Raw genomic sequence first — 240,765 nt, forward strand, 5'->3', positions numbered from 1 at the left:
TTTTCATGTTTACTTTTAGTCTTTGCTTCATAAAGCCACTGATAATTGAGGAAACTTTCAAGTATGGGATTTCTAATTTTTTTTAAGATTTTTTTTTTATTTGAAATAGAGAGTGAGCAGGGGGAGGGGCAGGGGGAGAGGGACAAGCAGGCTCTCCACTGAGCAGGGAGCCCCGTGCGGGGCTCTGTCCCTGGACCCGGAGATCATGATCTGAGCTGAAGGCAGAGGCTTAACAGACTGAGCCACCCAGCCGCCCTGGGATTTCTAAATATTTTACTAAAGAAGAAATGAAAAAGCCACAAGCTATTCTGTTTGCCACAAATTCCTACACCAAAAGAAGGCAGCCTTCGTTTTAAAATCACAAAAGTTTTACAAACTTTTAAAACTATACGAGTTTAAAACCTATCAAATCCTTGTACACCCACCATTCTAGAATAATAAATGTTAACATTCTGTTATCTTTACTTCAGATCATTTTCTGATCCCTAGTCCCATGTATCTTCCTAAAGGAAACCACTATTGGGAGTTTAGTGTGGATCCAATCCATTTTTTTTTAAGTTTTTTTTTTTTTTTAAATAATCTCTACACCCAACATGGGGCTAGGACTTACAACCCCAAGATCAAGAGTCGCGTGCTCTGCTGACTGAGCCAGCCGGGTGCCCACAAGTCCGTATTTGTATACTTACTACATGACTCCATAAGTAACAGAGTAGATGATACTGTCTTTTAGAATTTCATAAATGATATTTTAATGTGCCATTCTCTAAATGAAAGGTCAAGAAGACCAAACAAAACTTGAGATTTTATCTATGGCAACAATACTTTGTTTTGGGGAAAGTAAATGAACATCAAAGCATTGTACTTTATACTGACAACAATTAGGTATTTAATCACATCTGGAAAAAATGCTTCCTTCCCCATTTTTTTTAATTCCTGAAACATTCTGCAAATAACACTTAAAGTTTACAAAATAGTAAACAAAAATGGACTTAGACTTTCTAACAATTTCAAAAAGGAAAAAAGTCCACATTACTTCTTTGCCCACTACTCATTATCTTCATAAGTAATCAAATGCAATTTCTATGAATTAACTATGTACAAAACACTGGGCTTGGTGAAGATACCAAATAAACATGAAACATGGTCTTTCACAAGCTCAGACTACTTGGGGAAAAGAGAAAAGAGCCCTCTGTTGAGAAACTAGATCACTGGGGCACCTGGGTGGCTCAGTCGGTTAAGGATCTCCTTTGGCTCAGGTCATAATCCCAGGGTCCTGGGATCAAGCCCCGCATCGGGCTCCCTGCTCAGCAGGGAAACTGCTTTTCCCTCTCCCTCTGCCTGCTGCTCCCCCTGCTCCTGATCGCTTGCTCCCTCTCAAATAAATAAGAAATCTCTAAAAAGACTATACCATTGTACATAGTAAAACATTTAGAATTCTATACCTAATAAAAACATTCATCAGTCCAAAAGAAAACAGGAAAGGAGAGAAAAGAAACAGGACAAATTGCCCAAAGTAAAATGGTAGAAATCTGTACATATCGGTAATAATAAATGTAAATGTACTGGGCGTTATCAGTTAAATACCAAAAATTGTCATGTTGAATTAGAAAACAATATTCATCTATATGTTATTTACAAAAGGTATATCTAAAATACAAGGATACTGAGTTTGAAAGGGAAAACATGGAAAAAGTTGTACCAAATACTAGCCAAAGGAAAGCACTGGAATAGCTATATTTATATGGAACGAAATAGACTTTATTTTCTTTTTAAGATTTATTAGAGAGAGCACAAGTGGGAGAGGCCTGAGAGGGAGAGAGAATCTCAGACTCCACCCTGAGTGTGTGGAGCCTAACACGGGGCTCGATCTCACAACCCTGAGATCATGACCTGAGCCAAAACCAAGTCGGAAGCTTCACCAACTGCACCATCCAGGCGCCCCAACAGTAACAGACTTTAAAGAAAACATTACTTGGGGGGCGCCTGGGTGGCTCAGATGGTTAAGCGTCTGCCTTCGGCTCAGGTCATGATCCCAGGGTCCTGGGATCGAGTCCCGCATCGGGCTCCCTGCTCCTTGGGAGCCTGCTTCTCCCTCTGCCTCTCTCTCTCTCTCTCTCTCTCTCTCTGTCTCTCATGAATAAATAAATAAAAAGTTTTAAAAAAAAATTACTTGGGGACAAGAGAGTCACTATAAAATGAAAGATTCAATTCATCTAAAAGATAAAACATCTAAACTTGAATGCACATAATACAGGGTCAGGATGTGAAGCAAAATGCAGAAATAGGAGAAAGAAAAATATACAATCTTAGTAGGTTTTTAACATCTCTCTCTCATGATTGATGCAAAAACCAGGAAAACAACCAGTAAAGACATCAATTTGAACAACTAAAAACTTGACCTAATATACTGAATTTCACCAACTGTAAACCACCATTGATTGTAAGGCATGCTATGATCTTAAGTACAAGTAAGAAAGACCCTGAGATCAAGACCTGGGCTGAGATCAAGAGTCGGACGCTTAACCGACAGAGCCACCCAGGCGCCCTTTAAGTACCAGTAAGAAAGAAAAACTACCACCAGTAGATGACAGCCCATTGATGGCCAGATGCATACTGATTTCAGAGATGTCTGAACGTTAAAAATGTGCATCTTACAATCAGTGAGTTCGACATAGAATACAAAGCTAGAAGTCATTCTTTTCAAACACTTTATGAGTGTTTATAAAAAGAACCATATATTAGGCAGTAAGTCTCAACAAATTCTTCAAAGGACTGGTTTCATATGACTATGTTCCATTGATCTATATGTATTTATCCCCTCACCAAAACCACAGTCTTGATTACTGTAGCTTTATAGTAGGTCTTGAAATCAGGTGGTACGAGTTTTTTCAATTTTATTTTTTGTTTTGGGGTTTTTTTTTTCCCCCCATTAAAATTGTTTGGCCATTCTAGTTCCTTTGCCTTTCTATATAAATACTAGAATCAACTTGCCATATCTATTTTAAAAAAAAATCCTGCTGGATTTTGATTGGGGTGTATTAAACCTATATATAGATCAATTTGTGAAGAATTGACATCTTAACAATACTGAGGCTTCTAATCCATAAACACAATATATCTCCTTTATTTAGATCTTTTTAAATTGTCTTCCTCAGATTTTTTCTTTTCTTTTCATTCTGACATAGAGACCATGCATGTATTTTGTTAGATTTATGCCTAATTATTACGTTTTCTTTTCTTTTCTTTTCCTTACAGCTATTTATAGCCCTGAGGGAGCGCAGGGGAGTTCAATGTCAATAATGTCGTCTGTGAATAGACAGAATTTTATCTCTTTAAAACCTGTATGCTTTTAATTTATCCTGCTTTATTTTACTGCCTAAGATTTCTAGTACAATGTTGAATAGGATTGGTAAGAGTGGACTTATTCATTCTTAATTTCTCCCACTCTTAAGGGGAAACCCACTCAGTTTTAACATTAAGTATGATACTAGCTATAGGTTTTTGTTTTGTTTTGTTTATAGAAGACACTTCTCATGTTAGGGGAGTTCCCTTCTGTTCCAAGTTCATGAGATTTTTTTTTTTAAATCAAGGACAGTTGTTGAGTTTTATCAAATGCTTTTTCTATACCCATTGATATCATCATTTGGCTTTTATTAGTTTGTTTATATGACAGATTTTATTAATTGATTTCCTGATATTGAACCAGTCTGGCATCCTCAGGAGAACTACCACTTGGTCATGATGCATAATCTTTTTTATTCTGGACTTGATCTGCTAATGTTTATTGAAGATTTTTGTGTCTCTGTTCATGAGGGATAATTGGTCTGCAGTATTATGTTCTTGTAATGTCTTTGTCTGGTTTTGGGTATCAGGGTAATGCTGGATTTATTTAATGAGTTGCTATTAAAGAATTATAATTATTTTAAGTGTGATAATGGTGTTGAAATTATGTTTTAAAATACCTTATTTTTTGAAATAAAATGTTTATAGATAAAATTACATAATTTTTGGAAGTTACTTCAAAATAATTATGGTAGTGGGGGAAAGTAGATAGGGATATAAATATAGCAAGATTGGCCATGAAATGATCATTGTCACGGAGTTTATTATTCTATCTTTGTATATATGTGATTTTTCCATACCAAAAGTTTAAAAACTAAATAAATGGTGCTGGAAGTACTGGTTATTCACATAAGAAGAATGGAACTTGGATTCCTACCTCACACCATACACAAAAGTCAATTCTGGGTGAATGGAAGATTTATATATGAGAGACAAAAACTATAAAAACCTTTAGAAGATAATGTAAGGAATACCTTTAAGACCTCAACTTAGGGAAGGATTTCTTTTTTCTTTAAGATTTTATTTATTTATTTGAGAGAGAGAGAGAGAGCACAAGCCAAAGGGAAAGGCAGAGGGAGAAGCAGACTCCCTGCCGAGCAGTGACCCCGATGTGGGACTCATCCCAGGACCCTGGGATCGTGACCTGAGCCTAAGGCAGACGCTTAACCGACTGAACCACCCACGTGCCCTGGGAAGTATTTCTTAAATGGGCCACAAAAAGTACATCCTAAACAAGTCCCAAAAATGTACAAAACACAGGGAAACATTGTTAGATTCAGTTATGTTATAAGCAGAAGAGAAAAATAATAAAAATTAGAACAGAAACCTATGAAATTGAAAACAGGAAATCAATGGGAAAAAAATCAATGAAACCAAAAGCTGGTTCCCTGAAAAGATCAATAAAATTGATAAGCCTCTTGCATCCTCAGGAGAACTACCACTTGGTCATGATGCATAATCTTTTTTATTCTGGACTTGATCTGCTAATGTCTATTGAAGATTTTTGTGTCTCTGTTCATGAGGGTTAGGTTTAGGCCTCTAAACAGGTTAAGAAAAAAAGAAAGAAGACACAAATTAATAGTAAAATGGAAAGAGGGAACATCATTACTGATCCTACAGACATACAAAGAATAAAGGAATAGTCTGCACAATTCTTTGCCAACAAATTTGATGACCTAGATGAAAGAGTCCAGTTCCTTAAAAGACACAATCTGACAAAACTTACATGTGAAGAAAACATAGAAGAATATTAAAAAAATTGAAATCAATAATGAATAACCTTCCAAAATAAAAAGCACTAGATCCAAACGGGTTCACTGGTGAATTCTACCAAACACTTAAGGAATTATATTTATACCAATTAAATTATACCAATTCTCCACAATCTATTTCAGAAGGTATAAACAGAAGAAATATTTCCTAACTCATTTTAAGAGGTTAGCATTACCCTAAAACCAAAACCAGACAAAGATATAAGAAAACTATAGACCAATGTTTCATGAACAAATGCAAAAATTCTCAATATATTAGCAAATCAAATCCAACAATGTATAAAAAGAATTGTACACCACAACCAAGTGGCATTTATCCCAGGTATGCAAGGCTGGTTTAATATTTTATTTTATTTTACTTTATTTATTTATTTATTTTTGAGAGGGAGGGAGGCAGGGGGGAGGGGCAGAGGGAGAAGGAGAGACAGACTCTTAATCAGGCTCCAAGCCTGGTGTGGAGCCTGATGTGGGGCTCAATCTCACAACCCTGAGATCATGACCTGAGCTGAAATCAAGAGTCAGATGCTTAACTGACTGAGCCACCCAGGTGCCCCTGGTTCAACATTTTAAAATCAATCCATCACAACAGGCTAAAGAAGAAAAATCACATGACAATAGATGCAGAAAAATCATATGAAAAAAATTCAACACCCATTCATATTAAAAAAAACAACTCTCAGTAAACAAGGACTAGAAGGGAACTTCCTCAACTTGATAAATATCTACCAAAAAACCTACAACTATCCTCATACTTACCAGGGAGAAACCCAAAGCTTTCCCACTAAAGTCAGGAACAAGGCGAGTTCTCACCACTGCTTTTCAACGTCGTACTGTTAAGTCCTAACTAATGAAGTAAGACAAGGAAACAAAGGGTATACAGGTAGGAAGGAAGAAATAAAATTGTCTTTATTCGCAGATGACATGATCATCTCTGCAGAAAATCCTGAAGATTCGATAAAGAAACTCCTAGAATTAATAGGTGATTACAGCAGGACTACAAGATACAAGGTTAATAGACAAAAGTCAATTGCTTTCATATATACTAGCAATGAACAACTGGAATTTGAAATTTAAAATACAATAACATTGGGCGCCTGGGTGGCTCAGTTGGTTAGGCTACTGCCTTCGGCTCAGGTCATGATCCTGGAGTCCCGAGATCGAGTCCCACATCGGGCTCCCTGCTCGGCAGGGAGTCTGCTTCTCCCTCTGACCCTCTACCCTCTCGTGCTCTCTATCTCTCATTCTCTCTCTCAAATAAATAAATAAAATCTTTAAAAATAAATAAATAAAATAAAATACAATAACATTTACATTAGGTATAAATACTTAGGTATAAATCTAACAAAAATATGTACAAGAGCTATATGAGGAAAACTACAAAACTCTGATAAAAGAAATCAAAGAAGAACTAAATAAATGGAGGAGTATGCCATGTTAATGGACAGAAAGATAATATTGTCAAGATGGTAGTTCTTTTCAACTTGGCCTACAGATTTGGTGCAAGTTCCATCAAAATTCCTGCAAGTTATTTTATGGGTATCAACAAACTGATTCTAAAGGTTATACAGAAAGGAAAAAGACCCGGAACAGGGGGGTTCAGTCAGGTAGGCGTCTGCCTTCCGCTCAGATCATGGTCCTGAGTTTCTGGGATCAAGCCCTGCGTCGGGCTCCCTGCTCTGCTTCTCCCTCTGCCCCTCCTCCTTGGCTTGCTTGTTCTCTCCTCTCTCTCACTCAAATAAATAAATTAAATCTTTAAAAAAAAAAAAGAAGACCCAGAACAGACTATACAATATTGAAGGAGAAGAATAATGGAGGACTAACAGTACCTGACTTCAAGACACTATAAAGCCTTAGTAATCAAGACAGGATGATATTGGCAAAAGAATAGACCAGTGGAAAAGAACAGAGAGCCCAGAAATAAACCCACATAAATATAGGTAACTGATCTTCAAGAAGGAGTAAAGGCAATGCAATGGAGCAAAGACAGTCTTTTCAACCAACGGTGCTGGAACACTTGGACATCCACGTGAAAAAAAGCATCTAGACACAGACTTTACATCCTTCACAAGAATTAACTCAAAATGGATCACACACACGAATTAAAACACGAAAGTATAATAGTCTTAGGACACAGGAGAATAACGTACATGACCTTGGATTTGGCAGACTTTGGATGAACACCAAAGGTATGAGCCATGAAAGAAAGAATTGATAAACTGGACTTCATTAAAATTAAAAACTTCTGCTCTGTGAAAGACAACTTAAAGACAATGAAGAGACAAACCACGGACCCAGAGAAAATACAGTTGACCCTTGAACAACATGGGTTTGAACTGAGCGGATGCACTTACACATTGATTTCCTTTAATAAATATATTGGAATATTTGTTGGAGTTTTTTTAGAGGGAGGATGCAAGTCGGAGGGGAGGGCAGAGGGAGAGAGAGAATCTTAAGCAGGCTCTGTGCCCAGCACTGAGCCCCAGATGGGACTCGATCTCACAACCTTGAGATCATGACCTGAGCCAAAACCAAGAGCTGGACGCTTAACTGACTGAGCCACCTGGGCGCCCCTTTTTGAAAATTTTTGACAACTTGAAAAAAGGTGCAGATGAACCACTTAGCCTAGAAATATCAAAAAAAATTAAGAAAAAGGTATGTCATAAACGCATAAAATGTATGTAGACACTATTCTATCATTTATTACCATAAAATGTACATGACTCTATTATAAAAAGTCAAAATTTATCAAAGCTGACGCACACACAGGCTGTACTTGTGCCATTCAGTCAAGAAACGTAAACATAAAGCTGCAGTATTAATCATAACTGCAGAAAGTCAACTGCGGTCTTACTGTAAAGTTCATAGCCACCTCCTGTTGCTACTGCAGTGAGCTCAAGGGTTGCAAGGATCCACTTAAAAACCCACATGTGATGCTAATCATACCACCGCCCCCACCCCACGAGCAGCTCATCTCTTCAGTAAACTGCGTATCACAGTAAAAAGTGATCTCTCCTGGTTCTCGGTATTTTTCACCATGTTTAGTGCAATACTCTAAGCCATTTGCATAACACCATGGGATCCGTACGAATTCCACTAGTGATGCTGGAAGTGCTCCCAAGAAGCAGAGATAAGTCACGACGTTACAAGGAAATGTTTAGTTGCTTGATAGGCACCAGAGATTGAGGTCTGTGGCTGTGATTGCCCATTTCAAGATAAATGAATCCAGAGTACGGAGCACTGTGGAAAAAAAAATTTCATGAAGCCATCACTGTGCACAAAAACCCTTGCGCTTTTTGTGAAATACTTTTATCGTGTATCAAAAATGCAGCTTTTATGTGGGTGCAGGATTGCTATAAGAAAGGCATACCCACAGGGGCGCCTGGGTGGCTCAGACAGTTAAGCGTCTGCTTTCGGCTCAGGTCATGATCCCAGGGTCCTGGGATCGAGCCCCATTTCCGGCTCCCTGCTCCGCGGGAAGCCTGCTTCTCCCTCTCCCACTCCCCCTGCTTGTGTTCCCTCTCTCGTTGTGTCTGTCAAATACATAAATAAAATCTTTAAAAAAAAATTTAAAGAAAGGCATACCCACAGACTCCAGTAGGATGTGAGAAAAATAAAAATCATTATATGACAACTTAAAGCAAAAAGGAGATGAAGGATCTAAAGCTGGAGAATTTAATGCCAGCAAAAGATGGTATAATTATTTTAAAGAGGTTTGGCTTAAAAAAAGTCAAGGTAACAGGAAGAAGCAGCAGAGAGGCTACAAGATGAGTCCCCAGATGCCATTAAAGAAAAAAAAAATCATTGAGGCAAAAGGGTATCTGCCTGAACAGGTTTTTTTATGCAGCTAAAAGTGTCCTATTCTGGGGAAAAAACACAAAAATGCCACAAAAGACATTTATTTGTAAGGAAGAGAAGGGAGCACCAGGATTCAAGGCAGGAAGAACAGGCCAGCTGTACACGCTGATGCAAATGCAGATTTATGATCAGGCCTGCCCTTATCTATAAAGCTATTAACCCCCAGGCTGAAGGGGAAAAGACAAACACCAGCTGCCATCTTGGTTGTACGACAAGAAGACCTGGACCACAAGAACACTTTTCTGGATTGATTGTGTCCCTAAAGTCAGGAAGTACCTTGCCAGTGAGAGACTGCCTTTTAAAGCTCCTTTGAGGGGCACCTGGGTGGCTCGGAGGCTTAAGCGTCTGCCTTCGGCTCAGGTCATGATCCCAGGGTCCTGGGATTGAGCCCCACATCAGGCTCCTGGCTCAGCGGGGAGCCTGCTTCTCCCTCTGCCTCTGCCTCTCTCCCTGCTCATGCTCTCTCGCTCTCTCTGTATCCCTGTGTCTCAAAAGAATAGATAAAATCTTTTAAAAATAAAGCTCTTTTGATAGTGGACAATGCTCCTGGCCACCCAGAACCCCATGAGTTCAACACCCAAGGCATCGAAGTGGTCTCCTTGCCCCCAAACACAACGTGTCTGCTTCTGCCTCTAGATCAGGGGAGAAGAACCTTTAAGGATCATTACACATAGTACTCCATGGGAAGGATGGTCAACACTATGGAAGAGAACCCTGATAGAGAGAACATCATGAAGGTCTAGAAGGATTACACCTTGAAAGATGCCATCATTGTTACAGAAAAAGCCATGAAAGCCATGAAGCCTGAAACAATTGATGCCCGCTGGAGAAAGTGGCGTCCAGATGTTGGACACGGGCTTTACAATGGAGCCAATCAGAGCATGAAAGAGATTATGGATCTGGCAAGAAAGTTAAGGGGGGAAGGGTATCAAGAGATGAATTTTGGAGAAATTCGAGGGCTAACAGACATCACACCAGATGATGTGATGGAGGTTGAGGGCTTCTGAACCCGGGCCCGACATTGAGAGGATATAGAAGAAGCCGTGCCAGGAAACAAACGGACACGAGAGAGACTGATAGAAGGGTCCCAGTTTGCCAAGACTGCTTTCAATATCTTTTACGCCAGCGACCCTTCTAGGATATGGGCCCGGAAACTAAAGCAAATGGCGGAAGAAGGATTGGTATCACATGGAAACATTCTCAGAGAAATGAAAAAGCAAACCAGACAGAAATTACAATGTATTTCTGCCAAGTTGCACCCAGCGCGCCCGCCTCTCCCACCTCGTGCACCTGTCAGCTTCGGCCACCCCGGAGGCCACCGCCTCCTCCTCAGCCCACGCCACAGGAAGACATGAGGATGAAGACCATTAGGATGATCCACTTGCACTTAATGAACAGTAAATAATCACCCACCATGCTGTACAGTTAATACACTCCTCTATTGTGTACATGTCTTTATGTGAAAACCTGGTAACTGTAGGGCAAGAACTCTGAGGCATTTCTGTGTCCCTCATCATCGCCTAAGCATCCATCCTGTAGATCATCATGTGCAAGCCTTGGATGGAGGTAGAGAGCCTATCCTTACACAGGCATATTTAAAATTAATAATATGTTACTATTTTATAACTTTGCTTTTTTTTTAAAGGTGTATTGCTTTCTCTTCACAGTTTTGTTTTTTTTATGAGAGAAAGAGAGCACTCAAGTGGGGTGGAGAGGCAGGGGCAGAGGGAGAGGCAGGCTCCCTGCTCAGCCCGATGTGGGGCTCGACCCCAGGACCCTGGGATCATGACCTGAGCCGAAGGCAGATGCTTAACGACTGAGCCACCCAGGCGCCCCGATAACTGCTTTCAAAGAATGACATTATTGTACAGCACACCTCTCTCTTGTGATTGAAAAAACTTCACATCGGCCTATCATCACAGGTAAGTGGTTTTTAAAAATGTGACAATGTTTCCAATCCTGTATTATGAATATTACTGAGATACTGTATGTCATAAAATTTTTATAATGATTAACTCATTGGTGTATACACAAGGCTACCATAAAGCAATCACACTGCTGCTTCTTTGTTATTAATGTGTGAATCATTATACCTATAAATAAGTATGAATTTTTCACATTATATTTTCACTTTTGATGTCTAGTGTTAGCTATATGTGTAATATCTATAGTGTTTTGTATCATATACAAAGACAATATTGGTGTAGGTAGTGACAGACGATTCATCCTGTGAACAGATGTTGTAAACTTACAGTATCCGTGAATACAGCACAGCACTATAAATGCGTTCTCTCTTCCTTATGATTTTCTTAATAAGATTTTCTTTTCTCTCCTTTACTTTATTTTAAGAATATAGTATATGAAACTTATATAAAATATGTATTAATCAACTGTTTATGTTATCAGTAAGGCTTCTGGTCAACAGCAGTTTATTAGTAAATTTTGAGGGAGTCAAAAGTTATATGCAGACTTTTGACTGTGTAGGGGATCAGCACTCTTAACCCCTGCAAAGTTCTAGGGTCAGCTGTATTTGCAAGAGTCATATCTGAGAAAAGGCTGTTATCCAAATACAGAGAAATCTTAAAACTCGATCAAAATAAATAAATAAATAAATAGGTTGAAGACCTTAATAGACCTTAATGTGATCAAAGCAGATATATAGATGGCAGATGAACATATGAAAAGATGTTTCACATACTATGTCATCAGGGAAATGCAAATTAAAACAAGATACCATTAGACACCTATTAGAATGGCCCAAATTGGGGCTCCTGGGTGGCTCCGTTGGTTAAGCGTCTGCCTTCGGCTCGGGTCATGAGCCCAGGGTCCTGGGATCGAGCCCCGCATCGGGCTCCCTGCTCAGCGGGAGGCCTGCTTCTCCCTCTCCCACTCCCCCTGCTTGTGTTCCCTCTCTCGCTGTGTCTCCCTCTGTCAAATAAATAAATAAAATCTTAAAAAAAAAAAAAAAAAGAATGGCCCAAATCCAGGGGTGCCTGGGTAGCTCAGTTGGTTAAGCATCTGACTCTTGATTTCAGCTTGGGTCATGACCTCAGGGTCGTGAGATCAAGCCCCGCATTGGGCTCCCTGCTGAGCATGGAGCCTGCTTAAGATTTTCTCTCTCCCTCTGCCCCTCCTTCCCCTGCCCCCACTCCCTCTCTTTTAAAAAAAAAGAAAAGAATGGTCCAAATCCAGAACACTGATAACACCAAATGCTAATAGGGATGGGGAGCAACTCCATTCATTGTGGGTGGGGATACAAATCAGGACAGCCACTTTGGAAGACAGTTTGGCAGCTTTTTACAAAATTAACCAAACTCTTATCATATGATCAAGCAATTGCACTCCTTAGTATTTACGCAAAGGAGTTGAAAACTTATGTTCACAAAAAACCTGCATATGGATGTTTAGAGCAGCTTTATTCATAATTGCCAAATTATGTGCATGCCTGGATGGCTCAGTGGGTTAAGCATCTGACTCTTGATCTCAGCTCAGGTCATGATCTCAGCTCAGGTCATGATTTCAGGGTCGTGAGACTGAGCCCTGCATTGGGCTCCGCGCTGGGTGTGGAACCTATTAAAAAAAAAAAAAAAGAGTGTATAATCACCAAATCATGAATTGCTAAATTGCATGGAAGCAACCAAGATGTCCTTTAGTAGGTGAATGGATAAACTGTGGTGCATCCAGACAATGGAATATTATTCAGCACTGAAAAAGAATGAGCTATCAAGCCATGAAAAGACATGAAGGAATGTTAAATGCATATTTCTAAGTGAGAGAAGCCCATCTGAAAAGGCTACCTACTGTATGAGTCCAATCATATCACATTCTGGAAAAGGCAAACGATGGAGATGGTAAAAAGATCAAAGGCTGCTAGTTAATGAAATCAGTAAGACAAAGATAAAGAAATAAAAGACCTAAATAGGCACTTAATGTGCAATAATCAATGAATGTCCCCTAAGTATCTGAAAAAATATTCCAATACTCAAACTCATTCAAAATCAGGAAAAATGCAGATTGAAACCATGAGTTCCTAATTCATATCCACAAGATTTGTAAAAAAATTAGAGTTGGTGATAATCTGAACAATGGGAACATTTATACATTACTAGTTGGAGAGTATATTGTTACAACATTTTGGAAAACAGTTTGATGTTATTTAGAGAAGGTGATGGTGTGTATTCTCTATGACTCAGCAATCTCAACCTAGTATACCTTCCAGAGAAACTCATGCTCATATGCACAACAGTATTAGCTGTAATAGCAAAAATCTGGAAACAATTCAAATGTCCATCAATAATAGATTCCAAAGTAGATAAATACATTGTGTCATATTCACAGTATGTATATGGTAAAATAAATGAATTACAGCCACAGATAACCACATGAATGAAAGTCAAGAACTTAATACTGAATGAAACAGAGCTAGCTACAAAAGAAAACTCACTGTATGATTCAACTTATATAAAGTTAAAAAAACATGCAAAATTAAACAACATATTGTATAGAACAGAGCTATCCAATGGAACTCTCTGCAATGATGCAAATATTCTATAACTGTGCTGTCCAGTATGGTAACCACTAGACATATGTGGCTATGAAGCGCTTAAGATATGGCTAACATGGGCCTGGGTGGCTCAGTCATTGAGCGTCTGCCTTCGCGGCTCAGGTCATGATCCTGGGGTCCTGAGATTGAGCCCCGCATCAGGCTCCCGGCTCCGCGGGAAGCCTGCTTCTCCCTCTCCCACTCCCCCTGCTTGTGTTCCCTCTCCCACTGTGTCTCTCTCTGTCAAATAAATAAATAAAATCTTTAAAAAAAAAAGATATGGCTAACATGCCTGAGGAACTGAATATTTATTTTAATTTAAATTTAAACTTAAATTGTCAGGGTGCCTGGGTGGCTCAGTCATTTAAGTGTCTGCCTTTGGGATTGGGCCCCGTGTCGAGCTCCCTGCTTCTCCCTCTCCCTCTGCCACTCCTCCTGCTTGTGCTCTCTCTCTCAAATAAATTTAAACAAACAAACCAACAAACTTAAATTGTCACCTGTGGGGGCACCTGGGTGGCTCAGTCGTTAGGCGTCTGCCTTCGGCTCAGGTCATGATCCCAGGGTCCTGGGATCGAGCCCCGCATGGGGTTCCCTGCTCCGCGGGAAGCCTGCTTCAACCCCTCCAACTCCCCCTGCTTGTGTTCCCTGTCTCGCTGTCTCTTTCTCTGTCAAATAAATAAATAAAATCTTTAAAAAAAAATTGTCACCTGTGGCTAGTGGCCACCATACTGTACACCCAGGTTTATAGAGAAAATCAATGGAATATAAATACAAAATTTAGAATATCGGTTACTTCTAAAGGAAAGAGAAAGGGAGAATCAGGGAGGGGTACACAGGGGATTTCAAAAGTAACAATAATGTTCTTTTTCTTAAGTGGGTATCCTTGTATTGTGATTTTTTAAACTGTACATACACTGGGGCAACCCCCTCGGGTCCCCTCCCTCCTTGGGAGCTTTATGCTATCACTCAATAAATCTTGCTTTGCTTAAATATTCAATAAAACAAAAACAGTGAATGAGGTGGTAGATACGTGGATATTTACATTGTTGTTATTAAATTCTTCATAATAAAATATTTTTATTAAAAAGATTTCTAGGACGGGCGCCTGGGTGGCTCAGTCGTTAAGCGTCTGCCTTCGGCTCAGGTCATTATCCCAGGGTCCTGGGATCGAGTCCCACATCGGGCTCCCTGCTCAGCGGGAAGCCTGCTTCTCCCCCTCCCACTCCCCCTGTGTTCCTGCTCTCACTGTCTCTCTCTGTCAAATAAATAAAATCTTTAAAAAAAAAAAAGATTTCTAGGACTAGGGGCACCTGGGTGGCTTAGTTGGTTAAGCATCTGCCTTTGGCTCAGGTCATGATCCTGGAGTCCTGGGATCGAGTCCCGCATCAGGCTCCCTGCTCAGCAGGGAGTCTGCTTCTCCCTCTGACCTGCCCCCCTCTCATGTGCTCTATCTCTCTCTCTCATTCTCTTTCAAATAAATAAATAATCTTAAAAAAAAAAAAGATTTCTAGGACTAACTCAGATGTGCCCCAAGTGGAGCACAACTCCAGACCTAGTCAATGCTGTCACCCATCCCCCCACACACAGAGCCAACCCCAGGCCCCAGACCCCAGCATGGAGTCTGCTTAAGATTCTTTCCTTCTCCCTCTGCCCCTCCCTCTCTCTCTCTCTCAAAAATAAAGATAAAATAAAATAAAAAAATATATTGAACCAGTCTTGCATACTTGGGATAAATGCCACTTGGTCATGGTGTACAATTCTTTTTATACACTGTTGGATTTGATTTACTAATATATTGAGAATCTTTGCATGTGTTCATGAGAAACACTGGTCTGTAGTTTTCTTATGATATCTTTGTATGGTTTTGGTTTTAGGGTAATGCTAGCCTCATAAAATGAGTTAGGAAATTAGCTCACAGTTTCTGTGGGAGTGAGAAACTTGAGTGTCGCTTAGTGGGGTGCCTCTGGCTTATAGTCTCTCATGAGGTCGAAATTATGGTGTTAGCCAGAACTGTGGTCTCATCTGAAGGTTTGACCAGGGTGAGATCTGCTTTCCATCCCACTCATGTGGTGTGCTATGATTGGGTTCTTCTTGGGCAGGAAGATAGAGGACTCAGTCCCTCACTGGCTACTGCTGAAGGCAACTCACAACAAGGCAGCCAGCTTCCTTCTGAGCAAGAGAGGTAGAGAGAAACATCAAAAACAAGGCACAGTCTTTTTATAACCTAATCTTGGAAGGGATAGCCCATCACCTCTGCAACTTTCTATTTGCTAGAAACATGTCACTAAATCCAGCTAACATTAATGGCAGTGGGGAGTGGGGGTTTAATGAGGGTGTGAATACCAGGAGAGGGCTAATTGGAGGTAATCTGGGAGGCTGCCTACGCCCCCCACCGAGGATATTCTTCCGCTGATGGGAGTCATCCCACAAAGAAAGGAAGTGACAATACAGGAGAGAAGAGTGAAGATCTAGAAAATGCAGAGGAAATCCAGGCACAGGACCTCTGCAGTTACTGGTCCACTGCATTTTTCAGTGCCCTTTCATGACTTGGCTACATGCACCTGTCTTTGATCAGAATATGTCAAAGAAATTTGTTAAATCTCTGTTATCTGTCCCAGTAAGACCTGTCATTTGACCTGCTTTCACATCTATTCCCAGTCTGATCATGTGATCATCACCCCTGCAGAGAAACACACCCCAACTGTATTTCTCCCCTTTCAAGTATCACCTTCCACTAAAATATCTGGGGAACAGAAATCTGTTATCTGCCCATGGGTCAGTCCAAGCTGCAAATTGTTCCCTCCACTACCGCCTACTTCTCACCCACTGATTTCTGCACAGACCTGCCCTGATCTGCTCGGCTCCCTTTACCACGTGTTACCACCTGTAAGCCCCAACTAATAGCCTCCTTTGATTTAATGCTGCCAACCATGATGACCTCTGAGAGATGATATGAGCATGGCAGCTGTCCTGTTGCCAACCCCTGCTTTAATTCCCCATCATGTGACCAACTGCCTAGACTACCACAGCTCACACTGTTCCCTTGTCCCCGAGGGTGTGGGGTTAACAGAAGCAACCTTCAGCACAGCTCAGGATAGCAACGATAAAACAATTTAAAACCAAACATTAGACATCACTGTTCTTAAAAAGCCTGCGTCAACCTAACCCTGTGAAACTCTCATAGATCTCTTTCTGGCTCAGGCCTGGCCTTCTGCCATGTTGTTGGGCTGCCTGCTTCTCTCCTCCCTCTTCCCCAGCTTCCTTTGCACACTGAAAAATTTCTCTTTACACTGAGCAATAAATGCCCTTACCCCTAAGTAGGAAGCAGGTTCAAGGCTTACTCCTGCATATCTAAAAGCCGTATTAAATGACTCTGCTAAAGGGAAGAAGGGCACACATGTTGATTCTGGACTCAAAACAGAATCAAATCAAATACAAAACCAGGAAGAAGCCTTTAACTTAATTTTTTCTCTTACATATCCTGATGGAAATTTTTAAGGCATGGCTTCTCTCTTTTGTCTCTATAGTAGAAAACAGTAAAAACAATAGTAAGATCATACACATACACTACATTACTATTACTGTGAGGGTTAATTTTATGTATCAACTTGACTAAAGTATGCCCAGATAGCTGGTAAAATATTATTTCTGGGTGTGTCTCTAAGAGTGTTTCTGTTCAGAGATTAGCATTAAATCCAAAGACGGAGGGAAAGAAGATCTGCCCTCACCAGTGTATACACATGTCATTCAATACAGTCCACTGAGGGCCCGGATAGAACAATAAGACAGAGGACAGGTAAATTCTCCCTTTCACCTTGACGTGGGACGTCCATCTCTCCTGTCTTCCCACATCAGAGCTCCTGGTCCTCAGCCCTTCGGATTGGGACTGATTGAAACTACTGGTTTTCCTAGTTCTTTGGGTTTCAGATGGCATATCGTGGGACTTCTCAGCCTCAAATGCATGAGCCAGTTTCCATAATAAATATATTTTTTTAAGATTTTATTTATTTGACAGAGAGAGACACAGCGAGAGAGGAAACACAAGCAGGGGGAGTGGGAGAGGGAGAAGCAGACTTCCCGCTGAGCAGGGAGCCCGATGTGGGGCTCGATCCCAGGACTCTGGGATCATGACCTGAGCCAAAGGCAGATGCGTAACGACTGAGCCACCCAGGTGCCCCTCCATAATAAATATCTTATATATCTCTATGTAGCCTATTGGTTCTGTTTCTCTGGAGAAACATGGATACATATCCATGCCTTTGTTTATGCTGCACCTTTAGCCTGGCTGGTCTTCACTACATCTCCTTCCTCTTCTTGATCCTCCCCCTCAGTCTAGGCCCAGCTCACAACCCCCTCCTTGGGGGAAACTTCCCAGACTGCCACAGCCCACACCAATCCCTTGTGTCTGAATTTGTATTAGGTTTAGGTGTCGTGGTTTATTACTTTGTCCCCTAAGTAATTTTCTCTGCTAGCCAAGTTATAATGTTCCCTGGGTTAGAGGGCCAGGTCTCTCTCTCTCCCTTTTTTCTTTAAGATTTTATTTATTTATTTGAGAGAGAGAGAATGAGAGATAGAGAGCACGAGAGGGAAGAGGGTCAGAGGGAGAAGCAGACTCCCTGCTGAGCAGGGAGCCCGATGTGGGACTCGATCCCGGGACTCCAGGATCATGACCTGAGCTGAAGGCAGTCGCTTAACCAACTGAGCTACCCAGGCGCCCTCTCTCTCTTTTTTTTTTTTAAGAGGAGAGGTTGGGGCAGAGGATGAAGGAGAGAATCTTTTTTTTTTTTTTTGAAGATTTTATTTATTTGACAGAGAGAGACACAGCGAGAGAGGGAACACAAGCAGGGGGAGTGGGAGAGGGAGAAGCAGGCTTCCCACGGAGCAGGGAGCCCGATGCAAGACTCGATCCCAGGATTCTGGGATCATGACCTGAGCCCAGGGCAGACGCTCAAGGACTGGGCCACCCAGGCATCCCTGAGGGAGAGAATCTTAAGCAGGCTCTACTCCCTGCCCAGAGCCCAAAGCAGGGCTCCATCTCACGACCCTGAGATCATGACCTGGGCAGAAAATGAGTTGGATGCTTAACCCATTGAACCACTCGGGAGCCTCAAGAGGGCCAGGTCTTAGCACCCCTCCTGTGATATGATATTTATTTCAGCGTGGGTGCAGAGTGTGAGGTTAATACCCACTTGTTCAATGGATCAATTAACTGGAGCCACTAATCCTTGTCCTCTCCCCACAGTGTTTGGAATGTCAAAGGGCATCTCAGGGGTTCTGACAAGGGCCAGGAATAATTCATCTCTCAGGCTAGGGACTGAAGGGGGAGAAACAGAGAGAGCAAAAGAGCTAGAGCACATGCAGTTACCATCAGTCAGCTTTTGTCCTTAACTTTGCAGGTCCTTCAGTTTGATTTTATCAGCTCACCCTGACGTGACGGGCTGAAGACAAACTACTACAAAACAATAACGAGATGGATCTCTATCACAGAATCTGGGTTCCTGGGTGCCTATCTCATCTCAGATCCCAACCTCTGCCCTTGCTTTTTCTTCTGCTTTCTGTCTCCCCTCCCCAGCTTACGTGCCTCGGTTTAGATGCCCTTACTTCTGGAAGCCTTCCAGGCCCTACAAGTCTGAACTAGCAGGGCCCAGTGGCTCTGCATCCCCCTCCCAGCACAAAAGCCCAACTGTACCGTACGGGCCTGTGGATCTGGCCCATTAACTAGCACTCTGACGCTGGCCGGGCGCAGGACTCCTCACGCGCATCGGTCCAACGAGTGGCCGCCAACGAGAACACCACCCACAGGCCACACGCATCCGGGCAACTGGGCCAGCCTCCCAGGCCTCCCGCCCCCACGCCCCTGGCTTCCTCCGCGTGCTTGGCCCTCCCGCGCCGCACGGCCACCCGCACACCTCATCTCCTAGGCCGTGCTCCACGGCCCCGGCCGGCGGCCACTGGCTGCCGCCATCTTGCCCAGCAGGAGTTCCCAGATGGGGCTGGGGCTCCTGAGCGCCGCGCTGCTGTTCGTGGGGAGCGTTCTCCCGGACTCCGGACTCGACTCACTTTCCGAAAGGACTGGGCACAGCTCCTGGCGGGAGCGGGCCGGTGCACCGGGGTGGCGGGAGGCCGGGCAAGGGAGGCGGAAGGCGCTCCAGGCCCTGGAGGAGGGAGCGGAGGCCGCAGAGGGCAGTATCCATTCATTCCTCTCTTTCAACAGCCTCCCTCCCGTGCGTGCTCCCCACTTCTGTAGTGTTTGAATTTGGCTCCCTCCTTTTCTGCTGTCCCAGCTGCCTTTAAAATGTACAGACCTAGGCAGTCCGATTAATTATGACGGTGTAGTAGTCATTGTAGCAAAAATGCCATACGCTTGTGGAGCGCAGCTCTATATGCTCAAAACATTGAGGTGTGTCATTCCCATTTTAAAGATTAATAATTCAGTGGAATTCAGAGTTGAAAAGGCTGGTAGGTGATCTTGTCCTACTACACTTGAGAAAAATTCACCCGGCAAGTCAAATGGCGAATATTAGAACTTGTAGCTCTTGATTCACCAGTCCCAGGCTCTTTAATTGCCATTTTGCATGGGCAACAACGTGATACCTGGTCAGAGAAACTTACCTCATTTTTATTTTGGGGGGAAATAGAGTTTTAAAATTAACGAACTGTGTTGATTTAATGCCTTTCTATTTGTAGTGATCATTTAAGGCATGTTTGTCTTAACTCTCCTTTAAGATTTTTTTTTTCCAAAATATGGGCATGCCTTAGGTATACAGATTGCTCTATCTGTTTTTTAAATAGGAATCTAAAAGATTATATTAGTATGTTAAGATTATGAATACATATCATTAGATGTTCAGTACAAATAATATGATTTTTATTTTTAGATTGTGGGACAGCACCACTTGCAGATGTATTGGAAGGGTCTCGGATAATAGGGGGCACAACAGCTCAAACTGGCGCGTGGCCATGGGTAGTTAGCCTGCAGATTCAATCAGGCAAAATTCTGGCTCATATATGTGGGGGAAGCTTAGTGAAAAATAAGTGGGTCCTCACAGCTGCCCACTGCACTAAGGACACTAGGTATGTATTCAGAACACAACTCCTATTTTATTCTCTTCGGGGATATTTTGAAGTAGTAGAGGACCATTTGATTTCAGCCATGTTCAGTTAAGCTGTGTGTTTACAAGTAGCCATAATGCTTTACACTAGCACGCTGTTTGTTGAAATGAATCCTGTAAATCAGAGGTCAACATACTCTCTGTAAAGATAGTAAAAATGTTAAGGACTTTGTCACAACAACTCAACCCTGCCACTATAGAACCAAAGTGGCCATAGACAATACAATTGAATAAGTGTGCTGTGATCCAATAAAATTTTATGAACACAGAAATTTGAACAAAATACTTTTTTTTTCCAGCCATCTAAGAGTATAAAAAACTTTTTTTTTTTTTTTTTTTTTTGCTCATGGGCTATACAAAAATAGGGGACAGGTCAGATTTGGCCTTTGGGTTGGAATTTGTCAGACTGCTTTAAATAATAATGATTTCTTTAACTTTTAAAATTATTATATTGTAACCATGTGTTTTTCTTTCTCACCATTGGATCATGAGTGTTTTTTTTTTTAAGAATTTATTTATTTGAGGGGCACCTGGGTGGCTCAGTCGTTAAGCGTCTGCCTTCAGCTCAGGTCATGGTCCCAGAGTCCTGGGATCGAGCCCAGCATCGGGCTCTCTGATCGGTGGAGAGCCTGCTTCTCCCTCTCCCACTCCCCCTGCCTGTGTTCCCTCCCTCGCTGTGTCTCTCTGTCAAGTAAATAAAAATAAAATCTTAAAAAAAAAAAAGAATTTATTTATTTGAGAGAGAGAGAGAGAGAGAAAGAGCATGAGTGGGGGGAGGGGCAGAGGGAGAGGTGGGCAGACTCCCTGCTGAGCAGGGAGCTGGATGCAGGGCTTGATCCCAGGACCCCAAGATCCCAAGATCATGACCTGAGCTAAAGGCAGACGCTTAACTGACTGAGCCACCCAGGCACCCCTGGATCATTAGTTTTTAAAAACAAGGGCTACATGTTTTATTTTGTATTCCTTGGACTAATATAGGACTTGGCCTACTTAATAGAAGACATAATAAATGTTTACAGATTCTGTGGATGATGTCAGTCTTAGAGAAATAGGATTTACCACAGTTAGAATAGAACTTTATGACCCTCCTAACCATTTAATATGAAGCTCTAAGAAAAATCCTTTGGGAAACCATGGTACCTGTCTTTAATTTTTAAGAGAACAAGCTCTCTTGGAAAAGAATGAAAAGTCTTTAAGGGGAACTAACAACTTCAGTATTCAACTGAGGGTGGGTGCCTGGGTGGCTCAGTCGTTAAGTGTCTGCCTTCCGCTCACGTCATGATCTCAGGGTCCTGGGATCGAGTCCCACATTGGGCTTCCTGCTCAGCGGGAAGCCTGCTTCTCCCTCTCCCACTCCCCCTGCTTGTGTTCCCTCTCTTGTTGTCTCTCTGTCAAATAAATAAATAAAATCTTTAAAAAAAAAATTCAATCGGCAACTGGCCTGATGGAGTACATAAGGTTTTAGTCTGTATACTACATTTTTTAAAGTAAGCTCTTCACCCAACATGGGGCTTGAACTCATGACCCTGAGACCAAGAGCCTCATGCTCTACCAACTGTGCAAGCCAAGTGCCCCTGTATACATTTTTCAAACATGCATTTCAGTTCCATAAACTGACATTCTGAGGAATAGAGGTAGAAAAATAGTAAGATACTAAGGTATAAACCAAGGGTATAGAAAGAGATCTAGGAGACAAGTTTCAGAGTTAGGAATCAATTCTGTTCTTTCAGGGTGTTTTACAATGCTTGTATAGCATGCTGTTTTTTATTTTATTATTTTATTTTTTTTGGTAGAATCCATACCAACCTGGGACTTGAACTCATGACCCCAGGATCAAGAGTCCCACGCTCCACTGACTGAGCTAGCCAGGCACCCTTAACATGCTATCTTTATTTTATTTTTTTTTTATTTATTTTTTTTAAGATTTATTTATTTGAGAGAGTGAGAATGAGAGAGAGAGAGTACATGAGAGGGGGGAGGGTGACGGGGAGAAGCAGGCTCCCCGCCGAGCGGGGAGCCCGATGCGGGACTCGATCCCCGGGATCATGACCTGAGCCGAAGGCAGTCGCTTAACCAACTGAGCCACCCAGGCGCCCTATCTTTATTTTATTTTAAGATTTTATTTATTTATTTGAGAGAGAGCACAGAGGTATAAATAGACTGCCCGCTGAGCAAGGAGCCTGGTGCGGGACTCAATCCCAGGACCCTGGGATCATGACCTCAGCCGAAGGCGGACGCTTAACCGACTGAGCCGCTCAGGTGTCCCAGACTTAAGCATTCTTATGGACCTTGCTCATGGCTGGAGAGCAACAAAGTCAGGGATCAAATCCAGGTTTGCCAGAATGAAAACCCACACATATAACTACAACTATACCATAGGGCTCTCCACTGGAAACATCTCTTGTGATGATGGACTGCTACCTTGGGAAGAATATCATTTCATTTTCGGACAGCTTTAATGCTTAGGAAGCTTTTCTTATGTTGAAATAAGTGTCTTGGTTTTTTTTTGTCTGCTCTCAAGCCAGATATATATATGTAACCCAATTCCTCTTCCAAGCATTTGAAGATCATGTCATATTCCACTTAACATTTCTCAAGACTGAATCTTATTAATGTTTTACTCCCTTACTCAGCATTTACTGAACGTATGTTATATGCTAGGGACTGGTCTAGGTGCTGAAGCAGTAGACAGTACGGAGGCGTATTCTCTACTTTTCAGAAGCATCCTGTCAGAGGACTAACTTTGCCATATTCTGTTCCAGTCCCCCTCATTTCTTAAACCTTGCACTATCAACTATCCCTTTTTCCTTCTTAGAACAACCATTTATCAAAGACTTGCTCTGAGATTAGGTACTAAGGACATTACATATAATTCTGTGTAAAAAAAAAAAAAAAAAAGCCCTGCGGTGCTGGGTGGCTCAGTCGGTTAAGCGTCTGCCTTCAGCTCTGGTCATGATTCCCAGGGTCCTGGGATCGAGCCCCGCTTTGGGCTCACTACTCAGCAGTGCATCTATTTCTCCTTCTCCTTCCACCCCTCCACCTCACTCTCTCTCAAATAAATAAAATCCCTAAAAACAAAAAAAAAACCCTCCCAGTAACTCTCTGAGTAACTATTATCTGAGATATCTCTCTGAGATAGCTATTATCATCTCTGTTTTACACTTGAGGAATCCAGAGATGAGGGAGATTTGGTAACTTGCCCAAGATCACACTGCTGTTCAATAGCAGCCCCCTGATCTAAACCTGGTGCTTCAACCTACGCTGTTGTATTGTACCTCACTGTCTCTACTATTTTTCAGTCTTCTCTCTGGTTTCTGCCCTACCACCTATCCTCTTGCCTCATCATCTGTGCTCTCCTAGAGATGTCTCACCTACTTCTGTTTCAGTGAGCACCGTGTGCTGGAAACTCCCAAGTCTCTCCAGCTGAGTCATATTTCTAGCTCCCTACTATACATTTTTTTTTAAAGATTTTATTTATTTATTTGACAGAGAGAGACACAGCGAGCGAGGGAACACAAGCAGGGGGAGTGGGAGAGGGAGAAGCAGGCTTCCCGCCGAGCAGGGAGCCCGATGTGGGGCTCGATCCCAGGACACTGGGATCATGACCTGAGCCGAAGGCAGATGCTTAGTGACTGAGCCACCCAGGCACCCCCCTACTATACATTTATACTAGAGTCACAGTCTCAACAAGTTGGAAAATGTATTCAAAAATCTTTCCTCTAATCCTGTTCATTCTCTATTCTTTCAGATAACGGCATCACCAACAGCTCCGTTACCCAGGGAATTAGCTCTCTCTGTGCAGTATCTCTTAAATTTTTTCTTCTCCCAATGCTCCACACTGATTGGAAAAACTTACACTTACACTATTACACTTACACTATCATAACTATTCTAATGAGTATGAAGTGGTATCTCACTGTGGTTTTGATTTGCAATTCTCTAATGACTAGTGATGTTAAGCATTTTCCATGGCCTTATTGGCCATCTGTGTATCTTCTCTGAAGAAATATCTATTTAAATCCTTTGCCCATTTTTAACTGGGATTTTTGTTGAGATATAGGAATGCTTTTAATATTCTTGATACCAATCCCTTATCAAATATGTAATCTGAAAATATTTTCTCTCATTCTGTGGGTTGTCTTTTCACTCTCTTTGATAATGTCATTTGATGCACAAAAGTTTTTAATTTTGAAGAAGTCCAATTTATTTATTTATTTATTTAATTTTTGGTTACCTGTGTTTTTGGTGTCATATCCAAGAAATCATTGCCAAATCCAATATCATGAAGGTTTTCTCCTGTGTTTTCCTCTAAGAGTTTTTTGTTTACTTTTTTAAAAAAAGATTTTATTTATTTATTTGTCAGAGAGAGAGAGAGAGAGAACGCAAGCAGGGGGAGTGACAGCAGAGGGAGAAGCAGACTCCCTGCCTAGCAAGGAGCATGATGTGGGAATTGATCCCAGGACCCTGGGATCATGACCTGAGCCAAAGGCAGATGTTTAACTTCCTGAGCCACCCAGCTTCCCTTGTTTTACTTTTATATTTAGACCTTTACCTATTTTAATTTTTGCATATGGTGTAAAGTAAATGTTCAACTTCATTCTTTTGCATGTACATATACAATTTTGCCAGCACAATTTGTTGAAATAGGCTGTCCTTTCCCCACTGAATTGTCTTGACACTTCTGTTGAAAATCACTTGAGCCCATATGCAAGGGTGTATTTCTGAGCTCTCTATCCTGTTCCATTGGGAGGGGGTGTATCTGCCAGTACTATACTGTTTTGATTACTATAACTTTGCTGTAGTTTGTCTGGAAATGTAAGTCCCCCAACTATATTCTTCTTTTTCAAGATTATTTTGGCTATTTGGAGTCCCTTGACATTCTGTATGAATTTAGGATGGGTTTTTCTATTTCTTCAGAAAATATCATTGAGATTTTTATAGGGATTGCATTGAATCTGTAGATCGCCTTGGGTAGTATTGTCATCTTAACAATATTAAGCTTTCCAATCCATGAACTTGGGATATCTTTCCATTTATTCATGTCCTCTTTAATTTCAGCAATGTTTTGCAGTGTTCAGTGTGTATAGCCTGTTTTTTAATCTTATGGTCTGATATAAATTAAAGTAAATAAGGAATATAAGTTGAATAAGTTTGGAAAAGAAAAGAAAGATCATTATTTCAAAGTAGCTTAAAGCAGTGATTTCTTTGTATACAAAATAGAACTAGGGCTTTAAAATTTTTTTGTAAACTTTCTAGAGGTCACCTAATCTACTTTTAAGATAGCTAAATGTCTTGTATTTCCTTAGGAGAAATTCTAGGAAGTAGAATTGCAGAGTAAAATACAGTGCAACTTGGGGTGCCTTGGTGGCTCAGTCGGTTGAGTGTCCAACTCTTGGTTTTGGCTTGGGTCATGATCTCAGGGTCCTGGGATTGAGCCCCCAGTTGGGCTCTGAGCTCAGCAGAGAGTTTGCTAGCAATTCTCTCACTCCCTCTCTCCCTGCCCCTCCCCCCATGCTCACTCTCTCTCAGATAAATAAATCTTTAAAAAAAAAATACAATGCAACTTTTATAGACTATTGATACACGCTGCCAAGGTACCCAAAGTTTACACTTCCCACATGAATAAGAGTTCCTTTGTTTTTGTGACTGTTGTTTGTCCTGAGCATTATCATCAAACACACACACACACACACACACACACACACACACACACTCATAAACTTTGCCAATTTGAAGAATGAAAAGGAATTTCAGCATTTGTAAACAATGTAAAAAGTAAAAGGTCCTCCTTCCCAATCCAATTCTAAATGTAACAACTATTAAATGCTTAAGGTTTTAATTGTTGATTTTGACCCACAAAGGATTTTTTAGTTTGGTTTTTTACTTGTTCTTTTTTTTTTTTTTAAGATTGTCAAGACCCATTAGTTGCTTCCTGTTTTATATCAATGCTATCATTGCTATGTATTCATCTCCATTTTCTTTCTGGTTTAATTTTTATAATTCTCATGCTAATTTAATATCCAAATGCTTCATTCTAAAACCTCAAAATTTACAAAAGTAAAGGGAATAGTTTAGTGAACGCCCATATGCCTATTACCCAGCTTCAAATTATCAGCTCATGCCTGATCTTATTTCATCGTTATCCTCACCAACTCCTTCCTTCAATTATTTTGAAGCAAATCTCAGACATACCACTTTATGTATCTTTAAAAGTAAAGACTTTAAAGATTTTGTACTAAAATTTTTTTTACATTTAACATTTAATCAATTTCAATTTTATTTTACTGTTTAGTGCTTTTCAGAGATTTAATTTTATTTCACTTTTCAAACTAGTTAGTTAGCTAGGTGTCCCAATACCATTTATCAAATCATTCATTCTTTTGTCCACTGGCAAGAAGTGCTACCTTAATCATATATTAGAATCTCATGTACTTGAACCTGGTCTTGGACCCTCTGTCCCACTGATCTTTTTCTCCATCATGATATTTTGGTTTTTATTTGATGTGACTTCATGTACATGAAAGTAGGATTAAATTTTTGTTATTAATCTAACATGAGAAAAACAAAAACTAGATTAAGAATATTTACTTAGTTAAATAACATGTTTATAATAACATTTATTCTCTTTCAGAGATCCTTTAATGTGGAGAGTTGTGATTGGAACTAATAGCATAAAAGGGCATCATCCACACTCCAAGAAGATGAAAGTTAAAGCAATCATTATCCATCCAGACTTCAATTTGGAAACTTATGTAAATGATATTGCACTATTTCATTTAAAAAAAGCAGTGAGGTATACTGACTATATTCAGCCTATTTGTCTGCCTTTTGATGTTTTCCAAAAACTGGACCAAAACACAAAGTGTTTTATAAGTGGCTGGGGAAGAACAGAAGAAGGAGGTAATTATAGTTTGAATTTTATTTATACATTTTTCCTGATTATTGGAGAGGGTGAACCCTTTTATATATTCATCTCTTTATATCATGAATTTGAGCAATAGGTCTTTATAAACCATTAAAAAAGAAATGGTTTTTCTTGTATTTTTTTCTTCCTTGTAGGAAGGAGAAAATTATAAAAAAAAAAAAGAAAGAAAGAAAGAAAGAGAAAATTATCTTCCAAAGCAGAAATAGAAACTTTCCTCTGGTTATGCAGGCTAAAACACTTGAACCTCTAAACATTCTCAGAGAGAATGATGATTCTAAGTGTTTTTGTAGTTTCTGAGATTCATAGGTGATAGAGCCAGCTCTGTAAGAGGATTGCTTATCATAAATAATAAGCTTCTGGCTGTAAGGAATCAAATTTAGTGTCCTTTCAATTTAATACCCTGTTTAATATCAAATAGGTTGAGTGCCATGTATTTTCTTTAGTTGTACAAATGAGCACTAATTATTGATTGGTTGAACTATTATGAACTATCAACAAATAAATGTAGAAAATAGTCTCTGCCTTTGGTTCTAAAAATAGTTACCATTTGGGAGCATTTACCATGTTTTAGGTCCTTTTCTAAATATACTCTTTTATCTTATCTTCAAAACATTCCTACTAGGAAGTTTATGTCATTATTCCTATTTAACAGACCAGGAATTGTGGATCTTAGAGGTTGAGAAGCTAGAACACACAAATCTAGGTCTTTATTTCTACAGCCTGAATGTCGAAGTACTGCATTAAGTACAAACTGTTCTTGATGGAATCAAAATCTAGTGAGATCAAGTGCTGAGACTCTTTTTTCTATTCCCTACAGAAATTAGCCATTTAAATATGTGTAGAGGGGTGCCTGCGTGGCTCAGTTGATTGGGCATCCAACTCTTTTGGTTCAGGTCATGATCTCAGGGTCCTGGGATGGAGCCCCGCATCCGTCTCCCCTCTGGGATTCTCTCTCTCTCTCTCTCTCTCTCTCTTCCCCCCTCTGACCCTCCCTCTCCTCTCTCTAGGATGGATGAACAAATCTTTGGAAAAAAAAATATGTTTAGATTAGGGGCACCTGGCTGGCTCAGTCCGAAGAGCACGCAACTCTTGATCTTGGGGTTGTGAAATTCGAGACCCACGTTGGGTGTAGAGATTACATACATATATACATACACTTTTAAAAAACCAACTTTTAAAATAATTAAATAAGTGTAGATTATTTAGATATGATACAGATAAATGTGTGAAAGATCTGTGAATTATTACTTTTCTTTTTTTCCTCTGTGCATACCATTTAAACAAGTTAAGAAAGCAACATGTGTAGGGAAAAGAGTATGGACTTTAGAATCACAGACCTAAGTCTGAATCTCAGCCCTGCAACATACTTAACTGCACTTAACGACTGAGCCACCCAGGCACCCCAAGTTATTGACCCTTTAACAACAATTAGGACAACAATGATCAGAGTAGCTTCCATTTATTCAGGGCTAGGTACTTAATAAAATGCTAAGCACCTTAATGAATTTCTCATTTAATGCCCCCAGTAACACTATGAGAAGTACTATGACATGGATAAATAAACACATTTAAAGAGGTTAAGTGAGGGACGCCTGGGTGGCTCAGTTGGTTAAGCGTCTGCCTTTAGCTCAGGTCATGATCCCAGGGTCCTGGAATTAAGTCCCGCATCGGGCTCCCTGCTCAGCTAGTAAATAAAATCTCCTTGCTCTGACAAGTAAATAAAATCTTTAAAAATAAATAAATAAATAAAATAAAGAGGTTAAGTAAGCTGCCCTAAATTACACAGCTAAGTGAAGAGTAAAAATTCAATCCCAGGTTGGCCTGCCTCAAACTCACGTTTCCACTATATTATATCATCTTTCACACTGTCATACATTCATGATCTGTAAGATGAGAGCAGTAATACTCGTCAGAGAGCTGTTCATTTTTTTTTAAAGATTTTATTTATTTGACTGAGAGAGGGAACACAAGCAGGGGGAGTGGGAGTGGGAGAGGGAGAAGCAGGCTTCCTGCGGGGCAGGGAGCCCGATGCGGGGCTCGATCCCGATACCCTGGGATCATGACCTGAGCCTAAGGCAGACGCTTACCAGCTGAGCCACCCAGGCGCCCCTGTCAGAGCTCTAAGGATTAAGGTGGCTCTCCAGCAACATGCACACACCAACCTTCCCAGTGAAAACTAACTTTTTTTAAAGATTTTTTTTTTTATCTGTCAGAGAGAGCACCCGAGCAGGGGGAGCGGCAGGCAGAGGGAGAAGCAAGCTCCCCAATAAGCAGAGAGCCCGACGCAGGGCTCCATCCCAGGACTCTGGGATCATGACCTGAGTCGAAGACAGACGCTTAACTGACTGAGCCACCCAGGCGCCCCCCCCGTGAAAACTATTAAGTGAGAAAATACATAGGTCAAGGACTGAGTGTGAAGATGGGAACTTAGGTAACTGAAGCACTGAAGTTGGCTTTTATCTTGAGGGTATTTGCCAGTGTTAACATTGCATATGAATTTCTGCGGTCTCATGGGCCTTGAGAGGGTTGAAGAACAAAGCCTGCTCAAGTGTGTGGGTGGAGATTCTCATAAAGCTGGAGCCAGAGAGCTATACTCCCAGCCTATAGTTCATCTATACATAGTTCACTTTATGATATAGGCAGTTTGAAAATAAAAAGATGGGAAAAGATGTATCATGTGTAACATTCATCAAAAGAGAACTGGAATAGAAAAAAGAAAAGAAAGCAGGAATGGCTACATTAATATCAGATAAAGTAGATTTAAGAGCAAATAAAACTATTAGGGAACATAACAATGATATAAAGGTAAATCCAGGGCGCCTGGGTGGCTCAGTTGGTTAAGCGACTGCCTTCGGCTCAGGTCATGATCCTGGCGTCCCGGGATCGGGTCCCATATCGGGCTCCCTGCTCAGCTGGGAGTCTGCTTCTCCCTCTGACCCTTCCCCTCTCTCGTGCTCTCTCTCTCAAATAAATCTTTTTTTAAAAAAAGATTTTATTTATTTATTTGAGAGGGAGAGAGTGAGAGAGAGCATGAGAGGGGAGAGGGTCAGAGGGAGAAGCAGACCCCCCACCGAGTGGGGAGCCGGATACGGGACTCGATCCTAAGACTCCAGGATCATGACCTGAGCCGAAGGCAGTCGCTTAACCAACTGAGCCACCAGGCGCCCCTCAAATAAATAAAAATCTTAAAAAAAAAGGTAAATCCACAAAAGAGACATAGCAATCCTAAATGTGTATGCACCAAACACCAGAGATAGTTTTTTTCTTTTTTCTTTTTCCTTTTTCCTTTTCTTTCCTTTTCTTTCTTTCTTTCTCTTTCTTTCCTTTTCTTTTCTTTCTTTCTTTCTTTCTTTCTTTCTTTCTTTCTTTCTTTCTTTCTTTCTTTCTCTTTCTTTCTTTCTTCCTTTCTTTCTCTTTCTTTCCTTTTCTTTTCTTTCTTTCTTTCTTTCGATCTATTTTAGAGAGAGATTGCGCACACGTGAGTGGGGGTGGGGCAAAGAGGGAGAGAGAGAGAATCCCAAGCAGACTTTGCACTGAGCTCTGAGCCTGACACAGGGCTCAGTCCCAGGACCCTGAGATCATGACCTGAGCTGAAACCAAGAGTTGGACGCTTAACCAACTGTGACACCCAGGCACCCCCAGAGATATAGTTTCTTAAAAACACACACGTGTACATACATTTATGATATTACCCAGCAATCGCACTCCTGGGCATTTATCCTAGAGAAATGAAAACATATTTCCACACAAAAACCTCAGCTCACAACCCTGAGATCAAGCCCTATGTCAGGGTGGGTAGAAGCCAGGAATACTGTTCATCTTCCTTCAATACACAGGGTAGTGCTCTCACCCTCCACAACAAAGAATTATCTGGCCTACAATGTCAATATTTCTGAGATTGGGAAACCTGGGAATACAACAAAATAGTATATAATTCATGGAATTAAAAAAAGATACTTAAATATTGGGGGAAAAGCTGTATTTCAGAATGGGTGATTAGAGTTAAAGTGATCTCAGATCTGTGTATTATTCAGAAGTGTTAAGATACTGATTAACATTAGATTTAAGCATGAATGGTCAAATTTGAATAATAGAAATAGGGGATATAACTTGGAATGGAATAAGAAACATATGGAATAAGAAAATAAAGACAAAATCTTAATAAAAAATCAAGAAAGGAGAAATAAGCTTAGGAAAAGTTAGAAAAATAGAAAGTATAAAATAAGACTGTAGAAACAAGCCCAAATATATCCATAATCACAATAAAGGTTAATGAACCAAACCACTAATTAACAGACAGAAAATCACATTAGGGAGTAGGAAATCCAGCTTACCTAGAGGGATACCTAGAATGTAAGGAAATGGAAGGACTGAAGTAAAACAATAGTAAAGAAATATATCAAGTAAGTTAAAATTAAAAGAAAGCTAGTATCACTATGCAAATTGCAGACAAAATAGACTTTAAGACAAAAGGATAAAAAAAGATCATTTTTATTTAGAAAAGTTTCAACTCACCAAGAAGATAGAACAATTCTAGACTTCTGAGCCTGATAAAAAGGACCCAGATAATATTAAGGAAAAATAGAATTATACAGCAAATGTTATAACTCCTCTATGATTGTAGAGAATTTAATGCAACTCTCTTTTTATTGTTAGCATATCAAACGGATAAAAACTTAGTAAAGATTTGGAATATTTGAACAACGTAATTAGCCAGCTTGATTTAATAGCCAAATCAGTACACTCAAAAATTCAGAGGCTTTTATTTTTTCAAGTGCAGGTGGAATCTTTATAAAAATTGATCACTTGGGGCACCTGGGTGGCTCAGTTGGTTAAGCATCCAACTCCTGGTTTTCGGCTCAGGTCATAATCCCACGGGTTATGAGATCAAGGCCTGAGTTAAGCTCCGCACTCAGCAGGGAGTCCGCTGGAGACTCTCTCCCTCTGCCCCCCCACCAACTTGCATGGCACACACTCTCTCTCAAATAAATAAATCTTAAAAAAAAAAAAAACTGACCACTTATTAGAGGCCATAAAGCAAAACTCCCAAGTTCAAAGATAGGTCATGTACAAACTGTGAACTCTGATGATGCTTGATTTACAGAAGGGATGGGCATTTTGGCTGTGACGGCCTATGGGGAGGCTGGCCAATCCTCTCCCCCAATAAATATAAACTGACCAAGTCGTCAAAAGCGATCATTTCAGGGTCCTGGGAATCAGCCAAAGTACACAACAAATTGAGGAATATTTATCATAAACAGCTAGAAATTTGGGTAAAATGAGGAATCTGCAGCTTCCTTGCCTGTGGGGGCTCCCAACTCCTCTCTCAGATCAGTCAGTACGGTACTTTTAGCAAGGCCGTGAAGAACAGAACCTCGTTGCCAGAGGAGGTGAACTCTGTTTGGAAGAGCAGCTGAAAATCCAGGCTAGCAGTTGTCAATAAAAGTATTGGACTCAGCAGCAAGAGACAAATGGGGAAAATCCACAGCTCTACTGGCCTGGGATTATAGTCCTAGATAAGACAGTCAGAAACTTGACAGAAAAATCCCCAAAATGAGAGAGCTATAGAATGGCTGAATACGCTCTCCAAACATTCTTGGCACTAGATTTTAGTGCAGTAACGCTAGAAAAAGATGCAAAAACACATATGACTTAGGTAATAACAAAACACTCATCATTCACAGGTGATGTGACTATTTACAATAAAGAATCTATAATACATTGGAATTAAGAGAGTCTAGTAAAATGCCCAGATATAAAACCAAAATACGAAAATCTATTTCATTTTTATACACTATCAATAGTTAGGAAATGTAACTTTCAAAGTTAACAGATGTCACACCCACAAGGATGTCTATAATCAAAAGTTAGGAACAAGTGTTGACAAGGATGTGGAGAAATTGGAACCCTTATGCATTGCTGGTGGGAATATAAAATGGCACGGGTGTTTTGGAATACAGTTTGGTAGTTCCTCAAAAATTAAATCTGTAGTCACCATATGACTCAGAAATTCCACTCCTAGGTATATGCCCAAGAGAAATGAAAATAAACGTCCACACAAAAACCTGTACTCAAATGCTCATAGCAATGTTATTCAAAATAGAAAAAAAAAATCTAAAGATCCATCAACTGATAAATGGATAAACAAAATGTGGTATATTCATACAATGGAATTTTATCTAGCCGTTAAAAGGAATGAAGCACTAATACATGCTACAACATTATGCTAAGGGAAATAAGCTCTACCTAACAGCCCACATTATTGCATGATCCCATTTATATGATGAAATGTCCAGAATGGGCAAATCTTAGAGACAGAAAGTAATTTAAAGGAATTAAACTATAAACAATGAAATTAAACTATAAGCCAATAACAGAAACCAATAAACTATAAACTAATAACCAATAACTGGAAAATTCAATAATACTTGGAGATTAAACATGAACTGGTTAATAGTATTGTACCAGTGTTAAATTTTCTGATCTTGATAAATGTACTATGAAGAAAATGTCCCTGTTCTTAAGAAATATACACTACGGGGTGCCTGGGTGGCTCAGTCGTTAGGCGTCTGCCTTCGGCTCGGGTCATGATCCCAGGGTCCTGGAATCGAGCCCCGCATCGGGCTCCCTACTCTGCGGGGAGCCTGCTTCTCCCTCTCCCACTCCCCCTGCTCGTGTTCCCTCTCTCGCTGTCTCTCTGTCAATAAATAGATAAAATCTTTAAAAAAAAAAAGAAATATAAAGTATTTAAGGATATAGGAGTACAGTGTCTGCCATTCACTCTCAGATGATTCAGAAAAATTTATATACACACACAGAGTACAAATGATAATGCAAGTGTGACAAAAAGTCAGCAACTGCTGAATTTGAGTAAGAGGTATTTTACAGTTCCTTGTACTATTCCTGCTACTTCTCTATAATTTTGAAATTTTATCTAAATAAAAAGTTGCCAAAATAATTACAGAATTAAAAAAAAAATAAAGTGAGGGGCGCCTGGGTGGCTCAGTCGTTAAGCGTCTGCCTTCGGCTCAGGTCATGTTCCCAGGGTCCTGGGATCGAGCCCCGCATCGGGCTCCCTGCTGCGCAGGAAGCCTGCTTCTCCCTCTCCCACTCCCCCTGCTTGTGTTCCCTCTCTCTCTGTGTCTCTCTCTGTCAAAAAATAAATAAAATCTTTAAAAAAAATTTTTTTTAAATAAAAAAAATAAAATGAACAGGGGCACCTGAATGGCTCAGTCAGTTAAGCATCTGACTCTTGATTTTGGTTCAGGTTATGATCTCAGGGTCGTGAGACTGAGCCCAGATCAGGCTCCATGCTCAGCAGGGAGTCTGCTTGAGGTTCTCTCTCTCCCTCTCCCTCTGTCTCTCCCCCTGCCCCCTCTAAAATAAATAAATAAATAAATAAATCTTTTTAAAAAACAGTAAACAGATGAAACAAAAATACAAAAGAATCTATAGGAGGTGGGCACATAGTTGTTTACTGAGAAATTCTTTCATCTTTGCCTTATGTTTGAAATTTTTCATAACAAAATGTTGGAGAAGAAAGTTAACAGAAATTAACATTTACAATAATACCAAACTGATTAGGTAGCAAAAAACACATCTAACAAAAGGTTGCAGGCCTTTTATGGAAGAGATCCTAAAACATTTTTAAGACGTTAGAATACCTAAGTAAATGGAATGGTATACTTTATGCTTGAATAGGACAACTCAGTGTCATAAAGATGTCAATTCTATCTGAAAAAACTGAAAACAAAACAGAACAAAAACAAAAACAGGGAATGATAAGCCCTAACATGAGTTTTGAGATAGTTAAAAAGCTCATTCTAAAAGACCCAAGAATAGCCAAGACACTCCTCCAGAAGAAAAATATGTTAGAGGAGTTGCCATCCAGAAATTAAAGTTTATTTTAAATCTATAGTAATTAGTCTCTGTTATATTTGTGCAAGGATATTCTAAGTGACCAGGCGAACAGAATAGAAAACCAGACATCTATTTCTCAGCTCTCTGTCTTATTCACTTTGAAAATCTCTAGTTATTTTTAATAGTCTTGCACTAATACCATACTGGTATTAGTATTGTTTAGACTCATAAATTGGGTGGTAGGTTCACAGGTGTTCATTTCATTATTATATTCTATAACTTATATGTTACAAATATTCTTTTATATGCTGCCAGTATTACTTTAATTATTTTTAAATAAAGCGCAGAAATGTGGCTGGCCTCTAAGAAGGCTCTATCTAGGAATCTGAACATCATTAGGGCATATTTCATTTCTATTTCCTGTGCCTATTCTTTCTGCATTTGGACTATTTTCTCAGGCTGCTGTTGTCATAAAGTTCAAATTTGGCTGCAGCTGCTTTGAACTTACAACTAAGCAGTCATGTGACTACAGTGAACAAGGTTTTCCTCTGGCAGTTCCAGTTAAAATGGTGCTAGAGAAGCATTCCAATTGGCTAGACTTACACTTAATACAATACAATACAATACGATACAATACGATACGATACGATACAATACAATACGATACGATACGATACGATACATACTCCCAGACCAATCAGTGTTCTAGGAGAATGGAATTCTAGGAATGGAACAGTTAAGTCATCCACCCACCTACAGCCAAGGGGACAATGGGGAAGGATGCAGGGCACACAAAATTCTCAGCTACCACATGTGGCAACTGCAACTCTGAGGCTGCTAAGATCAGATGCTGCTGTTACAGAAGCTTTTCTACGGATAAATCTTAGAACAATCTGTCCTTCAGTAGTTCCTGAAGTGTTGCCCTGTATTTTCCTCTCTTCAGTAGCAAAGAACCACTTATGTTCAGGAATTAGCAGAGAAGTGAAAGGAGTATATGAATTAAAAATCTGTTTTATTTTCATGTAGACCATCCTTCAAAACTTAGCGTTCTCAGAAAATTTAATAAAAAATTATTCACAACTTAGAACCTAAGATTGATCTCAGCATTTACCTCCTTGGCCCTTGACAATTTTTATATAGCTTTATTTTGTAAGAAGTGTAGATGCTTGGGGCGCCTGGGGGGTACAGTTGGCTGGGCGCCCTACTCTTGGTTTCCACTGGGGTTGTGATCACAGGGCTGTGAGAATGCGCCCCACAGGGGCTCTGAGCTCAGCGGAGCGTGTGCTTGAGACTCTCTCTCCTTCTCCCTCTGCCCCTCCCCGCTCCAAGTAAGTAAGTGAACCTTAAAAAAAAAGTGTAGATCCTTTTGAGAGACCTTCAAGAAACAGAGGAAAGCAAAGATAACAAAAATAACCTGAAATTCCAACTATCTAGAGATAGTGGTCATTAATATTTGGCGACCATTCTTCCACAGTCTTTCTAGGCATATACATGTGTATATGGATACAGTTTTATGTAATTGTTGAGCCACTTGGGAAAGAAAACCTATTCAACACGAACATTTTATATTACTGTCAAAATGCCTGCTCTTCGAAATCATTTACTGGTATTTTTGTTGTTGTTAACAGGTAACGTGACAGATGTGTTACAGGAAGCAGAAGTGCATTATATCTCTCGAAAGATTTGCGACTCTGAGCAAAGTTATGGGAAAATTATTCCTAACACTTCATTTTGTGCAGGTGATGAAGATGGGATTTTTGATACTTGCAGGGTAAGACCAAATAATTTTCCTTTGAAATATTTTCTAAAGCTAGATGGAAACTTCAACAAGGTCTTTGATCACTTTCTGGTGAAGTCTTAATTATTAAGTTTATAAGTATTGCACTCTTTTTTCTCCTTTTTAACCACAGTCCGACAATCCAAATCCTCTTGCTTTCCTGATTCCTTGCTTTCATGGTCAAATTTAGACAAAATTTGCCTTGGATTTTTCTTTTTTTATTACTGCCTTTATTGAGGTATAATTTACATATATGCAATTCACTCTTATTTAGGGTGTACAACTCAATGGGTTTTTAGTATATTTACAGAGCAGTGCAACCATTATCATAATCTAATTTTGGAATACTTTTGTCAACCCAAAAAGAAGCCTCGACCCATTACAAATCACTCCCCATTCTCCTGCCACCTGCCCCTAGACCTAAGCAACCACTAATCCCTGTATATTTGACTATTCTGGAAATTTCATATGAATAGAATCATTCAATATGTAGTCTTTTGTGACTGGCTCCTTTCACTTAACATAACGTTTCCAAGGTTCATCCATATTGTAGCATGTATTAATGCTTTATTCACTTTATTGCGGAATAATATTCCATTGTATGGATGTGCCTCATTTTATCCATTCATTATTTGATGGATATTTGAGCTATTTCCACTTTTTGACTATTATGAATAATGTTGCTATACACATTTGAGTATACATTTTTATGTGTAGGTAGGTTTTTGTTTCTCTTGGAAATTCCACCTAGGACTGGAATTGCTGGGTCAATGTTTAACGTTTTCAAGAATTGCCAAACTCTATTCCAGAGTGGCTGCACTATTTTACATTCCCACCAGCAATATGAAGGCTCCAGTTTCTCCACATCCTTGCCTGCACTTGTTGTCTTTTTGATCACAGCCATCCTTGTGGGTATGAAGTGGTATTTTATTGTGGTTTTAATTTGTGTTTCCCTGGTGACTAATGATGTGGAGCATTTTTTCATGTAATTATTGGCCAGCCATTTGTAGATCTTCTTTGGATAAATGTCTATTCAGATCCTTTGCCCATTTTTAAATTGAGTTATTTATCTTATTATTGAGTCATAAGCCTTTTTTATATATTCTAGATACCAGTCCTTTACCAGATATATGGTTAGCAAATATTTTCTCCCATTCTGTGGTCTCTCTTTTCATTTCCCTAATGTCACCATTTGTAGCATAGAAGTTTTTTTTTTTTAATTTTTATGAGGTCGATTTATCTATTTTTTTTGGTTTTGTCTCTTGTGCTGTTTGAATCTTTTTTCCCTTTTCTTCTCTACTTCTAAATATATCAGCACTTCACTCCCGAGCAGTACCCCATACTCTAACCTTGTTCTACTCATTCTGGTTTCTGTAATCCAGGGTTTATCTTTCCAGTGTCCTTTTCCTTAAAAATTTTGCTGACTAAAACAGTAGAGAATCTAATCTAACTGAATTGCACTCATAAGCAAAACATCCTCATTATCAAAAAATAACTATTCAATGCATACCTTACATAGAGAAACTCAAAACAACTTGGAAATACAGTCCTTAATCTTTAGGTTCTGAAAGCGTTATCTCAATGTCCTTGTTGTTTTCAGTGATTCCTTTAGTAATAGTGTTTTGGTGCATTGACAGTCTTGCAGAAACCAGGACAGACATCTGTGATTTGTAATAGAACTGAGAGCCTTAGCTCTTATTTAGGGTGTACAACTCAATGGGTTTTTAGTATATTTACAGAGCAGTGCAACCATTATCATAATCTAATTTTGGAATACTTTTGTCAACCCAAAAAGAAGCCTCGACCCATTACAAATCACTCCCCATTCTCCTGCCACCTGCCCCTAGACCTAAGCAACCACTAATCCCTGTATATTTGACTATTCTGGAAATTTCATATGAATAGAATCATTCAATATGTAATCTTTTGTGACTGGCTGTTTATATTTACTGGCTGTAAATATTCCTGTTACCCTGCGCCAGCCAAGGTTAACACTTAGAAAGATGCCACCTCTTTCGAGATGCCAGTTTACTCCTCTCCTCTAGTTAGCAAACCACACACACACACACCTTAAAGAATCCTTTATCCATCTTAAAGTTACACTTTTCACATACAGCATTAAGCGATAGAAGTATTCTATTGGTATTTACAGTATTTTGCATACTATTTCTTAAATTACATGTCTCCTGAGTAATTGTACTAAAAAATCGAAACAGGGCGCCTGGGTGGCTCAGTTGGTTAAGCGACTGCCTTCGGCTCAGGTCATGATCCTGGAGTCCCGGGATCAAGTCCCACATCGGGCTCCCTGCTCAGCAGGGAGTCTGCTTCTCCCTCTGACCCTCTTCCCTCTCGTGCTCTCTATCTCTCATTCTCTCTCTCTCAAATAAATAAATAAAATCTTTAAAAAAATAAATAAAAAATCCAAACAATGTGACTTATACAATTCTGGTTCAAAACAATGCAGATAGGAAGTTTATTCACCAGCTTTACGGCTCCTCTAAATATCGGGCCAGATGGAATGCCTCCTGTCTGAGTTGGAATATAAAACTGAAAATCTATGGATCTTTATAACTTGAAGGTATATTAAAAATGTGTATTTATATAAATATATGATCAATGTGATTTATTTATTCCAGCTTTACTGTTGTTTAAAGACTACTAGAAGCAACTAACAGTATTTTGGGACTTTTTTAATAGGGTGATAGTGGTGGACCATTAATGTGCTACTTACCAGAACATAAACGATTTTTTGTAATGGGAATTACCAGTTATGGATATGGCTGTGGTCGAAAAAATTTTCCTGGTGTCTATTGTGGGCCATCCTTCTACCAAAAGTGGCTGACAGATCATCTCTACCAGGCAAGCAATAAAGGCATATTTAACATAAATATTCTACTTGGACAGGTCCTTCTAGCCTCAGGTTCTGTTGTCTTACTAGCAATTCCATAATGAAATTCTGAAGAATCTTTATTTTGCATTGTGTCCCTCTCCATGTTCTACATAATGAATATCATTTATTCTTCTGGCAAGTAATTGCCCACTTTACAGTTCTCATGTGAATATTTTTTGGAACAAAAGGATTGTGACATATTAAATATGTGATTATAAATTTGGCACCAAATCACATGCTTCTTTAATGTATTTTGATTATTTTTTATGTTGTAATCATAATTTCACCTTTGGAATACTTTCCTAGAGTTTGTATAGAATTTTTAGTTATTAAATATATACCTTATGTATATAAATGCCAAATAATAAAGAGTTTATGATTAAAATGAAAGCCGTTCTTTTGTTAAATTAATCAAAACAATTTCCTTTTAAGTTAGATTTTATTTAAAGCCATTTACTTGATATATATTTTTTAATTATCATCTTGTTTCTGGTTCCAAAGTATACTCGGAGAAAGAGTATTTGCCTATTTTTAAAATTCTAATTGAAACCATTTTTAAAATATTAATACTTCCCTCCTTAGGCCAAAAAAGAATGATGGTTCAGACACCACCAAATAATTTACTTCTTATTTAAAAATTTATAATGTGGGCGCCTGGGTGGCTCAGATGGTTAAGCGTCTGCCTTCGGCTCAGGTCATGATCCCAGGGTCCTGGGATCGAGTCCTGCATCGGGCTCCCTGCTCCTTGGGAGCCTGCTTCTCCCTCTGCCTCTCTCTCTCTCTCTCTCTTTCTCTCTCTGTCTCTCATGAATAAATAAATAAAATCTTAAAAAAAAATAAAATAAAAAAATAAAAATTTATAATGTGACTTTCTTACAGCTTTTACCTACTTTCTAAACCTATTTTCTTGAAGCTCATGCTCGAATTTTGTATTCCTTGGGCTCTCTGAACTAACTGTGAGGAGAGGTGGCTAAAATGCTCGCTAGGTGAGAGACGGAATCCAACCTGGGATAAACTTTATGACGACTAATCTATAAATTAAATTATTAAAACAAAAGAACAAGTTGATTGAATTAGTATCTACTATTAATAAATTCACATCTCCTTTGAATTTTGGGAACCCATGTAGTAAAGGAGAAATAATTTTCTCATCCTTGTTTTTATATTCAACTAGCTAAAACCAAGCATTTTGTTTTTGTTGTTGTTATTTTGTTTTGCTTTAACCTAATTTCAGGGTTTAACTGAAAGTAAACATGAGTTTTCCATCTATTAATTCTCTTGGTGAGGGGGATGCCTGGGGGGTTCAGTTGGTTAAGTATCCAACTCTTGATTTCGGCTCAGGTCATAATTCAGGGTGATGAGATTGAGCCCCGCATTGGGCTCCTTGCTGAATGTGGAGCTTGCTTGAGAGTCTCTCTCTCCCTCTGCCCCTCCCCTCTCTATTCGTGCTTTCGGGCATGCCTCCACACACACAAATATATGTTCGTGCATTCTCTCTTCCTCTCTCTCTCAAACAGAAAAAAATTCTCTTAGGGATCATTACTGGTTTAATGCTCAAGAGGTACAAGACTGTGATTTTTATAGGGTTATAAGCAACACTGCTGGGATATTGACTGTTCTTTCTTAAAAGAGACCCTAGGTTATCCATTAACAAGGTCTTATAAGGAATTAGTTGGTAATGCTTGCAAAGCAATCAGCATAATGTATTAGTCTTTTCCTATTTATACTACTTGAGTACCATTCAGGTTCACTTGACAGCCCTGAATGTTAATATTAAGGAACTCTTCTAAAATATATTGACAGCAAGCTCTTGCTTTTCACTTCAAAAGAAATGACTAAAAGAGTCTTAATTACTCTTTAGGTATGTATTTGTAATCAGGCAGGAGCTACTACCAGCAACTTATCTTTTTCCCAGCTTAGATCACTTTTCAGTTATGTAACACTTCCTTCCACCAAAAGAGACTTAGAATACAGACTGCACTTTATTTTTAATTTTTTTATTTGAGTATAGTTGACACACAGTAACAAAATGCCAATAAATACATACCTATCAATAATTACTTTAAATGTAAATGGACTTAATTCTCCAATAAAAAGACATAGGGTGACTGACTGGATTAAAAAAGAAAAGACCCACCTCTATAGTACCCACAAGAGACTCATTTCAGACCCACAAAAGACAAATACAGACTGAAAATGAAAAGCTGGGAAAACGTATACCATGCAAATGGAAGAAAAAAAAAAAAAGGCCAGGGTAGCAATACTTACAACAGACAAAACAGACTTTAAAACAAAGACTGTGGATGCAAAAACCCTCAACAAAATATCAGCAAGCTGAATTCAACAATACATTAAACAGGATCATTTACCACAATCAAGTAGGATTTATTCCAGGGATGCAAGGATGTTCCATGTTTGCAAATCAATCAGCATGATACATCACATTAGCAAGAGAAAGGGTAAGAGCCATATTATCATCTCAACAAATGCCAGAGTATTTGACAAAATACAATATCCATTCATGCTAAAAAACTCTCAACAAAGTGGATTTAGAGGGAACATACCTCAACATAATAAAGGCCATATATGACAAACCTAGAGCTAACATCATACTCAATACTGAAAAACTGAGCTTTTTCTCTTAGATTGGGAACAAGACAAAGATGTCTACTCTTGCCACTTTTATTCAATATAGTACTGGAAGTCCCAGGTGGATGCTTGTCTCAGACAAGAAAAGGGAATAACAGGCATTCAAATTGGTAAGGAGGAAGTAAAACTGTCACTATTTGCAGATGACATGACATCATATAAAGAAAAACCTAAAGTCTCCACCAAAAAACTACTAGAACTAATAACTGAACTCAATAAATTTGCAAAATATAAAATTAATATATAGAAATTTGTTGCATGGCTATATACTTATAATGAAGTAGTGGAAACAGAAAGTGAGAAAACCATCACAGTTACAACTGTACCAAAAACAATAAAAATAAAAACAATATAATACCTGGGAATAAATTTCACCAAGGAGGTGAAAGACCTGTGCTCTGAAAATTATAAAACACTGATGAAAGAAATGGAAGACAATACAAATAAATGGAAAGACATACCATGCTATGGATTAGCATGCACTAATTAATTTTGTTAAAATGCCCTTAGTGCCCAAAGCAATTAGATCCAATGTAATCCCTGTCAAAATACCAATAGCATTTTTCACAGAACTAGAACAAATAGTCCTAAAATTTGTATGGACCCAAAAAAACACCCTGAATAGCCAAATCAATCTTGAGAAAGAAGAACAAAGATGAAGGTATCACACTCCCAGACTTCAAACTGTACTACAAAGCTACAGTAGTCAAAACAGTATGGTAATGGAACAAAAATAGACACATAAATCAATAGAACAGAATAGAAAGCCCAGAAATAAACCCATGTTTATATGGTCACTTAAAAAGAGGCAAGAACATACTATGGGGGAAAAGGCAGTCTCTTCAGGGCGCGTGGGTGGCTCAGTTGGTTAAGCCACTGCCTTCAGCTCAGGTCATGATCCTGGAGTTCCGGGATCGAGTCCCACATCGGGCTCCCTGCTCAGCAGGGAGTCTGCTTCTCCCTCTGACCCTCCCCCCTCTCATGTGCTCTCTCTCTCTCTCTCTCTCTCTCTCAAATAAATAAATAAAATCTTTAAATAAAAAAGACAGTCTCTTCAGTAAATGGTGTTAGGAAAACATATGCAAAAGAAAGTATACATGCAAAAAAAAATGCAAAAGAATGATACTGGACCACTTTCTTACACCATATAGAAAAACAAACTCAAAAGTTAATTAAAGACCTAAAGATAAGACCTGAAACCATAACAATCCTAAAAGAAAACATAGTCAGTAATTTCCTGGACATTGGTTTTATTTTTTTTTAAAAGATTTTATTTGTTTATTTGTCAGAGAGAAAGAGAGAGAGAGAGAGAGAGAGAGAACACAAGCAGGGGGAGCGGTAGGCAGAGGGAAAAGGAGGCTCCCCGCTGAGCAGGGAGCCCGATGCAGGACTCCAATCCCAGGACCCTGGATCATGACCTGAGCCGAAGGCAGATGCTTAACCAACTGAGCCACCCAGGCGCCCCTGGACGTTGGTTTCAGCAATATTTTTTTTGGATCTGCCTCCTCAAGCTAGCGTAACAAAACCAAAAATAAACAATTGGGACTACATCAAATTAAAAAGATTCTGCAAAGTAAAGGAAACCTTCAACAAAATGAAAAAGCAACCTACTGAATGGGAGAAGATATTTGTAAAGTATATTTTAAATAAGGGGTAAATATCCAAAATATATAAAGAACTCACGCAATGCAACCCCAAAAAACCATAGTGTGATTAGAAAATGGGCAGAAGACAGGGGTGCCTGGGTAGCTCAATCGGTTAAGCATCCAACTCTTGGTTTTGGCTCAAGTCATGATCTCACGGTCTCACGGTTGTGGGATCAAGCCCCACGTCAGGCTCAGCACAGAGTCTGCTTCAGATTCTCTCTCCCTCTCTCTGCCCCTCCCCCCACTCACTCTTTCTCTCAAATAAATAAAATCTTTTAAAAGAATTTTTTAAAAAAGATTTTATTATTTATCTGTCAGAGAGAGAGAGAGCACAAGCAGGGGGAGCGGCAGGAAGACAGAGAAGCAGGCTCCCTGCTGAGCAAGGAGCCTGATGCAGGACTCGATCCCAGGACCCTGAGATCATGACCTGAGCAGAAGGCAGACGCTTAACCAACTGAACCACCCAGGTGTCCCAAATAAAATCTTTTTAAAAAAAACGAGCAGAGGACCTGAATAGACATTTTCCCAAGGAAGACAGACAGATGGCCAACATGGAAAGATGCTCAATATCACTAATCATTAGGGAAATGCAAATCAAAACCACAATGAGATATCACCTCACACCTGTCAGAATGCCTAGTATCAAACCCTCATGCACTAACGGTGGGTATGTATATTGGTGTAATCACTATGGAAAACACTGGAGATTCCTCAAAAAATTAAAAAAAGAAACACCATACAATCCAGCAATTCCACTACTGGGTATTTACCCAAAGAAAATGAAAACACTAATTTGAAAAGATATCTACACCCCTATGTTCCTTGCAGCACTATATGCAATAGCCAAGAAATGGAATCAACCTAAGTGTCCATCAACAGATGAATGGATAATGAAGTTGTAGTATGGACTATCACTCAGCCATAAGAAGAGTGAAATCTTGCCATTTGCAACAACAAGGATGGACCCAGAGGGTATTTTGCTAAGTGAAATAAGTCAGACAGAAAAAGACAAATACTGTATGATTTCACTTATATGTCGAATCTTAAAAACAAAACAAATGAACAAACAAAACAAAACAGAGACTCATAAATACAGAGAACAAACCGGTGGTTGCCAGAGGGGAGGGGCGTGAAGGAATGGGCAAAATAGGTGAAGGTGATTAAGAGGTACAAACTTAACGGCAATAAAATAAATAAGGATATAAAGTATACAGTGATACAAAGTATAGCATAGGGAATATAGTAAATAATATTGTAATAACTTCGTGCCTTTGATGTGACATTTCTCATTTTCACAGTCAGAAAGTCAAATAGCAAATATCAGCACTTTTATAACAGCAAAGACCTTTCCACTTCTCCATTCACACAAGCTTGTACCTTGCTTCTTTTGCTCATTACTTAGTGAGGAACCAGTCTGAACTGCTAGGCTCTGAGAGGGCAGGGGACTTGGTTTTATTTTTTTTTTCTTTTCTTTTTTTTTCTAGTAACATTTGTATCCCCTCTTTTATTTATTATTCAGAATTTAGGCCCTCATCTACAAACATAAAGGGAAGCTAGCCATTTGTGAAATATTTATAAATGAGTTAAGCAGTACAAAGACAAATTCTTAAGTTAGTCCAAGTTTTACATTACTTTTTCTTTAAAATAATCTCTACACCCAACGTGGGGTTTGAACTCACGACTTTGAGATCAAGAATCACATGCTCTACCAACTGAGCCAGCCAGGCATCTCCATTATTGTAATAACTTTGAATGGTGACAGAAGGTAACAACTTTTAACGGTGGTGAGCATTTTGTAATGCCTATAAATATTGAATGACTACACTGTACACCTGAAAGTAATATAATATTGTATTATGTTTGTCAACTGTCCTTAAATTAAAAACAAACAAACGAACAAACAAACCAGGGCACCTGGGTGGCTCACTGGGTTAAGTGTCTGACTATGGATTTCGGTTCAGGTCATGATCTCAGGGTCATGAGACTGAGCCCCACACCAGGCTTGGAACCTGCTTAAGATTCGCTCTCCCTCTCCCTCTCCGCACCACCGCCCCCCTCCCCACTCTCTCCTTCCCGTTCAAAAAGCAAAACAAAACAAAGCAAAAAGCTCTTCTGCAAAGCAGGAAAGAATATCCAATGGAAATAAGATAGTCTCTTCAACAAATGGTGTTGGGAAAATTGGACAGCAATACGGGGAAGAATGAAACTGGACCACTTGCTTACACCACACACACAAATAAATTCCAAATGGATGAAAGACCTCAATGTGAGACTGGAAACCATCAAAATCCTAGAGGAGAATGCAGGCAGCAACCTCTTGGACCTCGGCTATAACAACTTCTTACTAGGTTAAGTCTCCAGGGGCAAGGGAAACTAAAGCAAACATGAACTACTGGGACTTCATCAAGATAAAAATCTTCTGCACAGCAAAGAAAACAGTCAACAAAACTAAAAGGCATCCTATGGAATGGGAGAAGATATTTGCTAATGACGTATCTGATAAAGGGCTAGTATTCAAAATCTGTAAAGAACTTACCATACTCAACACCCCAAAAAACACAATCCAGTTAAGAAATAGAAGATATGAATAGACATTTTTCCAAAGAAGACATCCAGATGGCCAACAGACACACGAAAAGATCTCAACATCACTCAACATCAGGGAAATACAAATCAAAACCACAAGGAGATACCACCTCACACCCGCCAGAATGACTAAAATTAACAACACAGGAAACAACAGATGTTGGTGAGGATGTGGAGAAAGGGGAACCCTCTCCAATGTTGGTGGGAATGCAAACTGGTGCAGTCACTCTGGAAAATAGTATGGAGGTTCCTCAAAAAGTTAAAATAGAACTACCCTACAACCCAGCAATTACACTACTAGGTATTTACCCAAAGGATACAAACATAGTGATTCGAAGGGGCACATGAACCATTATGTTTATAGAAGCCCCATCAATAATAGCCAAATTATAGGAAGAGCCCAAATGTCCACCGACTGACGAATGGATAAAGATGGGTCTATATATACAATGGAATATTCACCAGTTAAAAAGAATGAAATCTTTCCATTTGCTACAACGTGGTTGGAGCTAGAGTGTATTATACTAAACAAAATAAGTCAGTCAGAGAAAGACAAATACCATATGATTTCACTCATATGTGGAATTTAGGAAACAAAACAGATGAATATAGGGGAAGGGAAAAAAAAGACCGAGGCAAACCATAAGAGACTCTTAACTATAGGGAACAAACCAAGGGTTGCTGGAGGGGAGGTGTGCGGGGGATGTGCTAAATGGGTGATGGGGATTAAGGAGGGCACTTGTTATGATGAGCACCAGGTGTCATGTGTAAGTGATGAATCACTAAATTCGACTCCTGAAACCAATATTACACTGTATGTTAACTAACTAGAATTTAAATGAAAATTTGAAAAAACAAAAACCTCTAGCTAAATTGACAAAAAAAGACAAGACACAAAATATCGGTATCAATATGGAAAAGAAAGCATTTCCATAGATCCTACAGATATTAAAAGGGTTAGAAGAGAATACTGTGAACAACTCTATACCAATATATTCAACAACTTAGACTTGTTAGGTGGCAAACTTCTGAAAGACAGATTACCAAAACAGACACAAGAAGAACTAGAAAATCTTAATATTCCCATATTTACTAAAGAAATTAAATTTGCAATTAAAAATATAAAATACGTATACTTATATAATTTTTAAATTTCTAAATTTTATTTTAAAATGCAAACTACCTAGAATAGTCAAAGCAATTTTGAGAAAGAAAAACAAAGTCAGAGAACTTAAACTACCTGATTTCAAGATTTTCAATAAAGCCACAGTAATCAAAACAGTATGGTCCTGGCATATGGATGGATATACAGGAAATAAAGCAGAATAGAATTCCCAGAAATAGACCCACACGTATATGAGCAATTGATTTTCAACAAAGTTGCCAAGATAATTTAATTGAGGAAAGGGTAGTCCTTTTGACAAATTATGCTGTGGTAACTACATATTCATATGGAAAAAATATTAACATTTATGCTATATACCTTACGCTTAGAAAGCACTTTCTGTCAATTATATCTCAATAAAACTAGAAAAGAATTAACTTTGTCCTTTACCTCATATACCATATTTAAAAAAGAAAAAAATCTTTAATTGAATCATAGACCTAACCTAAATATAAAATCTAAAACTATAAAACATGTAGAGAGAAAATATAAGAGAAACTCTTCACAACCATAGAATAGGCAAGGGTTTTTAGGGGAAAAAAATCATGGGCCATAAGAAGAAAATGTACAAATTGGACTTTATCAAAATAAAAGACACAGCTAAGAAAATGACAACATGGATGGACCTTGATGGCATTATTCATTTTTTTTTAGATTGATTGGTTGATTTTTAAAGACATATTTATTTATTTTACAGAGAGAGTGGGAGAGGGGCAGATGGAGATGAGAGAGAGAATCCCAGCAGACTCCCCGCTGAGAGCAGAGCCCGACTCGGGGGTTGATCCCATGACCCCAACGTCATGACCTGAGCTGAAACCAAGAGTCAGACAGATGCTCAACTGACCGAGCCACCCAGGCACCTCTTAGTGGCATTATTCTAGGTGAAATAAGTCAGAGAAAGACAAATACCATATGCTTTTACTTACATGTGTAACCAAAAAAAGAGAGAGAGAGAGAGAGAAAGGAAGAAAAAAGAAAAAGAAAAAACCAACCCACAAAAAAGAAAAAAACAACAAATTCATAGATGAACGGATTGGTGGTTGCCAGAGGCAGGGAGAGCAGAGGAGAGGGGACAAGAGGGGGTCACTGCTAAGAGAATAAAAAGACAAGCCACAGACTAGGAAAAAAAATCAAACATTTGATAAATGACTTATACCAAGAATATACAAAGAATCTTCAATAAGAAAACAAACAACCCAATTTAAAAATGGGCAAAATATTTGAACAGACACCTTACCAAATAATAGACACAAATGGCAAATAAGCCCATTAAAAGATGCTCAACATCATTAATCATCAGGGAAATGCAAATTAAAAGTACAATGAGAGACCACTTCATACCTTTTAAAATGGCTAAAATTTACAAAGACAACCATACCAAGTATTGGTGAGGATGTGAAGCAGCTAAATCTCTCCTACGCTTACAGTGGGAATATAAAATAGTATATCTGCTTTGGAAAACAGTTTGGCAGTTTCTTAAAAAGTTAAATATTTGCCGGGGCGCCTGGGTGGCTCAGTCGTTGGGCGTCTGCCTTCGGCTCAGGTCACGTTCCCAGGCTCCTGGGATCGAGCCCCGCATCGGGCTCCCTGCTCCGCGGGAAGCCTGCTTCTCCCTCTCCCACTCCCCCTGCTTGTGTTCCCTCTCTCACTGTGCCTCTCTCTGTCAAATAAATTAATAAAATCTTTTAAAAAAAAGTTAAATATTTGCCTACCATGTAACCCATACATTCTATTCGTAAGAATTTATCCAAGAGAAACGAAAGCCCATGTCCACACAAAGACCTGTACACTGATGTTCACATTAGCTCAATCTGTAACAGCCAAAAACAAACAACCCAAATGTCCATCAACAGGTGAATGGATAAACTGTTATCCCTCCAGAAAAAGTGTGTGTTTGTGGGTGAGATGGCTGCGCAGGTCGCAGCGGTGCGCGTAGTACGGGCGGTGGCGGCGCAGGAGGAGCGGGACAAAGAAGGGAAGGAGAAACCCCCTGCTGGGGTCTCGCCGCGGGGGGTGAAGCGGCAGCGCCGAGCGAGCAGTGGGGGGGGGGGTCTCAGGAGAAGCGGGGGCGGCCGAGCCGGGACCCCCCTCTCGCTCCCCCTCACCGGCGGCGTCGCAGCCGCCAACATCCCGGGCCGCTGCCGCCAACGAATGCGGCCCCAACCGTCCCAGGCCCTGTCGAGCCTCTGCTCCTGCCGCCTCCGCCGCCACCTTCGCTGGCACCGGCCGGGCCCGCTGTCGCTGCCCCGCTCCCGGCCCCAGGCACCTCGGCCCTCTTCACCTTCTCTCCCCTGACGGCGAGCGCGGCCGGGCCCAAGCATAAGGGCCACAAGGAGCGGCACAAACACCATCACCACCGCGGCTCCGATGGTGACCCCATTTCCTGCGTTCCGCGCGATTTCAAGCACAAGGACAAGCAGGAAAACGGCGAGAGGACTGGAGGGGTGCCTCTGATCAAGGCCCCCAAGAGAGAAACACCAGATGAAAATGGTAAAACCCAGAGAGCTGATGATTTTGTCTTGAAGAAAACAAAGAAGAAAAAGAAAAAGAAACACCGAGAAGATATGCGAGGAAGACGCCTTAAAATGTACAGTAAGGAAGTACAAACCGTCTGTGCTGGCCTGACCCGCATCAGTAAGGAAATCCTCACCCAAGGACAAATAAATAGCACTTCAGGAGTTAATAAGGAGTCCTTCAGGTATCGGAAAGATGAACAGCTGTGCCGATTAAATTTGGGCATGCAAGCATATTGGGTACCCCAGGGAGTACAAACACCTTTTATGACTCACCAGAACATTCTATTTGTAGAAATTTCTTAAAAACAGGTACTAAATTTAGCAACTTTATTCACGAGGAACACCAGTCCAATGGTGGTGCCCTTGTCCTTCATGCTTACATGGATGAACTCTCATTTTTGTCTCCAATGGAGATGGAGAGATTTTCTGAGGAGTTTCTTGCTTTGACATTCAGTGAAAATGAGAAAAATGCTGCTTACTATGCTTTAGCAATAGTGCATGGAGCGGCTGCTTATCTCCCAGACTTCTTGGACTACTTTGCTTTTAATTTCCCCAACACCCTGTGAAAATGGAGATTCTGGGCAAGAAAGATATCAAAACAATCACCATTTCAAATTTTCACACTCAGGTCAACAGGACATACTGCTGTAGCACCTACCGAGCAGGTCCCATGTGGCAGATAAGTCTTGTTGGAGCAGTAGATGAAGAAGTTGGTGATTATTTCCCAGAGTTCCTTGATATGTTAGAAGAATCACCATTTCTGAAAATGACTTTGCCCTGGGGTACGCTTTCCAGCCTATGCTTTCCAGCCTCCAACTCCAGTGTAGGTCCCAGAGTGATGATGGGCCGATCATGTGGGTAAGGCCAGGAGAGCAGATGATCCCTACAGCAGATATGCCAAAGTCACCCTTCAAAAGACAACAATCAATGAATGAAATTAAAAATCTCCAGTACCTACCTGGGACCAGTGAACCCCGTGAAGTCCTCTTTGAAGATAGGACAAGAGCTCATGCCTACCATGTAGGTCAGGGGTTTGACTGGCAGAGTACAGCTGCTGTTGGGGTTTTGAAAGCTGTGCAGTTTGGTGAATGGAGTGACCAACCTCGCATAACCAAAGATGTGATTTGTTTTCATGCTGAGGATTTTACGGATGTTGTACAGAGACTTCAGTTAGACCTTCGTGAACCTCCGGTTTCCCAGTGTGTACAGTGGGTGGATGAAGCTAAACTAAAACAAATGAGGCGGGAAGGCATTCGTTACGCTAGAATTCATCTGTGTGACAATGATATTTACTTCATCCCTAGAAATGTCATTCATCAGTTCAAAACAGCGTCAGCAGTGTGCAGCTTAGCTTGGCATATAAGGCTTAAACAGTACCACCCTGTTGTGGAAGCCACTCAAAACACAGAAAGCAGTTCTACCATGGACTGTGATTTAACTGGAAAGCAAGAATTAGAAGTTGACTCCCAGTGTGTGAGGGTAAAAACTGAATCTGAGGAAACATGCAGAGAGATGCAGCTTTTGACAACTGCTTCATCGTCCTTCCCTTCATCCGAACTTAAACTACAGCAAGATCAGATGACTCAGCCTGTTCCAGTTTTAAAGGTGGAAAGTAGACTGGACTCTGACCAGCAACACAATCTACAGGAACATTCGAGCACTCCTGTATGATATGTACATATTCAAACACATTTTTTAACTTTTTTAAATTTTGATGTGAAGTTATAGTTTTATAACTGGCTTAAGTTAAGTTTTATTGGAGAAATCTTGCCTATAATTCTATAAAGAGAAATGACATTCCACAAATGTCAAGCATATCTTTTTTACACAGATTATGCAAAGTTAAGAGTTGTATCTTATCCCGTTAGTACAGTATGTAATAGTGGGTCTGCTGCTACTTTCTGTTTTAAGGTGTGAGGTAATAATTCAATCTCTTCTTCAAATCAAACAGAATTCTCTGGAATAACAGATTCTTATTTGGTAAATTATTCACTTCCCTTAATTTTATCTTGCCTGTCTCTTGCCATATTTGCTGTTTTATGATAGAAGATCAGATTTATGCTTTGGTACTTGTGTCTTTATGGCACGGATTCAGTTTCTACAGTAAGAATGGCAAAAGTTGCAGGAAGGAGTTCTTGCATCTTGTTCATGGGCAAGTAAGTTCCAACCCAAAGAACAGGTAGTTTCTAAGGAAAATTCAGTGGCTCTCTGGTTTCTTAAAAAAAGAGAAAGCACAGCACTTTCTGATCCAAACTGTCTTTTTTGTATCTGTTATTTAAAGCCCAGTGGATATTCCAATTAAAAATATCTAAAGATGGAAAAAAAAACTGTTATTCATCCATACAATGGAATGCTACTTAACAATAAAATCAATGGATTCATGCAACAATGTTGCTGACCTTCAAAATAATTATGCTGAGTGAAAGAAGTCAGACAAAAATAGCACATAATGCCTGATTCCATTTACTTAAAATTCTAGGAAATGCGTATCAATCTCTAGTGACAGAAAACAGATCAGTGCTTGCCTTGGGCTGGGGCGGGCAGGAGGAAAGGATTACAAAGGGGCAAGGGGAAACTTTTGGGAGTGATGGATATGTTCATTACCTTGATTGAAATGATGGCGTCACAGGTATGTACATATGTCAAAATTTATCAGACTGTACACTTTATTTTTTTTAAGATTTTATTTATTTATTTGACAGAGACAGCAAGAGAGCACAAGCAGGGGGAACAATAGAGGGAGAGGGAGAAGCAGGGCTCGATCCCAAGACCCTGGGATCAGGACCCCCGCCGAAGACAGACACCCCACCGTCTGAGCCACCCAGGCACCCTCAGATTGTACACTTTAAATATGTAGTTTATTGTAGGTCAATTCCCCCTCAAAAAAGCTGTTAAAAACAGAAGAGATAAAATATTTATAACATATGTATAGGATATAACAATAATGAAACAACAGAACACTCCCGTATCCATCACCCAGTTTGAAAAAGTAAATGTTACCAGGGCCACCTGGGGGGCTTAGTGGCTAAGGGTCTGATTTGATTTCAGCTCAGGTCATGATCTCAGGGTTGTGGGATCCAGCCCAGCCCAGGACTCCCCACTCCAGGGAGTCCAATTGAGATTTTCTCTCCCTCTGCCCCTCCCCCTGCTCGTGCTCTCTAAATAAATAAAATCCCTTAAAAAGAAAAAGAAAAAAGTCAATGTTACTATTATTTTTTAAAATTTCTGTGTTCCCTGACCAACGCTAAAGCCAAGGCTTTTTTGTTAAAAACAGATGAATGCTTGAAACTATTTTCTGTATACTTCAGGTTTTTATGTTCCCAAAGATGAATATTCTGTGGACGATTTTTATCTGAATTAGATGACTAACGTAGCAGTCCCGCACAGTTTGAAGTTGAAACTTGCCCTTTAAAAAACAGGCGGGCCAAAACGGTGGCTCAAAAATAACCCTGTTGAGTTAGGAACTCTCCGGAGAGCCTCAGCCAAGAATGTAAAAAGGGTAAATTCTTACTGTGGCCAGGCAATCGTGTCTATTCACTTCCTCTTTTAAAAAACGGCGACGAGTAAGGAGAGGGACCAACGGGTAAGCAGGAGGGGGACACTTGGCAGCAGGCTTGTGGTACGGTTTTAGCAGGCTCCGACCACAGTCTGGTTTCTTTGCAGATATCTATGGAAGACCTGGAGAGGGCGGATGTGCGCCGTGCATATAAAACTGCAGCCGGGGCTCGACGGGAAGCCTGCTTCTCTTTCTCCCACTCCCTCTGCTTGTGTTCGCGCTCTCGCTGTGTCTCTCTGTCAAATAAAATCTTTAAAAAAAAAAAAAAACAAAAAACTGCAGCTGGAAACTCACAGTATTTCCCAAACAAACCCAGAGAGGGAGAAGCTAGAACTGCCAGGGAATAAGGGACTGTAATCAACTTTCCTTCTAAGGGAAGCTGGGAACCTTCTCCCTTTGCTTCGTGAAAACTAAGCCGAATCTTTTGCCAAACGCCTATAAATTAGGCAAGATGGCCCCTGATTTGACTTCAGCTGCGTCTCTCTCCCAGCCAGTTCTCTCCTCTGCAGCTGATTGGCTCTGGAGTGTGGCTCGAACTCTACCTTCTGTAACAAAAGAGGCCAGGGCTAACGGGTCGATGTTTCGCCTGAATGATGGCGCTTACCATTTTTATCCTCAGGCTATTCGTCTGCATCCTGGCATTTCCCCTGTTCCTGCTTAACACTCTAGGCTTGTGGAACCAGATATGCAAAAAATGGTTCCCCTACTTCATGCTGAGGTTCACCGAGAGGTACAACGAGCAGATGGCAAGCAAGAAGCGGGAGCTCTTCAGCAACCTGCAGGACTTCGTGGGCCCCTCCGGGAAACTCTCCCTGCTGGAGCTAGGCTGCGGCACCGGGGCCAACTTCAAGTTCTACCCGCCCGGATGCAGCGTGACTTGTAGTGACCCCAACCCCAACTTTGAGAAGTTCTTGATCAAGAGCATGGCGGAAAACCGACACCTGCAGTTCGAGCGCTTCTTGCTGGCTTCGGGGGAGAACATGCCGCAGGTGGCCGATGGCTCCATGGACGTGGTGGTCTGCACGCTGGTGCTGTGCTCCGTGGAGAGCCAGGAGCGGATCCTCCAGGAGGTGCGCAGAGTGCTGAGGCCGGTGAGTGAGGGGCTGTGAGGAGGGCGAGTTGGTAGTAACCACTGTCACCAAGGGCAGTTCTGTCAATTTCAGGTGTCTCAGACATTCAAACATAAAAAGTAAAACTACTAGAGAAGGCACTGTTGAATTTTTAAAAATCTTAGAGTCAGAAAGAAGCTATAATGGGGCGCCTGGGTGGCTCAGTTGTTACGCGTCTGCCTTCGGCTCAGGTCATGATCCCAAGGTCCTGAGATCAAGCCCCACATCAGGCTCCCTGTTGGGTGGGAAGCCTGCTTCTCCCTCTCCCATCCCCCCTGCTTGTGTTCCCTCTCTCGCTGGGTCTCTGCCAAATAAATAAAATTTAAAAAAAAAGAAGCTATAAAGGGAAAGACTGATTCTGAATACATAAAATTTAAAAACTTATACAGAGAATAAAAAAAATACTATAAACAAAGTACCAAAACATAGAAGTAGTATTTGCCAGGGATGATAGACAAAAAGCTTAATTTCCTTCATTTTAAAAGACATTACAAATAAAGAAATCAATAGGATTTTTTAAAATGTGTTTTATTTTTTATTTTATTTTATTATTATTATTTTTTTATATTTTATTTATCTATTTGACACAGAGAGAGAGACATCAAGAGAGGGAACACAAGCAGGGGCAGAGAGAAAGGGAGAAGCAGGCTTCCCGCTGAGCAGGGAGCCCCATGCGGGGCCCGATCCCAGGACCCTGGGATCACGACCCGAGCCGAAGGCAGACGCTCAATGACTAAGCCACCCAGGTGCCCCTAGGATTTTTTTAAAAATAAGAAAAACACAAAAGAAAAATAGGCAAAGAGCAAGAACAGAAATATAAATAAAGATAACCAATTACGGGGGCTCCTGGGTGACTCAGTGGGTTAAGGGTGGGACTCTTGATTTCTGTTGGGGTCCTAGTCTCAGGGTAGTGGGATTGAGCCCTGCCTTGGGCTCGAGCTGGGTGTGGAGCCTGCTTGGGATTCCCTCCCTCTCTCTCTGCCCCTCCCCCACTTTCTCCCTCCCCCTCTTAAAAAAAAAGGCAATTACATGATGAAAATGCTCAACCTTACGCACAAAGAAACTAAAGCAAGATACCATTTTTACCTATGATACTGTCAGAGGCTTTTAAGGTCAATATGGTATTGGGATTTGTTTGGGAGGCAAGATACCTCCATAACATTGGAGGAAGTGCCCTCTTTGGAGGGTAATTTTGATAATATTCAAAACTTAAAGTGCACATAGTCTTTTATCCAGTAGTAATTTATCCTATAGCTATACTGCACAAATATGCAAAAACTTGTCTATATGCAAAGACATTCATTGGAGTATTTGTAATAGCACAGATTGGAATTATCCTAAATGTCCATCAATAGGAGGCTGTTCAGGATGGCTTGGTGGCTCAGTCGGTTAAACCTCTGCCTTCGACTCAGGTCATGATCCCAGGGTGCTGGGATCGAGTCCTACATCGGGCTCCTTGCTCAGCAAGGAGCCTACTTCTCCCTCTGCCTGCAGCTCCCCCTGCTTGTGCTTGCGCTCTCTCTGACAAATAAATAAAATCTTAAAAAAAAGCCTGTTCAAGTAAATTGTCTGTCACATAGTATAAAAGAATTCTGTGCATCTGTTAAAAAGAACAAGAGTTATCTATGTTAATATGAAAAAATACCCAAGAGATAACGTTAAATGAAAAAAAGGAATCAAAGCATAGACTATTATGTAGAGTATGAGCCCATTGTGCAAGGGCTTATACACACACACACGTATGTACATACACATATGTGTATATGTTAATGGGAATGATAGACAAGAAACTTTTTTAAACATTTTTATTTATTTGTCAGAGAGACAGAGAGCACAAGCAGAGGGAACAGCAGAGGGAGAGGGAGAAGCAGGCTCCTCACTGAGCAAGGAGCCTGATTCGGGGCTCAATCCTAGGACCCTGGGATTCATGACCTGAGCTGAAGGCAGACGCTCAATGACTGAGCCACCCAGACATTCCAAGAAACTTTTTTTTTTTTTTTTTAAGATTTATCCACCTACTTTTGGGAGCGAGCACACAGGGGAGGGGCAGAGGGAGAGAGAGAATCTCAAGCGGACTCCATGCTGAGCATGGAGCTGGACATGGGGCTGGATCCCACGAACCTGAGATCATGACCTGAGCCGAAATCAAGAGTCAGATGCTTAACCAACTGAGCCACCCAGCTGTCCTGAAATGTTCTGATTCTTATATCCAAATGCTGAGTTCTTGTGTCCTAAGACTGGGCAGTAAATGGGCAAGGCTAGTAAGTGTTTTGCTTACAGCATTACCCCTACAAAGCAAGTAATGATTACCTCCATTTTCTAGCACGCTTAATGAGATCGCATTCTTGGTAGTCTTCCTTAGCTCCTGTGAAGCACCCACTCTCTGCTAAATATAACCAGGAGCTTTATTACAGTGTCATTTAACCCTCACAATAGTCCTTTATAGCAGATATTGTCTTCATGGTGTGTTGAGGAAACAGAGGTTAAGAAACTTACCCAGGGTGCCTGGGTGGCTCAGTTGGTTAAGCGACTGCCTTCGGCTCAGGTCATGATCCTGGAGTCCCGGGATCGAGTCCCGCATCGGGCTCCCTGCTCGGCAGGGAGTCTGCTTCTCCCTCGGACCCTCCTTCCTCTCGTGCTCTCTCTCTCTCACTCTCTCTCGAATAAATAAAAAAATCTTAAAAAAAAAAAAAAGAAACTTACCCAAAGTTACATAGATAGTAGGTCTGACTTTCTTTAATGCAAATATTCTTTTTTTTTTTTTTTTTTTAAGATTTTATTTATTTAGGAGCACCTGGGTGGCTCAGTCGTTAAGCGTCTGCCTTCGGCTCAGGTCATGGTCCCAGAGTCCTGGCTGGGATCGAGCCCCACATCGGTCTCCCTGCTCCGTGGGAAGCCTGCTTCTCCCTCTCCCACTCCCCCTGCTTGTGTTCCCTCTCTCATTGTGTCTCTCTGTCAAATAAATAAATAAAGTCTTAAAAAAAAAAAGATTTTATTTATTTATTCATTAGAGACAGAGAGAGAGAGAGAGAGGCAGAGGCAGAGGGAGAAGCAGGCTCCCTGCTCAGCGGGGACTCGATCCCAGGACCCTGGGATCATGACCTGAGCTGAAGGCAGACGCTTAACCATCTGAGCCACCCAGGCATCCCTAATGCAAATATTCTTACTGCTGGATCACAGAGCTTGTCATTAGGGCCTTTTTATCTCTCCGACTTCAACATTTCTACCACTTTTGCTGGCTGTTCTTCCTCTGCCCATCTCTAAATACTGGAGTTTCTTTTTTGGTTCTCATTTCACTTAAATACAGCCCCAAGACAATCTCATGGACCGCACCCCCCCCCCACACCAAAGTTTTCAACTACCATGCATACAGGGATATTTTCCAAATCTAAATATCTAGCCCAGATCTTTCTCTAACCCTAAACCTACATCTCCATCTCTGTATTCAACAGTCACCTAAGTGGGTGACAGGCTTCTCTAGCTTAACCTGTGTTACCCCAAGGGCGACATCGGCCTCCCCAGACCTGGGCCTCCTCTTGTTCTCATCTATGGAAAAAAAAAATTTTTTTAACCCACTCAGGAAATTCCCGATTTTCCATTCCCAAACACAGGTCTCATACCTAACCATAGAACTGGGGAAACTGCCACCCCTCAGCTCTCTGGAATAGGCAAGACTAGAGTAGCCAGAGGAGGCTAGGAAGAGTGTGACCATCACCCCAGGCTTTGGAGGGGACTGGGAGGTCCCTTTCCTCTACTCCTCACAGAGGTAGAAGGGGAGAAGACTTCCAAAGTCCTTCTGATAATATATGACCTCTACTGTGTCTACACTTCACCCACATTTATAGGACTGCCCTAGATGAAAGCAGCTGTTGCTAATTCCTACAGGACAGTGATTAACACATCACATCCACTGGATAAAATCCCTAACGACCCAGTGGTACCATGACTTCTTCAGTAATGCTTTTAGATGCTTCAGTATTTTAATTCATCATAGCATTTACATCCTTGTGACAATGGTACAAAAGTGTAAGACATGATTGTTTAGTCTCAGGCAGTGCTGGGTGTGGATTCAGACTCTCCCACAGGTTTGCAAAGCAGAGCCTAAGAACAATGTTCAGATGAAGTAAAAAAACAAAAACAAAAAAAAAGTATTTAAAAAGAAGTTAAAAAAATTGTAATTAAAAGGCAAACAAACAACGGGGCACGTGGGTGGTTCAGTCGTTAAGCGTCTGCCTTCAGCTCAGGTCATGATCCCAGGGTCCTGGGATCGAGCCCCGCATCAGGCTCTCCCTGCTCCGCAGGAAGCCTGCTTCTCCCTCTCCCGACTCCCCCTGCGCTTGTATTCCCTCTCTCTGTCAAATAAACAAATAAAATCTTTAAAAAAAAAAAAAGGCAAACAACTTGGGTGCCTGCCTGGCTCAGTCAGTAGAGCGACTGTTTTGTTTTTTTTTTTAAGATTTTATTTACTTATTTGAGAGAGAGACAGCAAGCACTAGCAGAGGAGGGGCAGAGGGAGAAGCAGACTCCCCGATGAGCAGGGAGCCCAACATGGGGCTCAATCCCAGAACCCCGGGATCATGACCTGAGCCGAAGGCAGACACTTAACAGACTGAGCCACCCAGGCATCCTGAGCGTGTGACCTTTGATCTTGAGGTTGTGAGTTCAAGCCCCATGTTGGGTGTAGAGATTCCTTAAAAATAAAATCTTAAAAAAAAAAAAAGGCAAACAACAAACTGGGGGGAAACATTTGTAGTATACTAAATGCTCTCACTAAGCAGTAAGAAAAACCCACCACCTGATTAGAAAACTGATAAAGGATATCAACAGACAAAGCAGAAGAGAAGTCCAAATCACTAATAAGGCTTAGCAAAAAAAGTTGTATATATTAAGAAATTAAAGATATGCATATTATTGAAAATGAAATACCATTTCACCCATCAAATTGGCAGGATACACAGGAAAAAGGATTGATGAGAGTCTGTTGGAAATGGGCACTCACACCATTGCTGGTATGAGTGTAAACTTGCAGTGACTCTTCCAAAGGACAATTTGACAACCTGCACCAACAGCTTTAAGAAGGCACAGACTTGGGCGCCTGGGTGCTCAGTCGGGTAAGCATCTGCCTTTGGCTCAGGTCATGATCCCAGGGTCCTGGGATCCAGGCCTGCCGGTCTTGCTGGGCTCCCTGCTCAGCGGGGAGTCCGCTTCTCCCTCTAACCCTCCCCCCTCTCGTGCTCTCTCTCTCAAATAAAAATCTTTTAAAAATAAATAAGAAATAAAATCTTTAAGAAGGCACAGACTTGACTCAGCAGTTCCACTTTTTTTTTTTTTTAGATTTTATTTATTTGACAGAGAGAGACACAGCGAGAGAGGGAACACAAGCAGGGGGAGTGGGAGAGGGAGAAGCAGGCTTCCCGCCGAGCAGGGAGCCCGATGTGGGGCTCGATCCCAGGACCCTGGGATCATGACCTGAGCCGAAGGCAGACGCTTAACGACTGAGCCACCCAGGCGCCCCTCAGCAGTTCCACCTTTTAGCAAGTTATTTATTTGGAAATAATTAGAGATGGGCACAAAGATGTATGGATAAGGAAATTCACTGTAATAGTATTTATAATAATGAAAAATTGGAAATAACTTCAATGAGAATGATTAAGAGATGACACCTTCAGTGGTGTGAAATATTATGTAAAGAGCTTTTAAATCATGTTTTAGAATAATATTCAAGTACATAAATAAAATAAAGCAGATTATAAAACAGAAGGTACATTCTAGTCCTAGTTTTAGGGAAAAGATACATATTCATGTGATGTACACACAAAAAACAGTAGTTATCTTGAGATGATAGAATAGTGCTTGTTTTTCTGTTTAAACTTTTCTACATTTCCTAAGATCAACATATGGGCGAGGCAGTATTACCAGTCTCTGGAGCTAGACTGTCCAGGGTCAAACCAAACCCAATCTGACATTTAATAGGCTGTGTGACCTTGGGCAAGTTGCTCATTTTCTGTGTGACTCATTCTCCTCATCTGTAAAAATAGGAATAATACTTACCAAATAAGTTTATCATAAGGATTAAGCAAGTTGATACATGATAGGCATTAAAGATAGTACCTTGCATTCCGGAACTGCTGCAAGTTTTAACTATCATGACATATTACTTTTATGATCAGAAAATATGTGCTAAGTGCATTAGATTGGCAGCTGTGGATAAAATTTGACAGAAGGTGAGACTATTGGCCAAAACGGCGTCTTAGTAAGTGCTGATTTATCCATGCCTTCTCATGAAGTTAGCCTTTAGGGCCACTGAAATCGAAGCTTCAATCATCTTCTAAACTTGTTCTTCCAAAACTAAACTCCTGGTATTTTTTTTTTTCTTTTTTTTTCTTTCTCAGGGAGGGGCTTTCTTCTTCCTGGAGCATGTAGCAGCGGAGAGCTCAACTTGGACTTACTTCTGGCAACAAATCCTGCATCCTTTCTGGTACCTGCTGTTTGACAGGTGCCACCTGACCAGAGAGAGCTGGAAGGCACTGGAGGGGGCATCCTTCTCCAAGGTCAAGCTGCAGCATTTCCAGGCGCCGCTGTCCTGGAAGGTGGTGTGCCCCCACATCTGTGGTTACACTGTGAAGTGACCCCTCTTTGGGAGCTTGGTGCTAAGAGGCAGTGAAATCACTCAAAAGAGGACTTGGGAAGGGAAAAGTGATAAGATCTTAATACTTCACAAACTAAGCCAAGAAATACTAACTAGTTGAAAATCCAAATCTAAAAGATCTTAATACTTCACAAACTAAGCCAAGAAATACTAACTAGTTGAAAATCCAAATCTAAATAGCCCAGGTCTTTTTGAAAGAGAAATCTGAATCTATCTGTTGTTCCTAGTAACGGGGCTGGTTTTCAAAATTAATGGACCAGGAAGCCACACCTAGCTCTGCCCAGCGTTGTTGTTTTTACTCCCATATTCCACTGACGTTTGCGTTCCTGCATTCCTGTCTTCAATTCTTTTTTTTTCTTTAATTTTTTATTGTTATGCTAATCACCATACATTACATCATTAGTTTCCTGTCTTCAATTCTTAAGATGAAGATTGTACTTGACACATTAGTACAGCCAGAAAAATAGCTGAGGCACTTAAGTTTCTTGAGTACATTTTCCTTATTACGTAGCAGATAGTTTGCTGCATGTGTTGAACTGTAGGTAAGGAAAAGGCCCACTGTAATTAGGAAAACCTTGGATAAAATTAGGTACGCTTTCTAAAAGCCCCTGAAACCGGGTGCCTGGGTAGCTCAGTTGGTTAAGCGACTGCCTTCGGCTCAGGTCATGATCCTGGAGTCCCGGGATCGGGTCCCACATCGGGCTCCCTGCTCAGCGGGGAGTCTGCTTCTCCCTCTGACCCTCTTCCCTCTTGTGCTTTCTATCTCTCATTCTCTCTCTCAAATAAATAAGTAAAATCTTTAAAAAAAAAAAAAAAAAGCCCTTGAAACCTAGGCAGTCTGGGAGTCTGTAAAGAAGTAGACACATATTTGGGTGATTATTCTGACCAAATTTCCACTCCTGTTCCAAGATGATTTCTTTGTTCCTTGCCACCATGGAAACCTCTGAAAATCATAAGTGCTTTGAAAACAAGTGTTAGGTTGGTCAGTCAGAGGGATTAAGAATAGCATTTTCAGGGGCACCTGGATGGCTCAGCTGGTTAAGCGTCTGCTTTCAGCTCAGGTGGTGATCCCTGGGTCCTGGGATCGAGCCCTGTTTGGGTTCCCTGCTCAGTGGGGAGCCTGCTTCTCCATCTCCCTCTGTCCTTCCACCCCGCTCATTCTCTCTCTGTCTCTCTCTCTCAAATAAATAAAATCTTAAAAAAAAAAGAATAGCATTTTTGGCAATAGTTCGTGTGTATGTTAATAAATTTAGTATATTCTCTGTAAAGTATAATGACTTTACAAAGGGACTATTTTAAATATGAAATCAATCAATAAATTCACATAGATTTTAGGAATGGAAATAAAGGGTTTATATCTTTGCTGGCTTGGCTTCATTTTTTTAATGTCTCTGGGAACGGAAAATTAAGCTATTGGAATATACAGATTTTTCCTTCTACTTCCAGGTAACTATAAACACATCTAATGGATTTTAGAGAAAGCAATTTTGGAAGGATCAGAATGAGTTTTGAAAAGTTCAAGTCCAGGGATGCCTGGGTGGCTCAATCTGTTAAGCGTCTGCCTTAGGCTCAGGTCATGATCCCAGGGTCCTGGGCTTGAGTCCCGCATCAGGCTTCTTGCTCAGTGGGGAGCCTGCTTCTCCCCCTGCCTGCCACACCCTCTGCTTGTGCTTGCTCTCTCGTGCGCGTACTCTCTCTCTCTCTCTGACAAATAAAAAAAAAAGTTCAAGTCCAAAGACCCCACTTTGTAAAATCCACTGAGTAGAAAGAAAGGACGCTTCTATTCTAACTCTCTTGAACATGAAGATAGTTATTGTTATGGTGAGGTTGGAATGCTGGGCTAAGGCCTCCTGAGCTCTATAATAGGAATCTCCTCCCTCTACAGTCTCCCCAAAGTAGGATCCTCCTTCACCACCCACCTCACTATTGGTTAGGTTAGTCTAGTGACTGAGAAATACGAAAAAACACGGGTTGACATGCTGAAATGTTACCAGCACGCTGGAAGATAAATAATGCCAAAGTACTAAACACAGTCTTATCAATTCCTTCTTGTCTAAGTGGCGTGGCAAATGTTATCCTCACATTCTGCACAAAACTAAGACATGGAGAAATAATAAATGGAGTTTCTTACATTCCACAAGTTACTGAGCAGGTCTTAGGAGCCCTGATTCCCAAAACTACAAAGCCCGTTTCGACAGCATCGCTGCCGTGTTACCTCCTCACTGCTTTCCTCCACAGGCCAGAAGACACACAGTTACAGTCATTCCAACAGCCCGTGGACGTGACCTAAGCCCTGGCAAAATGGAAACACAAAAAGGCAAAACATGTCCAGCGTGCTGGTTAGGATTTCTTTGATTCCAAGTGGCACAACTCTCAACCAAAAAAAAGGCTTCAGTAGAAAAAGGACTTTAATGACTCAAATTAGTGGAAAGACAGGGACGGAATGCCTCAGGCACAGCGTGAGCAGGGCTCAGCTGATATTCTTAGAAGTCACATCTGCCCTTCTGTCTGCCCTAGCAGGTAGGGAGTCTGTGGAAGTAGTGCCAATCTTCATGCTTTCAGACCAGTTGGAGAGATCAAGTCTATTTTTGCAAAAACTCCAAAGTTTTGGATTGAGTCTCAGTTGGCTCATATTGGCAATACTGAGTCACAAGCCCATGCCTGAACCAATTATCATGTGTGGATCAGATGGATTATGCTGCCTGGCTCAAGCACAGGTCACAATGCCTTATTCCTGGGGCTGAGCACACCCAGAGCACAAGAACTGAGTCAAGGGGAGTTGTATATCCTCCAAATGAAAGCAGGGCCTGTGGACGCCTGGGTGGCTCAGTTGGTTAAGCGCCTGCCTTCGGCTCAGGTCATGATCCTGGAGTCCCGGGATCGAGTCCCGCATGGGGCTCCCTGCTCAGCAGGGAGTCTGCTTCTCCCGCTCCCCACCTCTTGTGCTCTCTCTCTCTCTCTCTCTCATTCTCTCTCTTAAATAAATCTTAAAATAAAAAAAAGAAAAGAAAACGGGGCCTGTGACTGGGGAAAGCAGGAATGGATGCTGAGAAGGCACACCACAAATGCTCCTTAGAAACACACCGCTGCATTTTGATCAGACACACCCTCAGCTTGCTTTCCTGTGGTAGCTCACATAGTACCACGCAGGCTTCTCAGTAGGATAATTGTATAATAAAAGACAAAATGACATTGGCTTTGGCATCAAAGTGACCTAAGTCAAGTCCTGGCTGTGTCTTTTGTGTACTATGTGACTTTGGGCAAGTTATTTCTCTAGTGTCACCTTCCTCATCTGTCAATGAGGATAATATCCACCTAAAGGGTTATGGTGAGGAATTAATGAAGTGAAGTGCTTGGTCCTTAATAAAAGTTGAACTTCATTCAAGAAATAGTTACTGAGTACTCTGCTCTGTGCTCGGCTTAGAGCCCTGAATCAGCTAGACTTGTTCCTTGCCCTCACGGCGCCCACAGCTAGGATCTGAGCCAGCCGGGGAGGGGGACCACCGGCTTCCTTGAGGAAGTGACATCTGACCTGAATTCCAGAGGATGGCAGTGTTTGGGCATAAGAAAACAGCTCGTGCCATAGACAAAGAAAAGGAGGAAACACAATCTGTTCGAGGAACTGAAGGTGGGGGGAGGGGGAGGTGGACAGGCCCCAGAGCCCGAGGGGAGGACTGGGGATGACTACCGTTTACAGTAGCTTCTTCCTTATCTTGTTAAGCCCCTGGATCCATGGGCGAGATACTTAATTTTAATGGCTAACAAAACAAAACACCATTGAAATGGCTTCAACTGAAACATTCTGTTCCTAAGTTTTCTAATATTGTACTACACTTGATCTTAGGCAAAAGGCCGAGAAGTGATATTGTAATTGTTTCTTGTGAATTCCTACGTACTTCAGACTTGAATAGCAAGTGAAGCAAACATTGTGTTAGTTCTTTTTTACTCTTGACCCTTAACAGAAGACTTTCCCTTTGGTGTTGCTTTAGAAAACCCAGAATTTAACACAACTGAAATTCAATTCTTGTTAATCTATTAAGGCAGTTGAGAGTGGAATGAATCGCAGCCACCTAATGTCAACAAAAGCAAAAAAGAAATCTGAAAAAAAAAAAAAGAAATCTGTTCAGTAAGCACCACGTTAATGATTTCCACACCTAAAACCAAAAGTATTTGGGCTACGTTAAAGAATAACCAGAATTCCCTGACCCTTGGAACCACCAGATTCAAGAACAGAGGTCATGTTAATTGAGGGCACAGGAAATGAACATAGAGTGGCCAGTGTTCCCAGTTAACAAACATAAAACAAAAAAAACATAGTAATTTACCGACCAAGAAAGGTATTATTTTATTCCTAAAGGAAAGTATTTGGGAACCTGTAAAGAATTACATAGAAACAAGGAAAATTGCCATTCAGAATTTACCATTCTAAAAGTAAAAATCTCTCATGTCCAAAAGCATTAATTCAGGCTGTGTCCTTCTCAATCTTTTTTTTTTTTTTAAGATTTTATTTATTTATTTGACAGAGAGAGACACAGCGAGAGAGGGAATGCAAGCAGGGGGAGTGGGAGAGGGAGAAGCAGGCCTCCCACTGAGCAGGGAGCCTGATGCGGGGCTCAATCCCAGGACCCTGGGATCACTACCTGAGCCGAAGGCAGATGCTTTAACAACTGAGCGACCCAGGCGCCCCTCCTTCTCAATCTTTAAAATGTGTCTGACACTGATGTCAACCTTTTCCTTGGAATAATCTTTTTATTCCATGACTCTAATAGCTAACAATATAAATGTCCATTTATTATGTGCCTTCTCTATGCCAGGCACCAACTTTTTACACAATTATTATTTTTTAAAGATTCTATTTATTTGAGGGAGAGCAGAGCAAGAGAGAGTGTAAGTGAAAGAGAGAGCACAAGCAGGGGGGCGGAGGCAGAGGGAGAGGGAGAAGGAGACTCCCAGTTGAGCAGGGAACCTGATGTGGGGCTTGATTCCAGGACCCTGAGATCATGACCCGAGCCAAAGGCAGATGCTTAACTGACTGAGCCACCCAGCACACCTACACAATTATTTCATATAGTACTCATAACTATACAAGGCAGGTAAATTACCTACAACTGACAAAGGAGAAAGCAGACCAGTGATGTTCTATCACTTGCCCAAAGCCGTATGTTGAGAGGTCACACCAGTATGCCTACATAGCTTACCTGATTCCAAAGCCCAGGCCTCCCCCACAATGTTACAGTGCTTTTGAGGTCTTCTCAAACCCAGGTCCCTGTGGTGAATGGTCCCCCAAGACTCGTTCAGTCTGTGTTCAATCCCTTGAGACTTGCTTATACTCCTAGGTTGTGAGCCATCACCTATTTGAAAAAGATTCTTAAACCTCACACTTTTGCCACTCCTCTGATATTGAGAATTGAACATGTCAAAAACAAAATTCACTGGGTCCTTCCCTAAATAAGCAACACTTTCCAATTTCTTCAACACCTATAATTATTTCCCAAGGACCAGATAAAGAGATGCCCTTCTAGAAAGCATTTGCTGGCTGTTTCAAGGAGCTTCCTCCTAGAGAAATCTCTTCACATTCACTAATACCCGCAGGTGTGATTTCACACCACCAATCTCTTCTTCCTTTCTTCTACATGCCAGACACAGTGCTTACTAGATAGCGGGTCTCCAGAAGTATTTACCGATTAATTCCTCATCAAGTCCTGCCTCTTCTACACACCTCTCAGATGGTCCCTTCTACTGCATTTCCACAGCTGCCATCTTAGTCTGAGAACTAAGCCCTGGATGACCACATATATAGACTGAGTGTGGACAGCTGGAATGACAAACCATTTACCTCTGAACTTGCTAGGAATTGCATGATTCAGGGATATGGCAGAAAAGTAGCTCTAAGGTGAGGGGAAGATACTACATCTGGATACAGTAGTCAAAAAAACACGCCCGTTGCAATGGACTCAACCTTCTTTCCCTTCCTTCACCCAATTCGCCCCACTAACCTATGATGGAAAAACAGAAGCTCAGCAAATAACTTTCCTGGGGCACAAAGAAGTGGTTTCCTTGGAAGGCACGAATGTCTGATCTAAGTCACGATCTCTCATGCTAGAAAATGCTTCAAATGGGTCTCCATGCCTTTACCATCCATCTTCATGCCCATAATTTCCAGAACGCTTTTGCCATTCCTGGAACTCAAAATTATAAAGGAAGCTCCTCAGCAAGAAGTTGAATTGAGGTTTCTCAGCTCTGCATTTGGGAGTGTCTGTCCATAAACATCTCAAAACTTCTCCTAGCTTTGTAGGCCAATAGGAAAAGCATGGGGTTTGGGGTCAGAACATTTGGATCCAAATCTCATCACTGCATCTTACTAATATTTTGTCCACTTAGTATAAGAAGATACCACCACCTACATCTCCTGGGATTCTTGTGAAGATGAAGGACATAAATGCAAAAGGTGCTTTGTAAACTATCAAATTGCTGGTCATGTGTGCTGGAGTTTCTTCACATGGAGCATTTGTGAGAAGAACAGAATGGACTTTATCTTTCTATACAGGAAAAGATATTTTACTTCTATAAATGTGGTCCTGGAATTCCAATCAACTGGATTATTAGATACCATAATGGTTTCTGGAGACTCAGTACACTTTTTAAGATTTTATTTATTTATTTGAGAGAGAGCGCGAGCACATTTGCGAGTACAAGCAGGGGGGAGGGGCAGAGGGAGAGAAAAACTCTTAAGCAAACTTCCTGCTAAGTGCAGGGCCCGACTCAGGGCTCACTCAGGGCTTGATCCCATGACCCTGAGGTCATGCCCTGAGCCAAAACCAAGAGTTGGACACCTAACCAACTGTGCCACCCAGAAGCCCCTCTGGAGACTTGGTACACTTTTAAAGAAATCTCCCATTTAAAAAAACTTGGCATGGGGGCGCCTGGGTGGCTCAGTCAGTTGGGTGTCTGCCTTCAGCTCAGGGTCCTGGGATTGAGCCCCGCATCGGGCTCTCTGCTCAGCAGAGAACCTGCTTCTCCCTCTCCCTCTCCCTCTGCCTGCTTGCACACGTGCGTCTGTCAAATAAAATCTTTAAAATTTTTTTCAAAAAATAACTTGGCAAAGCTCTAATTTTTGCATCTGACAATAAAAAGTTTGGCACCTACATGAGATGCTGCAAAGAACTTCTATACAGAGTGCTAAAGATACAGACATCATTACTCAAATCCCTTTAATCTTGGCTCACACTTTATCCGTCAGGCTAAGCCGGCAGTATTAGGACCATGAAAGTGGCAGCGCTCAGTTCAAGTTCTATCTCATCTCTCAAGTTATGGGAACAGATCATTTACTCTGATCCCAGAGGAAGAGTTTCTTTTCAATTTTATTGTCCACCAAAGCTTAGGAACAAAGAAATCTAAAAACCTTTTTTTTTTTAAAGCAAAAGCTTCAATATTAAAATATGTAATATTTATTTATAAATATAAATGTTGCCATATATCAAATTGCTTATCAATCCATGCAACCTCGTCTGCCCAAATGTTGAAAGTGGGAGAAAACATTGGAGAAAGTGGACACAACTAATAAATCATTAACCTGTCAGCCTGCATTTTTGCTCTTGCTCTGCTTTTATTTTCTTCCCTTCATATTCTGGGAAGGAGGCCTTCCGGGACCCTGAGTAAAATTTTATAAAGAAACATTTGCCTTTTGCTCACACAGCCACTGCACATCCATACCTGGATGACAGATATGTCTGAAAGTGTGAGGATTAGGTAAAAATGGTGCCACCTGGTATCAATTCTTGATTTTTATAGGGTCCTAAGAAACTTCTTGAGAATCTGATGAGAGGTCTAGATCCTCTCCCTGGAAAAAAGCTCCTACAAATAAACCTACCATTTCTAGAGGAAAACAGACATCCCAAGTGCCTGAGTATACGGTCATCATTTCCAAATTGCCACATATGAAAATTCAAACTCTGAAATCCTGCTCTTGAAATAGCCTTTAGTCTTTTACCTCCCCCACTAAACCTATTCTTCAGCTTAGAGACCTCTAACGCAGCCACCCTGCCTTGGGCTGTCTCTGGCTGCCAGCCAGCATGGCATCCCTGTTCTAACCACGCTGGACAAAAACCAGCAGACAAAAATCAGTCCACCCTCACACTCCTACTCACGCCTCCTTCTCCTATTGCCATATAAACCTGCCAATTTCTGACTGCGGGGTCTCCTTTACCCCTAATCTGCTTCTTCTTCTTCTTCTTCTTCTTCTTCTTCTTCTTCTTCTTCTTCTTCTTCTTCTTCTTCTTTTTATCTTAGTAAATGGCAAAACTATTTTTGTCCCTCTCACCCAAGCTGGAAACCAGGACGTCATCCTGGCTTTCTCTCTTCCTCACCTCCCACAGCAGGTCAGACACTGTCCCTTCCTTTCTTCCCCCATCATGGCTGCTCACATCCCTTCTTACTTGGATTAACTGGCCTCAGCCTGACCCCTCTGATCTGTCCTCTGGGCTGCGCCCTGGAACCGAAATTTAAAAATCACTTCCTGCCTCAAATCCTTTGATGGCTTCTCACAGTTTTCAGATGAAACCTCAACATCCTTAGCCTAAAATGCAAGGCTCTTGTGATCTGGCCGCACTGGCCGTGTAGCTCTGTCCTCCTCAAGCCCCTCCTATCCCCGGCTCTCCACACCGCGCTGTCTGGGCTGTCTGCTCGGTGTCTTTCCATAAGCTGTGCCCGCTGCCTTGAATACCCCTACCGTCTCCTCTCTTCATCTCAAATGTACTAGGTTCTCTAAAATATCCCATAGGTCACTTTCTCCAAAAAGAACTTCCTTTTTTCTCCAGTTTGATCTTCAGGCCCTTCAGCCAAGCCCAGGCCTCCTCCTCAAACCTCCACAATGTGCTGCCATGTGGCGCTACTCATCTGTCTCCCCAGCCTGACTCGAAGCTTCTTGGGGACAGGGCACTGGTCTTAACACAGCTTTGTATCCGCAGCACTCAATCTCTGGGAAACGCACAAACGATCCCAGCCATTTGCCGCCTCTGTGGCTGTTGTCAGGAGACAGTATGAAGCCTGAGTTAGACTTTTTAGGGCTGCTCAGAAATCTCGTCATTTACCTTCAGCTGCCACAGAGGTCAAACCTCAACTACCCTCATTTCCACACTTCTCCTCTCAGCAGATGACTTCACTACTCACTTCACAGAAGGAAAAACAAAAAGAGAGCCATTGAGTGGGTCTGGAAATTTAAGAACCTCACAGATGCCCTCTCCTGACCAGAGCTGCAAGGCCAGCCCTAGCCTTTTGATTCATCTCTTTCAGGTCTTTTTTCTAACAAGTCATACTCCTTTTGCATCTTCACTCTTCCCTTGTGTTCAAATATCCTAAAATCCACACACCTTCCTCCAGTAAAAACAAAACGCCGAAAGGCAAAAACAAAAACAACAAAACAAAACCCAAAACACTTAGCTTTGCTTTCCCCTGAAATTGCTATGCTCTTTTCCTCCCCTCACTGTCAAATCTTAAAAATACCAAATCCAGTTTTTTTTTCCCCTACTTCCCACTCACTCCTCAATCCATTATCATTGGGTTTCCAGCCCTACCTGAAACTGTTCTCCACAAAGTCATTACTGCTTTCCAAATATAAAGCCTTCGTCCTCTGGATGAGCTCTGTAGTATCTGATTCTGGCTTCCCTTCTTGAGATCTTCCTCCTTTCTCTTGTGAGTCTTCTTGACCCTCCGGCTGCTCCGTCTCAAGCTCCTTTGCTACCCTCTACTTCACCGGGATTCCATCTTCAGTCCTCTCCATTCCTACAGATTTCCCTTTGTGGAGTTCAACAGAGCTGTCATGTCCAACTCCCCATCACCACCCTCTCCTGGCCTTCGGGGCAGACTGGCTGAATAGAACGCCAGGTACATGTCAGCCATAATCGTTTTCTATTGCTGCCATAACGAATTACCACAAACTTAGTGGCTTAAAACAATACAAATGTATTTCTTACAGCTCTGGGGGACAAAAGTCCAAAATGGGTCTCACTGGGCTAAAATCAAGGTGTTGGCCAGGTTGCTTTTTCTGGAGGCCCTAGGGACAATCTGTTCTCTTGCCTTCTCCAGCTTCTAGAGGCCACACTGGTTCCTTGGCACATGGTCCCTTCCTCCATCTTCAAATCTCTCTCTGGAACTGACTTCCCAGTTTCACTTATAAGGGCCCTTGTGATTACACTGGCTCCACCCAGATAATCCAGAATAACCTCCCATCCCCAGGTCAGCTGGATAGCAACCTTCATTCCATCTGCAACCTTAATTTCCCTTTGCCATGTAACATAACACATCCAACAGGTTGTGGGGATTGGGATGTGGGGACATATCTGCGAGTAGGGAAGAGGAGGCATTATTCTGCCTACCATCTCAGCTAGACTGGACAAGAAAGAAAAGTATGTAAATGATAGCAGGAACCTGAATGAGGCGCCAGATTGGACTCACATAGAGCCAAGGTGAGAACAGCGTGGAATGGCAAAATAGTTGTGGGAAGAACTGAATGAGGGATACAAAGGGACAAACTGCTGTACCCCCTAGGTTTCAAGAAGAAAATTAGGCTGCATTTTATAGGACAATGCATGTTTGTCCCTCACAAATCTCCCCATGCTAAAATGATCATTTCTATTTCTGGAGCCTTCCCATATTAATCCCTTAACTTGGAATCCTTTGATGAGTCTGAGGATATCTTCCAACCTTCCCCAAAATTCTTCAGGAACTTTAAAATTATGAAACCTAACAAATAATTTTTAATATGCCAAAATGGCCCTAAACATTTGAAAATATGTTTGCGCTCACTCACAATACATGAAATGCTAATTAAAACTACTGTTAGATACCATTTCTCACATATCGGCTCTGCAAAGACTTCAAAAAGTCTGACAACACATTCAGCTGAGCAGGCCAGGGAGAGACAGACATTTCCATATATTGCTGATGGGAAGGTAAACTTGTACAACTCTTGTGGAATTTGGCAATATCTAACAAAAGTATACCTGCATTTACCTTTTGGCTCAGCAATCCTAACTCTAGAAATTCATCCTGAAGATACATTTCCAACAACACGAAAATATAGATGCACAAGATAATTCATTACAGCATTGCCCGTACATATGAGTGCTTGAATAAACTATGGCTTCTGCACAGAGGAGTACTACATACCTGCAAAGCAGGATGACAGAGCTCTATGAAGTGATAAGGTGTGATTTCAAGGATATTGTTAAGTAAACAAGAGCTATGTTAGGTAAAACTATCTATAGTGTGGTACCTTCTCCATAAAAAAAGAAAGGTAAATAAGAAAATACATATGTACATGTTTATTTTTGCAAAAAGAAACTTCAGAAGAATAAACCAGACACTAGGGAGATTGGTTATCTATAGTGGGTGGGTAGGAAGAGAGTAGAAATAAAGGGGTTGAGAGAAGTGATACATTTTTTAATGTATCCTTTTAGTTTTGATTTTTGGAACCATGTTAATGTCTTACATAAAATACACAAAAGAATGTCCTACGTAAAATAAAATGAAAAAGGAGGGGAACCCTAAGATGGAAAAATAAAAAACATCTAATTGTATTCCAAATGAAGACTAACCACATTGATGCAGGAGAGAAAAAAAATCAACCCAAATAGGCTTTTTTCCAAGTAACTTTTTTAAAAAATAACAACTTTATTAAGATATAATTCACATATCATACAATTTAAAGTATACAATTAAGTAGGGTTTTAAAAGATTTTTAAATTTATTTGAGAGAGAGAGAGCAAGAGCAGTGGGAGGGCAGAGGGAGAGAATCCTCAAGCAGACCCCCCGCTGAGTGCAGGGTCCAATGCGGGGCTCAATCCCAGGACTCTGAGATCATGACCTGAGCTGAAGGCAGATGCTTAACCAACTGAGCCACCCAGGCACCCCTAGTGGTTTTTATTATATTCAGAGTTGTGCAACCATCATCACAATCTATTTATTTACTTATTTTTAAAGCTTCTATTTATTTATTTGACAGAGAGAGAGAAAGAGAAAGAGAGCACAAGCAGGGGGGAGCGGCAGGCAGAGGCAGAGGGAGAAGCAGGCTCCCTGCCAAGCAGGGAGCCCAACGTAGGGCTCGATCCCAGGACCCCAGGCTCATGACCTGAGCCAGAGGCAGACACTTAGCTGACTGAGCCACCCAGGTGCCTCCATCACAATCTATTTAAAATTTTTTTCATTAACCCCTGCAAAGACTCTGTAACCATGATCAGTCACTCCCTATCCCCTCCCCCAAGCCCCCCCCCGCCCGGTGTCTCAGAGCCGTAGGCAACCACTAATCTATTTTCTTTCTCTATAGATTTGCCTATTCTGGACATTTCATATAAATGGTTTCACACATTATATGGTCTTCTGTGACAGGCTTCTTTCACTTAGCATGTTTTCAAGATTCATCTATCATTTAGCACCTATCAGTACTTCATTTCTTTTTATGCCCAAATAATATTCCATTGTATGGCTATATCACATTTTATTTCTCCATCAAATGATGGATGTTTGGGTTGTTTCCATTTATTGGCTATTGAGAATAATGATGCTATGGATATCTGCACGCAAGTTTTTGTATAGAAATATGTTTTCATTCCAAGTGATTTTTGAAGATAGTATTTTGACTATTTTCCCTCTGACAAAAAAGAACTATAAAAAATATTTAATGGGCTTGTTTTTCACAGAAGTATGGGTCAGAAATTCTGAAATGAACTTTTGTGTACTCTAGAATTAAGCAAATAAGTAAATATCCTGAAGATAGTGGGAGCCAGGTCTCTCAGAGAGAAAGGAATCACAAATATGAAAAGGGGAAGACTAGAATGAACCTTGTGGAATTGGGTTGAACTTGGAGATGTTACTACACACTCATGATTTTAATATAGATACATAGGAATACAAATAGACATAGATATAAATCCTAATTCTGTCTGCTGAGAGGGCCTAGAAATAATGACACTCCAGTAACAATGAACACCTCTAATGCTCAGAACTTGGTTTCTAAATACCATTCTCCACTAAAATGAATCAGGGCTCCATAAAAAAATGGCTGATTTCAGGGCTGGGGCAGAAAAAGTACAAGTTTAGCCTGGAACATCTTGTTATGCCAGAATATAAAGAAGAATGTTTGAAGAAAGATGGGGTCATGTCAATAGGACATAGAAGCCAGCTTAAAGGGGCTACCACTAGCCAAATCTGGGACAATTTGACTATCAAAATAAATAATGATAGCAATGGATTATAAGCCACTGAATGAAATAGAAATTCATGAGTCCAAAATGATATAAATGAATAATTACATAGGAAAGATGAAAAAAAAATGTGGGGGAGGGAGGAGCCCCTGGGTGCTCGATCAGTTAAGCATCTGACTTTTTTTTTTTTAAGATTTTATTTATTTATTTGACAGAGAGAGACACAGCAAGAGAGGGAACACAAGCAGGGGGAGTGGGAGAGGGAGAAGCAGGCTTCCCCAGGAGCAGGGAGCCCGATGCGGGGCTCGATCCCAGGACCCCGGGATCATGACCCGAGCCGAAGGCAGACGCTTAACGACTGAGCCACCCAGGCACCCCAAAGATTTTATTTATTTGACAGAGACACAGAGAGAGAGGGAACAGAAGCAGGGGGAGTGGGAGAGGGGGAAGCAGGCTTCCCGCCGAGCAGGGAGCCCGATGTGGGGCTGGATCCCAGGACCCTGGGATCATGACGTAAGCCAAAGGCAGATGCCTAACGACTGAGCCACCCAGGCACCCCAGCATCCGACTCTTGATTTCAGCTCAGATCATGGTTTCAGGGTTGTGGGATTGATCTCAGTGGGGAGTCTGCTTGGGATTGCTCTCTCTCCTTCTGCTCCCCACCCCCTCACATGTGCACACATGCATGTGCTCTCTCTAATAAATAAATCTTTTTTAAAAATTTTAAAAAATAAAATAGGAAAGAAGGGGAAGCAATTTGTTATATTAGAATGCCAACTGAAAATTATAAAAAGAATGATAGATTTAGAAAATGATCACCTGGCAAACAACATTAATTGATTCAGGCAAGGATCATCAATGGGTAAAAGTCTGATAAATAACAGTATATTTATATAATACTAAAGTGTCTCCTCACAAAATATTTCGTATAAAGGGGAAAAATGGTAATTTTACAGCAGAGAAATTGGCAGATACCACCTTAATCCAAGTGATAAAATTGTGGTGTGCCAGAGTCAACTCACACCAACTCAGGAGTGGCCCATATCTTCCCAATTTTGTGTTTAGTGATGACATAACAGTAGCCTGAAATTGGCCATTGTGGGAGTATTTACACCATGTAAATTAGTAAATTTGTAAATTAAAATTAGTAGATTTGTAAATCAGGACTTTTTTTCCCCTCTGGATAACCAGTTGTTAGACACTTATCGGAAATATAGTGGATCAAAGTTACTACCACCAAACAAACTAACTTATGTGCCTCTGATATTGCACACCAAGAAGGACACGGGATCACTTTTGTGGTATTCTGCCAAAAATCTATAACTTCAACCTAATGATGAGAAAGTATCCGAAAAAACTAAATTGAGAAACATCCTACAATATAACTGGCCTGCATTAGCAAAATATCAGGGTCATGAGACAAAAGAAGATTGTGAGGATGAGCTTTGTATGTCAACTTGACTGGGCTAAGGGATGCTCAGATAGCTGGTAAAAGTTATTTCTGGGTGTGTCTGTGAGGGTGTCTCCAGCAGAGATTAGCACTTGAGTTGGCCGACTGAATAAAGATCACCCTCACCAATGCAGCTGAGCATCATCAAATCAACTGAGGGCCTAAACAGAACAAAAAGGCAGAGGAAGGGTGAATTTGCTCCCTGCCTAAGCTGGGACATCTTCTGACCTCAGACGTCAATGCTCCTGGTTCTCAGGCCTTCAGACTTGGACAGGGACTTACACTATTGCCAGCTTGCAGATGGCAGATCATGAGACTTCTCAGTCCCCACAATCATGAGCCAATTCCTACAATAAATCTCATCTATATGTATATATACATGAATATAGGCATATGGAGATATATGCAAGCTCATACATATATACTTGTGTGTATATATATGTGTGTGTTTATATGTATGCATATATATCTCCTATTGGTTCTGTTTCTCTAGAGAATCTTGACTAATACGACTAAGGAAATGTTCCAAGTTAGAGGAGAATAGAGAGACTTGACAACCAAATGCAGTATGCATTCCTGATTGAATCTTAGATTAGGAAAAAAATTGTCATTAAGGTCATCATTGGGAACTTATTTGGTGAAATACAAATAAAACCTTTCGATTGTAGGGGCGCCTGGGTGGCTCAGTCATTAAGCGTCTGCCTTCGGCTCGGGTCATGGTCCCAGGGTCCTGGGATCGAGCCCCGCATCGGGCTCCCTGCTCAGCAGGAAGGCCTCGGGGACGTCCCTTCTCCCTCTCCCACTCCCCCTGCTTGCGTTCCCTCTCTCGCTGTGTCTCTCTCTGTCAAATAAATAAAATCTTAAAAAAAAAACCTTTCAATTATAGTATTATAGCATAGTAATATTCCGATTCTGACCATGGTACTATGGCTACAGAAAAGAATGCCCCAAATGCCTACAGAAGTTTTTAGGGGTTAGGGCGCCTCAGTATGCAACTTGCTCTCAGATGGTTCTCAGGAAGAAACAGAAATTTTTCTTGAGAAAAATGATAAAGCAAATGTGGCTAAATGTTAACAAAAGGGAATGTGGGTGTCGGACATGCAATTCTGTGCAGTATTCTGGGAATTTCTCTGCAAATTTGAAATTATTTAAAATATTAGCGTTATAAGGAAAAAACCGTGAACGCTACGTGGTCTTCTGCGCTCATCTTTGTGGCTGCGGTCAGAAAGAGGCGGTGAGCCAGGACGTCCCCGAGGCCTCAAGCGCCGGAAGGCTGCGGGGTACAACAGAAGCGAAAGCAGTGTCCACCACCAACCCGCCCCGGGAGCCACAAGACTTCCCACATGCTCCCCGCACAGGCGCAGGGCAGCGGCTCACTCAGCACCTTCCCGCACCCGTCCACCCGCCCGGCCCTCTGATTGGCCGCGGGCCTAGTGACATCACGTCCTTTGCAGCTGGGCGCTCGTGCAGCTCGAGGCTATGCAATGGTCGCAGGTGTGAAGGCCTTGCCTCCAGGTGACCCCGGACAGGCTCGTGGCACCTGAGCCCAGGATCCGGGCCCCAGTGGGTGCCCCTCTAGCAAGTGCATATTCTTTAAAGACAACAATCTTGGCCTCAGAGGGCTAAAACAGCCCGCTGCCACCAAAGCCCAGTGTTGTACATGGGCCCACTTTCCTCTTGATTTGGGGCCCTGGAATCAGGTAGTGGGACTCCCAGCCACAGAAGGAAGTTGGGAGCTCCCTGTGAAGGCAGAGTAAAAGTAAAAGCATCTTCTTCAAAGCCTTAATGTTTCCTTAATATCCTTGAAAACCTAGTGTTTGTGGTCCAGGTGCTGTTACTTGTGAGTTTCCAAGCAGGGGATGTGGAAACCTTGGCCAATACCAGATGGCCACGCCCCCACGGGGGTTTGGGGAGGGTTGTTTCTGGGCTTTCCCATTGTCAATTAGTAGGAAATTGCACATAAATGTGTCCTGGCCTTACAAAGCCTCTTCTGATCTACAGCTTCCTGCTGAAGGAACACCAGGAGACAGACAGCAGGGGTACGCCACAGGTATGGTGCTTTTGCCACTTACCAGGTTACATTTTCTGATGAAAGCTGATTCATAGGATGAAGCCACAGTATTAGGTGAAAATGGTGGGTTGCATGGATAACGGACTGAGGTGCTTGCTAAACTGTGGTGATTGTGATTATAGTTGCTCTTGTGAGTTTCCTCATTCCTGTGTAGACAAGGAAGATTATTTCCATTGTCTAGCATAGCACCTGTCACGTGGTGGGTGCTCGGTAAATATCTCAATGACTTTATAACGCCCTACACATTCTGAAGAATTGCAGTGGTCATTCTCCCATCACCTGTAAATTTGGAGGTAATTTTGCCTATGTTGGCACTGCCATCATTCTTTAAAATGATATTTTGTAAAAGTATTCTCTGTTTGTGGAAGAAGTTCTGAGATTCCCAATGACCTCAAATGCTGAGCAGTGAAAGGAGACTGAATAACCCAATTATGATGTCTTTACTCTGTATTCACGGAATCTGATTATCATCACCTCTCTTTACTTTTACCCTTTACCCCAAACAAAATGAAAGGATTCCATAATGAAAACGGTGAAGGAAACATGACTGTTTATTTCAATTGGGCAGACAGGCAGATCAAGCAAATTGAAGACAGACGAACACATGATCAACAATATACTGGGAGAGGATAAATGGATTTTTAATGATTTGCAGCAACCACAGAGAAAAATGTCTTCAGATAACCAGTGGTCAGCAGATGAGGAAGAAGGCCAACTCTCCCGGCTGATCAGGAAATCTAGGGACTCCCCATTTGTCCCCGTAGGTAAGTATGAGCCTTGACTGGACACTGGAGAACTATCTGCAATCACAATGCTTTACCCAGTATCTTTGAGGAATGAAATGTTTTATATCATTGAATTTTTTCAGGTAATTGAAGCTAACCCCCTCTAAGGTGAGTTAAACTTTCAGAACAGTTTCCAGTATATGGCAAATCCCCAATAAATGTTAGCTATTATTATTATTAGGAAGCTTCCACTCTTACATATTTAACTCCCCTTCATTAGAGGTCTGTCTCAAATTACTAATTCCTACCCACTCTAACTGGACTAGATTGAATGCATTTTAACACTTCTGTGATGATGCAAGATCATCAGCAGCATCAGCTTATTATATTGAAAGTCTGTTAGTGACGGAGATGTCGGCGTCTCTTTGTCCCCTAACTCCAACCTTTAAGGCCTTGTGTCTGATGTTTACAGATTTTTCTGTCTCTTCCAATTAATGTTGAGTACAATCAAAAACTTCTGCCTCTAGTATTCTGTGGCACCAGAAGCTAGATACATAAGTTCAAAGGAATTGTGAGTCAATTCAGAGTCAAGAAGCTCTGAGTGAAAGCCTAGGCTACCTACCTGTCCGGACACTTGAGGGCATGAACTTTGTGATGTGCATGTTCAGTGGCCCTTTTTGCTGGTTTCCTGATGTGTTCCAGATGTTGAGCTTGATGGTTAAGTAACCTCTAGATTAAAGAAGTGTTATTATAATTAGACCTGGAGTCTTAGCCTCTTTTTCCTTTCCCAACACAGATTTAATATGTTTACATTTAGAACAAATACTATATGTATCTGGACTTTTAAAAAAATCCACAAAATCTAAGCACCAATATTATGTTTTAAAAACCTAAGCTTTCTCTTTCTTCTTTTGGATGCTTAAGCTAATCTAAGCATATTATATACTGTAGCCTTGATTGATTCTTTCCTGGTACTCGTTTGGCCTGGAAACTATTAAGATAACTTATTTAAAGGAGACATTATGTAAGTTACACTTACATAAGTGATTAATTCCTTAAAACCTTCCGAATAGGTATGTCGTTAGTTTTCATTGTCACTGCAAATCTAGCAACTTTGTGTCATGATTCCCATATCAAAAAGAATAAAAATTTTACTTTATACTAATATGCTGTTTAGAAGTTTAATTTAATTTGATTAAAACTGATAATAGCACCCATAAAAAATGGAAGCAAATAATGTTATAGTGATTAATTCATCCTCCTTAGCATTTTTAACTAGAAAAACAATTCAAGAACTTGATGCCACTTGAACAGATCACTATCATGAACAGAGATTAATCACTGTACCTATCATAAATTGAATTATTTTTCCAGAGACATTTAGGGTGATTAAAGTAGAAAGATAAAAGTGTTTCCAGCTAAATTCAATTATATACAAACTGCAGAGACACTATATGGAAAACAGTAAAGGTTCTGACTTTAATCTCCAAAGGAAACAAAATCAATTTGACTAAGAAGAGAGCCTTAATTTGATAAGGGAAGAGAATCAAGATTTTGCTAGAAAAATAAATGATAAAATTTGAATATATACTGTTGAATAGTTTGGCTATTGTTATTTTAATAATATCTACTATGTATTTCCTACTGCAGGATAGTGTCCTGTGCAGAGAATTTACAAAACATTTTTATTTATTAAACAACTTCCATCATTATAATCTATTTATATTGTTTAAATTTGTCTTATGATCACTGTCAAGGTCTGTACCTACATTATATATATATATATAGAAACTCTGTTGATAATTTGTTTTTACTCCTTTCACTTAACATTTTCATATGTACATTTCTGTATATTAGTATTTCCTATACTTACAATTTTTTTCATAGCTATGGTAGTTCCTCCGTTTGGGCCATTTCAGTTTGTTGTTCAGTTTTTGTTGTTGTTGTTTAGTTTTTCCTCATATGTAGTGTAGCCATAAACATCTTTGTGTCAACTTCCTGATGTTTCTTTTGCTTATTTCCTTGGAATATGAATTTCCAGGGCAGGAAGCATGTTCAGTTTAATACCACTTATATATTTCCAGAGTTCTTAAGATTTGGCTAAACTTACAGAGCTTTCAGCATTGTGCCTGTTTGTCAACGTGCCTACCACTCTTTTATTAGTATTGGTTTTTTGCTGTTTTTGTCATTTTAATTTTTATTTCACTTGCTAGTCAGCCTATAAAATATACATGTAAATGCAATTACTCTCTTACTTCCATCTATTAAATGGATTCTGAAAGAATATACCCTCACCCACCCATAGAGACACACATGTGCCAACATAACTAATCAAAACTTGCTATCCTACATAAATATAATTGCATGTCTATATATTAACATATGGAAACTGAAATTAAAAACATAACACCATTCACAAGCACTCCAAAGAAAATGAAATGCTTAGATATATGCTTAACAAAACATGTATACAATCTGTATGCTGAAAATTACAAAATGTTAATGAAAAATCAGAAAGGACCTAGATAATGTAAAGACTACATGTAGTATTGTGTCTATGGATTGCAAGACTAAATATATAGTAAAGAAGAATGTAAATATAAAGAATATATGTCAGTTCTCTCCAAATTGATCTATAGGTTTCATGTAATTCCTATCAAAATCCCAGTAAGGTTTTTTGTAGATAAGACACACTTATTCTAAAACTTATATGTGAAGGCAGAAGTCCTAGAATGGCTAAAACAATCTTTAAAAAAAAAAAAGGATAAAGTGGGAGAAATCACTGTACCTGATAGAGGCATACTATATGGCTACAGTAATCAAGACAGTGTAGTGTTGCTAGAGGGATAAATACATACATCAACAAGATATAAGAGATATTATGCAAAGTTTTCTCTATTCTTACATCAAAATATGGCATTTTGTCCTCATCTTCTCTAAAGTCTACTTTACCTTCTTTTAGATGTTATAAATATGCTACTCTGTTTTCTTCTAGTTTTTGTTGATTTTTTTTTGTTTTTACATTTAATTCTAACCCATGCAGAATTTTTTTTGTAGGTCTGCTGTGAGATACAAATCCAAATTAGTTCACCCTACCAAAAGATTGTACTGATGGTATTTATTAAGTAACTATTCCTTGATCTGTTACTTGGTTATTTTGATTTGTCATGAATTAAGTTCTCACAGTGTTTTAAAATCTCTTTCTAGAATCTTTCCTATTCAGTTGATCAGTTTTCTGTATTAGAGCCAATTACACAGGATCTTGGTTGTCACAGCAGTATATTCACCCCTTGACATTTGTAGGGAATACAGAAATATTTGTGTGTACTTCTGGAGTTTTCTAGAGTCACAGATCTTTCTGGAGTCACATACTTCTTAGGCAAATAGTCATACCTTTTCATCTCATTAAAATTTAAATATCTCATTTTTATAGAAGATCAAAATATTTACTCCATATTTGATAGCAAGTAGAGAGGAGTAAAGCCAAACATTTAAAAGCTATGGATGCTGGAATGTTTGGTTGGTTTGCTCACTGGATTAGTGACTTGCCCCTAAATAAAAGCCTTTCACCATGCACAATATGAAATCATGCCTCAGGAACATTAGAAATTACTACACTACATGATTCAGGTTTTTTGGGGAAGAGTCAAAACTGCAAATATTGAATCCATGAGTCTGTTTTAAAATCTGGTGGATCAAATCCAGCATAGTTCTTCTTAAAGTATTCTTTGGTATCTGGCCTGCTTATCTTCCAAGTACTGATCCTTTTGGACAGTTTTCTATTCAGCCCTCTAAATCTTGGGGATTCTAGCCTACTATTTATATAACCTCTACTTTTTTAATTCACAGGAATAGCAGGCTTTATGACTGTGGTGTCCTATGGTCTTTACAAGTTAAAGTACAGAAAAGATCAGAAAATGTCCATTCATCTTATTCACATGAGAGTTGCTGCCCAAGGATTTGTTGTAGGAGCTGTGACTCTAGGTAACCTGCTTAATTTCTGTCTTGTGTTCAGCTGTCTTTGAGAATATTTTAACTTATTTTAGAAAATGAATATTGGGTCAAGGTGATATAATGGAGGCAGAATGGTAAGAAAGACAGCAAACTTCACTTGGCTGAAGTTGCTTCCCCATAAGAGGCTTTAATTTCTTGGTATTTTAAGCACTGAAAGAAAAAAACAGTAGACAAAAGGTACAAACTTCCAGTTATAAAATAAGTAAGTCCTGGGGAATCTGGGGGTTTAATCCGTTCAGCGTCCAACTCTTGATTTCAGCTCAGGTCATGATCTCAGGGTCATGGGATCAAACCCCACATTGGGCTCTGCACTCAGTGGGGAGTCTGCTTGTCCCTCACCCTTCCCCCCTGCCCCCCGCTCTCGCACACACTCTGTCTCTCAAATAAATAAATAAAATCTTAAATAATAGAAATAAAATAAAATAAGTAAGTCCTGGGGATGTAATGCACAGCATTCTGACTGTAGTTAATAATACTGTTTGGTATATCTGAAAGTTGCTAAGAGAGTAGATCTTAAAAGTTCTCAACACAAGAAAAAAATCCTTTAACTATGCAGGTTACAAATGTTAACGGACTTACTGTGGTGATCGCTACAGTACATGCAAGTAATGAATCCTTGTTGTACACCTGAAACTAATATAATGTTGTAGGTCAATTATACCTAAACAATTTTTTAAAAGGTAGAGAACTAGGGTGCCTGGGTGGCTCAGTTGGTTTAGCAACTGCCTTTGGCTCAGGTCATGATCCTGGAGTCCCAGGATCGAGTCCCACGTCGGGCTCCCTGCTCAGCAGGGAGTCTGCTTCTCCCTCTGACCTTCCTCCCTCTCATGCTCTCTCTCTCTCTCAATAAAAAAATAAAAATCTTAAAAAAAAAACTATAAAAGGTAGAGAACTAGGTTATGGGTTCTGTTATCTTGTATAGTGAAAGGAGTAGTGAATAGTTTGTACCCTCTGTAACCCAACTAAAGCAGTGGTTCTAGATTCCAGCCTTTAACACTCTCCTAAGTCAAGTTCCCAGCCTATGTGAATAGCAGATATAATTATTAATGTAGCTTAACTGGGAAGAATACAGTTTTAGAGCCCACAAGTCTCAACATCTGTTCTCCTTTTATTCCCAGTCTGAGCAATAGGCAAACCTTTTCTAATTAGTCTATAAATTAAGTAATACTTAACATAGTCAAATCCAAAGAACAGGTGTAAAATTATCTGGTTAAATCCAGGTATATCAACAGCTAAACCAGATAGTTCTAACAAGAAGTCCACTTCAGGACCTTAATTATCTAACTTTCTTTTTGTCTACATTAATGAGAACAAGTCACAATGTTCTTAAGTTCTCCTTCATGCTGTGCAGGGTAGAGTCAGCCTAAGAGGAGGTCTAGGATTATGGAATGATGGGTGTGGGGCTTGCGTATAGGGAGTTGTATGGTAATTATCTTATTACCATGACCTGTGATATGCAGGTGTTGAACAAAATACGAGAAACTTCACCACAGAATTATAGTGCCATTTTCATCATTTAGCAAACATCTGCTGTGCACTTGCTATGTCCAAGGCCCTGTGCCAGTCTAGAGGTAATGAGATAAGACTCAGTCCCTTCCCTCAAAGAGGCTGGTCTCCTTGGGGTGAATGACCAAGAACAGAAGAAGCCAGTATAAATCACAGATACTATGACAGAGATGGCACAGGTTGCTCTGGAAGCACAAACACAAAGGAGGGGCCTTTAACTAGTGCTGAGAGTCCAGGGGAGGCTTCGCTCAGGATGTAAATTATATGAGCCAAGCATGTGGAAGAATTAGCTAGTCAGAGAAGGAGATCAGGATTCTAGACCGAGCAAAAAACAAAGGCACAGAAGCATGGCACATTAGTGGAACTCAACGTAGCTTGGTGTGGTAAGTGAATCAGTCGGTGTTTGATGAGAGAAACAGAGCTACTAGTAGTAATATGTAATAAGAGATTTATTATAGGCATTTGGAATTACGTAATGGCGAGGCTCTTGCGTATTTATCAGCAGCTGGGGCCCCAAGCGGGCAGGGCAAGCACTTAGAATGAAAAAGGAGATATAAAGTGAGAGAAGCAAGAAAAATCTGGAGCCTGCAAGGATGAGCTGGGAACACACAGGATGAACTGTTTGGAACCCTTGTGGATTTCTCACCATCTTTAAGCCTCTAAATTCGATGACGGGAGTGACAGGGGAAAAAATGATGCCCTTCATCTTGGAGCCAAACATGGACCTGGCCAAGGAGTCAGAAAAGGTGAAGGAGGAAATTCAGCAGAAGCCACAGTAGCTGTACCCCTAGCTGCTGCCCCACACCAACAAACGGGGCCAGCAGGTAAGCAAAAATATGCTGCAACAGGGCCTTCCAAGCATAAAATGAATTTGGCTGCTGCTTCACCTCTGCTTTCTAAATCCTACACAAAATGTCCCTTCTGCAATAACTCAGGGAATAAAAGGAAATGAATTCTGGAAAATGTAGTTACAGTTTAGCTAAGTTGACACAATACAAATTCACCATTGTCTACCCCTTTAAAAAGGAGGGCTGTCATGTGCTTTACAGGATGTTCAGCAAAAATTTATATTTTTGGCTGTGTAACAGGGTCTTTTCTTAAGGAGGTCTGACCTCTCCTTTATTGGCATCCATACGACACCTCTTTTATTACACTTAACTCTGAAATTAAGACAATGGCAAAATCAACCATCCAATGTATAACCATAAACATGCTAATTCTCTCCCAAAAGGGGATACAAAATCCCTTTATCCATCTTTGAGTGGTGTTGATTTGTCTTTGAGCAGAGTCACATTCCCCTTTGATATCCTGTAAGCTAAATTCTGAAATACAAGGATAATTATTATTAACACTTCTTACATTCGATGGCAGATAAAGGGAAATGGCAAATAGGAAAAAAAATGGTTAATGTATACACAAATGTATTCAAATCAAAATAAAGAAGAAATATTCATAGCTATCAGACCTTGTTTCTACAACTGGTCAGACAGTCATGGCTGGTGTTCCAACCATGTTCTAGCCATTTCATACTCCCTTTGCTATTCAAGGTTATTTGACTGGTATGGTGACCCATACCTTATTCCTAAATGGTCTGGGTCATTAGCCATCCTGCTTGTACTGGGTACAGTTTTCCATTGTCTTTAATCACAGGATATGGGAGTACTATAAAATGCCCCAGAAGATATGCATTCCAGACACACACCTCCTTACCCTACCTTTGGATAGTATAGTAGTAACCTAATTTCCCCTTGATAGTCAGATCAGATCGATGCAATGGACTAACGCAATGTCCTGTGGAATGGAGAGATGATCAAGGTCCTTGCAGACTAGATTATGGCAAGTAGAACGGCTTACAGCGGGCTTTCCCAACCATAATAGCCCTCACACCACAGGGAACCAATGTGAGGATTCTGACAGTTGCTGGGTTTGTCCATTCCAATCACACATTCCAGAACTGGCAAAATAATTCAGGGACCCACCAGGCCACCCTGACCTCCATAAACTCCTAGCTTAACTGGTAGACCACCCTAATTCTCAAGGCATCAGTATCAATTCAGAACCAATATTTAATAATCTCCCACAAATGTGATTATTTGCCCTTCCTCGTGCACAGGCACCTTGCTGAACGGTCACAGATCCCTTTAGGAAAGGCTAGACGGAGGATTTACAGTATTTATATTTTTGGCTGTGTAACAGGGTCTTTTCTTAAGGAGGTCTGACCTCTCCTTTATTCAAGGGACTCTGGGTCTGTAAAGTGACTCAAATCTGGGACTTGGTCAGGGGGCCATGGCTGTCTACTGTGATGCTTCAAGTGAAACTTCTACTCACCAAACCTAGAGCTTTTCTGCTGGTATGCTGCCCACCACTTTCAACTCTAGGGACACCATAATCAATCAGCCAATGCCAAAGATCTTTGTGGCTTTGACTATGCGGATTACTGTTTAGTCTTTGCTGCGCATTACAGTAATCATGCTTTCCCTGTCTTTGTCAATTAAATGATGCCACTTGACCCCTGCCACTCAGGATCCCATCATCTCCACTGACTTCAGAAAGCCTAGCAATTCCCACTGTCATTTCTGGCTTACAGAAGACAGTTGCCACAGAACTCTCCAAGGATGCCAGGGACTCCTTTCACAAATATTAAGGATAATTCGCACAGCCTTGGTGAAGGAAACAGATTTAGGGGGTAAGGGAGCAGGAAAAATCCACTGTAACATTCCAATCTCCCTAAGCCCTTGGATACCCTCCTTAACAGCAGGGTTTCTCAATCTCAGCACTACTGACATTTTGGACTGAATATTCTTTGTTGTGGAGGGCTGTCATGTGCTTTACAGGATGTTCAGCAGCATCCCCAGCATCTACCATGCAAATAGCCTCCATCCACCTCCAGTGTGACAACCAAAATGCCTCCAGACATTGCCAGATTTCCCTGGGGAATGAAATTGCCCCCGTAAAGAAGAATGACTGCCGTACTGCTGTACCCTGGACATAAACCAAGAAAGCTCTGGCATTTCAACTTCATTTAGTGGAGATTACCTTTCAGGCCAAGTTTTAGTCATTCGCAGGAAGGAGTACAAAGGAGTCTCAGATACAGGGGTCCAAGGACCCCGTCTCACGGAAACCTGCCCATAGGTCCCCATCCTGATTTTCAGGATCCCACTCTTTCCAAAGAAATGCCCTAACTTGGACATAAGAGACTCTGTGAGGTTGGGAGTTTTACTGTTGTTGTAATTAGCCACCAACAGGATTAGTTCCTGTGTATGTTTTTCAAAAATATCAGCCTCATAACTATGGGAGCTGAGTTTTTTTTCTGGAAAGTCATACAGCTTTCAGGTCCCTCACAGAACCTGGATTAAGGAATTAAAAGCCCCGAGTCCATCATTTTGTGTTCCCAAGTTCTCCAGCACACTTAGAAGAAATCAGCCTAATTATACCCCTTATCTCCACTAAATGTCCTATGACAGTAAATATCTGATCACCCAAAGCCTGGTTTCTATAGGCATCTGATTAAGGTTATCTATAGGTGACAATCTAAAAAAACATTTTACTACTGCATGCCATGGACTGCTAGCATCCTCTTTACTACTGGAAAAAAATGGCCATTAATATCTTTAAATCTAATCAGATCAGAGAACCAATTCCAGATGACCCAGAACCTACCCTCATGGTTATGTTCCTCTGGAAGCTTGTGATACCATAATCTGTATCAGTCAGGGTTCAGTCAGAGAAGCAAAACTACCAGTAGTGATATACAAAAAGGGATTTATTATAGAAATATGACCCTAACCAATTTTGAGAGCTGGTTAAACAGTCCATGTTAGACTGTTGCTTACGTTTCTAAGGCTGGGGCCTAAAGTTAGCAAGGCAGCAGTTGGGAAGGCAAAATAAACTGGAATCTTCAAGGAAGAGCTGGAACTCACAAACAGAAACTTGGGTCAGTCTTTTACGGACTCCAACTTTGATCATGGTGTGACCTGTAGGAGAAGGTGGACCCCCTATCATGGAGCTCATCCCCTGGCCTAGGAGCTGAAGAAGCTAAAGGAGATCCAGAAGGAGCTGAAAGATCTGTGGGTCTGACTGCTGCCCAACAATGGCAAGGTGAGCCAGCAGGTAAACAACAACATGCACAAGCTGTAACAGCGCCTGGCACCCTGCACCAAGCCCTCCAAGTGTAAAAAGCATATAGCAGCTGCTGCATCAACTTTCACCTTCAAATCTCAAGCAAAATGTCTCATATGAGCCAAGCTAACCCAGAAATATGCAGGGACGGGAATTCCGCAAAAAACAGTTATGGCAGGGGCACCTGGGTGGCTCAGTCGTTAAGCGTCTGCCTTCGGCTCAGGTCATGGTCCCAGGGTCCTGGGATCGAGCCCCACATCCGGCTCCCTGCTCCACGGGAAGCCTGCTTCTCCCTCTCCCACTCCCCCTGCTTGTGTTCCCTCTCTCGCTGTGTTTCTCTCTGTCAAATAAATAAAATCTTTAAAAAATAAAAATAAAAACAAACAAACAAACAAACAAACAACCAGTTATGGCATAGTGAAACTGATGGAAAACAAATCCCCGATAGATGTATATGGTTGCAAGCTGAGGCGTTAACAAGATGACATGAGTCAGTGGAAGATTTAAACAGGGGAGTAAGGTAGTCATGATAGCAGCTGAGAAAGATGCCTGCTCAAACACAGGCAATATGAAACTGTTTAAACAGAGGGTCACACTAACAAAAGACAGAACAGTGGTTATCTGTGGAAAGGAGCGGGAGATATGGTCAGAGAGGGAAAGCTGCAGGGCTTCCAGGATGCTTCCTATATTCTATTTCTTGACCCACAATTCCAGGTAATTCACTCTACAACTATCTTTTAATCTGGTTGTTTAGATTGTGTCTACCATTTTCCATGCATATTATATTTCACTATGAGGGTTAGGAAAATGATTAGAGAGGATTTGTAAAGCAGGGGTGAGAACAAAGGCAGAGAAGTCAATTAGACGATGAACTAGGTCTGAATTAAAGCAGGAATAGTGAAAATGGGGAGGAGAGGGATTCTAGAAACATTCAGGACTCACCAACTAAGTGGGAAAGAGAAGGAAGGAAGGAGGAGTCAAGGCTGATTCCTAGGTTTCTGGCTCGGGCAACCAGATAAAAGGTGTGCTTTCACTAATATAAAGAACGAAGAACAGGTTTGGTGAGAGGATAAGTGCATATTGGACAAAACAGTAATAGCTAATAGTTAATGAGTGTTTATGATGTGCAACTTATATATTACTATCTCATTTAATTTTTTGTAGGTAAACTTTATTATTAAGTTTTTATTTTCATCCCAGTAGAGTTAACATATAGTGTTATGTTAGGTGTACACCACAGTGATTTAATCTTAATAACCTCCTTCACACCACGTACCGCAATACACTTCAGTGCCGATGCCAACCACCTGCAGCTCACCTTAGATGCCACAGGTTTATGGACATGGTTCCCAGAGACTGCCGTTACTGCAGACACCAGCCACCAGGGGGGTGCCCCGGCCACCTGCACTTCTGACCAACTGGCTGCAAATTCAGAGGTTCCCAAGACTCCCTCAGGTTTGATATTTCACTAGAACAACTTACGAACTCAGGAAAGCTCTATACTTACTACAGTTTTATTAAGAAGTATATAAATCAAGACCAGGCAAATTGAGACATGTAGGGTAAGGTATGGGAGGGTCCCAAACTCAAAGCTTTATACCCTTTCCCTATGGAATCAGGGCATGCCACCCTTCCAGCACATCAATGTGTCTACCAACCAAGAAACTGCACTGAGCTTCAGCATCCAGAGTTTTTATGGTGGCTTCATTATGTAGGCATGATTGACTGAATCACTGGCCTCATGACAGAACTTAATCTCCAGCCCTACTCCCCTTCCTGGAGGTCTAAGAACGCTCTAATCATATGGTTGGTCTTTCTGGCATGACTAGCCACATCCTGAAGTTATCTAGGGAGCCCACCATGGGTCACCCCATTAACATAAATTCAGGTATAATCCAAGGGGCTCATGAATAACAAGATACTCCTTCCTATCTGGGAAGTTTTTTTTAAGATTTTATTTATTTGACTGAGAGAGAGAAAGAGAGCGCAAATAAGCAGGGGGAGCGGCAGGCAGAGGGAGAAGTAGGCTCCCCATTGAGCAGAGAGCCCGATACAGGGCTCGATCCCAGGACCCTGGGATCATGACCTGAGCCGAAGGCAGATGTTCAACAACTGAGCCACCCAAGTGCCCCTCTCTATCTGGGAAATTCCAAGCATTTTAGAAGCTCTAACCCAAGAACTCCGGACAAAGACCAAAGTCTTTATTAACAATACCCTAAGAGGGAGGTGCTGTTATAATCCCATTTCCAGATAAGGAAACCAAGGCTTAGAGAGGAAAAAAACTTCTCGCTCACAATTGCATGGGCTATCTACTCCACAGCCTGAACTCGTAATTTTATATTATACGGACTGAGATGCCTATGGCAGACATCTCCAAATTAGAGTACTCATACCCTAGGAGATGTATAAGGAGATCCATGGGTATGCGGGAAGAAGATATTTTTATCTTTTTTTTTTTTTTTTTGGTGGGCAGCAATGCAAAGTTTATTAAGTGATAGTAAAGTTTACTGAGTGAGAGTACAAAAGCTTTCGAAGAGGGGGCAGACCCGAGAGGGCTGCCCGAAAATATTTTTATCTTGAAAACAAAAAAGTTCACACATATATAGATTGGCCAGAGTACATTTATACTGTTTATAAATAAACCAACACTTCGAGGGGCATTCTCAACTTATTTATTTATGCACAATTTAAAAGTTTGGCAGCCTATGTATGTGGAAATTTCACATATGGTATAATGAGTATATGGGTCTCACATTCAAAGAGATCTAACTTGCTTACCAGTGAAGCAACAGGTATGAATGAGGTGAGAAAAGCGCTGAGATCAGAACTCCAGAACACCAACATTTAAGAGACAGGCAAGAGGTAAGAATTACCTGTGTCTAATAAGCACTGGGAAAGGAGGTCTACAATTCTCTCTGCATCTGAGAATGTTTCCATAGATACCACAATGCATCAAGTAAACATGTTTTTGCCTTGGATTTTATACATCTGTCACAGTTATGCTACTATTGCGTTAGAAAATTGTGCCAACAGCTGCCTCGCTTGGCTACAGTGTGTAGATGAGAACAACTTTACCCACCCTTTATTCTCTGTGCACTCTTTGAAGATACCAACAAGCAGCATCAGAAAAAAAAGCAGAAGGAAAGGAAGTAAAGGATTTAGTTTAGACAATCTACTACTAGATAGCTGGCGTCTTGATAACTGATATGGTTGGGGGTGGGAGGTGAGCGGACTCCTTAACTTGCTTTGGGTATGAACATTTGGTGACGTTCCTGCACCGCAGTGAAACAACTATCCCTCAGGCTATTTCCCTTGACTACTAGCTAATTCACCCACTAGACTGTAAACCTCTAGAAGCAAGGATTCTATCCCTTTCACCTTTGTTTCCCTCGAGGCACTGAACACAAGTAGGCACTGAAGAGAGGTGTGCTAGGTTGAGATGTCTATTGTTTCTATCTTAGTATCTAGCCAAATCTCCCCACTCTCCTAACTTTTTCACCCATATTTTAAAATTCAAATTCTAGGGTGGCATAGTAACATTATAAATTTGGATTTTGATTTATATTCATCTTAAACGGCTCTAACTTTTTTGGGTTTGTTTGTTTGCCTGGAGCCGCTTATATGATCCAAGCCAAAAGTTAATAAGATGGAAGGCATCTGTTTTTTAAGTTGAGGGATAGTTTTGGGAAAACACAAGTGGAAGAAATTCAGCGTTTGTTTTCCACAGATACTGTATTTATATACATCTTTTTGTTTCTAGGTGTTCTCTATTCTATGTATAAGGATTACATCAGACCTCGATTCTTCAATGTGTCCAAAAAATGAAGCTACATCTAAGACAAGAAGGCTTCTGAAAACTATTTATTATGAAGAATAAATTCTCAATATGTAGCAAATTATACTGCCGAAGAATGAGACAGGATTCTCATAGCCTTGTATATATAGTAAGTCTCAATTGTTTACAAAGTTGATTTCCAAATCAGCAATCACAGTCAACTCAAAAATATCCTTATTGTCTTTCAGAACCTAGGATATGATTTTCTGACTTTTAGAATTTTTCCTTTCTAGTTAGTGGCAGACAATATATTATGCCAAACCAATCTGAAAATTAGGAGTTATAATAGTGGCTACAGAAAAATTATCTATATCCATATTAAATGTGATACTCTATTCATCACTTAATTCTTTCCATATAGGGCAAGGTAATTAGAGCTTTCATAAATTCCTTTTGAGAATGGGAAACAATTGTATCAGAGGAGAATGGTCATGTTGTTATTAAAATTTGGTTTACCACTGTGCACCTCACTCTAATCTAAAAACTTGACTATTTTGCCACAAACATCAATGTTTAACATTTAAATATATCTGTGTATTCATTTTTATACTTCTTGAAAGTATTTCTAGGATCACAAAGGTAAATTGCTAAAAAAAAAAATCCCTTTCCCCCAAAAGGCAATTGTGGGGGTGAAAGGAGTTCGTCTAATGCTATTGCTAATCTGGTATGACACTAGAAAACAAAGAAACCAAAGCAGACATTAAATGTTAACTATACCTGTGACCTCAAACTCCTCTATAACTGCCCTAAGGTTCTAAAAAATTAACTAGACTTTGTTGAAGTCCTAACTGCTGTGACCCCAATTTACTCCCCTAAGACTCCAAGCCTGGGGGAAAAAAAATGAAAAAATATTCACTGAAATAAAATCAAGAACGTACTATAAAATGATATGTGGTGGTTATTTCCTTTTTCTTTGAGGTCTCCTTTAGTGGTGGGTTAATCTGACAGGAAGGTGAAGTCTAGTATTCAGGAAAGGAAAAGATGTAAGAATATCTGAAAATATGTCTGCATTCCAGATATTAACCCACTATTTTGTGTATTATATACACTTCTCTCCATTGGCACAGGTAATAATTTTTGAAATTGTCATTTACCTATCAGGAGGCTCTTCTAGTGCCACCAACAAGTATACCTATTTTGGTCAACACTGTCCTCTTTGGAAAATAGGCAAAGAAAGAATCGTACCCAAAGAATCCAACTGCTTTATTCCACTAAATAGTCCAGCAGCTGGATCGAATATGCTCCATGGAGGTCAGTGAAACTGAGAACAGCTGGCATAGAAATGTCACCCTTCAAGTTGATTTCACAATGAAAAGGTATTTCTCATCAGGCTACTGGGAAGATTCTACTCTCTTAATATATACTCTGCACTAAAAACAGACTTAAGGGGGCACCTGGGTGGCTCAGTCGGTTAGGTGTCTGCCTTCAGCTCATGATCCCAGGGTCCTGGGATCGAGTCCCGCATCGGGCTCGCTGCTCAGCAGGGGGTCTGCTTCTCTCTCTCCCACTCCCCCTGCTTGTGCTCTCTCTCTCTGTCAAATAAATAAAACCAAAAAAAAAAAAAAGGAAAAGAAATCTAGATTTGTACATAAATTAGAGAATGATTAAATGTTCTTAACTTAGAAAAGAAGTGTACCCAAGACTCACTCTTTAGAAATCACTCTCCTCTCCTGGTTTTAGCATGACTCAGGTGATCAAATTTTTTGATTACAGGAGTTATATGACCTGACAGATATACTTATAAACTTTTGTAAACTCCAGTCTCTTCCTAGTAACATATAGCTAAAGGAGGGAGATGAGTTAAAGAATCCCCCAAGTACTTAGTCTCTGTTTAACCAAGCACCTCAACTTTTTAGGAGTGGCAAAACAGGATTTTTTAACCTTTTTTTTCTTTCTTTCTCCTAACACTCTCTAGTAATGAAACTGAGAAACTTAGTTGCCCAAGAAGGGAGGAAAATCCAAATTGGTCCATCTAGAGTTGCTAACTGTGTATAAAGAATCTAAAATACTGAAACTCATTTTAAAAATCTCTTTTTCAAGTGAAAGCTGTTAATTGATGCTAATTCAGTTTCATTTTTAAGATCAGAAGGACGCTAAACTACATTGTAAGGATGCTACTCTTACCAGACGTCTCAAGGGCCCCCGACGTAGAAATGAGAGAATTTTAAAGTATCATCTTAGAAAACTTGCCACTTAGAGGGCCAAGTCTTTATAAATGAAAATGTCTGGATTTAACAACAACAACAAACGTCTTACTGAAAAGCACTAAATTTTAAAATAAGACATATTTACCTTTTAAGCTGAGAGAGAAAAATGATGCTCAAAGTCATACGAAACCTTCAGTGTTTACAAACGCATGCCTCTGCGGCTAGAAGGAAATGGAGCGTGTGCCGCCCTGCAATATAGTCCATGAAGATGGATAGCTACCCCTCACTCCAGCCAACTGTAACTCCATGCAGGAATGTGAGCCCTGTGTTGAAAATCTCCTTTTCCATCAGATAATTATGCAAAATCTTTCCATTTTAAAGTATTAACATTTTTATTATAAAAATCTTAAGGAAAAAAGTCCCAGTTAAGAAAAGGGGTCAGAAAGCGTCTATAACCCACATGTAGGCAGGCAGTTTATGACATGAGAACTAGTCGTCTAAGTCCTAGTCTAGTTCTGATCTCATAGTACTTGGTATAAATATCTTAAAGTAAAATGCTTAGCATTCAGGGAAATTCAACATTAGAAATATTAGCCATTCCTGGAAATAGATTTTGGACCTAGAAATGGTGTTTGGAGTTTTCATGGGAAAAATGGGAAGAAAAGATTTGGTAGAACTCTACAAACATTAGAAAGAAAACAAATACCTCCATCATCTTCTATTGGGTCTTTACAAAATTAAATGTTAGAAGTTTCTTCTTTTATACCTAAAACCTGAATGCTAGAATGGGCTGAGTTACAATGTCACATGGAAGACTGATCATTGATTAAAGCATCGTTTCTGAATCTTATTACAAGTTATTAGGCTCTTTGGAAAATACCATCATACCTCTGACAAGATTTCAAGAAAAGCAACAGAGAGAACTGTAATTACAAAGCACACCAATGACCAGGACCAAGTATGACTGCTTGAAAAGAAGAAATGTTTTCCTTAGAAATGATGTGCTGATATGAAGTAGCTGATAAGCAGGTCTGGTCGATTAAAACCGACGTGGAATTTAACTGGCCATAGTCAAGTATCACTTTAAAAGGTAAGTTAATTTGACCAGATCATTCTGAAAAAGAGCATTACTCCCTCTCCTTTCTCACTTGTGACCCAGATAAAACAAATATCTGATTTATCTGAATACTATCTTTAAAAAAAATAAGACCTATCAATTTTATATAACTTAAAACTCTACCCAAACGGATATGTTCAGGTTTACATAAATATATACACACATATATTTTATAAATGCCAGAAGTCAAGACACAAGCCCATAGGGGTGTGTGGCCATGATAGGCCAATCATGTAACTCTGGCTATTGTAGGACTGTTGAGGTGGGTGGGTCTCTGTCCTACAATTACAGCTGTCAGCTTTTAACAGCCTTCCCACGAGGAAATCTTTGCCTTTTGTTCAAAATCTGAACAAAACTCACCTCTGAACTAACAGAGATATGTTAACAGGACACCTGGCACAAAGGGATTAAGACAAAGTGGTTCTTATACAGTCTCTCAGGCTGTCAGTCATCTAGACACAAGTGAGTCAGCATCCACGGTGTTCAGAAGGTAGAGTTCAGGCTGAGCTGTCAATCCCAGATGGTACTAAGGACAAAAAAAAATGGAAAAGGGTTAGACTGATTTGCAAGTATTTATTTATTAATGTATTTATTATTAAAAGATTTTATTTATTTGACAGAGAGAAAGAGCATAAGCAGGGAAAGTGGCAGGCAGAGGGAGAAGCAGGCTTCCCTCTGAGCAGGGAGCCCGATGTGGGACTTGATCCCAGGACCCTGGGATCACAAACCTAGCAGAAGGCAGACACTCAGCCGACTGAGCCACCCACGCGCCCCATGATTTGCAAGTATTTAAATATTGTAACTGGCATGTGAGGACCTATAATCAGCACTTCAATAGAGGCCTTTATTCAGTACAGCTATATTGATTTTTATTTCAGAAAAGAAATAGCTTACAGATACGTGAATGGTTTATGGCACATAAAATAACTGGGAGCTGAAATAGTTAAGAATTGCGATAGTGCCAAATGCCCTCAGCAAAATTTGCACTTGGCTATTCTTGGGATACACTTGGCTGCAATTTTTTTTTAAGATTTTATTTATTTGACAGAAAGAGAGAGCACAAGCAGGGGGAGGGGCAGAGGAAGAGGGAGAAGCAGGCTCCCCGCTGAGCAGGAAGCTGGGACTCCAACTCCGACTTGGGCTGGATTCCAGGACCCCAGGATCATGACCTGAGCCGCTTAACTGACTGAGCCAACCAGACACCCCAGGATAGCTACTTCTGATAAGGACATTGAGAGCCAACACAGAGTGCTTTTGTATTCTAGTACTGTTTTAGAAATCAAATAAATTCTAAATAATTAAATATTAGAATACTAATTCTAAATTATTAGAATTAAATGTTAATTCTAAATCCTGAGCTCAGTCTAAATCCTGAGCCATATTATCCAGGTCTCATGATCTTTTGGCACCTGAGCAGAGAAAAGTGCTGAGGGAGGGAAATGACCTATGGGTCTCAAATGTTTGTCAGGCTGAATTGGAATCGCTTGGACTACTTTTAAAACACTGCCAGATCACCTTCCTGGAAATCCGAACCCCTGTGGTTTAGTTTTGACCCACAACCCAGAACAGAGCCCAGCACCAGGCTTGCGCTCGTGACTCTGAGATCAACACCTGAGATGAGATCAAGAGTTGATTGCTTAACTCAGTCAGCCAGGTGCCCGCCCCTTGTTTTTCTGAATCCCTATGGTTTGTGTTGGGATCTGTGAAGTTGTAGTTTGTTTACCCCTTTTCTCTCCTCTGCATACACCGTGAGACAATCACTGAATCTCATTTTAGCCCTACTGTTATTACTTAGGGCTTTAGGAATGTCATCACCCCTTGGCATCAATAGCCTAAGAGTTAATGCAGAATGTAGACTATAAATCCATAGGAGAATATCCCTATTATAGTATAGTGGAAAAGGCACCAGAGTTGGTTTCAAGCTCTAACTCTGCCAATTCCTGTGACCTTGAGCAAGTTCATGTACCCTTTTGGAGCCTTATCCTACTTATTTGTAAAATGGGAATAAATGCTACATTTGAAAATGCCGAGTACATTAATGTGCTGTTATGTTAGTCTTCAACAAATGTAACTTTTTAACATATTACAAATTGCCCCGTATACCTCACAGGCTTGTGATGGCTATGTGAAGATGACCCCAGATGAAACCCAAGATAAAACTATTCTAAGTACAGTGACTAACACTAGCCTTGGGGCAAAGACAACTCTTCAGACAAGCCTCCTTATTCACTTCAGGTCTTATGTCTCAGGTTTTAGTAACCAAGAGCGATTGTCAGATACACTATAAATTCACTGCAGCCTTTTCACAAGCGCTGAGGTGGTGGGCTTCCTCATTATGTAGTAGGCAAGGGTTGCATTATTAGTCCTGTGATCCCCAGAGTAACTCAGATGACTTACTAGACAGAACCTCCTTGTTGAAGTTTGTCTGAGACACTGAGAAACGACAGAGGAATAGGCTAAATACTGTCAGGGGCAGAGAGGTAGTGCAAATGAGTAAGCTTAACAGTTCTTAGCTACCACTGGGGTGGGATCACAGAGGGCCCTGCCCTGTTCATCTGGCAGACAAATGCTTACCAAAAAGCATTCAAAGTTGTTTCAAATTTAGCACAGTCCAAACAAAATTAGTTTACCAGTTGGCAACTTGTGAGCTAAAACATACTCTATAATCAGAGTATCACCCAAATGCTTTGATGTGTTCCTGGTCCTGCCAAACACCCAGCTTGGTGTCTTAACCTTGCATGAAATGTGTACTATGTATTATATAGGATGGTTTGGTAATGACAATGTGGGCTCTGGAGTTAAGCTATTCAAGTTGAAATGCCAATTGCCTATTTACGAGCAATGTGATGTGGGGAAGTTACTTTCTGGCCTTTCAATCGCCTCATCTATAAAGAGGCTGATCCTCTTGTTATATAACAATTAAACGAGGTCAGAGGAGTGCTCAGACCAGGACTAGCACATAGTAGTCAGTGTTAGCCGTTTTTAACATTCATAAACTAAGGTGCCAAGAGAAGCTGATACGTTTAGATTCATTGGTCCTATCCGATAAAGGAGCAGAAAGCATCCCAGAGGGCGAAGCTAAAAGAAATGTCTCCAATCAGGATCTTCAAATTGTTACATCTTATTTTAGTTCTGAAATTAAACCCAGATTAAGAAGGGAGAGCTAAATGAGGGAGGATAACACTGAGAACAGAATTCCCAGATTACTTCTATCCTGTTACAGTATTTGGCTCCTGTAAGACACACAGGAAAATCTTACAACAGAGAAAGGGAAAATGAAGTTCTAGTGACAACCTTGGGATAAATGAAGTGCTGACTTTCCTGTCATTGGTATGGTGACAGGGCCTGTAGTTTACTATGCCTGAGCTTTGTTTTATTAAATGGTGACAATATTTCCATTTATATCAGTTCTGCCAAAATGCTTTCAATTTTTAAGCTAAGCAATTTTGGTTTTTCTTTTCAAATACTCATACTTTTTATTGGCAGCACATACGGAATATAAAAGCATACTTCAACGGTGAAACAAGACTACAGATAGAAAAATGTTCAGCTTAGAGCAAAAAAAGGCAGAATAACAATTTTTTTTTAGTTTAAATATGGCAATGATGTGACCTTTAGCAACAGCAAAACTATTTGACTAAGTGGGTAAACTGGTATTAGTGTTTGGGGTCTGCAGTTCACCAAGTCTTCCAGGGACTAAACCTATTTACACCTCCATCCCTTTAAAAGAATCACTAACAATATGGGCTTAAAATGTCATCTAGGTGGTGGCTGATGCTGCAGTATTTTGGAAATATTTTTTCTTTTTAAGATTTTATTTTTATTATTTATTTGTCAGAGCGCGCGCAAGTGCAAGTATGAGGAGCGGCGGGCTCCCTGCTGAGCAAGGAGCCTGATGCTGGGCTTGGTCTCAGGACCCTTGGATCATGACCTGAGCCGAAGGCAGACACTTAACTGACTGAGCCACCCAGGCATCCCCGGAAGTATTTTCAAGGTTAAAAAAAATACCCAGGAAACCAAACAGGGAAAGGAAAAATTTTTAATTACAAACCAGTTTACATACTGTTAAATGGGCACGAACAGCTCAGTTGTAACCACTTGTAATAACACTAGTAGGACCTCACAGGAGCCAAACTACAGCTCTTCCCCATCCATTAACTCCTGGTGTGCTGTAACAGCACAATTACTTCATGTCACATTTATGGAGAACAAGGACCACTTTACATAAAGTACAACTGTATACTTTTAACATTCGGCACAAACACCACATGCTGGCACTGGGAGACTTCACAGCAGTGTTTATTGCACCCAGAGTACTGGTTGAAGTATACTTTCATTCTGACAGGATCAAATGGAATACAGTATAGGAGTATTTTTAACACCGTCAAACACCACACATATAAAATGCCACTTAACTGGGAGGAAATTTTCCATCATATTAAGTCATAAGCAAAACTTTCAAAAGAAAACAAGCAGCTTTACCTGAACTTCTAAATACTGTGAATCTGAGACTGACTGGACCTACCCAGACTCAGGGCAAAGGTTGTAAGTATTATTGTACTGTCTTTACAAAAAATTTTTCTTGTCAATTTTGCCTTCACCTAGTCCAACCAGATGAGAGATTAAGATGTCAGTCCCTAGTATCTTCACAGAGTGCCCTTATGACCAGTTTGGGGAATAATGACATGGAGAGGGGCAGATGTGAGGACGAACAGTGAGGGAAATTTATCTTTCATGATCCTGTGCTATATTACTCAAGGGGCTAAGATAAGGTATGGTCAGTGATACACAGCAGTTTATCCTTAATGCCTTTTGAAAGACAATCCATCCAATCTGTACTCTTGACTGTGTGCAAAATATCAGCAATAATGCATTTAGGGGCTCAGATGAATAGAGAATATCAATCAACCCGGACTCTAGAAGGAAAGTCCCCAAAATGAGAAGTCCTTCAATGCCATTCCCATTACTATTCTCATCAAGTCCATGGCTGTAACAGACTTGATTATTTATCTCCACCAGACAAATGTGAATTGATTGGATATAATCACATAATCTCAGGCTCCACATGTAAAAATGTCAGCAGTGGCTGAAGAGCTGCAGCTTCATGCTGAAGGGACCCACGTCCTCTGACTCCAGAGCTCCACCATCTGGTCTCAAAGTTTTTCCCTCTGAGGGAATGGCTGAAGAGAGGTAGCCCAGTGCAACCTTGCTGAGAGAGAACTTTTCAATCACAGTGATTCCTACTGACTTGCTGAGAGAGAGAAAGAGCTTTGCAACAATTAGGTCCACAGCTCCTGAGACTGCCTTGCAATTTGTCTTGGGCATGCTTCGGAAAACCATGACAATTCTGGTAGGAGGTGTCTTTTAGGAATAAAATAGATGGCTCTTCTTTCCTTTAAAGTCTCTTCTCATTCCAAAATCTCATGTCAGTTCATAAAGGCTACCATCTTTTTCTATAACCAACCTCCTGAATGAGGAAGGTGAAGGTTTTACAACTCTATGTGCTCAAGAATAAATATCATCGGGAAAGCTCTGTACTAACATGAAAGTTAAGAAAATCAGGACTTAAAAGAAAATCCTGATAAGCTTTCGATCTCTGAGGAAAATCTGCTCAGTGATTTTCCAAGGTGATTAATAACCACCAGCTACATGTCAGCTTTGCTATTTGTGTGTTTAGCACCAGCTTTATCCTTTCTCATCCCTCTTAACTTCCACCAAGAAATTTAAAGCGGAAATAAGTTAAAACAATCCTGAACCTGAAAGAGGGAGATGCTTCATAATTTTATATTCAATATGGATGAAACCAGTTTCACTGAGATTTTATCTTTTTATAATCAAAATAACTGACAGGGTATGCATAAGAAAAAAAGTATTTCTCAGCCTTTTATCTTTTTATAAACAAAACCTGCATACCCATCCTGTAATTTATCTTATGAAAACTTTATTACATTTCTCAAATATGTTTTTTTTTTAACACATAGCCTGGTTAAGAAGCATGCACATAGGATTATCTCTCAAAAGGATAAAACAAGCTGGCCCCTGGGCAGCTACTTAAGAGTATGTGTTGGAATGATAGCAGCAAATGTCAGCTTTTCAAAGATCCTATCTAATCTATTTCCCAGGTTAGGAGGTCAGGAAGAAAAAAACAATTCCATCTTTCAAACATATATTGAAACAAAGTCTTTCCCAACAAAGAGTTGAGTCTTAAATGCAGTCTGTGCAACAGCACATACTTTTGGCTATGTTCACACAGTAAACCACAGAAACACACTGGCTCTGATGGCTATACTTGTGGAAGACAGACTGATCCAGTGTTTACTTAGTATAGCCACCAGTGGCTTCTCCGGTCAGCAGGACTTTAGAGATGCTTACCGTGTGCGCACAGTCCAGGAAGGACATGCCCAATGCAATCAAACATTGCCAACCCTGAAAGATAAAGTATGGTCATCATTCACCAACCTCTCTGCAGACCCCTCTTCCCATCATGACGGCTCACACTGTACTGCTCCGATGCAAACCTGCTCTCTTCCTTTTTTTTTTCTTAAGATTTATTTATTTCTTTGTCAGAGAGAGATAGAGGGAGGGAGAGAGAGAGAGAGCACGAACAGGGCGATAGGCAGGCAGAGGGAGAAGCAGGCTCCCTACTGAGCAAGGAGCCTGATGCAGGACTTGATCCCAGGACCCTGGGATCATGACCTGAACCGAAGGCAGACACTCAACTGACTGAGCCACCCAGGTGCCCCCCTGCTCTCTTCCTTGAATATGTATCTAGCTCTGCTCATCTCCTACCACCCAGGTTGCACAAGTCATTCTTCCAACCCCTTACCCCCTTCAAGACATCCTGGAATCTGCCTTCCTCAACAAAGTTTCTTCATACTATTTTCAATATCAAGTTGCCGGTTCCTACTGCTTTGTGCTTGTTGTTTGTTTCTTTTGCCAACTGGGAGTTCCCTGAAGACCCTTTTTCTTCAGTCCTACCCCATTCCTCATGACGCAGGCAGAGGTGGAGGTAATGACCGACAGACCAATACAACTGGGATAGTATCCCAAACTACTCTATGAAGTACGTGTTTTGGGGTTTAACAGCAGTAACCAACCCTGAATCAGTCCTCAGCCTAAAAATGAGGCTTCAACAACCTTGACGGTCTCAGGGTGACTGAGGACAACTCAGTCTCTTCATAGCTAATTTGTAGGAAGGAAGGATTCCCTTATCTTCTATAGTGAATTTTTAAAATAATTCCTGTCAAGGATATGTTCAGTTACTTGGGTTTCCTTGGGGTAAATCCTTAGAATATAGGTTCAGCATAATCCTAGTGTGCTCAAGGTATACTGGGGAAGAGAGAAGAAAAAATAAATAAATCCAGGACATAATTTTTCAATAGTCACTAAAGTGATTTTCTCAATCTAGTACTTAACCTGTGACAGATACTGGCATGGGGACTAGGTAAGAGCTAAAAAGATCAGCAGGTCTCCAGGCTCCATCCTTAACCATTCTCTGCAGCATGTATGGTATAAATTCTGCTGTCCCTAACACCACACATGCATTTTTCAGAGAAATCTGTACAGAACAGGGAGGAGCATTTGTTATTTTTGTTGCTAGAACTATTTTCCATTACTATAAGTAATGTTATAGAAGATCTGGAAAATAGAGAAAAGAATATATCCATCAAGGAAACATCCTAACACAGCTACTATCACCATTTTTTACATAATTTACCCAATTTTTGAAAAAAAATATTTATTATCTTGGAACACATTATTCTACATTTTCTGTGTAGCTATGATTTTATAACCATCATTTTTAAATAACTCAAGAGTAATTCAATGAGAGAATATCACTATTCTTTCTTTAGTAAACAGCTATTAAAATCTTATGCCACTCCCTTTCTATACTGTTCTTTTAATTCCTCAAACACACTACACTCTCTTATCAGGAATTTTTTTTTTTAAGTTATTTATTTATTTATTTGAGAGCGAGCGAGCACAAGCATGAGCGGGCAGAGGGAGAGGGAGAAACAGACTCCCCACTGAGCAGGGAGCCTGAAATGAGGCTTAATCCCAGAACCCTGAGATCTTGACCTGAGCCAAAGGCAGATGCCTAACTGACTGAGCCACCCAGGTGCCCCTCTTATCAGGAATTATTAAGAATGGAAACCAGACAGAAGTGACATGACAGCTCTTAAGAATCAAAATAAATCTTACAGTTAAAAATACCATTTAACCACAGTTGACTTAATTTCATGTAAACTGTCTCATTAACCTGGAGATAGGACTGCTATGTGCTTAAAAAAAAGACTGCTACGTGCTCTTTTGGGTCCTTTCATTTTGGTGTTAATAAGCCCCATCTCTACCATCTCTGACACCTACACCTCTGCCCCTCCTGAATGGACTTACCAGGTAAAACACAAAGCTCAGATAAGCCACACTGACCACAGCAGCTACCACATACAATGCCACATGCCCGAGTTCCTGGACATAAACCAGGACAAAGTACATGTTGATGGAACAGACGATAAGGACCAATATCCCGCCTGCAATCCTCCAGCCTCTGTAAAAGAAGCATCAGTCACTGGTGGAACAGTCCAACCCATTCATAAGCAGAAAAGGACACTGTCCGGTAGGGTAGACAGGACAGGAGTAAGAGGCATCTCAAAATGAACTGAAAATTGTTCTTACTATGTCCCAAGTAAGACCACCAATAGGGAGAAAGAGGGGGGAAAATACTCTCAAATAATCCTTAATATTTAAGTCCCTAGAAATGCAACAAGTCCTGAGTACCTAGAGATGCAACAATTTCAAAAACCCCATACCCTTTCAAGATGTATATAAAAGGTATTTGTTTATGGTTTTCTCATTAAGATCATTTAACATGGAATTAAGGTGCTTTACACTTCAGTGACTAAAGCTGAAGAATTAATAAAGCCCTAAGAGCGGAACTTTCTCCTGCTAGAAATGAAAAACGTGCTTGCCTTTTTTACCACATTCACAGTCTTTGTTCTCTGAGCCAAAGACTGAGGGGGGCAGCTCCAGCATTCACCTCTCAAAACATGTGGTTCCCCTCCATGACTCATTTTCTGACTGGCCTATTCAATGAAGACATGCTTCCCCCACGTATTTTTGGGGAACTGAGAGAAGTACACTCACATTCCATTGGCAAAGTCATTCATAACTGGCCGCAAGCTTGTAAACGTGAGGATGGGTATCAGAGCAAAGGGAAGCTGGAAAAGAGAAAGAAGATCAGATAGAGCTACTGGAGATCCTTGTATTACCCCCAAGAGCAGCACTGTTAGCACAAGGGAAACACACATCCCGCCTCATCTACCCCATGAGAAATTATTCCTATCATCCCAAGATGCTCATGCCTTATGTTGAAACCTGTAGAGCCGTCATTAATTTAGCATTGATTCTGATCCTGTATCTTTATAAACATTCGTATCTGCCTTGCCTTTTTAACCTCAATAGGACCTAGCAGTGTCCTGTGTTATTTAATGTTTGCTTGGATTAAAAACAGTAATTTTACACTCTATATGTAATTATAGCAGATAATTCCCATTCAACAGGCTTTTATTTTATTTTATTTTAAGATTTTATTTATCTGATAGAGAGAGAGGGAACACAAGCAGGGGGAGTGGGAGAGGGAGAAGCAGGCTTCCCACTGAACAGAGAGCCCGATGCGGGGCTCAATCCCAGGACCCTGCAATCATGACCTGAGCCAAAGGCAGATGCTTAACAACTGAGCCACCCAGGTGCCCTAGGCTTTTTTTTTTTTTTTTAAGATTTTTATTTATTTGAGAGAGAGAAAGAGCACAAGCAGGGGGAGCGGCAGGCAGAGGGAGGAGACTCCCCACTGAGCAAGGAGCCCGAAGTGGGGCTCAATCCCAGGACCCTGGGATCACGACCCGAGCTGAGCCAGATGCTTAACCAACTGAGCCACCCAGGCGCCCCTTTTTAAAAAGATGTCATTTATTTATTGGACAGAGAGAGAGAGAGAGAGCACAAGCAGGGGAGCTGCAGGCAGAGGCAGAGGGAGAAGCAGGCTCCCCACTAAGCAGGGAGCCTGATGCGGGGCTGAACACAGGGCTCCATCCCAGGACCCTGGGATCATGACCTGAGCTGGAGGCAGATGCTTAACCAACTGAGCCACCCAAGCGCCCCTCAACATGCTTTTATAAACCAAACCATTTCTAAAAGTTTTTTAGATACCAGGGATTCCATACATTTACTGCAGACTGAGACTGTGCCTCTTTCTTCCTCTGAATTTTCCCCAGCACCCAGCACTACAGGCTTGGTACCTACGGGCAATATATAATGCTGCCTAATTAAATGGGATGGGAGTTTCCCCAGCTCCCTCCTCACCTGTAAGCTCTGCAGAACATTCAGGAAGTCATTCATCCCCGTTAGATGCTCTACATCCTGGAAGATAGCAACAAGCAGAGTAGGGATGATGGCAATAGAGCGGGTGAGAACCACTCGGGCAAAGCGTGACCATTTTAGGTTCAGGAATCCCTGGAAGAAAACACAGAAGCAGGATGAATGCCTAGAACAGGAAACAGAGAAAGGTTTGGGGAGGTTCGGGAAGATCCTAGAAACATGGGATTAAGAAGTAACAAAAGGGCAATCAATATTTTCTTCCTCTAATCTATACCAGTCAAAACAGCACATACCTCCATGACAAACTGGCCAGAGTAAGTTCCTGTCATGGTGGAGCTCTGTCCTGCAGCCAGGATCCCCACTGCCCAGATATAGAGTGCAGCTGGCCCAAAGTAACATCCTAGTACAACACCCTGGGAGAGGCAGGGGAGAAAGATGTTTGTGTCAATGATCTGCTTAGACAATGACCAAAACAGAATTTCTCTGCAGCATTTCTCCCTCTTCTTTTGCTACGTACCAACCCTACACCACGTACTGTGCTGGGCGCTACTCCCCAGAAGCTAGACTCAGGACCTGACCTCATTTTAGAGGCCTTCAACATAAATTTTGCTGGATATTCCTTCATTCCTCTGCTCAGTCTTTTCTCCAAGTTCCTAAAGCCTTCATCCTCAACTTATATCTTAAATATGTTTAAAAAAAAAAAAAAGAAAAAAGTCTACACAACATTTCCCAAATTATATTACTTAACACACTATTCTGGAAGATAGTAACAAGAGTGAAGAGAAAGGTCAAATACATTTGGGAAATACTACATAAATTATGTATTCTACTCTTGGGAGATTCATAATGTAACCAGCATAAAAAGGACTAAGAGGTCCCAATAAAGAATAGTTTACTAGGAGTACTTTCTTTAGTCTCCCCCAATTCACATCCTATAAAACAATATAATATCAACATAACTCTGGGAATTGCTGATACAGTTCATTTTCAGCTGATCCTCTATTCCCTCCCATGTAATCCAGAAATGCTTGTGTGGCATCTAGACCTCTGAAATAAATGACACTCCAGAGAAGATAGGTTCAGCTCCAAAGTGAACCCACAGGAAAGATCAGACACTGTGCCAAGAATACTGATTCAGGAGCAGTGATCACAAATCTGAAAAGGCTTACCCCTTTGTAGATGTCCACAGTCAGTGTCGAGTTATCGTCAGGAAAAAGGTGAGTGTGGGGACTGCTGTTATTTCTACAGACTGCAATCTGGAACGCAAAGCAGTTTAGGGGCAACTTTTATTTTTGAGGCAAGGACCAGACCAGAGGAGTTCTCCTGCAGATCACAAACTATGGGTCACATTCAAGTTATCTAGGAGACACAGGCTGGAGGTAAGACACTGGATACAGGGTGTAACACGAGCAGGGACTGGCAGCAAAGGCAGTTGTGGTCTTCTTCCATAATCCTTCTATACCCTCATGCCATCAAAAACATTTACTGAGTTAAGAGTGTGCCTGGTAATACGTGAATGCTGGCTGGCTTTAAGTGATGGGAGGAGGAGAGGGCCCTTAAGAAATATGAGAGGACTCCTTAGTCAAAGCAGAGCCAGGTGTCAGAGGTCCTATAGATAGGCAATCAGGAATCAAGATGATAGTGAATTCAAAATGCAAAAGAGTGTATCTCAGCCAGTTTCTGCTTTCTGTTTGTTGACTTCTCCCTATCCGTCCTCACCTCCAAATGGCAGGACTGGCAAGCAGGCTGGCGGTTGATAAACAGGAAACAAAAAGGGATGACAAAGAGCCCAAGAGACATGAAGCCACAAACACAACAGCGTAAGGCAATCTTTGCTATTCTGAGGCAAACTCCCTTCTGAGCCAATAGCTGGGAAACATGGGTCTAGGCTTGGTGTGCCCGCAGACTCTAGACCCTGACTAGTGCAGTGATGAGGGGGCAGCCCTAAGGCTGGAGATCTGTTTTCCTTGAGCTCCAAGTCACTGTTATTTTGCCTACCCTATTCCAGCCTTCACTACCCTCACATTCACTACCACTCATGACCCTGGCTTACTCACCACCTGGTCGTTGGTTTTCTCAAAAAATGCTTCGGCAAAGACTGAGACGACAAAGACGTTGATGATGAAGGAAACAAAGAGTGCAATGCAGGATTCAATGAAAAAGTACTTATTAGCTTCTCGAACTTCCTGCTTATTGGCTCGGTTTACCTGTCTGGACTAGAGAGATAAACACCAGTAGTCATTTTTTGATTAGTTAGAACAAGATTCCTAGTAACATTTCGGCAAACAACTGACCATAAGAAATGTGAGAAAACTTACTTACATCCCAGTTCATTAAGTGAGTAAGGACTTCATGACCCTCTGACAACACTGCACGTTCCCCAAACAGGAAATGATGACTGTACTACTGAGCTCTCAGTTATTGTGGCTAGAAGAACCACGAACATACAAAAACAACCTGCTTTTCAGTCCTAACAACCTTAATTATAAAGGTCTCTGAAATCTTCCAGGAAACTACTGTATAAGACTGACTGATAAAACCTTGGTTGGGCTCTTTACTCCTTATCTCTTCAAGGTCACTCAGTCTTTTGGGATTTAAACACAAGAGATTTGGTGTACTTTTGGACCTATTATGAAGAGTTTTAGTCCCAGTTTCTCTGTGGGGTCACTTATTTCTGGCCACCTTTGTGACAAAAACAGAGTCTGAGTGTGTAAAATTTATAAACATCCAACCGTGGAAAAACCTTTCACTCCTTTAGGGCTCTAATGCTTTTAAACTAGTGTCCCCTGCAACTAAAGGAAACATGAACTATCTGGATGACACAGATATAAGGGCCATGCTCACCTTGACTAAGGCAGAATGCAAGTACATATTGTGTGGCATGATGACAGCTCCCACGATGCCCACAGCCTGCTCGACCTGTGGGGTGTGACAGCCTGAACAGGATGGCAGGAACATGCCCTTGAGTACCTGGCTCTGGCTGGGTTTCACTGTAATATACTACATACCAACATAACAACTATTAGAACGTGAGACCAGGGTTGTAACATAGTACTAGGAAACACTCAGCATCCACTGCTCCTTACAATACTCTTTTCAACAACCACCTAGAATAATGAGGAATATAGAACCATCAGAAAACCAAGAAGTATGAGGGACTTGCTTCCAGGTCTGAGAATTCAGGACTGTGATATCCAAATATTTCACATCATATTTTAGATATACAAAGTAGATGTGTGGAGAATGTCATTTACATTCTAAAGAATTAGACGGCTGCTAAGGGCCTCATTGACATTAGCTTCACAACAACTCCTATGAGACAGACCCAAGAATATAGTCAATTCTTGATTATCCATACTTATGCCTCTATTCACCTATGTTTATCTAAAAATCACTTACGTTTGCCACTAATGTATGCTGAGACTCATTCATAAATACTTCTCGCACATACTTTGTCCTGGTTCAGCATTTCTCTTGGACGCCTTAGACTAATCTATTGTATAATCTACTTACAGATTAGATGTGCTTTTTTTTTTTAAGATTTTATTTCTTTTATAAATGGAGAGACAGAGAGTGTGAGCAGGAGGAGGGGCAGAGGAAGAGAGAGAATCAGATACCTGAGATCATGACCTGAGCCGAAATCAAGAGTCAGACACTTAACCAACTGAGCCAGCCAGGCGCCCCAGATTACATGTACTTTTAAAAGGTTAGCCAGGCCAGAGCGCCTGGGTGGCTCAGTCGTTAAGTGTCTGCCTTTAGCTCAGGTCATGATCCCAGGGTCCTGGGATCAAGCCCCACATCAGGCTCCCTGCTCAGCGGGAAGCATGCTTCTCCCTCTCCCACTCCCCCTGCTTGTGTTCCTGCTCTCGCTATCTCTCTGTCAAATAAGTAAAATCTTAAAAAAAAAAGTTTAGCCAGGCCAATGAGCAAAAATGAGTTTATAACAACGGGACATAGAAAGCTACTATTACTGCATATAATGGTACTGATTCTTAGGAGTATCTGGGTTGGGGCACAAACCAGGAAACATCCACTATATCCTTTATAGTTCATTAACTGTCACAATACAGAGAAAATTCAAGCTGCAGTTGGTATAAGCCAGGATAAGCAAAACTAGAACCTCTCCAAGTTAACAGCCAGGAATAACCCTGCAGCTCCCTCCAGAGCCCTCTCCAAGGCTGCTCCTTGTGGGGCTAGCCAACTTGGAACAAAGGAGGCTAGTTTACAAAGTCCTAAAAAATCTGTTATTTTTGACCTAGGAGACCCAGCAGGCCTTCCCAGAGACTAGTCTCTATAGATCATATTTCTTCAAAATTGGCCTAGGCCAACTTGGCTTTTTGTTAACACGTGATACAATTAAACCATCTTAGCATTATACGGTCTTAAAAGAAAAGGCAAAAAAAAAATCTTTTTTTGGTTATAAAAAGCAATGAATAGCCTGCAACACTTGCCTCATATCCAAATGTGAGGGCCATAATGGTGATGAGAAAGCCAAAAAATGCTTCTAGCTTCCGTAAGCCTAAAGGGGAAAATGCAACAGTGAGCTCATAGAAGACAGACTTCTCCATCAGCCTCATGATGGAAAGTAGCTCCTTTGACTGACCCCTCCATTCCCGCTCTCCTTACCATATTTGTCCAAAAAGAGAAATACGAAGGTATCTGCAATGGTGATGAGAACTCCACCCCAGAGAGGAACCCTAGGTCAGAGATAAGAAATGGAGATTAACAGGAAGAAAGGAAACGTTGAAAAACACTTTCTTTCCAACAGCTCTCCAGACAGACAACACTTGGAAAAGCAAGGACTCACGGGGAGGGGACAGTGGCAGGAAGTCAGGCCTTGGGTAGTTTAGGATCACAGCACCAACTGAATGAATTACATTCATTCAAACACTGTCTACTAAGTCAAACATTTAGGATACAAAGCTGAAAAGTATGGGTCTTATCCCTCAAGGAGCTCACTGTCTAGTGGGAGAAACTGATATACAAATAAATAATTGTAACACACAATGTCACACACTGTATAATAGAGGGATGAATAACCCGACATGAGAACATAGAACATATAGAGCCTACAGCTGCTAGGAGAGAAGGTGGCTCCAGAAAGGTTCCACAGAAAAAATACTTAAATTGAATCTTGAAAACTGAAAATTAGTTTGGTTTTTGTTTTTACATTTGCTTTGAAATCTAGCAAAATATTACTTTCTGGAGGAAAACCCCCTCACCTTCCTACAGACAGGAGATTGATCGCAATGGCTGAGCCAATAACTTCTTGCATATCTGAGCCAATGATAGCCAACTCCACCATCAGCCATAGGATAATTCGTGGGACCTAAATACCAAACAGCAGAAAGACATGGTTCTAATTAATCATTTCTAAGAACTTTCCCTACAGTTTGGAATTCACATTTGGCACTGACCCATCAACAGTCCTCCATAAGGCTTTGGTCTAGAGATGAAGAACCAGAACTGGGCTCCACCTGGCCCACCATTGCACTGTGGCCCCCAGCTGGAGAAAGCAAGGGTGCTTCTGTGTGGTGGTGCCTATGAGCCAAGGTCAGGACAGCAGCTGATCCTAATTTTTTTCTCTTACTTTCCACTCAATAGAGGAACGGAATTTCCAAGCATTAATTTCCACTTAATTTCCTATCTAAAAACAATCCAAAAGTTTTAGGGGAAAATGAGGATGCTAATATGGTCAAAATATTGTTCAGGAGAGAACAGAAAATGACCACAGAAGAAAATATCCTGACCGTGGCTGAAGAGACAAAACAAAAATGAAGAGGCTGGAGTCAACTCTAATGTAACGACAATATATAAGCAAGTGAAAAATGACAAATACGTAAAGGGACTCAGGGCAAACTGGTTGAAATTGAGTGGCATATAACAAAGCAGGAACCTAATCTGGTCAAAGAATCCAGGTGAAAGACAAGTTTAGTTAATACTGGCTCACAGAGGCCAAGGGAAAAAAAAATACCTTCAGGTATCTACTACGCAAAAAAATTATTACAAAAAACAACTGTTAAGATACATGAAGAGAAACTACAAGAAATTATAAATTACTAAGGTTTTTTTTAAGAAGCATATAAGGGGGAAAAAAGCAGGTAAGCATAGTTTTTCACAGCCAGGAAAGGAGATTAAACATTTAGGACAAACCAGAGGCAGATCATTATCTTATCTAAAGGTGAACCTAGGTTAAAACTACTTTCCAGTCCATTCCTGCCTTAGATAGCAGGAAAGGCCCAAAATGTCCAGAAAAAAGTTGTGGAAGACAGTGTAACCTCCAGGGTCAGGGTAAATTGAAAAATAATTATTAACAAATCCAAAGATCCTGCCACAGAGAGTTTGTAGTAAAAGAGAAAACCTTATTTTTCAAATTGATGACAAAGTCAAACAAAAAAGAAAGTATGTATAATAGGAATATGGATGTATGAATGAAAGTGCTCAGAGCACTCCCACCCCTCCATGGGCTGGGCACTGCTAGATGTCAGAAGGCAGAATGAATGGTAAATATTTACTCAAACTGAATTTTTCTAAGGAAGCTTTCTGGCAAAAAGTGAATCTCAAGTTAAATTCTGAAGGAGTACAGAAATATGGGTTGGCAGCAAGAGGGGCTACAGCATTTCCCCTGGAACTCATCCGCAGGGCACTGACCACCAAGTCCTCCACTATTTCAGTATACCATGAGGCCAGCACGTTCCACTGAACACACAGGTTCTTCTGAGATGAGTGACAAACAGGACACTACCCGGCTCACCTTGGGATACTGACGGTGACACACTTCAGCAAGATGCAACCCCGTGACCACTCCCAGTCTGGCTGCAAGGCGCTGGAGCAGAAGCCCCACCACGGTGGCCAACAGAAGAACCCAGAGCAACTAGAGAAGAACAAAATCCCAACATAACACTTACTACACAACTGGAGTGTTTTCGTTTGGTTGTTTGGTAATGTGAATGAGAAATACTACATTCAGGAACGAGCCCAGGTCAGGAATCAAATAATCTGAGTTCTGTTTCAGTTTGTACATATAACCTATTAGGTCACCTCAGATCTTTCTGAGCCTTAGTTTCTCCCTTGTTCGGGGAAAACTATGTGGAGTGGATAAAATAAATGTTAAAGCGAACTATGTGTATAAAATAAATTTTAAAAACCAGATGGCAAAGTACTTTTCACCTAAGTGTCACTGCCAATGAAGTGTCTGCATATAACCTCCAACGCTGATGATATCCAACAGGCAGAGTAGGGGGAAAGGATGTGAGGGTGTACTGTGTGTTTTTAAAAGGGACAGGGGTAGGACTAGATGTTCACCTTAAATCCAGCCACTGCTCCAGACTGCAAATCAGATTCGATGTTTCCTGGATCCAAGTAGGCAATGCTCATAAGAAAACCGGGTCCCGTGAAAGCCCAGAGTTTACGAAAGCTAAAACAAGAATACTATAGAAGAGAGGAAGAGATCAAACTAATTATCACCTCCAAACTACTGATCTTATTAATCTGTTATTTTATCACATATAAAGCAACAATATCAGCTTCACAAGAACAAAGGATTTAGGATGTTGGATACTGGGTGTGTCCAAGTTCAATGTCCATCTTACCCACTTTTTTTTTTTAAAGATTTTATTTATTTATTTGTCAGAGAGAAAGCACAGCAGGGGATGCAGAGTGAGAGGGAGAAGCAGGCTCGCTGAGCAGGGAGCCCAACTCGGGGCTTGATCCCAGGACCCTGGGATCATGACCTGAGCCAAAGGCAGACGCTGAACGACTGAGCCACCCAGGCGCTCCCATCTTACCCACTTCTTATCAATAAACTGGCCACTTCTCTGTCCATATAAGAACCCTTCCCTTACCTGCTCTTTCCATCAATCAGCCTCTCATTCTAAAACCTAAGTAACAGTATCAGTACCCTTGTGCCCAATCACTACCCAAAAGGGACAAAAGCCATGGTAAAAAAAGAACATGAAATTCATACTTTCTAGATCAAAAAATAATCACTAGTGTAACGTGGCAGCTGTTTTCAAGGCCCTCATTTGCCTGAACAGTTACTGTAAACAGTTCTTCTGATTACAAAAGTTGTCTTCAGAGACTGCTTGCCAAAATTCGATCTGAGGCTGTTGATCTTGAGTTGTCCAGCAGACTTTTCACTCCTAAGTCTTCCCTAAATACTGTTTTCCTCCAAGGATTTGTCACTAACCTCCTCCTCAGGAATGGTGATCTTCTCATCAAAGTAGGTGGTAAAGGGCTCCTGTGAGTGCTCAGTGGACCGGGGGAGAGAGGAGGTACTATAGGCCGGGTTGAGGGTACCAAGACTGGGAGAGTCCCCATGGTCTCCAGAAACATCATCTAAATTAACAGGTTGGAGAAGAAAGAAAAATGAACAAAATATACCAACAACTTGTCCTTAGCAACTTTTAAATTAAATCTTTTTAATACCTAAATGCACAAGACCAACCTGGCTCTACTCGATTTATTTCTAATATTTTATTTTCATCTATACTTTCAATAAATTAATTCCTAACTAGGCAGTATATTCACGTGGATGGAAATTCAGGAAATAAAAAAAGCTTATGGTAAAAAAGCTCCCTCCCACCCCTCCTCCCCAGCCACTTTGCTCTAGATGAGTTTTAACGCTCATCTCACAATGGTTTTCCTACTTTCACACTTCTATATACTCAGTTGGCAATTTTTAAAATCATTTCATTTTCTTCTAAAAACACTGATGCCTAGGGCTCAAAATATAACATTCCCCGACTAGCCATACTGGTAACCTAAAATCCTAACTTTTCGAAGAACAGAACTAGGTCCGTCTAGTGGGTTACTACCCTCCTTGGCCCCCACCCCCATCCATTATTTGGTAGGACTTAGTGAAAGAATCATCCTTGGACATTATACCTCTGTCAGGCTTCTCAAAAAAATGTGGAAGTTGACAAATCCTGCCACGGTTAGGCTAAAATCTGAAGCTGCAGGGAAACCACCAAACAGGAACCCTTTGCCTCCTAAGGCCTGCAGTGAAGCGCTTCAGGTCACGGGGTGTGGGCACCCTTGTGACAGGAGGGCTCATCTTAGACTGCTTATTAGTGTTTCTGACTCCTGCATTTTGCAGGTAATCTTAAATGCTGGGAAGGGGAGGGTCTGACAGAAAAGGGCTAATCTGCCAGAAGGATACAAAGCCCAGTTTGGTAGCTATCAAATGGCAATTTCAAAACACAGAGCTCTAATGTCAGGGTTTCCAAGAAATCCTTGCAACATCCAGTTAGAAAAACAAAAGCTTTCCTTCTATAGGAAGTGTGAAATGGCCCTGAATTGATGAGGAAATTTAAAGAAAAGGAATGAAAAGGGGAAATTTAGAATTTCTAAAGGGGAAATTTAGAATTAGAAAGAATTAGTCAAAACACTCCAGAAGATCTATGGAATACAAAGTTTAATGAGCTTGCTCGGTATTTTACTGCTCCTTAATATAAGTATCTGCAGTGCTGTGAAGTGCCAAAGCATTCTAAAGGTTTTTATGCCAGGCCTGTGATTAATACTTGCCCTTGCAAGCATTACTGCTACAGAAACCAAACTTGAGGCTTATCTTGGCTCAGCTCAGAATTGGAAATAAGATATGAGACAGATATTTATGGTTATCATTTATAGCCTAAGTTACTAGATGGTGACTGGATTGGACCTGATTGAAGCAGGTCTCTATGATGATACTGTTAGCTAGGGAAGAGGATTTAAGGACAATTTCTGTTGTAATAGATGACAAGAAGGAAAATATGGTCAATTTCTATTACTGATTTAAACCTAATTCCTAGTAAAAATCAGACAATAACAAAGCTGTAAATTACCATCTGGCACCTTCTGTTCAGGACCCAACACCATGGTGGATGCCTGAGTGTCCAAGTACTTAGAATAGGATTCTGGAAAGGAGAAAAAGGAGACAGGAATCAGCAAGAATAAACTAACAAGTTCAGAACAAGCATTTTGTTACTCCATACAACTGACCCCATACTAGATGAAAAGAATAATTCTCCTACTAAATTAAAGAACCTTGAAAATATTACAGTTTTCAGGGTATGATTAAGAGATATTTAATAAAAATTAAAAAGTCTTAATCACTTTTTGCTAGCAAGACTTTAAAACCAAACTGAAGCAAAAGATATTTCAGGGAAGTAGGCAAATACTTTTTAATAAGCATCCACAAAGAGGCTGCTAAGCAATCCCCCAGTCTCTGCCTTTGCTTCCAGATTAACTCAAGTATTTATTTAAAACCAGATGGATTTCCCCCAACTTTTATAAGTTTTTAAGGACAAAGATCTATGACTCTTTTTGATCTAAGAAACAATTTAAGCTCACGATTCAATTTTCTGGAAAGGGGGGAAAATAGCACCTCACCACTGGAGGGCCATTATTTCCCAGCCTCCTATTTCCCTGAGGAGAGAGAGAGACTTCCCCTATAATGCTTCTCATTCCCCAACCCTTCAACAACCAAAAGAAGAAACTAATCACCATGGCTCTCCCTTCCTGGGCACTCAGGGAGAGATGAGGCACCAGAAGGACTAGGCATAGTCTGCAGGATGCCAGCACTTCTCTCCATCCCGCAAGGGAGTTAACGAGGGGTTGTCCCAGAGGTCTAGCGCCCTGACAGGTTAAGTTTAACTGGGGGGAGGAGGAGGATGGTCGTAAGCCCATTTGGCCAAAGATCTATGGAATATTCTCCAGTCAACCCCACCAATAAGGTTGGCTTTTTTTACATTTCAATCTACTGATTAAGGAATCTATTTCTCAGTGGATTTCAAATTTATTATTATTTTTTTTAAAGATTTTATTTATTCATGAGAGACACAGAGAGAGAGACAGAGAGAGAGAGGCAGAGGGAGAAGCAGGCTCCCAAGGAGCAGGGAGCCCAATGCGGGACCCGATCCCAGGACCCTGGGATCCTGACCTGAGCCGAAGGCAGACGCTTAACGACTGAGCCACCCAGGCGCCCTGGATTTCAAATTTAGAAGGAGAAAGATGAGGTAATATTTGTTAGCCCCAACCCCCACTTAAATCCCACTAAGAACGGTCCTACTGAAAAAGTTATAAAGCCTCTCCTTAGTTATCTTTTACTGAAAAGTCTTTCTCTCTTCTCCCTTGTTCCTATCTGAACATTCTTCTACTTTCTTTTCTTAGATAATCTACCAATATATTCTGTCCCTGGAGGGTGACTGGGTGGCTCAGTTGGTTAAGCGACTGCCTTCGGCTCAGGTCATGATCCTGGAGTCCCAGGATTGAGTCCTGCATCGGGCTCCCTGCTCAGCAGGGAGTCTGCCTCTCCCTCTGACCACCTTCCCTCTCATGCTCTCTCTCTACCATTCTCTCTCTCTCTCTCAATAAATAAATAAAAATCTTTAAAAAAATAAAATAAAAAAAATAAAGAATTTGGAATTCAGAGCTGAAGCGTTCTAGGTTTCATCCATCTTCCCAGATGTAAAACATACCACCACTTGCTAATTTGGAAAACATAATCTTTTGTCTCTATAATCACCAATATCAAGTATTTTGTTACAGTGGACAACTAGCCATGTCCCTCCTATCAGGTTTAAACCCACTAGATGGCTAACACCAGCCAGTAGATGCCAGTAACACTGACTACATTCAAACCCTCTTTAGCACCTTATCCGAATGGGATTTACATATCTGACCACTGAGACTAGCAGTAGACACTTGGATTCCAATCACAGCTCAGCCCCTTGGGCCCCACCCAGAGCTTTTATCCTTTTATTATACATATAATTCTAAGAAGTCAGGTTATAAGGTTATCCTAACCCATAATAAATTAGACACCACAAATCAGAGGTCTTGGACCACTTCATATGAGGCAAAGAGCCCTTCTTTATACTTTGATCAACTCTGAGAATGTTATTATTGTTGTGAAAAATAATGTTATTAATATTTTATTATTAATTATATTATTATTAATAACTCAAATTGGGGCGCCTGGGTGGCTCAGTCATTAAGCGTCTGCCTTCGGCTCAGGTCATGATCCTAGGGTCCTGGGATGGAGCCCCACATCGGGCTCCCTGCTCGGTGGGAAGCCTGCTTCTCCCTCTCCCACTGCCTCTGCTTGTGTTCCCTCTCTTGCTGTGTCTCTCTCTGCCAAATAAATAAATAAAATATTTTTAAAAAAATAACTCAAGTTTCTTTGAATGTGGCCCTACTCACCAAGAACTGACTAAATTAGATTACTTTTGCAGTGATGACTGATATCCTGTGTAAGTCACAGAAGTGTTTAATCCATCTGAGGAAATTTCCTACCCAAAATAAGCTTTTAACAATTGAGATAGGGCGCCTGGGTGGCTCAGATGGTTAAGCGTCTGCCTTTGGCTCACGTCATGATCCCAGGGTCCTGGGATCGAGCCCCACGTCGGGCTCCCTGCTCCCTGGGAGCCTGCTTCTCCCTCTGCCTCTCTCTCTCTGTCTCTCATGAATAAATAAATAAAATCTTAAAAAAAAAAAAAACAATTGAGATAGTAGTGTGTTTTACCCTGAGCCTGTAGTCTATAAAGGTGATAGTTAGGGGCGCCTGGGTGGCTCAGTCGGTTAAGCTTTGCCTTTGGCTCAGGTCATGATCTCCAGGTCCTGGGTTGGAGTCCCACATCGCATCAGGCTCCCTGCTCAGTCGGGAGTCTGCTTCTCCCTCTGCCTCCCCTCACTTGTGTTCATGCTCTTGCTCTCTCTCAAATAAATAAAATCTTTTTTTTAAAAAAAGGTTATAGTTAAATAATTTTAGGCAGAAATATTTCATGATAAAATTTTAAACAATTATTATTAGTATCCTAAGGGATTATTTCTATATTAGTTACATACAGAGCTAATAAATACAAGAAGTCTGGTCTTCTCTGAAATCTCAGGAATGTATTATTCCGAGAAAGAAAAAAACTATTCTAGATTCCAACTTTCAGTCAGCAAACTACAAGCTCTATTGCTTCCAGTGCCTACAGAACATAATGAGGGCAGGAAATAGAGTGGGTCAGTTATACCTGGTGAGCTGTACAGTATTTAATCTCCTTGAAAACTTAAGACCCATACAGAAGCAGTTAATATTAAAACAGTTTTGCTCTCTAGGACCATACCACCAGGTTGTTTCAGTCATTTAACTACATTAATGAAAAGATCAAGTTGAAATACAAGCAACTAGAATCAATCCAGCAATACTTTGCTAATTATAAGCAACATAGCTTTTATATTCTAGTTCACCCTCAACCATAAAGTGTCACCTTCTTCCAAATCCAGTAAGTTTCCTCCTGTCAAACAGCAGTCAACAACAGAAAAAATGGCACTCTTGGTTAAATGTAATATAACTATTTTATCCCATTCCTTATCAAAAGTTGTTAAGAATGGGGGTGCCTGGGTGGGTCAGCCGGTTAAGTGTCCGACTCAGGGTTGTAAGATCAAGCCCCACGTCGCCCAGTGTGGAGCCTCCTTAAGATTCTCTCTCTCCCTCCGCTCTTCCTCCCCCCCCACCCCCCACCCCCGCTCCAAAAAAGGTTGTAAGAATGTTTTACAAGTGGGGGTGCCTGGCTGGCTCAGTCAGCAGAGCCTGTGACTCTTGATTTCAGGGTCAGGAGTTCAAACCCCACACTGGGCGTAGAGATTACTTAAAAAAAAAAAAAAGTTTTACAAGATAAAAAGACTAATAAAATTACACTTTTTGTCTAAAATGCCAGAAGTGCACATACCCTTTGGCCCAGCAATTCTAAGAATGGATCTTAAAGAAATACTCACACAAGGAAGTATGTGCAAGGAAGTTTCCTGTAACATTCTTTGTAGTATCAAAAGACTAAAAACAATCTAGATATTAGTCAAGGACTAGTTAAACAAACTATGTACATTTACAGGATAGAATGCCATGCAGCTATTATAATAAAGCAAATCTAAATGTACTGATAGGAAACAATCTCCAAGACATGTTTTCAAGTAAAAAACCCACTGTATAGAATGGTGTGCAATCATTTATGTCAAGAAAAAAAAGAGAGATAATACACACTTGTACATGTATGGACTACCCCCTGGGGACATGCCAAAAACTGCTAATGCCGTCCCCAAGATGAAGGAGTGGGGGAGCACAAACGAGGTCAGATGAAGGGAAGACCTCTCACTGAATATACACTATATCCCATTTTGCACTTAAAAAATTTTTTTGTCATGTACTTGTATTATTTATTTTTTAAAAATATAAAGGTCATATGGATTCACTCAGCTTCTGAACAAACACTTTCAGGATGTATAGTTGAACTCTATCTGACAAAACTTCTGTCGTGGATAATCAGAGATCTATACCTATCCAACTGGCAGGCATACACTGTCATAAGCTTAACTTACTACTACTTTGTCTTAGTGCCCAAACAGCCATGCTCTGAAATTATGAATTGGGAGTTTCACTTGAATGCAAAAAGTTAGAGGCCACGTCGTCAGGAAAGAGTTTCCTGACTCCTTAATTTGGGTATCCCCCCAAACACATACTAGCTTTAATCGATTCTGAACATCTAATTAACATGAATTCGTGTATTCTGTTAACATTCACAAGAACTCAAGAAGAACAATTTTTTTAAGAACAATTTAGATAAGGGCACCTGGGTGACTCGGTCGGTTGGGCATCTGTCTTAGGCTCAGGTCATGACCCCAGAGTCCTGGGATGGAGCCCCATGTCGGGCTCCCTGCTCAGCGGGGAGTCTGTTTCTTCCCTCTCCCTCTGCCGCTCCCCCTGCTTGTACTCTTTCACTCTTGCTCTCTCTCTCTCTCAAAAAAAAAAAAAAAAACAACTTAGCCCAAATCGGTTTTATATTTTTTTAAAGATTTTTTTATTTATTCACAAGAGACAGACAGAGAGAGAGAGAGAGAGGCAGAGGCAGAGGAGAAGCAGGCCCCCCGCAGAGCAAGGAGCCGGATGTGGGACTCAATCCCAGAACCCTGGGATCATGACCTGAGCTGAAGGCAGATGCTTAACCGACTGAGCCACCCAGGCGTCCTCCAAATCTGTTTTAAAATTTGCCCTTAAGAAAGTCTGAAATACCGGGGCGACTGGGTGGCTCAGTCGTTAAGTGTCTGCCTTCGGCTCGGGTCATGATCCCAGGGTCTTGGGTTCGAGCCTCACATTGGGCTCCCTGCTCCGCGGGAAGCCTGCTTCTCCCTCTCCCACTACCCCTGCTTGTGTTCCCTCTCTCACTGTGTCTCTCTCTGTTAAATAAATAAAAATCTTTAAAAAAAAAAAACCCTTACCTTAAAAAGAAGGAAAAGAAAGAAAGAAAGAAAGAAGAAAGAAAGAAAGAGAGAGAGAGAGAGAGAGAGAGAGAGAGAGAGAAAGAAAGAAAGAAAGAAAGAAAGAAAGAAAGAAAGAAAGAAAGTCAGTCTGAAATACCGAATACTAAAAAACATATAACTTAACTGTTTTCCCCCTACGGTTAAAAAAAAAAAAGTTTGAATTTGAAATACTTCTTATAAAATTCCCCTATAGAGAACAAAGGTCCTCAAAATTATTTCACTGATTTCAGAGCTGTGTTCAACATTGCAAAGGTCTCCCTAAAATTAATTATAAGGCTTAAAGAGGAATGTTTTTGAACAGTCCTCTAATTCATCCCCTCTTTTTAACTCCCCTTCCCTATATAAATAAAATCAAAGGAAGAATTAAAGTAGAAAAAGAACTCTCATAGAGGGAACCAGAAGTGTTTGCATGGTAGCAACTGGTTAAATAAATGTGAACAGGAATGTTTAAGTTGACTGGCAAAATTCACAGCAAAGTAGTCAGGGGTCGCTCTTGCGAAACAGGGAAGAATCAAACACTTCCACCCCGATTTAGACCCGGCTGCCCCCAAACCTCCACCAAAGCCCATGTAAGGAGTTAAGTCCTTAAACACTGACCAAAAACTGTTCTCTGGGAAAAAAAATAAAATGGAGAAGAGGTGGCTTTGCCAGTCAACTTTATTTTATTTATTATAATCTCTCTCTTGGTGCTTCCCTCAGCCAATTTATCAGTGCCAGCAACATGCTTGTGACACAGTCAAAACTGCCAAATGCAGAGATGTAGGCTTTAGAAAGTTATATCCAAGTTGTTTATTTGAGAATAACAAGGAGCTGTGATAAAAATAAAAATTCCATTTGTCCTGAAGAAAATGTAAAAATTTCCGGATCCTTCTAAAATCCTTTTCCCTAAAAGTCTCCTTTATGGTTAAAGTACTTGATATTTCTATTAAACCATTATTATTAATCTAACACCTATGTTGTATAAGATGTTCTTCATGAAAGTAAGCTCCTATCCTGGATGACTGGGAGTCAACAAAACTCTGAATTATTCAAGTGGTTTGAACAGGGCTAATTGTTTTCTGAACCCTATATATTTTAATAAGGAAAATTACTAGCCACTATTTTTTTTTAAATAAGAGATTATTGCTTTCTTTGTTTTCCATTCCAGGTCAACAAAAAAGTACCATTTTCTGAGTCATTCCATTGAGGATGTCAATCTCATTAGTTCCAAAACTCAATTTGCCCCCACTGGAAATGAGGGGGGAAGAAACAGCTTAGAAAAGCCATGTGAACCAATTACTAGTAATGGAATTGAAATGGTAATCAAAACTCCCAAACAAAAGTCCAGGACCAGATGGCTTCACAAGTGAATTCTACCAAACATTTAAAGAACAGTTAATACCTAGTTTTCTCAAACTATTCCAAAATGTAGAAGAGAAAGGAAAACTTCTAATTTCATTCTACAAGGTGAGCATAACCCTACAATACCAAAACCAAAGATATTACAAAACAAAACACTTCAGGGGCACCTGGGCTCAGTCAGTTAAGCATCCAGCTCTTGATTTCGGCTCAGGTCAAGATCTCAGGATCACGAGATCAAGCCCCACATTGGGCTCTGTGCTCCGCGGAGAGTCTGCATGAGATTCGCAATGTCTCCCTCTCCCTCTGCCCCTACCCTGACTCACTCTCTCTCTCTCTCAAATAAATCTTAAACAAACAAACAAACAAACTACAGGCCAACATCCCTATGAATACAGATGCAAAAACCCTCAACAAAATATCAGCAAACCAAATTCAACAATACATTAATAGGATCATTCATCATGATCAAGTGGGGTTTATTTCAGGGATGCAAAGGTGGTTCAATATCTACGAATCAATGTGCTGTACCATATTAACAAGAGGAAGGATAAAAACTATACAATCATCTCAATAGATGCAGAAAAAGCATTTGACAAAATAGGGCATCTGTTCATCATAAAAACTCAACAAAGTGGGTATAGAATGAACATAATTCAACATAATAAAGGCCACAGCTAACATCATACTCAATAGTAAAAAGCTGAAAGCCTTTCCTCTAAGATCAGGAACAAGACAAGGACGTCCACTCTCACCACTTTTATTCAACATAGTACTGGAAGTCCTAGCTGCAACAATCAGATGAGAAATAAAGGCATTCAAATTGGTAAAGAAGTAAAACTGGCACTATTACCAGATGACAGGATATTATATACAGAATATCCTAAAGACCCCAGCAAAAAAACTATTACAACTAAGAAATGAATTCAGTAGGGGTGCCTGGGTGGCTCAGGTCATGAGATCGAGCCCTGCATCAGGCTCCCTGCTCCGCGGGAAGCCTGCTTCTCCCTCCCCGACTCCCCCTGCTTGTGTTCCCTCTCTCGCTGTGTCTCTCGCTGTCAAATAAATAAAATCTTTAAAAAAAAAATGAATTCAGTAAAGTCGCAGGATACAAAATTAATACACAGAAATAGGTTGTGTTTCTATACACTAAAATAAAGTAACAGAAAGGGAAATTAAGAAAACAATCCCACTTAAAATTCCACCAAAAAGAGTAAAATATCTAGGAATAAATTTAAGCAATGAGGTGAAAGACCTGTACTCTGAAAACTACAAGACATTGATAAAACAAATTGAAGATGACACAAATGGAAAGATTCACCAATGCTCATGGGTTGGAAGAATTAATATTGTTAAAATGTCCATACTATCCAAAGCAGTCTACAGATTCAATGAAATCCCTAACCTAACCCTTTGAATCTGTATTTCTGTATCCTTTAGGTAAGTAACTAGTAGTGCAACTGCTGGGTCTTAAGGGAGTTCTATTTTTAACTTTTTGAGGAACCCCCATACTGTTTTCCAGAGTGGCTACACCAGTTTGCATTCCCACCAACAGTGCAAGAGGGTTCCCCCTTCTCCACCTCCTTGCCAACACCTCTTATTTCCTGTGTTGTTAATTTTAGCCATTCTGACTGGTGTGAGGTGATTATCTCCTTGTAGTTTTGATTTGTATTTCCCTGATGATGGTATTGGCACAAACATAGACACATAGTTCAATGGAACAGAACAGAAGACCCAGAAATGAACCCAAACTATATGGTCAATTTATCTTCAACAAAGCAGGAAAGAATATCCAATGGAAAAAAGACCGTCTCTTCAACAAATGGTGTTGGGAAAACTGGAGAGCCAACATGCAAAAGAATGAAACTGGGCCACTTTCTTACACTATACACAAAAACAACTCAAAATGATTTAAAGACCTAAATGTGAGATCTGAAACCATAAAACTCCTAGAAGAAAATATAGGAAGCAATCTCTTGGACATCTGGCCTTAGTAACATAGTTATGGATATAACTCAGGCAAGGGAAGCAAAAGCAAAATAAACTACCCGGACTATACCAAAATAAAAAATGTTTCTTTTTTTTTTAAGATTTTATTTATTTATTCATGAAAGAGAGAGAGAGGCAGAGGGAGAAGCAGGTGTGGGACTCAATCCCAGGACCATGGGACCATGACCTGAGCCGAAGGCAGATGCCTAACCAACTGAGCCACCAGGTGCCCCCCCCACAAAATAAAAAGCTTTTGCACAGCAAAGGAAAACATCAACAAAACAAAAAGGCAACCTACAGAAAGGGATAAGATATTTATAAATGATATATCTGATAAGAGGTTAATATCCAAAATATATAAAGGACTTCTAAAACTGAAAACAAAAAAATTCTGATTAAAAATGACAGAGAACCTGAATAGACATTTTTCCAAATACGTACAGATGACCAACAGACACACGAAAAGATGCTCCATGTGAGTAATCATCAGTGAAATACAAATCAAAATCACAGTGAGCTATCACCTCATATCACTGAGAATGGCAAGTATCAAAGACAAGAAACAAGTGTTTATGACGATGTGGAGAAAAGAGAACCCTTGTGCTCTGTTTGTGGGAATATGGACTGGTGCAACCACTGTAGAAAACAGTATGGTGATTCCTCAAAAAACTAAAAATAGAAATGCCATATGATCTAGTATTTCCACTACTGGGCATTTACCCCAAGAAAATGAAAACACTAATTCAAAAAGATATATGCTCCCCTAGGTTTATTGCAGAATTATTTATAATAGACCAGATATGGAAGCAGCCCAAGTGTGTACAGATAGATGAAAGGATAATGAAAAAGTGATAAATACACACACACACATACACACACTATACTATTACTTAGCTGTAAAAAAAGAATGACATCTTGCCATTTGTGACAACCCAGATGAACCTAGAGGATATTATGCCAAGAGAAATAAGTCAGAGAAAGACAAATACCATATGATTTCACTTATATGTGGAATCTAAAAAGCAAAACAAACAAATGAACAGACTCTTAAATACAGACAACAAACTGATGGTTTCAGAGTGGAGGTGGGAGGGAAGATGGGCAAAATAGGTGAAAAGGGATTAAGAGGTGCAAACTTCCAGTTATCAAATAAACAGATCATGGAGATGCAAAGTACAGCATAGGGAATATAATCAACAATACTATAATAACATTCTATGGTGACAAATGGTAACTCCACTTACCAGTGGTAAGCATCCCATAATGTATAGAATTGTCAAATCACTGTTGTACACCTGACACTAAGGTAACACTGTATGTCAACTATAATAATTAGTTTCTTAAAAAGCCATATGAATTTCTAAATTATTCTTGAGGATGTGAAGTTTAGAATTTTTAAAATTTAGATATAAGTGTATCCTATTTTTCTCTTATGAAAATGAACTTGACATAAAATGAGGAAAAGATAGGTTTGAGGACTGATTACACCTACTTCTGCAAAGAAGCAAAGTGAGAAGTCCCTGTGGAGTCAGTTTAAGAAAGAAGTCTCGAAATTCTAATCTTCACTACCTAAGTAGAGAATGTCTTCAGCCAAAAGCCACACAAACACGCCCAGTTCATAAAGTACAAACAGTACTCCTATTGTATCATGCGCTTAATACACATCAGGGCTTGTGTATATGTGTCTCTCTTTCTCAGTCTGGCACAATGGCCATTAAGATACCAGCGTAGGCTGTTCTTCATTCTACTGACTTTATATACCATAGAACAATCTCAAAATTGGGAGAATCTTGCTTAATCTACCGGAGACCACAATTTCAACTCAACATCAAGTCTGTGGTTTCTCACCTGAGCTGGACTTCCGAGAATCTGTGTTCTAGAGTTGGAAGGAAGACCTGACACTGAGAACACCTAATGATAAAAAAAGAAGAAAGAGAAAATGTTAAGCCGCCAGGAGGGAGGGAGTCAGATACGGGGAGAGAGGACAGGCGATAACGAAACTGGCTGCCGGGGTGTCGAAGATGATAACCACCGGAGAAATGTGGCCAGGCTGTCAGGAAGTACTGATCTCTCAGACAAAAATATCACTCATCAACCAGACTTCAGAATTAGAAGGGCCTGATACCTACTAAACAGAACACGTTCTCGGCCCATTGCTGAGGCTTAACCAGCTTTCCCACCTCTTTGGCTGCTGACATGTCAGGGGCACTAAGTCCTACTTCTATACAGCTTGGTCTTTGCTCCTCTCAGTTCTCATACAGAGAACTTCCTCTGGTTTCCTCCTGATGAGAGGTATATAGGAGCGGGTTTCCCTTTGGGAGAACTGACCTGGCCTCCCGACCTGACACATGAACCCCAGAATACAACTACAAGCTCTGTGAACGATTTCAGAGACCCTTTATATTGAAATAAGACAGTCTATTAAACCACCTTATACCCACTGATGGCTCAGAAAAAATGTTTCGCCCTCGTACTTGCTTGAGTAATTAAATGTGAAGAATGATTATTATTAGACTACATTCAACTCATTTATTCCAATGACACATATTGGCCTCTTGGATGTAGCCTGGCCTTAACAATTTGAGTACATATTTTTCTCAACATGTCTTTTCTTAAAGCAAAGAAAAATTGTATGTACAGACAAACACTTACTACAAGATTCTCTGGCTGTATATATGCCTCCTTTTGCCCTTTGGAGCCTGTTAAAATCTTAATAATTAACTTGTAGTCTTCTCCTTTCATTACCTAGGAGTTTTAACAGACACTTGATCATTAGTGATAGATGGGACCAAAACAAAAATAACCCATCCCAGATGACCTACTAGCAATAAGCACAAAGAAAAGACCCTAAGTTCCCAAATTTAAGTTTTTACTGGAAATTGTAACCCTTACATTAAAAAAAAGTAAGTTATTCTAGACTTACATTAAAAGTGGAAGAGGAATTAGACAATAAATATATTTTTATTATTCTCAGCCAAATGTTTTAATATTCCATTCTGATATTATTATAGTTTATAATACAAACAATGTTGCATTTTACCCATGATATTCCTGATACCTGAAGGGCTGTTCTTTGTATCTCCATGGGCCAATAAATGTTAATTGTTCAATATATGTTTGTTAAATTATCAAAAGAATAAATGTCATCTGACGAGTGAGACAACAAGGGTCAATGTTTTCCAAATTCTTATATTCTGCACATCCACACGCTCCCTGCCTTCTTTTCCAAAATATTTTATTCAAACCAGAAACTCAGATGACAAAGATGACAACAATACTAGGGCAAAATGCTTCCCTTTTGCCTCAAACACTCAACTCTTGAAGATGTCACTCCCCTTCCTCTTTATTCGGGCACAAGTAAAGAGATTCCAAGAAGACACTGTACTCTCAACAAACCAACATCCAACTTTCAACCCTATAGAACTACTAAACTATCTCATTCCAAAGCTAAATAAGTGAACTTAAAGCATCCATACTTCACCCAAAGCGGGCCAGCATACTGCTGCAGTATGCGATGCTCTTTTTCATAAATTCAGAGTTTCTCATTTTGTGATTATGCTATGTGTATAAAAAGCAGCTTTCAGGGAAGGGAAGAATCAGAAGACAGAACAGTCTTCCAGTAGTGCCTTCCAGACAACAAGAAAACTTGAGACTTTTAAGCTCACAGAAAGGGTATATATCTGTCAGCAGACATTTGTATTTGTGTACATGGAGAGAAGGCAAGGAATAAAGAGGTCTCTGACTCCACAGCACCCACCCAAAAGATGCTACTTTATGGATACCATTCTCTAACCTCTCACCTTCACTTCCCTGAGTCAAAACTGAAATAAAGCTGCTTAGTAGTTTGCTCTACAGAGTAATCCAAGGAACCACTGCTGAGATCCTAACAGTAAAGACTGGATTCATACCAAGCTTCCCCATTCACTAACAAGAAGTGCTGCCAGGCTGCCCAGAAATTCCCCTCCCGAGTCCCACAGCCATCCCGGAAACATTAGACACCAAGTATGCTGCAATCGTGGCCTTTTTGGTATTGGATCCAAAATAAACTGTGCCTAGCCTAAGACTGTAAATAAAGTATTTTCCGATGAAAAACTAAACAGCCAAAGAAGTTCTGAGGTTTCATTTACCCAACACAGCTGCCACTAGACATACCTAGTACAGAGATAGGTGCCAACCTTATTTAATGGTAAAAATAAACACCCAGTAGAAAGCCTCTAATCATATGGAATTATACTATACCTTCAGGTCAACATTACTGCCATGGATGGAAAACAAGGCCCTAAGGGTTCTTCCACAATAGGCTCCAGATTCTGAGCAAAGACTAAATAAGTAGTAATGTCAGAATTCTTTAGTTTGGAATCTTTAGGGGAAGGAAGGCACAGGTAAGTAATACAAACTCCTACACGCCAAGAACTGTTCTAAGCACCTTATGTGTATCGTTACTTTGTACTCACCAACAACCCTGTAACACTGATATTATCAATCCCCATTTTAAGTACCCAGAAACAAAAGAACCAAGAGGCTAAGCACCTTGCTCGAAGGGTTAACACAGCCAAGAAGTGGTGCAAACTGGTAGGCCTTCGATTTCACAGGAGTCAAGGTAAACAGTGCCCCCGGTTTCACCAATATTCACTAAAATTAATGGCCAGCAAAAGTTTCTGGAAGCCTATCTGCCCTTGCCTCTCCTTCCACAGAATTTTCTTTTTGTTTTCCACCTTAAAGATATGCCACGTTCCTTTAACTTCACAGCACTCCTCTGAAGGCAATGCATAGGAAAACTTGAGCCCAGGTTTCTCAACTTCTCCCTTAAGGAAGCTCTCTGAAATCCTCGGATACATGAAGTGGGGTATTGGGGGGAATCAAAAGTGGAAACGAATCCAAAGACAGAATATCAAAATACAAGCGACATTTTTAAAAGTAGGGATACAGGGAAACCCAACAGTCGGAGAGCATCCATCCCACTTACACACCCTGTGCTACAGTGCCCCCTATAATAATAGTACCTGGAGCCTGGCAGGCGCACAAACAGCCCTAAAACCAATCTACACACGAGTACTCAGCGGCCTCCCCAGGCCCTGCACTGCAAAGCGCTCCACGGACGTCGGCTGCACTAAAGTGAACTTTATTGTTGGAGAGGGGCGGCGGGCGGCCCAGGGAGTGGGCGCGGGCCCAGGGCTCTGCAGATAAGGAGGAGGCTGCCGGGACCTTGCCCTGTGCCGGTCGCCTCCTCCGCGGCGTGAAGCCGGTTAGCGCACCCTCGGTCACGGGATCCGGCGCGGCGGCAGGTCCAGCCAGGGGTTCGGCCATTTCTCCTAGGCCTCGGCGGGGAAGGGACCAAGCCCCCACAACCTCAGGCGTCCGCTTCCCGCCCCCCCCCCCCACCCCCGGTCTCCGTCTTCCTTCGAAGAATGCGGCTCCGTCCGGCCCCCGCGCCTTAGGCCCTCCCGGCCCGCACCGCCCCTCGCTGTTCCGCACGACGCCCCGCGCGCCCCACGCTGTCCCCGGCGCCTGCTCCCTCGCCCACCCTCTAGCCGCCCTGCGCCCTCCCGGCCCGCCTAGGGAAGGCAGTGCGGTCGCGTGACCCCTGACCTCGCCTGCCCGTCGCCTTACCGGCTCCGCAACCACCTGACAAGATGCCCTCGCGCTGGCTGCTCCATATCCCGGGAGCTAGCGCCAAGCGGGCCAACCCCCACACGCCCCGCGATTGGCCAACAGGACGGCAGTTGCACATTCCCATTGGCTGGATTCCTCGTATTCCCCGTAGTAGCGGGCGCGCGTGGCCAGCTGACGGCGTCCCGAGGCTCCACCCGCCCCCGGGTCAGGCTGGAGGCGGGGCCACAGCGGCCTCGGCGGGAGGTGCCTCCACTGGAGCCTTTGGCTTGCGCAGGTCCTACTCGCTGAGTGCGGATTCGGAAATTGACACGGCGCGGGCGCTCCCGGGACACTCAAATTTCCTACTGTAGTTAGCCGCTGCCTCACATTAGATACTGGCAGTCGAGCCCCTTTTTTTCTGTAGACATTGCTCTACGAGGTACGGCTCCACTATATAAAGTTTAGCCAACCTGACAGGACCGTCTCCTCTCGTCTCCAGAGTCACATCATAGTATCTGCAGCCTCGCCAAAAGCAATACCACACCTGGGAGGTACGGCGGAACATCAGCTAGTGCGGCCAGTTCCACATCAGGTGCCCTACTCCCATCCTGTCTGTCTCGCTTCTTCCCCCAGGCTTTATCTCTATCTACCTAAAAGTAAACCCACTCCAGCCCCACCCTCAACCTCACGCTCCAGTCTTTCCCTGAAGATAATGGCCAGACTAGTAGCGCTTTAGAGGGAAGAAAAATGGTCTGACAAGCCACCCTCACTTTCTGCAATGTCCTTTAGAACATCCAGAAACATTCTTAGACACCCCCCCTACAGCTTACATTAAAGATAACCGAGCTTATTTGACCAAATTGTAGACCTAGAAAGGAAAAGCATCAACCCCTCCAACTTCTTTCTTCATGTAAAAACTGGTAGGAGAAAATTTTATTAGATAGTAAAAAGAGTCCAAGAGAGGATGATAGGAGAGTGAACTGCAAAAAGAAAAATCCAAATCAAGTACAAAGTAAAAAACTCAGGGACAAAAAAAGTGGGCCGAGCATCGTCAGTTATCTGATACAGGCTGGTTTCCATACAGAATTTCTCCTGGAGAGAAAAAAACACACACACACACACAATAATTAGTTCTGACAATCTCTCAACAAAACACCTGGGTAGTTTCAGCAAGACTTGATGAAGTCCCTCCAGACCAGAACCTTTCCTTTGGGATCCTCTGCTGCAACTAGAAAGTAAAATGGCTGGAGCCATTCTTGTCACCCTGCCAGGTCTGCTCAGCTGAGCAATCTCCTTGGGCTTTTGCTGGCTACTTACTGAGCTCACAGTGTGGAGCTTCCTCCATCTTACGTTGCTTCTTCATTGGGCCGACTGGATTTGACTTTTCCCAGTGTCGGCTCCTGCCTCTATATATGCAGACAAGTGCGCCTCCCTTGGTTAGATAAGGGCACTTTGGGCTGCCCTGAGCAACACCACATTGGTAAAGACACTGCGGGGAGTTTCAAGAGGCAAGCCACACCCTTCAAGGCCTGATCAAATTTCATCTTTGACCTGCCATGAAAAGGGAAGCCTGATATATCGGCCACTCCTGGATATTAAAGAACAGTTAATTGAGTCAGAAAACTTTTATTCTAAGATTTCATTTTTGATCTGTTTGGCAGGACCTGGAGGCCAGCCTGTGAGTGCCAGTGGATGAAAGGGATGGAGTAAAAGGAATTGCGTTCCTTCAGGATGCCACTCCCCTTAGTGTGAAACCAGTCAGGGCACTTGTACCAGGCCAGCATGTGTGCTAGGACTCTGCTCCCCTAAGGTGTGAGCTGAAACCGATTAACCCCAAGCCCGACAGTCTACTAGTATTTTCCATAGGTGCGTGCAGCACTGATGCAATTATGAGGAGTCTCAGCGTGCGGGTAAAAATACCGCCTAGTCCATTCCTTGGGATCTGAGGGACCTGCTGGCATCAGCCTGGTTAATCAGTGATCCATAGGCCGACCACAAAGCCGTGCAAACCCAGGACTGGGGTGCCTGATAGAAAAGAAAAAGAAAAAAAAAAAAAAAAACCTGAGACTGTAGAAAAACAAATCCAGAGCAAGTCCAGAATTTCTCAATCTGGGAGGAGGGGAACTGAAAGATTGCGGAAACGATGCCTCTGGCAAATAGTTTAGTAGGCCAGCTGGAGGCACAGGTGGAAAGGAGACGACAGAAGGGGGAGGTGAGGAGAATGAGGTGGGATACTGGGAGCAAGAAGTGGCTGCCTTCAGAGAGTTTCCTGATAGTTTCAAAGAAAATGTGCTTAATACCATAAGAAACATATGCAAATGTGTATGATAGAAATAATCTTCGAATGGAAAAGAAAGAAAAGACTAATAGATTTATATTAGTCAAAGTAGGCGTCTAGCAAGTGGCTCTGCTTCCTACTCAGAACAGTCATAGGGTCAGTGGAAGGATCTATGATCTCCTGCCCTGGACCCAGATGAAGATCTCTGCGCTAAAAGTCGTATCATTACAACTTGACCTGCTCCCTGTCCTTGTTCTACCTCAGACAACGTCCCTAACATAGAGCTGCCTTAGATGGTGTTGGCCACCAATTTGTCTGCTTCACAGGAAAATAGAAGTTCATATGAAATCATCCACGAACTAAAATGTTGGAGGAAAAAGCCCTGTTTGAGGAATTCCAAAAATAGGAATGGATTTTACAATGAGACTCTACATATCTCCTGTTTCCTTTACTCAGCAGTTTGTCCCAACATACACACTCCACTCATATACACTCCAGGTCTGCAATTCCTACTGAAAACATTAATGAAATTCTTATTATGTGTCTGTATCAAACACCATATTTAACGTCACAAACATGAATTATCCTCACAAGAGATTTGTAAGGCAGGAACTATATTTTGCAATTTAGGAACCTAAGTCTTAGGGAGGTTTCTTGCCTAAGTACATACATCTAGTTAGTGGCAGAGCCAGTCTTTGAACACAGATCTGCTCTTCAAGAACCAGCACTCAACTACCATACCGTACTGCCTCTATTGTGTACGTCTAAAACAATTCCCTTTCATTCAAATCTAGCTCAAAAATGATCTTTCGTAACATCCTATTGTAAGTTCCCTGAACATTCCATATTACCACCCTAGCCAACTCATTTCTGTGTAGATGTTAATATGTATTTGCATCATGTGTGCCCTTTATTGAAATAGAAGACTTTTCTTTCCATACTTACCTTCTACTCACTCTCCAAGCATTCTTTTTGGTGCTTTTGTTTTCCCTGAAACAGCTGCCTGGAATTTAACTCCTCCCACCCCTCCCCTTCCTTACCTGGAAAACATCATCATCATTATTATTATTATTTAAGCTTCCCTTGAAATATACCCCCCTGACTCCTCCAGGCAGTGTTAGCTCTACATTTTGTCTTCTACCCAAGGACCTCTTATTCTACTCTACCACTGGCTCATTCTGTGTATATTTGAGAGCCTACTATGTGCTGGGCATACACGGGGTGGTACAGATACAGCAACAAATAAGATAAGCATAGCCCCTTACCGGGTTATTGTTTTTGTACATTCTTCTTCTCCCACTAAATTGTAAGCTTCTCAATAGGGGTGATTATCTTATCTTTGTACATCTGCTGCTAACAAAGGCCAGATATATGGGAGGTGTTTCATAAATGTATTAGCCCACTTTTTAATATGTTGTGGCTGACATGTTGCCTGACAGGGCATTACAAAGTAATAATTAGGATATATCTGTTTCTATTTATGTATCTATTTCCAAAGTTGAGTCTTACCAATCCTAAAAATATTCCTCCCTTGACTTCTGCTAGCCTTGTAAGGCTATTCCTGTGATAAACGCTGGAATGCACAGGCAGGACCTCCTTTGAGAATGAAGGACTTAGGACCCCAGCTGTTTGAAGTGGGAATGCTGATGGCAGATGGCCCTCAGCTGTCCTGTCATGCGCCTTTCTCAGGCAGCCCACGATGAATGACTGATTTACGTGGGAGTATAAAGACTCAGCCTTCTCATCCCAACCAAGGACAGCTCTGAAGGTTGGCTGAGCCTTTGTCCTATGTCACAGCCCAACTTCTCCTTCTGTGCAGATTTGCTTCCTTCCCTTCCCTTACTGGTGATCTCAAGATCACTTCCTAATAAACCCGCTGCCTCCATCTGAGTGGGCTTCCCTTCTTAATTCTTCCTGTAACCCAAAATCAGTGTTTCTGAAAAAGTGATCTGCACTCACTCTACTTCCTGAACACTCTTTTTCCACTCTTTGTGATTCACCCTGGAAATTACTTTCTTGTTAGCTAAGTGATATCGTCATTGGCCATCTATGGTCAGAACCCACAAACTCTTCAGCTCTTGCCACATTCGAAATGTTGTACCACTCCTTTTCCAGCTCTTTCTTTCTTTGGATTCCATCATGCTCTGTTTGCTGGGTAGTTCTCTGTTTTGTTTTGTTTAAAGATTTATTTGAGAGAGAGAGAGAAGAAAAGAGCATGTGCAGGAGAGGCAGAGGGAGAAGGAGAGAGAACCTCAAGCAGGCTCTGCACAGAGCCTGACACAGGGCTGGATCTCACAACCCTGAGATCACGACCTGAGCCAAAACCAAGAGTCAAACGCTTAACTGACTGCGCCAGCCAGGCACCCCTAGTTCTCCTATTTGGACTGCTCTTCCTCGACTTTCTTCAATTGCTATTTTTCTTCTCCTTCCTCCTACTCCTTAAATGTAGGCATTCCTTATGTTCAGTCCTTAGTCCTCTAACTCTACCTAATCTCAGCAACTTCAATGTAATAGTACCAGGACCCACCCAGCATTAGAGACATTTGTGGGACAGGTTGGAATAATGGAAAGAACAACCTCTTAAGAGTAAAGTAGACCTGGGTTCCAGGTCTAACCAGCTGGGAAACCATGGGTATGTTATTAACTCTTTGTGTTTCATTTCTTTATCTGAACTGGGTATGATACCAACCTCATAAGGATGCTCCCTCCATGTTTTTGTTCCCCAAATGTACCAATGTTCTTTCTTGCCTCCCCATCTTTTCACATGCTGTGCTTCTGTTGGAACATTCTTGGTTTATGCATCCTTCACCTGGCTAACTCCTACTCACCACTGAGGTCTTACTTTAAATGCTTCTTCTTCCAAAATCCTTCCATGAGCCCAGTGTCTGAGTGAGGCCTGTCTTCTATGTAGTCCTATGATGCACTATGCTGTATTCTTCCCTTTTCCATAGCACTACCCCACTGCATTGTTTTCACTGTTTGTATTTCTCCTTGAGAGCCAGGACTTTGTCATGTTCACTGGTGTATCCTCAGGGAGGACTCCAAGACTATGGTCACATCACTTCATAGCCATGGCACCATTTCACCTTCTTGACAGTGATTCCCAAAGGCCGTTATTCCCTGCACCCTCCTTTCCCGAGCTACAACTGCTTCTTGGACTTTCTCCCTGGTTGTCCAGCTAGAAAGTCAACATTCCTAACTATCCTCCTTTCTATTCAAACCAGGTTGTTCTTACAATTTCCCTACATTCCCAGTATTTGAGACCTAAAAATTGAAAGTCATCATGGATTCCTCATCCTCCCTCACATCTAATAATGCCAGTTACTGTTGCCTACCTGCACAAGGTCAATTGTCCCCTTCTATTTCAACTGCTACCTTTTTGCTTGGGCCTCCACAGCGCTGACCTCAACAGCCTCAATTTCCCCCAATCAACCTGACCATTTCTCATTCCCGCGGTCGTGGGATGGAGCCCCGCATCGGGCTCCCTGCTCAGCGGGAAGCCTGCTTCTCCCCTCCCCCACTCCCCCAGCTCGTGTTCCCTCTCTCGCTGTCTCTCTCTCTCTCTCTCTCTCTGTCAAATAAATTAAAAAAAAATCTTTAAAAAAAAAAGAAACTTCCTATGGTCTGCAGAGTAAAGAAGGAAAGGGGAGGTCATATTAACTGAGTGCTACTTCAGGCCATGTGGAGGATGTTTTATACACATACCACATTTAAATACAGAATAGACTTCATCTGACAATCAAAGTTCCTCACACCATGGTTCCAGCCTTCTTTCCACCTCATCTTCCACTTCTCCACCATGCAAACCCTTCATTCCAATTGAATTTCATATTCTTTCTTTCCCAAACACTTTGCCTGACCCTACGCTCTGGCTCCTTCCGTTACCTCCACTCACAGTTCTAGTATATCCACTTTTCAAGTCCTAACTCAAGTGCTACCTGCTCCTTAAAGCCTTTCCTGATTCTCACAGGATGTGACTTCTACTGCTTCTGAATCTTTATGGGGTTTTTTTTTTTTTTTGGCTCATATTTTTCCTTCTTTAATTATTTGAGTTTATTCTCTAATTTCTGTCACTAGATTATGAGTGTCATATAGCTATACATACTTTATTTTATATCATTCACTGCACCTAGCGATATACTTAGTACATCCTTAGCACTCAATAAACATTTCTTATATTGAACTTTAGCTTGGATTTGACTTTACGTATATGTACCCTGTAACAGTGCTTTTCAAACTGGGTTTCAATCCATCTTATTGAATGATGAAATCAATTTAGTGGGTCACAATCAGAATTTTTAAAAAATGAAATAGGAAACATCAAAAACTGTCACAAGTACTAAGGTAAGGTATTGCTTCGTTAAACTTTAATAACGTGTGTGTAGTTTCTTACCATAGCAGTCAAAAAGGGTGGAAAAACACCACTGGTAATACATATGCATTATTTCAGTCAGCTGATTACAAGCTCCTTGATGGGAGGAAGCAGATCTGGCAAACCCTAATCTTACAATCAGTGAGAGCCAACCCCCTACTCTGAGTCCCATTTATACCAGGAAGCTGCCCTAGGAAGTAAAACAGGGACTCAAGGCAAACAGCAAGGTCCTGTCTTTAAGTGAGCTTCTCTTGTATTAGGAGAGACAAAAAAATAAATTTATGAAGAACCCTACAAATAAATTTATGAAGAACCCTACAAAAAAAATCTTTCTTAAAGATTTTATTTATTTATTTGAGAGAGAGAGAGCACATGAGAAGGGGGAGGGTCAGAGGGAGAAGCAGACTCCCTGCTGAGCAGGGAGCCCGATGCGGGACTCGATCCAGTGACTCTAGGATCATGACCTGAGTGGAAGGCAGTCGCTTAACCAACTGAGCCACCCAGGTGCCCAAACCCTACAGCTACTTAAGCAGATGAAGAGCTATAGAATAGGCCTGGGATTTAGAGCCAGAAGACCTACATTAGAGTTCTTGCTCCGCTGTTTATTAGCTGTGTGATGCTGAATGAACTGCTTGATTTCTCCAAGCTTCAGTTTGACCAACTAAAAGAATAACATATATCCCACCTCACATAATTGTGTTAAAATGAAGTTCTAGGGGCACCTGAGTGGTCAGTCGGTTAGGTGTCTGCCTTTGGCTCTGGTCACGATCTCCAGGTCATGGGATCAAGCTCTACGTTAGGCTCCCTGCTCAGCGGGGAGCCTCCTTCTCCCTCCGCCCTGCCCCTCCCCCGCATCGTGCATGTGGCACGCGCTCTCTCAAATAAATAAATAAGACCTTTTTTATTTTAATTTTTTAAAGATTTTATTTATCTACCCGATAGAGCGAGAGTACAAGCAGGGGGGGCAGGCAGCCGGAGAGGGAGAAGCAGACTCCCCGCCGAGCAGGGAGCCCGATGTGGGGCTCGATCCCAGGACCCTGAGATCATGACCTGAGCCGAAGGCAGACGCTTAACCGACTGAGCCACCCAGGCGCCCCAAATAAAATCTTTTTTAAAACTTAAGTTTTATATACACACACGAGATTATTTTGTGAGGTATAAAAATGTTCAAAAATTTTAGGTAAAAACCTGCTGCATGTGTTATTCAGTAAACAAGTGAAAATTGATGTGGTACAAATTACAGAGTTAAATGTGCACTAGGAAAAAAAAATAAATGTGCACTAGGCATGATTTTTGTCTTGTTTTTTGATTGTGAGTGACAGCCAGAAACCCATTCAGACCAGTTGTGCTCAAAGGGAACTGAATCACTCACATACGTGGGAAATCCAGTGGCACATCTAGCTTTGAGCAGGGCTGGATCTGAGGACTCAAATATTGCCAAGCAACTGTCCACCTGTCTCTTTCTAACTCTCTCCCACTCTGGGCTCCGAATCAGTCCTAGCATGATTGCATTCTCAAGCAGGTTCTCCTTGTACGGTGGAACAATAGTCACCATCTGCTCTGGACTGATGTCATCCTCACAGCTTGTAGGTTAGAGTATGTCTTTCCCTACTATTCCGGCAGAAGTGTCAGGGAGGGCTCTGTCTGATACCTAGCATGGGTAGGTATCATGAGCTGAAAACAGTGCCCAGGGGGGCCTGGGACACAAGCTGACCCTTAGAGCTAGGGGGTGTGGTCAGCTCTACCTGAGTCACCCAGACTGAAAAAGAGACTGATGGGGAGACTTCTGTAGCAGTGGGGTCAGAGATTCAGAATGACAGAGATTCAGAATGACCAAGTTTCTAAAGCTGAATAGAATTAGTTTCGAAAGACTTTATGGTTTCTTCTGTTTAACTTCACCATACAACAGAAATTGGACCTGGGGGAAGCTCAGTAAATGGTGCTAGTGGGGATAATGAGCCATGTACCACAGTGAATACCAAGACTGGTGGTAGAGGTCCTGGGTGACCCTACCAACGCTGGGTGGGGAGAACCTCCCTCTAGTTTTCTTACCTCTGTCCTTTTGCTCTAATTGCTGTGGACGTGCCAGGCAGCACAAAGTGGCTCCTGAGGGTGGTTCCTGCTGATGCTGGGTAAAGGTCCCTTATCCAAAGTCAAGGACTAACACAAAGGAAAAATTCCTCTGATCTCAGTCTTTAGCAAGGGTTATGGTTATGTCCCCTGGAAGAAGAAAAGCTTCGGGTGGGGTGTGTATGTGGAGGGTGGAAGGGAGTGGGAGAAGTCAGAAAGCAAAAGACCCGCCCTCCCTAATTGATTGGTGACAGTTTCCCTGAACTTGGAACCCCTATAGCTAATCCCTACTTGGCACTGCTCTTCATCCAGCCATGTCCTTATCCTTGAATTGACCTGAGTTCTGGCATGTTTGATGTTAATTCTTTACTGTCCCCAGTAGCTAGACTGGTCTACCTTTTTTTTTTTTTTTTTTTGTCAGATGGATATGTCCTTTGCTTATCTGTTTATATTAATTTTTATAGAGTATGAATTCTTAGACCATGTTCATGAATTCTAAATTTAGTTCAGCGTCTACCTTAATTGCCCATTACAAGCAGGCACTGATAAAGGCTTTTTGATTATGATTATGACTGTAAATTACACTAGAAATCAAAGGCTACCTGTTGTAATTTTGGACTGCTGCTTGTCTGGAAATGCTAACCTCCTCTCTTGTAAGTCTTTTCTTGCAAACTAGTTTCCACTGGACTCAGCTGAAACCTTTCAGTTTGACGGCCGGGAGCCCTGGGTTCTAATCTCAGATTCACCAACTTCCATGTGACTCTTAACATGCCTTAGTTTCACAGTCTTCTGGTGCAAGACAGAAGAAGCTCACAGGACTTGCAGGTAGGGACGAGAAATAAAATAAACTAGAGGGGGGACACCTGGATGGCTCAGTCGGTTAAGCATCTGCCTTCAGCTCAGATCATGATCCCAAGATCCTGGGATTGAGTCCCTGCTCAGTGGGGAGTCTGCTTATCCCTCTCCCCCTGCTTCTGTTCTCTTTCTCAAACAAACAAATAAAATAAAAAAGAAAGTAGAGAGCGCCTGGGTGGCTCAGATGGTTAAGCATCTGCCTTCGGCTCAGGTCATGATCCCAGGGTTCTGGGATCGAGTCCCGCATCGGGCTCCCTGCTCCTTGGGAGCCTGCTTCTCCCTCTGCCTCTCTCTCTCTCTCTCTGTCTCTCATGAATAAATAAATAAAATCTTAAAAAAAAAAAAAGAAAGTAGATGGGGTAGATGTGGAAGGGCTTCAAATGTAGGACACAAAGACGAACCATCCTTGTATATCATCTTCTGCAGAGATTCCTCTCGATGCCTCCCTTTACCTCATTTTTGCCACTTGCTTCTTCTTTACAGGCCTTCAAACAGCTATTTTTCTTAGCCTGGAGATAATTTATGTTCCCATTCTGTTATTTCTAAGAGAAAGACTTAGCGGGAGGAGGAGATAAGATGCCTAGGGTGAGAAGATAGCAGGAGAGGAAGAATGAAGGGGAGTAAGTCAGAGGGGGAGACGAACCAGGAGAGATGATGGACTCTGAAAAACAAACTGAGGGTTCTAGAGGGGAGGAGGGTAGGGGGATGGGTTAGCCTGGTGATGGGTATTGAGGAGGGCACATTCTGCATGGAGCACTGGGTGTTATGAACAAACAATGAATCATGGAACAGTACACCAAAACAAATTATGTAATATATGGTGATTAACATAACAATAAAAAAATTAAAAAAAAAAAGATGCCTAGGGTGCCAGAGACAATTACTGAAATGAGACGTGGTAGAGTCAGATGATGAGCCCCACATGTTTCAAAGACAGAAAAGGAACAGGCAAAAGTAAACTCCAGGTGAATTAAAGATGTAAAATTGTAAAACAAAACCTTCAAAATTTTCTGAAAAAATATAGAATATTTTTATGATCTTAAGATAGAATTTAAAAGATCAAATTATGGGGACCCCTGGGTGGCTCAGTCAGTTGAGTGTCTGCCTTCAGCTCAGGTCGTGATCCCAGGGTCCTGGGATCAAGTTCCGTATCGGGCTCCCTGCTCAGTGGGGAGCCTGCTTCTCCCTTGCCTGCTCTGCCTGCTGCTCCCCCTGCTTCTGCTCGTTCTCTCTGACAAATAAATAAATAAAAATCTTTCAAAAACAAAAGATCAAATTATGAAAAAGCAGAAGTTATGATAGCCAATTTTGATGAAACTGACTATAACAAATATTAAAAACTCATACACAAAAGACATCTTTTTTTTTAAAGATTTTATTTGAGAGAGAGAGAATGAGAGACAGAGAGCACAAGAGGGAAGAGGGTCAGAGGGAGAAGCAGACTCCCCACTGAGCAGGAAGCCCGATGTGGGACTCGATCCCGGGACTCCAGGATCATGACCTGAGTCAAAGGGAGTTGCTTAACCATCTGAGCCACCCAGACGCCCAGACATCTTTTTTTTTTTTTAAAGTAGGCTTCACACCCAACGTGGGGCTTGAACTCACCACCCTGAAATGAAGAGTCACGTGCTCCACCAACTGAGCCAACCAGGGGCCCCTCAAAAGGTATCTTACATAAGGTTAAAATACAAATGACAGATGGGGAGACAGGGAGAAGGTATCTGCAACACACATGCATATCAGAAAAGGATTGGTTATCTAGCATCTGGAAAGATTCCTATAAAGTAATAATAACAAAGGAAAGATAAACAACCCAGTGGAAAAATGGACAAAAGGTATAAATAGATAATTTTCAGAAGGCATTCAAATAACCAATAACCATCTAAAAATCTATTCCGCCTCTCCAGTACCCAGGAAAATGCAAAGTAAACTGACAATGAGATTCATTTCACATCTATTGGATTAGCAATAATTTAAAAGTCTGACCATTTAAGTGTTGGTGAGAAACTAGGACTTGCGTATTCTATAAAATTGACACAACCACTTTGGAGAGCAGCTTGGCAATATTTACTCAAGTCTAAAATGTACGTGTCCTTTGATGCAGAAAGTCTGTTGCCTGAGAGCAGTGTTTTCAATCCAAGGGTGGGTCATGAAATCAATTTAGTGAGTCATGTCCAGCAGTTTATAAAAATGGAATAGAATAGGAAATAGAGTGCATATAACCTAAGTAGATATTACTTCACTAAACTTTTATTTCATATATGAAATGAGCCTTGAAAAAAAATGTATTTTGTACTATGAGTTATGGTTTAAAAAAAAACACTCTGAAAACACTGCTTAAAAGAAACTTTCATACATAAGAACAAGGAAATTTGTTCAATGATGTTCCCTACAAGACAGTGTTTGTAATAATGAAACATTGAAAACAACATAAATGTTTTTAGTAACAAATAGAATAACAAACTGGAGTGTATTCATGTGATGGAATACCACACAGCAGCTAAAATTAATGAATTTGGTCTACATGGATGAATTTTGAAAACAAATTTGAGGGAAATAAAAATAAATGCCACAGGAAGGGGCGCCTGGGCGGCTCAGTCAGTTAAGCGTCTGCCTTTGGCTCAGGTCATGATGCCAGAGTCCTGGGATCGAGCCCCGGCATCGGGCCCCCTGCTCAGTGGGGAGTCTGCTTCTCCCTCTCCCACTCCCCCTGCTTGTGTTCCCTCTCTCGCTGTGTCTCTCTCTGTCAAATAAATAAATAAATAAAATGAAAAAAAATAAATGCCACATGAAACCAATTATAGTTGACCTCCGAATAACACAGGGGTTAGACCTACACAGACAAAAAGCCATGTATAACTTTTTTTTAAAGATTTATTTATCTTTAGAGAGAGAGTGCGTGCATGTGCATGAGGAGGGGAGGAGCAGAGGGACAGGGAGAGAAATCTCAAGCAGACTTCCCACTTTGTTTTTTATCTCTAAAAGAAAAATGGAAAAAATATATCTATCTTTTTTAAGTAGGCTCCATACCCAACATGGAACTTGAACTCATAACCCTGAAATCAAGAATCAGATGCTTCACCCACTGAGCCACCCCAGGAACCCCAAAAATCCATGTATAACTTTTGACTCCCCCCAAACTTAACTAATAGCCTACTAGTGATCAGAAGCCTTACCAAAAACATAATCAATGAATACATATTTTGTATGTTCTATGTGTTATAGTCTGTATTCTTACAATAAAGTAAGCTAGAGAAAAGAAAATGTTATTTAGAAAATCATAAAGAGGGCCCCTGGGTGGCTTAGCTGGTTAAGTGACTGCCTTCGGCTCAGGTCATGATCCTGGAGTCCTGGGATCGAGTCCCGCATCGGGCTCCCTGCTCAGCAGGGAGTCTGCTTCTTCCTCTGACCCTCCCCCCTCTCATGCTCTCTCTCTCTATCTCATTCTCTCTCTCAAATAAATAAATAAAATCTTAAAAAAAAGAAAATCATAAAGAAGAGAAAAATACATTTACAGTACTGTACTGCATTTATTGAAAAAAGTGGACCTGTGCAGTTCAAACCCATATTGTTCAAGGTCAACTGTGCATGAATTTTTAAAACATTAGGGGCACCTGGATGGCTCAGTTGGTTGAGCATCTGCCTTCGGCTCAGATCATGATCTCTGGGTCCTGGGAGTCTGCTTCTTTCTCTCTCTCTCTCCCCCTCTGCCCCTCCCCCCGCTCGTTCTCTCTCTCACATAAAATCTTTTTTTTTGTTAAGATTTTATTTATTTATTCATGAAAGACAGAGAGAGAGAGAGAGAGAGGCAGAGGGAGAAGCAGGCTCCCAAGGAGCAGGGAGCCCGATGCGGGACTCGATCCCAGGACCCTGGGATCATGACCTGAGCCGAAGGCAGACGCTTAACCATCTGAGCCACCCAGGCGCCCTCTCTCACATAAAATCTTAAAAAAAATTTTTTTTAAAGTCCATATACTATTTGTGCAGATATATATGTATGTTCAAAGATATATATACACATTACAATATATATTCAATATATAATTATATATTATAATATATTCATATGTTCATACATATGTTATATTCAATATGTAATTATATATTATAATATATCTATTCAAAGTATTAAAAGTGGACTGATATAAAGAGGATGCTCAGGAAGGGAATGAAATGGGACTTTAGGTGGTAGATACGTAAATGAATGTTACAGTATTCTGTGTTCTCTTCCTTTTAAAAGATTAAAAAAAAATTGTTTTCGTAATCTCCACCCAATGTGGGGCTTGAACTCATGACCCCAAAATCAAACGGTTCATGTTCTTTGAGCCAGCTAGGCGCCCCAACAACATTTTTATTTTATTTACTTTTATTTTGGGGGGATGCCTGCCTGGTTCAGTCAGTGGAGTGCACAATTCTTGATCTCAGGATCATGAGTTCAAGCCCCGTGTTGGGTGTGGAGCCTACTAAAATATATAGATATGTATATATTTTAAATTTTAATTTTTAAAGTAATCTCTACACCCTATGTGGGGCTAGAACTCACGAACCTGAGATCAAGGGTCACACGCTCTACCAACTGAGCCAGCCACATGGCCCCCAACAACATTTTTTTTAAGATTTGTTATTTATTTATTTGACAGAGAGAGAGTGAGAAAACACAAGCAAGGGAGCAGCAGAGGGAAGGGAGAAGTGGGCTTCCTGCAGGGCTGGATCCCAGGACCCTGGGATCCGACTGAGCCACCCAGGCCCACCCCCCCACACAACAACATTTTTAATACATAAGAAAAAAATGCAATTGAGTTTTTATCTCACTCAGAATTCTGAGAGGGTATCATAAAATTGTATTAAGCACTGGTTATTAAAACTCTTTCATCCTGGGATTTTTTTTTTTTTTTTAATTTTAGTGCCTTGGGAAGAATAACCTGCCAAAGGCAGCCTGTCAAACTCAATGAATTAGTATCTAAAGTTGGCAAATCACTGCGGTTAGTATTTCTCCTAGCAAAAGGGATTTCCTGGGCTCCATGGGTGGCTCAGTTGTTAAGCGTCTGCCTTCGGCTCAGGTCCTGATCTCAAGGTCCTGGGATCTAGCCCCACCACGGGCTCCCTGCTCAGCCCTGCGGGAAGCCAGCTTCTTCCTCTCCCGCTCGCTCCCCCTGCTTGTGTTCCCTTTCTTGCTGTGTTTCTCTCTCTGTCAAATAAATAAATAAAATCTTAAAAAAAAAGAGAGAGAGATTTCTTTCCCTGAAGTTTCAGTCTTTCTTATCTTTGGACATGCTGCTCCTTCTTACAAAGCCCTTACTTCCAGTACTTGACTGCCAGGCAATCTCCAATTTATATTCCATGATCTAGTTCAAACCTGATTTCTCTTCATCTGGATGCCCCCCCCCCACCAGAATTTATCAATTACTACTCCTTTTAACTCTCACTGTGCTTTGGACATTTTCTCTGTTACAGCACCTATCATGTTATAGCACAATAATTTTTTAATGGACTCTTCTCTACTAAACCTCTGAACTTTTTGCGGGAAAGGCCTGCCTCTTATTTGCCTTTATTTTCCTAGAATCTAGCAGATGGCTGTAGAGTAGACCCCCAAATGTTTGTAAAATGAACACCAAATTCTGATGACTAACTAAATGACATGGGTTTTCGGGGGGCACCTGGGTGGCTCAGTCGTTAAGTGTCTGCCTTCGGCTCAGGTCATGATCCCAGGGTCGTGGGATCGAGCCCCGCATCGAGCTCCCTGCTCAGCAGGAAGCCTGCTTCTCCCTCTCCCGCTCCCCCTGCTTGTGTTCCCTCTCTTGCTGTGTCTCTCTCTGTCAAATAAATAAATAAAATCTTTAAATGACATGGGTTTTGGGAGCTCAAATCTGATTCCCATTTTCACACTGCAAATCTGGAGTACGTAAATGTTGGTCACCATTTTGGGACATTCTCGTGGTTCCTCATATCTCTTGTCCAGATTCTTTTTTTTTTTTAAGATTTTATTTATTTATTTGACAGAGAGAGAGACAGCGAGAGAGGGAACACAAGCAGGGTGAGTGGGAGGAGAAGGAGGCTTCCCGCAGAGCAGGGAGCCCGATGTGGGGCTTGATCCCAGGACCCTGGGTTCCTGATCTGAGCAGAAGGCAGACGCCCAACAACTGAGCCACCCAGGCACCCCTCTTGTCCAGATTCTTATAATAACCTTTTTGGTATCCTTAACTTCCAGTATCTTCCTATTCTGATCCATCCTGGACACCACTCCAGACTAATTTTTATAAAATATCATCTTCATCTTGTCATTCCTTTGGGCAAAATATAGTAGGACTCTCTAATCCTTTCCAATCAAATCCAAATCTCTAGTCTTCACGCAGGAGGCCCCCAGAAATGCAGCCTCACTTTAGTATTCCAAACATATCTCTTGATCATTTTATAACGTGAACTATACTAGGGCTGGAATCTTTACTTGTCTGACCTCTGACTTATTCTGAGAAATAAGAACAATGGCTGGCCTGGGGGAGATGCTCAATAATTGTGAGGTTAATGAATAGATGAACTATTCCTAGTATATAATCATTTGTTTCAGCTAGTTTTCTTCTTGTTCTCTATATACACCAAGCTCCTATCAGCCCATCTCGTCTGCTAATACCTAATAAACAACATTTAATAGAATGTATTGCAAATTTTAACATATGTGCCCAAATACAAGGCAGTGCCTTGTTGGGCGCCTGGTGGCTTAGTCGGTTAAGTGTCTGCCTTAAGTGATCCCAGAGTCCTGGGATCGAGTCCTGCATCGGGCTTCCCGCTCAGCGGGGAGCCTGCTTCTCTCTCTGCCTCTGCCTCTCTCTCTCTCTGTCTCTCATGAATAAAAAAAAAAAAAAAAAAAAGCAGTGCCTTGTTCTCCCAAAGAGAACTAAAAAAATGGTTTTCAGTTGACTTCATATATATGAATATTAAAATGTCTACTTTAAGTAGTTACTAATTTAGTGAAAATATGTCTAATATTATTCAGCAACACATATTTAAAATCACATGTGAAATATTTATTTAGAGAGAATGCTTTTTCACTCAAACTTTCTAACAATTCAAATTACCAGTGCCTTCGTCATCATTCAAGCCACTTTTATCATCAACTAGCTCAATTTAGAGATCACACCATCTTCACATATATCCAAATTGTTTGAGGAGTTTTTTTTTAATTCATACCATGCACACATATTCCTGAAATACACAGTATAACCTCTTTCTGTTGCTTTTCTAAAAGGCTTACTCACAACAAGATCTAACACTTGAAACTGTAAAGTCCCAATCCAAGAATAATTCCTTAAATCTATGTTAAATTTTTTTTGCCTCCTCTTTGTTTTTAAATGATTCCATCCAGTGATCTCTATAAGCTTGTGGAACTAGCATGAACTGGGGCGCCTGGGTGGCTCTGTCGGTTGGGCATTTGCCTTCAGCTCAGGTCATGATCCCAGAGTCCTGGGATCGAGTTCCAAGTTCCGAGTCCCTGCTCAGCAAGGAGCCTGCTTCTCCCTCTGCCCCCCTCCCACTCATTCTCTCAATCACTCTCTCTCTCTCTCTCTCTCTCTCTCTCAAATAAATAAATAAATAAAATCTTAAAAGAAAAAAAAGAACTAGTATCAACTTAGGTTATTTCAGGATGCATCTTCCCCAAACCCTTTGACTCAAAACAAAATATATAAAACAGACATTATGGACTATAATGAGAGACTTTGTAAGAACACAAATTACAAGGCAACTTCTTTTCTGAAAAATTATTTGGAGAGGAAAAATAAACCTTATATTCAGGTATATAAGACATTTGTTCATTTCACAAATACTTAACGAGCACTTCTTGTGTGCCAGGCACTGTGCTAGGGACTAGAGATACAGTGACGTTAGAATCCCATGGGAAAGACCGTCATTAAATGTATAATGCCACAGCTAATTAATTATGATCATTTTAAGTACTATTAAAGATAAATATACCTAGCTACAAGACAGAGGAGTAATAAAGGAACCTAAGTCTGTGGGATTAAAAAATAGTTTCTCCAACAGTGCTATTTATATACAGTGCAGCAGCAATTCATGTACCCAGTCTATCTGGGTTCAAATACTGACTCAAATCTTGAGGTTACTTAACCTCACTTTCCTCATTTATAAAGTGGAGCTAACAATAGTACCTACCTCATGAAGTTACACTGAAGATTAAATGACTTAATACACATAAAGCATTAAGAACAATGCTGGCACATGGTACTTGCTTAATAAATGCCAGCTATTATTGCCATTTCAGCTGGAACCTGAAAGACAAGCTGGGAGGAAGGGAAGAAACTCCAAGCAGGGGTGCTCAGGTGGGTTGGTCAGTCAGTTAAGTGTCTGACTTCGGCTCAGCTCATGATCCCAGAGTCATAGGATTGAGCCCCACATGAAACTCCCTGCTCAGCATGGAGTCTGCTTGAGATTCTCTCCCTCTGTCCACCCCCCACTCGAGCTCACGTGCTCTCGCTCTCTCAAGTAAATAAATAAAATCTTCAAAGAAAGAAAGATAGAACTCTAAGCAAAGAGCTACATGTGCAAAAGCCCAGAGCATAAAGTTGCTTGGCCTACAGTAGAACTGAAAGGCCAGTGTTTCTTTTTTTTTTTTTTAAAGATTTTATTTATTTATCTGACAGACAGACAGACAGCGAGAGAGGGAACACAAGCAGGGGGAGTGGGAGAGGGAGAAGCAGGCTTCCTGCCAAGCAGGGAGCCCGATGCGGGGCTCCATCCCAGGACCCTGGGATCACGACCTGAGCCGAAGGCAGATGCTTAACGACTGAGCCATCCAGGTGCCCCTAAGGCCAGTGTCTCTAAGCACAGAAGGCTAAGGCGGAAAGGATACCATGAGATATGAGATGAGGCTGAGAAGATGGGCTGAGGTCAATAATGCAAAGCCTTGTAGGTCAGGTTAAGGAGTCTGAACTTTATCCTAAGAGTAAGGAAACCCGAAGGGTTTTATAAAGGGGAGTGACAAGCTTAGATTTGCAATTTTCAAAGCTTTCTCTGGCTATGGAATGGAAAACTGGTTGGAAAGAGGCCTTTGACCTCTATTTTATAGATGACAGGGAAACCAGTAAGGAATTGATTCAGTCCTCTAGATCAGAGGCGGGTGGTGGCACAGAAGAGGGAAGGAAACTAGATGACTACAGAAATAGAAGGCAGAACCAGCAAGACTTACTGGGTGTATGCTGCAGTGAGGGGGCATGGAGGGAGAGGCACTAAACAATAAACATGTATTTGAGGAAGGAAGGAGGGAAGGAAGGAATTCCTGTGTTCCTGCCATATTGTTTTACTGCATGAAATGCCTTCCCTCTATTTCATCTTTCCAGGCACAATACCTTCCCATTTCCTCCACAAAACTGTCTCTGATTGATCTTGTCCCCTTCTTTCCAGGAGTGTTCTAGAATTTTAGAGCTGAACATTCTTGAGATACATAATGATTGAGAGAACTTAGACACTGCCTGAAGACAGAGATCATGTTTTAGTCAACTTTATTTTTTCTTTTAAGATTTTATTTATTTGACAGAGAGAGACACAGTGGGAGAGGGAACACGAGCAGGGGCAGAGGCAGAGGGAGAAGCAGGCTTCCCGCTGAGCAGGGAGCCCGATGCGGGGCTTGATCCCAAGACCCTGGGATCATGACCTGAGCCGAAGGCAGATGCTTAACAACTGAGCCACCCAGGAGCCCCTTTAGTCAACTTTCTATCCCGCCCACCTCATCTCCCCAGCACTTGTAGAGATTCTCATTACAGAACACTTTCTCTGACTTCATGAGTGGTATAGTCATAAACAGCCTATGCTAATATAAAGCTCCTTGACCCATTAAGCATTATATGGAGGTTTCACAACCATTTTCTTCTCGGATCTTCACAGAATCCTTATAAAGTAAGTACTATTACAGAGAAAATAAACTCAGAGCTAAAGTGACATGTCCAAGGTCACACACACTAAAGGAAACAGCAGTGCTAAGATTTGAACCTAGATCCTGTTTCCAAATGGGATGCTTTTTACAACTCTCCATGGAGGGTAAATATTCATATGCACTTGAGACATTAAACTCTAAGAGGCAGCTAAGTGCCACTTCTAAGAATCCTTCCCAGTTTCAGTAATTAATTAATTTATTCAAGAATATTAATTGAGCACCTAGGGGTGCCTGGATGGCTCGGTTGGTTAAGACTCCCACTCTTGATCTCAGCTCAGGCCTTGAGCTCAGGGGTGGTTAAGTTCAAGCCCTGCGTTGGGCTCCACACTGGGGTGGAGCCTACTTTAAAAAAAAATAAAGAATATTTATTGAGCACCTACTACATTCTAGGAATGGCACCTAGTATTAGGGGTAAGGTACAGCAGTGAACAAGGCAAGAAGGTGCTTGCCCTGTCTAGTTCAGGGAGGGGGTCAAACAAGTAAACAAATATATAAACAGCGTTAAAGGCTAGGTACTATAAAGAAAATACACGAGGTGCTGGGGGAAAATGTGTATCCTTAAAATGGGCATTACTTTGAATAGGGTGGTCAGAGAAACTCTCAGAAAAGTGACATTTGAAACCGACCGTGGTCTTCAGGAGGCGCTTAACGAAAGGCATTTCCCCACAAACCTAGTTTGGAAGCCGGCGTCTAAAGCCAAAAGGTACTTAGTGTGCACAGTGGCCGCTCCCAGGCCTCCAACCCTGGCCACCTCACTGGCCTTGGGACAGTTCCCGGCCTACTCCGGCCGCCACCACTAGAGGGCGCCGCGGGTCTCCCCAGCGCCCAGGAGGGGGCCGCGGCCCTAGGCAGTGCCACACTGACACCTGGCACCCACCGCGTCAAGGCCCCGAAGCCCGGGGTACGGATGGAGGGCAAGGGCGGCGCTAGGAAGCCCTAGGGAATCGCGAGGGATCAGCAGGCCCTCAGTGAGAGGACATCCCCAAGATCACAAATCCAACCACTGCCATACGTCCTCACTGCTTCGGGGACAGCCAGCTTCCGGCGCCTTTAAATCAGGAAATACTGGCTGCGTCCAATCCTGGTCCTCCTTTCGCCACTTAGTCTTAGCGCCGGTTCTTCGCCAGGGGAGCGCCAGGCCGGCGGTCTATGGACACCAATCAGCACTCAGGAAAGGCGCATGCGCTCTGGAAAGAACGTGACGTACAGTAGACTTTGCCCTAAAGGCGACCTCCTCTTTTCTCCCCCTCCCTCGCTGTGAAGATGGCGCTCTCCAGGGTGTGCTGGGCTCGGGCTGCTTTGTGGGGTTCGGCGGTCACCCCTGGACCTCATGTCACCCGGAAGCTGCAACTTGTTCGCTGTGGCCTGGCCTGGGGGGCCCCTCGGTGAGGGACCTGGGAGAAAGGAAAGCGTTTCTGACGTACAGGCCTTTCCAGCGGCTCAACCTTGTTTGCATGCTGTCTCTTAATTCTCAGCGTCCCACGCCCTGGCCCCGGGGTCTTTATTCTTCTGCTCAGAACTCGCACCCCGATCGCCACTAGTGATATGGCTTCCTGACCCTCACAACTCTCAGTGCCCCATATTTTCCGTATTCCCCACGTGTCCTGAACTCATCTTTCAGCCTCCCTCTTTGGGCTTAGGTTTTACTGCTACTTATCTGTATCCCATCTCTTTGGCCTTAACATGCTGTTCAAAGGGTCCCTCAGGCTTTGCTCTCCCTGCAGACTCACACCACACCCGACATTCCTCCCTGCCTGATCTCTCATCTGCCCGATGTTTTTCTCGGTCTGATTGCTTATCTGTCCTTGAGCCCGAGATCTTCCTTGGATTTCAGAAGATTCAGGTCTTAGCATACATTCTCCGAGACTGGTGTTTTACATTAGTGTAAAAGGGGCTCGAGGACTGATTCCCAGACAGTCTCTTTGATCTTCCTTGTAGGTCTTCAAAGCTTCACCTTTCACCAAAGGCAGATGTGAAGAGCTTGATCTCTTACGTGGTGGCCAAGACAAAAGTGATTAATGGGAAATACCATCGTTTCTTGGGTCGTCATTTCCCCCGCTTCTATGTCCTGTACACAGTCTTCCTGAAAGGTAAAACCAAAACAGAAATCCCTTGAATCCTTTCGTGGGCAATGTCAAAGAGTTTAGAATAAGTAAGATTACTTGCATGTTCTGCTATGTGGTGTGAGCTGGGGTGTTTTCTGTTTCATAAATGCTTGAGGATTAAATTAGTTCTAAGTTAGCACTTCTGGAGAATGTGTCTAGAAAAGTATCATGACAATTTCTGACAACATCCAGGGGGAATATAGGTATTTTTGCATTTTTCTTAACCACATATAGCTGACTATTGTAGAAATTCTTTGACATGCACAAGGCCAGGCATCTATCTATATGGCTTCACAGACCTGTCCTGTGATTTATCAGTTGACTTGGCCCATAAGAAAATGTGGTCTAATGCTTGTCACAAATCTGTCCTAGATAGCATATCGTGGAAACAACACTACATATACTTATTTTCTGAATGTTTTCATTCAGACCAGAGCTGTGCTAGTTACTAGAAGATGATATAATGACAGGTGTCCACTCTGGTGCCAGACTGCCTGAGTTCGTATCCCAGCTTGTCACTGGCTGTGTGACTGGACTAATTACTTAACCTCTCTGTCCCTTGGTTTGTCTCATCTGTAAAATATGGAAAATAATAGGACCTACCGATTGATCACATGGTTGTGAAAATTAAATACATCAATACATGTAAAGTACTTACGGCCTGATCATAGTATGTGCTCGATAAACGTATCTATAATTATTATTGTACTCTATACTTTTGTTATAACAGCATTTACAATAAACTGCCATGTTAGCTGTGAATATTATCATGATTATTACTAGCTTCATGGACTTGCAAAATCTAAAGTAGAAATAGAATGGCTACTTTGTCTGCTACCACGTTTATAACTGGGATTAAATGAGAAAAGAGTCTGGAAAAGTATTTTGGTTGGTTTGTTTTTAAGCTTTTTTTTTAAGATTTTTATTTATTTATTTTTGAGAGAGAGAGAGAGCACAAGCAGGGGGAGGGGCAAGCAGAGGGAGAAGCAGGCTCCCCACTGAGCAGGGAGCTCGACGCTGGGCTGGATCCCAGCACCCTGGGATCATGATCTGAGCCAAAGGCAGAATGCTTAACCGACTGAGCCATCCCGGCGCCCTGTTTTTAAACTTTTAATTATGGAAAATTTTAAATATACACAAAAATAGAATAATATGATGAATTTTCATGTACTCAACCTTACTTTAGCAGTTATAAACTCCTGGCCACCAGTCTCCTTTCATTTATACACTTGCCTTGTTCTATATTATTTTGAAGCCTACCTAGATATTATATAATTTCATTCATAAATATGAAGGCATTTTTAAAAAAGTAAAGCCTTAGGTAAAATGTAAGAATTACCATCAGATGAACAACAACAAAAAATGCAATAATAGAAATATGTTGAATTACAGTGTTTCTGAAAGTGTTCTAGAAAGGAGATAAGTTAATATCTGGTTGGGGACTACATAAGGTTAATTGAGCAAGATTTCCTGAGGTTAGGGAGTTTTTGAATTTTTATTTTAAAAAGGGAGTGAGTAGTGAACCAGAAGAAGGAGAGCATCCCATAGTAGATCACAGAAGGCCAACTTGGCTGGAATAGAGGTGATGTGCTGGGGGGATAAAGAATGAGAAGAGAGATACAGGTTGGCCTCACAGGAGTTTCAAGGGTCCTAGTTTAGAGCTCTGATTTAGAGTAGTGTCGGGGAGGGACAAATATGTGCGTTGTGGGTAAACATGGAGTTGGAAGCTGTGGTAAGATTCAAACTGGGTTAACGTCACACTCTGTCCTCTACTTTAATGAGGCAGGATTGCAGATGATATGGGCTGATGCCAAAAAGGCTAGAAGAATAAAGACAAATATGTGGAAGCACAATATAAAGTTTCATCAACTTCCATACCGGGAGATGGAGCATTTGAGACAGGTATGGGCCAGGGGCAGAGATCAGAAGTCCATGGTGAGGTAACTCAAGTTAACCAAGATCTCAAGCTTTTTTCTTTCCTATCTTGTTCACCCGTGATCAACCTTTTCCCGTCCGCTGTGAGATCATTGAACTAAATGAGAGCATCAGGTTATTTGTCAGAATTGGGTTTATTCAGAGTTGTAGCCCTCTGTAACAGAGCTCTGTAGAGATTCTGGCTTTACTTTTTGAATAAAAGTTGTGTATACTGAAATCCAGTTCATTTCTGAATATATAAAAATCTGCAAGGATCCAAAAGGCAGCAGGAAAGTAGCATTTGGTGGTGACTTGATGGATAGTTTTGAAGCTGAGAGTGAGAACCTAGGACCCATTTGGCGTATCAAGAAGAATTTGTTGAGGGATTTGGTAGAGTGTCAGGTCCCTTACTAGACATTATTTGGGATACAAAAATGAACAAATCAGGGTTTCTGTCCTCAAGGAACTTACCAACTAGAAGTAGATAGAAATAACCTTGATCCTTCTCTGGGCTGCAATAGAAGTTTACTGCACAGTGTGGGGGAGGGATTGTTCATCGTATTAAGAACTTTGGGTTAAAACCGCGTCTGTCTTTATTTCTGCTTAGTTCCGTCGAGACGTCACCAAGTGTCTTTTCCTAGGTATTATTTCCATTCCACCCTTTGCCAACTACCTGGTCTTCCTGCTAATGTGAGTACAGATTTCTATCTTCCCAGCATATTGAAGAAACGTAGATTTTTTTTTTTTAAGATTTTTTATTTATTTATTTGACAGAGAGACAGCAAGAGAGGGAACACAAGCAGAAGGACTGGGAGAGGGAGAAGCAGGCTCTCCGCTGAGCAGGGAGCCCGATGTGGGGCTCGATCCCAGGACCCTGGGATCATGACCTGAGCCAAAGGCAGACACCTAACAACTGAGGCACCCAGGCGCCCCGAAATATAGATGTTTTTTAAATTAAAAATTATTTAAAGAACTTTCCATTTCAGAAGTAGGCAGAGATTATCACACTTCCTGTTCCAATCTTCTAATTAGCCACTCAGTAACACTTGGATTCCTGGGTCAGCTGTAGGTGTAGGTAGCTTAGACTTTTCATGTCTCTGAGCTGCCCCTGTGTGATGTGAAATAATATTATGACCTTTTCCATCATCCCTAGAGGCAGCAGCCCACTCCCTGAGAAGCATAGCAATTTGGGAGAATCTTGTTTCAGGAGAGAAATGCATTTCATATTCTGATAACATAAATTTTTATTATTTTATTTTGTATCCAAAGATGACAGTTATTTTATTTTATTTTATGTATGTATGTATTTTAAAGATTTTATTTACTTGAGAGAGAGAGCAAGAGAGTATGAGCTGGGGGAGAGGCAGATGGAGAGGGTGAGGCAGACTCCCTGCTGAGCAGGGAGCCTGACATGGAACTCCATCCCAGGACCCTGAGATCATGACCTGAACCAAAGGCAGACGCTTAACCAACTGAGCCACCCAGGCACCCCAATTTTATTTTATTTTTTTAATTAATTTATTTATTTTGAGAGACAGCAAGAATGGGTGAGCATGGCGTGGAGGGGTAGAGGGAGAGGATCTCAAGCAGACTCCCCGCTGAGCATGGAGCCCAGCAGGGGAATCGATCCCATGACTCTAGGATCATGACCTGAGCCGAAATCAAGAATCGGACCCTTAACTGACTGACCCACCCAGGTGCCCGCAAAGATGACACTTTTAAACTGTGATCTTGCTTGTTATTTTAGTTATCTGTTGCTGTATAACAAACAGTCTTGAAGCTTAGTAGCTTTTCACGGTTTTGTGGGTCAGGAAATCGGGCGGGGTTCAGGTGGGTGACTGATTTTTCTCTTCCATATGGTGTTGACAGAAGTCCCTCAGGCGTATTTAGCTGATGAAGAGACTAATCTGGTTGGTGTAAGGTCACTCTTAAGTCTGGTGCCTTAGTGGGGATGGCTGGAAGGCTGGAGCTCTGAGTTAGAGTACCTACAGGTGACCTCTTTAATAGGGTGGCCTCAGAGTAATGGGACTTCTTACATGGCAGCTCAGGGCTCCAGGGGTGAGTGTTTCAGCAAATAAGAATCTGCTTGGCCTTTTATAACCTAGCCTCAGAGGTCACAAAGACTCACTGTGCTCTCTTTTATTGGTTGAATCAGTCACCCAGATTTAAAAAGTAAGGGGACATAGACCTTACTTCTCAATAAGAGGAATGTCAGAGAGTTTGCGGCCATGCTTTTAAACCACCACACATGTAGAAAAATGAATTAAAAAACACATTTGCCCTGAACATTTTATATATACATACGGACTGTGCCACAGTGTGAGGTTGTCAGCATTACATACAATGAGCAGCTCTGTCTGCCACTCTCTCCAACTCTGTCCAAAATATGTTCTTCAAATGCTTTAATTCAAATGAAGTCATTTTATCTAATCACTACACGCAAGGCTGTCCCACTGCTGCTTCCTTTCACAGAACCTCAATAATGTTGCCTGAAATTGTGCCTCAGTGTATCTTTAAACCTTGGTCTGAGACTCATTTACAGAAAAGAACAGTGAGGTAGGGAAGTCATGTCTCCATCTCTTCTTCCTAGTGTTCATGTCCGCCAAATGCTTTCTTGGGTCACTTTGAAAGATGCCGGTTTCAGCAAATGACATTGTGATTCCTTTTCCTTTCAGGTACCTGTTTCCTAGGCAGCTACTGATCCAACATTTCTGGACCCCAAAGCAACAAATTGATTTCTTAGATATCTATCATGCTCTCCGGAAGCAGTCCCACCCAGAAATCCTTTGTTATTTAGAAAAGGTTATCCCTCTCGTTTCTGATGCAGGACTCCGGTGGCATATGACAGAGCTGTGCACCAAGGTATTCCTCCAGCTAACCCTTCCTGCAAACTCCGACTCTTGTGAGATCCTGTTTGCACTAAAACTGGGGAAAAGGGCCAGGCAGGACCTTCCTAACCTCTACCAATCTCTCACCTCTCCCAAGATACAGCGTGGTACCCACCCAGCAACACATGATATCCTGGCTCTGAGAGAGTGTTTCTCTAACCATCCTCTGGGCATGAAGCAACTCCATGCTTTGCAGATGGTGAGCACTTTGTGGCTTTCTGTGTCCCGCAGCCTCACCTTGCCTCAGGTCTTGCATGTTGTAATAACTATGTTGACTTTCTCCTCCTGTGTTGATGTGTTACAGAAAGCCTTGAGCCGAGCCATGCTTCTCACGCCTTACCTGCCTTCTTTCTTGTTGAGACACCGTTTAAGGACTCATACCACTGTAATTCACCAACTGGACAAAGCTTTGGCAAAGCTGGGGATTGGCCAGCTGTCTCCTCAGGAGGTGAAATCGGTAAGAACTTACTGCGATATCAACCCTCAGTCCTTGGTGGCTTTTGAGCTCACGGGGCTGGGAGCTTACAGAGAGCTCCCTGTTTTGCTTGTTAGAACAAAGCCCAAACTCTATTCTTTCACCTCGTTTCTGTGTCTTATTTCTCAGTGAACTTAACTCATGGAAAAGGAATTGCCCATAGTAATTTTGGTTTATGTTTCTTTTCTTTTGGCCCTTCAAAAACCGAGGACGCTATTCTTTAGACCTACTGTTTTTGATTATATAGGCCTCATGGCTTGTCTGTCGTAGTTCAGATTGCTATAGAGAAAGGTTTCTTGTGGGTATGGAGTTATAACTTACTTAAAGGAGATTTTGAATTATTTGTGGGCTTACAGTTCCTGGGGATATTTGCTATGTGATTATTGAGGACTGTTCCTCTTCTGAGGGATACAGGCTTGTTACCTTCGTGGCCTGAATTCTACCCATATTGCTGAAGAGAGGTGTCGAACTTGGCTAGGAGAGTGGCTACAGATTTCCTGCAGCCTGAAAGGTAAGACACATCCCTGTGGTTATGCCACTAAAATCCAAAGTATTTTTCTGTTTGATTCTAAGATTATTTTGGAGTTGATTATTGAGTACCATGAGACCCCTATTTAATATATATATCTAATTGAAAGGGCATAAACTCATTTGCCTACAGGGGCTAAGCAGGTAATGAAGTGGAACTCTGCAAGACAAGAGGGAGTAGTGAGGATTGTGGGAGGCCAAAACAGCATGCATGCCAGTCTGAAGCAGTTTCTCAGCCCCAGCACTATTGATGCTAATGTCCTGTGCATTTGAGAGGATCTCTAGCAGTATCCCTGGTCTCTACCCACTAGATGCCAGCAGCATCGTCCATGCCAGTTCTGACAACCAAAAATGTCTCCAAACATTGCCGGATGTCCAGTGGGGCAGAGGAGAACAGAATTATCCCAGTTGAGAAGCGCTAGGCTAAAGGCATTCAAATTCGGAACAAAAACACTCAATTGGCTAAATAAAAAGACCCGAGGGTGGGTATTAGGCCTGTGGGTCTCTTGTTGGAACCTTTGGCTAGGCCTTGATGTTTTCTAAGCCTGTGAATATCAGGGTAGGCCTACTAGTCTCCTTGGAGCCAAGAAATGTTTCCAGAGCACCAGCTTCTACCAGAAGAATCCCAGGGGTGATTAGTATTACCATCTCTGAATTTTCTACCGCCACCCCTTAAAAGTCAAGAAACGAGGATGAGTGGAAAGGAGTATCTGGTGGAAGGAAAGGAAAGCATCCATGCAGGGGCTGGAACGAAGCAGGGGCCTTTGAGAACAGTAACCTCTTGACGTCACACCTCTGCACTTGGCTTCCCGCCTCTAGTATCAAAGCCCCGTCGACCAAGGCAGTTAGCAGGCTAACTGTTGTTCCCTGGCCAGGCCATTAACGCTGCTGGTGTTTACAGAAGCTGAGCTGTCCCTCTTGCTACACAACGTGGTCCTGCTTTCCGTCAACTACACCGGGACAAGGCGCTGAGTGAACGCGGGGCGGATGGCATTGTCCTGCGGCCACAGAGTGCGGCAGCGTGGCACCTACCCGCACCGGTCGGCCGGGGCTCTGCGTGCGCTGGTAGGTGCGCCCGAGGCAGGGGACAGGTGCTACGGGCTTCCCAGCGCAGCCACCATGCTGCAGCTGGGACTGAAACAAGCCCTCTTAGCAGAGGTGGCCCGTGTGAGCCGGCGACCCGGCTTCCTCAGAACCAGCCGGGGCGGCCGGCGGCCTCTGTACTGGGCCTCCATTGTGATGGTTCCAGCTCAGAGCCTAGGAAGTGAGCTTGTGCCACAGGTGGAAAGCCTCATCTGGCCCAGGGCTCACCCGCTGCCGTAGTCTTTAGAGCTGCGTTTTTGTCACAGTGTCCGGCTGGTGAGGGCAACGGCACTGTTGAAATTGGAGCATTTACATCTATGCGCGTACGTCGATGCTGCCCTCGATCCTTTTTGTGATGACCAAAGACAGGTGTTTTTTGGGGTGTTTTTTTTTTTTTTTTTTTGGTCCCCTCACTGGGTTAACCACTCCCTTTCCTTTCCAAATCCTTGACCATCTTTTTTTTAAGCAAATAGTTATTCATATATGGGAACTTTCTAATGCAAAAGATAAAAGGAAACACAAGTGCTTCTTGCCCCTTCCCGTGTTTATGGCCTTCACCCCCCCATCTTAATTTCTGCGCTGTGGTGCAGCCCCTAAGGAGCCTCAACTCTGCTTACCTCCACTGTGCTGCAGCAGTCCAGCTGTAACAGGACAGTGGCCACCTTCTCTGGGCCATGGATTAAACTTCTAAGGTACTAATCCTTGCCCCGCCTGGGAGACCAGAGAGGCCTGCAGTGTGAGTAAGTCGGGTTTAGCTTTTGTCTGTGTACATCATTGACCTGTAGTAACTTACTGTAAATGCATGAAGCACTGTTTTAAAGCCAAGTAAAGACTGCCTGAAACCAGTTGCTGGAAATGACTTATGCATACTCTAATTATTTTGCTAAAGCTCCTTTGACAAGACTGACAAATCTAACTAACAGGGGAGGTAGGTGGTTGGAATAGAAGCTTCTGATGGGATGGAAGTTCTGAGGGATCTGATTTGACGATCCTCTTTGCTGGACTTTAAGATGGTAACAAGGAATAGAGAATTGGGAATTAACAAATGAGCCCCCAGAGTAGGGCCTAGAGAAAGGGAAAAGCTCCAACAGGGCAGGATCAAGGCCTGCTTCAGCTGAAGAGGTGCATAAGGGCATATGATGCAAGTCAAGCTCTTGATGCTCCAAAGAGAATGTTGTTTTTCCACCATAATGTTCTTAACATTAATCTCTAACTGGCCTAGTTTTATATATGATGCTAGAGAAACACCCTTTCTCTAACAAGTAACAAGCCTGCCAAGATAAAGAATAACACACCGTTCTTTTGAGTATTTCTTTAATATTACATTTAAATAGTCTCTTTAAATACAGCATTATCACAATGTAAAGGACCTAAAAGGCAAAAAAAAAAAAAAAAAAAAAATTCCTTTCAGAGAACCAGACAAGCTTTGGATTCACATTGAAAATACTACCTGTATACAGTATGTGAGAAAGGAAACTGGAAAATAATGAGTTGCAATAATAAGAGATTTCTTTTATCTAGGCCTAGACTGAGCGGGACCGAAGCCATCTGCTCCTGATCACAGGAGGCCTAGGCTTAGCTTTTCTAGCAACCATGAGCCAGAATTCTGTCCAGCTCAGGTAGCACCAGAAACGAGATGGACTAGGTTGTAGAAAAGGCTGTTTGCTTGACAAGACGATTAATGCTCAATGTTAATATTCAGCATTAAAAAACTTGGGATCAGCAGGAGTCAGAATTGTTGAGTTAGTGGAGGGATGGACTTGGATTAAGAAACTGGTTTTTTCAGATATCGCTTCTTGGCCTTTTGGCTAAGATCAAGTGAAGAAACTAGTTTTTCAGAAAAACCAAATTATCTTGGGGGTTGGCAGTCATTTTGACAATTAGATTCAGATTCTTGGTTTGATCCCAAAGGCTAAAGTGTCTCTTATTGAGCAGCTGGAATCCACCTCCTAGGTGAGGCTGGAGCCTTCCTAAGGAGGGAATGTGTAGAGCCCACCCTCCCCTTCCAACACAAACTTTCAGGAAGGTTCTTCTCCAGAGTCAACTTTGCAGTGAAGCTTCAGTCTCGTATTCAAGGGGCCGGCCGAAGGTGGGAGAGTGGTGTTCAGCTTGGGAGAGTGTCAAGATCTCAGGTACTTAAGACTGTCTGTTTTGTGAGGCCAGAGGATGGGGGGGGGGGGGACAAGGTCCCGTACTTAAGAACTCCCCTCCAAATGTAAAACCAAGCAAAACCGGAATGAACAGGAGAGGCAGACTGGGTTAAAAGATGTATCTGTTGAAGTACAAGGCCTCGCAGGCTCAGGTGAGAGATATGGTAGGTGAACTGCTGCCGGGACCTACATAAAGGGTGCTTTAACGACCCCCGAGAAAAGGCTTGGTGAGCAAGGTAAGTGGAAAGAGTTCTCTCCCCCACCAAAACCAAAGAGGGTTTTCCCTTGTTCTTTGCTGGTTAATAAACCATACCAGAAGTGAAGCATGATGTAAAGGGTGCTAGAGAAGAGTGTTTTGCTCCCTCCTGCCTCCAAAGGGAGGCAGAGAGAACCGTTAATAAAAAGAATTCCATGGTGTTCAGTGGAGCACATCCTGGAACGTAAGCTGGACATAAGAGCAGGAACCGTGTCCCCCCACAGAGGTAAGAGCTGAATTTGAGCCCCAATTTATAGATCTCAAAGGTTATATTCGGAACTTGAATTCTTTGGAACCTGGGAGCTGCATTTAAGAATTAGTTAGGCTTCCAATTTTTACATATCAAGATGGAGGGATGCAATTAACATTTGCAGTTCTTGGGGCCGGTGGGGGGGGGAGGGAGGGAAACCTGTGTGGACAGGAACAGTGTAAGAACTCTCCAACGCTGTATATCCAAGGACCACGAGGGTGGATACAGAAAAAAAGAACAAAAACTAGTCAGTGACTTTAGATTACCACATCCTATGTTCCTTTAAAGCTCAAACCTCCCAGAGTGGGAGAAAAACCTGGGTGAAAAAGCAAGCGTGGTGCAAATAAAGTCTTCTTTCCAGACAGCAGCCTGTCCCTGCTGCCTCTTTTGGACAGTTACTGCTCCATGTACGCCTCCCACAGCCTAAAGCCGCCCGACAGAGCCAGCGTTAGACACAGACAGAAGACCCTGGCTCTTTAGGCCACATCCCCAGCCAATCTAGCTTTTTCTTCAAGGGAAAAGGAAGGAGGGGGGAAAAAAGATAAATAGACAAGTCTAACCCTAGTACCTAAGAACACATGAAAGAAATAATTCAAGTTACAGACCAGGAATCCCCAGTGTGGGGAACAGGTCAGAGAACACTAAACATGTCAAATATTAACTTATTTACCAAATAGGGGGGCCAGGGAAGGCAGGTTAAATTTTGATAAATCCCGGAGGTTTCCTACAGAAGCAGAGACCCTTCTATCCACTCCCCTCTGGATGTGACCAGATGATATTCCAGCTGATGACGATACACCAAAGTGGGATATCAGGGTGACTGATGAGAAAATGAGCTCGTGCCCCACCTGGAGCTCAGGGAAGGAGAAGGGGCTTTGCCATGCTGTTCAAATTACTGTGTTCTGGTCCCTACATAAAGAATAGCTGCTTGAATTACCCAGCTTCTCCTGTGAGATCCGCATTCTTTGTTCCAGTGGCCCAGAAAGCTCAGTATTCAGCACTGTGCAGCCTCTGCCCCAAGACTCTTCCCAGATCAAGCTGGGACTGGTCTCCTTGGTTCCGTTTACCCTTAGAAAATACTTTTACAAACAATTCTTTCCCACCCATCCCCCCCAAGACCCCGATAAAATAACATGGGGGTAGCAGCTGCTTCTACAGTTTTGTTTTGAAATGGTGTTAGATAAAATAAGGGAATAAATAGAGAATGGGTAAGAGGCAGAATCTCCGTCCCCGCGTCACACTGCCAGAGGGAGTTCTAGGGAAGAATCTTCAGGGGGCCTGTCCTCACTCTGCTGTGAGCCTTTCTCCACCACACAGCCCTCTTCGTTGTCCGTGCGGAAGGGGAGGCTCGAGGGGGACCACGAGGGGCGGAAGTCTTCATTCTCAGGCTCCTCAGGGCTACAAGCTTCCGGCACTAGCGCTTCTAGAGTGGACGTTTTCCCCACTTCCGATTTACACAGGGCAGCTGGGTCTGTGGGGCTACAAGCCACCAGTGAGGTAACAGGGAGAGAGAAGACATTCAGATCCTTCTCCTTGGGGAAAGAGGGTGGGACTTCTTCGGTACTGGGCTCTCCTTTCACCCCCAGCACGGGCCTCTGCTCCACCTGATAATAGACCAGGGGCCCGCTGTTCAAGTAGGACGGGCTGTTCACTGCTGAGGCGCTGGGGTGGTCCGAGTTCTCGGCAAAACACAGGACCGAGGAGCCGGGGGGCAGCTGGGCCTGGATGAGAATGGGGGCGGTCAGGCCGGGGCACAGCTCTTCGGGAACAGCCAGGGGCTCCTCCAGGATGCACACGCCCAGGCTCTCTATGCTGGAGTCCAGGCTGGCGCTAGAGCCACTGGAATCTTCCTCTGCCTTGAGCCGCTCCAGTTCCTCCGCGCTCTGCAGGTGCATCACTGCCGTCTCGTTCTCAGCGAGGAACTCCTGAAAGTCCTGTGTCTCCGAGCCCTGGGCTCCCGTCAGGCTGCAGCTGGCCGTGGGGGAGGGCTCCTCGTCTGGGGCCGGTGGGCGGCTCACCTGCCGCTTGCTCTCCAGCTCCAGCTTCATGATGGTGTGGAGGTAATGAGTCCGGACCCGGATCGGATTAAACTCAATGCGCCCAGCCATGTTCCCACAGCCATCCCGTGAACAGCCGCATGGGAAGGACATGCGATCCACCTGAGGAGAGGACAAGAAGGTTGAGGGAAGATGAGAGCATCAGATTTCAGGACGGGGCTAGGAGACAGGAGCTGGCAAACACGGGCGGCGGGGATTTGAGGTCTTCTTCAAAGAGGAACCACCGGGAACAAATGGAACGAACAGCGCGACCTAACAGCGCCAGGTGGTAGTTATCAGACCGCCTGCATTTCGGTTCCAGCACAGCCGCTGAGTAGCAGTGTGCCCTCAGGAAGGGCCTCGATCTCAGGGGCCCCTGGGCAGGGCAGTCACTTAAGCATCCGACTCTTGGTTTAGGCTCAGGCCATGGTCTCAGGGTTGTGGGATCAAGCCCTGCAGCAGGCTCTGCACTCAGCGCAGAGTCTTCTTGTCCCTCTCCCTCCCCTGCTGCCCCTCCCCCTGCTTGTGTTCTCTTTCTCTCAAATAAAATCTTAAAATAAAAAAAAAGAAGGTCCTTTCTCTCTCCAGGGCTTTGTTTCCTCTTACAAATAAAATGCAGCCAAAAAATCATGTTAAAGGGCCTTTCCAGTTAAAAAGTCCAGAGATACCTCTCTGAATGCTGACAGTTCTCAGAGTAGAAGAAATTTTTGTGCCTCAGAGACTTTTCCAGAACTTACCTAGTTTATTGAGAAAACAAAGGCTGAGGCCCAAGCCTACTGCCTTCTGTAATGACAGGGAAAGGAAGTAGAAGATCTAGCTGGTCCAAAGCAATGTATCTTAGTTTCCTAGGGAAACTAAGTGACAGTGCCTTAGTTTTGCTAGGGTGCGATTAATCATGGCCAGCTTTTCACCACCTGCTTCATTTTCCCCTGACGGTTGACCAGTTTAGGTCTGGAGCAGTTACTATGATAAAACTAACTTACAGACCAGGAACATCTAGGAAGGAAATTCTGCCTCCGTATCTCCCTTTTGGACCCCAAAAAGGAAAGAAGCCCACATATGCCAAAAATAAAAAATATAAGCAAATATGTATATACAAATACACAATGTCTTCCTATGGTAACAACTTCTAGAACTCTCCATTCCAGTTCTTAGGAGCAGTCCAATTCCTAGGACTATTCTCAGGACTGTATAACAGACTGATTCATTATGGGACTTCAGTCTGAAAAGCAGTATTTGGCCAGATCTGCTACAGCTATTACCTACCTAAAAATAAGAAAGAAAAGGTTCATTAGGATACATTCAACCACAAAGACTCGGTATACAAGTTCCAAATAAATTTCATCCTTTGGCATGGTACTGCTGTTTTCAATGGAGATATGCCTGCTAAACTGTCCCTTGTAGGTTAGGGGATGATGTCTTCCATCTTTCAAGACAGTGGACTTAAAGCTCTGCCAGGCCAAGTCCGATCCTGAATTATAAGAAGCCGAGAATTATTTTGAGTTACAGAACTGCAGTAGAGGTCCTGTGAGTGCAAGGTAAAATCTAAAGGCCTCAGCTCATCTCTCTGCTTCCTTTGAGCTCATAAAATCAGTCAATAATCAAGGAACATTTACTAATGTTAAACTTATCAACCCATGTTCTCCCATTTGCTGATAGCTGCTTCTTATCACTTCTAAGGTGAGAAACACAGGAAAGGTAATTCCTACCTCCCCAGCCTAGGAATCCTGCCGTGCTTTGTGTTTTTCCTTGGTGGAGGAGGGCAGTGGAACCAGGGAGTGTTCCCAGTCATGGGGAATGCACCCACGGATGATGGGCAGTCTCCCGTGTTCCTTGGTACCCACATCACATCCCCCGGCCTCTAGAGTAGATCTACCATCTCAGGCCAACTTGGACTGACCTGGCATTTAATCCCAGCCTGACTACAGGCACATGCTTCTGGGTCACAATACAGGCGACAGTCACAACCACACTCTTCCCGTGACAGGCGGATGGCTCGAAGTTCTTGCTTCTCTTCAGCATCAATGCGGTGGACCCCCGAAGCCCTCAGCAAGGCTCGTCGCCGTTTGGTGGGCAGGGGCTGCAGGAAGAAGTAATCATCCACCTCCACGTTTTCCACATCAATATCTTCATCTGAAACATCATCCAGGGTCAGGCCATCGGCCTCCACCGACTCCACTGTCCCATTCTTGGTCAGCTGCCAGGAGACAGGAAGGAGAGGTTAGCCTCGAGTATTCTCAGCATGCACCTCCTGACACGGCACCTAGAGCAGCAGAGCCCAGCTGAACTCTGCGATGAGGGCAAGATCCAGGCTGCTTGTAGCACACGTAGCTGATGAGCACTGTACATGTGGCTAGTGCAGAGCAGAAGGGGACCTTTTTAATTTTATTTTGTTTTAATGAAGTATAAGTAGCCACATGTGGCTAGTCGCTCCCACACTGGATAGTTGAAGAGAATAAATCTAGAGCAGGAAGGCGGGAAGGCTTACGTAGCTCTAACACCTCCCTGTCAACACAGGGGCTATCACCTTCCAGATCAAAGTTTCTGAAAGCCCGTGTCTCATCTTCCCTCCTAGAAGACAGACATACCCTCCATCCCCAGACCTGTGTCCCGTAACTTCAGCTAACTTGCCTTCTAACACAGGGAGGAGGAGGTCTATCAATGGCTGCACGTTCCTTGGATGTACAGATAAACTTGCAAAACACCCTTCCTTCTGTACCCCAAAGGACCCCAAACCACATTCTGGGAAGAAGAGTACACTAAAGTGCAGTACAAGGCTACCAGGTCTTTGTCAATGAACCTGAATCCCCACAGTGTGAAGAATTATCTGCATACACAAGAAGAGCTTCATTTCACTGGGAGGAGAAGAAAATGACCAAATTTTTTAACGGCTATCAAAGAGAGCCCTCACTTCCAACCCATAGCCTAGAATATATTCGTTCTCCTTTCTAATTCTTTTTCTTTGATTTCAAAGAAAAGCTGTCTGTGAAGTTGGGTGGCATATATAATACTGAGGTACTATCTATGGGCAGAAATCTGGGTTCTCTGGGCTAAGAAGGACAGAGAACCAGGAAAAGGAGTCTTCGTGGAAGGACAGGCTGAAGACAATCTGGCTGAATGAGTTTTTGAAAACTCACTGGAGAATTCAAGGAAAGAAAATGAGACTTCGTGATTCCCAGAGCTCTGGAAGCTACTAGGAGGATGAAAGCTAAGCTCCTGGAGGCGCTGGTTTATTTCATCAGACCCAGCCACAGATTAGTGCTAGTAAAGGAACAACTCCTGGGAGAGAGATGATGCAACAGATTCAGGCTAATCAGCTCCACACCTGTTTTGTTTGTTTGTGGGAAGGTGGGAGAGAAGAGGCGACAAATACGGTGGTGCTTCTGGGCGTTTCCTGGTCTGTTGTTTATGTACCAGGCGGACTCATGATGAGGGGCCCTTCTGCCGACCTTGGGACTGCTCCTGCCTGTTTTGCCGGGGATGGCCCCCTCCTAAGCACCCTCCCTCCTGCTGTCCTCTCAAGGGAAAGAGATCAGAGATGCAATAGGAAGAAACCCACACAGATGTAAGAGTTTCGCATAACATGATAGAGGTGGCATTTCAAATCAAGTGAGAAAAAGAGTCCTCTGGTCATTAAATGATACTGGGATAACTGGATATTCTTCTGAAAAATAAATCAGTAAAGTTAGATTCCCAAGTCATACTACCCATAATAATGAATTCCGTGTGAATAAAAGGCCAAAATTAAAAAAAAAATAATGAAAGTATTAGAAAAAGTATAGGTCATTAAAGCTACAGAGCACCAGGAGCTTTCCTGGGGAGGGTTGGGGGGGGGCAGCCTAAAAAGGAAAATAAGTATTAGATGGCACATGGGAGATGGGAAAGATGTATTTCTTAGATCAACAGCCTCCCCTGTAGAGTACTAAAGATAGGAAACATTTCTAAGAAAAGAGAAAACTGGACCCGGGGAGGGCAAAGTAAGGGTTTTCTCTTGACACAGAAAGATGTATTAGTTGTTACTAATGCCGCTGTTCACTAAATCGGCTACTAAGTGGGAGTCCTATGTCAGCCTTGAGGCTGCCTAGCTGTCCCTAGACCTCTGACAAGGGAGGCCACAGAACAGGATGGAATGGTGCTTTGACAGGTTTATCCCTCTACCAGATCTAGGAAAGAGATTTCTTCTAGGCAAAGGAGGAGAAGCCTTCACTGTAAATGATGAGAACAGTGTTTATTTCCCCTGCTGTTGCTATAGCAGCAGGAAGGTGATAGGTCAGTGACGGAATTCCTCAGACACAAGAAAGGGACGCCTCAATGTCATTCCAGTTAGAAAAACAGGTGGAAGGCTCTGGGGCTAGGCTGCGGGAAGGAGACATAGCTGTCAGACGGAGAAAGGAGATGCCGTTAGTCCACATCCTCTGCCCTCAGTTCTCCAGCCACAGCACATTTTGGTGTGGCCCGTTAGGATTTCACCCACAACCCTGGAAATAATGCAGCTTTGGGCCCACAAGAAACTTGGCCAGGCCGAAAGCAGTGTTCTCCAAATCTGGAACTAGGAACTCAGGGAGGTTGCGGGGTGCGGGGGGGGGGGGGGGGGAGGGCGGATTTCTGTGGCCTGGTAGAAAGTATGGTTGTGGCATGCCAAGCAGTGCCGAGAGCAAATGGGTAGCCGTAAAGAGCCATCCTGGTAGAGATGGGTCGTCTCGCAGCCCCACTCTCCTCCTAAACTTGGAAGAGCTGGTGTGGCATCAGATGGCGGGCCCAGTACCACCCAAACCGAAAGAGCTATTTGGTAATGCTGCTGTTTACACCCAAAAGACCACCACCTAGAGGTGACGGGGGTTACGGAAACAGAGGGGTCTATCGGAGAAAACCTGTTCTGTGCACGGGGACAATAGACAGTCATGTGACAAGAAACTGAAACAGTGTGCCTCCTCAGGTTCCAAGGGTGGCGGACTTGAATGTCTTCAGGTATTCGCACCTTAAACTTTTAAAAAATTTGCTGAGGTGGCGAGGGTAGGGAATTCTAGGGAAGCCATTTTGCTCTCTTGTGTAGACTCCCCACCAGAGACAAAAAGAATGGTGTCTCAGACTGAGATGTGATTCCAAACCTGAGGCTTCTCACTTCTCGCCGGAATCTCTACATGCCAAGGACAGCAGTCAAAAAGAACAAATAAATCATCAGGAGCCCAGGACGGGTTCCCACTTTATCTTGGCACAGAGTTAAGTACCCAGACCCCAGACCCCTTAGGCACCTTCATCTTCTTGGCATGGAGTTTCTCCTCCTTCAGGTGCTCACGAAGAATCTCCCGATGGTTCACCTCCTGCTCTTGAGCAAACTCACAGAGCGTGTAGCTGCGTACGGAGTTATGGCGCTGGGCCATGCCCAGCGAGCTCCCACCCTGGCTGGGCACACTGGTAAAACCCTGGCGCCGGGCGAAGTAGTACACGGTCACCTGGTCAAAGCGTACATTCTTCCTCCGCAACTGCTTCTGCCGCTTGAGGATGGATGTGGCTGAGAAGGAGCACAGAGCGGTTTTACCAACCCCGAAACGGCCAGCCTGGGGCCCTCGTTCTTTCTCGACTCTTGTCCAACGCGCTCTCTGTACCTCGAGACCCTGCTATCTTCCCATCATCCACGCACAGCCGGGAGGGACCCTGAACATCGGCTGGTCCGTACCACTGCCTCCAGACCGACTCCACCCAGACGGATGACCACAAGAGCTAATTGGAGACATCAGCTGGGAAGAGGCTCTCTAGGTGATCTTGATAACAATCTATATGGCTTCACTGTCCAATACGACAACTACTAGCCACATGTGGCAATTTAAAATAATAATTCAAAATAAAATGTAAAATTCAGCTCCTCAGTTACACCAATCGCATTTCAAATGCTCATAGCTACATATGGCTAATGGCTACCATACCGGGCAGTGCAGATATAGAACATTTCTATCATAGCAGAAAATTCTACTGGACAGTGTTATCTATAGCCGGGGTGCTGTACTGCCTCTTTAAAGGGCCAGACAGTAAATACTTCAGGCCCTGCTGGCCATGAGGCCTCTGCTGCAACTACTCAACTCTGCCACCGAAGCCTGAAAGCAATTACAGTGTGTGTGGCGGTGTGCCGATAAAACTTTATTTACAAAAATGGGCAGTGGGCCAGATCTGGTCCCTAGGCAACTTCTGATCTACAGAATCAGAAGTTCTTTCCAAGAAATTAATGGAGCCATTAGAATTAAGAAATCCGGAGCTGCCCCAGTTGTCCAGGCTGCATGTACGTCCTTCCAGAGCTACACCTGTGTGGGACTCTGGTGGGTAAGGGGAGAATCCTGGACTTCTTCTTCAGTTTAATTCAGCCCATTCTGGGGACCTATAAACCACAGCATAGGAAAAATCAGCTAGAATAAGTCAGACCTAAGTCTATCGCTCTATTAGAGCAATAAAGTCCTCCAAAGAGCGAGGTTGGGCCAAGAGTGGAAAAGCCCCCAGGCGGAGAGAAGCTGTCTCAAGGACCGCAATGGGCTCTGCCACTCAGAGGACGTGGGCGGAGGCAGGGGGCGGAGGGGCTCACTCACGCGTGAAGCTGGCAGCTGTAGGAGGATTGAGGCTGTCACAGCTGTCAGCACTGTCACTGCTGGAGATCTCATCATCTGAGTTGGAAACTGAGGAGCCCACATCCACATCATCAAACTTCCTCTTGAGACTCGAGCCCGTGAATGCATCCATTGGTTTCAAAGGGGTTTCCTTGGGGAGCCCACCACGTTGGCCCCAAAGCCCCTGCTCACCACCAGTTAGCCAGGTACATTAGGATTCTGCCCAGAGGAAAAGGAGGAATCAGCATTCCTGTCCTGAGCCAGACCCCTCCCGAGTCTATACGCACAGCTCTCCAAATGAAGAAAGTCCCTGAGCTAGCGCTGATGTCTGGTCTCGCGAGACTCGGTCATTTCTCTACTTACTCTGGCCAACGTTCTCCCACTTTTACTTCCCTTCAGCCCCTCCAGTCTCAGTCGCTCGCAGAATAATGAGATGAGTAACAGTGGCACCTTTCGGAGCAGAGTGAAGGCCTCTGGCTCCGAGCCAGCTGGGCTCTGGGTTTCATTAGCCCGGGGATAACGGCAGCTCTCCTGTGCTCACGCAGGAGCGCTCTCCAAGGGGCCCGCAGGAGGGACTGGGGACCACAGGCAGAATTAGGCTGTGCCTAAACCTACACTAGATCCAATTATTTTTCCTAGTGAAAATTTAGCCTGGCTTTTCCCAAAGTGTATATACTAAATCAACTAGTTCCATGGATATTAATAGCTTTACATGGAAATAGGACCGCTGTGTCCAAATAGCTTAGAAAAGTGCTTATGAGAGGACAGCTTGGAGGCTTTAAACATGCTAATGAGCATGGCGAAGGGTGAGAGCAAGAGCAAACATAGCGCAGGGGTCCCCACACCCGATTATGAAGCCTTTGTTTCCAGAGTGTCTCAAGGGGGCAAGTGATTCTTGGAACGCACTTTGGGAAATACTGCTCTAGGATCTAAGGTTCAGAGTATATCAGAAGCCACGGAAACAATTTATCCAGATCTTCACAAGGGCGACCTTTCTCGCCAGGCTCCTAGAAAGATCAAATGTGGTTCTAAAGAATGGACTGAAGATTAGACTCTGTGCTGCCTTCAAAACCCAGAATCTTTTCCCATCTCAAAGAGCTCTGTAAAATAGGGCTCAGCTGACCTGTCATCAACCCGTGTGCGAGGAAAACCTAGATTCACCATCTTAGCCCTCCGTAAAGAAGCCGGCAAGGGGAAAACAAATAGCAAAAGAAGTGACAGTTGACTGGTGTCGTCAATATGGCAGGCAGTGCTTTCAACACGTCACGCACACACAAGAGTCTGGGAGAGTCCATTTCCCAGGGACAAATCTTTCTCCTTCTCCACCTTTGGACTTAAGTTCCCAAGAAGATGAAATCTGCTTGACAGAAATGCTGTCAGAGGCGGAGCCACATGTGATGATATGAAGCCTCCCTGCTTTGCCTCAGTAATGCCAGAATCTCCGCAGACTATGATCTCACTAGTTGCTAATTATGCAGCAGGAATAACAACACTGCCCAGAAAGACAGGGCTGCATTACTGCACAGCAGCTGCCCAGAATATACTGGGGTGTCAAGAGATGCCTGCTACAGAGCTGGTTTGCTGGACTGTGTCTCTCGGAAGCAATTTGCCTGCTCTTGGGTCAGCTCTACAGAGTCAACCAGACCTAGTAAGTATTTGAGGGAAGATATTTCCTGATCTATCCATCCAGATCTCATCAAGAGTCTACATTCGAGTCACAAGATGTACCTAAGAACCCTCAGCCATCGTGGGTCTCAGACAAGCATATTCCTGAAATAAATTTGGCCAGGGAGGGGGAAAAAAAAAATCAAGTACTTGAAAAGAATTGTAATTAAATTTAAAAAGGAACCCAAAGGGTCAATTCCGTTCTTCAGGTTACTGATCTTACCATTAGAGGTCACATTCCTAGGACGTATTAAGAATGGAGAGAGCCAAGGACCTTTTAATGGGGTAAGATTTCAGCTGGGTTTAAAGATACCTCTTCACTAACAAATTTCTCATTCCATTCGATGATGGGGGTCAGTAGTCTTTACAATTGAGAACTTACGTGGGTGGGATAAAAAAAGAGAGAGAATACTGCTGACCACCGCATTGAATTTTTCCTACCCGCTTAAAAAAGGCCTTAGAAACCACATGAAAACTCAAACTGAGCTGAAAATCTGCTTTCTCAGAAAGGGCCCAAGTCCAGCTTCAGTTTTAACTGAGATGTCCAGTGTTGCTACCGAGAAAGTGGCTTTTTCCTCGGGCTGGAAGCGCACAGCGCTTCATGACTGGAGGCAAATGTGCAGTCCTGCTCTTTCCTCCAGCGTCCCTTTGCTTCCAGTGGTGTGGCTTCCCTTTCAATATTTCTCTTTAAGCCCTGCATGAGGTTGGGTTTGGTCCAAAATCATCTTTATTATTAAAATTCTGTCTTAACCCAGCTGCCCTCAGGGGTATCACTTCTTCTGGTGCAGCAAGGATTGCTGGCTGCTCCATTCTCCTTCGCCCTTTTCTCTGTGTCTTCCCCACTTCCACTCCTGGAATAGTGGCTTCTGGGCAATGATAAGAGGGAGGTACGAAAGGGGGGGGGGGAAGAAAGAGGAAAAGAAAAGATGTGAAACCTAGGAGAAAGGTATTTTCCTTACAATGCCAGAAAATCATCTGAACCCATTGGCTATATAGGTAAGTAATGTGCATACTGACTGAGCTCTCCTCGCCCTACCCAGGATCTGTCTGCATCACTTTCTCTGACATTCATTCCTCTCTCTATATATAATCCATCGATTCTGTCCTCACAACCAGTATAAATTTAAATTTCAACCCAGCCTTCCTTGTCCAACTCTGGTGTGAACTAGACTTGTCAGAAAAAGATACTCATTGGGCACCAACAACAAACCTCCCATCCACTTCCACAGTGGCCTGAAGAGAACTTTCTTTGCAACAGAAACAACTAGAATAGGTCCCCCACTTTCCAGTTCACCCCATCAACCTCTCTTCAAACCACAATTCGAAATCAGTCATTCCCACCTCCCTCAACCATTCATTGGCAGAGGATCAATGCCTGTGTTCAAGAGAAACACTTGTGAGTTATACTCCAAGCACTTAAACCCATACAGAAATAATGAAGGTGAGACTGGAAATGCAGGCCGTAACTGACAGCTAACTGTCAAAATGACCAACTCAAACAGCAAATGCTTTTGGAGAAAATAATGCAAACCCCTATAAAAGCTTTTTAATGCCAGCGAAATGAAAGGTCAGCTGACACTTTCTGGCTACATGCCTTATGGTCTCTTCTCAAGTGTTTCTAGCGGAAGGTTTCCCAAAGGTGTATGAAATCAGGCGCACCCACAGTATACAGAAGACACGAGGCTAGCACCGAATACAGATCTATAGCGGATGTGCATCTTAGTGCTAGATCTAAGCCTTTTCGGGCCTGGAGGATTCCTATTACAACCTCCCAAAAAACAAAACAAAATAAAAAATACAGCTTATGTGGGACTAGCAAAAGAGGGACTGCCCAGAAAAAAAACCCTGTGGATTCAAAATGTATTTGCAAAGTTTGGGTAATGAAAGCCTCTCTCTTAATTGAGTATAAAATAATAAGACAAGGTATATCTCACAGGAGAAAGCCTCTTCACTCCACTGGAACCCAGCCTTCTGCTAAAGGTCAAGCGACCAAACTCTCTGGTAAGACTGTCGGGGTTACCTTCTGTAGCTGGGTTAGAGGAAGAAGGCAGCCTTCCTGCTCAGTGTCTGGATAAACCTGAGTGAGATGATCTGACCTGTTTCTCCTTTTACAAGATATTGCAGTTGATTCTCAAATACTACGAATTTCATGTATCCATGTGTCCTTGTGATTACCAGGATCATGAACTTAGAAAGTGCTTGAGTGCAAACATACTGTTTAAACTAGGTATTTTAAGGAAGCCCTCTAACCCTCACTCCGTTTTCTGTTTTTTTACGCATATTCGCTAACACACGGTTCGAATTTGGCTTTCCATGTCTGAGCTACCGTGGAAGGGAGGACACAAGATCTTTGTGGGAGACCGGGAACGTGATGCTGCAGGAACCATTAACTCTCAAGGATATCCAGTCATTTGTAACTCTGGCACACACCAACATCCTCCTGGCTTTGGAGATTAGCAAGATGTAAAGTCAGAAAAGAAAATGAAAATCTGAATCAACTATGGCTTTACCTTTAACTGAAAACTGCAGGCCAAGAGGACACTGTGTCTCTTGGGGAGAACTTCTAACATTTCATGTTGAAGAAAGGTTTGTGTGTCACACTGCCCCTCTAACCCCTTTCAAAGGCTAAATCAAGACCATGGCACTAAGAGGGATGGATGGCAGGCAGCTGCGTGTTTGGGCCTGTGAAAAATGATCAAGCTAGCAGCCAGGGCAAGTGATGCTTTCGTTTTCTCCCACAACGCCAGAAAAATAGGAGACATCAGGAACCTGAGCTGAAAGGACATGAAGGCATCAGTTCCCTTTAATGGACACCCCTGCTGAACCCTCCAGCTCCCGGCCCATGTCTCTGATTCCTGCTAACCTTCCCGCTCATTCCAGTCGTCTGCAGCCCCTGCCCAGCCTTCCTCATCCCTTCCTGCCTGCTACTCACAAATTCCCAACCACTCCTCCCACATTTTCCTCTATCCGCCCTCCCCTTCCCTCACTTCCCTCCATCCTACATCATCTCCACTCCATTCCGAACTCAACCCTCATCCGCAACCCTGCCAGCTTCCAAGCCGCCCATCGGTCTCCCCCAAGCTGCCCCCGCAGTCCGGGCCCGCGTCCTCCGTGCCCCTAGCTCCCACGCCTCTCCCGACTCTTTCCCTTCCCGGCGGCGCCCTGGCTCCCCGCCCCCCGACCGCTCCCGTCCGAGCCTCCCTCATTTCTGACCCCTCCATCCGCGCTGCTCTGGGTTGACCACTCCTCCACAGCCGCCCGAGGGCCGATCCCGAGAAAGGACGAGGCGGCACCCTCCGCCCCGCACCCCCAGGCCCATTACCGGCCCCGCCGCAGCTGCCTCCTCCCGTGATGATCTCTGCCGCCCCCGCTGCCGCCGCCGCCGCCGCCCTAGCCCGGGTGGGAAGGAGAGACGAGATAGCGAGTCCCGGGCCCGCGGCGACGGTCGGGGAGTTCCCAGGGCGGCAGGGCTGGGAAGGGAGGGCGGGTGGGCAGGTCGGCCGGCAGGCGGCGGAGGGCGGGCGGCTCCAGCAACTCGGGCGCCCCCGGTAGCAGACGCCCAGAACCGCCCCGGCTCCGGCTAACAATAGGCTCCGGCCGCAGCGCTCTGACTCTTATAGGCGCCGGCACGTCCTGACCGAGCCCCGGGGCAGGCTGGGAAATGGAGTCTACGAGCCAGCACCACGCCCGCGGCATGCCGGGAATTGGAGGCGGCGACCGGCGCAGAGCCGAAAGTCGTCTGCAGACGGGCTCTGGAGGCGGGGTCTCTGCTGCAGTGGAACCTGGGAAAGCGAGTTTGGCGCCGCTGCAGCCCTTTGAACAGGAAGGGGGACAGCCTCAGCCACAGATCTTCAATGACTAAAAGAATCAGCCTCTAAAACTCCCCTTTTCCTTGCTCTAGGACCACACTCCCATGCCTAAAGAACATAATCCCCCTTATGCTCGCCCACGGGAGCTTAGTCCTAAGCAGCATGACATGCTGCAGCCTGCCCAAGGTATAGAGAAGAAAATACAATGTATTGAGTTACCGTGATACGTATTGACTGGTTGATGTGTTTCCTATCAAAAATAGTCTTACATGATCTCTGATCTTCACAACTTTGCAACTCATTTTTAAGATGGGATAAACGAAGACTCAGAAGTCAGAAGTTATATGGCATTTGTCAAGGACACCCAGCCTCGGCTTCCGGTCTCACTCAGAATACGAGTATCTGTCTCTTCTTTGACCTATAAGACCCTACCACATATAGGTAGGTACATCCCCTCTCCGTACTACCCTCACCATCCCCCATCCTGTCATCCGTCTTGTTTCCTGCTACTTTTCACCTCCTGTACTCCGTTTTAACTACATTGGCCCATTGACCTCCTTGCAGTTCCTTCAACGATCGAGCTCTCACCTCAGGGCCTTTTCCCTAGCAGGCCACATACGTACTCCAACACTTAATTATTTGCTCAAATGTCCCCGTATCAGACTTTCCTTAACGATTTTTCTAAAATGATGCTTCCCCTTAGTCTCTATCCCTTTGGCTTATATTTCTTCTTAGCATTTACCACCTGATGTATATTTTCAGTCTTCTCTCACTTGACTAAATTCCATGACAACAAGGAATTGCTTTGTTTACTGTATCATGAGCATCCCGTACAAAGCCTGATATTTGACATTTAGGAACTCACGAGATATTTACTGGATATTGATTGGATGGATGGCAGGACTTAAACTCAGGTTAGGCTGGTTCCATAGCCTAGTGTACTTTTCACTGCAACCAAGAACTATGGAGCCAGATCTGCTGGCTACCAAGCCATCTCAGTTTATGAACTGAGAAGTTGGCTAACTTGGACAAAATGCCAAAGATTCCAGTCCTCTCACCTAGGTGACATCAGAGGCTCCACGAGGCCAGGAAACAACAGTGCGAGATGAAAAAGCAGATCACGAGAAAGCAGTCCTTAGCGTACCATGCACTGATCATCTCCCTATCTGCTGAAATTTAGGTATGATATAACATGTAATCCAGAGCCAGATTGCCTGAATACAAACCCGTCCCTCCACTCAGTTGTAGTATGACCCTTGGCAAGGTATGTGACTTCCCTGTGCCTTAGCTTCCTCATCTGCAAAATGGGGAGGACAGTATGTATCTCATAGGGTTTCATGAAGATTAAATAGTTAATATAGTATGTTTACAATATAGTCAGTGCTATGTAAATGTTCATGATTCTGTCTTTCCTGGACACACAGATAACAAAAAGAGAAAGCCCCAGACCACTCTATAGAATCAGTGAGCAGAATTATAAAATAATAGCCAAAAGGCCATGTTGGTTAGGCTAAAAAAGTGTCTCATACGCCTACGCATCCACAGTTTGAGTCATAGAAATTCATCAGGGTACCATCAGCCTCAATGCCCACGATTTGTAGGTTAATGACACCAAATTAGAAGATAGCCAAACCAAAGTTAGCACACCCTTTGAAAACACAGTAGAATCCAATTTGGCAATAAGCTCTGTTTCAGTCAGGAGATCACCTGGACCTGTAACAAACATCACAACTACATTTCACAGTCACTTATTCACCATATTTCATTGTCTTAGTAGAATCACTAGATAAGTAATGGTGCCAGTTTGCCCATAATTGCAATTCTGCCCCCTGCCTAAGCAGAGCCTATAGAGGGCAAATGACCAGGAAGCTCAATGCAGATTAGAAACTACAAAAACAAAGTGAAAAGAAATCCTAATAGCCTTTGATGTCTAAATCTCAATGTTATTGCTTTGTTCCAAACCACACTGTAACATATGTATGAACCAGCTCAGAATACACAAATCACGAATGGGTGGTTTGCTTTTGGGACAAAAATGTCAAAGCAGAACAGGAAGAAAAGACATGAAAACCAAAGGCCAGATTTCATGTCTTGGGCAGCCTACAAATCTGTCTTGCAGTTATGTCTCTACATATAGAGGTGATTTTGTAATCCTAAAAATTTTACTGAGCAATTGGATAAGGGTACTAAATACAAAATTGTGTTTTATACTCAATATCCTTTTTAATCTCCCAAACAATCGTATGAATTAAATATGATCTCCTTTTTAAGATGAGAAAGTTGAGGTTTAAGAGAATATTTTGTCCAAGGTCACATCCAGGAAGAGCAAGATTTGAACAGAGGCTTATCTGACACCAAAGTATATACTGTATCAACTATTCTTTACCACCAAAACAAGAATACACGGGGGGGGGGAGGGGTTGAAAATTAATAGGTCAGAGGATACTATGTGCTAAACTTCTGAGAGAAAAAGAGTTAACCTGTAGATTTAGCCCTGAGGTTGACGTTACTTTACTAACTTACATTTAATTATAATCCAAATCTAGAGAGGTAGGCACCTCTTTGTGACTGGTTGCACAACAAAAAGAGACTTTTTTTGTATGCACAAATCTGGGGAAAAGTGCCACAGCAATTTAAAGGCACAAACAATGAAGAAGCTGTATGCTTCAGGAAGATTTCAAAAAGGACACACACAAATTGATCTATATATGTGCACAATACACACCCTATTTAAAAAAGCGAAATAACAATCAGGTTTAAGGGGGTTGAGTGCAGGGGTGAGTTTAGCGAGGGCAAGCTTACTAAGCCTAAAGGAAGTGAATGGAAGTCTGAAGCAAAGTTTTAAAGATGTGTAGAGAAAGATAAATAAAAAATCAGTCATTAGAGTTCGGGAAAAAAACAGGAATCTGTAGCAATTAAAATGAGGACTATTGGAACACCTGGGTGGCTCAGTCGGTTGGGCATCTGCTTTCGGCTCAGGTCGTGGTCCCGGGGTCCTGGGATTGAGCCCCGCATCGGGCTCCCTGCTCAGTGGGAAGCCTGCTTCTCCCTCTCCCTCTGCTGCTCCCCCTGTTTCTGCTCTCTTTCTCTGTCAAATAAATAAATAAAATCTTAAAGAAAAAACAAACAAAAAAAACCTTTAAAAAAACTAAAAAAATAAAATGAGGAATGTTTACCTCATCTTACACAACTATATGAAAACACAGATTCCATAAGAGAGACTGGTTAGTACTCATGCCCCCAAAGAGCCCATACAGTACAAAATAGTACAATAATGTAAGTACAAGTGTTTTTTAAATAGCAAGTTTCCTTATAATTTACATTAATCCAGTTGAAAATTTAAATTCATATAGAACTTTTAAACCTCTGAATTTGAGAATGCAAATGCTAGACTTAGGTACAGTTTGTTAATTAGGCCTGTGTTCGTAAGAAATAACACAGAGGAGATCTAGAAGGGAAAAGGAAAGATGAAGAAAAAGAGGAAGTGGAAATAGAGAGATGTTTAAGATCAAAGGTAAAATACAAGGTCATTAAACGAAGCAAGAAGGAGAAATAAAATATTAACAAGTCAGAAAAAAAAAACAGATGCTGATGTCATATAGGGCATCTTTTTTCCATTCCATTTTGCAGTGGTAGTAAATGCTTCCTCATTTAAAACTTAGAGCTTGTATAATGAAGCAAAAATTTAACCACAAACGAAAAATAAATATTCTAGCTTTAGGGAAAGCTGTAGCCTACAACTGAGAACATAGATCATTTTTAGGAGAAGCAGAAGAATGATGCAGGATACTCTGTATGAATTTGTACATAAATGATGCAGCTAGGTGGGGCATTTGTGCCATTCCTGTTGAGATTGGAGTTCTCATAACAGACCAGTAGAGGCCACAAACAGATCAAATTCCTACAGAGGAATCACCCACAGCCAAAGAAGCAGAACAATTCAGTAAAATGATAAAACGGCTCAACTTCAGCTCTCCGATCAAGCTATCTGGAATTGTTAGGTATTGGCTAGAGAAAAAAACTACAGTGAAGAGGGATAAATTCAGTCTTGACTTCAAATATTTGTACCCCAAATCTGTGTTACTTTCAAAACCAAACGCTGAAACTTCCTTCAATCCTTCACAGTCGTTTAAAAGACAGTCCCAATCTCTGCAGCAACCCTGTCCAAAAGATTTGCTGAGGGGCGCCTGGGTGGCTCAGTCAGTTGGGTGTCTGCCTCCGCCTCAGGTCATGATCCCAGGGTCCTGGGATTGAACCTCGCATCAGGCTCCTTGCTCAGCGGGGAGCCTGCTTCTCCTTCTGCCTGCTGCTCCCCCTGCTTGTGCGCGCTCTGCCAAATAAAATCTTAAAAAAAAAAAAAAAAAGACTTGCTGAGAATACTTGGGGGCAAAGATTTTCAGAACACTCCTCCATTAGGCATAAATCAGAAAGGACCAGTTCCATTTTGCCAAGCCTTCTTCACTCACCAAGCTTCCCCATGCTCCTTCAGCCCAGTGATGAGATCACACTCTACCCCTCACAGCATACCTAGTGCCTGACTGTGCCTGACGTTCAGGAATCAGAGTATCTGCCCCCTCATGTGGACCTTTCTCCGGTCTCTCAGGTTCTGGTTGTCCTGTATTTGATGTACTGTACTCTCTTTCCAGGCACTATGACTATTTCCATTCCCCCTCCCTTTAAATAGCTTCCTGAATAAATCATTTATGTGTGTAAACATTCTTACTAGGCCATAATATTGGACAATCTTATTATTTAATAGCCGTATTTCTGTAATGACTACTACTTAATCTCTGGAGTCCTGCGATGACCTATGCCCCCCTTTTATTTCCCAATAACTCCCTTTTAACTATTAAGTCTTTATATAGCTGATTCTTCTAGATAGAACCTACCCCTTCAAGGGAACAGTACACACAATACTCAAATAGGAGCCTACTCCACTTCTCAGGAGGGTCTAAATCTAACCGTTCTCCCTCTCAAATACCCTCACTCTAATAAAACCATTTAACTATCTACTCAGTTTAAATATCAACTGGCAGGGCGCCTGGGTGGCTCAGTCGTTAAGCGTCTGCCTTCAGCTCAGGTCATGATCTCAGGGTCCTGGGATCGCGCCCCGTGTCGGGCGCCCTGCTCAGCGGGAGGCCTGCTTCTCCCTCTCCCACTCCCCCTGCTTGTGTTGCCTCTCTTGCTGTCTGTCAAAACATAAATAAAATCCTTAAAAATAAATAAAATAAAAAATAAATATCAACTGGCACATTGTTAAAAAGATAAAATCCAGTAAATCTTACTTCTAGGAATGTATCTTAGAGGCACATGCAAAAAACTTATGAAGATGCACTTTCAAATGCACTTAACCTAAACATCTATAGGGAATGGCCATCTTTAAAAAGTGATGTAGAACTATAAATTCTAATAACAGAAAGATGTTCAAGATGTTAAATACAAAAAGCAAATTGCAGACCATTAGTGTAACATGAGCCTGAGTATTTGTGTGTGAGAAAGGGAGGGAGGGAGAGGGATGGGGGGTACTCTGCAATGCTTCTCTCTTTAGAGTGGGACTAGGAGGTAAGAAGAAAAAGTTATACCCCTCTTTATTGTTTGAATTTATCATTTTGTATATTATTTTGATAATAAAAAAGCTAGTTTAAAATTTTCATTGAATTGAAAGGATCAATAATAGTAATAGATGTGATTCTTAAAAGCAAGTTGAATAATTGCCATGTTCTATCACTATACCAATTCTTACCAATTGTATAGCATTGGTACTATACTTTTTGGAGCTAAAGAAAGCCTCAACAATCTTTCTGGTTAATTTAGGATCTGTGATTGCGAACTTGTATAAATTCATTTCTTTTTGAAAAAGATTTATTTATTTGAGGGAGAGAGAGAGAGAGAGAATGTGCACAAGCGGGGGTGGGCAGGGGCAGGAGAGAGAGAGAATCTCAAGCAGACTCCCTGCCGAGCATGGAGCCCAATGCTGATGCTGGGCTCGATCTCACGACCCTGAGATCATGACCTGAGCCAAAATCAAGAGTTGGACGCCCAACTTCCTGAGCCATGCAGGTGCCCCTATAATTTCTAAATATTATATATATATTTTTTTCTATAATAAATTTGAAGACTACTCTGAAAAAACTCTAATCCTAAGCAAATTAGTAACTATAATTTGTGGTAAATATATTAAAAAGATTTCTATATATCATTTGCAGTAAAGAGTCACAGATTCAGAAGGGACCTTAAAGTCTATCTAGTCCAACCCTCCCAGCCTAATATTCAGACAGAATAATAAAAAAACAAAAACAACCAAAACCAAAAAACTAATAGCAGCCTGCTAAAGAGAGAATTAACTTCTCCGAAACTGAGAACAGTCCCAGGAACTTAATACAACCAGAAATGCCCCTCTTCTGAAACAGGGACATCTGGCAATCAATACTTTCATTTAAGAAGTATTTTGGCCTAATAATGTCACATTACCCAGGTCAGTTTTTAAAAGTCACTTGACTTCACTCTCCAGTTTCAAAGTCTTCAATTTGTTTCAAACCAAAAGAAATCAGACCATGTTGTGGGTTGATTTTAATGAACAAAATTCTCTGTATAAAAACATTTAAACTTTATCAAATGCTTTAAAAACACACACGCACAGCTCCAAATCCATTACAGAATCTTTGAACATTATCTTTTTTCACCTCAACATAATGTGTAAAGGGATTTCTGGATAAAACTCTACATGTGAAAAAAGACAACCCATAGTCTTACACGTTTGCACACGCACGCACACACACGCACAGACACACACACCCTTGAAGAACTAAAATAAATGGGAAGAGTGTGACTGGGCTAGGAATGAATTTCTCATGAAGCTTATATAAAAGAACACTACATGAGTAAAAGAACTTCCTCTACCAAGGAAAGACGCAGAGAGGGGAAAGAGAAAGCAGGGGCTAGCCAAACTCATGAATAAATAGTTTGAGAAGCTCATTCAAGAACAGTGAATTTGGGGAGTTCCAGATGACCCCTCATTTTCACCACTTCAGTCTGTGAATCTGATAACTGATGATGCTTCAAAAGCACGTATGTTCTCGGTTTCTGTAGCTCTTGATTCGTTCGTCATTATTTAGGTGTGGTTTGTTCCTGACAGTGGTTGCTTCCTCAGTTGTCACGTGGTGTTGCGTCCTATCCGCTGGCAGAGCCACGGTCAGAGACGGCAGCAAGCACAGGGTATTGCAAGGGCGGCATCGTGGCTGGCGGTTAAAATGAGCCAGATTGCCCAGGTTTGGATTTCAGCAACACTGCTTTCTAGCTGCCTGTCGCCCAGCAAGCTCCTTAGCCACTCTGTGTCTCCATGTCCTCACCTTCATTAGGGATCATTATTACCTACTTCATAGAGGATTATTAAAGAGGAGTTAAACAAGGTAATCCACTTAAAGAATTTATCACACTATGAGGCACAAGTAAATGCTCAGTAAATGTTAGCTAAAATTACGATTAGTCTTGGTATTACAGGGCGACCAAAAGAAAAATTCTATTCTACCTCTCTGTATTTCTCCTCTTTGGTGAGGTTTTCAGGGGCCGACTGTGGCAAAATCCAGTATGTATGATGCAAAAGAGACTGAGGATCTAGTCTTAGGAATACAGATGTTCATTTTTATATTAGAAAAAAATTACATGGCTCCATATCACAAACTTTAACATCTTTCCATGAAACATCACACAATTCTCATCATCATTATACCCTACAAACACCCTAAATGGTGTGGAGTTTCTAATGATACTCAACGACAACAGGGTCCATAAATTTTAACTAAGAAACCACAGCTGCAGAAATGCATGTTGGGCAATAATCTGTGTGTGCCACAAGAGCTTGGGCCAACAGATGGCTGGGATTCTGCCTCCATGGCCTGGACTCCCCCACACACAGTCAGATGGGTCAGGTTCCTGCAGACCTTCCAATCTCCATTAGTGAGCGACTCCCTTTGAGAGGGAAGCTTCCAAGGGGTGAAGGAGGCAGCGGCCACTGAAGATGGAATGCCCGGCACCTACTTCAGTATGATATGATAGCTGTCACTGGTTTCTGCTGTAAAAAAAAAAAGGAGAGAGAGAGAGAATAATCTTTAGTCACCTCTAAAATACAGTAGGAGAAAAAAAAGAACAAAAGATGGTAAGGATCTTTTGAGAAGGGAAAAAAAAACCCAGCAGGACAAAGCGCAACATATTTATTACCACAAAATACTTACAATAAATATGCATTATAAAAACAACATGCCTTCATTTCCTCATTTGTCCAGGGAAGGTGGGAGAGAATGGCAGAGTCATCAGTTACACTTTGTCTATTCTGATAATGGCAAGAAGCCAATTCATACAAAGAAACAATCTCCAAAGATATCACTTTCTCTGCCTCAAATATGGTGGTTGATATTTTCCCTCTCTCCTCAGAGAAGTAAATCATGAAAAAAAAAATCTCTTAAACTCCTTACAGAGAGGCATCTGTCCTACTATTTTATTACCTTTCATTGTGTCCAGAATAAAACAGGCTTCTTCTTGAAAGTTCTGTATCATCTGAGAAAAGCAAAAAAAGTTGCTAATTATTAAAGACTTGGGTTTGCTGCATTTATTTAGACTATATGGCTTTTTATTATATTGGACTTAAGGGAAAAATAATCCTTTGTTTTGTTTTCTCATGTTCAGTTTTTAAGTTTTAAAAGCTAAGCAGTCTAGGGGCGCCTGGCTGGCTCAGTTGCTAGAGCATGTGACTCAATCTCAGGGTTGTGAGTTTAAGCCCCATGTTGGGCATTGGAGCCTACTTAAAAAATAATAAATAAATAAATAAATAAATAAATAAATAAATAAATAAATAAATCATAAATAAAATAAAATAAAATAAAATAAAAGCTAAGCAATCTAAAACAACTGATCTTAAAATTATAGGATGCATTTTCCTGATTAACCCCAGGATGCTGCAAGGGTACATGAACACTGGTAGGCCCATTTGGGAGAACTGACTTCCAGGTCTTCATCTCCCAAAACTGCCTGAGCACCTCTTCGATTTTCCCTACCCACTTTCCCTTCTGAACTCCCTTCTCCCATTTTATAAAATAAAGGCATAAGTTTCACCCTCCTGGATTCCTACCAAGATGCCCCGCCCCAGGGTACAAAAACCTCCAGGATGCCAAAGTGTGACCGTTAATGTGAACTTTAATGACTGGGTAACAAAGTATTTTGTGAGCCACATGATTTCTAATTCTTTCCTTGCACCAGAACTGAAGACTGACCTAATCACAAACTGTCAAATGACAGGTGATTCAAAATAATTCTTTGTGACATCACTATATAACTCTTGGCACCTAACTCCAAAGTTAAAAAAAAAAAAAAAAATCCAGTGATGTTTTTATAAAAAACTCCATCCATTCCTGTCTGTCAATTAATCAGACTCCATAGCATTATTAATCTAGGGGGATAAAACAGAACGCAAGTGGTGCTGAACTCTGTTTCATTCTAAAAATCAGTAAAGAGTATTCATCTATACATGAATTAATGTGGGCAGGGCAGGTAGGGAATCAGACAATTCCATCCAGCCCATTAATAGACAGACTTCTAGGACGCCTGGGTGGCTCAGTTGGTGAGGCAACTGCCTTCGGCTCAGGTCATGATCCTGGAGTCCCGGGATCGAGTCCCGCATCGGGCTCCCTGCTCAGCGGGGAGTCTGCTTCTCCCTCTGGCCCTCCCCCCTCTCATGTGCTCCCTCTCTCTCTCTCTTTCAAATAAATAAATAAATAAATCTTTAAAAAAAATAATAGACTTCTAATACATTTTTCTTAATGTTTAAAAATTTATCAGAACATAGAATACATTTATGTTTATTGATTATATAATTATGGTGATCATTCTATTCAGAAGAAATAATTTTTAAATTGTTATTGAAACAAATTCTTAAGTTGAAGCAAATTTGTCTCAAAGAAATATGGTAAGATAATTAATAAAAGATGTTTGAGCATAAAAACAGGTTATGGTAAGATAAAATTCTATGGGAGAAGTGAATGGAAACAGGAGTTCAAGGAAACAAAGAAATGACATAAAAACTCTGTTAAAGAAAAGTATTTTCATGTATTTTTTAAGACAGTGATGGTGGTATTACATCGCTCTTCTATTTAGGTTACATGGAATATAGTTAGAATAGTGATGTAACCATTTCATTTTTAAAGGTTATATAATAATGCCCAGGAATGACATATTTTGCAACTATTTAAACTTAAAACAAAAAAAATTTTAAGTCAACCCAAAAATGTGCAAGGGGGATGCGTGGTTAGAAAGTCAGTAAGCAAAAGCATTTGAAAAGCCCTGGTCTCGTAAGCGGAGCCTGTACCCCAGGAGGACGGCCCTTGCTCCTGTCACACGCCCTGACAAACTGGCAATGTGGTGATTGAGCTGCGCTGAAAATCTACCTCATCGCTAATGAGCACATGGATTCCTGTTGGCCCCTGCTTGTAGATCTGGCTGATCTGGCGAGGGGAAATGCTGAAGAGCTGAGCAATTTTTTCTGTCAGTTCAACAGCTGTCAGTTCTTCTAGATAGATGGCGTGGTACACTGCAAGAGGGACAGAGCAAAGGGAGTCAATACAGGCTTCTCTGCTCTTAAAGGTAACCCGGTCACTAGGAATGCCCGCTCTTCTAAAGGACTCACAGACTGCCTGAGTTCAAATTCTGGCTCGGCCACCTGCTAGCTGTGTGACTGGGGTGAGTTACTTAACGTCCCTGAGCCTCATTTTCCTCACCTACATGTGGGCGAGAACAATAAAGGTACTGCAAAGAAGAAGCACCAGTTGTAAAAAGTAAAGCATGTAAACGTGCTGAGCGTAGTGCCCGGTCTATGGGAGGAACTCAATAAACGTGAGCAATTACCATTTATGCTGGCAAATGCGCACTCTGCTGTCTGAGGCATTCCCACTGCACAGGCTCCTACGTCATCTCCTCCCCTCGCCTCAGTGTGTGTCCTAGCCTGTCCAGAAGGACCTACCGAAGAAAGTACCATTTGAGTCTCCATCCTCACGCTTCTGCTGCTGCTGCTGCTGCTCCCTCAAGTGCAAGGACTCCTGACAAACATAAATGGTTAGCCTGGGCCGCACCATCCTGAGGAGGAAAGCGAGGCTGTTAGTCTCACGGTCTTCACGGGAAGCACATTTTAAGGGAGAGACCTGTGTGTCTGGGTTAGCACTAGAGGGCAGAGCTGCAAACTGGCAGCCCGCGGGCCAAGGAAGCTCATTTGCTGCCTCATTAGCTCTCCACTGGGGTGGATGCGTGCACGCATCTGCGCGCGTGCAGTTCGACTGAATCCGTTCCAACATCATACAGACCTCTGCAATTTTGGCTTTTCTCGAAAAATCAGATCTGGCAATCTGAGGCCCTCATTCTTACAAGAAAACAATCGGCTGTTCTCCTTGCATTGACCCATGCATTCTTCACTACACCCCAGATTTGACTGTCGCTCATTTACATGTGGCCTTTGAGTTTATCATTTAGGATCATTTGAGTTTATCATCTTTGATGTAAACGTTAGAAATATTCAAAACATGTGAGCCGCTGCTGCATGGGTCCGGCTGAACATATACCTTCTCCTTAGAAGCGCCACTATAAAACAGAGAATCTTAGTTCCCTCATTACCTTCTCCTACTAAGCAGCCTAAGCCTTCTGTCTCTTCTTACTTCTTAGACAATGGTACTCAATGACCTCTTGATCTGATCATCTCATTCCTATTTTTAAACGCTCTTTTACTTTTTAAGAGAGAGAGCACGTGTGTGAGTGCATGGGGGGGGAAGAGGAGAGCCCCCGCTGGGAGGTGTTTGGGGGGGGCTGGGGGAGGAGCAGAGGGAGAAAGAGAGAACCTTAGGCAGGCTCCACACCCAGTGCAGAGCCCAAGGAGGGGCTCAATCTCATGACCATGTGATCATGACCTGAGCTGAAATCAAGACTCAGACTCTTAACTGACTGTATCACCTAGGCGCCCCTTAAATGCTCTTTAAATAAATAATATGTTAAAAAAAAAAATGAAGATCCTCTAGGTGCCTGTGTGGCTCAGTTGTTAGGTGTCTGCTTCGGCTCAGGTCATGATCCCAGGGTTCTGGGACTGGGCCCCACAACGGGCTCCCTGCTCAGCGGGGAGCCTGCTTCTCCCTCTCCCACTCTCCCTGCTTGTGTTCCTGCTCTCACTGTCTCTCTCTCTCTCTCTCTCTGTCAGATAAATAAAATCTTTAAAAAAAAAAAAAGATCCATTCTTTTTTCTGCAAATCATCAACCTCTGAATTTTTCTTTTCTTTAAAAATTTCCCAGATTAGAGGCAACCTGACTCAACATTTCTTGTGATGTACCCAAACAAAATACTTCATGATCTGTTTCATTATTTAGTCACTCATTTGGTTCTGTGGCATTAACCTGTATGTTTTTTCCATTAATCCTATTACCTATTTGAAACTGCAAATCCCAAATAGGGACTACAAGTTACTCTGTTTTATCATTTGTAAGTGGATACTTAAGTAGTTCCTATCCAATTCAAGAATGACCTCTTCCCCAGTCAAAATGGACTCAGGGCCCTTGCACCTGCTGTTCCTCTTGCCTAGAGCGCTCTTCCCTCATATGACCCCATAGCTTCCATCCTTTTCATAATTCAGTTTGTTTGTTTGTTTGTTTATTTATTTATTTTTAAAGATTTTATTTATTTGGGGCGCCTGGGTGGCTCAGTCGTTAAGCATCTGCCTTCAGCTCCAGTCACGATCCCGGGGTCCTGGGATTGAGCCCCGCATCGGGCTCCTTGCTCTGCGGGAAGCCTGCTTCTCCCTCTCCCACTCCCCCTGCTTGTGTTCCCTCTCTCACTGTGTCTCTGTCAAATAAATAAATAAAATCTTAAAAAAAAAAGATTTTATTTATTTGACAGAGAGAGAGCTAGCTAGAGAGGGAACCCAATCAGGGACAGTGGGAGAGGGAGAAGCAGACTCCCCGCTGAGCAAGGAGCCCGACATGGGACTCAATCCCAGGACCCCGGGATCACGACCTGAGCCGAAGGCAGACACTCAATGACTTAGCCACCCAGGCGCCCCTCCTAATTCAGTTTAAACACCCCCGCCTCAGAGAGGTCTTTCCTGACCATATTCTGGGTACTCTACAGGTTATAACCTTGTTTTTGTTTGTTTGGTTTTCCTTCAAAGCACTTATCACTATCGACAATATTCACTGTTCATATTTTTATCTCTCCCCCCATTAGAAAGTAAACTCATAATAATGGGTCCCTTGTCTGTTTTCTCACCAATGTATCCCCAGAGCCTACAAGAGTACCTGGCTCATATTAGGGATACTGAGTATTTATCAAATGAAAAAACTACCTAGAAACGAAAAATGGGATATCATGAGGAATTCCTTAGATCTACTGTAGGAAAAGATATTTTTCATCTTCGTTTATTTGGTACATAGCTGGCATTCAAAAAGAACGTTTCGACAAGATGTAGTGAGCTGTGCAAAGAGTACTGTGAAGAGTCCCTGAATCCAAATCCACTTGAAATTCAACCTTGCTGATATTTTTACACTAATTACATACCGGCCTTTTAATGCATTAAAAAGTCGGATTCCATCGGCAGGGCCACAGATTTGGATCACATCATCTCTAGTTAGTTTCAATAAATCTGCCCCTGGAATAAATATAAGAAAATGGGTGATAAAGGCAAAGACTATCTTTGTTAATGACCACTGAAATGGCTCTGTCATGTTATAGGTCATCATCTTTTGCACGGTACATAATTCTCCATGACCTGGCCCCTGTTTCCTCTCTCACCTCAACTGCCACCCCATTCACTGATCCACTTAACCCCATGCTTTCATCATACTGATGAGGGCTAATGAGCACGCTGTCCCCCCTCCCTGAAATAGCCTTCTGCTTTCCAACCAACAGACTCCTCCTTATCCCCCAAGATTTACCTCATGCATTACACGTGTTCCCTAACCACAGACACTCCCCCAATACCCTGCTTCGTACCACTTATCTACTGCGTCACAACCATTTCCTTATTTTTTCAGGGTTTTATTTTGATTTGATTTGGGTTTTTGTTTTTATACTAGATGATGAATGATCAGAAAGTAGGCCTTACCCAATTGTGTATTCCTACCATACCTGGTACCCAGAAGGTGCTTAATAAAAGTGGAATGTGCAAATACAATACAGTGATTTCAAGGGGGAAATTTCAGACTACCTACAAATGCCCTTGATATGATATGGAATATACATTTTAAAAAGTATTGTATAGAATAAATATTTTTAAATTAAAGTGAGTTTAAACTAAGAAGTCTTTCTTTTTAAGTATTTCACAGCACAGATGCCGCTGGTGAGAAAGTCTGAAGGGTTCTATGAAATTCACTTAATCCTAAAAATGCATGAAGATCTCTCCTTCCCTTCCTCCCTTCCTCCCTCTCTCCCTCCCTCCCTCACACACACACACACACACACCCTCACACCCTCACATGGATACTAGGAGGCCCTAGAATGTAAAGGAATATCCTGTGTTGGGAAAAACAAAAGGACAAATAAATTTAACCTGAGAAGTTTGTAAAAAGCCTTGTGAACGTAGAAAAACGATTTCGATGCAACCACTGCTGAGCTTCCTGAGGTGTGGTTGTTGGCAAGAGGTTCTGAAAGAGAAAGCAAGCATTTTTTTTTCTTTTCTTGGTAACTGAAGAGATTTATCTCTTACATCCTCAGGTAACACAGAGCTAAACATACCCACCCTCAGGCCTAGTTCGCTTGATAGTTGTTTATACCTCATCAGTCTTCTTTCCCTGACTACGCAAGAAGCCCATGGAACTCCATCCTTATCTTCCTTACTAAACTGTAAGCTCTTTAAATTGCAGGGTCCTGCATTAACTTGTTTCACATCCCTGGTCCCTAGGTTAGTGTCTAGTTCATAGTCAAAATTCAATAAACGTCCGTTTAATGATTGAATAAGTATTATTCCTTAAAGGTTGGACATTTCTAATGAACTGCACAGTTATCAAAGTATTAGTAGACATTGCAAATAACTTACATTTAACTTTAGACTTACATCTGTGACTGGAGGGGGTGGCTCTGGCTGGTGGTTTGGTGAACCATTTCTAAGGAAATATTGAAAATGAAAAGGATGAGTCCATGACACATACTAGGGTTCATCATCTCATAGTAAGTCTCAAGCTAGAGATTTTTTTTCTTTTAAGATTTTATTTAAAAATAATCTCTACACCCAACGTGGGGCCCAAAACTACAATTCCAAGATCAAGAGTCGAGGGCTCCACCGACGGAGCCAGCCAGGCACCCCAAGCTAGAGATCTAAAGGAATCTGTGCTCTCTCCTAAAGCAGTCTTAGTCTGATAGTCAATTCTTCTATTATCTGTTAATTTAAGATTATGGGGAGAGGGGAAGAAACTGTCACTTTCAACCTTTTTTATTATTGGACAAATTGAAAAAATATCAAAATTCTAGTAAATTGCGTTTAATTGGATAAATTATGGCATGAAGAATATTTAACATAAGAAATTTATAATAGAAAAAAATATCAGAACATAAAAGTAATCAATATATTACTACTATATTAAATATATAAATATACACCAAACATATACAGGAAAAAATACCAGAAGAAACTTTATGCAATGCAATGTAATCACATACTTTTATAATGAAAACCAAATTATTTTTAAAGCGGCTTCGAAAATTAGTGCTGCCTAATTTGCGATCCACGGGCTATCTCTCCACCCTCTGTTTTTCCCTGTATTTCCTTTTGTTTTAAGGATTGTCCCTGGGGCGCCTGCGTGGCTCAGTTGGTTAAGCGACTGCCTTCGGCTCAATTCATGATCCCGGAGTCCCAGGATCGAGTCCCACATGGGGCTCCCTGCTCAGCAGGGAGTCTGCTTCTCCCTCTGACCCTCTTCCCTCTCATGCTCTCTCTCTCTCATTCTCTCTCTCTCAAACAAATAAATAAAATCTTTAAAAAAAAAAAAAAAAGGATTGTCCCTATTTCCTAATGCTTACTTCTTTTATGGGAGAAAAATTTGAGTCTAATAAAAAAGTAATGACAAAGAGAAGAGAAAAAACTTTAAAACACAACTCTTAAATTCTATATATTTATAATTGCCTAGGGGTGCCGGCTGGCTCAGTCAGAAGAGCATGTGACTCTTGATCTCAGGGTTGTGAGTTCAAGTCCCAAGTTGGATGTAGAGATTACTAAAAAAAAATAAACTTTAACAAACATAAAAAATAAAATTGCCTATAAGTAGACTGCATAATCCATATGGATGGTAAGAGATTTTTCTTTCAAAATAGATCTTCTTTTTCTTTTTTTGCCTCAGCTGCAAAATTCAAATTCAGTATTCATGTTTAGTAATTAACTTATCACCAGGCCCTTATTACCTATTCCCTCTATAACTTCTACCTATTTTCATTTTTTTTTTAAAGATTTTATTTATTGATTTGACAGAGGGAGACACAGCGAGAGAGGGAACACAAGCAGGGGGAGTGGGAGAGGGAGAAGCAGGCTTCCTGCTGAGCAGGGAGCCCAATGCAGGGCTCGACCCCAGGACCCTGGGATCATGACCCGAGCCGAAGGCAGACGCTTAACGACTGAGCCACCCAGCCACCCCTTACCTATTTTCATTCTTAACTGTTACATATTTTGAATAGTGAAGCTACCTTAATTACTTTTAGAAGCAGACTGAACACAGAGCCTACATAAATTCAAAAACAAACATTACAACCAAAACAAAACAAAAAAAATCACACATTCAGTAGCCTATTTTAAATTTCAATATGACCTACGTGGAATATGTGTTAAATGCTAAGACTAAAGACAACTTATTTTAACTGGAATACGCAACTGTACCAACTTTCAATTATCTTTGATGATAAAAGACAATAAAGAATAAATGTATCCCATAGATAATTCTAAAACTTCATTTTAGCTCTCATCTTCAACCTTCTTCCCCAATTATCAAAGATCCATAATTATTAGGTATTAGGATCATTCTTTTTTTTTTAAGATTTTATTTATTTATTTGAGAGAGAGAATGAGAGAGAGAGAGAGAGAGGACATGAGAGGGGGGAGGGCAGGAGGGAGAAGCAGACTGACCGCTGAGCAGGGAGCCCGATGCGGGACTCGATCCTAGGACTCCAGGATCATGACTTGAGCTGAAGGCAGTTGCTTAACCGACTGAGCCACCCAGGCGCCCTAGGATCATTCTTAAAAAGTAACAAAACAGGGGCGCCTGGGTGGCTCAGTCGGTTAAGCGTCTGCCTTCGACTCAGGTCATGATCCCAGGGTCCTGGGATGGAGCCCTGCGTCGGGCTCTCTGCTTATTGGGGAGCTTGCTTCTCCCTCTCCCTCTGCCTGCCTCTCTGCCTACCTGTGCTCTCTCTGTATCTGTCAAACAAATAAAACCTTTAAAAAAATAAAATTATTTTAAAAAAAGTAACAAAACAGATTTTCGTGTTTGTACAACTGTGTTTCAGTTCCTGAGGACCATTCTGGTGAAAGTATGCACGGGAAGTGAAATGACCACAAGATAAGCAGTGACAGGGAGAAGTGAAAAGCCCAGAAAATCAGCCTCTGAATCACTAAAAACTGACTATAAATGCTGTTTTTTTTTCCTTTAAATGCTGTTTTCGAATAGGAAGAAAAAGAGGAGGAGAAAGGACTATATAAAACTCTTTTCAGTCACTTTTGAAGATAATCCAAAGCTCAATTAATCCACAGATCCATCAATGGATTTATTGATTTAGAAAGAGCTTCTACATGGGAAGATAATGAAAGAAGACATATTTAGGACAAACACAACCTAATTTCATTTCCCACACTTACCCTTCCCCAAGAGAAAAACTGCTATGAGAACTGTTGAAGCCAGGTGATGGGGAATTATTGACATATGTGATCTCAGGCCATGGAGAACACTAAAAACAAAGAACAACTTAAATACTGAAAAAGTACATTTGACCCTAGTGTCCCACCAAAACATTGTTACTTGAATAGCACATCTTGATTAGTAAATCTTAACTGCACAGAGGTCCCTATAATTAAGAGAAAATATACCCAGGACAAGTAAATCTTGACCAGGCTAGAACTTATGGGTTTGTTTTTTTTAACTGAGATATAATTGACATACAACATTGTATTAGTTTCAGGTGTACAATATAACGATTTGATATATGTATATAGTACAAAATGATGGGATTTTCTTTTAAGAATAGGAAGTATTGATTGAAATCATCACCAAAAGAAATCCTTTCACCTCTGTGAGTATAGTTGTCTCATAGGAAGGCTGGTATTTCTCCTTTTCGTGAGGTGTTCGTTTCTCCATTTTCTCCCGATCTGTTTTTTGCTTTCTGTCTGCACCTTTGGGCTGGAAAGAGAAATGTTTTGTTTTGACTCATCAACTGACTTTTGATCCAGCAATATTACCTTAAACGGTCCCATGCGAAAGAAGGATTTATGTACAATGATATAAAGACAAGATGCATCCTTGCATTTAAGTCTGAAAATAGAAAATTTAACTGTGTGATGGAGTTGAAAAAGAATAAGAGATCTATAGCTACAGACATGGAAAGACCTCTAAAGCACATAGCTAACTGAAAAAAAGCAAGCCTCATAATAATTTATACATTACAATCCTACTGATGTTTCAAAGAAAAGAAAACGTGTATACTTATGTACATGTGTATATGAAAGCACAGAAGGAGACTAGAAGGATACATGCTAAATTATGACAGTGGCAACCTCTAGGAAAGGCTGGGAAGTCAGGGTAAAAGTGGTAAAGGGGGACTTCGGTCTGAATACTTCTGTATTAATGAATCTTTTGCAATGAGAATACATTTATATTCATATGATAAGAACAAATAAAGACCAAATTAACAAAAGAAAATCAAGTACCAATGTAACCAAAACTATCAACATTTCATAATTTTGTGAGCTTTTACAAGAGCTTGTAATTTCAACAGACATTAAGAGCTTTCAGTGAAAATCCATGTTTTAGCCTCTAGCTCCCTTTCCAAGTTCCTCTTCTCCCATGCCCATCCCCATACAAATTCATTACCAGGCATCTCAGGGATTATCTCAAGGACTCTAGCGCAGACTGAGTTTTCACAGTTGTTGAAAGAAGACAAATGTGACTTTCTGACTTGGTAGCTAATGTTGAAATTGAAAGATGAGGGAAAAGGAGACAAGGGACAACAGGAGGCCCCAGGAATACCTTGAAGACTTTGATCTGGCAGCTGGCTGAGTGTAAGTGCTCAGTATATTCCCCATTTTCATTTTCCTTGAAGGTATCAATTTGTACTCGGAACGGCACTCCCTTTTCTCCTCCATGCTTCCTCATAGTGAACTCTGTGCTAATGCAGTGTACCTACAAAGAATACAGCATCCAGGTTTCAGTACTGCTAACTAGCCACATCAGTCAACAATATTTTCTGAGCAACTACTAACAGCAAAACCTTTAAAAACACCTATAAAAAAAACTTTTATGCTAGGGGCACCTGGCTGGCTCAGTCGGTAGAGCATATGACTCTTGATCTCAGGGTCATAAACTCGAGCCCCACGTTGGGCATAGAGTTTACTTAAAAACATCTATGTAAATAAAATCTTAAAAAAAAAAAAGAAACTTTTAGGAGCTCCTGGGTGGCTCAGTCGGTTGAGCACCTGCCTTCGGCTTGGGTTGTGATCCTGGGGCCCTGGTATTGAGTCCTGCGTCAGGCTCCCTCTGCCTCTCTCTCATGAATAAATAAATGAAATCTTAAAAAAAAAAAAAAAAGACTTTTAGGGTTGCCTCGGTTAAGCATCTGACTCTTGATTTCGGCTCAGGTCATGATCTCAGGATAGTGAGACTGAGCCCTATGTCGTGCTCTGCGCTCGGTGCAGAGACTCCCTGAGATTCTCTCTCTCCCTCTCCCTCTGGCCCTCCCGGTGCTTATGTTCGAGTGCTCTCTTGCTGGTTCTAAATAAATAAAATCCTAAAAACAAAACAAAACAAAACAAAAAACTTTTACTCTCTTTTAGATCTTAAAGAATGGATATTCTAATAGAGGAAATAAGGAAGCTTAATTATTACAAATGAAACAAAGTGGGGCACCTGGGTGACTCAGTCAGTTAAGTGTCTGTCTTGGGCTCAGGTCATGAACCCATGGGTCTGGGACTGAGCCCCACGTAGGGCTCTCTGCTCGGCGGGGAGCCTGCTTCTCCCTCTCCCTCTGCCATTTCCCCCCTGGCTTGTGCTCTCTGGCTTGCTCTCTCTCTGTCAAATAAATAAATAAAATCTTAAAATGAAACAAAATAAATATACAGATCCAATGCTAACAAAAGCTACTAGGAGGAACTAAATTCACTAACTGTTTTAGAGAAGACAGAGTTAATATAAAAGAGAAATGATTTCAGGTTAGTAAAAGTTTCCTGGACTCTAAGGTAGAGTTTAGAAAGCAGCAAAACCAGCAAATATGAAGACTCACAGGCAATGGTGGGGAAAGAAAGGTTTGCGAAGGCTTGTACTGCATAAAATGAAGACCCTGGTGAGTCTTACAGTGAAACCTTGACAGATCAAATATTAGCTTAGGCACCTTGTTAATTTCTCTAAGCCTCAAAACTATTTCTACTCCATAGGATTATTGCTGAAAGTTTTAAATAAAATCATATAGGGCGCCTGGGTGGCTCAGTTGGTTGGGCGACTGCCTTCGGCTCAGGTCATGATCCTGGAGTCCCGGGATCGAGTCCTGCATCGGGCTCCCTGCTCAGCGGGGAGTCTGCTTCTCCCTCTGACCCTCCCCCCTCTCATGTGCTCTCTTTCAAATGAATAAATATATAAATCTTTAAAAAAAATAAAATCATATATATGAACTGTTTACTTAACATAGTGACTATCTAATGGGACATAATAAACCATAGCTTTCTTTATTACAAATAAGAATTTTAATATTACAAATAAGAATTTTAAAGGAATCTACCCAACAGACATAATTAGATATGTAAAACAAATTTTAAGCATAAAGATGTTCAAAATAACTTTACAGATAATAGGGAAAATTTAGAAGAATCTAAATGCTAAATAGGGAAGTTATAGTGCATCCAAAGAATGGAATATTATACAGCCATCAGCAAGCGTTTTTTGGTTTGTTTGTTCGCTTGTTTTTTATTTTGTTTTGTCATACAAATAAATAAATTGGGGAAATTAGAAGGGCAATTCAGACACTCCTCATTGCCCTCAGGCAAGTGTTGAGGAGTCTGGACTTGACAGTCAGGCTGGAACACTGTAAAAATTTCAAATTTAACATGTTTTATCCTTCAAGAAACAAACTGGTAGGGGATTCTGGGTGGCTCAGCAGGTTAAGCATCCAACTCTTGATTTTGGCTCCAGTCATGATCTCAGGGTCCTGGGATCAAGCCCTGCGTCAGGCTCTGTGCTCAGTGGGGAGTCAGCTTGGATTCCCTCTCTCCCTCTCCCTCTGCCCCTCCCTCTGCTCGTGCCCACACACACTCTCTCTCTCTCTCTCTCTCTCCCCCGCTAAATAAATAAATAAATCTTAAAAAAAAAAGAAAAAGAAACAAATTGGTAGTAAGAGATGCTCTTCATAACTGGAACCCCATCTGCAATGCTCTACCTGAATAAACACAGATGTCCTCTTTGCCGGGTCCCACAGGAACTCCACTGTATTCAGTTGGGTTGGATTAGCTCTAGGATCGATTATACCAACAGACATTGGGATATCTGAGAAACAAAATGGTAATCACTGAACAATTCTGAGGACTACTGGGTTTAAATAAGATAGCACCGACTGTTTTATTATTGGTTCCTAGTTACCAAGATTTTTATGTATCACACCCTAAACCTTTTTGTCAATGAAAAGGGTTTGATTAGACCTAATTTTGACCTAAGTACTTTCCTTCTATCTTTTTTTCCATTTTAAAAGGTTTTTTAAATAAGACAATTTAAACGTAGTTTCCTTTTAATCTGCCAAAATTCTACTTAAAGACAGATTTAGTTTACACACTAGCTCTAGTGTCATGAAAATTGTAACATAATCTGCTTCACTTACAGTTTTAGGATTAGTGATACTGATAGAAGTACACTAACAAGACTGCTATAGAAAGATAAAGCAGAGTGTCTGAATAAAGGCAGAAGCATTGTATTACAGATAGAAGTGGGAAAAATTTAGGGGCACCTGGGTGGCTCAGTCGTTAAGCATCTGTCTTCGGCTCAGGCCCTAATCCCAGGGTCCTGGGATGGAGCCCCACATCGGGCTCCCTGCTCAGCGGGAAGCCTGCTTCTCCCTCTCCCACTCCCCGTGCTTGTGTTCCCTCTCTCGCTGTGTCTTTCTTTGTCAAATAAATAAAATCTTAAAAAAAAAAAAAGAGATCAAAGACATAGATGCCAGGATTAAAAATACATTCATGAAGAGAGACTGCATGTATGTTTGTAAAGGAACTTTCCTTAAACCCTATGATTTAAGAAAAATAAATTCTACCCTACGTAGCAAAGCAGTAGGGGAAAAACCTAAATTGTAAATCAAGAGGCATAGATTCTAATCCCAGGTCTCTTACTTTAGGTAAAACAAACCACTAATCTGCCTCTCAGGTATTAGTAAAATAAAAGAACTTGCAGCAATTTGGGGAAAAACCTGGCCCCTTTTACATACACACAAAACAAAGTATCAGACCCTGAATAGCGAAAATAATCTTGAAAAGTAAAGTTGGAGGTGCCAAGTTTCACAATTTCAAAACTTACTACAAAGTTACAGTTATCAAAATAGTATGGTACTGGCATAAAGATGGAGACACAGACAAATAGAACGAACGTATTAGAGAGGCCAGAAATGAGTCCTCACATACACAGTCAAATGATGGTTGACAAAATAGCCAAGACCACTCAGTGGGGGAAAGAACAGTTGTTGCAACAAATGGTGCCAGGGAAACTGAATATCCACATACAAGGAATGAAGGCAAATTCTTACCTTATACCATATGCAAAAATTAAAAAATGGATCAAACACCTAAATGTAAGACCTAAAACTATAAAACTCTTGGCAGAAAACATACCAGGAAAAGCTTCACTGGGTTTTATAATATCCTTAGATATGACACCAAAAGCATAGGCAAGGCAATAAAATTATTAAATAAACTGGACTACATCAAAATGTAAAACTTTCATGCATCAAAAGACATTATCAACATGGTGAAAAGACAACCCACACAGAATGGAAGAAAATATTACAAATCTTGTATCTGATACGGGGTTAATATCTAGAATATATAAAGAATGCCTACAACTCACAACAACAACAAAACCAACAAACCAGATTAAAAAATGAGGAAAGGACCTGAATATACATTTCTCCAAAGAAGATACATATATGGCCAATAAGCACATGAAAAGATGCCCAACATCACTAATCATAAGAGAAGTATAAATCAAAACCACAATGAGATTAACCACTTTACATCCATTAAGAAGACAGCACGTGTTGGCAAGGACGTAGAGTATTTAGAACCCTTGTTCACTTCTGATGCGAATGTAAAATACACAGCTGCTATGGAAACAGTATGGCGGTTCCCCCAAAAATACAAAATGGAATTACCATACGTGATCTAGCAGTCCCATTTCTGGGTATATACCCAAAAGAACTGAAAGCAGAGACTGAACTAAGTATCTGTATATCCATGTCCATAAGCTGCATTATTCACAATAACCTAAAGGTAGAATCCACCCAAGTATCTACTAAAGGATGAATGGATAAACAAAATGTGGTATATATACACATACACAATGGAATATTATATAGTCTTTAAAAGGAGGAAAATTCTTATGCATACTACTATATGGATGAACCTTGAGGATTAGGTTAAGTGAAATAAGCCAATCACAAAAAGGCAAACACTGGATGACTTCACTTATATGAGGCACCTAGAGTAGTCAAATTCATATGGACAAAAAGTAGAGTGGTGGTGGCCAGGGGCTGGGGAGAAGGGGAATAGGGAGTTATTGTTTAATGGGTACAGAGTTTCAGTTTTGCAAGATGAAAAAAGTTCTGGAGATGAATGGTAGTGATGGCTACATAATGTGAATGTATTTAATGTCACTGAATTATTTACTTTAAAATGTTTTATAATGGTAACTTTTAGGTTATATATATTTTACCACAACTAAATTAAAACAAAACCAAAAATAAAATCACCCTAAAGTAATGGATGCAATTGTTATGGAACTGAAGTGTCTACACTTCCAACTTTAATTTTGGTATTATCATCCCAGTAATTTTTTTATGCTTAGTCAATAAACACTTCGGGGTTTATGCTAATTGAGCCCCTGAGGTACTTTGAATCAATGTAAACATCAAGTAAAGAAAACCAATTCTCAGACCATACTTACAGGCGTTTCCTGGGCAAAAGATTGCCTTAACTCACCAATGTCAAGAATTCTATCTCCAGGTCGGTTCCACCTCCAGCCCTCCAGCTGCTGATGTTCAGTATACTGTAGCCGTCGGTCATGGAACACTACACGGAATATACTCTAAATGGAAGCAAATGGAAGCAACAAAATCAAATGATAATAGGATCCTTTAAAAAATCAGTGCTGATAATGGAAAACTACCAGAAGTCACCTCTAGTTGTTTTCTAGACACAATCTAAAATTATTTTTCTTAAGATTTGTTTCAGGGCGCCTGGGTGGCTCAGTCGTTAAGCGTCTGCCTTCGGCTCAGGTCACGATCCCAGGGTCCTGGGATCGGCCCTGCATTGGGCTCCGTGCTCAGCGGGAAGCCTGCTTCTCCCTCTCCCACTCCCCCTGCTTGTGTTCCCTCTCTCGCTGTGTCTCTCTCTGTCAAATCAATAAATAAAATCTTAAAAAAAAAAAAAAAGATTTGTTTCACTCTAAAACCCATACCATACCAAACTCTATTTGCAGGTAAATTTTATAATTGCTCAGACATAATCTTTTTTTTTAAAGATTTTATTTATTTATTTGACAGAGATATAATCTTTTTTTTTTAAAGATTTTATTTATTTATTTGACAGAGACAGCAAGAGAGGGAACACAAGCAGGGGGAGTGGGAGAGGGAGAAGCAGGCTTCCCGCCGAGCGGGTAGCCCAATGCGGGGCTCGATCCCAGGACCCTGGGATCATGACCTGAGCCGAAGGCAGATGCTTAACAACTGAGCCACCCAGGCGCCCATCAGATATAATCTTTATAGTTAACTGGTACCATATTTAAAATGTGGCTTAAACATCAGTCCTCATAGACCGGGCATAAAGGACTCTTACTGGAAGCATTTCCACCTGTCTCTACTGTTACCATGTAATAATCAGCTCAGCTCTTCAGGTGCATATGAAAAGCTCACCAAGTTCCCTGCTTGCTAACCCACCATACAACACTGAGGGTAAGCAGGGGTTGTATCTATCAACTTTCCTTTTGTTATTCTTACTTTGAGGAGGTGTTTATTAACAACCCTCCCACCAACTTTTACAGCTGCTGACCAAATTCCTCTGTCCCAATTGTGCTGTGAATTCATTGCTACAAGTCTAGACTAAGAAAACTGCTATTCATCAACAGAAGTTTGTTCTTCTTGCTACTAGACCACGTATCCAAAGAGACACGAGTTTCTCTAAAAATCTCAAGGGGGTCACTCTATTCCACCCCAAACAACTTCACTGAACCAGGAGACTCCTTTGACATGAAGTAGTAAGCCTTCTGTTTTTGCAGCTCTGAAAAATCCATGTGAATGGGGGGGCTCACTCTCACTCCAAAGAAATAACAGTTTACCACTCTCCACTCTGCCAGCAAATTGTAGTAGCTAAGAGATAGCACCAAGCCCTTTATGGAAGCAAAAGAACAGTACCCAAAAAGGGTCAGTAAAAGGATATTGTGTAGAGGAATGATTTACTCATTTTCTTTTACCTTCACCAACTTGCCATTAATTTCTGGAAGTTCTCCAAGTTTCCTATTGTCTAGCATACGAATTTCATAAGACTGTCCTGGAAGAAAAAGTTACTATATATTATATTCATCATAAATTAAGTTTGTTAAGATTCAGAAAGAATAAAATTCAGCTGGCTGAATATACAAGAGTATAATATTATTAGTAACAACTATAATCCTTTACTATATGCCAGGCACAGTGCTAAGTGTTTTCATATATTATATCATTAGTTGATACAATTCTCAAAAGTATTATCAATCCCATTTTTACAGATAAAGGAATTGAAATGTAAAGAGTTTAAGTAACGTATCCAAGGTCACACAACTGGTAAATAGAGCTGGGTAAGGATTAGAAAGAGGGAGATAGGAACTAAAATCGGTAAACAAAAGAAGCCACTGATATACATCAAATATGACATAAAAGTGAAGATCTCTGACATAAGGCTTCAACTCTGACAGGTCACACTAGAAAGACGTACTTTTTACATAAAAGTACACCTAATGAAATGTTAGCAATCCACCAGATCTTCAATAATACTAACAAATAAGGAAGCATCTAACCTTGATTGAGATACGTCAGGGTTTCATCATGGAGTTTCACTGCTGGAGAGGTGGCGGCACAGAGCACATATTGAAAAGGCAGGATTTTATTCTCATTATCAGGGGGCAAACTTGACTCTTCTTGCTTAAAAATAGGCAATGCAAGGACATCACTGAAATAAAACGAACTTATGTTAACATCTGACAGAGGTGCAAAAGTGGATTTATGCTCAAACAATGTAACTGCAATTTGGTTTGGATAACTATAAACATTACTCACTTTGATGAAGTTTCTTCCCAATTCAGTTCAGATTACCTGCTGTGCTATCCCCCTCACCACAACAATGTGGGCAATGACAGATATTCACTGCTAAAACTGTTTAGATAGGGGTTCCTAAAAGGGCTCTGAGAATTGGACGCAGAGTTCCAAAATGTCAGTTTAGGACTCAGTAATGTATTTGTTCTTCGAAAGGCACCACTGCAGTTATCTCTATAACCGTATCAGCTGATCTACTCTAGGGACTAAAACAAGACTCAGAATTCCTAGAAGCCACTTGAAAAGGACAAATCAATGACCAGGATATATCTCAAGGTCAGCTTTCATTCTGTGGAATATAACTAAAAGTGATGTGTTTTAGTCCCTAAAAGCCTTAGGCAAATCTTAGACAAGCTCTCTAGTCTTCCTTCCTTCATCTATAAAATGGGAATCACATTTGCTGTCTAGAGTAAATATGTGAGAAAATATTTTGGAAACCGTAAGGGACTAAAATTGATGTATAGGATTAACAATAATTTTCCCTCATAAATTCCAGCTGTGGTTAGTAGGAAAGAATATCCTGGGCCCTATCCTGGAAACCTACTGTTGTGACCAACATTGGCCCCAGACCAAACTTTAAAAGAATCTTAAGAGATTTACCAAATTAGTGGCGCGTGGGTGGCTGTCGGTTGGGCGTCTGCCTTGGGCTCAGGTCATGATCCCGGAGTTCCAGGATCAAGCCCTGCATTGGGCAACCTGCTTGGCGGGCTCCCTCTCCCTCTGCTCCTCCCCCCTCCGCTCATGCTCTGTCTCTCTCTCTCAAATAAATAAATAAAATCTTAAAAAAAAAATAGATGTACCAAATTAAGCAGTATTTCCAATTACCTCAAGACATGCCACAAAATTCTCAAAATAAAATATATTTTAATTCACTTACAGAATTTGTACCTGTATTCACTAGAACAGCTAAAGTTAAAAAGAAAGACAACCCAAATGTTGGCAAGGATGCAGAGCAACCAGAACTCCTATTCTTTTCCAGCAGTAGTGTAAAATAACACAGCCAATCTAGAAAAAGGTTTGACTGTTTTTTTTTTTAAAGATTTTATTTATTTATCTGACAGAGGGAGCCACAGTGAGAGAGGGAACACAAGCAGGGGAGTGGGAGAGGGAGAAGCAGGCTTCCCACGAAGCAGAGAGCCCGACGTGGGGCTCGATCCCAGGACCCTGAGATCATGACCTGAGCCGAAGGCAGACGCTTCACGACTGAGCTACCCAGGCGCCCCCAGGTTTGACTGTTTCTTATAAAAGTATATATCTATCTGCCCTTTGGCCCAGCAATTCTACTCATAGGTATTTATCCAAGAGAAACGAAAATATAAGTCCACTCAAGGCTGTACATAAATGCTCATAGCATAAAAGCAAAAATTGGAAAGAATCCAAATGTTTGTAATTAAGAGAACTGGATGCACAAACTGTGGTATACTCATACGATCGAATACCAGTCAGCGAAACGAAGGAATGCAACAACATGGATGCATCTCACAGACATAATGAACAAAAGAAGCTAGATAAAAGGAATATATAATGTACAATTCCATTTATATGATGTTCTAAAACAGGCAAAGCTAAGGAGAACAGTGGTTTCCTGGCAGGGCAGAGATTGACTTGGAAGATACACACGGGAACTTTCTGGGGAGATAAAAATGTTCTACAGAACGCTAAGTGTGTGGGTTACATGGCAATTCTTTATATGCACCTCGGCAGTACACATTCTCCCCAAACAGTACAGAATCATTACATTCAGGCAAAAACAACCATTGATAGAAAAATGGCTGAACTCCTATGAATCTTAGAGACATTATCAATTCCTATTGGAAAACAAAATAAGCAGAAAATGTTCTGATTATTGTCCTAACGATCCACATAGGAGTAATAAAAATGTAATGGCATAAATGCTTTAAAAAAAAGAGAGGGGTGTGGCGGAGGGAAGAGAAAAGAGAGAAATTTTCTGCTGTTGTCTAAATAGCAAGGCTATATGTTATTAGTTGAATCCTGGCACCCGAAATGCAAACCAGTTTTTATGAAACACAAGTTTCTTAATGCTAAAAGGTATTTCAAAGGCTAGAAAAACAAAGGGTGCTTTCTTCTCCCTGAGGCCTTGAGGTACGTGTCCTTTGCTCAAAGGGTTGGGGTTGAGTGAAGGTGAGGAATCCTTCTTTCTGTCTATATTGTCATGTGAAACATACTACTGATCCCTTGAGGCTATATAAAACTGTAGAAGCACTGGGTTTTCTAGAAAAGTACTCCAACCCAGTTCTTCCACTTCTCAAAATCAGAAAGCTACCAATGCTCCCCCAACAAATAGTACAGAAAATAAAGCAAAACACTACAAAATTTCAGAAACATGATGCTAGTCTTTGGGAGACTTTGTTGCCTTATCATTCTCAACAAGTATCTCAATACATATCATTCTCAAATATACCACATCTGATGATTCCTTGAAAGATTAGTGAAGATTATCAGGAATCAAGGCGAATCAGATTTTGAAACATAGCAACAGCTCAACCTTTTAGAATGTAGGGTGGTTTTTTTTTTTTTTTTCTTCTCAAATATTACTGGCTAGCAAGGTTAACACATAGCAATAGTCCCTAGTCTTCCAATATAACGTGGCTTTACACCTAATCCCTCATGACTAAGCAATCTGATGCTGAAACTTCAAAACTAATTCTAAAAATTAGCCCTAAAATTAACTAACTCAAAACAGCCAAACCAAATACACAAAACTATATTTTCTCATCAGAGATTTTAAGATCCCAAAACGTCAAATATATTTGAATTACTCATGTTCTTGCTACAGTGCATTTCTTTTACTCTGCTGTTGGGAGCAAGAGTACCATTCAGTTCCACATTCCTAGAGATGGAGGCTAAAGGTCACTGGCGAGCACAGTTCTAGGACCCTGTCTATAGCAAAACAGTAACAGATTAAGTAAGCAACAATTTTGGAAATACAAAAGTCTGCTCCTTCTCAGAGGTAAACTGAGCATTGGTCAGGAAAACTGACTGAGTGGTGGAGCCTACGTAGTTGGTACCAATGTACAATTTAGCATTTTATAACATTCTCCAATTGCTTCATGTATTTTTTTTTTTAAGTAATCTCTACACCCAATGTGGGGCTTGAACTCATGACCCCAAGATCAAGAGTTGCATGCTCCACTGACTGAGCCAGCCAGGGGCCCCTACTTCATGTATTTAATTCATTCCAATGAAACATAAGCTATTTGAAGGAGTAACTTCTCTTTTATGTGCTTAGTAAATATTTGTTGATGTGATTTATATTTTTGTTTGCATTCTCCAGAATACTCAGCACTAGTACATTGTGATCATTTTGGAATGTGACATCTGATCAAATATAAGGATACGGGGGTGCCTGGGTGGCTCAGTTGGTTAAGCGACTGCCTTCGGCTCAGGCCATGATCCTGGAGTCCCGGGATCGAGTCCCACATCGGGCTCCCTGCTCAGCAGGGAGTCTGCTTCTCCCTCTGACCCTCTTCCCTCTCGTGTTCTCTATCTCTCATTCTCTCTCTCTCAAATAAATAAATAAAATCTTTAAAAAAAATGGAAGGATACAGAAATCCCACCTGATAAAAAGATAAGTTGAGTATGTGTTAAAAATGTTCATTGCTAAGTGGAAATTCACACCAAGAGTGGAAACAGCAGAAAGCATCTAAATGGAAATAACAGAGGAACAGAAGCATGATCAAGAATGTTCTTTCTTATATCTAACTGGTATTCCATGAAGAGCTGCTTCATGGTCTCCTGAGGCATAAACTACTCTTTTGAGATAAGGCAACCTCTGAATGGTCTGTAGGAATTAATGACTATGGTTTATTTAACCCTCTCCCTCAGGCCTACCATCTGTCTAGAGAGCCTAAGAAGGGAGAGGGAAAGGTTTGATGAGCTCTACCTTGAGTAAGAGAAGCAAGTAGACAGGTTGTCCATAGCACCAAAGAAAATTAGAAACTAACTTGGTTTATATGAGGTCCTAAGCTTCTAACTTCCCTACTTATGCCCTCATTTAGACTCCATCATGATGAAAACATCTGAAACAAAACATGGCAATACCTCTATGTCAGTCCCAGTGTGAAAGAGCAAGAACTAGAGAGGCTACATTCTACTCTGAGGTCAGCTTCAAAAGAAAAAAAAAATCCAGTAAATAACTAGTCAGAACACTTTAAAGAAGAGGGGAAAGCAGACTGATTTCCCGGATTTGTGTAAAGGCTGACAGGGCAGATCAGGGAGACCTGGTAAGAAGAGATGGTGCTGCAGGTTTTAACACAAAGCTAGTGAGATTCCTTACTACTGAGTAATGGTAAAATAAGGGTACTTTCTGGTAGGCACCCTCTGTCACAGAAAGTAATAAAAGACTTCTACTGTCTGAACATCTACTGAAAAATCACATTCAACTAAAAAGCAGCATATATTTTAAAAATTGCCTTGCTGGGGTGCCTGGGTGGCTCAGTCGGTTAAGTGTCCGACGCTTGGTTTCAGCTCTTGGTTTAGTGAGATTGAGCCCCACGATGGGCACCTGCTTGGGATTCTTTCTCTCTCTCTCCCTCTGCTGCTCCCTTCCCCCTAAAACAAAACTGCCTTGGGGTGCCTGGGTGGCTCAGTTAGTTAAGCGGCCGATTCTTAATTTTGGCTCAGGTCATGATCTCAGGGTTGTGAGATCAAGCCCCTCATCAGGCTCCATGCTCAGCAGGAATCTGCTTCTCTCCCTCTGCCCCTCTCACCGCTTGCACTCTCTCTCTCTTTCTAAAAGAAATAAATCTTTTTTTAAAATTGTTTGCTAATTATTCTATCACCCAGAAGGCAGAAGAAATGAGTAGAATTTTAATTCTGAACTGAATCTGACCAAGAAGAAACTGATCAGAAAAGAGGAAGTGGTGGGAGGCTGAAAAGGAAGCAGCCAAGCCAGATAAGTAAAAAGAACAAAGCCAGATGTGGTTCCTAGTCTCTAAGAGAACAGGCTTCAAAAAACAATGACAATAGGACCCAAGCCCATGGCCTGAGATAATAAAAGGGGAGACAACAGGATTGAGGATCTCCAAAATGACATTTTGCCAATCTCACATTATCTGAGATAGAGGGGGAAAAATGAGGGGAGGTACCTAAAGAGACTAAATGGAAAGCTCACTGTCAGCTCAGAATTAGGACATGCCCAAGAAAAATACATATAAAAGGGGGGCGCCTGGGTGGCTCAGTCGTTAAGAGTCTGCCTTTGGCTCCGGTCATGATCCCAGGGTCCTGGGATCGAGCCCCGCATCGGGCTCCCAGCTCCGCCGGAAGCCTGCTTCTCCCTCTGCCACTCCCCCTGCTTGTGTTCCCTCTCTCGCTGTCTCTCTCTCTGGCAAATAAATAAAATTAAAAAAAAAAACTATAAAAAAAAGAAAAATACATATAAAAGGAAAGAAACTAATTTAAAAAAAAAGTGGCACTGATATATATATAAGCAGCGTGAGGTGAAACCTAGAATGTGCTGAGACTTACAAAAAGTATAAGGAAGACACAGGTCCACTCTTTGATGTAAATAGCGTATTACTGATTAAAACACATATTAATTATGAGTATTTGGCAGGATACAGGGATCACTAGGAGCCATAACCAAACTAACCCATTTTCCTATTTGTAACATAGTATGACCAGGGAATGCTGTAAAGATAAATACTTCTGGATTTTCAAGGTGAAAAATATGAATTTTGTAACAGTTAAGTGGCTTCATAGATCACTATATAAACCATACCTGAAGAGTATACAGGTAAGTCTAGAAGGTTTAGTAGTATGTCACAAGGACCCCAGAGAAACTTGTCCTCTGCAACATTTTCTAAAGTGACGTGGGGGGAGCCTGGGTGGCTCAGTTGGTTAAGCGTCTGCCTTTAGCTCAGGTCATGATCCCAGGGTCCTGGGATCAAGCCCCACATCAGGCTCCCTGCTTAGTGGGGAGCCTGCTTCTCCCTCTCCCTCTGCAGCTCCCCCTGCTTGTACTTCTCTCTCAGTCTTTCTGTCAAATAAATAAATAAAATCTTTAAAAAACATTTTTTTAAATGACCTGGATGAGAACAATGAAGAGGATGATGATCAAATATATAAATGACAGGATGAGAAAGCAAATATCCTGTATGATAGAATCAACTTTTAAAGTAATTCTAATTGGCTGGAAGAGGAGGTTAAATCTAACAAGGTAAGATTTAATAAGGATAAATATAACATCACACACTTTGCTGTTTTTAGTTCAAAGACAGCAAAATGGGCCAATACATGTGAGATAGACTAGGGCTTTTAAAAAAAAATCTATTTCAACAAGACAAACAGTGTAACATGGATGCCAAAACTGCTGATAGCAGGTTTCATTAGAAACAAAGTCTGATAAGGGAAATGACATTCTTCTCTATGCAAATCAGACTACACTTGAGTACTGTGCTTAGTTCTGAGTGTGGAACCTTAAAAAAAAGAGGACTTTAAGGGGCACCTGGGTGGCTCAGTCAGTTAAGTGTCTGACTCTTGGTTTTGTCTCAGGTCATGATCTTAGGGTTGTGGGATCGAGCCCTGTGTTGAGCTCCACACTTAGCGCGGAACCTGCTTGTACCTCTTCCTCTGCTCTCTCTCATAAATAAAAATAAAATCTTAAAAAAGAGAGGGAGGGACTTTAAAAATCTAAGAAAAGAATAAGGGAGGGGACCTAGAGTCATGCCATTTGAAGAGTAAATGAAGGAAATGAGGGTGTCTGTCTGAAGCAAAGTCTTGTTAGGTCTGCTCCATAAAGAGATTTAATCATCGGTTCAGGGTTGGACAAGCTGACCTTTAAAAAAATGTCCTCCAAATCAATTCTATTATTTTATTATTCTAAAAAGAATAAATGTTTTGAGGCTGTTTGGGTTTTAGAAGCTGCATTTGGATAAGCTTAGGGATCCTATGGATTATTAGAAATACTAATTGGTATACAGTAGCCTCTAATAGACAGGAAATCTCACTATTTCCCTGTGATTATCGTCCAATGTATATTCTACAGCATCTGCTATAGAAGGTAGCAGCCAAACGATAACTATACAAGCCTATATACTGGCTAGACCAACTGGCTTATAAATCTGTCTATACAGTTTTTGTTTTTTTTTTTTAATGTTTTTGACCCTTGTGTATTTGCCATGACAAAACAAGGACTAAACCAATCATCATAAAGGCATGGACAACATCTAGGCATGCAAACTCTTCTGTATACCAAATCCAAAAGACTCATCACTGTAGTTTTCTCTAACACAGACAATTTCTAAAAATTGTATTCTTGGGACACCTGGGTGGCTCAGTTGGTTAAGCATGTCTTTGGCTCAGGTCATGATCCCAGGGTCCTGGGATCGAGCCCCACATCAGGCTCCTTGCTCAGCGGGGAGCCTGCTTCTCCCTCTCCCTCTGCCTGCTGCTGCCCCTGCTCTTGTTCTGTCAAATAAATAAATAAAATCTTAAAAAAAAAATCAAAATGGTATTCTCAGTTAAAGTCAAAACAAAGGTTTTGAATTCTTAGAAAAAGCCCACATCTTATTTAGCCAAAGATGATTCTAATGAACCATGCTCTCAGAATACATTCTTCTAAACTAAGTATTAACTAGCTGGTAAGTGGAATACAAGTTTCCTGAGGTACTGGTAACTACCTTTTTAAAAAGAAAACTTCAATTATTCATTCAAATATTTATTGAGTACCTACTAGTACCACACACTATTCTAAGTACTAAAAACTATGTATCAGGGGCGCCTGGGTGGCTCAGTTGGTTAAGCGACTGCCTTCAGCTCAGGTCATGATCCTGGAGTCCCGGGATCGAGTTCCACATCCGGGTCCTTGCTCAGTGGGGAGTCTGCTTCCCCCTCTGACCCTACCCCTTCTCATGCACTTTCTCTCTCTCTCATTCTCTCTCAAATAAATTATTTTTAAAAATAAATAAATAATAAAAATAAAAACTATGTATCAGTTTTTTTAAATGAAATTATTTTCCTTCTTTCTTCTTTTATTCCCCCTTCCTTTGGTCTTCCATGTTTCAGGAATAAGCAATGAATGGTACATCTTTTTAGTTCTCACAATTTTTTTTTAATGCAAAGTTTATGACATCATCTATTCCCCATCCTGTATTCACTTCTCCCTAACCAATTTACTAAGTTCTTTTTCATTTATGCTTAACTTACACCTAAACAGTTGCTAGACAGTTCCTATCTATAGCAGAGCAAATGCTGAACACAGAGCTTCGGGGACAAATGAAAATAAATGAAATCTAGATGATCCAAATGTAGCGTTGGTGGTTTTTGTTGTTGTTGTTGGGGTTTTTTTAGCGGGGAGGGGCAGAGGGCAAGCGAGAAAGAATCTTTTTTAAGATTTTATGTATTTATTTTGAAAGAGGGAGCACACGCACACACACGTGAGCAGAAGGGAAAAGGAGAGAAAGAATCTTGAGCAGACCCCACACTGAGCATGGAGCCAGACTTAGGGCTCAATCTTACGACTGTGAGATCACGACCCAAGCAGAAATCAAGAGTCGGACGCTTAACCGACTGAGCCACCCAGGCACCCCAAGGAGTAATAGCTTTCACTTTTGTGTTTTGGGGAACCTTCTTGAACTGCCATATGATGTCACTCACATCTGGGAATCTAAAAAAACAAATGCATAAACAAACAAAAGCAGAATCAGAGCTATAGAGAACAAACTGATGGTTGCCAGAGGGAAGAGGGGGAGGGAGGGGATGGGCAAAATGGGTGAAGGTGAATGGGAGATACAGGCTTCCAGTTATGGAAAGAATAAGTCACAGGAATAAAAGGCACAGCGTAAGGAATAGTCAGTTATAAGAGCATTGCATGGTGACAGACAGCAGCTACACTTGTGGGGAGCCCAGCATAACATGTAAAGAACTTGAACCATTGTGCTGTACACCTGAAACTAAAGTAATACTGTATGTCAATTATACTCTAATTTTAAAAATTTAAATAATAAATAAATAAAACAAGTTAATGCTATAAAAACTACACTGCCAGTGAAACACACTTATTTTCGCTCTTCTGGTAAAGAAACAGTAGTAAAGAATTTGAACAATATGGTCAGATCCAAAGAATAAGCAACTGGGTAAAAAAACAAAAGAAAGTGTGAGAGACGGTAAGAGAAAAAGAGAGAAAATAAATGTGGATAATAAGCAGTCTGGCCCCATTAAGAGAATGATAGGACAACTACCTCTTTTCCTCCATCTTTTTCATATGCTCTAGCCCTACGACTTTCAATTTTTTTTCCTTTTTTCTTTAAAAAAAGTATTTTATTTATTTATTTGTCAGAGAGAGAGTGAGAGAGCACAAAGCAGGGGGAGTGGCAGGCAGAGGGAGAAGCAGGTTCCCTGCCAAGCAAGAAGCCCAACGCGGGACTCGATCCCAGGACCCTGGGATCACAACTTGAGCTGAAGCCAGATGCCCAAGTGACTGAGCGACCCAGGCATTCCTCAAATTTTTCTGAATACCATCTACATTAAGTCATTTGGGGTGGGGGACAGAGGAAGAGGGAGAGAGAGAATCTTACGCAGGCCTGACATGGAGCTTGATCTCACAACCCTGAGATCATGAATTGACCTGAAATCAACAGTCGGAAACTTAACCAACTGAGCTACCCAGGCACCCCCCAAGTAAGTCATTTTTATATTAAGACCCAGTACATGTGTCTACAGAACTGAAACAAGTTTCACAAAACAATACTTATTAATGTTGGTATTTTCCATTTGACTTCATTTTTTTTTAAATGTTGATCACAACCAGCAGTTTGAAAAACAGTGCTGCTCATCTTTCCCTTACAACTTTGCACTTGGAGCGCCTGGGTGGCTCAGTCAGTTAAAGCGGCTGCCTTTGGCTCAGGTCATGATCTCAGGGTCCTCGGATCGAGCCCCGCATCGGGCTCTCTGCTCGGCGGGGAGTCTGCTTCTCCCTCTCCCTCTGCCTTCCACTCTCCTTGCTTGTGCTCGCTCGCTCTCTCTCTGTCGAGTGAATAAATAAAATCTTAAAAACAAAACAAAACAAAAATCCCACAACTTTGCCCTAAAGGGGCACCTGGGTGGCTCAGTCGGTTAAGTGTCTGCCTTCGACTCAGTTATGCTCCCAGGGTCCTTGGATTGAGCCCCACATCAGGCTCCCTGCTCAGCAGAGAGTCTGCTTCTCCTTCTCCCTCTGCTCCACTTCCCCGGCTTGTGCTCTCTTTCTGTCAAATAAGTAAATAAAATCTTTAAAAACAAAAAACAAAAAACTTTGCACTAAATTAAATTAATTTACAGTCCCGGGCGCCTGGGTGGCTTAGTTGGTTAAGCGACTGCCTTCGGCTCAGGTCATGATCCTGGAGTCCCGGGATCGAGTCCCACATCGGGCTCCCTGCTCAGCGGGGAGTCTGCTTCTCCCTCTGACCCTCCCCCATCTCATGCTCGCTCTCTCTCTCTCTCTTTCTCTCTCTCAAATAAATAAATAAAATCTTTAAAAAAAATAAAAAAATAAAAAATTAATTTACAGTCCCTTTACCGGTATTCAAAAAACTAATTTGGGACACCTGGGTGGCTCAGTTGGTTAAGTGTCTGCTCGGGTCATGATCCCGGGGTCCTGGGATTGAGCCCTGAGTTGGGCTACCTGCTCAGCTGGGAGTCTGCATCTCTCTCTCTCCCTCTGCCCACCCCCCCCCACTTGCGTGCTGTCTCTCAAATAAATAAAATCTTTTTTTTTTTTTTGGTGGGCAGCAAAGCAAGGTTTATTGAGCAATAGTAAAGTGATAGTACAAAGCTCCCAAGGAGAGAGGGGACCTGAGAGGGTTGTCCTAAATTAAACAATCTTAAAAAAAAACCCAAAAACTAACACAATAAAAGACAAGTCTTCCAGATCAGACAGACTGTCATTTGGCTACTTAAGAACAGGGATGCTGGGGCGCCTGGGTGGCTCAGTCGTTAAGCGTCTGCCTTTAGCTCAGGTCATGATCCCAGGGTCCTGGGATCAAGCCCTGCATTGGGCTCCCTGCTCCGCGGGAAGCCTGTTTCTCCCTCTCCCACTCCCCCTGCTTGTATTCCCTCTCTCGCTGTGTCTCTGTCAAATAAATAAATAAAATCTTAAAAAAAAAAAGAACAGGGATGTTATCTACTCTAATAGATAATTAAACAAATAGAGACTCACACGGAGAGTAAACACAGATGGTACTCAACAGAAAAGTGACTCTTCCTCAACTCATTCTTATTAGCTCCCTTTTGGCACTCTCATTTTTAATTCATAGAGCACATAACTCTCCACTGCAAAGCAACAGAAAGCACTGCGAAATCTAACGGCCAGCATGTTTGCTCTGAACACTGCAATCCCAATCCTGCTTTTTAAGTCAGGAAATATTTCGAAGTAAAATAGCTCTCAAGTCATTTTCTGCTGTAACTTGTAGACTGTATTACTAAATTAAAGGAGTCAGGTCTGCATGGAAGGTATATAAATATAAGTGGCTGTTAAGCTTGGGTGCATATTAACAATCAATGGCAGGGGTGGGGGGGTAGTTAAAACTCCTTTCCAGGCCATATCCTGCACCATTTAAATCAGAAGGGGGAGGGGAGATCGTGAGCTTAATTACTAAGGGCTATGCCTTAATAAGCCAATGTAATGGGTTTGATTTCTGTCGTCTAAGATGACCACCTCTCTACACCAAAATCTGATTTTACAGAGGTCCTCAGTGAGCCATCTTGAAACATTATCTCTAAGGGAAAGGGAGTTTGTTCAGGTCTATACATATGTATCACCAAATCCAACTACTAGGGGGAAAACACTCAGCTTGACATTCAATCACTAAATCTCTTCAATCTTTTTTTTTCCATTTATTCAGCAAATAATCTTTGAGCACGTACTATCTTCTGGGCCTATTTTAGGTGGCAGGAATAGAACAGTAATCAAGTTACAGACGACGTCCCCTTATAAAGTATTACATCATTGTCTAAATTTCTATCTTTGCACAGCAATAAATCATATGCATCATTCTATAAATATCTATTGTTTTCCTACATTCCGTTCATTGTCCTTACAGTATTACAAATACTCGAGTAAGCATAAACGAATTATTTTAAAATATAGAGGGGCGCCTGGGTGGCTCAGTCGTTAAGCATCTGCCTTCGGCTCAGGTCATGATCCCGGGGTCCTGGGATCGAGCCCCACATCAGGCTCCCTGCTCGACGGGAAGCCTGCTTCTCCGTCTCCCACTCCCCCTGCTTGTGCTCCCTCTCTCGCTGTGTCTCTCTCTGTCAAATAAATAAATAAAATCTTTAAAATCAAATAAAATATAGAGCAAAAATGATGTAACTCAAAAAGGCTTAGGATATCTCTAGCAGGTGTTTTATACACTCTGCCCTGAGTAGCTTAACTCTACTACTCCCTTCCAACTTCAAACCTGGAATGCAGACTGTCCAGTGAATAGGACATTAAAATGCCAAGTGAGCAGTAGATAAAAACACCACTTCTGGATTTTATGCTGATGCTGCCCCTGATAGAGATATTGGTCATCTGACAAGTCTTTCTTTAGAAATAGTATTTGTAGACCTTTTTTCTAGATCTCAATACTGGGCTTACCGTTCTTTAAGCACTTTAAGAAGTACTCCTAGATATGAACCATTCTATTTCTTCAGCACAGTTATGAGAGACCAGCAGTTTGAAAGTTGTCATTCATCGTGTATATCTCAAAGTTTACCCAAGAATGAAGCTAATTTCTCTCCCCCCACCCCAGTCTCTGAATCTTCCTCATTTCTACTCTGCTGAATTATTTGCCAATTACTACTTATTTACTTCTATAAGCAATGTGCATTTTATTTTCCTTTAGCTTAGAAAGTCACTAAAAACTTCTCACTTCAAACCTGTCTGCAAGCCTTACTTATTTTGGAAGCTGAAAAGTATCCGACCAATGTCAGATACAAATCTACTTCCAGAAAACTCGTAAGATATTACAGGTTTAATCAAAGAAATCTGAATCCAGCAAAGCCCTACCTCAGGAGATTTGCCAGATATAGGCCTGCTTTCTCAGTTTTTTTCCTACATTACAGGATTAGCTCTTACCAGCCTATAAATCTCATTAAGACACTGCTAATTGAAAACATCACCTGTGGCATCATTAGTACCAGGCTCTTTTATTAAATTTGAAATTACCGACTCTTCCCATTAGGTGATGAATGGCAACCTGCAACAGTATTCATGGTTTATATATTCTAAGAATCTGACAATTTTGATACAGAAAGTGGAACTCCCATTTCAGTATTCAAAATCTGGTATCTACCATCATAGTATGTCCTACATGGGAAAACAACAAGGGAAATCACACTTAGACCCTTATGGTACTGAGCCTCAAAGCTTCTTTTCAGGTCCAAATGTCTACCAGTTCTTCCCCCCCCCTTCAGTTTAGCTTCCCTCCCTCTTCATGGGCAAGCATCACTCACCACCTATCCTTTGGGGTTCTTCTGCCTTGCTCATTCCATCCCCACTACCAAGTCTAGCTTCAAAGCCCCCAAATCTCCCTAGTCTCCCATTCCTCCCAAGCACGGATTTTTTTGTTTTTTAACGCTTTTAACTGCTAATGACTTTTGGGAAAATCCTAAAACTACCAGAGCATTAGTCCTATGAAATGGTAAAAAGGCTTTAGCTATCTCTCTCCCCTTATGCTCACAGTGGTTAAGTTGTAGGAAAATTGCTCTTCCTCAGACCATACTTTTGATGAAAGCCCAGTCTTCTAAAATGGCCAACACACTCCCTGGAGGTATCTCAAATTAGGCCTGATGATGTAATCAAAGCAGACCTGTTATTTACTCCCTTTCTTTTATGGATAGTAGATAGATGAAAGTAATTTGCATTTCTAAAGATATGCAGAGCAGAAGATACCCAGTTCACTAAGCTTTGACCCTTCTCAGGAATGATAACTAGCTTTTTATCATTTCCTCCAATGTGTGTCAGAGTAACCTTTAAAAATGTAAATTTAAAATGTCATTACCCTGTTTACAACTCTTCATCACTTCCCAGGGAAATCATGATAAAGTACTAGCTCCTCAACTGAGCTCCCAAGGTCTTTCCAAAGTGGACCCAGTTTACCTTTTCATGTCTCATCTCTCATTATACATCCCACATCTGTTTCCCTTTTAAAAGTTCCTTTCCAACAAACTGCAGTTCCTTTCCCTTGTTCTCCTTCACTCCCACTCAACTATTGCCACAGATTTTTTACACATAAATTCACATTTAACCCATATAATAATGCTGTGGGGCAGGAGGAACTGCCTCATTTGCCCTCCTCATTTGCCAGTTGAGGAAACTGAGACTCAAGTAATAGGGGACGTTAAAAATTTGCCCAAGGTTACACAGGTCGTGAAGACCATATATAAATCCAAGTTCATGCATCCATTCATTCAATAAATACTTTTGTGAGCACTTCTGTGCCTCATTGGCACTGTTTCAGGCAGGGGGGAAACTAAAATTTTATCCAAATTTTGTCCTTCTTTATTATTACTCAATGGCTGGCATAAAGCAACACCTGTTCAAAACATTCTTGGGGTTGGGGGTGCCTGGGTGGCTCAGTCCATTAAGCCTCTTTTTTTTTTTTTTAAGATTTTATTTATTTATTTGACAGAGACACAAGGAGAGCAGGAACACAAGCAACGGCAGTGAGAGAGGGAGAAGCAGGCTTCCCGCTGAGCAGGGAGCCCGATGCGGGGCTTGATGCGGGGCTCGAGCCCATCGATCCCAAACCCTGGGATCATGACCTGAGCTGAAAGCAGACGCTTAATGCCTGAGCCACCCAGGCACCCCAAGCCTCTGACTCTTGATTTTGGCTCGGGTCATGATCTCAGGGTTGTGAGATTCCGCCCCACGGGGAGGATGGGGTAGGGTGTGGAGCGTGCTTAAGATTCTCTCTCAGGGTGCCCACGGTGGCTCAGTGGTTGGGAGTCAGGTCATGATCCCACAGTCCTGGGATCGAGCCCCTCATCAGGCTTCCCTGTTCAGCGGGCAGTCTGATTCTCCCTCTCCCTCTGCCTCTGCCCCTCAGCTTGTGCTCTCTCACTCACTCTCTCTCAAATTAAGTAAAAAAAAAAAAGTCCTCGCTCTCCCTCTTCCGGGCCTCCCTCTCTCTCTGTAAAACAACAACAAAACAAAAACATTCCCGAGGAAAAAACCATAATCAAAAGCTTCCGTTCAATGTTTCAAAGATGTTTCTAAAGGTGGTGTGCTCCAACACTTCCACATGGCTATTCGTTCCATTCATACTAAGAGAATGATAGTATCAATAACTGATTTCACTAAAACGACTCAAGCTTTTGCAATAATTGACTCCCTTGCCCAGAAGCTAAATTCCAGATTTCTGCCTGGATGGTTCTTTTTCATCATTCAGGTCTCTGCTAAATTGTCATGTCTATAGGGCGCCGGGGTGGCTCAGTTGGTTAAGCGCCTGCCTTCGGCTCAGGTCATGATCCTGGAGTCCCAGGATCAAGTCCCACATCGGGCTCCCTGCTCAGCAAGGAGTCTGCTTCTCCCTCTGACCCTCTTCCCCTCGTGCTCTCATTCTCTCTCTCAAATAAATAAAATCTTTTCAAAATAAATAAATAAATTGTCATGTCTACAAAGAGATATTCCTGGTCACTCTACCTAAAGTAGATCCTATATATTTTCATCATGGCACTTTCTGAAATTTCCTTGTCTATCTACTCCCCGTCTCATAAAAATCCAAGCTCTAAGAATGCCAGGACCTCATTTGTCTTGTCACCCTAGTATCAACAAGACCTGGCTATAGTAGATACTCAATAAATACTATTTAAATAAATGATTAAAATAATAATATGCCCATTAGAAAATCTGGGTCTTTATAATTAGGCTACCCAGCAAACATGGCTGGGTTATACTTGTGGACAAATAGTCCAGGAAATGCTGCTATCATTTATTATCAAAACTGCAGAGGACTTGGCTATCTACAACCCCTGTGAGGAACTCCTAAGTCTTTGGAAGTTACCTGCAGTTGCCTCTCCACATACAATTTAACTAATTAAATCTGTCATACAACATTTTTTTTTTTAAGATTTTATTTATTTGACAGTGAGAGAGGCAACACAAGCAGGAAGAGTGGCAGAGGGAGAAGCAGGCTTCCTGCGGAGCCGGGAGCCTGATGCGGGGCTCGATCCCAGGACCCTGGGATTGTGACCTGAGCCAAAGGCAGATGCTTAATGACTGAGCCACCCAGGAGCCCCTGTCATAAAACAGTTTTTAGGTATCTTCCACTACCACACCTATGAACCTACCTACCTTTGAAATGGTTTGCTCCTAATTTAACGAAGGCAAAGTCTTTCCTCCTAGGAAAGGTTGATCCTTACCCATGGACTTGGAATCCATCCGTTCTCAATTCCCCAGAACTTTATTCCTTTAATTGTCTCAATGTATACACCATCAGTCTCCCTCTACTAAAATATAATCAGCATAATCGCATTTGAGTATTTCCCGTCTTTAAAAAAAAGTCTTCCCACATCCCCCTTCAGCTACTGCTACGCTTCTCTGTACCTTTCATAACTGTAAGTCTCTATACACAGTCTTGACTTCCTCATCTCTGATTCATTCCTCAAACCATGACAGGCTTTCATTCCGCCTTTCCATGGACACACTCTCCTCTGTGGCCTCTGAACACTCTTTCCTGATTTTCTTCCTCCCTCACTAGCAGCATCTCCCCAGCTCCCCTGTGGTAACCCCTCTTCTTCTACAAAACCTCAGGAATTGGTTTTGTTGTTCTCTTTCTGTACTCCCAGTGGTCTCATTAATTATCATATATTTAAAAAATCACCTTATTCTGATGACTCCCAAATGCACCTACTAGGTCCAGACTCCTATTTTGAACTCCAGATTTAAATATTTAAATACCTACATACCTTTGCCTCCTTGATGCCTCTCAGGGATATCCCATGGACCAGATTCAAAGGACAACTCTTAATTTTCCTACCCAGCCTACCTCCCTGCCATGTTTCCCACCCTTGTATTGGATGGTAATATGATCAGTCAAAATGCTCAAACTAGGGGCGCCCAGCTGGTTCAGTCAGTAGAGCATGTGACTCTTGATCTCCGGGTTGTGAGGTCGAGCCCCACATTGGGTGCAGGGATTACTTAAAAACTTATTTTTATTTATTTATTTATTTATTTATTTATTTATTTATTTAATTTAAGTATGCTCCACACCCAACATGGGGCCTGACCTCTCAAATAAATAGATCTAAAAAAAAAATGTTAAAAAAATAAATCACAGCAGTAATAATAGCATTTATTGAACATTTACTGTTCGCCTGATGCTGTCCTAATTATTTTACGTATATTAAAACACATATTTAATCTTCATAACAACCCCACGAGAAATTAAAACAAGAGGGGGTTCCTGGGTGGCTCAGTCAAACGTCTGGCCTTCGGCTCAGGTCATGATCTCAGGGTCCTGGGATCAACCCTGTGTTGGGCTCCCTGCTCAGTGGAGAGCCTGCTTCTCCCTCTCCCTTTGCCCCTCCCCCGTTCCTGTTCTCTCACTGTATCTCAAATAAATAAATAATACCTTTAAAAGAAAATTAGGGGCGCCTGGGTGGCTCAGTCATTAAGCGTCTGCCTTCGGCTCAGGCCCTGGACCCAGGGTCCTGGGATCGAGCCCCGCATCGGGCTCCCTGCTCAGCGGGAAGCCTGCTTCTCCCTCTCCCACTCCCCCTGCCTGTGTTCCCTCTCTCGCTGTGTCTCTCTCTGTCAAATAAATAAATAATCTTAAAAAATTAATAATTAATTAAAAATTAAAAAAAAATTAAAGCAAAAGAGGTTAAGTAACTTGCCCAATCCTGATGGAACCAGATTTCAAGCTCCTAAATCTGGTTCCAGAGGTCACTATGCTGGACTGCCTCTTGCAAAAAGGAGAGTAAAGATACGGAGATCAGTTCAAAGTTAATGCAACAGTCCAAATAAGAAATGAGAATCTGAACCAGCATGAAAGTAGGGAGACAAAGGGGTGAATTCAAAAGATACTCAGATAAGACCTAAATAGAGTGCTATGTCATGTCCAAGAACTGAAAAACTGAGTATCATAAAGATGTCAATTTTTCCCAAAGTGAGCTCTAGATTCAATTCCAATCAATATCTCAATAGATTCAACTTGACAAATTAATTAAAAAATGTGTACCAATGAGCAAAGCCAAGAAGAGCCAAGATACTCTTTTTTGATTTCATTTCTTTATTTTAGAGACAGAGTGTGCTCGAGCAAGCGGGGGGGAGGAGCAGAGGGAGGACAAGCGGACTTAGAGCTGAGCTGAGGCCAATACGGGGCTTGAGCTCATGACCCTGAGATCATGACCTGAGCAGAAACCAAGAGCTGGATGCTTAACTGACTGAGCCCCCCAGGCGCCCCGAGCCAAGACACTCTTGAAGAACAAACAAGACTAGAGATTTACCCTGTCAAGTATCAGGAATTATTTCAAAGCATTAGTAATTAAGACATCATGGAATTGACTCAGACAAATTAACCTACATAACAGAATACAGAGCCCATAAAACAAATCTATATATGCGGAAATTTGATTGACGACAGAGGTGGTATTGCTGATCAGTGAAGAAAGTCTGGACTTTTCAAAAACTAATGTTGGAAAAAAGTCAACATCTATACGGGAGGGAAAAATGGAATTGGATCCTTAGCAACATCCAATACAAAAATCATTATTTTTATAAAAATTAATTCTAAATGGATTGAAGACTTAAGCATAAAAAATGAAAATGTAAAACTTTTATTTATTTATTTTTTAAAGATTTTATTTATTTATTTGAGAAAAGAATACAAGTTTGGGGGGCAGGAGAGGAAGGGAGGGGGAGAGGGAGAGAGAAGAGGGGGAGGGACAGGGAGAGAGAAGAAGGGGAGGGAGGGAGAAGAGGGGGAGGGAGAGAGAAGAAGGAGAGGGAGAGGGAGAGAGAATCTTGAGCAGACTCCATGCTGAGCACAGAGCCCGACCTGGGGCTGGATCCCAGGACCCTGAGATCATGACCTGAGCTAGAAACCAAGAGTCTGACGCTTTACAGACTGAGCCACCCAGGTGCTCCAGAAATGTAAAACTTTTAGAAGACAATAATAGAGAATAACTCTATGGCCTTAGAGTAGGAAGAATTTCTTAGATGAAATAAAAATCACATGCCATAAAGGAAAAGATTGATAAGTTATAACACACTAAATTAAGAACTTTGGAACCAAAGACACATAAAGTGAAATGACAATCCATAAACAGGGAGAATGCCAGCTGTACAGATAACTGACAAAAGATGAGGACTCGGGGCACCTGGGTGGCTCCGTGGGCTAAGCGTCTGCCTTCAGCTCAGGTCATGACCCCAGGGTCCTGGGATCAAGTCCGGCATCGGACTCCCGCAGGGAGCCTGCTTCTCCCTCTGCCTCTGCCTCTCTCTCCGTCTCTCATGAATAAAAAAAAAAAGGATGAGGACTCAAAATATATTTAAAATTCCTATAAATTAACATAAAAAAGACCAACCCCACCTCCCCCCCAAAAAACGTGAATACTTACTTCTCAGGAGAAAACATGAATGGCTAGTAAACATATTAAAAAGATGCTCAGACTCATAAAAAATCAGGAAAATGCAAATAAAACCACAATGAAATCCACATCCACTAACTGACAAAAATTAAAACACTGACTAGCTAAGTATTGGTTAGGATGTATCACAACATAAACACTTAAACTCCCAAGTATACCAGGGAAAATAATTTAGCATTACCTTGTATAAAGATACACAAACTTCATAATCCAGCAATTACATTAATCCTACAAGCCCTCTGCCTTGAATATCTTCTTTGTCCATCTTTGCATGGCCAAACCTTACTTTTCTTTCCGATACCCCTTCGGAGATAAAAGTAATGTTTCTATGCTCTGAACTCCTACAGCACTTTGTAAGTGTCTTGGTATATCAATTTCTAGCCTGTATCATACCTATTTATATACATGTCTTATCTTCTCTAGCAAATTGTAAGCAAGGAGAGACAAAAACCTGCTTGATTTGTCTTTTAATCCTATAGCACTAGACACAGCACTGCTTATAGGAGCATATGGTAAAGACTCAAAGCTACACAATCAAGCTGTACAAAACCTAGCATTCAAAAGGCACTCAAATATTTGTGGAATGAAGAAAAATCTGCTGAGTGACTGAATCAACCAAGACTTGATGGGCATACAAAGCATGAACTAGCAGTGAAAGGAAAATCAGAACATCAATTTGTGTATCCCAAGTCCCCAATCTATTTTTCTCCCAGATTCCAGCTCCATGATGCATCAGGAGAACCAACTCTCAGCTACAAATGGGAATTACTGCCAACAAGGTGGACAAAGAAGGAGGGCAGGGCAGCAGGAGGTGGAAAAAATAAAGAAGGTAACAAAGTAGGAGAAGGAAGGAATGGCAACACTGACTGGAAGTCATCTTCTGTAAGAACTATGAGAGCAAGAAACTATAAGGAAGCAAAGAAAAATTTACAGACCTTTGGTAAAAAAGGCAGTGAATGATAGGACAACTTAAAAAGATGAGGAAAGCTAGCCAGCAATTGTGCGCTGGACACTTTTTTCCTTAAATTTATTATACAGTATTTCAGACATAAACAGACAAAGTATAACCAATACCTGTGTATACTCCACTCAGTTTAAGAGACAGAGCATTAACAGTTGAAGCCCTCTGTATCCTTCTTCCATTATATCCCCCTCCAACTTCCAGAGGCAACAGTAACCTGAATTTGGAGTGAGACATTCTTACTCATTTCTTTCTTTTTTTTTTTTAAGATTTTATTTATTTATTTATTTATTTATTTATTTATTTATTTGAGAGAGGGAGAGGGAGAAGCAGACTCCCCGCTGAGCAGGGAGCCCGATGCGGGGCTGGATCCCAGGAGCCTGGGATCATGACCTGAGCCGAAGGCAGACCCTTAACCGACTGAACCACCCAAGCGCCCTTTACTCATTTCTTTATATTTTTACAGGGGTGCCATTTTTTCAAAAGTAGTGATAAATTTTGTGGCAAAGTGAGGAATCTCACCTAAATACACTGTCCATCATAAGAGACCCAGAATAAAAGGAAAAGTAAAGGAACAGTCTGTAACAACTGACCAACTCTAAGACAAAAAAGAGATGGGGATTTAGAAGACGGATAGGTAATAGATGAAGAGGAAAAAAGTGAAGGCAAACTAGTGAAAAAGAAGCAAAGCAAAAAAGAACAAAACTCAATTTTGATAAAGAGAAATAGTTGCCTCAGAAACTGCTACACTAGTTGCCTCTTAAACAAAATAATGAGTGAGTGAGTTCAGTTCACACACCCAATAAATTCACACAAACTACCTGTTAGGTACACCCTTCTAAAACACGAGGGATAAACTGCCTTCGTGGAACATTTATTCTAGTTGGGGAAAGGGGCAAACAAATGAATAAGATATCAGATGTTCAGAAAAAGATAAAGTGGAGGACAGAAGGCAGAGTCCTGGTGAGGAGAAGGAGCGGCTTGCTATTTTATGTGAAGGTGGTTACAGAACGTCTCTCTGATGAAGTGACATTGGAGTAGAAACCTAAAGAAGTGGGCAATGTAGAAGGCTGTTTCAGGAAGAGTAACAGCAAATGCAAAGGCCCTGAGGTGGGAGTGTACACAGCATTTTAGGAATTGTAAGAGGACCGAATGTGGCCGGGACAGAGCAGGCCATGAGAAGACTGAGAAGGGTCCATGCAGACACGGTGATCAGAAGGGCATCCCACGTAGATCAGTACCAGAATTGGGGCTTCAAAGTGAGATGCAAAATCACTGGAGAGTTTTCAGGAGAAAAGGAAAATGATCTGCTCTGTATTTTATTTTTTTGCTCTACATTTTTAAATAAGGTGGTATCACCTTACTGATAATTTAATTATCATAAATGTATCATTTAAACAGGGACACTTTGGTGAGTGAACAAGGGTGTTATTAGTAGTTACCTCAGGACAACAGACATTAACCAGATTTTACTTTTTTTTCCCTCAAGACCTTAATTTTAAAAGGCTTCTCTGCATAGCCAGTTGGAAGGGGTTCTTCTGGCCAAATCTGGAACAATTTGATCACAATATATAAGTTGTAAAAGATTACAACATAATGAAGTAAAAATCTCCAAGGCAACATTGTTAAACATAAATAAATAAAAAGGGAAAGTTCCTTCTTACAGCATAAAGCCAACCAATAAATGTAGAAGGAAAGACATAATTAGAAAACCATCATTTAGCAAACATCATAAAAGAAAATTGATTAGGGCAAGAGTCATCCACAGCTGCTAAAATTGGTAGGTGAGTGTTTGAAAGTAATAGGATATTTTCACAGTCTCAGAATATATCCCCACAAGATACTAATTACAAAAGGAAAAATAATAAATTTATAATGGAGAAAACTGGCACACATCACCTTAACTTAGTAGCTAGAATTAACATTGCCGGTAATGGGACCAATAACAGAATGTGCACCCTACCATGATACACAGAGAAGAACTCAGCATCCCTTCTTAAGTAGTACCACCCAAAGTGCATGACCTGAATCTACCATGAGCAAACGTCAAACAAACCCAAATTGAGGGACAGACTACAAAATAACTGGCCTGTACTCATCAAGTTGTTAATGTCATAAAAACACAGAGTCAGGGACACCTGGGTGCCTCAGTCAGTTAAGCATCTGCCTTCAGCTCAGGTCATGATCCCAGGGTCCTAGAATGAAGCCCCATGTCAGGATTCCTGCTCAGCGGGGAGTCTGCTTCTCCCTCTCCCACTGCCTGCCGCTCCCCCTGCTCGTGCTCTGTCAAATAAATAAATAAAATCTTAAAAAAAAAATACAAAGAATCAGGAATCCAGGTCCTGGAATGGAGCCCCACATCGGGCTCCCTGCTGAGCAGGGGAGTGCGCTTCTCTCTGCCCCTCCCCCCAACTCATGCACGCGCTCTCCCCTTCTCTCTCCTCTCTCTCCCAAATAAATAAAATCTTAAAAAAAAAATACACACTAAAGTATTTAGGTGTTAAGAGGCACTGCATCTGCAACTTAAACAGTTTTTCTTTTTCTTTTTTCTTTTTTTTCTTAATCAAGTAGGCTCCACACCCAGCATGGAGCCCAATGTAGGGCTCAAACTCACAACCCTGAGATCCCGACCTGAGCTGAGATCAAGAGTCAGACACTGGGGCGCCTGGGTGGCTAGTTGTTAAGCGTCTGCCTTCGGCTCTGGTCATGATCCCAGAGTCCTGGGATCGAGTCCCACATCGGGCTCCCTGCTCTGCAGGAAGCCTGCTTCTCCCTCTCCACCTCCCCCTGCTTGTGTTCCCTCTCTCGCTTTCTCTGTGTGTCAAACAAATAAAATCTTAAAAAAAAAAAAAAGAGTCAGACACTTAACTGACTGAGCTACCCAGGCACCCCTTAAACAGTTCAGAAAAAAAAAATTCTAGGTGTTGGAGAGAAGAGGGAGAAAGATAAAACAAATATAGCAAAATGTTAACATTTGAGTAATCTTGGTGAAGAGTATTTAGAAATTCTTTGTAGTGTTTTTGCAAATCTTCAAGTCTGAAATTACTATTTTTTATGAACAAAATACACACATACTTATAAAGTTTCTGTGTAGAGAACAGGCTGTGAGGGTGATGAGTGCAGAGCTGGAAGCAGGGGTGGACCAATTAAAAGGCTACTACAGATTAAGGACAGAGGTCGTGAAAGATGGCAAAGTAGAAAGCTCCAGAAATTGGTCCCTCCACCAAAAATAACTGTTGAGTTGGCAAGAAATGCTTGAACCAACTATTTTGGAAATCTGGAATCTAGCCAAACACCAGCAGCATCCAAAGGAATGCTTGATGAAGAAAGAAGCTGGTAAATTTTAGTGAATTTCAGCACTTGGCATACCATCTATCTTCCCCCAGCTCCCAGTCCCATGGCAGGCAGCTGTGGGGACAGTAGCCTGAGATCCTGTTGCAGGCTGCTGGTGTCAGAGTGGGCAATAGGGACTCTGTCCTCCAAAAATCAAGGTTATTTGTTTTGATCACTGCTTTTGATTGCTGAAGAGTTGGCACACAGGCTGGCCATTGTTTCAACCCTGTGCCAGAGGTGGCTTCCTCAGCAGAGTCAGACAAGGGGATTTAAAGAAACAGAACATTCTTTTTTCCTCTTTTCTTTTCTTATTAGATTCAGGCATTTAAGAAAATTTCTGTAAAATCACTGGCTGACCATGGAGGTAACAGAAGAGACATAAGTGACCACATAAAACAAGGAACATACTCTTTGCAAAAATACTTTGGGAAAGTAACTAAACAAATGGATAATTTCAGTTCTAATCAAGTAGCAACAGTAATCTCTAGGGATGGAGTAGAATCTGCTTTCCAGAGTTACCATATTACAATACTCAAAATGTCCAGTTCTAAACAAAAAATTACAAAACATATAAAAAGACAAAGAAGCGACTGCCTTCGGCTCAGGTCATGATCCTGGAGTCCCGGGATCGAGTCCCGCATCGGGCTCCCCGCTCAGCAGGGAGTCTGCTTCTCCCTCTGACCCTCCCCCTTCTCGTGCTCTCTCTCATTCTCTCTCTCAAATAAATAAAATCTTAAAAAAAAAATTAAAAAAAAAGACAAAGGAGAGCATGGCCAATTCACAAGAAAAGAGAAATTGACAGAAACTATCCTTGAGCAAGCCCTAAAACTAGACTTAATATACAAACACCTTAAATATGCTCAAAGAGCTGAAGGAAACATGGACAAATAACTAAAGGAAATCAGGAGAACAATGTATGAACAAGTAAAGAACAGCAATAAAAGTTATAAAAAGGAAACAAATAGAAAATCTGGACCCAAAAGTACAATAGCTGGAATTAAAATTTTACTACAGGAATTCACATCAGATCAGCAGAAGAATCAGCAAACCTGAAGACAGCAAATTGAGATTACTCAGACTGAGGGGCAGAAAGAAAAATGAATGAAGAAAAATGAACAGAAACTAACAGACCTATGATACACCATTCAAGTGTAACAATGTACATATTATGAGAGTTCTAGGAGAAGAGGGAGAGGAAGAGGCAGAAAAAAAATTGGAAGAAATAATGGTTAAAAACTTTCCAAACTGGGATGCCTGGTGGCTCAGTTGTTAAGCATCTGCCTTTGGCTCGGGTCATGATCCCGGCATCGTGGGATCAAGCCCCACGTCAGGCTCCCTGCTCAGAGGGGAATCTGCTTCTCCCTCTCCCTCTGCCCTTCCCCCACTTGTGCTCGCTATCTCTAATAAATAAATACAATCTATTAAAAAAAAAATTTCCAAATTGATGAGAGACATGAATCTACACATCCACGGAGCTCAACAAACTTAAAAAGGATAAATTCAAAGAGAGCCACACCTATGTGCGTTATGTACAAACTGTTGGAAAACAGAATCTTCAAAGCAGTAGAAAGGGACTCATCACATTTTGAGGGAACCTCAATGAAATTAACAGTCAATATCTCATCAGAAACCACGGAGGCCAGAAGGCAGTGGGATAATATATGTAAAGCACTGAAACTAAAAACCAAGAATTCCAAAATGATGGAAAAATTAAACTATTTTTCAACAAAAGCTATGGGAGTTCATTTCTAGTAAACCGGCCCTACAAGAAATGCTAAAGGGAATCCTTCAGCCTGAAATGAAAGAACACTAGACAGTAACTCACAGTCGTATGAAGAAAAAAGATCATTACACAGGTCACATAGTACACTGATTTTTAGTATGTAACTCTTCTTTTTGTTTCCTATTTGATTTAAAAGACAAAATGCATAAGGGTGCCTGACAGTGGAGCACGTGACTCTTGATCTCAGGGTTGTAAGTTTGAGCCCCATATTGGGTGTAGAGCTTACTTTAAAAAAAAAAAAGAACGAATGAATAAAACAATGATTATAAATCTATGGTAACAGGCACACAATGTATAAAGACATAATTGGTGACAATAACAACATAAAAAGTGGAAACAGAACTGGACAGGAAAAGAATTAATGTATGCTGTTTTTTAAAATTGAGATATAATTCACATATAACATTATATTAGTTTCACGTGTACCACATGATTTGATATCTATACATATTTATATCTATTGCAAAATGATCACCACAATAAGTCTAGCTGGTATCAAACCAAATTAGATTGTTATACACTTACGAAGTTAACTGTAATCCCCACAGTAACCACCAAGAAAATAACTTTTAAAAATATACAAAAAAATAAAAAAATAAAGAAGGAATTAAAATGGTACCTTAGAAAGAATCAAACACAAAAGAAGAGTAATTGAGCAACAACAACAACAAAAATATATGACCTATAGAAAACAAATAGCACAGGGGCACCTGGGTAGCTTAGTTGGTTGAGCGTCCAACTCTCGATTTCAGCTCAGGTCATGATCTCAGGGTTGTGGGATAGAGCCCTGTGTCAGTCACTGCTCTCAGCACGGAGTCTGCTTGTCCCTCTCCCTCTTGCTCCTCCCCCACTGCTGTCTGTCTGTATCTTTAAAGTAAATAAAATCTTAAAAAAAAAAAATAGTACAATGGCAGAAATTAGTCCTTCATTATCAGTAATCACTTTAAGTACAAATGGTTTAACTCACCAATTAAAGACACAGACTGGCAGAAAAGATTTTTTTTTAATGACCAACCATATGTTGCTTACAGAAGACTCACTTTAGATACAATACACAAATGGCTAAAAGTGAAGGAACGGAAGATCTTCCATGCGAATAGTAACCAAAAGAGACCTGCAGTGACTAATCAAATATCAAACAAAATAGAATTTAAGTTAAAAGTTGCTACAAGAGACAAAGAGGGACTTTTATATTGGTTTAAAAGACAATTTATCAAGAAAATATAATTACAGGGGCGCCTGGGGGGCTCAGTCAGTTAAGTGTTTGCCTTTGGCTCAGGTCAATGATCCCAGGGACCTGGGATCGAGCCCCACATCGGGCTCCCTGCTCAGCTGGAAGCCTGCTTCTGCCTGCCACTCTGCCTGCTTGTACACTTGCTTGCTCTCTCTCTCAAATAAATAAATAAAATCTTAAAAAAGGAAAATATAACTATAAATATGAGGGCAAAATGAAGTAGAAAAATAAAAAAATAGTAGTGCATCCACAAAACCAAAAGCCTGTTCTTTAAAAAGATCAACAAAATTGGGCGCCTGGGTGGCTCAGATGGTTAAGCGTCTGCCTTCGGCTCAGGTCATGATCCCAGGGTCCTGGGATCGAGTCCCGCATTGGGCTCCCAGCTCCTTGGGAGCCTGCTTCTCCCTCTGCTTCTCTCTCTCTCTGTCTCTCTGTCTCTCATGAATAAATAAATAAAATCTTTAAAAAAAAAAAAAATCAACAAAATTGACAAACTTTTAGCTAGACTGTCCAGGAAAAAAGGGGAGAAGACACAAATAAATAAATCAGAAATGAAAGGGGCTATTACCACCAACTTTATAGAAATGAAAGGATTTTAAGAGAACACTATGAACAATCTTACTCCAAAAAATAAGATAATTTAGATGCAAAATTTTTTTCTAGAAACAAAATACTGAAACTGACTCAAGAAGAAATAACAAATCTCAACAGATATATAACAAGAGATTGAATCAGTAATCAAAATCCTCTCAATAAAGAAAACTCTAGAACAGATGCCTTCACTAGTGAATTCTACCAAACACTTAAAGAATTAACACCAACCCTACTCAAACTCTTCCAAAAAAAAGAGAACACTTTCTAAAACATTCTACAAGGCCAGCATTATCCTGACACCAAAGCCAGACAAAAATAGCATGGGAAAAGAACACTACAGACCAATATCCCTGAATAAAGACACAAAAATCCTCACAAAATACTAGTGTAATAGCATATAAAAATGAGTACACACTCGGGGCGCCTGGGTGGCTCAGATGGTTAAGCATCTGCCTTCGGCTCAGGTCATGATCCCAGGGTCCTGGGAACGAGGCCCACGTCGGGCTTCCTGGCTCAGCGGGGAGCCTGCTTCTCCTTCTCCCTCTGCCTTTCTCCCTGCTCATGCTCTCTCTCTCTCTCTGTATCTCTGTGTCTCAAATGAATAAAATCTTTAAAAAAAAGAAAAGATTACACACTATAACCAAGTAGGATTTTTCTCAGAAATACAAGGTGGTTCAACATAAGGAAATCAACGTAATATACCACATGATCATCTCAATAGACACAGAAAAGGCACCGGACAAAATTTAACACACGTTCATGATAAAAACACTCAGCAAAACCTTGATGACTTTATGCTAAGTGAAATAAGGCAGTCACATAAGGACAAATTTGTATGACTCCCCTATATGAGATTCCTAGAGTGTCAAATTCATAGAGACAAAGTAGAATGGTGGTGCCAGGCACTAGGCGAGTTAGTGATTAATGAGTAGAGAGTTTCAGTTTGGGATGATGAAAAAATTCTGGAGATGGATGCTGATAATAGTTGCACAACAACGTGAATGTATTTAATGCCACTGAACTAACTGTATACTTAAAAATAGCTAAAATGGGGGCCCCTGGGTGGCTCAGTTGTTAAGCGTCTGCCTTCGGCTCAGGTCATGATCCCAGGGTCCTGGGATCGAGCCCCACATCACATTGGGCTCCCTGCCCGGCAGGAAGCCTGCTTCTCCCTCTCCCACTCCCCCTGCTTGTGGTCCTGCTCTCGCTCTCTCTCTCTCTGCCAAATAAATAAGTAAATAAAATCTTTTAAAAAAATAGCTAAAATGGTAAATTTTATGTGTATTTTACCACGATAAAACACACACACAAAGAGCCAACTAGGAATAAAAAGAAATTTCCTTAATATTAAATGGGCATTTATGAAAATTTCACAGCTCAATAGTAAAAGACTGAAAGCTTTCCCTCTAAAATCAGAAATAAGGATACCCATTTTCACCACTGCTATTTGACACTGTACTGGAAGTCCTTACAAGAACAATTATGCAAGAAAAAGAAATAAAAGGCATACAAATAGGAAAAGAAAAAGTGAAGCTATACATGATTCTACATATAGAAAATCCCATAGGATCCAGAAAAATACTAGAGCTAATAAGTGAATTCAGCAAAGTTGCAGGATATGAGATCAACACACACAAACACACAAATCAGTTGTTTCTACATACCAGCAATAAACAAGCCAAAAAGGAAATTAAGAAAACAATTCCATGTATAATAGCATCCAAAAGAATAAAATAAATAGGAATAAATTTAACCAATTATATGAAAGACAAGTACAGATCTTCTTTGACTTACAATGGGGTTATGTCCCAATAAACCCATCCTAAGTTCACAATATTGTCAGTCAAATATGTATTTAATACATCTAACCTACCGGGGTGCCTGGGTGGCTCAGTCGTTAAGGACTGCCTTCAGCTCCGATCATGATCCCAGAGTCCTGGGATCGAGCCCTGCATCGGGTTCCCTGCTCAGTGGGAAGCCTGCCCTCTCCCACTCCCCCTGCTTGTGTTGCCTCTCTCTGTCTCTCTCTGTCAAATAAATAAATAAAATCTTAAAAAAAAAAAAACTTAAAAAAAAATACATCTAACCTACCAAACATCATAGCTTAGCCTAGGTCACTACCTTAAGTGTACTGAGAACAATTACATTAGCCTACAGTTGGGTAAAATCATCTTACACAAAGCTTATTTCATAATAAAGTGTTGAACATCATATAACTTATTGAATACTGTACTGAAAGTAAAAAATGGAATGGTTGTATGGATACAGAATAGTTGTGAAGTGTATCATTTGTTTACCCTTGTGATCACCTGGCTGACTGGGAGCTGTGGCTCACTGCCACTGCCTAGCATCATGAGAAAAGTATTGTATCGCATCTCCCCTCCCCTCCCAGTAAAAGTTCAAAATTCAAAATCAGAAGTATGGTTTCTACTGAATGCATATCACTTTTGCGCCATTGTAAAGTCAAAAAATCATTAAGTTGAACCATCGTAAGTTGGAGATCATATGCTGATGGGGCACCTGGCTGGCTCAGTTGGTAGAACATGTGATTCTTGATCTTGAGGTTGTGAGTTTGAGCCCCATGTTGGGTGTAGAGATTATTTAAAAATAAAACATTAAGAAAAAAGTGGGGGCAACCTGGGTGGCTCAGTTGGTTGAGTGGCCAACTCTTGGTTTTGGCTCAGGTCATGATCTCATGGGTGGTGGGACCAAGCCACACGACATACTCCACACTCAGCTAGGAGTCTGCTTGAAGATTCTCCCCCTCTGCTCCTCCCCCCACGCACTCGCTCTCGTGCATGTGCTGTCTCGTTCTCTCGCTCTCTAAAAATAAATAAATAGGGCGCCTGGGTGGCTCAGTTGGTTAAGCGACTGCCTTCAGCTCAGGTCATGATCCTGGAGTCCCGGGATCGGGTCCCGCATCAGGCTCCCTGCTCGGCGGGGAGTCTGCTTCTCCCTCTGACCCTCTCCCCTCTCATGCTCTCTCTCTATCTCATTCTCTCTCTAAAATAAATAAATAAAATCTTTTAAAAAAATAAATAAAAATAAATAAATAAATAAATCTTTAAAAAAAAAAAAAAGACTTGAATAGACACTTCTCCAAAGATACACATACAAATGGCCAGCAAGCACGTGAAAAGATGTTCAACTTCATGGTCACTAAGGAGTATAGCAAAACACAACCACAATGATATACCATTCACCCTCACTAGGGTGGGTTTAATCAGAACACAACAACAAAAAAGAAAACAGGAAATAAGAAGTGCTGACGAGAGTGTAGAGAAATAGGACCACTCGTACATTGCTGGTGGAACATACACTGGTTCAGCTGCTGTGTAAAACGGCTTGACAGTTCATGGGGAGCCTGGGTGGCTCAGTTGGTTGAGCGACTGCCTTTGGCTCAGGTCATGATCCTAGAGTCCCGGGATCAGTCCCACATTGCGCTCCCTGCTCAGTGGGGAGCCTGCTTCTCCCTCTGACCCTCCCCCCTCTCATGCTCTCTCTCTCAAATAAATAAATAAATAAAATCTTAAAAAAACAAAACCAAAAATGGCTTGACAGTTCCTGAAAAAGTTTGGTATATACTACACACCTATTAGAATGGCCAAAATCTGAAACACTGACAACACCAAATACTGACAAGGATGTGGAGCAAAGGGAGCTCTCACTAATTTCCAGGAAGAATGCAAAATGATACAGCCACTTTAGAGGACAGTCTGGCAGTTTCTTACAAAAACTAAACATACTCTGGAGTGGAGGGGGGGTGGGAGGGATGGGGTGGCTGGGTGATGGACATTGGGGAGGGTATGTGTTATGGTGAGCGCTGTGTATTGTGTAAGACTGATGAATCACAAACATGTACCCATGAAACAAATAATACATTATGTTAATAATAAAAAATTGAATTAAAGAAATAATAAAGCTGGGGGGCGCCTGGGTGGCTCAGTTGGTTAAGCGACTGCCTTCAGCTCAGGTCATGATCCTGGAGTCCCGGGATCGAGTCCCATATCGGGCTCCCTGCTCAGCAGGGAGTCTGCTTCTCCCTCTGACCCTCCCCCCTCTCATGTGCTCGCTCTCTCTCTCATTCTCTCTCTCAAATAAATAAAATCTTTAAAAAAAATAATAAAGCTGGGAAAATACCAGGAAAAAAAAACACACACCAAAAAAACTAAACATACTCTTACTATATGATCCAGAATTGCATTCCTTGCTATTACTTACCCAAAGGAGTTGGAAACTATCTCTACACAAAACCCTGTACATGGATGTTTTATAACAGTTTTATTCATAACTGCCAAAACTTGAAAGGAAACAAAATACCCTTCAGTAGATAAATGAATAAACTGTGATACATCCAGACTAGACTATTGAGCACTAAAAAGAAATTTGCTATCAAGCCATGAAAAGACATGGAGGCATGTTAAATGCATATTTCTAAGTGAAAGAAGCTAATCTGAAAAGGCTACATATTGCATGATTCCAATTATATGACATTCTATAAAGGCAAAACTGGAAACACTAAAAAAAAAAAATCAGTGGGTTGTCAGGGTTGGGTGGGGGTGGGGGAATGAATAGGCAGAACACAGAGGATTTTTAAGGCAGTAAAAATACTCTGTATGGGCGCCTGGGTGGCTCAGTTGGTTAAGCGACTGCCTTCGGCTCAGGTCATGATCCTGGAGTCCCGGGATCGAGTCCCGCATCAGGCTCCCTGCTCAGCAGGGAGTCTGCTTCTCCCTCTGACCCTCTTCCCTCTCATGCTTTCTATCTCTCATTCTCTCCCTCTCTCAAATAAATAAATAAAATCTTTAAAAATAAAAAAAAATACTCTGTATGATACTCTAATGATGGATACATGTCATTATGTATTTGTCCAAAACTCTAGAATGTATACTACCAAGAGTGAACTCTAAGGTAAACTATGGACTTTGGGTGATTATAATATGTCAATGTAGGTTCATCGATGTAAGTACAGAGTGTGGACCACTCTTGTAAAGGCTGTTGATAAAAGGGGAGAATATACATGTGTGGAGGCAGGAGGTATATGGCAAATCTTTGTACCTTCCTCTCAGTATTTCTGTGAGCCTAAAACTGCTCTAAAAGTCTTTAAATTAAAAAAAAAAAAGTTAAGCATAGAATTTCCAGGCCTAGAAATATATCCAAGAGAAATGAAAACATGTCTATTAAGCATGATGATTATAGTCAATAATACTGTATTGCATATTTGAAAGTTGCTAAGAAAGTAGATCTTAAAAGTTCTCACCACAAGAAAACAATTTTTTCTAACTATGTATGGTGAAAGATGTTAACTAGACTTATCATTCTGATCATTTTGCAATTTATACAAATATTTAATCATTATGTTCCACACCTTAAACTAATACAATGTTATATACCAATTATAACTCAATTAAAAGAAATCTACACAAATGCTTATAAACATTTCATACTCATCTCCTTTTTAAACATAATGACACATTAGCATTATTCATAATAGTCAAAAGGTGGAAACAATCCCTACATCACCAATGAACAGATAAACAAGCTGTGATTTATATACATATGATGGATTATTCAGACATAAAAAGGAATGAAATACTGAAGTACTGATACATGCTACAATGTGAATGGACCCTGAAAACATGATGCTAAGTGAAAGAAGCCAAACACAAAATGTCAGACATTGTACAACTCCATTTATATGAAATATCCAGATTAGGTAAATCCTTATAGACAGATTGCCAGGGAGAAAGGGGAGGGGGAAATGGGGAACAACTGCATAAAAGGTACAGGGTTTTCTTTTGGCCTGATGAGGTGGTAGTCGCACAACATTGTGAATACACTAATAACACTGAATTGTTCGCATTAAAATGGTTAATTTTTATGATGTGAATTCCACCTCAAATTTTAAAAAAAATGAAAGATGGAAAATTCTTTTTAAACTACAAAATTTAGGCAACCCTCTTGGGGACCCTCCCTCTTCAGGAGCTTTGTACTCTCAATAAACCTTGCTTTGCTGCCCACCATAAATAAACAAACTGAACTAAACAACAAAATTTAATCTTACTTTTTTTTTTTAAGATTTTATTTATTTGACAGAGAGAGACACAGTAAGAGAGGGAACACAAGCAGGGAGAGTGGGAGAGGGAGAAGCAGGCTTCCCGTGGAGCAGGGAGCCCGATGCGGGGCTCGATCCCCGGACCCTGGAATCATGACCTGAGCTGAAGGCAGACACCTAATGACTGAGCCACCCAGGCGCCCCAATCTTCTCTACTTTTTAAAAAAGATTTTAGGGGCGCCTGGGTGGCTCAGTTGGTTAAGCTTAACTGCCTTCAGCTCAGATCATGATCCTGGAGTCCCGCATCGGGCTCCCTGCTCAGCGGGGAGTCCGCTTCTCCCTCTCCCGCTCTTCCCTCTTATGTACTCTCTCTCTCTCTCAAATAAATAAATAATAAATAATAAAAATAAAAAAGATTTTGAGAGAGAGAGCCCTTTTTTACTTTAATAACAGCTCTATTTTGATACAGTTCACATACTATACAATTCACCCATCTAAAGTGTATAGTTGTCTTTAGTGTAGTCACAGAATTGTGCAACTATCACAATTTATTTTTATATATGAATGTATGCATCTTAAGTAATCTCTATACCCAACATGGGGCTCAAACTCATGACCCAAGATCGAGTGCTCTAACAACAGGGGCAGGTGCCCCTCACCACCATTTTAGAACATTTTTATCAACCCCACTATTTTAGAACATTTTTATGAACCCCCTCCCCCCAAAAAACCCAGTACCATTAGCAGTCACTCCCCATTAGCTCTTTCCCCAGGCTCTAGTCAACCACTATTCTACTTTCTGTCTCTATAGATTTGCCTATTCTGGACATTTCATAAAAGTGGAATCATATGTTGCATCGTCTTTTGTGACTGGCTCCTTTTACTTAGCATGTTTTCAGGGAATTTCCTTTATTTTAACTATAAAACTTGTTCCATGTATTTAAATGTAAAGAAAAAAGAAAAGAGCCACTGAGAAAACGAACATTACTGAATACAACGGCAGATCAGGAGTCCAAAACAGAAATGCAGTTAAGATGAATCTTTATAAAATATAAATCAATAGATTTGATTATAAGATGCAGCAAAAAATGCAAATTAGGGTAAAATGAATACGTTAGGGAATATATTTTACAAAACAAATAGCTTGTCAAAGAGAACCTCTTCCCTAAAAAGGTGTAGGAAAATTAATTACGAGGTTTAATTAAAGGGAGAAACACAAAGAGCAAAGAATCGTTTTTGTGTATGAAAACTCCTCCAGTCAGTGTTTCTTAAATTGTGGTTGTTGGACTACCTGCATCAAAATCTAAGAACTTGTTTTAAAAATCAGATTTCTGGCCTGTGCCCCAGAAAATCACTGAAGATGAGACCCTGGGAACTATTTTTTTTTAATTTTATTTATTTATTCATGAGAGACAGAGAGAGAGAGGCGAGAGAGAGGCAGAGGCAGAGGGAGAAGCAGGCTCCCTGCAGAGCAGGGAACCCGATGCGGGACTCAATCCCAGGACCCCGGGATCACGAACTGAGCCGAAGGGAGACGCTTAACTGACTGAGCCACCCAGGCGCCCCTGGAAACTATTTTTAATGGGTACTCTGGATGACTCTCATGAACACAAAGTCTGAGAACTGATATCTAATTAATACAAGTTAACACAAATGATTAAATATGTATCAGAGTCAAGAGAAGAGTGACAAGAGCAAAATGCATAAAAAAGAGGAAGGTAAAAAAAACAAAGAAAAATACTTCAAATTCTGGCACACTGTGCTCTAGGGAAAACAAAGTCATGTCTGAAAACTCTTGTAGAACTGATGTTGGAAAAAATTCTAAATGTGTAAATACACAAACCATTGTGCTAATACCAGTGAAGACCACTCAGGATATGACATAGGAAAGCATTTTTAAATTTAAGGTTGCCTGATAATGGAAAGCACATAACATGCACAGAATGTTTGTTGACAATGTCAACTATTTTTATAACAAGTACAGTTATATTTAATTATCTTCATCCTCTGATAATCCAGAGAAAACCAAACTTTTGCTGTGTTAGTCTTTACATGAACAACAGCATGAATTGTCAAATATCATGTCAACTGCTGTGCAAGCTCAGGGTCGGGACATTTACTTTCAGACCAAGATAATCTCTATTTTTAAGGGCAGACTTATGTAAACAAGGACAGGCAAAACTAGAGTTAAATTTCTCAACACTAAGAGCATTGCATGAGAGTGCTTAAATTTCCCTGAGAATCACTAAAATATGTATGCAAGGATAGCCTTTATTATTCTAACTGTAAGCAAAGATTCCTGAAGATGAAGTATTAAGTTCTAACTCATTAATTTACTTCACTGAGGAAAATCCATTTTGGTGTAGCAGGCATAAAGACAAGAATTTTACATTACATAACTCTCAAAGGATCTCACTATCAGAATACAAAATTTGTCTACCTTCCCCATAAAAAAACATCTTTCCCCTATAAACTCATAAATTCAAACTGATGTTCTAAAGTCTCTTTTGCCTCACTTACTTAGACTGAGCGTTATAATGCATTTGGAAACCCAATTATATTCCATGTAACCCTAAGGTGCAGATGTTTCAACATTTCCAGACACAATTCTTGTACATCTCATAAATGAGACAAACTACACTGGGGGTAATGAAGTAGCTAATGCATGCAAATAAACTACATGGGAAGTTATGCTACTTTCATAGGAGATTTTTATTTATTATCAACATTTGACTTGTTACACCAAAGTCTAGAAGTATCTAAAAGTTCTCCGATACTTTTTCTTTTTGTAGTTTATGTTTCAAAAGGCAGACATCCCACAATTAATCCTTAACGGCTGGCTAAGGCAGACGTGTGGACTTCTTCACCAAGGTCTCACATTTCCTTCCAACAAGCAGTCAACCAATATTCATCATTAACCCCATCTCCCAACTCCCCAGACATCCCTAACATGCTCAATGTGGCCCCTTCACACACTTCCAGTCCAACCTAACCCACACATACACACACACCATCGGTCCCCAAGTCTCCCACACTGGCACAACAAACAGCCTCTCAACATTCATCTGTTTTGCTAAACAAGGGCCATTCTTGCTTCTTCCACTAATCCTGCACAGACTTGACACTACCTACAATCTCTTGTTCCATTTCTTCCACAATAGTCACTATTCAAAGCAACAAAGAAACAAGTCAATCTTCCCTAACCGCAGACAGCTTATTTAACTAAATACCTCCCCCCATCCACTCCACCCCCCCCGCCCATTCTCTCTCCTGCTTTTGTTATTTAGAAGGTGCAGGGTCTGGGAAAATTCTCACTCACCTCATGCTATAGGCACCAGCACCCAGTTCCTGGCCGATCCCGGACAGACTAGCATCAAAGTCCTGCACCAGCCCAGATTCAATCACTTCATCGGCCAGAGGCAGCTTCAGAGCCCAGGCCATGCTGGCTCCTTCCTTGCCCCAGGAGACACCGTTTCTTGTACAAAGGCAAGTAGTGTGATTCTACCCAACGCGGCCAAGACTGTCGAAAACTCCAAACCAAGATCTCCCACGCAGTTCCCACTGGCCGACCCCAAGCCTGAACCGCACTGCCCGCACAACTAATTTGCCGTACCCTCGGCTCCTAGCTCCTACCTCGACTTCCAAAATCCCTCCCACCCAGCTCTCTGGAGCCGCGCGCGGGCCCCTTTGCTTAACTATTCCAGATTCCCCCGAGGCAGCCCGGGACTCCCGTACTCTCAATCCTTGGGCTCTCCCCTTGAGCTCGTGGTGGTCACTCGCTGCCTTCCAAACAGACCAGCAGCAGAGACCCGCTGCCTATCCGGCGCTCCCACGCCGCTTTCGCACCTTTTCCCCCGGTCCCCTTCTGCGGGAAGCCCCCCTCCCTCCAGGGACCCGCTCTCTCTTTCCCCTCCAGGCCTCGCTTCCGGTCAGTCCCACGATCACTTCCGGTCACCCCTTCTCAACCCCGAAGCTCTTAGAACCAAATCCAGGTCTCCGCCGAGCCAACTCCCCACCCTCTGCAGTCCCCCACGGCCTCGGAACATGGAAGGGGAAAGTCCAGCACCGGCTTGAAACCCAGACTAGCCAGGGTCCTCCACCGCCCGCCGCCCCAGCGCCAACCAATCATGGCGCCCTCTCCCTTTGCGGGTCCGGAGAACGTGACGTCACCCCGTGGCTCGCCAATGAGGAAGAGAGTTCGTGGGCTTCGGCAGTGATAATAGGCTAGCTGCGCGACGGCACCCGCCCCCGTAGATGGGCTGGGCGGTCTAGGAGAGGACCCGGCGTGCGTCAGGTGTCCTCTGTTTAAATGGCCTTCTCTGTGGCTACCTGAGGACTGCCTTCCGCTGTGTACTGAGTCCGCACTCTAAGGCGTGGGTGGAGCCTTCACTCTAGTCTTACCGAACCCACCCCTAGCCCTGGAGGATTCTGCACCGTTTCCCCGGCGCTCCCT

General features: G+C 41.6%; 7 protein-coding genes and 1 pseudogene across 21 annotated transcripts; 5 read left to right on the forward strand and 3 right to left on the reverse strand.

Annotated features, from left to right (window-relative positions):
- Positions 1-10,110: 10,110 nt before the first annotated feature.
- TMPRSS12 (transmembrane serine protease 12) lies at positions 10,111-40,165 on the forward strand. Its single transcript, XM_028125437.2, has 7 exons — positions 10,111-10,366; positions 19,085-19,197; positions 19,434-19,698; positions 20,391-20,586; positions 27,256-27,524; positions 37,038-37,180; positions 39,884-40,165. The coding sequence occupies exons 1-7, from the start codon at positions 10,111-10,113 to the stop codon at positions 40,133-40,135; spliced, it is 1,494 nt and encodes a 497-aa protein (XP_027981238.2). The 3' UTR covers positions 40,136-40,165.
- A 9,814-nt stretch (positions 40,166-49,979) lies between these two features.
- LOC114225716 (lysine-specific demethylase 9 pseudogene) lies at positions 49,980-52,309 on the forward strand (annotated as a pseudogene).
- Positions 52,310-54,674: 2,365 nt separating this feature from the next.
- On the forward strand, positions 54,675-65,303 carry TMT1A (thiol methyltransferase 1A). Its single transcript, XM_028125563.2, has 2 exons — positions 54,675-55,285; positions 61,696-65,303. The coding sequence occupies exons 1-2, from the start codon at positions 54,785-54,787 to the stop codon at positions 61,930-61,932; spliced, it is 738 nt and encodes a 245-aa protein (XP_027981364.1). The 5' UTR covers positions 54,675-54,784; the 3' UTR covers positions 61,933-65,303.
- A 14,039-nt stretch (positions 65,304-79,342) lies between these two features.
- HIGD1C (HIG1 hypoxia inducible domain family member 1C) lies at positions 79,343-92,861 on the forward strand. The gene is made up of 3 exons (XM_028125650.2): positions 79,343-79,436; positions 83,247-83,381; positions 92,797-92,861. Exons 1-3 carry the CDS (start codon positions 79,343-79,345, stop codon positions 92,859-92,861), a joined length of 294 nt encoding a protein of 97 aa, XP_027981451.2.
- A 1,547-nt stretch (positions 92,862-94,408) lies between these two features.
- Positions 94,409-130,925, reverse strand: SLC11A2 (solute carrier family 11 member 2). Of its 4 annotated transcripts, XM_028125561.2 has the most exons (19): positions 130,726-130,810; positions 127,768-127,860; positions 126,964-127,026; positions 116,331-116,402; positions 114,695-114,843; positions 113,812-113,937; positions 113,261-113,380; positions 111,729-111,835; positions 111,133-111,203; positions 110,958-111,025; positions 109,351-109,506; positions 108,564-108,722; positions 107,676-107,762; positions 106,800-106,919; positions 106,492-106,641; positions 105,280-105,353; positions 104,530-104,683; positions 102,508-102,561; positions 94,409-96,661 (listed from the first exon to the last, which is right to left on the reverse strand). In XM_028125561.2, the coding sequence occupies exons 4-19, from the start codon at positions 116,362-116,364 to the stop codon at positions 96,584-96,586; spliced, it is 1,707 nt and encodes a 568-aa protein (XP_027981362.1). In that variant the 5' UTR covers positions 116,365-116,402; positions 126,964-127,026; positions 127,768-127,860; positions 130,726-130,810; the 3' UTR covers positions 94,409-96,583. The 4 variants fall into 4 exon arrangements, with proteins under 4 accessions (XP_027981362.1, XP_027981361.1, XP_027981359.1 ...); XM_028125560.1 differs by lacking the exon at positions 127,768-127,860 and having other exon boundaries at positions 130,726-130,807; XM_028125558.1 differs by lacking the exons at positions 126,964-127,026; positions 127,768-127,860 and having other exon boundaries at positions 130,726-130,925.
- Positions 130,926-151,476: 20,551 nt separating this feature from the next.
- Positions 151,477-160,063, forward strand: LETMD1 (LETM1 domain containing 1). Of its 3 annotated transcripts, none has more exons than XM_028125492.2 (9): positions 151,477-151,610; positions 152,164-152,315; positions 154,117-154,232; positions 154,852-154,934; positions 156,920-157,106; positions 157,230-157,331; positions 157,437-157,589; positions 158,022-158,118; positions 159,037-160,063. In XM_028125492.2, exons 1-9 carry the CDS (start codon positions 151,489-151,491, stop codon positions 159,105-159,107), a joined length of 1,083 nt encoding a protein of 360 aa, XP_027981293.1. In that variant the 5' UTR covers positions 151,477-151,488; the 3' UTR covers positions 159,108-160,063. The 3 variants fall into 3 exon arrangements, with proteins under 3 accessions (XP_027981293.1, XP_087882193.1, XP_027981294.1); XM_088026067.1 differs by having other exon boundaries at positions 159,011-159,069; XM_028125493.2 differs by lacking the exons at positions 154,117-154,232; positions 156,920-157,106.
- Positions 160,064-160,528: 465 nt separating this feature from the next.
- Positions 160,529-175,665, reverse strand: CSRNP2 (cysteine and serine rich nuclear protein 2). Of its 3 annotated transcripts, none has more exons than XM_028125487.2 (5): positions 175,491-175,665; positions 170,486-170,722; positions 169,163-169,422; positions 165,811-166,107; positions 160,529-164,033 (listed from the first exon to the last, which is right to left on the reverse strand). In XM_028125487.2, exons 2-5 carry the CDS (start codon positions 170,634-170,636, stop codon positions 163,110-163,112), a joined length of 1,632 nt encoding a protein of 543 aa, XP_027981288.1. In that variant the 5' UTR covers positions 170,637-170,722; positions 175,491-175,665; the 3' UTR covers positions 160,529-163,109. The 3 variants fall into 3 exon arrangements, with proteins under 3 accessions (XP_027981288.1, XP_027981290.1, XP_027981291.1); XM_028125489.2 differs by lacking the exon at positions 175,491-175,665 and adding an exon at positions 175,382-175,478; XM_028125490.2 differs by lacking the exon at positions 175,491-175,665 and adding an exon at positions 174,679-175,126.
- A 6,869-nt stretch (positions 175,666-182,534) lies between these two features.
- TFCP2 (transcription factor CP2) lies at positions 182,535-240,454 on the reverse strand. 8 transcript variants are annotated; one of them, XM_028125622.2, is made up of 15 exons: positions 239,632-240,454; positions 202,483-202,634; positions 201,901-201,977; positions 200,412-200,517; positions 197,612-197,718; positions 195,217-195,369; positions 194,260-194,370; positions 193,833-193,921; positions 191,049-191,097; positions 190,545-190,638; positions 189,554-189,644; positions 186,998-187,098; positions 186,414-186,556; positions 184,479-184,530; positions 182,535-184,048 (listed from the first exon to the last, which is right to left on the reverse strand). In XM_028125622.2, exons 1-15 carry the CDS (start codon positions 239,751-239,753, stop codon positions 184,011-184,013), a joined length of 1,485 nt encoding a protein of 494 aa, XP_027981423.1. In that variant the 5' UTR covers positions 239,754-240,454; the 3' UTR covers positions 182,535-184,010. The 8 variants fall into 8 exon arrangements, with proteins under 8 accessions (XP_027981423.1, XP_027981422.1, XP_027981421.1 ...); XM_028125621.2 differs by having other exon boundaries at positions 182,535-184,045; positions 186,986-187,098; XM_028125620.2 differs by having other exon boundaries at positions 186,986-187,098.
- Between the last annotated feature and the right edge of the window lie 311 nt (positions 240,455-240,765).

Source organism: Eumetopias jubatus, unplaced genomic scaffold, assembly GCF_037043125.1.
Source record: "Eumetopias jubatus isolate StellerSeaLion01/CBP00866 unplaced genomic scaffold, mEumJub1_p1.0 scaffold_8, whole genome shotgun sequence".
NCBI lineage: Eukaryota > Metazoa > Chordata > Mammalia > Carnivora > Otariidae > Eumetopias > Eumetopias jubatus.

Excerpts from the sequence above, each read along its gene's own strand:
- TMPRSS12 (XM_028125437.2), top strand. The coding sequence starts at position 10,111 with ATGGGCCCGGAAACTAAAGCAAATGGCGGAAGAAGGATTGGTATCACA. Across the intron at positions 10,367-19,084 it reads CCACTTGCACTTAATGAACA|CTTACGTGCCTCGGTTTAGA; the intron begins GTAAATAATCAC and ends TCCCCTCCCCAG. Across the intron at positions 37,181-39,883 it reads GGATTTTTGATACTTGCAGG|GGTGATAGTGGTGGACCATT; the intron begins GTAAGACCAAAT and ends CTTTTTTAATAG.
- TMT1A (XM_028125563.2), top strand. The coding sequence starts at position 54,785 with ATGATGGCGCTTACCATTTTTATCCTCAGGCTATTCGTCTGCATCCTG. Across the intron at positions 55,286-61,695 it reads TGCGCAGAGTGCTGAGGCCG|GGAGGGGCTTTCTTCTTCCT; the intron begins GTGAGTGAGGGG and ends TTTCTTTCTCAG.
- HIGD1C (XM_028125650.2), top strand. The coding sequence starts at position 79,343 with ATGTCTTCAGATAACCAGTGGTCAGCAGATGAGGAAGAAGGCCAACTC. Across the intron at positions 79,437-83,246 it reads CTCCCCATTTGTCCCCGTAG|GAATAGCAGGCTTTATGACT; the intron begins GTAAGTATGAGC and ends TTTAATTCACAG. Across the intron at positions 83,382-92,796 it reads TGTAGGAGCTGTGACTCTAG|GTGTTCTCTATTCTATGTAT; the intron begins GTAACCTGCTTA and ends TTTTGTTTCTAG.
- SLC11A2 (XM_028125558.1), bottom strand. The coding sequence starts at position 130,852 with ATGGGAATGTGCAACTGCCGTCCTGTTGGCCAATCGCGGGGCGTGTGG. Across the intron at positions 108,723-109,350 it reads TGCATTCTGCCTTAGTCAAG|TCCAGACAGGTAAACCGAGC; the intron begins GTGAGCATGGCC and ends TTATCTCTCTAG. Across the intron at positions 106,642-106,799 it reads CTGGCCAGTTTGTCATGGAG|GGATTCCTGAACCTAAAATG; the intron begins GTATGTGCTGTT and ends GTTTTCTTCCAG.
- LETMD1 (XM_028125492.2), top strand. The coding sequence starts at position 151,489 with ATGGCGCTCTCCAGGGTGTGCTGGGCTCGGGCTGCTTTGTGGGGTTCG. Across the intron at positions 154,233-154,851 it reads AGATGGAGCATTTGAGACAG|TTCCGTCGAGACGTCACCAA; the intron begins GTATGGGCCAGG and ends ATTTCTGCTTAG. Across the intron at positions 157,590-158,021 it reads CTCCTCAGGAGGTGAAATCG|GCTTGTTACCTTCGTGGCCT; the intron begins GTAAGAACTTAC and ends TGAGGGATACAG.
- CSRNP2 (XM_028125487.2), bottom strand. The coding sequence starts at position 170,636 with ATGGATGCATTCACGGGCTCGAGTCTCAAGAGGAAGTTTGATGATGTG. Across the intron at positions 169,423-170,485 it reads TACAGCTGCCAGCTTCACGC|CCACATCCATCCTCAAGCGG; the intron begins GTGAGTGAGCCC and ends GCTCCTTCTCAG. Across the intron at positions 166,108-169,162 it reads TCCATGCCAAGAAGATGAAG|CTGACCAAGAATGGGACAGT; the intron begins GTGCCTAAGGGG and ends GTCTCCTGGCAG.
- TFCP2 (XM_028125616.2), bottom strand. The coding sequence starts at position 239,753 with ATGGCCTGGGCTCTGAAGCTGCCTCTGGCCGATGAAGTGATTGAATCT. Across the intron at positions 193,922-194,259 it reads AGACAACTATACTCACAGAG|TGTTCTCCATGGCCTGAGAT; the intron begins GTGAAAGGATTT and ends CTTTGTTTTTAG. Across the intron at positions 187,099-189,553 it reads TTTAATGCATTAAAAGGCCG|GATGGTGCGGCCCAGGCTAA; the intron begins GTATGTAATTAG and ends TTTCCTCCTCAG.